The sequence below is a fragment of the Meleagris gallopavo genome, chromosome 3 (assembly GCF_905368555.1).
Source record: "Meleagris gallopavo chromosome 3, MGAL_WU_HG_1.1, whole genome shotgun sequence".
Classification (NCBI taxonomy): domain Eukaryota; kingdom Metazoa; phylum Chordata; class Aves; order Galliformes; family Phasianidae; genus Meleagris; species Meleagris gallopavo.
The window spans coordinates 617,016-853,367 of NC_139406.1; the positions used below are offsets into that span (position 1 = coordinate 617,016).

General features: G+C 38.6%; 1 protein-coding gene across 3 annotated transcripts; it reads right to left on the reverse strand.

The window, feature by feature from the left end:
- Positions 1-529: 529 nt before the first annotated feature.
- Positions 530-146,596, reverse strand: ADCY1 (adenylate cyclase 1). 3 transcript variants are annotated; one of them, XM_085220008.1, is made up of 20 exons: positions 144,326-146,596; positions 107,032-107,181; positions 88,026-88,144; positions 78,765-78,876; positions 67,496-67,623; positions 57,893-58,051; positions 56,430-56,571; positions 38,298-38,453; positions 34,168-34,362; positions 32,329-32,426; positions 29,399-29,483; positions 25,505-25,594; positions 22,504-22,760; positions 20,734-20,860; positions 13,042-13,158; positions 10,415-10,561; positions 9,925-10,023; positions 5,345-5,459; positions 2,911-3,035; positions 530-2,508 (listed from the first exon to the last, which is right to left on the reverse strand). In XM_085220008.1, the coding sequence occupies exons 1-20, from the start codon at positions 144,992-144,994 to the stop codon at positions 2,170-2,172; spliced, it is 3,429 nt and encodes a 1,142-aa protein (XP_085076134.1). In that variant the 5' UTR covers positions 144,995-146,596; the 3' UTR covers positions 530-2,169. The 3 variants fall into 3 exon arrangements, with proteins under 3 accessions (XP_085076134.1, XP_085076135.1, XP_085076136.1); XM_085220009.1 differs by lacking the exon at positions 34,168-34,362 and having other exon boundaries at positions 144,326-146,591; XM_085220010.1 differs by lacking the exons at positions 530-2,508; positions 2,911-3,035 and adding an exon at positions 4,303-4,497 and having other exon boundaries at positions 144,326-146,584.
- Positions 146,597-236,352: the final 89,756 nt, after the last annotated feature.

The window sequence follows — 236,352 nt, forward strand, 5'->3', positions numbered from 1 at the left end:
TGTACATCTAATACTTAGGAAGGAATCCTCAGTTGTTCACAGTCATTTCAGGCACAATACTAATTTTGCTAGCTTTGTAGAAAAACCTAACTGGCAGGATACAGAAAAGTTAGGTAAAATCTTGCTGAAAAGCAGTTGAGTCTTATTGCAGCATGCAGCTACATGGGGAATAGAAACTTCTGCAGGTTTTCTCTAACAATTTACATCTGTTGACGCAAAATCTGTTCACATGCTTGTAACAACAAAATAATAACTTTTCCAAAGTAAATGATGATTGCATAAAAATCACATTCCTCTTTCCACTGAAATGAGTAACAAAGTAAGCCTCCACAAAGTGAAATGTGGCATTTAGTACATCCAAGTTTTCATCAGTGCAACCTCAACATCTGCAGCCCTTCTCCTCTCCTCTCCTCTCCTCTCCTCTCTCCCTCCTCTCCTCTCCTCTCCTCTCCTCTTCCTCTCCTCTCCTCTCCTCTCCTCTCCTCTCCTCTCCTCTCCTCTCCTCTCCTCTCCTCTCCTCTCCTCTCCTCTCCTCTCCTCTCCTCTCCTCTCCTCTCCTCTCCTCTCCTCTCCTCTCATGGTCTCACCTAGCATACCCTGCAAGATTCCTCTCCTCTCCCCTCTCATGGTCTCACCTAGCATACCCTGCAAGATTTACATGCTTTTAAACGATGTAAATCTCTGCTTCTCTTTTGGAAAACAGTGAGGCTGGTTAGCTTGTGCAATCCCATTAGAACATTAAAGCAGCAGTCTAAGCATGTCACCACTCATTCATGACAAGTTCACTCTCCTTGAGTACAGAGCTGTACAATACATTTCCCATCCAGACTGGTGATTCAAAAAGAAACCATGCATGATAAGATGTGGGCTGCATTAAAAAACAAAGCAATTAAAATATGCTCCCTTTTATTCAGATTAAGTGCAGCCCTCAGTTTCCTGGCTTGTTTACTAGTGAGCTCTTCATTTGTGCAAAGTTTGACTGTGCTTGTTTCTCAGTATGATAGCTTTCTATAATTGTCTAGCTTTGAATCATGAGCCTATGTAGAATCAAGATATAAAAAAATAATCTGTGGCATCGATTTAAAAATTAATTAAGACATAAAATTATGTTGACTAACATACAAAGCTGGCACAAAGCTAACAATAGCATGTTTGTCTGTGGGAAAATTCTTTAAGATGCTTTAAAAGGTATAGCTAAGTCCTGGATCTGAGCTGTTGGACTTATGTTATCTGTAAAAGGCTGAAATAATATCATCTTTCTGCTCTTTGATATTGTATATAAAGGATGTTTCTATATTGCATAAGCATTTTGCTGTGTTTACAGGGTGGCTCCTTGCAAAGAATCAAATGGCTTCTAAAGAATCAGCCATTTAAAAAACTCTATCAATCTTTGTGTTTTTTTTCTTTCAAAAACAAACAAACAAACAAAAGAAACAAACACTGAATAAAGCCCATCATATTGCTATTCTGCCAAAATTTAAGCTCTGTTCTTCATCTGCTTTATATCCCAACGCATGTTTTTGGAGCATGCAAGTAGAAATTTAAAAATGCATAGTATTTAGCAATTTGCTGAATCCAGCCTTCATTACTTGGCCATTGACAGTGCAATGAAAAATGTTTTATTCACTCATGCACTGGGAACATTTTATCTAACCCTTGCTGTAGCCCAAAAGAACCTTCATTTGCCACATATTCTACATGCAGCTTTTCTAAACCCAGATCAAACAATGCTGGCTATGACAAAAAGAGAAATCTCTTTGATATGTCATTGCAAGTGGATGTGTAAATAAATACATATTTTTATTTTTTTATATATATACTAGGTCTACATAGGAGTGTTTGTATATGTGCATATACAGATTAAAAGATATGCACACACACAAATAAATGTTTGCATGTTTATCTTTTTTTTTTTCATTTATCCATTAAAAATGCCAAGAAAATACTCCTTATTTCCAGAAAATCAGTTTTTGACTCTTCAAACAGAATTTCTAGCCCTTATATGTTCCATCCCAAGAGTTCATTACACAGCTCCCAAGCTCTCTTTGGTTGGGTTGTAGTTGTCCTTGGTTAATGCCATGGCCTATGACCTCTGATCTTTTGGTAAAAATTCAGGCAACAATTGCTCTCCATGTTCATAGCAAATGGCACAACCAAATTTCCTTTGCTCTATGCCTCCTTCACAGCTGGCACAGAAGGAAGATAATGCAGTGTTTGATTTGTGTGAGTGGTAGATGCTTGATCTGCTCCAAGGCCAGCTTTTGGAGTTAAGCTAGCAACTGAGGACACTGATGGACAGCTGGTGCCCAATTTTGTTTGAACATTTGCTCTCCCATAAGGATACATTTTCCGCTCTAAGTTTAAAGACTGTGTTTGTGAATTATTTCCATTGGCCTTTCCTTCCAGTAAATAGGTCAACATTTCACCTTTTCCCTTTACACTGACTTTACCCCTGCACACAAATTCATAACTGCACCTCTTTAATATTCGCTGAACTTCTTCTGTCACCTAAGGACAGAAAAAAAAAGAATGATTAATTTCTCCTGTTCACAAGGTTAATCCTAGAACTGCCAACTGCTCCCTCCACTTTTCATTATCCATACTGAAATGCACATAAGCAGAATGAATTAGCATGTACTGCTACTCCTGGCTTCACTTAACTAATTAAAAATCACTGATTAAACTAGAATCTGAGAATCAGAACTTCTGGTGTGAGCTAATTAAGCTGTATCCATCAGAAATATGTAGCCAAATTCACCATTTTTGTAAGATGGAGTAAGTTTTTTTCCATTATATGCTTCACTTCTTCATGAAATGTATGGTTAAATTTTCGAGACTGCTTAGAAAATGCAGTGACATATAAAACAGATCATACATAAACTTTGCAAAATTATCTTGGAATGCACTTGCCTGGATTTTCCCTTGCACCCCAGTACTATCCATCCGGCTGGCAACATTTACAGTGTTTCCCCAGATATCGTACTGTGGTCTTCTGGCTCCGATGACTCCGGCTACTACAGGCCCAACATTAATACCTAAAATCAAAAAACATGAATCCTATAAAAAAGATGCCTCAGAAATTTTCCGATCATAGGACACAAAGTGTGTTAATGTCATCTCAACTTCTGCATTTCTAAGAGTTTTAGAAACAAAATAAAAATACACACCAATATCTTATTGGAAATGTAATATGATAAGAAACATAAAATTTTGGTTTATCTGTAGATTTTTTTTTTTTTCAAGAAAAGAAGAAAAGTAGTAGTACTACAGAGTTTAGTGTGAAAAAATCCAAGACAATTTTTAAAATATCTTTCATTTTTTTTGCTATGAATTCTACTGTGATTGCTCCTCTAAAGCCTTTTAGTGCCAGATTTTCCAAGCTGAACGGAAATATTGACCATGAAACACAATAAATGGAGTAAGAGGAGTATGTCACATTGCTTATCAGCACTAGACAACTCAGGGAAACACTGAAGAAGAAAACAGTATGTGAAAATAGCTCAAGCACCTTTTTTGGGAAACCACTGGGTTTATCTCTACATTTCTGACTGATTGTGATGCCATATCTGAAAGACAAAGTGGGATGTTCCATCTTTTCAGCATCCTGAAGAGCTGTTGATGTAAAAACCTCCACAATGTCTGTGCCTTTTCAAGCAAGTTATGCAGTAGAATGGGGTTTAAATATCTGTCTTATGCCCCCTTGTGAGCTAGGGAAGACCAGTTACAGCATAGTACAAAAAGACTTTCAGACTTCTAGTTACTGAATGTACAGAAGGACAAAGATGTATAAGTTTACCATTGCTATCCTTGATGTGTTTCTCACTATGCTGATAGAAAGATCAGTTTCCTCTTGTCTAGCCTGATTTCACAATTTACGCATTAAAATATACAGCAACTGGGGAGAAAGGACTCGGGGGTAAGACATGAAGTAACATATAAAGGATTGCATGGGAAGGATCATGTTGTCAAGACCAGAGAATCTGAAAACAGTCACAAAAACAGGTGTGAATACTGGCAAAAATAAAATGCAATAATAACGTAAGAAAGCAGTAAAGGTAGAACTTTTGAAACAATATACATTGAGTCTAAAATTCATCAGGAAAGTTTCTTCAAGTGCAGAAAAGATGTCAAGATGTAAGGTTTTTTTTTCAAAATTGAATTGAAGCTAAACTTACGTTCATATATATGCAAAACATCTATATATTCAAATATCTGAATTTATTTGAACACTCAAATACTCAAATACTTAAAGACCATCCATAGCAACTCCATCAAGTGCTAAAATTTATACACAAAATTTTCTCTTTCAAATAAATTATTAATCAATTTGTTATTTTGTTAGTTACACAAAATGAATGAATGTCTGTAATAAGAACATTGAGGATGTTTTTTTGTCATCGCGGTGCAATAACTTGGAGTTTAAGGCACGGAAGAGGTTCAAACACTTTGTTCTAGTTCTTCCTGAATGGCAAGCATCTTAGTCTTCTCTCTGGCTTTCTGTAAGTAAAAATTCCATCCTTGAAATAAGTCTTTCTTATTGAGAAATTATGTTCAAATTATGTCCTGGCAGAAAGGACTGTTTGAAGTGATTTGGAGGGGGAGAAGCATGTTTCTTCTCTCTGGTGACAAGACCTGAAGGAACGGCTTGTAACTGTGTCATAGGAGAGTCAGACTAGGTATTAAGAAAAGCTTGTTCACCAAGAGTCAAAGCACCAGGATTGCTGTAGTTCAAAAAGCGTTCTGAGAATATTTTCACACATATGGTTTGAATTTTTGGCAGTCCTATATGGATAGAGGAGTGGGACTCCAAGGAACCTGCTTTAGAGGAGTTGGACTAGATGATCTCCTGAGGTCTCAGAGGTCCCTTCCAACTCCTAAATCTGTGATTATGTATGATTCTGTGATTTTTGTGGATCCCTCCCAACTTAGGATATTCTATGATTCTAGGATCTATGAAAAACTCTCACCATACTTAATTCCAATAAAGCCTCTTCAAATGCAGGATTTCCTGACCACCAAATGCAGCCAGACTCAATTTACACCAGATTAGCAGCACAACGTGTAAATTACAATACTATGTACACTAATAATGTTGCATAATTTTCTTTTAGGTGTGAGTAGACAAAGTAAACATACTAGAAATGGACACAAGTTTAATTGTTAGTATTGATGCTGACTATTCAGTCTGCTCATCTTATACATAGACATGTATCCTCTACAGGAAGTCATCTTAGTTTTAGTCAGGAGTACAGGACAGACAGTACTTTGGAAACAGTAAAAAAAAAAAAAAAAAGCTAAATAACAAGTGTTTCACTTGTGTGGTAATTGTAGAAAAATGACTTACCAACTCTTAGGACAAAATCGTTGTAAGACTGATAGTTGATTTCATCAAGAACATCAAACATCTCTATTGCAAAATCTGCGAGTGTACTCAAATGGGAATAAATTGATTTTTTAGCCTAGAAACAAAACAGTGTTAAGCATTAGATTTACATAGAACTGATAGGCAGGTGAAACATCAGTGTGTAAAAAACAATGACTGGAATGAGTGGAAAGCTTAGGAAATCTAACCCATTTTGCTGTCTGTGAAAAGGAACTTTTGACATTGACTACAGAATAAGCGTTGTTTTCCCAACTAGTGAATCCTTTCTCCTCTCCCCTCCCTCTCTTTTCCCATTCTCTTTTTCTGATTTCTGGGAAGAATGGAAAGTGAAGTTCCCATGGTGAAGTAACTCTGCTGTGGATATTCATTGTGAACATTGGGCAGAATATGACCTGTTTTTTTTTTACAAAACCGCTTTGCCTGATGATTATTAATAACTACAGTTTCTTTATTTTCTTCCTCTAGGGACTTTGCTAGATTCCAGCTCTGTGATTCCATGATGTTCCCACTGACAAAATTCCTGCTATGTTTAGTACTGTGAGATGCAGAACTGATCTACGTTTTTTGTTTTTTTTCCAGGCAAGCTGAAGTGACTTGTTATGAAACATACCTAAATGAACTAAAGCAAAAGAACCATAAGGGATCAAATGAAATTATGAAGTTCCACGATTAAAAAAAAAAAGAAAAAGAAAAGAAAAAAAACAAAACAAAATATAAGTAAGTACTTTTTACACCTACAGTCTAATTAAATGGTGGAATTAATTTTCAGAGGATACTGTAAATTTCAAAATTTTAGCTAAATTCAAACACAATTATACAAACTCATGGAAAAAATAATTGCTACAAATTGGTAAAAAGATACTAGCTGTAGTTCTAGACTTTCTTACACAGCATATCATTAAAAAGTGGAAACAGATTGCGTTTTTGTCCTGTAACTCCAATATCTACTCTTGGAGCATTTAAAATAGGTTACTAGAATGGACATTTGACTTGACTTAGTATTGTTGCTCTTACGTTGTTCTGTTATTTGAATAATAAATAGGAATTCTTGAACAGATCTGCAAAATGGAAGTAGGCTAAAGGTAGGATATGGTGAAAGAAATGCGGGGTCAGTGGCTGTCTACCTTCAGTAGGGTGTTGCACAATAGAGCTATGGCAGCTGGCGTGAGATGAAAGTTCACTGGGTTTTTGACATGTTAGTGAGATTTTCTAAACTGACTGTGGATGAAGAATCTGAGAAATGTTGCTATTTGCCTCCTTTGGGCTCAGTTTGAAAGGGCTCATTCATACAGCTGAGAAATTTTTTAGAAAATAGAGCAAAATGATTAACAAAAAATGATGAAAGCCAGTCCATAGCAAATCCCAGGTTTTAGGAGGAATATTTTCTTTACTTGTTTCTTGCAATGTCAGCTAGCTCTACTTGTTTCCAACTCACAAAGACAAAGGAAAAATAGGAATTAAATTTAGAGTTCATGACTGCACTTCCAACAGAGAAGGTGAAGAATATTGGATGTCTGAAAGAGGGAAAAGTCTATAGCTTTATTCAATCCTTTAATTTTCTTTTTATTCATTTTTCCTTCCAGTTTCTTGCTGCCTGATGCATGCTTTGATTTCCTGCAATACCTCTCATAAAACTAGAGGCTGCAGCAGATTTCCTTATGAATTTCGGACACCATTTTCAAGAACGGAGACAAGGAACTTCTGTGTCTGCAGTTGTTTCCCATGAACACAGCTGGCTCTGTAGGGCAGACAAGGGATTGTGTGGACATCTGGAAGTGATCATCTGGACATAGTAAGCTACCCACAGTCATCATGTTTGTAATAAATGGCTGCATGCTGAAGATCTAGCAGGAAAATGCCAAGAAGACTTGAACAATTTTCACTCGCATCACACAGACAGTAAGAAGAGATTACAGAAGAACGAAAACCAAATTTATAGTTGAAAGTGTTGTCTGTCTTCATAAAAGATCTTTAGATTTTTGGGAAGTCTGAAATGTAAAAAAAGTAATTCTACTTGTACAGAAAAGATCAAAATTTGCCCCAAGATTTCAGAAAAAAGGCATAGTCCTGTGCAAGGCTTTCTGCTGTGATTTAAAATGCATTACTATCGTTAACTCAAAGCAGTAGCTTTCGTACTGGACTAACTCAGCTGACCCTTCAGTTAGCAACCATAAAGCACTGGAGATAAACATGTTTAGGTTTTGGTACATATGCTGCCAAAATTATGCAATAACACACTTGTTTTCAGGATTATAGTTCAAAGAGCATTTATAGTAGACACACAAATAAGCTTTTGCCTGTTTGTCTCAGATCATGTGAGAAAAAAATCAAAGGATCAATTTTCTGCCTGTTGTAGGATGAAGGAGTCAAGCATTTTCAGCATAAACACAACATTAGAAATGACCTTTATTAATGCCTGGATTTCTAGTTCAGGAATGATTTAAAAAAAAAAAAAAGAAAAGCACCCTATCTACCAACCAGAAAGTAGGCTGCTTTCGAATATTCTCCAGTGAGATTCTAATAGTTGATTTTCATGCATCCTTCATTTTTTATCACCTAAAAAAGATGGTTGTTCCTAGAAAGTTCACAGGCCATCTTGTTTTTGTCTTCATTTTTCAATTCTAAATTGTGTGTGTGTGTATACTCCTACAACACATATATATGCATACATCAGTAGACATCCATATCTACCTGGACTTGGGCAAAGTGTTTGGCATTCTCCCACACAGCATCCTTATCTCCAAAGTGGAGAGACACGGCTCTGATGGATGTACCACTCAGTTGATAAGGACTTGGCTGTATGGTTGCAATATGGGCAATGGCTCAATATTTAAGTGGAAATCTGTGATGAGTAGTATTCTTCAGGGTTCTGCACTGAGACTGCTGTTATTTAATATCTTTATAAACAACATGGACAGAAGGATGAAATGCAACCTCAAGTTTATATATGAGTGCTGTCATTGACACATGTCACCTAGAGGGACCTTGACAGGCTTGAGGGGTTCAACAAGGCCAAGTGCAACATCCTGCACTTGTCTCAGGGGAATTCTAAGCATGAATACAGGCTGGATGACGAATGGATAGGGAACAGCCCTGTGAAGAGGGGCATCAGGGTGTTGGTGGTTGAAAAACTGAAAACAAGGCAGCAGTCTGCAGTTACAACCCCAAAAAACAATTGTATACTGGAATACAGTAACCATTAAAGAAATGTAGGTAGCAGGTCAAGAGAGATGACTGTCCCCCTCCAGTCCACTCTCTTGAAACCAGCCCTGGAGTACTGTGTTCAGCTCTGGGCCCCCAGCATAAGGAAGACATGCACCTGTTGGAGTCCTGAGGAGGACCATGAAGAAGGTCAGAGGGCTGGAGCACCTCTCCCGTGAAGAAAGGCTGGTGTTACTTAGGTCAAAGTGGAGAAGATTCCAGGAAGACTTTCTAGTGTCCTTCCAGTATCTAACTGTGGTTTACAGGAAAGATGGGGATGGGCTCTATAAGAGAGTGAAGTGACAGGACAAAGGGCAATGGTTTTAAACTGAAAAAGGGTAGACTTAGGTTAGATATAAGGAAGAAATTATTCATGAGGAGAGTAGTGAAGCACTGGAACAGATTGCCTGGAGAAGCTGTAGATCCTGGAAGTGTTGAAGGCCAAGTTGAATGGGGCTTTGGTAACCGAATCTAGTAAAAGGTATCCCTGCCTATTAGGGTTGGAACTAGATAATCTTTAAGGTCTATTCCAACTCAAGACATTCTGTGATTTGGTGAAGGGGGGTGAGATCTCACAAAAATCTGGAAAGACTGGGTGCATGGATTGCTTTCATGTTACTTTTATTCTCACTGTACAATATACAATATATTCAGTATTCTGCTCAGGTGATTCTCTCAGATGCTGCGTGCAAATCTAGGAAATAGCTGTACCCAAATCCAAAATCAAGCTTTAGAAATACACACAGAGGGATTAAGGAGATACAGAAAAACTGTATCCAGTACTATTGGTCTGAAATGATTTTGATCTTTTTCATTGCCAAGTAATTAAAGGAATAAGAAAAATATTAGCAGTAGAGATGAAGAATATGTAATTTGAAAGGATCATGGTGATGCGTAATAATGTACATAGCACTATGTTCCTAGATGTGATAGGATTTTGCTCCTAAATTTCAAAATAATGGAGAAAAATAATCACGTTTTAACAATCTTTTGTTATTTTACAACAGTTCATTACATTTAGAGTTCCCCCCTCTCTGCATTCTACAAGAACATCTGTGATGCTGCGTTTAAAATCCTATCATTCTGACTTGGGAGCTTTTTACACCAGCTTGCAAAGAATTCAAATCCAAACAATGCCACATGAGTAACTGCTAGGGTAGCCATATTTCTTTATAGGCTTTCAGAATATTTTTTTCAGCTTGACATTTGAATTTCAGATTTAAATTGTTGTAAAGAACTAAAACAAATTATCTGTAATTTTTGGTTGTGTTTCTGGTGTTCATTTGGAAACTGGAGGAAAACTCTTCCACCACAGTAACTGTCATGTAAAATCTTCTTACCTTAGTTCCTGAAGTAGGTACAAGTCCCACAGCTGCCATATATGTACTTCCAATTGTCTTGATTTTTTCTATGTCCTTATAACATTCTTTGTCCATAAGCTTTGTTTAAAACATAAAACTGTTAAATATTACATAATATTTTAGGCAAGAAACCATAGTTATCAGAAAATATATGCAAGCCAATTAAACCATACTAGGTTTAATAGATCGAGACTTGCTCACTTTGAGGTCATTAAAAAAACTGCACCATTAACTTGCATTTTAATACTTTTCCTACATCAGAGGACTTTGAGGTCAGATTCAGGCACTTATGAGTACAAATCAGGAGCTTTAGAGGGAAGTCCTGTGGACATACATTATAATCCAGTATGAAGTCAACAGTACTGTTTTATTAGGTAGTTCAAAGTACACTGAATTATTGCAAATAACTTCTGCAGACAAAAGTTTGGTAGATCTGATATGCTTGAAAGACAAATTGTTTAAATCTTACCTCATCAAAATCAGCAATAATTTCATTTAACAGGCGTAAACACTCCACTCCCATATTATTACCATCCAGTTCGATGTAGAAATCATTGAAATTTGGGATGGAAGCAAACATCACTCCCACTTGTGAATATGACTGGTAGTAAAGGTCCTGCAGTACATGAATAAATATAGTTTTATTTAAATTGTTTAATCTATAGCAGACATGGTCATTATTATATGTATTTTACAGCCAAATAGCAAAAGCAATTGCCTTGGTAGCTACTACAAAAGTCACCATTTAGAGAGAAAGCCGGTTCTATTGAAAAATAATGGCAAGATTTTTCTCCCTTCAAAAACACAAAATATAATTTAAATCTGAGCTATTAAACCCATTTAAAACAACTTAATTATTTTTAATTTTCACTTATATTTATTTATTTTTTCTCCCCTGTTAAAGGAGGAAGGGATGGAAACAAATGGAAAGTCTGAACAGTTTTAGAATTTTTATTGTATAGGAAATATCTCTGCATTTTATTAATATTGTTTCATAGCTAAAATAGGAGAAGGAAGAATTTTACCCTGCAGCACAAAACCAGCCTTACTCTTTCACCTCTTTCTGAGAGTTGCAGACTCATATATTTGGAAGTAAGAGTATAATTTTGCTGTCTATGAAGGCTTCTACTTAAGAATTCATAGAGCTAACAGAAAGCAGACTCAGGTCTGTGGTTTGGATCAAATACAAGAACTGCTCTGAAAGTAATGCCTCCTGTTTTATTATGTTGGCATATGACATTAGAGGCAGATACTGGTGGTATGGCAGTAGGGGTTGACCTTTCCCACCAATATTCCATTAAATTTTGTTACCTTGTGACAGATGGAAACAAAGGGGAAGTCTGACAAAATAGCATCTAAAATAGAAATGCATACAAAACAGAGATATGTAAATGAATTCCTCTGTGTAGAAAAATTTGCACCCACTGACATTCATAAACATCTACTGAATGATTACGGAAACCAAATGGTGGATGTTGGCACAATGAGGAAGTTGGTGGTATGTTGGAGCAGTGGCAACAGCAATGTGAAAGACAAGCCACGTTCTGGATTGTCATGCACGGCTGTCACACCATGAAATGAAGAGCTTATTTGCATCAGCTTATCTGCATGAATTGGTGGATTAAAACCAGGGAACTGTTTACACAATGCTAATTAAGTTGAAGGTGTGAACTTCCAGAGTAAGGCCAGAGAATAAGAAAACCTTTCTCTTGCAACATTCTCTTGTAATGCCAGGCCCCATCCTAGTTTGAAGACCAAGGAGCACTCTGCCAATCTTGGCTGGACTCCTCTACCACAACTACCATATTTGGCACCTTTTGATTTCCATGTATTTGAGTCAGTGAAAGATTGACTGTGTGAGCAACTTTTCTTAGAAATGATGCTGTTAGTAGCAGCTGTGAAACTGTGTCATTTCCACCGGTGCAGATTTTTGCAAGTGTGGCATGCAAGTCCTTGTTAATAACAGGCAGAAATGCGTATCTAATGGCATAACTATTGAAAAATAGTGTTTTGTAGCTGGGTATTTGCTCTTTCAAGTAGTGTCATTATGCTCTTCATATCTGCTGTAGTTTCCTTGGAAATAAATAGGAGGCGTTACTTTTGGAGTGACATAAATACATTGTTTCAAACTCCAAAACACAGAGACACATAGTTTATAAGTGTTGTGGCCACTATGGCTACACTATTGCTGCAGATATTGCAGCTGCTCTCCAAGAAGGCCTGTGAGACCTTCTTCAACCAGCATACTTCATCGTTACAGACTTTGAAGTGTGAAAAATTCCCTATTTTAATCTTTAAAGGCTGGCTTTGGTATTTACAGAATGTATTTACAGAATTAGAGTGGTTCCTAAAGAAGCTTCATGCTTTGAAACTGAGATTATGAAATACTATGATAAATTTGAGTATTCTAACTCAATTCAAAAAGAAATTAGTGATTTGCATGGAGAGTCATAGAATCATAGAATCACAGAATCAAAGAATTACAGAATGGCTTGGGTTAGAAGGGATCTCAGGGATCATCAAGCTCCAACCTGCGTGTTGCAGGCAGGGCCACCAACCTCCATATCTAACACCAGCCCAGGCTGCCCAGGGCCCCATCCAACCTGGCCTTGAACACCTCCAGGGCTGGACAGGGCATCCACAGCCTCTCTGAGCAGCTATTCCAGCACCTCACCACTTTCATAGTAAGGAATTTCTCCCTGATATCCAACCTAAATCTTCCCTCCCTCAACCTAAAACCATTTCCCCTTGTCTTGCTGTTATCTGCCCTTTCAAAGAGTTGACTCCCCTCCTGTTTATGGCTCCTTTTAGGTACTGGAAGGCTGCACTTAAGTCACCCCACAGCTGCACTGATGTTGAATGATACAAAATACCGTTACCCTTTTTGCAACAGTTTCTTCAGAGAAGGAGGACACTGCAGAGAAAGATGTAATCCAAACAAATTCCCACATGCAAGTATTTACAAAGCCATTTATTTTGTCTTGAATGAAATTTCAAAAGTAGAAACTTTTCTTGAAAACGAACAGTTGAAAGGTGACCCATGCTACAAAAGACAGTTCATACAGCACTTTATATTTAAAGTTTATCTTGATTTACCATATTCCTTGGATTAGACATAAGAAAATGCTGTGCAACATGTGCTGGCAGTAGGTTGAAGAGAATTCTTTTATTATCCAGCTTGACTCTCTCCATATCATCTCTCTCTTCTTCTGCCTGTGGGGACAGATGAAAATAAAAAAATTTCCAAAGTGTAAAAAATAGAAATTGGCTGAAATCATTGAATACTTCATCCAGTGACATTAAACTGAACAAAAAAAGCTTTCAGTGCTTGATTTAGTATTATATTGACATCTGATATAGACCTTTGCTGTTATAAGTGCACACTCATAAATAGCTACTGAAAATTCCCTTATGCTATAGAAAGTACAGAAAAAGTAAGGCAGGCAAGAATGCCAGGATCTGTGGATCAACTAGAAGCTCCTAGACTTAATCAAGCACAAAAAGAAAGTCTATAGGGAGTGGAAGCAGGAATGGGTTATCTGGCAGAACTACAAAAAAGTTGTCCAAGCAGCCAGGGATCAGGTTACGAAAGGTAGAACCCAGATAGAATTAAGTCTAGCCAGGGACAAAATAGGGGAACAAGAAGAAATTCTACAGGTATATATCAGTAATTAAAGGAGGGCCAGGGGAGATGTGGGCACTCTCTGGAAGGAAACTGGAGACCTATTCATGAGGGATACGGAGAAAGCTGAAGTGCTCAATGACTTCTTTGCCTCACTCTTCAGTGGCAAGAACTCTAGCCACAGAGCCCAAGTTGCAGAAGGGAAAGGTAAGAATGAGAGGAAGTAAGATCTGCCTGCTGTAAGTGAAGATCAGGTTCAAGATTGCCTAAAGAACCTGAAGGTGCACAAATCCATGAACCCAACAAGATTCATCCATGGATTCTGAGACAACGGGCAGATGAAGTTGCCAAGATGCCATCCACTGCATTTGAAAGGTCCTGGCAGTGTGGTGAAGTTCCCACTGACTGGAAAGAGAGGTAACATAATCCCCATTTCCAAGAATGGAAAGAAAGAAGATCCAGGGAACCACAGGCCAGTCATTCCCACCTGTGCCTGGCAAGATCATGGAGCAGATCTTTCTTAAAGCCCTATCAAGGCAAGTGGAAAATAAAGATGGGGTGATGGGTGGTAACTAGTGTCTCGTCACCAAGGGCAAGTCAGGCCTAACAAAGTTGGTGGCCTTTTACGATGGAGTTGCAACATCAAGGGATAAAGGAAGAGCAACTGACATCATCTACCTGGACTTGTGCAAAGTGTTTGACACTGTCCTGTATGACATTCTGGTCACCAAATTGGAGAAAAATGGATTTGATGGGTGGACCACCCTCTGGATAAGAAATTGTCTGGATGGTCAATGGCTCAATGTCCGATTGGAGATGGGTGACGAGTGGTGTTCCTCAGGGATGTGTGCCATGACGGGTGCCATTAAGAGCTTTGTTGGCATCATGAACAATGGGATCAAGTGCACCCTCAGCAAGTTTGCAGACAACACCAAGCTGAGTGGTGCAGTTGACACAACAGAGGGAAGGGGTGCCATCCAGAGGGACCGGGGCCCGCCTGTCAAACGTGTCCATGCCAACCTCCTGAAGTTCAACAAGGACAAGTGCAAGGTCCTGCATCTGGGTCAGGGCGATCCCGAGCACAGACACAGGTTGTGCAGAGAATGGCTTGAGAGCAGCTCTGAGGAGAAGGATTTGAGGGTGTCGGTTGATGAAAGACTCAATATGAGCCAGCGGTGTATGTTTGCAGTCCGGATGTCCAACCGTATCCTGGGTTGCATCAAGAGAAGCATGACCACAGGTCGAGGGAGGTGACTCTGCTCCTCTACTCTGCTCTGGTGAGACCCCACTTGGAGTAGTGCATCCAGTTCTGGGGCCCTCAACACAAGGAGGACATGGAGCTGTTGGAGCAAGTCCACAGGAGGCCATGAAGATGATCACCATGAAGATGACTTGGGGGGGGCTGGAGCACCTCCCCTAAGATGACAAGCTGAGAGTGATTGTGCTCTTCAGCTTAGAGAAGAAAAGGCTCCAGGGGGACCCTATAGCAGCTTTTCAGTACCTGAAAGGGCCTACAGGAAAGCTGGGGAGGGACTTTTTATAAGGACAGGTAGCAAGAGGACGAGGGGAAATGGCTTTAAACTGAAAGAGGGTAGGTTTAGACTAGATATTAGGAAGAAATTCTTTACTGTGAGGGTGGTGAGACACTGGGACAGGTTGCCCAGAGAGGTTGTGGATGCCCCCTCCCTGGAGCATTTCAAGGCCAGGCTGGATGGGGCTGTGAGCAAGCTGATCTAGAGGGAGGTGTCCGTGCCTACAGCGGGGGGTTGGAACCGGGTGATCTTCAAGGTCCCTTCCAACCCAAATGATTCTATGATTCTATGATTGTATGACTGAATGATATTGGCCTTGGTGTTCAATTACTTATTTTCAGATAGGTGAAGATAAAAACAAGAGTATTGGATCCAACTTTCAAAATAGGGAAGCCTGGAGAATCATCAGTATTTAAAGCAAACGGTATTGTCGTTTTATGATACAATAGAAAGAGATCCAGTAAGACAGTGGTATCAACAGAGAAAACTGCTTTGTATTGAAAATGCTCTAGAAAGACAGGGAAAAAAAATAAAAAAATAAAAAAGATTAAGGATAATTAGCATTTCTAGAAGTGGCTTTATTTACATCAGCATTTCTCATGAATACATATACAGCTCCTGTGCACAGCAGCACCAGAGACTCTACCATTCATGGGAATGATAATGTTAAGGATGTGCCTAGGAGTTATAACAGTTGAGGTCCTTTACTCAAAGTTCCGAAGTCATATTAAAAGTGACTTGAATCACAGGATTCAGTGAGAGCCACACAGAAGAAAGCAATTCTAAAAATCAGACCCGTTATTGTAAAAGTAACACTTATCTAGAGATCACATTTGAGATTCCAGCCTACTGTTCTACAAAATTATTCACTTCTTGTTCTCAGAGTGGCTTCTGGCCTATATTCTGATTTTCATTATAAAACATTTGATAAGTGCTATATAACTAATATAGAGGAAATCACAACTTTTTCTTTACTTCAGTCACACTCAAAGAATCATAACACAATTCTTCTGCATTCCAATATGATTTTTTTCCATCAAGTTACAGAAACAAAAGACTGGCAGATAAAATTCTCAGAGAAATTACAATAATATAGAATAACTAAGGATCTGCTCTAGCCTTTATTGGTTTCCCTTTGTGTATGGAATTTGCTCTCCATATCTATTACAAAGTCCACATAGTTTTTTCATTATCAATTCTTGTTCAAGTGTCACCTCTTTCTGGTGTATATTCTAACAATGTTGTTTTTTTTTTTTTTTTTTTTTTCTTTCAAGAAACCAATTTTTGCTTTCCATGATAAAACTCACGGAAAACGATTTTTATTCAAATCACAATATGTCTGGGAGTCTAATTCTGTATTATTAAATTCCTTTAAAAGTAGAAAGAATGTTGTAAGAGTACTGGCTTTGTAAATGTAACTTCACAAATTATTCAATTTTGAAATAAATTCTTAGCTCCTCCTCTATGTAATAATCAAATTATTTCAGAGGTAAATATCAATAAATATTACCTATTCATTTAGTCTCTGCAAGAAATATACTTTAAAATTTTATTCTAAGCAAATATTTATTTCCTGTTTGTGAGCTCTTTTTTGTGCTGCTTAATTTTAAAAAGGTTTTATTAGGATACCCTTCTCCAGTTTTGGAGATATAACTCTGTCTCTGCCTTACTGAAGTTGATAAATATGTGTGACAGCCTCTTACACTGCGTAAACTATTGGAATTTAATTTTCTTAAAAATTAAACCAAATGGACAGGGAGCACAAGAGCTCTCCATCTCCCAGCATAAGAAATCAAGAGGAGGCAGAAAACTTGCATGGTTGACCAAGGGCCTACTGGTCAAACTGAGGGAAAAGAAGAAAATGTATAGATAGTGAAAGCCAGGGAAAAATACAGGGATGCTGTCTGGACATGCAGAGATCATATGAGAAAAGGCAGGGCATGGATAGAATTGGATTTGGCAAGAGATTCAAAGAATGGATTCTGAAGGTACAGAAGAGTGTACCCCTCATAAATGAGAAGGAGAACTAGCTTCAACAAGCATGGAGAAGGCTGAAGTACTCAACAAGTCCTTTGCCTCAGTCTTCAACAGCAGCCAGGCTTTACACATCACTCTTACATCCTTGGGCATCTAGGCAATATTCATCCCATTGTAAGAGAAGACCAACTCCAAGACTTTTCATGAGACTGAATGTACAAGCCTATAAAGTCAGATAGCATGCATTCCAGGGTCCTGAAGGAACCGGATGGTGTAGTTGCCAACCTGCTCTCCATCGTATCTTATCATATCATATCATATCATATCATATCATATCATATCATATCATATCATAGATGTCAGGTGAAGTTCCCAGTGACTGGAGAAAGGAAATAATCACTCCCATTTTTAAGACAGGGATAAAGGAATTCATGGGGCTGGTAAGCTGCACATCTGTTCCTGAAAAGATCATGGATGATCCTGGAAGGTATGTTAAGGCACATGCAAGATGTGGAGATGATCTGAGATAGCCAGCACAGCTTCAACAAGAGCAGATCACGCGTCAACAATCTGGTGGCCTTCTTTAATGGAGTGACATCATCAGTGGACAAAGGAAGAAAATCTGATGTTATGTTCCCGGAATTACACAAAGCCTTTGATATGGTCCCACACCACATCCTTATCTCTAACTTAGAGCGAGATGGGTTTGAAGGCTGGACTATTGATGGGTAAAGAATTGGTTGAATGTTCACAGTCAGAGAGTTGAGGTCAGCAGCTATTTTTCCAGGTGCTGGCTGGTGACTTGTGGTGTCCCCCAGGCGTACATCAGTGACATAGACAGTGGGACTGAGTACATCCTCAGCAAGTTTGCAGGCAACACCAAAGTAAGTGGTTCAGTTGACACAATAGCAGAAAACGATGACATCCAAAGGGACATGAATAGGCTTGAAAAGTGGGCCCGCACGGAACTGATGAGATTCAACTAGGCAGTCCCAGGTATATGTACAGACTGGGAGAATAATTCACTGAGAGCAGCCCTGTGGAAAACAGCTTGAGGGTTCTGATGGAAAAAAGCTTGATATCAATGAGTGCTGTGTACTTGCAGCCCAGAAGGCCAATTATATCTTGGGTTGCCTCAAAAGACAGGTGACCAGCAAGGTGAGGGAAGTGATTGCCCCTATCTACGCTGCTCTTGTGAGACCTATCTAAAGTGTTGGATCCAGACCCAGGGTCCCCAGCTCAAGAAAAACAAGGAGCTCTTGGAGTGAGCCCAGAGGAGGGCCATAAAGATGATGAGAGAGTTGGAGCACCTCTCCTACAAAGGCAGGTTGAAGGAGCTGAATTAGTTCAGCTTGGAGAAGAGAAGGCTACAGGGGGACTCCATTTTAGGGGGTAATTTTTCACTGATAGTGGTGACATTCTGGAATAGGTATCTCAGAGAAGTTGTGGATTCTCTATCCATTCAAGGCCAGGTTGGATGGGTTCCTGGGCAACTTGATCTAGTGCCTGATTTAGTAGGTGATATCACTGTCCCCAGCAGGAACTAAATGATCTTTAAGGTGCCTTCCAAACCAAGCCATTGCATGATTCCATGATTCTGTAGTAGTAAAAATTCTTTTCCAGATGCTAATCCAAATTAAGCTTACAACTCTATTTTTATAACATTCTAGAATATGGCAAATTTGACTGCAGCAAATATATTTGTAGGTTCAAGCCCTGAATTAAATTACATTTTGGCTTACCTATCAGTTTCTCTAATTTTCAAATATTTTTCTTCTTCCTCAAAACCTTTGAGGTTTCTCAGTTAATCTCTCAATACCATATAGGGTAGAATGAAAGTCTAAGGAAAAATATGTATATGGGCCAGGATAGAGAATTAAGAACAAGTCAAAGCAATCAAGCAGGGGTAGATAAAAGGAGTAATCCGTCTGATGCACTGCATGGACAGTGATGTTGCTCAGTCATTGGCATTTGCTGTTCTTTTCTGAGCTGGACATACGTGGACGGTCATTTTTGAGCAGTTCTGGACTAAACTGTTTATTTTGAATGACACAATTGGGAATGTTCTTCAACTACATACAGTGTTTTCTACGAACAAAGTGTTCTGAACAAGGATAAATATGTCAGCATTGAAGCATGACCTTGTGACCCTGGTCTTGTTGGTGAATTTCCGTCCAACCTTTGATGACCAGAAGTAAACATAATAATATAACAACTTATGGAGACTCCAGCTTGTTGCAGTTCCAGTTGTTTCCTTCTCAGATAAATGAGAAGTGATGGCTTTTCTTCTCTCATGAAGAAAAGAGATTCAAGGAGATATTTGAACATTGAATGTAAGTAGGACAACAGAATGATATGAAGAAAAAGCTCTGCCTGACCTAATCTGAAAGAGTATATTCATGAAATTAGTGTAGTGCTCCTTTGGAACTACTTAATCATGTTAAAAAGCAAAGTATATTAGCTTAGTTCACAACTGTATTGATTCTGCTATGTATTTATTCTGCTGGTGCTCATGCTGCACTCTATGGACTGCACTTACACTGAACAGACACGTCAAACTCGTAAACTTTGAGCAGATCATCTAAGCTTTTAAGTGATCTGCTAGGAACTTTAAAAGGATGTGCTATCAATGTGAACTATATTGTATCTTCTTTGCTACTAATGCATAGAGTTGGATATTCATATCTTTCTGTTCCTTGCAATCTTTCCTTGTGTTCCTTGCAAACAGAGGTAACGATTAAAGGTGAACTTAAAAAGATTTATCTTATTCAGCAGTGAGTACTCTAAAACTATCCCATTGCACAGCTCTGTAGGGAGGAAAGCGAACCAATAACTGGTATTTTCTGGATCTTTCTCTCATCTTCTAGTTTTCTGCCCTTCCGGGGCAAATCAAATATTTTCCCTTTTTGTGACTCATAAAATCCTAGTGCTTACTCTCTGAGATAAAAGGATGTACAGGCATTACTCTTTCCGAGGCAAAAAAGACACTGAAAAGGGAGGGGCACTTGGGACTACAGAAAAAGGATTAACGTAACATGGATGACAGGTATTTACATCACTGGTGGAAACATTATTCAGACAGCTAAACAGCAATAAAATCTTCATATTTTTGCCCCTATTCCTGTTGGCTCATTCAGGAAAGCTGCCATCACGATATTTACGCATTGACTGCTGGCTCAAAAACCAAGACAACTGTATTTTCCAAAAAAGTTAATTCTTGGGGTATTCTAAAGAAGTTGGGAAAGAGTTCTGCAGTTCCATTCCATGGTGTAAGTACATACCCTTTTATCAGGTTGTTTTTTTTTTTTTTGTGGGGCCTGCTTTTTTGTTTATTTGTTTGTTTTGCTTCTTTTTAATTTACCTGAACATCAAATTCTTTTTGCATTGTAATAAGAAAAAAAAAAAAAAAAAAAGAAAAAGAAACCCAGATATTTAATTTCTCTATCTCAAGTTTATAGTGGTAATGTCAACTTCCCAGCTTTGAAATTCTCTCTATTCATAATGTAGCTTAGATTACATTACGTCATCAATGATGTGCCATTAATTTTGAGAATGTATTAGTTCCACTAATTTGTTCTGATTGTATTCCTAAGCAGTTTCATAAAGTCAGATATACACTTTCTGTGTACATAAGTACTAGAAAGTCCTGTGACTTACCTGCACAGCCCAGAGGTAGTCCAGACGTAGCTTCAAGTCCACCTGTCTTGAATGCAGTGCCAAAGCACAAGAAAATAGCAAAATAGCTAGCGTTGGTTCATAGCCTCGCATATAAAAGGATCCACCCCTTAAAAATAAAGTAAAAGTAAAAAGGTTATTCCAGGTTCTCTAAGCACTGGATATTTTTAATATAAAATCTTTAATTTGGAATCTGTGCGTGTCCCCTAATGTCCACCCTTTTCCAAAGTGGCTCATATTGGCAGGGAGGCAGGTGACAGTACTATGACTGCATCTCATTGACATTCAGGTTCTTGAGGATTTTATAATTATACTCATTATTGTAATGTGTTGTAGTGGAATTGCCAGGTCACAGTCTAAACCAGTATGTGAGCACCTGAGAGCCCAGAGTTGGGCAGTCTAGATCCACCCTTCCTCTCTCTCACTCTCAGTGGTGCTTCTGGTTGTGCTTCTGGGAGCTCATATGCACTCAGAGCCTGCTTGGTTTGCTCCCCTCCTCTGGCTCGCCAGAGTTCAAGCCAGAGAAGGCTGCATTCCTCAGCTCACCCTTTTTTCCAAGCCCCTGGTGAAAAGGGTGAGTTAGTTTTGATATCTTGTTCTTTAGTGCTTGTATCTCTCATAAAGGTTCTGTCATTGCCTTTGTTTGCTTTATGTTTGCATACTTTCACTGAGAAAATATAAAACCCCTCAAAAATTCAAAAGTTTAAGTGAAATTAGAATTGGTTGAGGGTTTCTGAAATATGGAAGTGAAGACTTTAACAATTTTTTTTATATTTCATATTACAATTAGAATGCAGTGTGATCAGATGAAATATATTGGCATGAAACTTCAGAATAATGGGACAGCAGTTCCCAAAAATGATTCAGTATTATTAGATCCAACAATATTTCTCACATTCTGCAAAGGATACAATCTTGAGCAGCACTTGAATGCTGGAAGGCAGTTACCTAATGAGATTCAACAAGGGCAAGTGTACAGTCCTACGCTTGGGGAGGAATAACTGTATGCATCAGTACAGGCTAGGGGCTGATCTGCTGGAAAGGAACTCTGCAGAGAACTTAGGTGTCCTGGTGGGCAACAGGTTGACCGTGAGCCAGCAGTGTGCTGTGTGGCCAAAAGGTACATTAAAATGAGCGTAAAAGGAGGAAACCCTTCCCCTCTACTCTGCCCTGATGAGTCCACGTCTTGAATACTGTGTCCAGTTCTGGACTCCTCAGTTCAAGAAAGACAGGGAACTACTGGAGAGAGTCCAGAGGAGGCCTACAGAGATGACTGGGGCCTGGAGCATCTCCCCTATGAGGAAAGGCTGAGAGACAGGGGACTGATTGTCTGGAGAAGATTGAGGGTGGATCTTATCTATGCTTATAAGTATCTAAAGGATGGGTGTCAAGGAGATGGGGCCAGGCTCTTTACCATTGTGCCCAGTGACAGGGCAAGGGGCAATGGGCACAAACTGGGACACAGAAAGTTCCATCTAAATACAAAGAGAAATTTCTTTGCTTTGAGAGTGGCAGAACACTGGAACAAGCTGCTCAGAGAAGTTGTGGAATCTCCTCTGGAGATACTCAAAACCTACTTGGATGCCTTCCCGTGCAACTTACTGTAGGGAACTTGCTTTAGCAGAGGAGTTGGACTAGATAGTCTGCAGAGGTTCCTTCCAACCCCTATGATTCTGTGATTCAGAGATGAATAGTAAATGCAATGACCATCTATAAAAAAACACCATTGCTTTGACTTTGCAAGACACCTACCCCACTGCTTTTCTGTAACCACTGAGTTCCAGAATAACTATGTACAAAATAGTAACAAAAAGCAGCAGTATAATTTTTGGCAAGGAAGATACACGTAGAAATATTGCCAAGGTGAGAGTCCCCACTACACAGGAAAGGAAAGCATAGTGGGCTGTATCGCATGGAAGTTCATTCATCGTTTTATTTGTTCCACCAGGAGAAATGATAACTATCGAACTGCTGGAATTGGTATTCCAAACCCAAGGCATGCAGCCAACCTAGAAAAGTAGGAGAGGAGAAAAGAGGAGAAAGTTAACTGTGAAATAAACAGAAATGCAGCTGTTGCGGGGATTGACTGTGGTTCACTACTAATTGGAAATAAATGGATATGGCGTTCCCAGACAATTAATTGCTCTAATAAAATCTTCTTGAAATGCTATGATTAATTTTATGTGGGATATATGTTTTGTTCACTAGTTGTCAGCAAGGCCAACTAACTGAAGCCTAGAATTATTTGAGCAGTTTCCCTTTCAGTGCTCAAAACCAAGATATTTTCAACCCAAAGTAAATGTGAAAAACTTATGAACTTCAGAAAATATTTTATACTGTTATTTGGATGAGAAAGCCCATAAATAAATGTGTTTGATTTGTAGACTATGTAAACCATATCAATTTCAATTAATCAAATATAAAATAAAATATATTTTAATTTTTGTTTGAAAGGGTAGGCATGGATAACATATTTTCTCTACCTCAGAGATAATTCGTCTATCACATATGATTCAAATACTATCTCTTGTCTTTTATTATCCATTCCACATAGTTATCCTTGATCAATTTCTTCTCTAGAATAGGATATTAAAAAAAAAAAAAAAAACAACAAAAACACAACAACTTTTTTGGTACATTTCACATTGGAGATACGATGATTTTTAATCAGATTCTTTCAAAGGCAATGCCACATACAGATGTCAGACCTCTTCGACAAGGAAGGGAGGAATCAGTGGCAAACAGCTGCAGTGCAGATTTAACTGCACTCCAACCTTCACGCTTTACTAAGGGAGAGGATTAGAGCTAACATAAATGAGGAGAGTGGGACTGCAGTGTGAAATTGATTTTAACAGGAATTGCCACATAAGCCCTGCTCTGTACTTAAGCTTCTTTTCTGAAGTGTGTTATTAGACCTTTTTACTTTATCCTGACCACCAATAATGAAATTTTATAGCATGCTGTAAAGTAACTGACAGCCTGAAAGGTGATCAATGAATATACAGGACTTCGTAGTAATTCAAATAGATGAGACACAGCAGATAAAATGTGAGTTACAATACTGATTAACATTATGAAATGAAATTGTAAAGGCTGAGGTGAAAAATCAATTCAATGTGATTTTGTTCAATGTCCTTAAAAATGCTCTTCATACTGCAGTCATCTGAAAAAAAAAAAAGCATGCAGGACTTTATGAATGATGTGCAATTCTTCCAGGAAAAATGTATCTGCTCTGTAACTAAGTATAATCTCAATACCTAGCTTCTCTGCTGGATGAGAATTTCAAGAACCGATGTTTTCTACTGATCAAGCACTTATCCTAAGTATTTCAATGGGTAAAGGCTTTTATTTTTATTTTTATTTTACTTCAATAAAGGATAAATGTATACTCATGGCCTATTTTAAGTTGCAACTGGATGATCCTTATTGGAGGCCAGAACTAAATTCCAATCTGCCTTTTGCTGAAATTCAAGATTATACTAGGTATTTACAAGTTCTGCATTTTATTTTCACTGTCTGTTGGCTTGGTCAAATAAGCATCAAGTATATAGGGGATGATCCACAAAAGTTCTGGCTGTCATGACGTTTATCTAAACTTAAAAGTGAGATGTACTTTTGTACGGCAACTTTTGGGTTGCTGAGAAGCTAGCTAGCCTGGAAGCACTGCATATCTATTTAGGTTTCTAGGCACATGAGGAATCTCTGTGTGTTCTTACTCACACAGATGATGTTCAGGAAATCCAAGAAATGTCTGAACATCAGGAATTCTTGGTACCCCTCAGGACATTGGATCAGGACAAGGGATCCTCTGCCCATTCAGTTCAACCTGATAGATTTTCCCAGGGCACATCAAGGGACCAGTGAATACATAAAATATAAAATAATGAGTGTGGCATCAGACTCAGTGTTGTGAATTGCTCATGAAACCACTGTCTTCTTATTGCTTAGAACACACTGCTTGCATCCCACAGAGAGGCATGGTTTGAGACATCTGCTTCCTCAGAAGTTCCACTTCTGTTTAGCATGCTATTTTTGTATGGATTCTTTCCTTTGGGTACCTGAGAATATTTAATTCATTCATGGACAAAATGCTGAAACTGAGTGCTGAGAATTCAGCAAAGCAACTGTATGCCAAATATTTAGGCATTCACCGTGTAGAACTAGTTGTTAAAGAAGCTCGGATTTTCAGAAGTACTGAACAAGTACTTTACATCAGCTCCTCAGACAATAGATTTGAGTGGACTGTATAAAAGTACAGTGTAAAAATCTCTTCTTATTCTACACCATCCAGATTTTTAAGATTTTCTTATCTTTTCTGATCTGTCTAGACATAAAATATCTCTGTTACTATGCAGAAATATTTTCTATTAGTTGTCACACAGAAATAATCTTGTGACCATACATTCTCTGTCACACTATATTAGCCATTAAAATATTAATGAAGTTCAACATTTAAAAATGATTTTCCCATAAAGAACACAGCAACTGCAGACTATGTGATATTATCTTTAGATATAAAAATGTCCATAGGTTTTGTCTATGTATTATGTATACGATATGCTAGTAACTTTGCCATTCCTAACTCAACATTCAAGATTGTGAAAATTCAAACTATAACAAAGTAAGTTTTGAAGAAATTTGCTCTGTAAAGCACAGTAATCAAAAGAGTTAATAATTAATCATTGTACATGCTCGATGGTATCTGTAAAACATTGTTCTTAAACAGAAAGCTAAACTTGATTTAAATACTCACCACACATCCTTGAGCCACAGAGTATATTAAGATCACAATAAAAATACACAAAATGGTACGAATTTGTATTGTTAGGCACCCTGGAAAACACTAAGAAAGAGAAAAAAGATTAATATATATTTTAGAAATATTTTTAGAAGTGGAGTTGTTACTATTTAGTAGGCTTTTTATAGCAAAGAAAGTGATGTTTTCCTGCAGTGTAAATTAAGAAACAAGCACGCATTTATAATTACATACATATGTTGCAGTAATAATTGTGATTGTATACTTTAATAGCAATTGCATTTCTGGGGTAATACACAGGAAATTATGATTACTATACATTATTTCTCACTGAAGTTAAAATTCTTTGGACTATTAGTGGGATGCCCATTCGTAATGCAAAGTGGGATGGCATTAGACTTTTTTCCCCTGAGGAATGTATACAAAACATCTTTTGCCTTGCAAATTATCAACTTCAAATGAACCGAGAGAACATACTGTGATAGCATGGAACTTTGGAATGGTATTTGTCTTCTGCTATAATAGTCACACTAAATGTCACGATAGTTTTAATTATCAGAACCCATCAAAAACATTGAATTTGTCAGAGCAGAAACAGTATTGGAGAATAAAAAGTCTGGTGGAATGGAGTCTTGTGAATCTCTTACTCATCTCCACAAGTGAAATGTACGCCACAAGATGAGAGAGGAAGGACAAGTCTACCAGGATATAGTATTTATGTTTGTTCCAACCCATATTGTGTTGGTTTTATTTGACCTCTGTGAGCACTGCCCAGCAGCTGCCCCATGGCAGATCAGAGCCACTTCCAGATATCTCCAAAAGAGACATCTGGAGCTGGCCAGAGCTGAGCTGCGAGCAACACTGGCTGGGAGAGAAGATTTAGGAAAGGGAAAAACTGCTGTGGAACAGCAGTTCAGAGAAAAGAGTGAGAAAATGTGAGAAACAACCCTGCAGATATCCAGGTCAGTGCAGAAGGAGGACAGGATGTGCTTCAAGTGTGGAGTAGAAGTTCCCAGCTGCCCACAGAGAGGTCTAGGGGGAACAGGCTGTGCCCCAGCAGCTCATGGGGCACCATGCAGAGCAGATCTCTGCATGTAGCATGTGGAAGAGCCCATGGTGCAGCAGAAAGCTTGGCCCATGGACACCCCCTGCAGAAGCAGGTCCTGGGTCAGAGCTGCAGCCTGTGAAGAGAAACCTGCAGTGGAGCGGGAGGTCTGGGGGAGCTGCTGCCTGTAGGGACCAATGCTGGAGCAATGCCCTCCTGAAGGACGGGCACCATAGTACCCTGCAGGAGCAGTGCTAGAGGAGCTGCAGCCTGTGGGAAGCCCACTGGGATCATTTCAGAAAGGATGCAGCCTGTGGGAGAATTCCAGGATGAAGAAGAAGAGAGTGGCAATGAAGGAGCAGCAGAGATGAAGCAGCCTCCATTCCCCATTCCCTCATGCCACTCAAAAGGAGGAAGAAGAAGAGAAAGTGAAGGTGTTTTTAGTCTATTTTTATTTTCTCACTGTCCAATCTATAACTAACAACAGGGAATAAATAACATGAATCTCTCTTCTGTGGTGTCTGTTTTGGCTGTGATGGTAGTTGGAGAGAGATTTCTCTGTCCTTATCTCAACCCTTGAGCCTTTTTCTCATCATATTCTCTCTCCCTGTTGTTTTGAGGAGGGGGAGTGAGAGAGCAGCATGGTGGAGATTATTTAGTCCATGTTCTCCTGCAAGTCTTTGACAAATATGTTAAACAGGACAAGTCACTTGGATAGACCCTGTGGTACTCCACTTACTACTGCCTTCCAAGTGAAGTATAACCTGCTATCCCTATGTTCTGAACCTGATCATCCAGACTTCATTTTCATTTTTTCATTTAATCACCAACATGTCTACTCTTCTAGACCAATCTATCTATATATATATGAAGCAAACGGTTCATTTTTATCCATATATATAAAATGCTGTTATAATGCTTTTGTAGAAGGTGATAAGTATATTTAGTTAATTCAGTTTGCAATGAAATTGCTCACAGAGGATAAAGATGTAATAATAAAATGCTGAGAATTTCCATAGTTTGAAGATAATGCTGCATGGTAAATAATTACAATGCAAAATGCAGATTCAAAATGGTTCCAACACATTGCATAGACATTTTTCTTGGTGTACATTGCACATATATTATAAATGTTAACATGCTAGAGCAGTGGGATAAAAAGGAAAGTAAAATTTTAAAATGTAAGTTATAAGACATGTCTGACCGAATGCTCTGATTTAGGAATAAAATGTTTTTATTTCTAATTTTTTGGTCATTCTAAGATAGCATCTGCTCTTTCACAACAGTACAGCATTTTGGGCTTAATGTTCTTTGTTTTATTTGTGGGATTTTTATTAACTAAAGATGTAGTGTTAGATACCCTAAATGCTAGATAATCAGTAATGTTCAAAATTATTATAGTGATTTTACGAGTAAGAATATAAAGCTTGAAGCATCTTTTAATAATTACACTTCACACTTGCCTATTGTAAAATAATACTAGAAAAGTACCAGAAGAATAATTTGTACAGAAGAGTTCCTCGTTCACAGTTCTGTATTCATTACACATAATATATTATCTTTTATTTAATATACAAGACAAATTTGTCCACAAAATTTCAATCTGCCATATTCTAAATTTTAATTTTTTTTTGTTTGTTTTGCTAATGCTGTATTTCATCCAATAAAATACTGAATCTCTAGAGAAACCTGAATAAGTTACAAATCCCACTGACTACTGAAACAAACCTTAAGTTTGCGCTAGCCCCAGGGAAATGACATAAAGAGGAACAATTTCCCACAAACTCCATCTGTATCTAATGATCATGCGCAGAGCAACACTTAATAAAGTACTGTTCCTTCATGAAACAAAAGAGGTAATTAAATTTTCTCCTATAAAATTGTCTAAGTTTATAAAGATCTGTTATGTACAGATACTCTGCTAAGATGCTATTTATGTTTCCATGAAAACAATTACCTTTCTCCTGCCAAAGGCCATATTTTCTAACTAAAAATTATTGTATGCTAGTCAGCAGAGCAGATTAACTGTGTAGGTGTTTCTTCTGATTATTTTCTGAAAAAAATTAATAAATTTGGTTTAAGCCACCACAGATATTTTTCATCAGAAAATTAGTCTATAGATGCTTTATTCTGATCTAGTAGACCTTGTTTTCTCCTACAACAACCAGATGTTCTTCTGCATTATTACTGTTGTGAAAATGTAATGGAGGGGAACTAATTATTTCTTAAGATTTTGAAAAGGCCAAGAGTTGTATTTGCAAGACACTCTACCAGGAAAGTAGTTGATGATTTGACAGGAGAAGTTTTGAAAACAAAGAGGAAGTTAGCAACACTTTACATTTAGATACTAACTGCAGTGGAAAAAGAAATAGCATGCTTCCTTGTCAGAAAGGAGAAAAATCCAGAATAAAGCAGCTATTTGTCTGGGCATTTGAATGGTTTTAGTAACTAATAGGTGCTCAGGGAGATATTGCAAAAAAAACTCACCAACCAACCAACCAGCAAAAGTCCACACCTCCCTAGTACTAATAGCACTGAAGGCCACAGTGCTGAAAAAAATTATTCACGTAAAACAACCAAACAATTAATCAATCAAAGAAACAAAAAAGCATTAATAGCACTGAAGCCTACAATGCTGGAAAAAACTTATTCATGTAAGAGATCTATCTTCAAGTGAATAATCTTTTTTTTTGAAAAGTCTACAATTTTACTCAGCAATGAGCTTAAGAAGCAGATAGATCTCAGACTCTCATGCTATGGAGCACACAATGATGGCTTCGTAATTCACTGAAGAAACAAAGTATAGCCACTAAAAGAAAGAATAATAAAAATCTTAAATAACTTACTTGTACTCTTGTGACATGTAGGTACATAATACAAGCCACTAGGAAGCATATGCAGAACACCAGGAGAACAAGAACTATGGTACTCCTAGAATCAAAATCAAAAGTCAACTTAACTTAGTAGCAGATACGAGGACAAACAGCAGAGATGTTTTTCTGAAATGCTGTTGGATAAATGCTGGAGGATTTCCCCCCATGGTTTTATTGTAAAACTATTTCAGGAAAAAAATCACAGTAAAATGTGCTGCTCTCAAGAATGAGAAATCAGTAAACTTTCTCGTATGTGGCACCCACTGTGATCTTATCAACTCAGAAATTCACCTATACAGGGTGCCAGGAAAGGCGCCTTCTAATTTTGGACTAATGCAGAATATCCAGCATGATGGCTCGAATAAATGGGGAGCGCAACTCTCCGTTAATTGGTCTTGGCAGCTGTGTATCAATTACCATCTGCTTTTCCCTTCTCAGAGATTCAGAAATCAGAGCCCAGTCAACTCTGCCACTTACCAAGTCAAATAAAGTCAGACTGGACTGCACTCCCTTCTGCCGACACAGAGCAACTCCTTCCATGTGAGTTTTCCTCAAACAGTAAGAAAAATCTTATCTTTTGTGAAAATGCTGTAATAATTCTTGTAATTCTTAATCTTCCTTTTTCTGCTCTTGCAAAATAGGTTTGTTCTTAATTAGGAGTACAAGCCTAGTACTTCCCCTGCTCAACAACTCTATGTTATTGGAGCAGTACTTTATAGATATGGCAAAAATTAGTCCACTACTACTGGTGCTTTGATTATTTTTAGGGACATCCCGGCCCCTTGCCAGCTATGGAACCAGGCATGCATGACAACAACATAAGATGATCTTCACACCTTCTTTTCTAGTCCTGTGAAAACAATATGCATCTTGCTATCAGTCTTGAAAAATTGCTCATATAGTTTCTAACAGTAGAAGAAAATGAGAAGGTTTTTGCTACGCCTCAGTATTTACTTTTGATTTGAAGTTCATGCAAGAATTTATGCAAGAAGTCATCAGTACACAAAAAGGGATAATGCTGTGATGTAGTATGTGTATCTAGAACCAAGAAGTAACTCGAGATTATAATGTGGATTCTGAATAGAAGTATTAATAGATAGCAGTCTCCCCTATATTTTTAGAGAACTGGAGTGTATTTAGGATGGTGGTACTGCAAGAAAGCAATGGAGAGAACATGATTGCAAGTGTCTTTCAATGCAGCAATATCCAACCATTCACACTAGTGTTGAGTGGGACTATGAATGATATTGGGCTGCTGCCAGCATAAAAGAGTTTTTTGAATATGAACCCACTGAGATATCAGAAAGATTGATCATCAGGGTTTTTAATGGCTAGGTTGTATTTTTGCCTTAATAACTGGAGAGCGTTAGTAGACAGGAATATAGCCTTTATTCCATCAGACACATCTGATGAGAATGTAAATATGTGTTCAGCTGTCAAGCTGTTGTGCTGAGATGATCACAGGAATAGTGAAAATGCTGAGCCCATTGCTTTTTTTGCATTTATGCAGCAAACGTTTTTCTTACAACAATTTTTTTTGTCTCTAGATTTTTTAACATTCCTCTTGGAAGACTGTAATACATATTGAAAACAATTATTATCACCTCTCCCATTAGAGTAACACTTTACACTTCTTGTCCTGGTTTTTGCATTTGCTTGTCATATTTAGAAGTACTTTTGGCAATCTAAGGAGCAATTTCAAGCTCCAAGTTTTGTGAAGAAGGAAAATTTCTGGTATTTTCAGAGTTTTAGTCTAGCTCGTGGTTTTATCTGTGCCCCAGCAAGGAAAGAGTCACAGTTTGATTGCCTAAAATTAAGACTGACATGTTTATTGGAAGATGTTACCATTCAGTATGTGGCTTTTCTAGCTTGCCCAATGATGAACCAATCAATTTTCATGGCATACAGTGTTCATGTTCTGCTGGAGCTTCTATTATCTGTCACATAATAGCCTAATCTGAAAATATGTCCAGCTTTTTTTTGGAGTGATGCTACTTTTTGAAAAGGTTAACAATTATCATGGCATATGATTCTTGCAAACTCAATCTAGCTCCAGTGATACTAACACTCTTTATCTCTCCTTATTTTAAATTCCATGGAATTCAAATTCTTTCACCTACTGTAGGCGTGCAAAAGTAGGTTAAATAGTTCTCAACTATGCTCCAGTTAGTCAACAGAAGTAATTTGTCTGGAAACTGGATGATTTTTTGCAAGTTACTTTGAATTTTTCAGATGTCAAGTAAAAAAATTATACGCCGGTGACATTAAAATTAAAAATGTGTCCCTCAAACTTTCAATTAGAAATAATAGGACCGTATAAGAGTATTATTCCAACTAGAGGTTTATGAATAGAAAAGATTTGAATTAAAATGAGATTTTCTGAAGTATTATCCTGTGGATCATTTCATCTCCATTGAAACCCTAATAATTTATAAGTGTGAATGAAATTTACTTTTGATATTCTCATCTGAAAAAATGAAATCAAGTTATTGAAATTATTAGAAATAGCATCCACCTGTAACTCAAAGATTTTTGGAAAGAAGTCTAATTTGTCTTTAGTAAGCATTTAACATAGCACTGACAATACTTGAATTAATCAATACATTATAGCATTCAATAACGAGCACCAAGCACATTCTCAAATACATCATGAATATGTCTGCTTTAGTGCAGCCAAGCTCTGACTGCAACTCATGTAAGGATGACCAAACTAAATTTGTGGTTCCTTTGGACAAATAGAAGAGTTAAGTTAGTCTGAGGATATACCATCAGAGACTCTCTTATTTGAGAAGCTACCAGTCTGGTTGCTAATTGCCTTTCCAGGGATGATAGCATTTCAGTTCTGTGCAGCTTACTTGAAGATATTTTACCTTGGATTATAATGGCAAAAGATAGAAACTTACTGTGGTATTATTAGAAGGTAGACAAGGCCAAATAAGGCAGCTAGAATTAGTGAGAGAACTACAGCACTGGTGAAGTATTCATCCTGAAGCTGGTGGTACTGTTAAAGAAAGAAGAAAATGAAGACAGTGAGCATTTAATACATACCCAGCCAGCCACTCACACTTTTCCACTCTTTGTAGGAAAGAGCAACAACCTAAAAGCCACTTCACAAGCATAAATATTATCATTGCTTAATTCACAAAAAAATAGCCTTAGGCTAGTCTACAGAAGTCTTTGCTTGACAGGCTTATTTCAGCTGTTTCTATTGGCCTACCTATTTAGCTTTCATCCTCAAATTAGTCAAATCCAGGCCAAGCTGAAGAAGGAGGTGTTCCTTTCCTCCTACTCTTATTCATCACCCCCAAAATATCAAGAAACACTTGGTGCTGCTTTTAAGGAACACTGTCATCTGAAGTGCTCAGGACAGGGCACTAAAGGGTGCTACTGAGAGACTCAGGTTCACTTTTAAACAATTATTTTCCCTGATTCAGTGGAAGCACAGTCCTTACATCAGAACAAGTTGTTTTCCCAAGAAGTTCAAAAATTCAATCTTCTTTTACCACCTAGAATTTTCTTCTGTCAGAACAATTCTAGATTTACACACTAATACTCCTAATTGGGATGTGATGATAACATCAATGAAAGCAACTCAGTAGAGATCCACATACAGAAGTTAAGATCAGTGGAAATTGAGGCTGGGTTTTCACATACTTAAATACTGTAATGCAAGAATAGAGACATTATACTGAGTCTTGCAAGATGTAGGATTTTCTCAGGGAACAAAGTTCACAGTAAATAGTTCATAATATATATATATATCTGTTACTTTCAAGTTGGCTACCCTCAACAAATACAAGTGTGAAATACAGAGTGGCCTGGAAAAGCACATTAACTGCATTAAAGAACAAAAACTTTTCAAGGAAATTTTGGATTATTTAAACTTCATGTTATGATATTAAAAGAAGGAAAGAAAAAAAAACAGCAAAAAAAAAAAAAAATCACATGAAAGATTTGAAAGTTCTAAATATTTCCAAAAACACAGTACAGTTGAATTGAAACATCTCAATTAATCTTTGCCCACCATAAGTGGAAAAAAAAAAAAAAGAAAAAGAATTGGATTAGATTGGATATAAGGAAAATGTTTTCTACAATACAGATGTTTAGGCACAGAAACAGGTTGCCCAGAGATGCAGTGGGCACTCTATCCCTGGATACATTCAATGTCAGGACCTGATCTAGCTGTAGATTTTCTTGTTCATTGCAAGGGAGCTTCAACTAGATGACTTTTAAGTGTCCCCTTCCAATTCAAACAATTCTGTGATTCTATGAAGATTCTATGATTTTATAACTCTTCCTATATATATATTTATGTGCTTATACGTCTGAAGTAAGTCCACAGATTTCAGCATAGTATGTGGTGTGCCAAGAGAATTAAGTATTCCTTTATGTTTTATAGGATTGATTGGATTAATCCTCATCAGACAACATATGCAGAGAGAAGTGTCCTCCTATCATCAAACATTTTCCAGAGCCAGTGAATCAGTAGGCAGCCACATTGTCATGAGAAAGTATGAGGAGCTTGAAACGTAGAAAGATTCTGATCTTTCTTTTGCCTCCTCCAAGTGCTTCCATAGAAGGTAGAGGTAATTTTTCCCTTTTAGCTAAAAGACAGTCCATCAGATTATTTAAAGGTAGTGAGAAGAATTTAAATACTGTCTACAACAACAACAAAAAAAGCAACAACAACACAATGCTCATTGGTCAATGAAGTCAGTAAAAAAGTATTTAAAGCTCCTTACTTTCTTTTCACGCTCAATTTGTTTATATTTCAGGGTAAAGAAATTCAGGTCAGCCATCTCAGACTCAGTTTGCCGGGCCTCTATCAAACGACTGATGTATCTGTTTACTCGAGTTCCTGGAGTGTTGTACACAACATTGGTAGAAAAAGAGGAACGATTCCTGAGCTTTTCAGAGGCTGTCCTTAATGCTCTCCTCTGTAGCATGGATGGAAGACAGAAGCATACGCTTTTATTAGCACAGAAATTAAACGTATTCATATTATCTCAAGTTCATGGCCACTATGAAGAATTCATTAAGAAGAGCAACCATATAGGATCTTTTTTTCAGTACGATTACCATCTTCTAAGAACTCCTTAGATTAAATCCTGATCTCATTATTATCAACAAAAAAATGCCTATCTGGTTCCAGGATTTCAACCATCACCAATTTCTTTATATGCTGCCTTGAGACTTTTTCTCCTCCAAGGAAATAATCAGCCTACTGAATGACAGCGGACTACAGCAATTAACAGTTCATAATAAATATGTGTACTACACCTGCATGCTTAAGACCTGTGGAGAGGGCTCACCATTGACTGATATGTTATTTTGGTGATTGTAAAGAAGAATGAACCTTAGCAAAAGTAGAATAACTTCTCAAGTCCTGTTTTGCTGGTTTCATATGTAGAAAGGAACTTATTTTATCATGAAAAATAACTAATTTATCATGAAAAATTTACTGTTCATAATGATAAAGAACAATTAATTAACATGTGTTTTGCTTAAGGTGAAGCAGAAAAATGCACCTAAAATGTTTTATAACCTGAACTGAAGGTCTATTTTTATTATTATTATTATTATTTTTTGTTTACCTCCTTTGGTAAAAGAGGAAGGAGAACTGGCTACAACAAATATGGGGAAGACTGAAGTACTAAATGAGTTTTTTGCCTCAGTCTTCCCTGGCAGCCAGGATTCCTGTTTTTCTCATTTACCTGAAGCTTGCATCCCCGGTCTTCCAGGTGGGAACTGGGGGAGTAAATCCCCCTCTGCTGTAAGGGCAGAGCAAGTCCGAGACAACCCCATGAGACTGAATGTATACAAGTTTATGGGGCCAGATGACATGCATCCCAGTGTCCTAAAGGAGCTGGCTGATGTGGTTGCTGAGCTGCCCTCCATCATATTTGAAAAGTCATGGCTGTTGGATGAAGTCCCCAGGGACTGGAAAAAAGGAAACGTCACTCCCATTTACAAGAAAGGGAAGAAGGAGGACCTGGGGAACTACAGGTCAATGAGCTTCACCACTGTGCCTGAGAAGATCATGGAACAGATCCTCCTAGAAGACATATTAAAACACATGAGGGATAAGCAGGTGATCTGAGACAGTCAGCATGGCTTTACCAAGGGGAGGTCTTGCCTGATGAATCTGGCCTTCTGTGATGGAGTGACAGTATTGATGGACAAACTGAAGGTGACCAATGTCATCTGCCTGGACTTGTGCAAAGCCTTTGACATTGTCCCCCACCACATCCTTATCTCTAAATTGGAGAGATACAGATTTGAGGGGTGGATAAGGAGTTGGTTGGAAGGCCATAGACAGAGGGTTGTAGTGAATGGCACTATGTCCAGATACAGACCGGTGACAAGTGGGACTTGTCTTGGGACTGGTGTTCTTCGACATCTTCATCAATGACATTGATGATGGGCTCAAGTGCACCCTCAGCAGGTTTGCCGGTGACACCGAGCTGAGTGGTGCCGTTGACACATTAGAAGGAAGTTACGACATCCAGTGGGACCTCAACAAACTCGAGTGTTGGGCCCATATGAATCTCATGAGCTTCAACATAGCAAAGTGCAAGGTGTTGCACTTGGGTCAGAGTAACTCCAGGTACACATACAGACTGGGGGAAGAACTCCTTGACAGTAGCCCTGTGGAGAAGGACCTGGGGGTCCTGGTAGATGAATAACTGAACATGAGTCAGCAGTGTGCTCTTGCAGCTTGGAAGGCCAGTGGTATTCTGGGCTCCATCAGAAGAGGGATGGCCAGCAGGGACAGGGAGGTGATTGTCCCCCTCTACTCTGCTCTTGTGAGGCCCCATCTGGAGTACTGCATTTGGTCTGGGGTCCCCAGTACAGTAAAGATGTGGAGCTGTTAGAGAGGGTCCAAAGGAGGGACATGAAGATGATCGGAAGGCTGGAGCACCTCTCCTATGAAGACAGGCTGAGGGAGCTGAACTTGTTCAGCCTGGAGAAGAGAGGTTGCAAGGAGACCTAATTGCAGCCTTCCAGTATTTAAAAGGGGATTATAAACAGGAGGGAAATCAACTTTTTACTTGGGTAGACAGTAATAGGACAAGGGAGAATGGTTTCAAGCTCAAGGAGGTAAGGTTTAGATTAGATGTTGGGGAAAGTACTTTACACAGAGTGGTGAGGTGCTAGAACAGGCTGTCCAGAGAGGTTGTGAATGCCCCATCCCTGGAGATGTTCAAGACCATCTTAGACGGAGTTCTGCACAGCCTGGTCTCATATTAGATAAGGAGGTTGATGGTCCTGTCTGTGGCAGGGGGATTGGAACTCCCAAGCCATTTTATGAAGCCTATGAAGCCTATAGCATACTAACAGGGATGAACAATACAGCCTTCTTCAATTAATTGGGAAAAAAAAAAAAAAAAAAAAAAGAAGAAACAAAAATACTTCTTTGCATTAAAATCTGGCATGGAGTTATACAATGGAATAAGCTCTGTAACCTATTATTCTATTTGTAGTAGGATTAAAGTTACTGTGCTTAGTCAAATTAGCTGTTGCTCATATAATTGCTTTCACTACGTGTCTTTTTTTTTCTTCTGTTATTATCTTATAAAGTAGACTTACATGATGTCTGTGATTAAGGCACATTACTTATATTTCTCATTAATCAATTGAATAAATATATACTGAAGTAGTGTGCTGACTTCAGAGCTTTTATAGCCATTCCTTGTTTAAAGTGATTAGAAAACTTCAATCTCTGAATAAACCTTAAATTGAAACACTGTATTTATATTAAAATCATATATCATATATCATGTTCTAAGTTAATTATGCTGTTTCAGGTACAAAATCCTGGAACATATGGTTCAGATAAAGAAAGGATCTCAGAACTTCACCGTATATGTTCTAACACATCCCATAGTTGCATTTTTTGTGTATATTTTGAGAAACGTTATAAAGAATTGTACATATTTAAAAGTCTGCATATGTTGCTATTTTCAAATACTAGAAAAACAGTACTAATTTACAACTGAAGGGCCATACCAAAGCACGTAGAGTCATCCATTTCTGATTCAGACTTGGAATTTTTGAACTTCATCACTGAAGTTGCATTCTAAAGGAGCTAACAGAATTTTCTCTGTTTCTCCCACAGAAGAAATATGTGCGTACATAAAATCGAAAATAGAAAAGTTATAAAACTTTCTGAAAATAAGACTTAGATTGAATCTTCAATAAACGTACATTATTCAAATAATAATAAAAAATAGATTGAAAAAAAAAATGGAGAAATTAATTCAAAATTAATTGCTGATTTCACTACACTCTTTTCCTGTTTTGGAGTACCAGTGGATATGTTATACTGTCATCTGCTGGCAAAGAAAATAGAGCAAGTCTTCGTATGTTTTTTACTCTGTAAGTTTCTGGGTGAAGCCGTGTACAGAAAAGTCAGACTAGCAGATAAAGCTGCTAGTATGATGAGTTATGGCATTAAAACCTGTTCAAGGATGTTGTGTTTGGTGTTTGTGTTAGGGACTTTGTGGTGTTTTTTTGCTAAACAATGACTTCTTGGTTTTTAGAGAACCATCAATGCATACAACATTTTTTCTTATTTTTCATTTGTTGTAATCAACTTCAGACTGTGGTGAACTCATGATGCAGAAGAACAGCTCTTGCATAAATTGTAATTGCATGAATAGCATCAGAATCCATAATTTCTGTGTAGAAAGGCCTTAATAAAAGCTTCTAACGTGAGATCTGTTATAACCGAGTTTTGTCTTTAGTGTGAGAAGGCTGCATGTATTTCCCATTGTTTTGTGTGTTAGGTAGCTCTAGCCCAGCAGGAACACCAGAAAGAGCTGACCAGACAGTCCCATAATCAGAGCAAGTATCTGTCCACATGAATTACCTTATCATCATCTTCGCATGTCATGACATTGGAGAAAGGGATCTCTGCTTTGAACATCTTACGACAGTGCATGAGCTGAACAAGCAGATAGCAGACTGTCTTGAACTTCATTCTTTTGGCGGGCTTAATGTCTGATAGAATCAGTCCAGGAAATATCTGTTGATAAGAAAAATATTATTTGTAACTCTCATTAACATTCCAGTGTGGACAAATCTACTGCCAGATACCTACATCATCTGGAGATCAGAAGAAACGAATAATCCAATCAAAAAGCAATGCATTTTGATAAACATTATATATTCACATATTAAGACTATGTCATCTTTTCATGTACATATCTATATTTTAACCTATTTCATATTCAAGCAAAGTATTTAAACACAGTTAATATTTTGAGAATAGTTTCCTACATAGAGATATAAGTTATTAAAAAAAAAAAAGATAAGTTCATAAAAGAGGCAATATTTGTACTTCTTCAATTTAAAACATCTGGAAAATTGGAACAAAAATTTGGAGAAATTTTTTAGTAAATGATGCTAAAAATACAATTTCAATCCTGTTCTTTTTCCCTCATTTTGTTACTTTAGCCACTTGTAAGCTCAATAAAATCAGAAAGGATGACTTCTGCTTCAAAGACACATGCCCTGGAAGGAGATTGTGACACAATGAAATTGTATTATATATCTCGTTTCTTCAAAGTATGAATTATTCTCGGAGGGTAGAGTATAACCGATTTCTTTTGCCATGGAGCTCCCAGTTCAGCAAGAACAAATATTTTCTTGGTTAACTTTTCAGCATGTATTCAACATTTGCTGATATTATTGAACCTGTAATACACATTCATATGCTTCCACAGACAGAAAAAGAATGATCCTTTATTCTACCCTCAGTGCTTGTACCAATCTTATTCCTACTTGTAGAATATGTAAAGTAATGTTAATGGGAAAATTTAGAAGAAACTCATGCCACCACACTATGGAAATTTAAATTTGTAAAATTAATCTCTTCTGGAACAGCAAAATAAGCAGCAGAGAATTTCGTCCCTAAAGTTCTAAGTACAAAATAAAAATCATACTACAAAGCTTTACTTAACTTTTCTAAATACTCCCAATGCACTGAAGGATTGATGTCCAGTTCTTGCAATACTAGAGCAGTTTACATCATTACTTGATGTAATGTAACTGATCTAGAAAATAAGACGGATGTAAACTTGTACATTTATTGAATGTATGATTGCATGGATATCTAAATTTAGAGAGCTGGAGGTGAATTACTCTATGCTTATATTCTGAATGGCATCTCAGTTATGGGTCTGATATTCCATTTAACACACGGTGGAGCACTTTCATTTTTGGCAAACATTTCAAATCTTTCACTGTGGACATTGCTTCAAAAAGGTCAAGGATTTTGTTTTATTGGTCTCCACTAGCTCAGAAAAGACAGTCTTAAGTACAGAGAGCTACAGAAGGTGCCAAAAAGAATTCTTCAAAGAAATACCTCAGTAGAAATGCAAGAGTGGCAAAAAATAGGCAGAATATCTGGCTAGCAAAAGATTCAAGAAGTCATTTAAGAAGAAAGAAAGGCAAATTACATCCTCCTATAAAAGAACAGAAAAGGAATTTAAACTTTTCTCAATGCAAGATTCTTACAATAGATGCATTTCTGAGTATAATGTGAAGCTTAATGCTGTGGCTCAGGCAGTATGTCCATGCCACTGACATGACTCTTCCTCAAATATGTATATTTTCATGCATTTTCCTAAACATAGCTTCAAAGAAGTAGGTAGCACAAACATTTTATCTCATACCATCATCTGCTTTTTTCCTTTCTAAAGCTTATCAGCATATAATAATTTAATACTGTACAGACTTTGGATGTTGAAAATATAACTGAGTTTTCCAGCTGTCTCTGATTCAAATCAAAGGTTTTCAGGTCAGACCACTGAATAAACCAGAGTACTGTGTCTAACTCTATGCTCCCCTGCACAAAAAAAAAGATAATCTGAAATGAGACAGTTCAACAGAGGCTCAGAAACGTGATGAAGGTGCTAAAAGATATGACATATGAGAAAAACCTGATTTTCATCTAGCTGTGAGAACACTGAGAAAAGATCAAATAGCTGTCTTCAAATACCTACGTAGTAATTAGAAGCCAGAGTCATCCCCAGAATGCTCAAAAATATGTTAACCCCTCGGCTACACTACTAGTTACTAGCTTCCAACTAGACTTTGCATCCCTGAACACCACTCTCTGGGTTTGATCATTCAGACAGTTGTCAATTTGCCTCACTGATTATCCAGCCCATACACCAACAGTCTGTGTCTGAGAATCTTATGAGATACAGTGTCAAAGGCTTTATCAAAGTGCAGAAGACTATATTCACTGTTGTCTATCAGCCTAGCCATTTCACTGTAGACGTTTATCAAGTTGGTCAAGCGTGACTTTCTCATGGCAAATTCATGCTGACAACTTCTGATGATTTTCCTGTCCTTCACATGCCTGGAAATGGTGTCAGGGTTTACCTGTTTTTTATCTTTCCAGGGGAGGAGGTAAGACTGACTGGCTTGTAGATCTCTGGCTCCTCATTCTTGCCCTACCTGAAGGTAAAAATGATGTTTGCGTTCTAACAGTCCTCAGGCATCTCTCCCGATCGTCGGGATCATTCAAAGATTATTGGGAACGCTCTCACAGTGACACAGCATACTAACTCAGCACTCTTGGGTGCATGCCATCAAGACCTAATGTATGTCCAGTTTGTTTCAGTATTCCATGACCTGATCCTCTCCCACCAAGGGTGCATTTTTATTGCTCCAGACTTTCTCTCTGGTCTCTGGTCTCTGGGATTCTTGAAGGCTGATCTGGTTGGTAAAGACTGAGGAAAAGAAGACATTCAGTACCTCAGACTTTCCTTTTTCCAATGTAACCAGGTTTCCTATGTCATTCAGGAGTGGGTCAACATTTTTCCTAGTGTTTCTTGTCAGTGTACTTACAGGAGCCTTTCTTGTTATTTTTGACCTCTATGGCCAGATTCAATTTTGTTTGGGCTTTAATTTTTCTAACTTAATCTCTGTATTCTTGGACAGTGACTCTGTATGACTCTCAGATTACCTCCATTGTCTGTGTGTTTCATTGTTGTGTTGGAGTTTGGCCTGGATCTCCTTGTTCATCCACACAGGCCTCCTGGAATTTCTGCCTGACTTCCTGTTCATTGGGATTCGCTACTTTTGAGGAAGTGAGCCTTGAATGTTAACCAGCTCTTTTAGGACCCTTTTCCCATTTCCCAGGTTTTTCACCCATGAGAGTCTTCCACACAGATTCTTAAAGAGGCCAAAGTCTGCTTTCCCAAAGTTCAGGGCTGTGACCTTTCTTTTTACCTCAGGATCCGGAATTCCACCATCTTATTATGGTTGCAACATCCAAGACTGTCTTTGACCTCCATATTCACTACAAGATCCTTGTTTTTAGTGGGATGAGATCCAACAGATTACCTCTCCATTTTGGCTCATTTATCATTTCAAGGTGGAATTTACCAGCAATACTCTCTAGGAAAGTACTGGATTGCTTGTAAGGTCTCAGTCAGCAACTCCTCCTTCCCCAAGCAGAACTCTATACACTTCAACTGGTCTCTTGGGAACAGAAGGGACAATTCCTGCTCCTCATTTTCCTAAAGAGCCTATATCACTTCATTGTAACACTCCAGTCATGAGAGCCATTCCACTACATCTTTATGACTCTGATGAGATTACAGCCATAAAACTTCACACATCTCTATCTCTTGTAACATTAATTCACCATGGTACTTGCATTAGTAAAACAAGCACTTATGAGGGGCACCCTAGAATACCAGATTCCCATAAGTGGTTTGGGGAATTTCTCCATAATGGTGCCCTTGTCACTTCTTTGTTTACGTGCAAAGCAGGTACTGATCCTGCTTAAACCCCATTTTGTTGCTTTTGTGGTCCCTACCTGTCCAATGCCCCACTTAAATATATTGATCCCACTTAAAATATAGTTTTGCTCCACTTTATGAACTGGAACTCATCTCTCCCAAGCAAATGCTGATCTACAAACAGGGTCCCATTATCACAAAACCAAAACCATGTCACCAACACCAATTTTACAACCAAATATTGACTTTCACTATGCAGTGGAATTCCTAGGTTACAGCCTGAACCAATATGTGAGCACATGAGTGTCTGGAGCAGGAGGAGGGACGTGATTCTGGGAGCGTGTGTGCAGTGTGAGTTTCCCCTGCCCCTCTCCCCCTCCCCCCTTTCTCCTGTAGCATGAGAGTACGAATGGGAAAAGGCTGCATTCCTCAGCTCTCCCCTTTCTCATGCTGCTGGCAGGGGTGAGTTAATTCCTCTGTCTTTTGTATCTTTTCTTGTAGCACATATATCTCAAATAAAGGCTCTGTCATCACCTTTGTTTGCTCTACACACTATCTGTGCTCTCCTCCTAACAGCATTTCCCCCTACGAGCAGGATTCAAGAGAAAAACACCTGGACTCCATGTCTTTGTTTACTTTCCTTAGAGCTGTCAGATGCCAGAGGTTTTCCCTAGCAGTACTGTTTCTTCTCACATGGAACACAGGAAGGTGTAGTAGTGAGAAAGGTATACAGGATTCAACAGTGCCACACAATATCCCGGAACTGCACCTCCACTGCCTGCCACTTGGTAGGTCAGTTAAGTCACTGGCTCTAGCTGATAGATCAGATGACTGCTGTGGTCTCCTGCAGCAGGGACTCATTCATTACATCTTGTGGTTGAAGTCTAATACAGGCTGCTTGATCAAGAGGAGCCTGATGACAAGGCTAACTTGCTTCAGCTACAAGAAGCATCATACTCTCAGGCTCTTATCCTGATGGGAGATTTCAACCACACAGATAGCTGCTGGGAAAGAACACAGCAAGCTACACAGGCTACAAGCAATCCAGAAGACTCCTGATGTGCATTAAAGAGAACTTTCATGTCCAGGCATTAGACGGAGGAGAAGCGTTACTGTTGTTCATCAGTGCAAATGAACTCATTAAAGAGGCTAAGATTGGAGGCAGTCTGGACTGCAGCAACAATGCTCTTGGTGAGTACATGATCTTGAGGAACATGGGCCTGGGATAAAGCAAAGTCAAAGTTAAACTTCTGAAGAGAAAACTTCCAAATGTCTAAGGATTTATTGGATGGGATCCCCTGGAAAGCTGTCCTTAGGGACAAAGAAATTGAGCAGAGCCGGTAACTCTTTAAAGACATCTTTCTGAGAGCACAAGAGTTCTCCATCCCCATGTGTAAGGGATAAGAGGCTGGAAACCAGCATGACTGAGCAAGGACCCGCTGGCCAAGCTGAGAAGGAAATGAACAGACAGTGGAAGAAGGATATGTGGCCTGGAAAGAGTGTAGACATGCTGTCTTGACATGTAGAGACAAGATCAGAAGAGCCAAGGCACAGATGGAACTTAACATGGCAAGAGGCATGAAAAATAACAAGAAGGGATTCTACAGGTGCATTATTCAGAAGAGAAAGGCCAAGGAGAGTATACTCCTAATAAAAAAGGAGCACTGAGAAATGGAACTGAATTAAGTAAAATAAGTTAGGTTAAAAGTTATGTGCCTTCAGGAGGTGCTGAATCAATAGCTACAGATCTGACATGTGTAAGACAGGTTTTAGCTGCTGATAACAGATGTTTTTCTACAGATTTAGACAATTAGTACAGACAGTGAGTCTCCTGTTTCTCCAAATAATATATAGAATAACAGAATCACAGAATGGCCAGGGTTGGAAGGGACTTCAAGGATCATGAATCTCCAACCCTTCTACCACAGGCAGGGCCATCAACTTCCCCATTTAATACCAGACCAGGCTGCCCAGGGCCCCATCCAACCTGGCCTTGAACACCTCCAGGGATGGATGGGGCATCCACAGCCCCTCTGAGCAGCTGTTCCAGCACCTCACCACTCCCTCTGTAAAGAATTTCCCCCTGACATCCAACCTAAATCTTCCCTCCCTCAACTTAAAGCCATTTCCCCTTGTCCTGCTAATATTGTTGGCTATCATATCTCTGGAATGCAAGGTAGCAGGCTCAGACAGTAAAAGCACAATTACTGAAGAAGCAGAGGATTGGTGGACAGAGTTGTAGCCAATAAGATGACCAGCTAGAGCTAAGTCAGCATCCTCCAACTTGACCCAAGTCAAAGAGTACACAGCAAGAAAGACATATGATCTACGTCAGAAAAGACCACCAGACGATCACCAAGAGATACCATGCATGGATAAAAGAACTGAGACTCGGGATGGGGAAAATGTCAGTCATTCTGGGGACTAATTGTAATAACCTAAGCTTTCCTTGGAAATCTAATGCATATGTAAGCAGCTTGTTCTTTAGATATGTGCCTTTCTTGCCCTCTGGTACGCAGGGTAGTTGGGAATACCCCCTCTGCATCCAGTATGGGTGCACAGCTCTGAGTAAACATACCTGCTCTATGACTACTCTGTGGTTATAGAGTTTGATTCTGCATGTCATCATCAACAGGCATGGAAAAGGTTGAAGTATTCAACAAGTTCTTTGTCTTCACTGGCAGTCAGTCTTCCCATGCCTCTCATGTCCCTGAACCTCTAGATGTGGGTTGGAGGAGCAAAATATCTCACACTGTAAGTAAAGAGGAGGTTCAAGATCACCTGATGAAACTGAACTAGTACAAGTCCATTGGCTCTGAGAACATGCATCCCAGAGTCCTGAAGAAACAGGCTGATGTAGTTGCCAAGACACTCACCATCATATTTGATGTCTTTGCTGCCAAGTAAAGTTCCTAGTGACTGAAAAAAAGGGAAAACATCACTTTCCTTTTTAAGAAGGATAGAAAGGAGGGCATGGGAAATTACAGACTGATGAGCTTCACGTCTGTTTCTGGGAAGATCATGGAACAGATACTCCTGGAAGCTAAAATACTAAGGCATGTGCAAGACAAGGAGGTGATCTGTGATAGCCAGCTCTGTCCTCCTCTGCTTGCTCTCATGAGGCTATCTGGAGTACTGCCTGGAGCCCTCAGCAGAAGAAAGACATTGAACTATTGAAGTGAGTCCAGAGGAAAGCCACAAAGTTAATCAGAGAGCTGGAACACCTCTCCAACAAATAAAGGCTGAGAGATCTCTGCTTGTCCAATCTGGGGAAGAGAAGGTTCCAGGAAAACCTCCTTGCTGCCTTTCATTACTTAAAAGGGAGCTTATAAACAAGATAAAGGATTACTTTTTACATGATCTAATAGTGATAAGACAAGGGGGAATCATTTTAAACTAAAAGAAGGGAGATTTAAATTAGATGTCACTTGCAGTCACTGGAACAGGATGACTAAGTTGTGGATGGCCTATCACTGGAAGTGTTCAGACCAAATTTAGATGAGGCCCTGCCCATCCTGAGCTAGTGAGTGGCAATCCTGCTCACAACATGGAGTTTAGAATGAGATTATTTTTAAGGTACTTTCCAACTCAAGCCATTGTATGATTCTAGGACATGTCATTTCTTCCTGTTGGTTTTGCATGGTTTAGGTCTAAGGGTCCAGATTTTGGCTTCTATTCTACACTGAGAGCAGTGAACCCCTTTGTAGGTGTAAGCACTTGGATGGGACAGGAGTCTTCTTCTTGGTACCAGCTTCCATACTTTCCTTTCTACAGGGGTTACATATACACCAGCAATGGGGATGAACACTGTTAGCTTCTCTTATTTAGTTGGGATCTTACGGACTTAAAATCATTGCATCACAGAGAAGATTAAAACCTCCCATCTTTTCTGATGCTATGAAGATTATTCACTTCTTCTACTAATACCTCCACCTGATAGCACAGCTCCTCCAAGACAGCACACCTCCTGCATGATAGTGGACCATCTCTCATGGCATCAAAGTGAGGCCTTTGTCACTTCCTGCAGCCTGGGATGTGGAAGGTTGCATCTGCCATGCTGTGTGAAGCTTTATCTGCCTTAAAGTTTTCAGTCCAGCAGGGATAGCTGTTCCAACAACTGCTGGCAAAATATCTCTGTGGCATGTCTGTGATAATTAATCATCTTAATACAATTATGAACACCCTAATTCAAACCATTCTGTGTGAACTATAGCACAAACTATTGTATCTTTTGTCTGCTTCTCTTATGAGGAACGTGTTGTATTTTCAAAAGCCAATCTAATGGTGAAGTTGGCCCTACTTTCGGCAAGGGGGTTGATCACACACTCTCCAGAGTGTCCTTCCCCAAAAGTACTGTGCAATACTATGAAAATGTATGTTGTGCACATAACAAGGGCACAATGGCTGTACTTGATCATGGATAATTTTATAAATATCTTTTGTTTGTTTGTTTGGTGGTTGCAGGACCTATAGATTATTCCCTATGATTGAAGACTTTCCATTCTACTGATATATACAGCATTTAAGAAAAAGCACAAGCAAAGGAACTCTTTCATTTTACAAATCTTGTCCCTTCGTTATTGTTATTATTACTATTCTCTTTATAGCAGAAAAATGCCTTATGACACAGTGGAGTGCTCCATTAAAATCACTTTCTGCTATGAGCGAAAAACAATGGCAAGGAGTGCAATCTGTGAAAACTCTTGGAAAGACTACACACACACGCACAAAACACAAAAAAATAACCAGCAAAACCAGAAACAAACATGCAAACAAAAAATCCACCCCAAACCCACAATAGAATAATCTTTCACTCTGCCTTTTCTCTGAACTTGCTCTAGGCCTGCATTACAAGAAAGCTGGAATGCAGCATTCTCATTCTGGCTTATTTTGTCAATGTGTTACTTTCATGCTTCTTTTTTGTCTCTTAGGATCATTTTTTTCACAGTATACTATTCATTTGCTACATAATTTTAGAAAGACTGTTGCTTTGCTGCAAAATAATCAGCAAATAAATTTAAGAGATGAGATTAAGAGCACTCTGAAAGCAGCCAGACTATCTACAGCTTTGTGAACATCCTTTTGTACACAGAAAACATACAAGTGCTGATTAAAATTCTGGGAAAACACCTTTGTTTGAATCTCAGGATACTATGGTAAGGGATAAATTGGTGCTTATCTGGGATTCTCAGAAACAGTAGCAGACCATTGCCACCCTGACTATATTCAGCCACAGTGCTTGAAACAACACTGGAAAGATGATACCAATGATATTCAAGGTATATTTACAGTAACCGTAAATGTGGTAGCATTGTATTTGTCTGTGCTTTTTATCTTCAAGTATAGGCACTTAGTAACAGTATCTGCTTCAATACTGCCTGAAAGTCATTGAACTTCCTGATTACCATTTTGTCCTGAGATAAGTGAGCAAACTGTATTTTTTTAAGATGTATGTTAGGTATTTGCTTTTCTATCCTTTTTACCACTCCTCAGCTAACTCTCAGAAAAGTATTTAGTATCTTTTATCATTAAGCAACACAGTTCTATAAAACAAATTACTAGCATTTAGAATGGCATAGGCATTGCTTAACACAGAAACAGAAGTTTTTAGCAGCTGTGAAGACTAAAACAATTTCTGAGAGTTCAACAAAAGAGAAATCCTATACAATTTCCCTACGTTTCTCCCTTCTAACTGCAGGAACAGTTCTGAAGGTGTAGAGTAGTACACTGTTTGCTAGTGATAACACACACAGGCAACTTCCAGTGTTGGGGTATATTCCAGTGTATATTCCAGCAACTAGAAACAAGCTACAGTTTCTCTTAAAGGGCTATATATATGTCTTTTAAATCAGCTCTTCTAGAGTGTAACTGGGGTATTGAAACTTGAAAGATCCAAGTCAGGCATTTAAAAAACCTAGATAAGATCCCCAGTAAGACTTGTCAGCCATTCAGAACAAAAATCACAGTGGACACTCCGAAGCATGACAGAAATAGTAGCTGGAAGAAAGAAAACAGAAATCATCACAGTGTGTGTCCAGTGATGAGCTCAGATGCCTAGTTATTTCAAGTAAGAACTTGCTGTGTGCTAACAGCAGAGACAGTTTGTCTGACTAGTTGGAGAAGCTTTCACATGCTCTGCATTAACTGCAAACATCTCTTATTCTGTTACTACCTAGAGCAGAGGAATCAGAGCTCTCGCACTTCGAACAAGGGAAACTGTCCTTAAGGAGATAGGAACAGAACAGAGCTGGCAGCTCTTTAAGGACACCCTTCTATGAGCAGAAGAGCTCTCCGTCCCCCAGCAGAAGAAATTGAGCAGAGGAGGTGGGTAACCAGCATGGCTGAGCAAGGACCTTCAGCTTAAATTGAGGGAAAAGAGGGAAATGTGCAGGAAGTGGAAACAGAGTTATGTAGCCTGGGTAGAATACAGGGATGTTGTTTGCATGTGTAGAGAAAGGATTAGGAAAGTCAAGGCACAGATGGAGCTGAACTTGGCAAGGGAAGTTAAAAATAATAAGAAGAGGTTCTACAGGTACTCAGACTGGAAGAGACAGGCCAAGGAGAGTATTCCACCTCTGATATATGAGGACAGAGAACTGGCTTCCTCAGACATGGAAAAATCTGAGGGGTTCAATGAGTGCTTTGCCTCAGTCTTCACTGGTGGTCAGGCTCCCCATGTTGGCCAGGACCCTGAACATCTAGGTATGTGTGAAAGGAGCATATTGTGTCCCACTGTAACAGTGGAACAAGTCTTACACCTCCTCATGAAAATGAATGTATAGGGGGCCAGATGATATCCATCTTATGGTTCTGAGAGAGGTGGCTGATGTGGTCGCCAAGGTATTCTCCATCATATTTGAAAAATCATGGCTGTCGGGTGAAATCCCTGGTGACAGGAAAAAGGGAAACATTACTCCCATTTTTAAGAAAGGGAGAAAGGAATACCTGGGGAACTACAGGCTGGTGAACCTCACCTCCATGCCTGGGAAGATCATGGAGCAGATCCTCTGAGTTACCATGTTAAGGCACATACAAGATGAAGAAGTGATCTGAGACAACCAGCATGGCTTCACCAAGGGCAGATTGTGCCTGACCAATCTGGCAGACTTCTGTGATGGAGTGACAGCTTTGGTGGACAGGGGAAGGGCAAGAGATGTCATCTACTTGGTCTTCTGCAAAGCCTTTGACATGGTCCCTCACTACATCCTTCTCTCTAAATTAAAGAGATATGGATTTGAAACGTGGACTGTTTGATGGATTAAGAACTGGTTGGCTTATTACAGCCAAAGGATTGTGGTCCATGGTTCTGCATCTGGGTGGAGGCCTGTGACAAGTGGTGTCCCCAAGAGTTGGTCTTGAGACCGGTGTTCTTCAACATCTTAATCAATGACATAGATGATTGGAATCAAGTGCACCTTCAGCAAGTTTGCAGTGACACCAAGCTGAGCAGTACAGTTGATTCACCAAAGGGATGGGACCTGGACAGGCTGGAGAAGTGGGCCCATGTAAGCCTAATGAGGTTCAACAAGGTCAAGTGCAAAGTGATGCACTTGGACTGGGACAATCCCAGGTATTTATATAGACTGGAGGAAGAACTCTTTCAGAACAGACCTGTGTAGAAGGACTTGGGGGTCCTGGTGGACGAGCAGCTGGACAGGAACCAGCAGTGTGCACTTGCAGACCAAAAGGCCAACTGTGTTCTGGGCTGTATTAAAAAAGGGGTGGCAACAGTGAAAGGGAGGTGATTGTCCCCCTCTACTCAGGTCTTGTGAGGCCCTATCTGCAGCGCTGTGTCCAAGCCGGGAGCCCCCCGCACAAGAAAGACATGTAGAGTTATTCATTAGAGTTGTTCAATCAAGTTAATTTTGTTGAGAAGGCAACTTCTTACCAATACAGATGAAACTTCAGGTTGAATTACAACAATAAAAATAAGTAAATTCAGTAATTTTAGACCCATTCTTTCACAGAGTTTACCCCCTCAGCTTTCCCTTCCTTTTTTTCCAGTTGTTCACATGATGGTACTTAAAAATTATTTCAGCATTAAATTCTGAGATTATTTTTGAGAATATGTTTCTCAGTATAGTAGAAATACAAATCATGGCCTGAAACAGTGATTGTGCACCTGGTGGGAAGGCAGGGCCAACCCAGGGGAACTCAGGTACATGCAGTGTAGAAGGGGTGTAGTCAGGATCCACCCCCTTCCTAGACCTCATTTATGGGTCGGTAGTGGAGGTAAGTGCATCTCTTGCTGAACATTTCTTCCTACTTGAGGCCTTCCTAAGGTAAGCAGCTTTCTCTTTTTGTTTCTGAATTTGTAGCTGTTGTTGTTGTTTTGTCCTTATTTGTTGCAGCTAAAGACTTTGTTACCTCTGTTTTATTGCAGTACTTTCCATCACATTAAAGCGTTCCACTTTGCCAAGTTGAAATTTTTACTCTGATGAGTTAAAGTGGTAATGTATATAAAGCAATTATATACATTAAATATCTGCACTTAAAAAATATCATTAAGACATAAAGGAATGTCTGGAGTCTATATCAGAAGTTATGCTTGTGAAATGCCGTAATTGCTAACAGTGTTTCACAGATAAATGTGATTTACAGATTAAGTAAAATGGCAAGCATATGTACTACGTATTTCATTTATGCAAAGCAGAGTAGTAATTATTAAACAATCTGTTTTGTCTGCTCTGTGCTAATGCACGAAATTAATTTGATTCTGGAGGAAAATAAGATTTCAAATGACCTAGAGGGAGGTCATAAGCAGATAAAACCTATTACTTGTGGTGGAAAAGAATAGAGAATAGTAACTTATTTTAACACTGAATGCTTACAATTTACTTCATGGAAAGACTCTACTCTCCTTAACAGTAAAGGAAGATGCTGGACTGTAAGTCAAAAAATACTGTCTCTTCAAGCAGGAGAGTGACTTGTTTACTTTCTAACTTCTTGCTGACAAGACTGTAACACAAGAAGTTTAAAATAGCATCTGTTTATGCTAGATGTAAAAATGTATGACGCTGATGTGACAGCCTTTGCCTACTTTTCTTACAGCTGTTGTCGTGCAAGTTAGAACATATCTCTGAGTTGCTGAATGTCTGTTGATTGTATCGTGAGTCAAATAAATTAACTGATTGAATTCAACATTTGGAGTTGTTAAATCCATCTAAATTTTGAACTGTTATATCCATCTGCATTTCACATTAAATTATGCTACGAGTGTTTGCTGTAGATAATTGATTCAGAAATTTCTAACTTTTACAAGAGCTCTTACACTTTCAGTAGTAATTTCCAAAAGATTTTCCCGAGCTGTATTTGCACTGTAAGAGCATTCATGTTAAGAACCTTCAGGTTTTCAATGTGCTTTTCCTGCAATTAAAAGAATGACAATATTCATTTTCCTCAACTACTACTTTAAGTTCTCTTTTTCAGATAGACTGCTGGTACTTGTGTGTGGCTATGATTATTATTTGGGCAAAAATAAAATAGAATTTTAGTTACTGACTTTGGAACATCTAGGGCATGATTTTTTGAGGAGAAATATGTAAAAGAAAATAATGCCTTTCTGCTAACTGGCATCTACTTCCTTCCAGTTGGATAACTAAACATGTATCAGGAAGGGTGTAAACCCTTTTACTTAGAATTTTCACAGTGATCATAACTTTACTCAGACTTCATACAGTATAGCATGACAGTCCAACACACAAAAATGATTTTCTGAGACTGCTTGGCATGTTTCTGTATGTACAAAATAAGGTAGAAAGGACAAATATCAGCTCTTCCAGAAACATATACGTACAGAAAAGTTGTAAAAATGTGCAGTTCCCTTTCAGGCATTCTTTTGATGTTTTTATATTATTTTGCATTACATGCCTATTTTTAAAGCATGAACAGATGTAGTACACACTCTTCATGAATGCCCATCACATACTATTCAAATAGTATCTGCATATGCTGTGTACTGTGGTTTACATTGTCACAAATAAAAGATAAAAACCACCTTTGTATGTACGTATTCAAATATATACATAGTTGGTGAATAACTGATTAGCACATCAGTAGAAATGTTGCAGATGGTAATTTGTAATCCATCCGAAGCTAACTGCTTTCTACAGTCAAGGTATGCTGTAGGATCCGTTGTATATTAATATATAGGAATCCTTTATAAAATGTATCTATAGTCTTTACCTATGATTTTCCTACCTTCTGTAGGCTCTCCTTTCCTGGAAACAATTCTATTGTCTACTGTTAATCGTCTATTGCATTATTTTTCTTTGCCTTAACTCTGGAACTAGAGAAGTTACTCAGTGAAGCAGGTTCCCTTAAGCTGGCAATGAGTAACAGTGATGGCAGGCCTGCTTCTGTAAAAGCAAGCACTCACATAATGAGAAATCTTTCTACTCAGAAAAACTTGATAATTTCTTAACCACTACTTGGCTTTCCAGAGAAGTACCTTAGGAAATTTGCTTAATTGTCTATGTGGGACTGTTTGTTTTCAGTGAAAATAATCGAAAAATCTTTCTAAAACTAGAGTTATAAGCAGAGAGTGGAGTAATGTAGAAAATGCAAGTTCAAGAAAAGTTCACCTAGTTATCACTGAGGCCACAGCCAAATATTAGGAAGTGTTAATTTTGCAGGATGAACTACGTAAGTGAAGAGGAGTGGTTAACTTCACTACCTGTGCTGAGTGCCCTGTCACGTTTTAGCTTCTACACCATGCCAGCAGTCATATCAGATAACAAAATTGTGGCTGTTAGTTGACTCAGTGGAAGAATAAAATAATTTGGAACACTTTATAATTTGTTCACATTTAAAATGTAACTGGTATGTGAATAATATATGCTGTTATTCTTCCCTTAGTTGATCTGTCTAATGGAAGACATTTCTCCCAGATACAATATGGGAGAATGTGAAGTACCTGTCTACTAAATCAATTTGATTTTTTTTTTTTTTTAAAGTACTAACCGGTCCTATTTACCTTTTTAAGTTCAACAGATTCTTGGCCATCTGGTGCTGGTAATACTGATTTTCATTCCTCTTGACATCATATCTGCTATAGTCAGTTCAAATTAATCTCAGAGATGATGCATAAAGAATAAAAATGTTTCTGCATTTAGCTACTGGGGCTCCTGAGAAGGGAATACAATATTACATCATCAGATACCTGAATTCACCTAGATACTTGATCTTCTCTGTGCTTCAAGGGCAGGCTTCTCTTTCTATCTCTCTGAAGATTTCTTGACTGAATCAAGATAGGAGGGGATTACAGCTCTTTATTTTGAATCTAAATATACTATTACGAATGTATTTACTAGTATCTTGTGGTCTAATGATCAGTATGCAAGTTCACAAAGACTGGAGATGGCTGTGATTTACTGTGACAAATAGCAGAGTGACATGTTGATTATTCTGTGAGTCTCGTAAAGAAGCCTGTCAATACCAGCAAAACTCATGAGGTGTTTCTTTCTGTTAGACTGGTTGACACTGTGTTGATGCATGCCAGAGAGGTGATGTCAGCCAAGCTGTAGTACAGCATCTGTCGTTTCCATCAACTCATCAGCAACATCCATAGGTGAAATGGCATTTAGTTCATGTAGCTAGTACCAATCAATCACTTGCTTCTCAGCAGTCATCATAGTTTCTCAGCAGTCTTAAAAACAAAAAGAAACATGTGCTTGTGTGTAGATTCCTCATCTTTGTGCACCAAACCTACATGGCTTAATATGCGAGTGTCAAGATTCTATTGAAAACTCTTTGACCACTGTTTTATGCATTAGAGTTGAGAGAACAGTTTCAATATGTAGTGGCTGCATTTATCCCCTTCTCCCTCTTCTTGTCGTTGTCCACCAACATGTCCAAAATTTTCCTAAAATTTAATTCTTATTTGCCATCTAAATGCAAAATGAAGCCTGACATGTAATGTGGGAAATGAAATATCATAATGCTGTGGGAGTCAAAACAGTGATTAAAACAAAGCAAACAATTGTAGCTGCAGTCAGTAACATATCTATCTTAATGAATCCTTCTTTATGATTTTGCTTGAAGTTTTGGTGGAATTTTTGGGGGGACTTGTTAAATTTAGGAACTAATCTTATCTTCAAGAAAGCTAACAAAAAATCTCACTGGTGATGGAAACAGAATATAGCCCACTGGTTTGCTCTATTTTCTTTCATAAAATACATGAACAAATCTAATTGTATGTAGCAGCAGAAGAATAAAATAAGGAAGAAGAATGAAATAATTTCAAGAAGAATATCTCTCTAAAAACAAGTTGTGTTAGAAGAAGCACACAGTAAGACAGCCTCATAGCAGCCTTCTAAGGATAAAACAACAGAACTTTTCGTTCCTAGAACCAGAAAACTCTGGTGACCTGATTTCCAACACTTCCAAGAAATCTCCACAAATCATCAAATTCACATTAGAAAACTGACTATAAACCTGACATTCAAGGTAATTTGTTTTTCTTTGTTTTCTTTTTGTTAAACACCTGTTAGTAGAAGTTTAGTAACACCCTCAAGAACAGGCCTTTTAATTTACTTTAAAGCTTCATCTTTGTTTTTGTACTTACTTTCAGACCTGATTATTAAAATCTACTCTACAGATCAAAATCCTGAATGAAACTTGTTTGGGCGTCTCAGAAAATAAGGGTAAAAGATTTGTATTCTAACTTTTCTAGCTCAAAAAGTATAAAGAACAGTAAAGACCTTCTCAACATGTAAACATATTATGCCAATTAACTAAGAGAAGCTTGATTTATGCTGACAATATTTGAACAAACTAATTATGTTTAAATGATAACTATGGACTTGCAAGATGTCCTACTTAAGTCACACATGTGGTTTTTTACAGTATAAAGGTTGTCCTAAATATGATTATTTCTTATGTTGTTTTAACTCATGAATACTAATGGAATGAAGTTTTCGGATTTGAGGTGTCACTAACTGATTGAGGAAGAAAGAAGTAACTGAATGAAGCTGCTTAAAGGTCACCAACTTCACCACATGCTAACACGCAATTACCATCACATTGTTGGGACTTTCCTTATTCTGAAGATCCATCTAGAATGAGGAGTCACAGCCATTTCTATCAATGTCGCTAAATCCTGAACATCTAAGAAGTGAAGTTCCTGCTCAAATGAGCTAAAATCTTCTCTTACCTTGTTCTTTTCACACTTTCAATTCTCTGTTCTCCTCCAAAAGGAAGAAAAGAGCAGGAAACATTATTGTTCCTTGCAGTTCTGCCCACTTACTTCTCTTCCCCCAGTGGTTTTCCAGGGGTCTGACAAAAGGAATAGGCTGAAGGGAGAGGGGAGCATAAAATCTGGGGGGAAGGTGGCTGTGATAGGAAAGAGATCACTACGTCCAATGCAGTAGACTGAGGTGGCAGAACGAGGAGGGAAAATTATTTTTAATTTGTCATGAGCAGCTCAGCTTAGCAGGAGAAAGTGCATGCTTTGGTCAATAAATATATTATTTGTTGCAATCATCTTAGGAAACTTACTCGACTTGAGCATAAATAATTGATCTGTGGTACACTGGTGTATATCTATTTGAAAGCGCAATGGTTGACTCCTGCCTCTTCCTCTGACATAGATAAAAAGACTTATGTTCTGCAGCTTGGCAAGATCTCTAGATTTTCAGGGAATGTTGGTTCAATTACTACTGAATTCATTTAACCATCCTTTCTGCTAAGGGCATGACGTGTCTGAAAATACTAGTTTTTCTGCATCTATTCATTAGGGATTCCTACAGGCCTAGCAAGGGAGTCACCAGTATCACAAGTGGTTGTATAAGGTGTTATGGGGGCATGAGTAAAATGACATGGCAATATGGGAATGAAAGAGCAAAGAAAAGTAGCCAAGCTGTCAAGCATTAGTGATCTGAAGGAGCCTTTTGAAGGGAAGTGAAATAGGTATGAACTAAATTTTTGGACTGATGTATCTTCTTTCTGATACAATGATTACAATATCTTAATAAACCAAAATTTTAATATTTTTGTGGAGTAAAGTGAGTAGTTACTGTAATTTTAAAATTCATTGATAATCTTCTCAAGGTATTGTACAAGGTTAGCTTTTTTTTTTTTTTTGGACTTCCTGTGTCAGTATTAAAAAAAAAAAAAAAATCTAATTTGAAGCTTTCTTTTAGAAAGAAGAAATGCCAGTATTGCCTCTGTTTTCAGAGTATCACAGAACAGTTGTTAAGCTACAAAATCATGCTACAAAATAACCTAGAATTTGTGGAGCCTACCTTTCTCCTGTGGGATGGCACAATAAAGTATGTTTCAATATTATGTTTCTTCAAGAAACTATTCCTTTCATGGCCATATCCTGGTTCTACTTCATAGTCCCCATTTAGGCACTCTAGGGTGGTCTTTGTAATATGAACCTTCCTGGAGAGAAAAATAGGACGTTCTTTAAAGCAGTGATATGTCACTAGTTGCTACTGTGCAAAAGATCATAATAGGATCTGTACCTTTACCCACATAAATTATAAAGTATTTCTAGCAAAGTGGTAACTGCAATATCTCCAAAGGTTTGCAGACTCCTTGATTGGTACAAAGTGGAAGTCTGCACATCATCTTTCATATTGTGTAATTTTGTTAATTTAGCTTGCTGTCTGTTGTGGGGAAAAAAAACCTCCAAGCCTCTTATGTGCATAAAAGATAAAATGTTTGTTCTTCTCATCCTGTTTCCCTTAACAATTCTCAAATGCATTGTTTACTTACTCTGTTTTATGGGCAAATTTCTCATCCACTATACTTGGGAAGCACAGCCATTTTTGACACATGTGAGTCTGCATATACAGAAAACTGTCTTCACATTTTCTCCTGAAAGATCATTCATATTTGAAATGACTTTCTACAAGATATCTGAAAAGCTGTTACAAATTTTTTTTTTTTTTTTTAACTGAGAAGCCTCAAGGTAAGGAATACTCAGAAACACTGTCTAAACTGTCTCAAACATATGTAGCAAAAAGAAATTCAATCAGACAGAAAAATGAAGAGGCTCCATTGTTCTCCTATTCAGAATATAAAAATCTTGTAAAAATCTAACAAAGATTGGAAGATTGTAGTTCAAATGCAACTTGCATACAGATGCGTAGTGATGCACTGTGTCCACTTAAATTGAGTCCAAGGCTGTCCAAGGACTACTTAAAATTCTCAGACATGCCTCATGGAATGGCTGCAGGTTTATGTACTACTGTTTCATTTGCAGACACATGATGGATATCTGAACATGTAATCAGATATTTTCTTTTGGTAGCAGACAACTAGTTTTGACTATTTGTCCTTGTAAATAGAGTAAGGAACATATGTTTCTTTCTGTGTACAAATCCAAAACTTCCTGAAATGTTTAGGGAGCTTTAGTTTTATAACTTGAAATGATTATGAAAGTCTAGCACTTTTACTTTCCTAGTGCTGTCTTACTCCTTCTCTTTATATGTGGCAGTTTCTAAAAAGGAGTTTGGAAAACACTTACAAAGAGAACTTTTTCTGCTTCTTCTCAAAATTTTACTTCCAATCTTTTATGAACAAGAACTTCAAAGTCATTTGCACAGTTCCACAGGAGATAATGCAGTGACTGCTCTTACTGTACACAACTCTCCACCCTTCTTATCAATAGCAAGTACAGTGCGAATGGTACGAAGAAGGAAATTATCCACCTATATGGGTCTCTGGTTCTTTTTCTGTAGGTCTTTCTCAGACTTACCCAGGCAATCCTCCAGCTTCCATTACATTGGCTAAAGTAACATCATTTGACCAGACATCGTATTGCCATTTTCGGAGACCTAGGACCCCACAAAGCACCCTTCCTGTATGTAATCCAACTCTCATGTTGAGATCAACCTCTGTGGCTTCTGCAACAGATCTGGAATATATAGCATCAGAATATAAGTCTTTAGACAATACCATTACTCTTATTTTCTTTTTCAGTGCTTTCCCCAAAGTTAATAATTATATGCATGATTTGAGAAATGACTTTATTAGGAATATAGGACAAAAATACGATGAAACTACTAAATTGGTGCAAGATCAGTAGATGAGTGATAATAAACATTCATGTATTTCCAAAGCCTTGGAAGAGTGACACAGAAATCACCTCTAACTATGGCTAACTATGGACCACAACCCATAAATTAAAGCTACACTTCAGAGATTTTCATTGTACACCTGGAAAAGGAGGAATTAATTGGTGAAATCATTATTAAAAGCGTTTTGATTTTGATGCCATTGTAAGGGAGTATTGTTTGCGAAGTATGTTCTCACTCTACAATGACCTGTGAATGTTGAAAAGGATCCTTGAAACTAATAATCTTACATAGTTCATGAAGAGATAATGCTGTGCATAAATCTTTGCAGTTTATCCTGCTGCGAAGGCATGTGGAATTTCACATTTAAGTTGCAGTCCAAAAGCAGACATAATGAGAAAATAAACAAGCTACCTAATTTATGTAATATTTAATTTTCTGTAGGTTTCTAAATTTAAACTTTCCAAGGCATTTAATAGAAGTCCTTAAACTCATACTCTGGCTATATTTTATCCTTACCTTTCATTGGCCAGCATGCTTTTAAAAATATCATCAAACCACAAGAGATGGAGATCTTTAGAAGAACTTTGCAGCTGTTTTAGGGGTAGCACTCATATTTATCTCTTGTATAGTTGTACTTTAAAAGATATAATTAATTGAAAGGGCACGTGCAGCATAGGACAAGGTGAAAGGTGAATTGCTGCTGAACTACATGCCATGTCAGCCCTCACTAATGCGGGTAACTGTGGAAATCTATTGTCACTACAGGAAATCTAGGCCTGACACAATTTTCAGTCATATTTAATGCAACAGAAGAGAGAGACTTATGCACAGCTTTCTAATACATTAAGTATTTCCTTGTCCTATTTTTATCTACTGAAAGTTGATCTTTCATTATACAGTATCTGCTTGCAGGCAAACCTTAAATACGACTCCAAGGAGTTATTGTTACACTGCTTCCTATGTGCACTGTGTGCTTGACAAAGCCCCAAGGAAAAGAAAGGAGGTAATGAGACAAGCCACCCAACGATAACTTTCTCTTCACCCATGCACATGCACTGTGCCATTAACTGAGTGAGCTTGTACCAAGACCATAGCATGTAGCCTGCAAGCCAAATCATTTCAGCATTAAGGCTTGCTCACTTGTGTATGTTCTGCTGGTTAACTAAAATAGTATATAATTCATAGAATCATAGAATCACCAAGGTTGGAAAAGACCCACAGGATCACTCAGTCCAACCATCCACTGTTCACCAATAGCAAAACCATGGCTATACCATGTCCCTCATTGCAACTCCAAACATTCCTTGAACACCTCCAGGGCTGGTGACTCCACCACCTCCCTGGGCAGCCCATTCCAGTGCCTGACTATTCTTTCAGAGAAGTAGTATTTCCTAGCACCCAGACTGAATCTCCCCTGGCACAGCTTGAAGCCATTTCACCACCATACCTACAATAGTGTGACTTTTCCTATTTGCAGATTAAAGTTAAAAAAAACTTTTCATTTAAAACAGTCTATAAAATCTCATGGTAAACATACATGAAAATACAGTGAAGTTTCAGTGAAAAAACTATTCCAGATGCTCTCTTTCTTTGTCCCAGCTTGCTCGCCTGCTTGTAGAAATTTCAATATTAGAACAAAATAAATAAAAAGAAATGAGCAGAGAAATACAACATGAATTATCATATTCCTTGCTTAAAAAGGCTAGACTGCACCAACGAACCGTAAAGACTATTAAAACATTTTATACTGAACAAAATAGTTCCCAAGTGTAAAATCTGAATCTTGAAAACATTTCTCACTTTTTTTTTCTTTTTCTTTTTTTTTATTTTTTTCTTTCTCCAGAAACTACAGCATGTCTCAGGGGAGATTTCAACATTAAATTTGAGTTAGAAAAAGTGTCTTATGAGCTATTTATTACAATTTTGAATTTGCTTTGAAGACTATTCTCCTTTCTGTGCAGTTAATTTTCATGAATATACTCCACTGAACTACAAAAAAGAAGGAATGTAAGTAATTTATGAAGAATAAATTTCAAATATAAAATCAGAGCAGTACTACAAACAGCATCAACTTTTGTGTACTATTTGGTCTTTCATTTATTTTAGGCCCCAAAATATCTGCATAGAAATAGATGTTTACTCATTAATGAATAGACAAGATTATTTGTTCAGTTACATACATGTGATTTTTATTTATGCACAGTTCAAAAATAACAATGCTGTCTAAACGAAAGGAATTATGCTAATCTTCCTGAATATGTCTGGGTCAGATCTGCTTCAGCGTCATTAGGAATTGGCTACTTCTTGGATATCAAGGACAAAGAATGTCTTTTTGTTAATTGTCTCCATATTGGAATAATTTGAACTAGTCTGCTAGTTATGCTACAAAAGCCATGCTGAAGGGAACATTGTTAAAATTAACATTTTCATGGAAAGTACAAACCACACAACAAACACACCATAGGGCAGATTTATATTACCTTACATAACCATCTTTGGAAGGCAGACATATGAAAGTATCACAGAATCACAGAATGGCCAGGGTTGGAAGGGACCTCAAGGATCATGAAGCTCCAACCCCCTGCCACATGCAGGGCCACCAACCTCCCCATTTAATACCAGACCAGGCTGCTCAGGGCCCCATCCAGCCTGGCCTTGAACTCCTCCAGGGATGGACGGGGCATCCACAGCCTCTCTGGGCAGCTGTTCCACACCTCACCACTCTCTCTGTAAAGAATTTCCCCCTGACATCCAACCTAAATCTCCCCTCCCTCAACTTAAAATGTTAAATTTTTCATCAACCAGAATAACTAAGTCCTTCTCAGGATGGCTACTATCAAGGATTTCTTCTCCCAGTTTGTATATGTATCTGGGATTACCTCGACCTAAGTGTAAAATGTTGCATTTTGCTTTGTTGCCCTCTGGATGCCAATCCTTCCTTTTGCTGTACTAACTGCACTACTTAGATTGGTGTCATCACTAAACTTGCTAACGGTACCCTCAATCGCATCTTCTATGCCATTGATAAAGATGTTAAGAGTACTGGACCCAGGACAGATCCCCAGGGCACACAGCTGATTACCGAATTCCACCTAAACATAGAGCCATTGATCACAAGCCTTCCAACCAATTCCTTATCCACCTAATATTCCATCCCTCAAATCTGTATCTCTCCAATTTAGAGATAAGGATGTGGTGGGGGACAATGTCAAAGGCTTTGCACAAGTCCAGGCAGATGACATTGGTCACCTTCAGTTTGTCCATCAATACTTTCACTCCATCACAGAAGGCCACCAGATTCATCAGGCAAGACCTCCCCTTGGTAAAGCCATGCTGACTGTCTCAGATCACCTGCTCATCCCTCATGTGTTTTAACATGTCTTCTAGGAAGACCTGTTCCATGATCTCAGGCACAGTGGTGAAGCTCATTGACCTGTAGTTCCCCAGGTCCTCCTTCCTCCCTTTCTTGTAAATGGGAGTGACGTTTCCTTTTTTCCAGTCCCTGGGGACTTCATCCAACAGCCATGACTTTTCAAATATGATGGTGAGCAGCTCAGCAACCACATCAGCCAGCTCCTTTAGGACACTGGGATGCATGTCATCTGGCCCCATAAACTTGTATACATTCAGTCTCATGGGGTAGTCTCGGACTTGCTCTGCCCTTATAGAGGAGGGGGAGTTTGCTCACCCAGTTCCCACATAGAGGTTTAGGGATAGGAGAATCCTGGCTGCTATTGAAGACTGAAGTGAAGAACTCATTTTGTACCTCCATATCTGATGTAACCTTTACTGCGATGGTGGTGAGACATTAGAACAGATTGCACAGAGATGTTATGGATATCTTCTTCCTGGAGTCAACAAGGCCAGTTGGATGGGGCTCGTGGGTCTAGTGGTCTAGTGGGAGGTGTCCCTGCCTATAGCAGAGGGCAGATGATCTTAAAGGTTCTTTCCAACCCAAAACATTCTACGATTCCTTAGTCAAGGGAATGAGTATAATCAAAATGTACCATTTATGTAATGATACAAATGATTACAGGATCCCATTACATTTTTAATAAGTTTATGAATGTTAACCTCAATACCTGTACCAGTATTTATATCCTGTTCACCCAGATTCCCTCCCTGTTTCTATTTGGAAACAGCACAGTTCATTTCTTGCCCTTGGAGTAGAAAGAAAATATAACACTGTCTGCTTTGTTTAATTGCTTGTTTGATTGTTTGCAACCCATAAGGGGTAGTTTCATTCCAACCATACCATCATAAGATTTACACCTCTATTTTATCTGCTCAGCATATTTTCCAAACAAAATAATCTGGGAAATCCGTCTTCTAGATTTTGTGTTTATGAATGAGTGAAAAGTTTTTTCCTAATCTTCAGCAAAGCCTGTTTTCCAGCTCTGAAGCTCTTTGTGGACTTGACTTATCCACACACTCCTGACAGCAAGAGACCTGGAGCCAGAAAACACCAAAAAATTGAACAGATGATACTCCATTTGCAGTAAAAGAAAAAATATAATGAAGAGTAAGTGTTCTTGGAATGCACCATCTTCCTGTTCTCTAGCATAATCAGAACTGGTAATTTGATTTTACTAAGGAGAGAAATATGCATTGAACCTGGATATTGCAGTCCTTACTGGCAAAACTGCAGGGGGCAGAAGGGACTTCTAGAGATCAAGTCCAATGCCTCAGCTAAACTAGGCTCCCTACAGTAGGTCACAAAGGTAGGTGTCAAGATAAGTCATGAATACCTCCAAAGAAGGAGACTCCCCAATCTCTCTGTGCAGCCAGTTTCAGTATTCTGTCACCCTCATTGTGAAGGAGTTCTACATATTTGTGAGGAACTTCCTATGTTCCAGTTTTTTGCCATTGTTCCTGGTCTTATCACTACACACCACTGAGAAGAGTCTGAGCTCATCCAATTTCCTCCTGTAGGAATGTTACTCACGCTCCTAATTCCTCCTCCTTCTCCTTCTCCCCCTTCTCTTCCTCCTCCTCCTCCTCATCCTCATCATCATAACGGAATCATTGTGCATACATACAGAGGATCATAGAATGGCCTGGGTTGAAAGGACTATAATGATCATCTAGTTCCAACCCCCTGCTATGTGCAGGATCACCAACTACCAGATCAGGCTGCCCAGAGCCACATACAGCCTGGTCTTGAATGCTTCCAGGGAGATGGGGCATCCACAACCTCTCTCTACAACATGTTCCAGTGCTAACCCTAACCTCTGAGTGAAAAACTTCCTCCTACTGTCAAACCTAAACCTCCTTGTCTTAGTTTAAAAGCATTCCCCCTTGTCCTATCACTATCCACCCTTGTAAACAGCCTTTCCCCCTCCTGTTTACACACTCCTTTCAAGTATTGGAAGGCCACAATGCGGTCTCCCTGGAGATTTCTCTTTTCCAAGCTAAACAAGCCCAATTCCCTCAACCTTTCCCTCAATGGACAGACTGGAAGGAGCAATCCTTTAGGGTAGCCCTGCAGAGAAGGACCTGGGAGTCCTTGTGGGTGAAAAACTTAACATGAGCCAGCAGTGTGCTCCTGCAGCTTGGAAGGCAAATGGTATCCTGGGCTCCATCAGAAGAGGAGTGGCCAGCAGGGACAGGGAGGTGATTGTCCACGTCTACTCAGCCCTTAGGCCCCATCTGGAGTGCTGTGTCCAGGTATGGAGCCCCCAGTACAAGAAAGACAGAGGGGTGTTGGAGAGGGTCCAGAGGAGAGCCATGAAGATGATCAGAGGGCTGGAGCACCTCCCCTACGAAGACAGGCTGAGGGAGCTGGGCTTGTTCAGCCTGGAGGAAAGAAGGCTGTGGAGTAACCTAATTGCAGCCCAGTATCTAAAGGGAGCCTACAAACAGGAGAGGAACCAACTCTCTGAAAGGGTAGATAACAACAGAACAAGGGGAAATGGTTTTAGGTTGAGGGAGGGAAGATTGAGGTTGGATGCCAGAGAGAAGTTCTTTAGAGAGAGAGTGGTGAGGTGCTGGAACGGGCTGCAAGGAGAGGCTGTGGATGTCCCGTCCCTGGATGTGTTCAAGGCCAGGTTGGATGGGAACCTGAGCAGCCTGGTCAGAGGTTGGTGGCCCTGCATGTGGTAGGGGGGGAGTATTGGAGCTTAATGATCCTTGAGGTCCCTTCCAACCCAGAACATTCTGTGATTCTTTCCTCATAGAAGAGGTGTTTCAGCCCTCTGATCATCTTAGTGGCCCTCCTCTGGAACCAGCTGCAAGAGCTCTAGAAATTCAATAACCCTCAATAAATGTAGTCTCTATGTTGTCCTCCCCCCCAGTGCTCTGCACTCTGATTACCAAGTCTGAAATCTTCCAAATTAAGATGTCTTTAAAAAATAAAATATTTTTATTTAATATAAAATATTAATATTGTCCATATTAATATTTTGCTAATATTTTCCATCAATTATATTCTACTACAATTTCTAAAGAATCACAGAATTGCTGAGTTTTAAAACCCAGCTGCATTTTGAATATCTCCAGAAATGCAAAATCCACACCATCCCTCTGTAACTTCCCCAGTATTTAACTGCTTTCACAGTAATTATTTTTTAATGTTTAGGCAGGGATTCCTATATTTAAGTTTTATTTGCCCATTGCTTTTTATTCTGACTCTGGATATTACTTGATAAAAAATTGACTTCACCCTCTTTGCACTTTTTTTTTTTTTTTAAGATACTTGATATTTGTACTGTTATCTTCCAGGCTGAACAGTCCAAGAGGAATCTTTCCTTTTTAATACAACTCCTTTTTCAAATTTTATATTATCATGAAAGCAGCCGTACAAAGGAAACATTTCTATTATTGATCATACCGAAAATTTAAAAAATGGAAAATCAGGAGGCTGTATCATTACCATTATTTGTATGCATGAAAGGCAACATAACTCATGAAATTAATGATTAATACTAGGCTTAAAAGAGGATGAAAGCAGCAGCTACTGCTTTCCGTGGATTAAAAAAAGTCTACTGAAAATGTGTAGAGGGCTTGTTCTAAAACCCAAGGTCTTTCTTATAAATGTAATATGGAAGAAGTCTTAAGCACAACATGAAGATTTAGGATCTCCTGATTATTTCAGGATTTCTCTATGCACTGTGTTATGTATAACTTCAGATGTTATAGGGAATAAAATGTGATTCTTTTAGGATTTTGTTATCATAGATGATCATATATTATCATAGATTACAAAGTGTTTTGTCGGTTTTACAATGTTTACAAAGATAATGTGAGCTTATATTTAACGAGGAGAAGATGGATTTGTTTACCCAATGCTTGAGTTTATAAGTAAATTAACATTATAATAGAAACCACATGATAGAACTGAAAATGGGAATTAGCCTTCATTTAAGTACTTCTCTCATTTTTAGTTCTTCAAAATCCTCTACAAAGAAAGATCAGTGAATCCAGGTTCACTGAAATATTTAAGGTTGATCTGCAGGAACAGAAGCATGTGGTAAAGTATTAGCTGTGTTTGAACAAACAGCTATGACTTCCACAGAGACAAAACAACTTGCTTGTAAAAGAGATTCAGTGAACTCAGTGAGCAGATCACGTTACCATCCTGTACAAAACCAAAACGTTGCACAAGTAATTATCATCTACATTTGGGAAAGCATTTGCTTTGTGTGTTTACCTGTATGTGTCTGTGTGTTTACCTGTATGCATATGTGTCCACACATACAAATGTATGGCATAGAAAACATGTGACAGACTCAAAACAGAAATAGTAAAGAAGGCAGAATGTTCCAAATGTTCGGCATGGGAATTTTTAAGAAAATGGCTTTTAAGTCTCTCTCTCATTGACTAAATCCCACAGCTTCCTACTCCAATTACCTGAGGAATAACGAATACTCATATTTTATTAAAATAAATAGGTATATAATTTACTGGGGAGGAGGAAGTATTTCTTTGTGGTCTAATTCGCAAAGACCTAAACGTGACTTTAAAATTTGTCTTTGGAATTAAGTAGAAATTAGTAGAAATTAGTAGAAGTCAGTGGGAAAGACCAATACAAAAAAAGAATTTGTTGAATATCTTTGGAGTGCTATTCTGTATTACAACATGAAACAAAGATAAATCTATATGATACTGCAGTATGTTTCTATTTTGTTTCTCATAGCACTCAAGCGTAACTGAGGAGTAACTGCAGTAGTAAAATGCACATTTTGAACTCATAAATGTTATGTTTGTTTGCTCTACAAGACCCTGTATTTCTGCATTTAATACTTCACTGTAGTTTTAAATTGAGATTATACTGAGGTTTATTCAATTCTACAGTGAATAAACAGGCTTTCTTTTTGTGCAGCTCTAAAACTTTGGGATTAAAGTGAGCAGAAGAACCCTGAGTCAAATCCATATCCCCAGCAGCCAGAAGACAAGGTACTTATTTTATTAAAGAGAGGTACTGCAAACAGTGACCAAACTCCTTACAATTCAGAACTAAGGCCCTGATGTGACATACTTTTGCAGCAAGAAGTAGTCAATATACCAGAACAGCAACCCCATCCCAAATGTAATAATAAAAACACTGTGCTGACTAGTATTAATTATATACAGAATTAATGAGTTCACTCTCTTCTAAAGACTCTCTCTAAAACACATGCACAAACAGATGCACAGAGTAAGGCAGTAGCGAAGAAATCTCTTTACTCCTTCCCTCCCAAGCAATTAAATAGATCTCCAGCTGTCGCTAAAAGCTCATTCACAGTTCTCTCGCATTCACTTTTTAATCTTGGTTTAAAAAAAAAAAAAGATCAAAGAGGAGAGCTCAAGCATAAAAAGAATCCTTATCAGCAGAGCAAGTTTCACACTACATTTCTGAAAAGCACACTAAATTTAAATGAAAGATTTAAACACGATGCGGAAAGGAGAAAACAGCAAGCTATCATTTTAGGAATGCAAGCACATGCAAACACATGCAACCTGTATAAATCAGGACCAGCTTTGATTTTCGCATACTGGTAAGTGAAATGAACAGTGTAAATACAAGAACTCAAGATTCCTTTATTTGTGTTAAATAACAACTAAAATATGTCATTTCTCATGATCTTTCAAATCCCTGTCAATACAAATACGCACCCTCTCCATATTCATGCTTCTGTACATTTTCCCTCACAGTGAGGAAGTGGATTCAAAAATTGGTGCCTAGAATTATGCTTTGTGAAACAGTAGTTGTGACTTGAAAGCAATAGGATACAGTGTTAGGTGGGCAATGCTACCAAGTTGCTACAGCACTCTTTTCCACATTCACCAAGTGCAATACTTACGTGATGGTGTCAATCATATCCAGTCCCATTTCAACACAGCAATGGGCATGGTCCGTTTTGGGTTGGGTTAAGCCTGATACACAATAGTAACAGTCACCTAGGATTTTTATTCTTCTGCAGTGATTTTCCTTTAATAAAAACAGAATGGGAAAAGTTTTACTGCTCACAGAAATAGTCTAATATTTACAGGAGAAAATATTCTCCAATAACACAATCATTCAGAGAATCCTTTTGCATTTACAGGAACAAATTTAGGGTTCATGAAATCTGGGTTCCTTGTACAGAACAGCTGACATACACATATCTATCAATGTAGGCTGCTCCGAAAGTACTGTCGTTTTATTTCCTTGGAAACTACAACAGATACAAAGGGAACAATAGCACTATAAAGAAAATTCTCAGCTACAAAATACTGTTTTTCATCATAGTCACCACCGTTAGCTATGCATTTTCACCACCATGAATGAGTGATGTAGGTCACTGCTGTCAGAGTGGCCACTGCTGAAATGCACCACCCACCTCTTCACTGCACTGACATCCATTATTTGGTCTTTATAAACATTCAGCAAGCATTGTAAATGGGTGACATGTTTTTGACATGGAGGAATTAAATTACACACCTTTGCTTCATCTGTCCTTCTTTGTCAGACACCATTTTGTCAGGCTCTCTCTCTTTTGCATAGCAACAGAAGTTAATAGAATTTTGGCAGAAAGGTTCAACCTGTACTGCCACACCATCAACATCTGCCTCTGACATTATGGGCCAACTTAAGAAAGGAAACACTACTGTCATAGGAGGCCTGACTAATCTATACACATATTCTGGAGATAAGGCCCACTGATCAACACACACACAGGGTAACATTACAGTTCGGAATAAAATTTTTTCCTTGTCATCATATTAGTTCAATGTTTGCAGTGAGACTTCATTTCTGCATCAGTCCAAACCAAATATTGGGAGCCAAAAAACTATTCAATATCAGGAAAACTTTGCATTCCAAGACAATGTGTTTATCTGCAAAAGAATGCACATTTATGCATTCCTAATGTGTAAATCACAACTTAAAATACAGCATGATTGCTGTTCTGCATGACACACTTGCAGATCAGAAGAGATAGTCACTTTGTATTATCATTTAATTTATCTCCTGCTTGTACATAACGCAAGATCTGCAATCATATTCCTGACTAAATCACTCCCATTTTGAAAAAGCAATGGGATGTGAAAATTACCATATCAGTCTGAGCAGAAGGTTCGTTCCAGAAGAAACAACATAAGAAAATGCCTTTAACAAAGCAGTACCTTTGACGAATAAGGTACAAAGAGATATCAACAGGTGACAGTATACAACACAGTTAGACTTCTAATCTTTTAGTATATGGTAGGAAAAAGTATAAGAATTCAAGGAATCCAACTTCCACAATTGGGACTATGCAGATAAGTGATTTACAGAAGCAGCTCTTGTGAATACGATGAGAAAAGATTAATAAAAACAATTCAACCTGCCCTCCTTTCTTTTATAAGACAGACTTGCCTTCAGCAGCAGAAAAAGAAAAGAAAGATGGGGTTTTTAAACTGGAAAAAGATGACCTAATTATACCATTTCAGCTTCTCAAACAGCACATTTTCTCATCCAGTCCTCTGCCTACAAGAATCAAAACCTTCCTGATGTAGCCACAATATCCTCTGTTCAGGCATAAAAGAGGTGATAACGCTGGCAAAATTCATTTACTTTTTTTTTTTTCCAGGTTCACATTAATTAAGCATTAAATGCACAAAATGAATCAAAGAAACAAGTCATCTTTTTGGGTACACTTAACTAGCACAGAGTTCTTTCTTAAAAGAGGCTACTTAGAATTTCTTCTGCTGCACAACATGACTTTAACACTATTTTTCACTGCATATATATTAAGGAATGTAAGCATAATTATTCCAGAAGCATTAGAATTAGGGCCTTAGAGTGCTCCTGCAGCTGATGGCCACAAGCTGTCTCACCAGTTTTACATGGAGATCTAATTTAGTGTTTTGAGATCCTTGTCTGAGTGGTATTGTGTAAGTAAAGACTATTGATAAAGGAAAAATGATATGCAAACCTCAAAATCCATCCTGACACAAACAGTCTTTCCAGCACAAAGCTTTTTGACAGAAACAACTAAGTTTTTTTAGTAGAAACTACAAGATGATACTGCCCAAATAAGCCATTTTAAAAAAATTGTGGGCAAATCTTGAACAAGTAGAAGATACTAAGTAGTTAAGGCTATCCAAAATAACTAGTTCTGTCCCACAAGGCAAAAATCTCCATAAAGCTCTTCAAATTCAGTATGCAGTCTGTGGAGGGGCAATGACTATTCAACCCAACAGAAAAATATTCAGAAAAGTCATTATCCGGGCCAGATTACTGGAATATGTATGTGTTCATTGATAAGTGTTCTCTCTGCTTCAGTGTTTATGTCCAAAATGACTCATTTCAAATTCCTTGGTTTTCTGGGAGCACTATTGTGCTATAGATCAGTACCTCATCTTGGAGAGGTACAGTACCTACTCTTGGAGAGGTTGCTCCAAGAGTAAAATCTCCTACTTATTTCCATGTAAACTACAACAAATACAAAGAGTACATCATTATTTGTGAGATCAAGTTCTCAGTTACAAAATAGAGCCTGTAACTTTTATGAGGACTGATATTCAAATTAACAAAACAAATCTATTTCCTTTCTTTGTTTTGTTTCCTCAGAAACTTCCAATCCCTTGACTCAATATTTTTCAAATTTGTGACAGTGATGAATTCAAATGTGACGGTTATAAATTCTAGTCACAGATGATACACACAATGCCTGTTTAGAAACAGCAGATAATTTGCTTTTATGCACACAATAAAAAGCTCAAGAGACTACTAGAACTGCATTGGCCAGGCAGCTCGCCCACCGTAGTCCCTTACAAATAGATTTTTAAGCAGTTCTGCAGAACTCCTTTGGGCACAGCTGCCAGTCTCTTGAACAGGGGTAGTGTAATGGATAAGGCTATCCAAGTAAACAACTGTTTGTTAAATAAATAGATCAAAAATAAAGTCTCAATCAAGGTTCCAAACTCAGTGCATAACTTTCTGGGGAAAAAAAACAGTAAAAAAAAAAAAAAAAAACCAGTAAAAAATTGCTCTAAAAAGCAACAACACAACAGTACGAAACAGACGGTTCAGTATTTTCTTAACATTTTGAAGAGAATGCACTAAAAAGGAAATCTTCAGTGGCTCAGTTTCTCTACTCTCTCCTGGAGTCTCTCTATCCTCTGACTCCAGGAGGATATTTGCAAACTATGAGAGTTGAAGAAAGAATATTCATAATCCTTTTGGATGCTTCATTGTTGTCAAGAGCTTCCTTACTGTGGCCAGGCAGTATCACGGAGGAAGGGTCCATTGTTGCTCTCCCTTACAAATATATTAATAGAATCACGAAGTGGCTTGAGATGGAAGAAACCTTGAAAATCACTGAGTTTCAGCCCCTTTGCCGCAGACAGGGATGCTACCCACTGGATCCCACCCACATTGTCCAGGACCCCATCCAACAAGGTCTTCAACTCCTTCAGGGAAAGGGCATTCACAACATCTCTGGGCAACCTGTTCCAGTGCCTCATCACCCTCTGGGCAAAACATTTCTTTCTAACATTAATTCTAAATCTCCCTTCTTTTGGGTTAAAACCATTCTCCCTTGTCCTATCAGTCAGTTTCCCTCCCATTTCTAGGCTTCCATTAAGAATAGAAAGAAGCAATGAGGCCTCCCCAGAGCCTTCTCCACGCTGAACAAGCCCAGATCCCTCGGCCTTTCTTTATGATAGAGGTGCTCCAGCCTTCTGGTCATCTTTGTAGACCTCCTCTGGATCTGATCCAAAGGTCCAAGTCTTTCTACTGCTGAGGGCCCTGGGCCTGCATGTAGTCATTCTGATGGGGCTTCACAAGGATGGAAAAAGAGAACAATGATCTCCCTCATCCTACTGGCCATCTCTTTTTTGATTTAGCCCAGCATACAGTTGGCTTTCCAGGCTGCATGTGCATACTATTGGCTCATATAAAGTTTTTCATCCATGAGAATTCTCAAGTCCTTTTCTGCTGGGCTACTCTCAAGGAGTTTTTTTCCCCTCAGTCTGTACTCATGTCTGGGACTTAACCAACCTAGGTGCAGCATCTTGCACTTGGACTTGTTAAACATCATTAAGTTCACATATGTCCACTTGTCAAGCTTGCCCAGGCCCCTTTGAATGGCATCCTTCCTGTATGAACTACACCACTTAAGTTAGTGCCAGCGAGTTTTCTGATGAATGTACACTTCATTCCACTGCCTATGCAACTGATAGAGATGCTAAAGGGCACTGCTCCCAAGGCAGTTTCCTGAGGGATACCACTCCTCACTGGCCTCTGCCTGGACTTTGGAACACTGACTGCTACTCTCTGGCTGTGGACAGCCAACCAATTCCTTATTCATTGAATAGTTCATCCTTGAAGTACGAATGCCTGCAATTTAGAGGTAAGGACGTGGTGTGGGATCAAATCAAAGGCCTCACAGAAGCATGCTTAGATGGCATTTGTTAGTCTTCCTTTGTTGACTGATGCAGTCATTCCATCACAGAACACAATCAGATTGGTCAGGCATGACTTGTCTTTGGTGCAGCCAAGGTCATTCAATTGACCAAGAGAAAGATTAATGACTATGAAAAAAAGAAGCCATCACAGATGACACATTAGTGTTTTCCTCTCCTATTTTCCCCTCCACTTTTTTCCTCCATTCTAGGAGTACAAGTTGGGTTATGCCTCATTCCGAAGGCTTCCTCTAAGCAGCCTGCCATGTTCAGAGTGGAACTACTTGTATTAGTTAGGCAAATGGGATCAAATTCTCAGTTCATATTAATCAGCATGGCATCATGCGCTTTGGGTTAGCTACATTAAATTATACTAACTGCCCCTCTAATCCTCAGGGAATCAAGTCTATTTTAATATTCCAGGCCAAAAAGATTACAGTTCTCGAGTGAAGACAGTATGAAATAACTATTGGGAAAAAAAAATAATGCCACAATCTCTAGTATACCCTGATGACATAAAACAGTAAAATACAGTATTTATCTGTCTTCTCAAACCAAGAACTTCATTCCAAAGAGGTCAGTGAAACATATGGAGACTTGAATAAAGACATGATAGAAGTAACTACTGTGGCATATTTTCAGTGTGCATAGTAGGTACAGCATATTTATCATATCATTCTAAAGTGCTATTAATCTCAACAACTAATTGGCTTAGTAAGTTTTGAATTGCCCTATTAGCAAATTTATATAGTTAAATAATAAACATAAACTCATAAGTTTACGTTACAGATGTGTATAAAGAAAGAAATTCTGAGAAAGTATTTAAAGCATCTACTAAAATTGAAATCAAGTCCATTCAATTTTACATTTTTTTTCCATTAGATTGGAACAGAAGTGGGCAAAAAAATATTTTGGGTAACACACTGCACAAATATATGTATGCATACATATGCATGTATACATGCATAGGCATAGTTTGCAAATTCACTTACACTCTCACAAGCATAAACAACATTCAGTAAGACAAGTTTGAATATTCATCCAGTGAACCAATAATATACTACTCAGCCTGACAGTAGCATTGGTCTAGAAGCACGTTTTGATGCCCTTCTTTTAAAGCGTTTGAACACAGCCTAACAGAAGATCTTTGAGTGCGGATACCTGTTGCCTTCATTGCTAGTCTAATCCTTCTGTTACACAGATGGATAGTCAATCACACTGCTCCAAACACCTTTGGAAATGCATGTATAGCATTATATCATTAAAGAAATGGGTAAGGACAAGTAATCCTCTTTCAGGGTCTTAGAAGGACAGGCAGCAAATTGAATGAAATTAATCAGATGGCTTTGCAGTGCAACTGAGCAACGTAATACCAAGTTATTAAAGTTCAGCAAACTGTGAGAAAGAGAGATCTTTTAGAAGAGATCAACTTATGCTTCTCATATTTGCACTTCTCTATCACATTTAATTCTATTATTAAACAACAACAAGAGACGAGTTATAATATGATGTTAATACACTTATATAGAGATAATAAGCTTTTGAAATCTGCCTGGCCAATTAGAAATTTTTATGGATTCCTCTCAGTTACTGCATGAACATTCTAGTATTTCTTTTACTCAAGTCTTAAGCTGTGAGTTTAAAATCAGAAATGATCATTCTAGTTACCTTTTAATAGAATAATGCCTGCAAATAGTAACTTCAACTACCTATATAGTTCTTGCACATCTCCTTGTCTCAGCATTAAGAACCTTGAGCATGAGCTAACTGCAATGTTTATACTGATTTATCTACTTGCAAATGAAGAAAGATTTCAGCAAGAATATTTTACACAACCATCATGACTGATAAACATGCTTGTCTACTAGAAAACTTTCATTAAGTATTCTTTAACACACAGTTTTCTTATGTAGAGAAATACCCAAGGAGAAAAAAACCCTAAACAAATTCACTATAAAAAGCAGAAAGACTAAGCTCTAAATTTCAGGAAACTGATATGTTCCCCAGTTTCATATACCACAACAGAGAGGATTTAAAAAACTGTCACTTTTGTGCACTAGCTAAAAACATGAAATTCAATCATACTCTAAACAAAAAATCATGGTAGAAGTTCAAGATCTAATCACTGGAAACATCCATTCCTCTCAGTTTGCAAGAATTACTGAAAAAAGATCACTTGAGAAGAACTAGCAAGACATCATATCCATCTGACTACAAAGAAAGTAGTCTTCAGAAAGACTTGATGGAGATAAAAAAAATCTTATTGAAATGAGCAGAGCTGACTGCTCTGAGGATAGCAGTGCTGGCCTCCCTCACAAGATGTGTGGTCCAGGCTGAGAAGTCCCCCCGCCATGCCTTGCTATGCTCTGTGTAGCAGATCTGCATAAGGGCATAAGACTCTAGCCAAGACCATGTATGAAGAGTACATTAGACAGCCAAAGTGTGCATCTGAGCTCTTCAGTTCTGCTTCTGGAGAAGCAAAATTGCTTCTGGCAGGTTGTTAACCAGGCAAAGAACAGATCTCACCCAACCGGTGAAGCAGATCTCTGGCTGTACAGCACTCCTCATAAAGCAGCCTAGCTCTAAGAGGTGTTCCCTCTTCAGTGTCTGGCCCTTATATGAGCTCAGGGTGGCTCCAGTCTGAGTCTATCCCCTTCTGGTCATGTGGGGTGCATAGGTGCAGTTTGCCTGGCTCCCTAGGCCATCCCTTCACCACATGAATCACCAGTTCAAGCCACGATATAACAGTTCCCCCACAGCTATGAACCAGATTAATGTGAACCAAATAAAGTGAAACTAGCACTTCTGGAGTGTAATTAGGCATCGATCTTGGATGACACACATTGAACTCCATAAATAACTTTCTCTGTGATGACTTCAGAAGGAGTGTTTGGGTATAGATGTTCACACTGCATGTATATGGAACTGATCAAAATAATCCATCAAAGTCCTATAACACTACGTCATAAAGCAAATTATCAGCTACAAAGCACTTTTTTTCAGCATAGTCACCATCATTAGCTAAGCATTTTCATCAGTGGTGAATGAAAGCCTATATTCCATGTTCTTAAAAATCTGCACTGGCAGAATTGACTCACTGTCATTGTCACCACTGCTGAAACATACCACTCACCACCTTACTGTGCTAACATCCACTGTTTGATCTCCATACACATTTAGCAAATGCTGGTAAATGTCTGCAAATGCCATTTTTTCAGCATGGAGGAATTCAAGATTCTATGATTCAATGATACACCTTTTCTTCATATACACTTCCATGTCAGACGCCATTTTTTCAGACTGCACAGCAACAGAATATAGCAGAATTTTGGCAGGAACATTCAATCTCTATCTCCACATCAGCAACATTATCATCTGACATACAAAGCCAAGATAATGAGTGGAATTACATTCAGAGCAGCGCTTGTATCATAACGGGAAGAATCAAAGCTTCATTTACTTTTGTATGTGCTTTAAAAATTCAATAGAAAAAATTAATAAGAGAGTATTTGTTTACTGTAATCTATTTGACCTTTCAAGACACCTTTCTGAAGTGTTTGAACAGGGCGCTAGCTGCAGTGTGCTAGCTAATCTGGTCTAGGCTCCTTTTTCCCACAAAATGTTGGACCTAATGATGTTTCTGGTCCCATCCAACCTGGGCCATCCTAAGAGTCTAAAATCAATGTGTCTAGAGACAACAACATTACAAGCACTTCAGTAACCAGACATATTGATGAATTCTGAAGCATTCAAAACAGTTGTTCTCCATGTAGATTCTCCAATGAATGTCTAGGGTGAAATTATGCTCTTGCAAGGATACCAGCATCGTTATACATTTTTGTCTAGCATTATTTTTTTGATACTTCTTTTCCTTCATTTGTAGTAACTGAAGTTGACTCAAATGTTTTTAGAAATAAGACAATGTCATATAAAAACACAACTACCTAAGAATTCACTTTTCTCTTTAAGAAATTGACCCAACAATGTTATTGTGAAAACATAAGACCTTTTCTCTCTATTAAAAAAATGTACAAGTAAGCATTTGAAAGAGTTTGAAAGAGAGAAAAACAGCAAGCTGAAATTCTCTGTCATAAGCTGTTACTCTCTGAAATACAGTTCCAGCTGTATATCAAAAGCAGCAGGAAAACTGAAAAATCTAATGCCTCAAGCCATAAATTAACTTCTAAATGTTGGAAGGACAAACTCCTTTAGGATTAAACTGTCCTAGATCTCTCAAGATATTTCTATGTTTCTCTGAAACACCTTTAACAGGCCAAATTTAGAGTCATGCTGTCAAAAAGCAAAAGCAAAGACTATTCATACCAAGTATCAAGGTGCCAAAATACCTAGATTCTTCATGAGATTCTCAGCAAATACATGTAGGATAACACTTTCTGACTCCTGGCACTATGCTTCCCACAAAGTATTTTTATAGCATTTTGTTTAAACTTTTCTGTTTTAAAACATTACAGTTGTAAGACAGGACAATTGTTGTACTACAACTACCTCATCCTGAGAAGCAGCAGCACACAGCATGCATGCTCACAGATCACACTATAGGCACTGCAGAGATCATATCTATCACCATTACCTTTTTCTTTAAGTTCCCTGCAGTTTCTTACTTCATCATTTTGAATACTAAAAAGCACAGCACTGTTTTTAAATTAACCCAGTTTTCTGTTTTGACCTAATAATGAATATCTAGAAGATGTTTTAACTAGGAAATCAGAATCCTTCTGAAAAAGTACAGCTGTCAGCACATTTTTTTCTGAATGCAAGAGTCAATACAAAGTTTGCATTTACCACAGCAGAAGTAAAGAAAATCATACATTTTATCTTTAATCACAGCCTGATGCAGCACAGTATGAATAAGAAGGAGTTGTAAATAATGGTTCTTTCATACGTAGCTGAAAGAAGCCTGGAGATGAATTTGGAATGAAAATACAAATTTGGAAAGACCAAGTATACAGGCTGAACAGAAAGCAGTTGTTTTTTTTTCCTAATCTTAATTCTGTCTCTAATCTGCTTCTTCCCCATCAAACAATGACCTCACATTGTGAGCTAGTACCTGCCTGGTTCCTGGCTTCAGATGTCACCTCCAGTCAGCTGTATGAGGCCAGAGGTAAAGGGGGAGCATGGTGCAGTAGCCCTTTCTCTGGCTTTAGTGCCATGCTGCATGTCAATGGCATGGGTGTATCTATGTGTCTGTTGTGTCACAGAGCTCGTATGCTTTTACATTGCCTTAAGTTTAATGGCTAAGATAACTACAAATGAAAACACTGTAAATTTTTAAAGAGCTTACTAAATGACTTGTTGCTGTTTGGAGGAAATATTCTCTATTGAACATAAGATAAACAGCTAATTAAGATATTCAAGCTTCTGCCAATGATCAGCTATATGGCAATACCTTTTATTTCGAACCTACACGTCTCTGAAGTGCTCTAGGAAGGGGTCCATGCTTCCTGTGAGGAACTGACAGGATTTCGACTGATTAATTAGTTGCACAAAGTCTTTTTGTTGTTGTTATTATAAAAAAAAAAAAAATCCACCTTCATTCTTTCTCTACTCAGCATCTAACCTATTGTACTGCTTTTCTTGAGAAAAGGGAACACACAGCTTTTCCTCTCTGTTCTGACTTGAACAGATTGCAAATCAAGAGACTTTTTGTTCAAGAGACTTGAACAAAATATGATCTGCTCTGGGGAGAGAGAATAGGCCTTCCTCAACCCTGGCATCTTATGCAGTAGAAGGCTTTGTTTGCCTTTTAGAGAGGAATTCTAATGTTCGTAGATTTCAGATCTCTTTTGGAAGATTATAAGTGAATTTGGACTATGTGGATGCTGTATGATGGAACTGAAGAAATATGTTCTCTAGGCTGCTGCATAGAGTCAGAAGATACGATAATTAGACAATGGAGAAACATAATTTATGTAGAGGTGTTACTTGTCAGAAATTAGGGCTCTGAGGACTAGAATAGCAAACAAGATAGAATCAAAGAAATTTTGTTTTCTTCATTGGGAAAACACATTTATAAGTGTAATTTGAAACCAGGTTTGACAACATTTTCAGGAGCATGCATTTTTCTCATTTCTTGTAAAATGCCTATGGTATTATTAGACTTTAGGGCAAGGAACATTCCACTCAAATTCTTTTTCCTTGGGATTCTGGCACAAATTTAAATGCAATTGTCAAAACATAAGTATCAGTAATAATATAAATCCCATTTTGCCTTTCTGAAAAAAAAAAAAAAACGAAAAACAAAACAACCTAATTTCTGTGACAAGAAGTGTCATCTGTGTTGAACTGATTTGAGTCTCTAGTGTCTTACCATCACAGAAAGTAGTTTTACACTGTACCTTGAATAGAATTAATTTCTATTGTTTTTTTTTCCATACAGATAAGAAATTTTAATATTGAAATATCTCTCTTATCTCTAATTTTTCTGCAGCCAAGACCAATGAAGAATTCTGTTGACCTCCAAAGAAACATAAGAAAAAATATTTTTGAAAGCAAATTAAGCTCCTTTCCTAAACATTTAGATTTGCTGTTTACTCTACAGAATATTAATAAAAAATTGGAGCATTAGAAACTTGTAACGCATGGGCTAAAGCAGTCTATTACAGATCAGATTTCTAACATATTTAACTCACGCATCACCATTCAGAAAGGAATTTCAAGCAGACTAAAAAAAATTGTACTTACGGTAGCTAACTCATCAAATTTGCCGAAGAGCTCATTTAGCAGCTTCACCAGCTCTTGGGCAGTGCACTGCGATGCCAAACTAGTAAATCCCACAATGTCTGCAAACAAAATGCTGTAAAGAAGGAAGAAGACACAGAGATATCAGTACAAAAGAAATCTTCACATTCTCTTTCATAGCAAGAATGGGACCCAACATGCAAACTCAAACAAAGCACAGAACGATATCAAAAGTGCTGCTCGGAATAAAGCCAGTATAGATCTGAAGCAGCGAACTAAAAAGAGGTTGGTGCTGATGCCTATTGTAGACAACCATGATAATCTCTTCAGTGCCTACATACTTATCTGACAAGTTCATAGGACAAAGAACCTCGTTCAAGAGTTTCCCCTCTGAGCACTTCAGGAACAAAATTCCTTCTGCTCTTTACAGATGCATTCTATTCAGCTTGATTTATCTCTTTGTGCAGTTCCGCAGCCAAACTGACAAACCTTGCTTGAGGCTTACTGTATACAGAAGTCATGACCAAGTACTGAAAGACTCGTATATTGTAGCTCTGTGATGTAGTTTTGCTGCTCGCCTGTTAGGAGCTAGCATCTGCAGTGTCAGTCATGACTTCTCTGTACTGTGCTACATGGTTCAGATAAGTGTCAAGATTCCACCAATTCTCAGCAAGTTTTTAATGTCCAAAAGCTTAATCTATTTTAATAATTCCTACCTGTCTGTGAGGACAAGATACTTCCAAGGAAAATAAATACTACAGTGATAGAGAACATAATAATTGTTGTGTAGATTCTGAACCTCAAGTGAATCTGGAGCTATTTAGACCCTAAGTAATTCCATAGACTCAAACCCCACTGCAGAAAACTAATATTTTTACCCAACACCTAGACAATAAATATCAAGGAAGTCTTTCTTTATGCAAATGCTAACAAGCAATCCCATCCCACATAACCTAAGTATGCTTGACGTAGTATAAAACTTCTCTCCCAAACTGAACATTTAAGTTAAACATTACATACTATCCCTTAATATGCTGTCTCTGTTTAGATAAAATGACAGGTGATAAAAAGATAGAACTAAGATGTTACTGCTTTCTAGTAACAAAGTCTGAAGTTTCCCTTGAAGCCACAAAAACAAACAAACAAACAAACAAACAAACAAACAAACAAGTGATACAGTTCCCAGCTCAGCCTGTGCTTCCCTCAATTCATTGAATCTAGCTGATAAAATCCCTTCTCTACCAGAGCAAATAAGGTAAGGGATCTCAGCACAAAACCAACTAATTCTGAGTTAAAGGGCTTTAATTTACAAACAAAGCCTGTATGTTGCCCTGTTAACCCTTAGGTCACTTTCTCCACTCTCGTTTATTCTATTTTTTGAAACTATTACTCAAGACTTTCTTGGTACAGGGGAAAAATAGCTATTTCATTCTATGCTGTTTAAAAATGACAAAAAGACTTCTTATAATAAAATATCCAGCATTTATCCAGCTTTACTTTGCAGTCATGAAAGTGAACCAGATCCATTACTTAATCACACATCATCCTCCTAAATTACTTGAGGAAAGGTATTCGAATGTGCATTGAGATTTTTCACTCAGTTTGATTTATGTTCAGCTCTCTACTGTGTTATCTTAACCCTTGCACAATCTACATTTTAACTTATTTTATATTTCTGTTTCAATTTACATGAGTCTATTTTTTTTTTCCTAACTACATTAAATTAACAGAAGAATCTCCCATGGAACCAACAATGTCCACTTGCAAAAGTAAACACTAGGATTCTTTTTAGACTTTTAAAGTAAAAAGAATCTCTTATCTGCTTTTAAGGTGTTTATAAATGAAAAACCCCAGTCATAATGCATACACATAGAATCATATTCTTTTTCATATGAAAGGGATGCTAAAGATCACCTAGTTTCAACTCTCCTGCTATTGGCAGGTGAACCTCCAAATAGATCTAGATGTCCAGGGTCCCATCCAGCATGGTCTTGAATGCCTTCAAGGGATGGGGCATCCACAATTTCTCTGGACAACCTGTTTCAATGCTTCATCATCCTCTGAGTAAAGAATTTCCTCCTAACATCTAATCTAAATCTCTCCTCTTTTAGTATAAAGTTATTATTCCTAGTCCTGATAAAGATTGCTATTTACTTCTGTTAATGTTGCTTGGGAAACTGATTTCTAACCCCATCTGGAGAATCAGAGGGATATCAAGCAAACAACAATGGAGTTATTGAGGGGATCAGGGAAGATGAAGCAAGATCTATTGAGGAGTGATCCCATTTAAATGCAGTTATATTCCATTCTTAACTCAAATTAAAACACCCTTGGTTCTGTGCAGGACAAGCAACAAGTTCTGGTCAGTAACATCTGCTCTAACTGTTCCAGCCAGCAAGGCCGTGGGAACCACATAGTGATGTCACTGTGGTAACACACAGGATGCAGTTGGCCTGCTCTGCAAGTGCATGTTGCTGGCTCCTGTTGTATATTTCATCAATTGACATCTCCAAGTCCTAAGTTTGCCTATGGCTGCTCTCAAGAAATCCTCTGCACAACCTGTGTCTGTGCTTAAAAGTGCCCCAACCCAGACACAAGACTTTGCAGTTGGTCATGTTGAACTTCATGAGGTTGTCATGGGTCCACATCTCAAGCCTCTCCATGTCCCTCTGGATGGCATCCTTTCCATCTAGTATCTCAACTGCACCATTCAGCTTGGCGTCATCCGCAAACTTGCTGAGAGTGCACTCGATCCCACTGTTCATATGACCTATAAAGATAATAAATAACTCCAGTCCCACCATCGATCGGTGAGGAACACCTCTCATCATTTGTATCCACTTGGACATTGAGTGATTGACTGCAACTCTCTGAATGTGACCATCCAGCCAATTCCTCGTCCGCTGAGTGGTCCATCCATCAAATCCATTTTCTCCAGTTTGGTCACCCAGATGTCATGTAAGACTGTGTCATCCAGGTCATCAAACTGGTGATAGACAGAGCTGCTAAAGGGAGAAGCAGCTGTGCAGATCGTGATCTGTGGAAAGTGCCTGGACCTTGCTCCAGGAACAGAGGTGAGAGGCAAACTCATCTATGTAAGATGTGCCCAGGTGCAGGACCTCCTGCAAAAGGTGGCTGAGCTGCAGGAGACATTCAAAAAGCTGTGTGCGATCAGGGAGGCAGAGCTGGTGCATCTCTATGCCATCCCCAGGGTTCTGACATGGTCACCAGAATGAAGAGATCACTGTTTGCTCATCTGTTTCCTCTGGTGAGGAAGCTGTAGGCCACCATGAGGCCTCCTGTCAATCTCCTCTTCTCTAGCCTGAACAAATCAATGGACCTGAACTGCTTCTCATACATAGTGCCCCCTTCATCATCTTCATAGCCCTCTTTTGGACAATCACTAATAGCATTATGTTCCCCCAAATTGTGACTAAGACCATCAAATCTTCAAGATCACTGAGTAATATTCAGGTATGTCAGGTATTTTGCACCAAACAAAGGAGAAGCAGCAGAACTGTGGAGTGAAGAACATGTTGGTAAAGGACTGATTTTCACCAGATTATGACAGTTCTTTTTGACCTCTACTTTGGGAATTTACCATAGTTTCTGCAGTTTCTGTTTTAATCACTGTCTTTTATATGGTGAAGTGAGAGATAATGAAGCTTATCTGGGAAAGATCTTGTTCCTTCCTACTCAGGTACAAAAGCATTTAGAGACCTGGTATGCTTTTCTTGTATTATTATTTTACTTCCAGGTGTAAGGCAAATTTGAAGCTACTGATCTTTCTCTTTTCACATGCAGCTGTTGCTGAATAGAAAACTTATTTGCATTTTGAAAGCTAAGTTAATGAACTGTGAGAGAGGGGAAAGAGCAGTTCTTTCTGTATATTGCACTTCATTTGGAAATAAATTTTAAAAAATGACAAAACCATCACACAACACTGCATTAGGAGAAATCAAGTGAGAGGAAAGAAAAAAAATGTAAATAAAAGCGATCAATAATTCATTTAAACAAAATTTTAATTTTAAAGCAATTCACTTAAAAATAAAAAATCTAAATTAAAAATAATGAATTACAGGGTAAGAAAATAAATCTATCAAGTGGTCATGGAACATTTCAGATTCTGGGCTTTTAGTATTTCTTTCTGCAAAGGTCAAGCATTATGTGTGAACATTGTAAAAACAAGGATCTGCATCTATTAGAACTTAATTATAAAAGTTCAAGCACGGTAATTGAAGGAGTACAAAGTGTTCAAGCTTTTATCCTCTTCACTTTTGACAATTTTGATACCATCAGACAGTCCATCAGGAAACTCTAAGACTCAAGCTCCAGTGTTAGATAACAGGCATTTTTAATAGCACTGCTGAATCACAGAATAACAGAATGGCCAGGGTCGGAAGGGACCTCAAGGATCACGAAGCTCCAACCCCCTGCCACATGCAGGGCCACCAACCTCCGCATTTAATACCAGACCAGGCTGCCCAGGGCCCCATCCAACCTGGCCTTGAACACCTCCAGGGATGGACGGGGCATCCACAGCCTCTCTGGGCATCTGTTCCAGCACCTCACCACTCTCTTTGAATCCATGGGGGTAATCCTCCTAACATCATAGCTTACACAAATGGTCTTCAGTTAATATACATTACTTGTGTTATATATGCAGACGTTTTCCAAGAGTTATGTTACATATTTAGAGGTTTCCTAGAAGTATGTTACATATTCAATGACTAATTCTAAGCAAGATCTCCTATTTTCTTGTTAAAAGACTGCAGAACTTCCTTATCTCCTTCATTCAGAGACAAAACTCTTTCTGTTATCAAAACAAATTGCAGAGCAGGAGTATCCATCAATGAACACTAGCAAGCTTAATAGTATTGTTACAACTTGTATCACTGTCAGTAAAATAATATAACAGAGTTTCTTCAAATTGTGAATTTATAAATGTCTGCCCCAGCACGCATTTTCAATTTGCTACATATGAGCAATTCGGAGAAGAAAAGAATCCCTCCAACTACTGTTGTTCCTAAGGTCCTTTGCACATTCTTTTGATGCTACTGTCAGCTGTGCATGGAGCTGTGCCCTTCCATGGGATGTATTCATTGACAGGCCCTTTTTAAGTTTTAAACTGCCACTACACAGAAATATTCAACTTATATTGAAGGAAGTTAATTATTTCTGCTGCAGAAAGAAAAATAAAACCCTGTATGAATGAATAATTTTTCACATGCAAGATCTACTCCTTGAACTTTTAAAATTCTTTTTAAATTTAGATGGCTGAAATGAATGTGTTGGTTGTGGTTTCATTTCTTTTCCATTAAAAAAAAAAAAAAAAAAAAGGATTACTAATTTTATGTTTACTAATGCAGTTTACTAATTTCTGTCTTTCTGAAAGGTGATGTTTGTCAGGAAAAAAGGAAAGGATTACAATAAAAAAGGAAAATACACCATTATTTTCTGTTTTCCAGTGAGTAGCTTTGATGTTTGAAACTCCAATTTAGAAATATAGAGGGGTTTTTCGTTTGTTATCATTTTTTCAGACTGAGTGGTATGAAAAGAGCAAATTATGAGAGTACAAGAATGGTCCCTTAGCTCTGGCCAGATAAACTGCCATTACTCAAAAGGAAAAATGTTGTTTTCATTTCCTTTAAAAGGAAGGTTGGGTTCTTTAGCAGTAGGGATTAATACATTAGTTTTAGAATCAATATATTAATTTAACAAAAGGGATCCATAAGTTCTAAAACTTTCCATTTCTACTTTAGTGGGTAAATAGTCTTGTTTTCTTCAGTAATTTTGCACAGGGGACATAATAGAATACTTCTGTCTTTTGTTTCAAAACGTGCAAGGACATTTTCCTCAAGTTCCACTTATATTGTTTTTAAAAAGTGTCTCACTGTGGCCTAATAAGCGATGGAAATCTTCCAAACTGGGGAAAAGTAGATGAAAACCAGTCAAAGATTTCAGTGATGAAATCAATTGTGAAAAAAGGGGAAGAAGTAGGTGGGTACTTGACCACCCTAAATGCCACTGAGCATGCCCAGACACTGGCACATCTCCGTGAGTCCTAGAAAAAGAATGAATATGTATGCCGATGTACTGCGTATACATGTATTAACTATTCAGATGTAGAACCTGAACTCTGAGAGTGTGCACTTGCTTGTCAGGTCACCCAGTGTGCATCATGATGAATAAAGAAACATTGCTTTCTAATGCCTCATTAGATTTTGGGAGTTTTCTTCCCTGATTTCAGATGACAAAGTCCACATCTTGTTACTGGCACTTCATGAAGGGATTCTATAGAACTGCCCTATGCACTGGTGTCAGGGTGGCATGAGCAGGAGGTTTTCCCTGCATTATTCAAATATGTAGAGTTACACAGCTCCCAGGATGAAACAGGTCCTCAGGTACCAGCTAGCAATATCCTCCTGATCATTTACTAGCGCACTCTTCCCCACCTTTTCTTTTACTGAATTCGGTAGTTGCATTACTAGCATAAGAAATTATACAGTTTTGTGTAACAATCTCCAGCTTTCACGTATATTCTCTGAAGATATTTTCTTTCATATTAAAATCTCATGTTTTCTCCATTTACCTCAAAATATCTTCCTAAAGTCAGAGAGTGGATTCACCTCTCCAGATGGGGTATTCAAGTTCAAAATGTTCTATGAACTTCACATGGGAGAGGTGAGTAATTTGCAAGAGTATTATAAATTATATGAAATGCCATTTCATGCAGAAAAAGGGCATTCTTGAGGTTAAGTTTCAGAAAGTCTTCAGCACAACAGTGAACTCAGAATCATTATAGTCAAAGATGTCAACTGCAAAGTAAAGCAGTTTAAGAAGACTTGTAATTTTGTAGCAAACATTAAGACCTGCTGTGCTTGTAAATTACAAAAGTATACTGTGGTGTAACCCAGAATATAGCTAAACACCAAGTAGCCTTTTCCTCACCCTTACAGCAAGATGGGAGAGAAAAAAAAAAGAAAAAAAAAAGAGAAGAAGAAAATAAAAAAGAACATGTAGGCTGAGATAAAAACTATTTACTAAGAGAGGAAAGGGATAGAGAAAAAGTAATAGTAATTATATATACGTATTCAAAACAAGCAATGCACAGCGCAGTTGCCACCCACTGACCAATGCCAAGCTGATTCCTGAGCAGTGACTGCCCCAGTGACCAACTCCCCGCAGTTTTATATTTTTTTCACAACATGTATGGAATATCCCTTTTGTCCAGTTTAGGTCAGCTGTATTCATTATGTCTCCTCCCTACTCCTTGTTCCCCCATAGTCCTCCTCACTGGTGGGATAGTATGAGAAGCTGAAAAACTGAAATATATTTGGCTCTGTACAACACTGTTCAGCAACAACTAAAACATTGGTGTGTTATCAACATTCTTTTTGTCCTAAAGCTCTGTCTCAGCTGAAACCAGTGATTGTTAGGATAACATGGGATGGCACGGAGCCTGAATATAAATGCAACCGAAGCATATGTATGCATTTCGTAGCACCGTGATGGCATAACCAGAAACAACTTTTTACAGGCATATGAGCAATGTGATGACCGGAGAGACAAAAACAGGAAGAGGTGGCACACAAGCAACAAGAATCTGGCAGAGCAGAAAAAATTAGCATAAGTGACTGAAATAGGCGGGCCACCACCTAGGGAAAGAAGATTGTCAAGAAGAAAAAAGGGCAATCAACGTTATTAGGGGGATAACAGCTTAAAAGCATGATAAGTAAACACGAGAAATAGAGAAGAAAGTAGACAGTTCACTTTCTGGTCTTGAATTCTCTCCTTGAGGGACTCACAACCCTGACAAACTTGATTTTGGCAAGTGAGAATAACCAAAGCTCAAGAACAACAATGTTAACTTTGCAGCATGAGCTCTGGGATATTTATACATTGACAACTAACTTTAAGTTGCTTGTTAAAGACCAGGAGTTTTTTTATATGTAGTAATGATCATCAACTTTATGTAGGATTTAATCACTAGTAAGAAGTGTGTTGTTAATTAATAAATTCAGTAATGCAACCCAAAGAAACAACATAAAGCTGCATTAGGGGAGGGTCAAGTTGGGTGTTAGGAAAAATTTATTCATCAGAGGGTTACTGGGCTCTGAAACAGATTCCCAAGGGCAGTGGTCATGGTACCTATCTGATGGAGTAAAGAAACATTTGGACAGTGTGCTCATATTTAAGGTGTGAATTTTGGGTGAGGAGCAAGTAGCAGGACTCAATGACATTATTTTGTGATTTTATGATTAGCTTACAGTGTAAAACTGATCTGATCTGTTAGTCTTCTAAGCACTCCCATTACAGCAACCTCTGCTTCTCTGACTTCCAAAATTCTAGTTGCAGCAACTTAGTCACTAAGAAGAGGTATTTTCAAATACTAGAGTCAGCTCAATTGGAGATAGGCTGAAACCCAAGAATAGGAAAATAAAGCTCAGGATAAGGGAGAGGAGAACTTACATAGTTTGCTCCTTAGCCACATGAGCACATGGTGAAAATCATAGGAGAGGACAGTTCTGTGACATCTCTTATTGGAGCTGTATCTTACTCAGTGCAAAGATGGTGTAAGTCTCTTTGAAACTATTTTTTATGTGGAAAAAATGTAACTAGAGACAGTTTCATAAAGCAACATAATTCAGAGAAATCCTTTAGGGAATGTGTTTGGAGGGGCAAAAAGGACAGAAAAATGAGAATTCACTTTAATCACAATCAATATGAATGAGGTTATTTTCACAACAGTTACCTAGCTCTTGTTAGTGAACAAGAGCAAAAAATAGAATTGGGCCTTGGTCAATAACCTGTTCTGAGGAGGAATGCTTGTATGATGAGGATGGATATACATGTTCTTAAGTCTGCATGATATTTTCTGTGTTTCTATGCTATTGGAAAAGCTATTGCACAGAAAGTAATCCATCTTACTATCAGAAAACTAAATAAAAACACTTAATTTTTACCATGCAAAATAAATTCTCTTATTCATCCAAAATGTGAGGCAGTACAAAAAGAACAATCATCTCTTTGAAAAGAAGTTTCCTACTTCCTAGTATTAATATTCAAAACTACTTACTAAGTCAACTTATATTCTGAGTTTCTTAAGTCTTCCTGGTGGATCCATTCTCCCTTTGACAATATACAACAAATCACAGTACTGATTGTCTATTATATTCTAAAACCTGACCACAAGTGCATGTCACTGTATTTGTTCTGAACATTCTCTCTTTGAAATTATTTCATAGGTAATATCTATCCTACCTAACATTGTCATGCCTTTGAATGTAAATCTTGTGGAAAATCCTTTCAGGAGGCTTCAAAAAATCTTCCTTCATTTCCATTGCAACATTCCTAGGCAAAAGACTCATCAAGAGACGTTCCTGGAAGAACAAAAAAAGTAAACACCATCAGTTTTGTGCTATAGAAAGTTGCTCATTATTCAGCAGTATTAAACTAGCAAGCTAGACAATCTTTTCCTAATGTAGTCTTCCTGAGAACATTCTCTGCATAAATAGATAAAAACTATGAATCATTTTTTTCAAATTTCTGCAGCTTCTTCTTTCTTTTTCAGATTTCTGCATTAAAAAACAAAAACAAACAAACAAACAAAAACGTACACAGAAATGGAAGAGGTGGCTACAAATCAAATAATTTTCATTAACATCACAGTGCTAATAATAAAGACTTTATCTCTTGTAGCATTTATCTGTCTGAGAAAAAAAAAATCCAGGATCATTTTCTTGTCCTTTTGTGTGTCCTATTTCTGAATCTAATGAAAATGTTGCATTAGAAGTGCTATGGCAGCTGGTTATTAAGCAGGAGGAGCGGATGATTGATAGATTTATTCACACAGTGTGAATCAGAGGAGCAATAATAAGGGCACTGTTTTAATCACATCTTATCTATCACAGCAGTGACTATTTCAGCCGGCTCAGTAATGGAATACATTGGTATTAATCACTGGTTAAATAGATCTCTGCTTACTACATGCTCAGATATTTTAGCATACGCTACTGATCTACATAGAAAGGACCCCCGATGTTTTGGATCTCATTAGTGTTGACTATAAAGGCCTATGCAGATATTACATGTATTCTGACCCGTTCACAGGGAGCTAGAGAACTTGCAGCAGGTGTTCTTAGGTGTTGTAATGGGTACTTGGATACTTACTGAAGTTCGGTTTTAACACAGAAAATACCTGCAACTTAAAATCCAATAGATCTGTTTTTGTTGCTGCAAGAAGTTAGAGAAGTTACAAGCCTATCAGTCAGACCTGCTAGCTTCTACCATGGCAATAGTTTGAAGGAATTCATATGACCACATCTTATCTGATGGCTGGGAGCCACAGTAACGGCAACTGTGAGATATCATATCACATAAGTGCAGATCCTGGTCAAATTGCATCATCTTGTTATTTGAATGACTTTAAGTAAGAAAGAAGCAATAAATAACACAAAAGAGGGTATCTGCACAGACAACTGTGTTGTGTTGCTCACACACACACATTCACCACTTAGAAACTCCTAATAATACTTCAGAGGTTTCTTTTTTATAGTTTCTTCTGAAAGATGGCAGATTGAATATTTATATGTCACAAAGGAATAAGTTAAACTTCAGGGAACTGCCACAGTTCGTAATTTAGGACTCCTTCGCTTCAGTCTCTACTGGTAAGACTACCTGTCAGAAATGGAATTCAGACCATGGAATTTATTTGAGAGAGAGTTCGGGGAAAGACTTCCATTTAGTTGAGGAGAATCTTGTTAGAGATTGTCTAGGCAAAATCAACTGCACACAAATCCATGGGCTCTGAAGAGTGCTGAGAGAGCTCATTGAAATTACTGCCACGTCGCTCTTTATCATCTTTGAAAATTCCTGGAGAATGGGGGAGGTGCCTGAAGACTGGAGGGCATCCAATGTCACTCAAAAATGTCACAAAGAAGTATCCAGGCAATTACAGGCCAGTCAGCCTCACTTCCATCCTTGTGAAGATGATGGAGCAACTTATATACCGGATGTCATCATCAAGCAATTGAACGAGAATATTATCAGGAATAGTCAAAATGCATTTACCAAGAGAAAACCATTCTTGACCAACCAAGTAGCCTTCTATGATATAATCATTGGCTGGATAGATGAGAGGGGAGCAGTAGAATTGCGTACCTTGACTACAGCAAGGTTTTGACTCTGTTTCCCACAAAATGCATACAAAGAAGCTTAGTATACATGGGATAGATGTGTGGAGAATTATGTAGATAGAGAACTGGCTGACTAGCAGAGCTCAGGCTGTTGTGATCAATGACTCTGGTTCCAGTTGGAGGCCTGTAACTAACAGTGATGCCCAGAGGTTGGTAATGGGCCTGGACTTGTTCAGCATCTTCATCGATGACCTTGAAAACATCAAGAGGATTTACTTTGGAGTGGAGGTTCTCACTGAGGGATCCTTCACAGAGGCAAGACTGCAAGAGAGTCTTGGAAAACTGTGCAAAAGAAGCTCAGGAAGAGCAAGGGAGCCACCAGTCCCCATGAGTGGGAAGAGCAGAGCCTAGAACAGCGGCAGCTCTGATGTGGTGTGGACAGAGCTGGGAGCGATGACAGCCAAACTCTTGTGCCTACAAAGGCTCTTCTTAGGGAGTGCAGCTCCCAGGAACACGGCAAACAGGATGGGCAAAAAGGGCATGGCATGTCAAAAGGGTATGACATGGCAGTTTGCACATCAGTTCATGCAGGCAGGTTGAGCATCCTACTGAGATTAATGTGGTGATCACCTGTTGCAAAAGCCAGGCTGAGACTGCAACTCAGATTCCGGGACCACAACCCTTCTGGGCTGATGTGTGTACCCAGATGGACCTCCCAGGGTATAAAAGAGTTGTCCAGATCTCTGGTTGTGGGAAGCTCCAGGATGTGGAAGTCACTCAACAGACTGAGGTAAGTGCATTGTATCATGGGTGTAAGTGCATCCAGCTTGATGATCTTTTTGAGCAGCTGACCAAGATGCAAGAGCAAGTCACCAGGCTGAGATGTATCTAGCAGTCATAGAGAGACACTGACACCTGATATAATGCAGTGGCTTGGGCAGACTGACAACCCCATCTTAGGTCCAAGCAAGGAGAAGAAAGTAAGCAGGGCAAACGTGCAGGATGAGGAAGACTGGACCCTTGTCCAGGGTCCCAGTCAAAAGGAGAAGCCTTCCAGTTCCCACTATCCAACAGGTATGAAATTCTAGGGATGGAAGAAGAAAAAGGCGCAGATAGTGGTTAAGAACTAGAAAGGATAGTGTCACGTTTAGGGCTTTGGTTTCTATGATCTAGGACAAACCTTCAATAAGCTGGGAAGGCTGACCTGGGACGAGACACAACTGACCAAGAGGGGCAAGAATGTACTAAGCAGCAAGATGGCTGGGCTCATCACCAGAGTTTTAAAAATTCGAGGAACACTGTCACTTTAGGAAGAAGTGGGGGAAAAATCCTCATATTTGTCCCAGTGGTTTCTGGTAGGGCTCCTCCAAGAAGGCAATGCAGCTAAAAACCCAGCTGAAATGCCTCTATACCAATGAAGTAGCATGGGATATATGCAGGAGGAATTGGAAACCATGGTGGAACTGGAAAACTATGATGTTATTACTATCACAGAAACATGGTGGAATAATACATGTAAGTGGAATACTATGATTGAGGGTTATAAGCCTTTTAGAAAAAGTAGGCAAGGTAGGAGGGATAAGGAGGTTGCCTTCTGTGTTAAGAAGTGGATATGCTGAAGAGCTGCATTTCAGAAACGGTCATGAACAGGCTGAGAGCTTGTGTGTTAAAATTAGGAATTGGACATCTGGTGATTGGAGTCTACTACAGGTCGCCTGATCAAGGAGGACCTTGTCATCTTCCTGGACTTGTGCAAGGCCTTTGACACGGTCCTGCACCACATTCTTTCCTCTAAGTTGGAGAAATATGGATTTGAAGGCTGGACTATTCAATGAATAAAGAATTGGTTGGATGGTCATAGCCAGAGGCTTATTATCAGTGACTCTATGTCCAGGTGGAGGCCAGTCATGGGTGATGTCTCCCAGGAATCCAGCTTGGGACAGGTGCTCTTCAATATCTTCATCAATGACATAGAGAGTGGGGTTAAGTGTACCCTCAGCAAGTTTGCAGTTGATGTGGGAGAAAGAAGGGATGCCATCCAGAGGACCTCAACAGGCTCAAAAACTGGGCACATGAAAACAGAATGAGGTTCAATAAGGTCAAGTGCAAATTGTTGAACTTTGGTCAGGGCCAGTCTTAGATATGTCTACAGACTGAGAGAAGAACTCACTGAGAGCAGCCTTGCAAAGAAGGAGTTAGAGGTCCTGATGGACGAGAGACTTGCCATGAGCCAGCAGCATGTTCTTAGATCCAGGAAAGCCAACAACATCCTGGGCTGTTTCAAAAGAGGAGTGGCCAGCAGGGAAAAGGAGGTGACTGTCCTCCTCTACTCTGCCTTTGCGAGGACCCGTGTAGAGTACTGTGTCCAAATTGAGGCCCCCAGCACAGGAAAGATGCTGAATTGTTGGAGCAAGTCCAGAAGAGGGACACAAACATGATTAAAGAGTCAGAGCATCACTCCTGTGAAGAAAGGTTGAGGGAGTTGGGTTTGTGTAGCTTAGAAAAGAGAAGGCTCTGCGGAGAATTCATTGCAGCCTTCCAGTACTTAAAAGTATCTTATGAGGGAGACCAACTTTTTTATACAGCCTGACAGTGATAAGGAAAGGGGGAACAGTTTTAAAGTAAAAGTGGAGATATTTATGTTATATGTTAGGAAGAAATTTTTACTCAGAGAGTGGTGAAAAGCAGGAGGAACAGGTTGCCCAAAGAGGCTGTGGATGCCCCATCTCTGGAGACATTCGATCAGGTTGAACTGGATCCTGGGAAGTCTGATCAGGTGGTTGGCAACCCTGCCCATGGCAGAGGAGTTGGAATTAGGTGATCTCTAAGATCCCCTCCAATGTAAGGCATTCTATGATGAAGAGAGAGCGCACCCTCAGCAAGTTTGCTGATAATACAAAGCTGGAAGGAGGGGTTGACACATCAGTAGGCCGTGCTGCCATTCAGGGAGACCTGGGCAGACTGGAGAACTGGGCAGAGAGTAAACTGATGAAATTCAACAGGAGCAAACACATAGTCCTCCATCTGGGGAAGAATAACCACATGCACCAGTACAGGTTAGGGGGTGATCTACTAGAAAGGAGCTTGGAGGAGAAGGACTTAGGGGTCTTAGTGGACAGCAGATTGACCGTGAGCCAACAGTGTGCCCTTGTGGCCAAGAATGCCAACGGAACAGTAGGATGCATCAAGAAAAGTGTGGCTAGCAGGCTGACAGAGATGATCCTTTTCCTTTACTCTACCTGATGAGGCCACATCAGGATTACTGTCTCCACTTCTGGGCTCCTCAGTTCAAAAAAGACAGGGATCTTCTAGAGAGAGTCCAGTGGAGGGCCACAAAGACGTCTGGAGGCCTGGAGCATCACCTGTATGTGGAAAGGCTGAGAGACCTGTGACTCTCCAGCCAGGAGATTGAGCTGAAATGGGATCTTGATCAATAAATATCTAAAATGCAATGGTCAGATGGATGAGGCCAACTTTTTATAGTGGCGCCCAGCAACAGAACAAGGAGCAACAGGCAAAAATTGCTACAGAGGAAATCTCATACAAGCATGAGTCCTGGAACAGGCTGCCCAGAGAGGTTGTGGAATCTCCTTCTCCAGGGATATTTAAGACTTATCTGGATGTCTTACTGTGTAACCTACTATAGGGAACCTACTGTATCAGGGTGGTTGGAATAGACGACTGCCGGAGATCTCTTCCAACTCATATGATAGTGCTCCTTTATATGTTTATGGCAGTACATATAGACTTATGGGTAAGGATCATTAAATAAGCCTCTTTCCTATTGCTGTCACATTGTAGAATATGATGGAATTAAATACTGGTGAATCTTAAGTTAAGCAAATAGTCTAAGGATGCAGCCTGATGCAGCTCATACTGTGGCCTACTCCCTGCCCTTCACCATCATAATGGTGGCTCAGCCCAGCCCCCAGCACACATCCATGGCTCAACAACAACTGAGACATTGGTATCCCCTTAACACTTCTGGGTTGAAACCAGAAGAAGGAGAGGGTGCAGTGCAGTGCTAACTCAACATATGACAAATAATTGTATGCATTTGATACACTGGCTAACCACAGTCCTATAAACAACAAGAAATATGCAGCCTTGCTTTCCATTCAGATAAAGAAATTTGAGAATAGGTTTCAAGATTGCTGAAAAAGTTATTCATTTATTGGTATATTCGCATTTTTATTTTCAGTTAAATTATCTGTGAATTTTCAAATAGAATGTATAGAGTTGCAATCAGATATTCAACTCAAAGAAAAAATTGATCATGTCTCTTTACTAGTCTCATAAGTCCTCTCTTATCAGAGAGAGGTACCCCCTGTTTCACAGTCATTCCTGTCCTCTTTACATAGAAGCGAAATTGCATCTGACAGATTCTTGGCAATACTAGGCAAAGTATTTGCAAAAAGGCCAATAGTCATATAAAGAATGAAGAATGGAACTCAACCTACTGGTAAAGGAGCTCTCAGCTATGCAGAAGTAGCCTAGGTCCAAAAGATGCTCTCCCTCCAGAGGCTGACCCTTATATAAGCACAGAGTGGCTCCATCCTAGGTCCATCCCTACACCAGGTGCTCAATCACCAGTTCAATCACTGACCTAAATGTTCCCCTAAACTTCACCCCTTCACAGCACGAATAGTGATAGGGCACCTTAGGAGATGAGCCCAAACATTACCATTACAATATATACAATACTCATACAGAATATACAGAAGTTCATAAATTGATTCACTTGTGTGTGCAGGCTTCATAGTTGTTGCTGGATCACACACAAGGTTTGTAGATGTTGCAGGACTTATTTAGTAGGTGTTTCCAGAAAGTCCAGGTTTGTTTGCTGTTTTTTTTAATCTTCAAAAAAGTCCATTGCTAGGTGCCACTGAAGAGCAGCGTTACAATGACTCTTCAATGACCATAGTATATCATAGTATATCATAGTTCAGTGATGTTGCTCCTACTGGTAGTCTTGTATGCCATGGATCTCAGGGGATACAAAAAGAAAATGTTTAACCAGTACTAGAACAGCCAAGTCAATCCTCCAAGGTGAAATACATGCAGTATTCCAGTTCTGGGTCAATATTTCTGCCAAAATAAGGGCATGCCCAGGCCATTTGTACCGCAGCCTTTGTCTTGATACTAATGGTTGTATGATCGTATCAGGCACTGGGGGTGTGTTCTGACCTGCCAAAGCAAAAAATGAAAATCGGGGTTTGTATTATAATTTCTGGGATCCATGCACTGATGACTTGTGGAGTTACTGAATTCCCTCTTCTAGTAACCTACTCCACAGTGCAAGTAGACCTCAGCACCTCAGACCTACCTGCATCTCCCGAGGTCACTTAACCTGCTCACATCACATGCAGGTGGAGTTCCTGCCACCCTTCCTGGCCAGCAGCAGGCTCAGGCACTCCCTGCAGCTGGAGACCTGAACAGCCACATTCTTGGACAGGGCCCTCCGTCTGGGTCACCACAGTCTTTGTGGGGCAAACTCATTGCCTGGTGGAGACAGTGGTAAATCTATGTTGTTAGAGACTGCCAACAGGTACACTGGTCTCCTGAATGAGGAGTAAAATGCCCTGGTGCTGGAATGGGCTGCCCAGGGAACAGGTGGAGTCACTTACCCTGGATGCGGTCAAGAAATATTTAGACATTGTGCTGAGGGACATAGTTTAGTGAGAACTATTGGTGATAGGTGGATGCTTGAACTGGATTATTTTCTTGGTGATTCTATAATTCATCAGAAGCGTCTGATGACCACCTCGAGATTTCACTAAGAATTGCAGCTACTTCCACTGAACCAGACAAATACATTTTCACAAAAACAAGATCAAATATTCCCCTGGTTTTCCTTTTTTTTTTTTTTTTTTTTGCCCTGTTTGTTTTAATAAAAAATATTAAAAATTATTGTTGGGATTCAAGAAAGAATATTCAGATCTGTGGAATATTCAGCTGTGAAGCAAGAAAATGGCATCAAAAAGAAATGCTGAGAACCAAGAAAAGCTTTAGGACAGAAAAGTAAAAGTCAAGTAAGGTGCATGATCGCCACATGATAACAACCCTCATTGGAGGAAGGGCACAAGACTTGGAACGACTCATGACTCTGACTGGATACGTGTCTGCATGCGTGGTTAAGGAGTGTTTGTGGAATGTTCTGTTGACATGTAAAGGTGGGTGGGAAAGTAACAAGAGAAATCTTGTGAATGTATATAAAGGATGTTAGAGCCTGTAATAAACGATTTGGATTGTTCACATCTGACTCCATGCCTCAGACGCTGCAGATTATAATAACTTTTGTTATTTATATATGTTATCTATATCAATATTTTATGAATGCTGCTCCAAAAGTAATGCCTCCAGCTTTATTATGTTGACCAGCTGCATCAGAGAAAAATGTTGATAGTTTGGAAGCAGAGACCGAACCTTCCCAGCAATATTCCATTATATTTTATTGCTGTGTGACAGATGAGAGCAAAGGGGCAGTCTGACAAAATGGCATCTGACATAGAAGTGTGTATGAAGCAAAAGTATGTCACTAAGTTCCTCTGTGAGGAATAAATGGCACCCACTGAAACTCATTGACACTTGCTGAACATTTATGGACACCAAACAACGGATGTCAGCATAGTGGGGTGATGGTGCATTTCAGCAGTGACAACAGTGGGTTATCTCTGCTGGAGCAGGTTTTGAGGAGTGTGAGATGCAGGCAAAATGCAGGCAAACATGCACAGCTAATGGCGGTGGTTATGTTGGAAAACAGTGTATTGTTGCTGATAATTTGCTCTATCACATCGTTATTGTACTCTTTGTATTGGTTGTATTTCCCATGGAAATAAATAGGAGGCATTACTTTTGGTGCAACCTATGCATATGTACCCCGACAATTCTTCTTTACTCAGTGCAGCTCAGGGAGGCCAAAAGGCTGGACACTCCTGGTCTAAGGAGTTGGTAGGAAATGGTAAATTACTAGAGTTTTTATGTTAATTTAATTAAGTATGCTTATATCTTTGCAGCAGGATTATATAATATAGTCTTAAATCCAAGTTAAAAAAAAAAAAAAAAACAAACTTTTGTCAGCAGTATGAAGCTCTGCTGCACACATATTTGGATCTTGTAGTTGATTTACTGTTTTAACTGAATTTCACTGAAGCTGTAAAACAAGGTGACAGCTTACTAGGTTATAAGGTAATACACACAGGAAAGACATTCAGGCTGATGATTAAATTTTATGGTGCATGAAATAATATAAACTCCAAAGTGTACTGGAATGTCAGAAGTAATATCCTGGTTGCTAATTTTCTGAGGTCTGAAAAGAGTTATTCACTAGTTATTCACTGCAGCTTCTTTTTAAGCAAGGGTAGTAAACAAGATTTTGAAATGAGTAAGTAAATTCTCAACATGTTATAGAAAAAGTGGAGCTTTAGATTACGTTTCCTATGTCACTCTAAAACCAACACAAAATTATACTGACAGACTCTTACAGAGACAAATGCTGACCTAAATAGTACTTCTATGGCCTGTAAAGACAATTACAGTACACGAAGTGAATAAAATCTCAGATAACTTTCACAGTGCACCACAAACATCACTGATTCCAAAGAAGTAATACAAGTCACTGGTGTGAAGGCAGCATTGGAGCACTGCAGGATTTATCACTGTATAAAAACAGTTTCTTTGAAAATCTGCTGTTGCCAGCTGTGTTAAGGGAAGCTACAAAAATGGTAATTTCAATCTATGTTGGATTTGGTGGAATTACAACAAGACCCAGAGGGAGCTTATGAAAATTCTACAAATGAAATTGTTGTAATTTTTTTTTTCATTAGAGTTGGGAAAAAAAGAAGTGATGGGTTCCTGAGAAAGAACTGTGGAGTCTTTACAAAGAGGCTCAGCACCCTTAAACTCACCTAGCGAGGAAAAAGTCAATCATAGCATTCTGAAAGAGTAACTACTGCCAATCAAGCTACTGGTGACTCAAGGCCAAGAAACAAAGCATCGGTGTGGATCTAAGGCATTATCACTAGAGGAGGTACTGGAACAGATAAGAAACAACCCCATGATGGAAAATATCAAAGCACTGAATATAAACGAAAACAGCATCTAGCTTTCTTAAAAAAAAAAAAGATAAGTCTTTTATATGGGGCAAAATCTCATCTGTCAAGAAAAGTCGCACTGCCTTCCAAGTCACCCTGAGGAATGCTTAAGGTCTCAGAAGTTTGAAAGTTGAATGGATGTTTACCAAATACAGCCGTTAAAAGTTTGGAAAGAGATGTTATCTGGATTTCTATTTATCAAGTACTACCATCATTGTCTGATTTTTCATTTGCTACTGCATGACTGATCTGACAGACAAAATAACCTGAAAACCAGACCAACAGGAAAAGTAAATGCGTGTGCCTGCCTTGTGCACTGATGATTGTTCCGTTCAATGTGTTACAACACTGAAGTCAGACACACTCGTGACATTCATGCATGAGAGGCTGTGGCCTCTGGAAGAGATGGGTGGTGACAGAAAAAATTGAAATTATGAGACAGGAAGCACAATTAGCAACAACTATGGCTATAATAAAAGAGTGTTCATGTTGCAGACTTTCTTTTCAGTGACATCTGAAGTTGTGCTGGGAAAGCCTGAACATGTGGTATGTCCCAAAACACGGGGGCTTGTAGAGAGAAAGATGTTTCCACACTTTCATCTTTCTCACTGGTCTACAGTGTAGTTTAAACTCTTGAGAGCTGGTTTGTATCTAGAAAATTAAATTTTGGCACTGTGAACAACTATTTTTTAGGAATTTTTGCTTTCCTTTACTTGGTATTAACATGGTCTAAGATGAATTCACATGCTGAAAAACATTTCTTTTCTGAGATGGTACTTGTTTGACAATGATTTGAATGTCCTGCAGAAATACCATTAAGAAAAGGAAATGACAAATTAGGAGACATATCTCCTTCATTCATACCATTTTCCATTATATTTAAGTTTTAAACCATCAGATTTAGCCTGGGATTTGCAGTGCCAAAATAGGCTGTCTCTGACATTTGTCTCATAGGATTTCTACATCAATAATAAAGACTTAATTTATTTTGTATACAACACTCAATTTTAGAAGAACATCCAGTTTTCTTTTTTCTCATAGCAATGAAACATTGCTGAAAATAAGAAGGGGCAAACATACACATTTAACTTCAAGTCAAAATGCATACTAAGCTGACTGGAAAAAGATAAATAGTATCTGGGCAAAAAATATAGAATCAAAGAATATCCTGTATTAGAAGAGGTACACAAGGATCACATTCCAATTCCTGGCTTCACACAGGACTACCCAATATTCAATCTCTATTTCTGAGTGCAATTGTCCAAATGCTTTTTGAAGTCTAGCAGAGATGGTGTCATGACCACTGCCCTTGGGAGCCTGTTCCAGTGCCAATCCATTCTTCATACCCAACCTGAGCATCTCCTGATGCAGCTCCATGCCATTACCTTGAATCCTCTCACTGTCACCAGAAAGAAAAAATCACTGCCTGCCTCTCCACTCTCTATGAGGAAACTACAGGCTGCCATGATACGTCCCCTCAGCCTTCTCTTTTCTAGGCTGAACAAAGGAATCTCAACTACTCCTCATACATCTTGCCCTCTAGACTCTTCATCACCTTTCTAGCCCTCGTTTGGACACTCTCTGATGGTTTTATGACCTTAAATTGTGGTGCCCCAAATTCCACACATAGTACTTGAGGTAAGACTACACAAACACAGCGCAGAGCAGGACAATTCATGTACTTGACTGGCTAGCAGAGCTTTGCCTGATAAACTCCAGGACACAGATGCTCTTTTAGCTGCCAGGGCACACTGATGATTCATCTTCAACTTGCAGTCAACCAGAAACCTCAGATCCCTTTCCACAAGGATGCTCTCCAGTCTCTCATCTCCTAGTCTGTACACACATTCAGTCTTGCCCCGTCACAGCTGTAGAATTTTTGCTCCTGTTAAACTTCATGAGATTAGAGACTATTTAGCTCTCCAGTTTGTCAAAATCTCTCTGAAGGCGGCCCCTCTACTCTGGAGGAAGTCAGCAGCTCATTCCAGGTTAATGCTGTCCACAAAATTACATAGTTTGTTTTCATGTTTAACATTCAAAACATTAAGGAAAATATTTAAGGAAATTGGCTCTAAAATGGAGCCGCAGAACCCCATGAGTGACTGGCCACCATCCTGATGGAACCACACTTACTGTACTCCTTCAAGCCCGGCCCATCAGCCAAATGTTCACTCGGTATTATGTTCTTACATAGCTGTATGCTGGGATTTTTTTTTTTTCCAGAACAATACTGTAAGAAACTATATTGAAAGATCTGTTTTTATTGAACAGAACTTTCATCTCATGAGCCTGTGCTGGCTGTGACCAGTGATTGCAATGTGGAGCATATTTCAATAACTCCCAAAATAATCTTCTTCACAGCACTAGTCTTCACCAAGCACTAACATGAAACTGACAGAATCTTCTGTCTTTCCCTTCTTGAAAACTGAAACAACATCTATAAGCTTCCAGATGATTGGGACCTCTCTAGATTCCCAAGACCACTGAGAAACAGTTGGGAGAGGTCTCACAATGATATCAGCAAACTCCTTGAGTATCCTAGGATGAATCCCATTGGGATTCATAAACTTATATGCATACAACTGGATCAGCAAATCAGCACAATTTCAGTGTTGGCTGGGAGTTTATTGTTACCACAGTCAGTCCGCTGTCAGTGCTCCAGGTTTTGAAGACAAAGGCAGCAAACATCCCTGTTTTATCTGTATCCCTATTTGTGAGGGGACTGTCCTTATCAAGTAGTGGACCAGTGTTATCTCTGGTCCTATTTTTGCTGTTAAGATGTTGAAAAGCCCTTTTTACTTCCCCCCATAGTTCTGACCGGCTTCAACTCTAGTTGAGCAAACGTCTTCTCTCTACTTCTCTAATTGTAAACAGCTCTCTGCAGTCCTCCTATGTTGCCTAACCCTGCTTCCAGTGGCCATACACTATCTGCCTAGGCTCTAGAAGCAGACTCTTTCTCAGTCAAAACCAACATTCTGCTCTTCCTGCTTGATTTCAGATATTCTGGAATTGCCTGCACAATATACTCTTAAGAGATGGTAGCATAATTATGTGCACAGTCAATAAAGAAAATTTGCAAAGACAGACAAATAAAAGCTTCTTATTAATGTCCTAAAAAAGCTTATGTTATTAGTTTCTTTAAAATTATTTTATATTTTTTAACATTCTCAACTGAATTGCATGTACAAGCTGCTGTACTGTATTTCTCAGCCTTTATTGGTCTTAAGGAAAAACTTTTGATCTTGCATTTATTCAAGATCTAGCTAGAGAAAGCCACGGATGATCAGACCTGGTATTGAGGACAGTCCTCCTCTGGGAAGCATGCTGGACTGAACAATCTCCAAAGGTTCCTTCCAGTCATTCTATAATCCATGGCAAAGTGGATGACAACACAAGGAACGGGAGTAGAGGGTGCCCATGGCTTTTGAGGAGCAGTTGAGTCCATGCTGTCTCCTTACCAAACTGATCTTAATACAACAGAGTAGCTAAAGACTCCACCAGTACTGTGATTTATCTTCCCTGAGGGGGCATGTGGAAAGCAACAAGCAGACAGCAGAAAGAATGTTGTAACAGCAACTTCCATCATCTGTAGGTTATATTCTGTTCCAATACTTTTTTCAACTTTCTCCAATTTGGAGAAGTCAAGTCATGCTCCTCAGCACAATTCCCTCTCCCATCCTTGTCCCTGATCTGGGCAGCTTCTCCCACCCACAGCCTGGCTCTATGTTTAGTGGAGTCCCCAGAGTGGAGTTCCTGCCTCTTTCTCCAAATGAAGAACATCCTGCCTATTTTGAATGCCATTATCATTCTTATTTTACTTCTTCTTCCAAAGACTCATGACATTCTCAAAGTCCTTTTGAAAATTTTGTGTTGATACACCATCATTTTATTCGGCTCCCCAGACAACACTATCCACCCTAAAACTACATTTTATTTCTATTGTAGAAAATGATCTATTTTGACATCTGTATGGGAAATGACTGCAATAGATTTTCCAGTTCCTTTAGTAACCTGTAAATCCTTTATGAATGCACTCTTGCATCAGCATCATGTGTTTCAGCAGTGATGACAGCAAGGTGAAGAACAAGCTACCTTCTGGACAGGACAACTATGCATAGACGCCACATCATGAAATGAAGAGTGTCTAGATCAGCTCATCTCCATGAATTGGCTTTTGGGGGTGACAATGTTGTTGAAATAGATTTTTATAGCTTAGAATTTACTCTGAGAAACTATGTTAATGAGCTTTTTGCATCTGTTGTAGTTGGTAATAAATAGGAGCCAGTACTTTTGGAGCAACCTACGTTTTATTGTAATTCTTAAATGGAATATGTCACAATATTTAATTTTTTTTCGTCAGTGAAGACAAGTACTCAGCCTTGGTCAGGCCAGACCTTGAGTATTATTTTCAGTTTTTGGCCTCTCACTACAAGAAAGACATCAAGACCCTGGAGCATGTCCAGAGAAGGACAACAAGGGAATTTGATGTTGGATTAGAACAGTCAATAATTTGAGTTGTATATTAGCTGCTATATAGTACCGCATATCATCATTACTATAAATGCTATATGCCTTATTAATGGCATAACAGTAAGAATTACTCAAGTTAAAGAAGAATTAATTACAATAGAAATAGAACTGGATTCAGTGTGCAACAATCCAACACCATGCATCATCATCCCTGTCCTTAAGGACTATTATAACAGATGGAGCCCAAAGTCATGGACTAAATGAACTCCACAATTTAGAGGATGGCCTATAGAATACGTGAACGATATCTGCATGTGTGTATCATAAGGCAAGATAGGTGATGGTAATTTATGTATGGAAAAGTATGGAATCTGAGCATGATGTAAATTATATGGAATAAAGGGTGGATATTGTCTCCTGGTTTAGGCTGAGTCAGAGGGTTTTTTTTGCTTACATATTGTCTGGTACGATGCAACACTTTGGCTTCAGGAGAAAAACAATATTGATAACATACCAGTTAACTTAGTTGTTTCTGAGCAGGATATTTCAGTTTTTCAGCTTTTCTTACTGCTCTGCCTCAGTCTTCACTGGCAGTCAGGATTCCAATATTTCTCACGTCCCTGAGCCCTGCAGCCCTAAACCTCTAGGTGGGAACTGCGGTAGTAAATCCCCCCCAACTATAAGGGCAGAGCAAGTCCGAGACCGCCTCATGAGACTGAATGTGTACAAGTTTATGGGGCTGGATGACGTGCATCCCAGGGTTCTGAAGAAGCTGGTTGAGGTGGCTGCTGACCCACTCTATATCATATTGAAAAGTCGTGGCTGTCAGGTGGAGGCTGTGAACAAGCAGTGTCCCCCAGGGCTCTGTCTTCGGACCGGTGCTCTTTAACATCTTTATCAATGACATCGATGAGGGAATTGAGTGCATCTTCAGCAAGTTTGCTGATGACACCAAGCTGAGTGGTGCGGTTGACATGGCTGAAGGAAGGGATGCGATTCATAGGGACCTCAACAGGCTTGAAAGGTAGGCCTGGGTGATTCTAATGAGCAACAAAGTGCAAAGTTTTGAACTTGGGCTGGAAGAATCCCAGGCATTTATACAGACTGGAAGGAGCAGCCTTTGAGAATAGCCCTGCAGAGAAGGACCTGGGGGTCCTGATGGATGAAAAACTTAACACGAGCCAGCATTGTGCTCTTGAAGCAGGGAAAGCAAATAGTATCCTGGGCTCCATCAGAAGAGGGGCGGCCAACAGGGACAGGGAGGTGATTGTCCACGTCTACTCAGCTCTTGTGAGGCCCCATCTGGAGTATACCATACCTGGAGTCCAGGTATGGAGCCCCCAGTACAAGAAAGACAGGGAGTTGTTGTAGAGGGTCCAGAGGAGGGCCACGAAGATGGTCAGAGGGCTGGAGCAGCTCCCCTACGAAGACAGGCTGAGGGAGCTGGGCTTGTTCAGCCTGGAGAAGAGAAGGCTGTAGGGTGACCTCATTGCAGCCTTTCAGTACCTAAAGGGAGCCTACAGACAGGAAAGGAATCAACTCTTTGAAAGGGTAGATAACAGCAGGACAAGGGGGAATGGTTTTAGGTTGAGGGAGGGAAGATTGAGGTTGGATGCCAGAGGGAAGTTCTTTACTATGAAAGTGGAAAGGTGCAGGAAGAGACTGCCCAGAGAGGCTGTGGGTGCCCCATCCCTGGAGGTGTTCAAGGCCAGGTTGGATGGAGCTCTGGGCAGCCTGGTCCAGTATTAAATGTGGAAGTTGGTGGCCTTGCCTGTGGCAGAGGTGTTGGAGATTCATAATCCTTGAGGTCCCTTCCAACCCTGGCCATTCTGTGATTCTGTGCTTGGGAGGGAGTCTGAGGGGGCACTTGGAGTTAGGAGATGACAGACCCAGGACAGCTGACCTAATCTGGCCACAGGAATATTCATGCCATTTGACATGCAGGAAAAAAACACACACAACAACAACAACAAAAAAAAACAAAAAAAACCCTGAAAACTGTGGGGACAACTTCTTCTGGGGGACCAGCTGAGAGTCTTTTAGCTGGTGATGAGCAGTTGCTTCTGCATTACTTCCTTTGTATATATACAAGGGATGCTTTGAAAGTAATGTCTTCTATTTTATTATGTTGGCCCACAGCATCAGAGTCAGGAGTTGGTAATGGCAGTAGAAGTTGAATCTTATTGCCAATTTTCTGTAAATTTTGTTGCATACAACATATGGTAGAAGAGAGGCAGTCTGATGAAATAGTATCTGACATGGAAGTGCATATGAAGCAAATGTGTGTAACTGAACTCCTACTTACTATAAATTACTTACTACTAATGATTCCCAAATGAAAAGAATCACTGTAAGTAGGACACAGAGGAAGAAATCTCACTTCCAGCCATGGCATTAGTCTTATACAAGCAACATTTTAACTCCAGAAAGTTGTTTATGTTCAAAAGCCAAGAGTTTGTTCTTTCCATTCTCATTAGAAACTTGCAGAGACATATCAGGGAAAGGTTTTAGTGGTTTTGATTATAATTCTCAATATAAAAAGGCAATGATATTCAGAGCAGAGCATTTGAAAGAGAAAAGGAAGTCTGATTAAAAAAATAATAATCTGCTCATTTTAATATGTGACACTTGTAGTTCAGAAAATAAAAATACAGTAATTAATACAGATACTGGAAAAGGTCAGTAAAATCTAATCTTCTGGAGAACCTTTGAATATTGGGTAAGAAACTGAAAAATTGGACTACACTAAACCACGGCAATTGCGTATTAATTTTGCAGATCAGGTAAATCTTGCATGGGTTTTAGAAGTATTGTAAAAGCAGCCATGGAAAGTATTTCAGTGGTACTTCTGACAGCTAGTTTGTGTACTTAACCACTACACCAAGTTTTATGGTACCCCCAAAAGTTAGTTTGACATATATGGGAAAAAAATATATTCTCTTCACTGACCTTTGCACTGCACTGGAAAAGCATTTACAGTATTCCTTTGGTAGAAAATAAACATAATAATAGTAAAGTGTAATTTTTTGCTTTCTTTTTCTATATGCATGGATAAAAGATTAGATACATGGCTAATGTTCTTCATACAGGAAAAAAACAACCAAACTTCAGACATATGATTTTCATGTTGGATGCCAGAAGTGGGTTTTCAAATGAACAAATGGGATTCAGACAACTGTTTGCCATTACATTTCAATTCTTGTGCATTTATACCTTTGAAAATCTGCTGTTTTGGATTACAAAAGCCCAGAATCAAAACTAAAGACTTCGACACTAATACTGCTTTTCAACAGACACCAAACAGATAAAACTGTTCAAAGAATATATCTGCTGATGTTCAGGTCATAAAAATATGTTCACCAAATCCCCATCAGAACAGTACTTTTGCACCAGCATTATTTCAGCACAGGAAATTGGTACTGAAGGATGATGTGTGAAGCACCTGTTTTGAGAACCTTGAGGTCTTCTAGAACAAGGTTTGAATACCACTTAAATTCTCTACTGGCATAAATTATTAAAGTTCCACAGAAGTCAATGAGAGAATATATATGAAGACTGCTCCAAAAGTAAAACTTCTTATTTTATTATGTTGGCCCGTTGTGGTGGTATGGAAGTGGAGGCTGAACCTTCCTGTTAATGTTCTGTTAAATTTTGTTGCCAAGTGACAGATGACAGCAGAGGGGCAGACTGACAAATAGGTATCTGTAATGGTTGTGCATGTGAAGCAAAGATGTGTAAGTCCTCCACATGGAAAACCTTGTGCTCATTGACATTCATTGCTACTTGCTGAATGTTTATGGGGGCCAAACTGTGTAGTAATGGGCAGTGTGTTTCAGCAGTAGTGATAATGATAGTGGTGGCGTGTGCTACTGCAGATGTTTTGCAAGCACAACGTGCAGACTTTTATTCATCACGGGTGAAAGCATATAGCTGTTGGTGGTGACTATGTTGAAAAATAGTGTTTTTTAGCTGGGAATGTTCTCTATCAAAAAATGTTAATTGTGTCCTTTGTATCTGCTGTAGTTTCCATGGAAATAAATAGGACCTGTTACTGTTAGAGAACCTGTGCATTTAGTCTAGAGTGGACCTCTATTGCCATATAGACAGAAAATAAGAGTTGTCCAAAGTTTTCAGAATTAGCAGATTTTGATGGATTCAAGATTTTAATCTGGGAATATCACGTGGACAGCAAGATCTGCAGTATAGCAGTTTTTCTCATTGTTTCCAAATTTGATTGGAACACTTCTCCACATGACAGAGACAACTTCCATTCTTATATATTATAAATGTAAACTGGGTATAGCACACAGGCAGGAGAGGGATTTTTACAGCATAGCTAACACAGACACAATAATATCCTTGAAGGGAAAAAAAAAAAAAAAAAAAGGGGTGATGAAGGGCAAAGCACATGTGCATACTAGGGATGAAGAGATAAAGTGGGCATAGGAGGCAGCATGCTTTTTTCACAGTGGAAGCATACACACTCCCTCACTCAGGAGTAATGTCCTGACCTGTGGTTCATGGAACTACAACAATCTCAGAAGAAACAGAGAAGAGGAAAAAACTGACCTGTTTTTCATTTTCATCCTCCAGCCTCAGCCTGTCCTCTATGCAGTTCCTGGCCTGAAGGAACGCCTTCCTCTGGGCCCTTTCTGTCAAAATCCTCACAAAGACTCCATACAAATTTACACTGACAAAAAGAATTGCATTGGCCACAAGCTGTAAGAAAGAAAGAGAAAAAAAAAAGAATATTTTAAAATACAAATTTATTTTACATTTCTACTCAGCAAAATAAATTTGAAAGGAAATAACGCCCTTTACAATTCTGACTTGCTAGTGATGTCACTGAAATCCCTTCACATATCCCAACTGCAGAGGAACTATAATAAAAAGTCCAGAAAGACAACATTGCACAATACAGAATTTCTTAGTTCCTGAGTTTAATTTCTCTTATGATGATTGGTAGGTTATTAATTTTGTTCAGCATCAATTCCTACATCAGTCCTTCTGGTAAGAATGCATTTCAACATTTGCTTAATTGCATGATGGAATTAATAGAGAAATTATTTTCCTATGCCTTTACAATTTAGGGAAAGTATTGTCACTTTTTTACATTTGAGAAGTGAGGCATTACAAAAATCTGTAACTATTTCAAAATCTATACCTAGGTATTCTATTCTTAGATATTCCAAGATTTCATATTGTATACTTTGCATATGGAAAATATTTTCTGTCCATATCCTCACTGTTAGAGAATGCACTACACTTCTTAAGAAGTCTCCCCAAAATATTGTTGATGCCACTGTGTGGTGTACCTCCTTGAAGATGTCAAGTGCTTTCAAATGATACACAAAATGTTTACATCATTTACATAAGCCTGTGCTCACAGGTATGCTCTGAACCAATTAAATATTTTGGAATTATTCGTATAAGCAGTACTTTGAAGAACAACACCTAAATGACTTAATAGTCCTGCTGATTTTGTATTTTTTTAATTGTTTTTGCAATATGTGAGAAAAGTTAATTAAACTAATGTAAATATCACTAGCCTGCATGCCACCTCCTTATTCAAGACAATCCCATCCAGATTTCTCACTTCATCTCTGATTTCTGGAACCTTGATATTTTTATAGAATAATGATAATGAAAACTCATATTACATAAGTATCTTTAGATGGTGAATTTTGCAAAGCAGTGTTTCTTTAGAAAGGGGACAATAACTTCTATCTACCAACTATCTTTTCAATCTTATTCTCCATATTTACCATAGTCACTACCACAGAATCTTGGTGAGGATTCATGGGACTCATGAATTTCCAAAATTTCAGAATTCAGTGGGCCAAGGTGTAGCATAACAAGAACAAAGAAAAACATTACAGTAAGTAACATCTGAAAGTCCTGTGCAACTAAAGTTGTTCGATAAGACCATGTAAATGACATATATTTCTAAATTTAAAGTGTACACTTCAAACTAGTACAGCTCTACTCTTGTATGCCTTGCCAGTGTAAGTTGAAGTGCACTCATATTTGCAATGCACAATTAGTCTTGCTATTTGAACATCAAAATCAATTAAAAAAAAAAAATCATTCACACCACTGTGGAAAATGCTTACTAACTTTCATAACGTTGTTTTACAGATGAGCATCAGACTAGAATTCAGATAATATAGAGAGTAAAGATTCAAAATAGCATGCAGAAACTTGTTGCTGATTTGAAGAGCCTTTGGGAAATGTTTTATCCCACAGAAATAATAAAGATATTTGTCATGCGTACCTAATGGCAGCATACATCTAGTATGATCTCCGTATAATGAGGTGAATTAAAGATTCCCTACGAATGGGTTTTCCAGATTTCATTCACAGTTACTCTGTCTTAAATCACAGAATCATAGAATTGCTTAGGTTGGAAAAGACACTCAAGATCACCAAGACCAACATCAAACTGATTGTACTACCCTAACAACCAATTGCTAAATCATGGCCCTGAACACATCCAGATGGTTCTTAAACACATCCAGGGATGGTGACTCAACCACCTCCCTCTGAAGCCTATTCCAGTGCTTAACAACACTTTGTGTAAAGAAGTTTGTCCTGATATACAACCTGAACTTACCCTGGTGCAACTTGAGGCCATTTCTCCTCATCCTGTCACCTGTCACCAGTGAGAAGAGACCAGCCCCGCTCTCACTCTAAGCACCTTTCAGATATTGGAAAAGAGCAATAAGGTCTCCTCTCAGCCTGCTCTACCCTGGACTAAACAGTCACATTTCCTTCAGTCTTTACTTGTAGGGCTTTTTCTCCAAGCCCTTCACAGCCTTCTTGCCCTTCTTTGGCCCTGCCCCAGCACCTCCATGTCCTTTCTGTACTGAGGTGCCCAAAACTCAACACAGTACTTGAGCTGAGGCCTCACCAGTGCCGAGTACAGGTGCAGGATGACTTCCCTGGTCCTGCTCACCACTCCATTCCTGATCCAAACCAGGATGCCATTGGCCTTCTTGGCCACCTGGGCACACTGCTGGCTCATATTCAGCTGAATGTCCATCAGAACACCAAGGTCCCTTTCTATCAGGCAGCTTTCCAGCCACTCCTCCCCAATCCTGTAGGGTTTCCTGGGGTTGTTGTGACCAAAATGCAGGACCTGACACTTGGCCCTATTGAAACTCATCCAGTTTCCCTTGGCCCATCGATCCAGTCTATCCAGGTCCCTCTGCAGTGCCTTTCTGCCCTCTGGCAGATCAACACTCCCTCCCAACTTGGTGTCATCTGCAACCTTATTGAGGGTGCACTCAATCCCTTCATGAAGATCGTTAATAAAGATGTTAAATAGAAGCAGCCCCATACTGAGCCCTGAGGGATACCACTTGTGACTGGCTACCAACTGGATTTAATTCCACTAAACACAACTCTCTTGGCCCAGCCATCCAGCCAGTGTTTCCCCCAGTGGGAAACCATGGGCAGCCAGCTTCTCCATGAGTCCGTGACAGGGAGGCACTGGCCCAGGAAAAAAGGAGTGATAAAAGGGCAAAGAAAAATAAAAAAAGAAGGGGTACTAGCAGTTTGTCACACGATCTGGCCAGCCTGGTCTCACAGCAGGGCATGCCATGGGCTGTGCTTTCTAGGAGGGTGGCTACGGGGAAGGGCAGAGAGCTATTAGATGGGTTTAATGAAAGGAACACACCTGCAATGATCTGAAGAGGAATGATAATTTACTAAATTTAACAAAATCAAACAAAAGGAGAGAGACAAGAGCACCCAAAGTGCAAGGAAAGCACATGCTCTTCTCTGCAGCCAGCTGAGCCAGCCCCAGGAGAGAGGGAGATCTCTCTGCCTGGGGTCCTGTCCAGAGCTCCACCTCACTTCCTCTTCGCACCAAGTCCTCTGCAGATTCCACTCCTCCCCTCAGAATATTCAAAATGCCCGTAAGAGGCAGTAAATGGAACCAGAATATTAATTCTTCAACTTGCATTGGTTCACATGATGTTCTGGTGTGGAATACTGACAACAAAAAAATCACCAAACCATGACAGGGGGACAGTGTCAAAGGTTTTACTGAAGTCCAGGTAGTCCACATCAACAGCCTTACCTTCATCCACTAAGTAGGTCATCTTGTCATAGAATTGTATCATGTTTGTCAAGCAGGATCTACCATTCATGAACCCATCTGACTAGGCCTGATTGACTTTTAATTGATCCATGATGGCTCCCAAGATTATCCGTTCCATAACCTTCTCTAGCACTGATGTAAGACTCATAGTCTGTAGCTACCAGGATCATCTTTCTGTCCCTTTTTGGAGATGGGCGTCACATTTGCCAGTCTCCAGTCCCTGGGACATCCCTGGTTAGCCAGGACTGAAGGATAATAGAAGTAGCTTGGCAACCACATATGCTAACTCCCACAGCACTCTAGGGTGCAATCCATCTGACCCCATGGACTTAAGAGTGTTCAGCTTTTGAAGCAGGTACAAAATCATTTCTTCATGGATTATGCAGAGCCTATTCTGTTCCCCATCACTGTCTTCCAGCAAAAGGGACTGTGTTCCCAGGGAGTAACTAGTCTTACTATTAAAGACTGAGGCAAAGAAGGCATTAAGTACCTCAGCATTAACCTGATCCTTGGTCATTATGTTCCCCTCTGCATCACTTCTTTCTTCATTCTTTGTAATTATAAACTAAGAGAATATCAACATCTTCCCTTCAAACATTCTTACCAAAAACGACAAAAGGAAACGATATCCTGTAACAAGAAAAGGGATCTACGTCGACCATTACTACTTTATTTCTCCTTGGTGAATATACATGTAAAAATTTGAAGATGAAAAGCAATATACAAACAGATTTTTTCATGATACAGACGAGCATAAACAGTTGGCAGTTCCTATTGTGCTTTATTTTGCTTCAACACACAAATCTATTCGAGGCATATCAATTTTCAGCAGAAGTTAAACATCAGTAAAATGGAATTTCTGTAGAAATTCCAATTGAACCCTATTTTTTTTTCAGGCATGAATGCTGCTGCACTTGCCTTCTCTCTGGATTTTATGCTGAAATGTAGCGATAACAGTGTATAGTAAAGCTAATTCTTAAAAGTTCAGTGGAATTTGTAAAGGCCATTTTCAAGGGGAATGGACTGAGAACAAAGAATAAACAATCAGGAGTTATAGAGAATGTAACTGCTTGATATTGCCCCTATACAAAGCAGCTGTTAATAGCACAATATTCAGAAATAATACTACATTTATGTGTAAGAGTGACTTACATAATAAATAATTACTTCTAAAAAAAATTAGTCAACTTGGTTTCTAGCCTTCAGCTGGGAGCAGATTATGTATTTTAGCAATCTGTCAACTGTTCTGAGATTATTATCATTTCTCTCAAGCAATGATGATCATCTGGACTGGAGTAAACAGTGGATTGCTGTAATCATGCATCCACCTTCAGACTCAGCAGGGTAAGTTCCAATATGCTTTGAGTAGTTTAAGATAAAACAGGGGGTTAGCTGTCAGCTCTGGCCTGCAGGGAATTATGAAATAAAGCAAGTAAAAGATTAATAGATTTCAGAATGCGAGAAAAGAAAGTAGGGCAGACTGTCTCCTGTGATAAGAATTCTTCTCCTCCACAACACTTTTTCTTACTTACTACTTTTTCCCCAGTTGCAAACTACATACAATTCTATCTGTAATTTTTCCAAATATATGCCACTTTCAAGGTCCCTTTCATTTTAATGTGTTAATGCATCAATACCATCCCATACTGATACATACATACATATGTAACATACACATTATCTGACATAACTGAAGGAAAGACTGAGAGACAAGCTTCTAACGTTTTTGAAGAGATAGTGAAGCATCTAAAGATGCTGAAATATCAAGGAATTTCATTTTAAGCCCTTCATACATTATTCACCATATAAGTGCTCAGTATTAAAAAGAGTGCTCTTCAGATTTCACCTTCATCTCCTATTTACATAACTACTGAAGGAATAATTTATTTAACGTAACACAACTGAAATTTCTTTCAAACTGTTACCCATAGTTGCTGAGATTACAGATTAGCCAGAATAACAAAAGTGCATTAGGGACGTGAAAGACATTTATCTGGTTTTCATTGCTGTGACTGAATCTCACGCTGTGCATGTGTGGATCTCCAGTGGATATAATCAAAGGCAGAATTCTGACGCTGAGAGATAGTTTGTGAAGAGGGACTAGCAGCTTCAGCAGGCACTTCCACAAAATTTCTGTCCCTCTTGCTTTTAGTTCATTGACTTTCTTGGGTCTCAAGTTAGTTTTGCTAAGGAGTTTGGTAAAGAATGCCATCAAGGAGTAGACAAATAATTCTGCAGGTAAGAAGCATGCAAAATACGCATACCTACAAAAGGATCAAAAAGCTCAATTAATGATCTATTTTTTCTAATACTCAACTCCCATTTCTTGAGTGACTCTCTGAAGACTCTGTCAAGCCTGAAAGCAAGAATCTTACATGTTCTTGCTCTCTCTCAAACAAGTATGAAAACTTCTACAAACACATTGTTTGCCTTCACACAAAACGCTGCTTCCTCAACCGTGTAATTCTGCTGTGAGATGAGCAGTTGCTTTTTCTGTTTGTCTCACAAAATTGCCTAATGTGGCTAATTCACGAAGGTGTGTAAGATTTATGCATGACTCAAAAAACTTTTTTACAAAGTAACATTCATGTAAATGGATAGTGAAATACCCAATTGAAATAGGCTAAACAAGAAATACAAATTGTCAGATAAGAAACTTCATTCTGTTTTCTGAAAGCTGGGTTTGTGATGTGTGTAAAATTAGATAACTAATTTCAATAGTTACTACTCTCAAGATTAATCCCCTCTTAATTGAAGGGCTAATATCAATAGCCACCTTATCCTCAGCAGCATGAGCTCTCATGGTGTCCCATAAAATACAGGAGAGTGGACCAGGCTGAACTCTGCAGAAAAAAAATAATAATAAATAAAACAAGATCAAGATTGTTCCTGTATGTCTTCACCCACAGATATGTGATAAGACTAAAAGTATGAAAGGCCTGAATTCTACTGCCAGTTTTTCTGTTGATTGAAATCTTATACAAATAATTTCTGTGCCACTGTTGTATCTATTATACAGACAACGTAACATTCTGTCAAAATAGTCTGAGAGATATGGCAATGAAATACATTACTGTACAATAGGAATGTCTGTTGTGATGCCTGTCTCTAAGGAAAAGCCATGAACAGCTTACTAAACTGTGTCAGTGCTTCCTCCATTAGAACTGTTAAATAGCAAAACAAGACTGTGTTGTTTTTCAAAATTGTTGAAACCATGAACAAAATCTTTCTTAGATTTAAACAAAAATAATTTCTCTTTTCCCTGCTACGGTAAATGTTACCATTATACCAGTGGTTTATTCATAGCACAAGATTACACAGAAGAGAATGTGCAGTTGATTCTTGATCCTGACATAGCTTTCTTAAATAATTTACTCAACTCACTTTGCAACCTTTTGAGAATACTTAATCACTACACCTGCTTTCTCCTTTTGTTGAAGTGACACAGACCTGCTCCTTAGCTCTTGACTGCATCTCAAAAAGCATGCCCTGGTACCAGAGGAGTCAGCCAAACAAATTATCTCCAGATTAAACAAACAAATTCCTTTTTTGAACAAACAGTCCTCCCTTACTTCTATTATTTTTTGTCCTTGTTACTTCATGCTACCTACTAAGAAAAAAAAAACTGTTATGCTATTCTCCACGGTTTTCTTCTCCCCTTCTGATCTGCAGCATACACTAAGAGGGTATTATTGACAATTAAGTTCAGGCAAGTCAACTTTATTTTAATATTAGAAATATTTCCATATATTATATATATTATTCCAGATATTATAGATAAATAATTTCACACATCAAGAAACTCTCTCCAAAGCTAACAGAAGTACTGGAGCTATTGTGGACAGAAAAGAAAATCTGAAGAATATTACAAGTGAAGCCAAAACGACTACCCACTCATCCCCAGTGTCATTTATTAATCACTCATTAAAAATTAGTAAAGCATATGCATGCATGAGAACTGGCTGATTTGCATGGTTTTCACTTAAAGAGAAGCTGTCAAGTACAATACAATATTTCAGGTGTAGCTTCTTCTTGCTGTTGTATTGTGGCATTGCATTTGAGCATGTAACAGGTCCAGAGCAGGATCATACACCTTAAGTGTAATTGCATGATCTCTGTCACTTCCATCTGAAAAAACCAAGACACAATGGTCTGCCCAGAAAAAAGTCAAACTATTCTTGAAAACTGGCTTAGATGTCATATCCCACAAATTAGTCCATGCTAAGGGAAGCAAGTGTTTCTTATGCTTCTTTCCTGAGTTTGCTTTTACACTCTTCTAATAGTGGATTGTAAGTCACCATAAAATAAACAAACTCTCAGTTCTGTGCTTTGGAGTGGATTGTTATGGTCTGGGGATTTTTTTGGTCACTGTAATTGTTCTGAAGTATTAAAAATGCTTTCTAGCAACCACAAATGAATACATCACAAAAGTCACTTGAAATAATTTCTATAGAAATTATGGCCTGCTTATTTTTATTAATTTTTGTATATTCTTTGCCAGCTGGTCAGTCCCTAAAGCTGTGCTGCATCAAACTAAAATGTGTAGCTCCCTCCCCTTACTGCATTTGTTAGAATAATGCTGTGTTGTGGAATTACAACATAGTACAGAAAGCTGTTTGCATTTACTATATGCAACACATGATTCCTTTCCAAGACTTGTTCCCACACAATAATCCATCAGAACATCACAATATATGCAATTTTCTTTAAAAGCTGCAGTATCTAAATACATAAAAATAATGACTTGAGGGGCTACACAATCCAAACTAGTTTTAAGCTTTTGTGGGACTAAAGTTGCTAGGCAACCGGTCCTTCAGATCTCAAATGCAATTTTTCTATGTTTGAGCCTTATGCATGACTGAGGAATGGCTTGTAGCAGCCTCACTCTGGCTCCTGCCTGCTATAGACAGGAAGCATTTCTTATCTATTATACAGCTGTCAGAGGCATAAAATGAGGCCATGACATCAGTTCAGCAAAAAGCACTACATTTTTAGATCGTTTCTGTAACAAGCCAGGAGGAAGAGAGTCTCATCTGAGTGCAATAGTTTCATTCCCAGGCTCCCAGACATGCTTGTTTCACAGCTGACTGTGCCATCAGCACTGCCTCACGCTCCTGCAGCATGGCTTGGTTCTGTTACTAACCATAAAACACACTCCATAAAGGGTCTCTTACAGAATCCAGTTTATTGAATATTGGTAACTATGTATTGAGCTCCTGCACATTCTAATAGCTGTACTGCACTTCCATATTTTCCCTAAGGATTTCTCAGTATTCAGCTTTAGTTTTCAAAGGGCACCTGTACAAAGCTCTGCCAACATACAGTGATGGGAAACCAAGCCTTAGTCAGAAAGTAGTAATTCTTCTGGTCAGTGACAGAGTTGATTACAAAGCATCATCTTCCATGTCCCAGTCTTGCTCTCTAGCAATTCACATTCACTCTTGTCAAGTGTAGGAGCTGTGACACCAAGGATGAAAGATTATCCCAGGCAAGGTTACAAATGCTGCAAAGACACCACACCATCTGTTTGATACTGAAATGATGCTGTCCTGCGCTGTACGCAAGCTACTTCTTTGGATTTTTGGTTGTTTCTTTTTTTTTTTTCAATTTAACTTCAGAGGACTTTTTCAAGATTTTACTGAGTATTTGGGAGAAAACCATGGCTACAGGCAGGTTCTCAAGGCATTGTACATCAGTTAGGCGTGATTATAGATCACTGATGAGGAAATCGGTACAAGGTAAGTTCAAGCAGCTGTCCAAATATTATACTGTAATGAATTCACCATTAGGAAATGACATTGAAATGCATTGCTTTAGAATACATAGAGCGAAATCTGAATTAATTATCTTGACCCAGGCAGTGTTAGGTCCACCATTCTTATATGGATCAACGGACCTCAAATTTCTTCTTGTTACTATAAAACTTCCGCCCCAAAATATCTAGAAGTATACAGAAGTCTTCTAACGATTCACCTGCAAATTAAAATGAATGACTATACTGTAAAGCCTTCATCCTCACTCACTGCAGAAAAACCCGGCTCTTTTTCTGATAAATGAAAGCAGACAGAAATAAAAAGAGGATAAACTGCATATGCTGCCTGCGTACTGCTATGTGAAAATATGACTGCTTTAGCATGAAACTGATCTCAGTCAGTTTCCCTTCTGCCAGATAGATTTCCTGCTAGACCTAACGAATATATTCATATCTCTTTTCTCTTTCCTCCTCTCCATGCAGATATTTGAAATAGTTGATAAACTATGTCACTTCTGTTCAAATGTCCTTAAAACATGAATACGTTTGCCTGGAGGAAACTATGTTCTACTTGATTGAGTTCATTTACTCTTCTTTTGTTGTGCTTTGCAGTTTGCAAGACAAGCTTTACAATAAGCTATCTTTGCAGATAAAAACATTTTCACTCTGCATGAACATTTAATCTGTACTATCTTCTTTCAGTGTTGGCACTTTAGAGCTTTAATATTCACAAATTTGGAAAGCAATAATTTATAATATTCAAATTTGAAAATTATTTTTTCAAAGAGAATCCAGCTATGTAATGTCATAACCAAGTGATCAAGAAATAAAATGATGGAAGATTAAAAAAAAAAAAAAATTCCAGTCCCATTTGCACTTGAGAAACTTATTAAGAAGATAAGAGGCTATTCTTCTACATAAAAGTTTAATTCATCATTCAATGATTTCAAGAAAAGTCAAAGAAATTCTGAAGGTTTAGGACCAAAACACAAAACTCTCCTGGTTTTCATAGAACCATAAAATGTCTTGAGTTTTTAGGGAACTCAAAGATCGTCTAGTTCCAATTCCCCTGCTGTGGACAGGCTCACCAACCACTAAATTAGGCACTAGATCAAGTTGCCCAGGGCCCCATTCAACTAAGCCTTGAACATCTCCTGGGATGGACAAAAATACACAATTACTGTTCCTGAAAAATCAAGTTTATAAGTGGAAAATCTCCATTTTGAATGATTAAAAATAATCTGAGTGCACTGAAATATGCAGGCATAATTCTACAATTGAGAATTCTGGGTAGTATTCCTTACTGATTCATATACATTTCATTGTGGAATCAAAAAAAAAAAAAAAAAAAAGAATGGTCTTGGAAAAAGTCATGATACTGTGAATGCCAATCAGTTTAAAACATTGAGGTGAACTGTAGAAATAAATTAAAGCTTTTAACAACAACAACAAAAAAATAATACAAGAAAGAACAAAATATGTTTTAAGAATAGGATGAATGAATGGGGTTAAAAGGGAAAATCAAGCAGTAGAAGAAGAACTGAAACTTGCCTACTCAGCACAGGAAATGAGATAAAGAATAACATGGTCATTAGAACTACTGATACGTCAAATTTGGAGAAAAGATAGTACATTGTTTAAGAGAGCTGTTTTTTTGTGTTTGTATGTCTTTAATGGATGAGAATGCTAAGGGGAACTGTTACTCTTCTACTCTGTGTTGTGATTTAACCTGATTTAAACCTTCGGGTGGCTAAGCATCACAGTCATTTGCTTCCTCCATCCTTTCCCAGTGTGAAGGGGTAGAAAATAAAACAAACATTGTTGTTTTGTGAACATTGTTTTTCTCCTAAAACCAAAATATAGCTTCATACCAGACGCTTTGAAGAGTAGCAATGATATCCCAGATGAAAATTAAGACAATATTCACCCATATTTCATAACATTTACATCATGCCCAGTTCCCACAGTTTCTACCCATCCTAACTAACTACCATTCCCTATCTTACTTTTTTAAATATATACACACACATATTATTACTATAGTCTATGGGCCATCCAGGTAAATTGTCCATGGTGTTATTTCAGTTCATAACTTTGGGCTTCCAATGTCATAACCGTCCTTCAGTGCAGGAGGAATTGTTCGCTGTGTTGTGTTACTGCATGCTGAAGGTAGTTCTGTTTTCATCAGAGATTGTTCAGCGGTTTTTACTGTAATACTGTAACAAGACCTATAACAACCTTAATAAAGATGACATGCAGTATTGTGTAGAAATATACCATCATACACTTCAAATTATTGACTGTTCTTACACAGCATCAAATCACCTTGAGGTACACAATGGATATCCCTATGCTTCCACATTACCCACCATGTGCACCCAGGTCCTTAAGTAAAAGCAATCCCATGAATAGGCTTGCCTTTTCCTGAGGCAGGAATAATCCTGACTGACTTGCTCAGCATGTTCTTTTTATGCACCACTCTGACTTCATTCCCGTCTACAGTATGTAGGAGGTTTGATTGGGCAGGACCAACTCCTTTGGCAGATCCCCGAGTGTTGATTGTCTGGGTGGCTTTTGCTAAATATGTGCCCCAATCTTTGAATGTCCCAGCTCCTTTTGCTCTCTATGTAGTCTTTAACAGTCCATTGTATTATTCAATTTTTCTGGAGGCTGCTACATGATAGGGGACGTGATATATCCACTTAATGCCATGCTCAGCTGTTTATAAGGTTGTTTTGGTTGCTTTCGCCATTGTAAGCACATGGCAAATGTGAGTTTGTGGGAGTATGACGTAACCCACATGCCAGGTATCCCAGTATTTGTATTTCAGCCATCAAGACGTTTGGCTTGCCTGATTACAGCACAAGTTTCACATTCACGGATAACTTGTTCAATAGCATCCATGGTCAAGTTCACCCTTCAATAGGTTGCATCTGTTCCATTGTTCTAACAACCTCCATATAACAACTGCTACCATCCAGGAGTCCGTGTAGAGTTAGAACACTGGCCACTTCTCTTGTTCAGCAATTTCTGAAGACAGCTGGATTCTGCTTTTCCTTCAGCAGCTTCTGCAACTTGTTGCATAGGACTCCAGACAGCAGTCATCCACCTCTGATACTTTCCCGCAATGAAATAGGACCCATAGGTGAACAAAGCATATTTCTTCTATTTTTCTGGTAGTTTATTATATAGTTGGGCCTCTTCAGCACGTGTCACTTCCTGCTCTGGTGATGTTCCAAAATCTTTGCCTTTGGGCAAGTCCATAATCATTCTAAGATTCCTAGATAACTGGGATTCTTTATTCAAGTCTGTCGTGTGATCAGTGCAATCCACCATGTAACATCAGTTGCAAGATGCAAAGAGAGGACACTCCCTTTGGACATACAGCTCAGCACAGGCAGTCAGCATGCCAAGAGAAGCTGTGCTTTGGTACCAACCACATCCAAAGCAGCTTGGATCCAGTATCTGTGCTACCAGTATCTTTTTTTTTTCTTTCTTTTTTTTTTTTTTTTTTTTTCAGTTGGAATACAGTGGGCCTTGGATCTTCTATATGCTTGACTCCAAAAGCCTAAGTGTTGATCTCAAGTCTCCTCTGAGGCTTTCTGCCAGAGGCTCCAGGTAGGACCATTCTCTTCCCCTTGACGATGCTGAATTGTGTTGAACAGAGATTGGTAGACATGGGCCAGGTCCCAGCGTGCTGCAGTGATTTGTGCTTCTCTAGAACTGCCAGGGAGACAGCACAGCAGTTCCAGAAATTCTACTAGTTTTTCAGGATTCTGTAGTTGTTTGGATGTGAAGTTCCAAACCACGAGGGGTGCCCAACACTTTATGCACCTGCCACAGCTTTCCACACTCTCTGCCACTCCATCTTGCCTCAAGGCAGATCTCTGGGTGCTATTCTCAAAATAACTGTTTAATCTTAAACATAACCTGACACGCATTCATGACATATAGCCATAAGAGCACATCGGTTTGAACATCCTGTGGATATTCAAAAACTCTCAAGAACTATTGCAACTAATTTAGGGAAAGAAGGAAAAATGAAAGAGAAAGGAAGGCTGAGGAACTTCTGGAAAACGTTCTCTCCTGTCTCGTCCGTAGCCTGGCTCCCTGAGGTGACAAAGTGAAGACTATAATTACTAATAGCATCCACTATGGTTTCCAAAGTCTATAGATTATTGCAATGCTGAATTCACACACCACATTAGTTAATCCACTGCCAATTTTGTCATAAGTCAAGACCACAGAGTATATAGCAAAATAAAAACCTTAATTTAATCCCCAGATGTGACAAACAATCCAGCAAGCAATCTAAGCAGCAAGCAAGGTGCTACACAGTATATTTCCATGAGAAGACTCTCAAAGATCTCAATAAATAGTGAAAGAGTTAGCACAGAGACAAATAATCAAACTACCTCAACACTCTGTTTTAACATGCTCCAGTCAATTCTGCTGTTATCTCAACCCTTCTTGGCCCATACTGGTCCCAAAACAACCATTGTGGTTTAACCCAGTTTAACTTTGCAGATGGCTAAGCACTGCACTGTCATTCACACCCTTCCTCCATCTACTCAGTGGCATGAGAGAGAGAATTAAAAAACAAACAAACAAACAAACCAACAGTAGAATTTGTGGGTTGAGATAAAACTATTTACTAAAATAGAGAAAAGGAAATAGATGATAGCTACAACTATATGTATATATATATACAGATGACAAGTGATTCTTAGGCAGTTGCTTACCACTCACCCATCGATGTCCAGATTGCTCCCAGCAGTGGAAGACGAATCCCCACCCCTTTCAAAACTCTCCTTCTGCATGATGTCACATGGTACGGAATGTCCCTTTGATCGCTCTAAGTCAGTCCTGATTTTGTCTGCTCCCAACACCTTGCACCACCCCAACCTCTTAGTGGAAGCTGAGAAAACTGGAATTGCCTTGGTTCTGTACAACACTGCTTAGCAACCATTCAAACTGGTTGGTTATCAACATTGTTCTTCTCCTAAAGCCAAAACATAGCATTATACCAGACAGTCTGAAGAAAACCAATTCTGTCTCAGCTGAAACTAAGACTGTATGAATGAGAGGTGTCTTTCTATGTGTTGGTTTCCTTTTATATTTTTTTATCCTTTTCTACCATAATACTCAGAACTCTTCTAAACTTTCATTTAAACAGTGACAGTCCTCCATACCACAAATAGTCTGACGGCTCTATTCTCTGCTCTGAATGTTAGTTATGGTTGACTTAAGGCTGTCCACCAAATTAAGGATGCAATCTTTAGGAAAATGTGGTATTTCATTTTTTGTATGAGAAGAGATAACAAACAACAGAATTTCATTCTCTAGGATGGTTTAACTGAATTATTGAGAATTCTGAAAATAACAGAGGAAAACAAAATATATTATTTATTTTTCATTCTACTTCATAACAAATGAGAAAGGAAAGACAATGTTTGGAGCACCAAATCAAGATGTTTAAAAAAGAAGAATCAATTGCAAATATTGTAAGGTCATGTTTTGTCATATTACTTATTGAACTGCATGCAAACATATTTTTAACAGTTTGCTAACCATATATATATGTATATATATATATATTTTACTAGAAGAAACTAAGAAATGCTACATGTAAAATGGGATGTGTACTCTCCAACAGTCCTTTATTTTTGCTTTCTTCAGGCGTAGGCTTTGCAAGTTCATTATCTGTCAGCTTGGAAAGAGGTACCGCTAAGGAACTGATGCCAATATTATTAGCATTTTGGGGAAAGTTGGCTACACTGGAAAAGTTGACTGATGCGTCAGGTCAACCTGATGTAGTAAATGGGATCACAGTAGGCTGGTGTCCAGTCATTAACCATTTTACAGCCCATTCCTCTTTCTATTTTCATCAGTGACTTTCACCAGTGAAAGTACACTAAAATAAGTTTGTGAACAACACTAAATTGAAAGGAGTTGTTGACTTCTTTGGAGGTAGAGAGGTTTTGCCAAAAGATCTTGACAAACTAGGGAGGTGAACTATGACTAACTGCAGGAAGTTTAACAAGAGCTGGTGCTGGATTCTGCAGTGGGGACATGGCAACCCCGAAGATGTATACAGACAGGGATGAAAGGCTGGAGAACAACCTTGCAGAAAGGGATCTGGGCGTTCTGGCTGAAAGCAAGTTGAATAGTTGAGTCTACAGTATGCTCTGGATGTCAAAAAGACCAACTGTGTCCTGGGGTACATCAGGGAGAGCATCCCAGCTCTCCCACCTAGGGAGAGGATTGTCCTGCTCTGCACTGGCACAACCTTATCAGAATTGAGACAAGAGGGGCTTTTATTTGTATATTTTGTCTTTCTTTTTAGTACAGCAAGAAATAGAGATTACTTTTTTGAAATGATCCACTATCTCTTCTATCTCACAGGACTTGTATCATAAAGACTGTACAGGTATGAAAAGAGCTAGAAGCTATATTGCAGAAACATACTGAATTTGCTAAATGTAAATGTATTTGGAAAAAAAAAATTAAAATGGGCTTGTAATTAAAGCAAATATTGTATGTGATCGGACCGTATGTTTATGAGGAAGCTAAAATATACACGGAAGTTTGGAAAGTCCTTGTTTCTCCAGGGAAAACTTTCCTACTTACTGAATGATTGAAGTTTTAAACACCAATTCATTTGATAATTTGTCAGTCATTTAAATATTTTCTAACATCTCCTAAATGATCTATAAAAAAGTAAATCAGTCTTTATGGGATGACACTAAAAACAATCTTGGAAGCCACACATCTGTAAAAGGTCATTTAAAAATGAGAATTTGTAATATTAATTTAAATTTAGCAGATAGTTAGGATTTAATATGCCCAGACCAGAAGTGAAGGTATTAAAATATAAATTCACATTACATTACAATCTCTAAATTTTTCTCTTTTCCTTCCCTCTCTGTAGGCTTAAGAATAGAAATAGATATGAAAAATACATTCTTGCAACACCAAAATTTTTGTTATATTCATTTTTGTGACTCTAAAAAACTGCACATATTTGGTTATTCTTATCAATTTTGCTTTACTGCTATTTTTAGTTAATAACACACTTAAAAAAAAAAGTTTCTGATATGAATACAGCAATAAAGAAAGTCTTCTGCATCAAATATTTTTTAAAAAATTTCTTGTCCAGGTTCTGAGGCAATAAATATCTCTTGGGTTAGTCCCCCAAATCCACTGACAAACTATCCACACCATCTATTCACAATCCCTTTTTAAGAAATCCCAACCTACACAAACAGATTTGTTAGGGATAGTTATTATTCCTTCAGAAATAAATAGCTTTGCTCTGATACCAATTCCCTCTATGAAGTCATCTGAAATACTAACTTTAAAAAGCATGGCTTCAAACTCTGTGTCGTGGGGGTACTTGAAAGTTCATCTGATAGAATGAATTTAATGCGGATTCTTAAGACACTGAATTAGTAGCAACTGCAGAGACTTCTGAAACAGGATGAGCTTGTGCAAGCAGAAAGAACTTTATATAAATAAAAAAAGGGTCAAAACAAAACTAATAGATAGATAGGTTTTGACAAGGTGGAAGAAGACCGTGCAGTTCAAGAGTACACATCATTTTTCTGATGATGTAAGGAAATAGTATTTAAACTAAGAACAGCTGCAAGGAAAAACAACGAGGAGCAGCTCGATCCAATCAGATCCTATGTAAGCCAAGGACAGAAAGTAGGCAGATGGACCAAATGAGTATGTATTTAAATGCAAATATATGAAGAGGAAAATGGAATGAGCTAAAACTGAATACTGACTTAGAACTCTCATCTTAGAAGTACACTAAAAAGAAAATAATCTGTGGAACACTACATTTTCCAGGTGCAAAGTACATGGGGAAGAAATAAAAGACAACACCACATGAGGGATGCTATGCATTAAAAGAAGCATGCAGCACAAGCAGTTGAATAAGTTAGCTGTCTTAAAACATAGAAGAATCTCCATGGATTACAATTTGATACTTGCATGGGAAAATCACTTGTTTTTGTCCATTGTAGCTGTACATGTGCTATCACAGCCCGAAAGGGATGACTGAGGGAGGACTGTTCACCTCGGAGCTCAGAGATGATGTCCTTGCAGAATATCCAGTTATTCACATGCAGACACGGGAATAATTACGCTGAGGCAAGAAACTAAGGCAGATTTTTAGATCTCATAAATGACTGCTCCCTGAAGCATCTCACCAAGGAAGCACAAGGAAAAGGCTCACTCCTTACTATGTTTCTAAGCTCTTTTCTAGCACCTGGTTCAAAGTACAAGAAAGAACAAATTAAAAATAAAAATAAAAAATAGAGAGAAAGAGAAAAAAAAAGAAAAAGAAAAAATGAAAAAGAGAAAACCTACAGTACTACTTAATTTCAGAAGGATAAAACATTTTTATAAGAAATACACCGTGTCTTCTGACTAGGACTGAATTGTCCGTGAAAGAGATTTTAAACTGTAACAGTGCAGTTTCTCCACATGAGAGACTTAAATTGCCTCTTAAAAGAAGATTCTCTTTTTAGGTGCAATACCGTTGTGGTCACACTGATTGATCACTTGCATGGATTTGTAAGCACTACACTGAGTCTGTGTTAGTACTACTACACACATGTGAATGGGGAGCAGGAGGTGAGGTGTGCCAAGGCACCTGAGCCAGCTGAAGCAGAGAATTCTGTGGTACTACTTTCCCTTTTGATGTTGTGCCAATGAATGAGCAAGAATAGTTACCCACTGAACTGGCTCTGGGAATTCTTTACAAATTTTATTTTTCTTTCACCTCTTGAAATCACATTTTTTCAACAGGAACCAACATGAAATAAACTACTGCATTGAAATTTGTTCCGTCTAACTAAATATAATAAATGAAGATGTCAAAAATATTTGTAATAAAACATAAAACATTGGCCGTAGTAATTCCCAGTGGAAGGCCAGTAACAATTATGAAGATGCTGATTTTGAAAGTGCATACAGCATTTAAGTTACAATGGCAAAAGAGTATGGAAAGGGGCTTCAAATATCAAGGTTATTTAACACTACAAGTACAAAACAGCAAAGAATAACAACAAAAAAAAAAAAACAACACACAAAAAAAAAAAAAAAAAGACCCAACCCTAATATTCTTTGCTACGTCTCAGCTCTGGTGAGACTATCCAGTTCAGGAAAATAACTCAGGTTCTGCTTAAAATTAATAATATCTGCATTCTGATCTATACAGCAGTCTCAGAAATCTGGTCCCCAAACCACACAGCCCTCATCCATTATGCCTACATAAAAAGAAATGTGAGAGAAATACCTCCAACTTCCAAACTGAGGCAAAGTTTGGACCAAATGCAGCATCTGCCCACTGTCTGCAGATGTGGAAAGTTTGAGATCCACTGCACTGGAAACATTTGGTTTCCAGTTGCTCTTAGTAGTTGCTACAAGCTCTTCTGAGAGGTCCTAAATACACAGCAAAGTAGTTCATTAGAAAGAGAAAGAATAGTTTGTATCAGCTGACAAGTATTTACGCAAGCAGAGGTGCATCCTGAAAGTTCCAAGGCCTGCAGCAGAATGCTCTCAGAAACTGCACAGAATCAGAGAACAAGGGAGAAAAGCTTAACAACATTTCTGTTAAAGTTGTAGGTGTTCCAAGGAAGAAAATTCAGAGAAAAGATGTTAGGTTTTCAGGATTTTTTTTCCCCTCTAGATGAAAGCAAAGGGAATTTTTTTACAGTAATATATTACAAGGGACAATATGATTGAGTCTACGGCAGAAAAAAACTAAAGAGTAATATATTATTTTTGCACAGAAATTCTCTAAATATTTCAAACCATTTTTATGAATTATATATGCATGAAGTTCCATATTGATAAAAGTGGGTCAAACTATAAACTGTAAAATTTATGATTATTTTTCCAGGACAAAACATTGAAGATGCATAAAATGTAGACACAAGTATTTTAAAGTTACAGAGACTACCTTCAAATCTGTGTCACAAAGCTGCAATTAAAACGCAAAAGACACAGCTACAAACATGCACATAGGCAGAGAACAATGGGGAGAAAACCTGCTTTAGTGGTCTGAATACTGAAAGCCAGACGGAAGAGAAAAACAACTACTGGCAGTTAGCTAATCTTCATTTGCAAAGTTGGGTAACCAAGAACCAAGAACCAAAAATCAGCCATCCAGCATTCATAGTGGAAATGATATTGGTAGCAGCCAGCTAAGATGCAAAGCAAGACGACTTCCCTCTTCTAGAACAAAACGAACTGATCAGAAGGAACTAACCCACTAACTGTACTACCTAGCAAAGAGATGTCCACTGGTTACAGACACAACACGAAGAGTTAAAAAGTAAAACAGCTAAATCTACATTTTCTCAGATGGAATAAATCTTCCAAAAAGATAAAAGAGTAAAATCAATGTTTCCAGGAATTACTGGAGATTACTGTGTATCTTGAAAGCATCCTATACGAGGAATACAAATCTAACCTCTGATTCATCGGTATTTATTTCAACTATTGCACAAATACTTTTGTATAAAACAACTAAGCAGACAAATTTTTACCACACTGCAATCTTTCTTTGAGAAACAGTGCTTTGTTCTGGAAATTTTGATCCTGCAGTGGCACTCTGGAAAACATGGTGAGAAATAAATTTATGCTGTGAGACAGACTCAGGCTTGGATATATTAGATAAAACTAGTGCAAAACAGACCAAATGTGGCATTCAAGCAACTACACATGCTATGATTTTGTCCAAGAGAGATACAAGCATCACAGCACGTGATGAGAAAAACAACTTAATGGATCCAGCAGCTCAAACAATATGTCATCCCCTCTGGTTTGCACTGCATCACTGTTCCTGCTCAGCATTTCTGCTGGGTGTGAAAAAGCAAATCAAATTGTCTCTTGGACAAATTGGGTCAAACAGCCTGTTTCTCACAATAAGCTATCACTAGGAATGGAGGCGTGCCATGCTCTGTGTAGTAATCAAGTTGAAAGAATAGCTTGTGGAAAAACATAGGTTTATTTCTGTTTTTGTTACCTAAAAGAGGCTCTATTCACAGAGCAATACAGTATGGGAAAGGAACATCCAAACTAAATCCAGCAGTGGTGATAATACCAAGAAGTTTTGTATTCCTCTTTTTCTTCCACTCATCTTTATCTTTTTCTTTTCTTTTCCTCTGAAGAATTTGGTGGAGAGGAGAAGCAGCTAAATGCTCAGTGCTAATGAGTTCAGCTGCACTCCAAAGCAGTTTTACCTGTTTCAAGGATCAAACCCAGGTCTTCACTGCCACACTGCAGTGTCCAATGGAGATGCACCACCCTTAGCATACAAGACTCACTCTAAGAAGAATTGTTCCAACACTGTGCACTGCAGACATTTCTCATGGCTGAGGGTGTCATGCTCTGTGATTCTCCTTTCCTGCCACATTTTGGTTTCAGCTACCAAACTGCAATTTGTGGGCCTGAGGAAGTAGTTCACCCCTACTGGGACTACATACTCCTGTGGGGTGTCAATGTGCTTGCAACTTGGCTGACCTTATGATACAAAAAGAGGCTGATGCGCACCAGACAGCTATGCACATCATTCTCTGTGCTACTGCACACAGATCTGCAATGAAGAGGTATGAGGTGTTAGCTCTGGAAACAAACAAACAGATTTGGTTTCGCAGCATTTTGTATAGCCAACATGATGTTTTCATTGCAGAAATATGTATACCAATACACAGGAAGAATCAGGAAACTCCATAGTGAGATACAACATGGCAAAGCACCACGACTAAATGTAGATCTGACAGAAATAAGGCTAACCCTATTAACCTGTCAGGAGCTTCAAAATAGCACGGTAGGAAACCCATAGGAGAGCGAATCCCTTTCAGCCCACATTACATAGTTGTCTTCTGCTATCTCCTTTCATGCTGCAAAGACCCAGATACTTTTCTACAGAAATTAGAATTCTGTCTGGGCATAACGTGATAATTAATAATTCTGAGTTATCTAAAATTCAAATTAGCCTGCCAGATACATTCCACTAATGATTCTTTTTAAGTTAGAACAGCATTTCAATTAAAAAAAAAAAAAAAAAACCTCCAAGAATGTAGGTCAGTGACTGTATTTCACAGAATCACAGAATGTGAGGGATTAGGAAGGACCTCAAAAGATCGTCTAGTCCAACCCCTCTGCTCTGCTGGAGTAGGAACATCTATATTAAATCACAAAAGAACGCATGCAGATGGGTTTTGAATGTCTCCAGAAAAAGAGATCCCACACCCTCTCTGGGCTGCCTCTTCCAGTGTTCTGCTACCCTCACTGCAAATAAGTTTTTTCTCATATTTATGTGGAACCTCCTATGTTCCAGCTTGCTTCACTTATCAGATAAATGGACTATCTTAACCTGCTTTAAATTTAAACTTACTTTCAAAATTTTCCATTCCAAAAAAACACAAGTATATACGAGTGTTTTATCTGTACTCATATATACACACACATGTGTTCCTAATTTCAAGTTAGAATGACTGAAAAAGTATTCTCACTGCAAAATACAATACATATGAAGTGTAAAATTTGGTTGTAACAGTCTTTGATTATTTATAATTAGAACTCAAACCAGATTTTCGTGCTGGCGTGCCCTATTGCCATGCCCTATTGCCCACTTTCACTGTGATACTTTGACAGCTTTCCAAGAAAGCCAGAGATTCTAGCACTGTGTTGTCATGCCATACAAAATAGCCATTTACAAGCTTTATTTGATTTTTAATTAAGTGCTTAGCAATCTCACATGCATCTAAGTGCCCAACTGTGGCAAGAAACCTGGCACCTTATCCACACTCTGCCCAGTGCACCCCGCTGGTACAAGCAATAGTGTGGACAAACTCCAAGGGTAGCACCATTATAGTCACTGGACTGAATGGACAGAAAATGAATAATAGCATATCCTGAGTTGGAAGAAAACCACAGAGATTATTGAGTTGAAGACCCAAAATTCAAACCCTATGTCTGAGATCTTCTTGAACTCTAGCAAGCTTCATACTGTGACTATTTTCCTGGGGAGTCTGTTCCAGGGCCCAATTGCACTCTGGTTCTGTGGTGAATAACTTTTTCCCAGTACCCAACCTGACTCTCCTGTGACTCAGCTCCGTGCCATTCCCTCAGGACCTGTTGCAGACACCATAGAAAAGAAATGAGCACCTGCCTCTTCATTCCCCTCGGTGAGGAAGCTGTGGACTACCACAAAGCCTCCCCTCAGAGTCCTCTTCTGTAGGCTGCACAAACACTGTGACCTCAGCTGCTCCTCAGCTGCTCCTCACAACTCTTGCCCTCTTGGCCATTCAGCATTTTCGTTAGCCCTCCTTTAGATTCTATATAATAGCTTCACATCTTCGTGAGTGGTAACTATGATGATTATGGACAAGAATAACAGTCATTTCTTACTAGTAGTTATGCAAAATTATAACGGTGTCTAAGAGCCAGTCCAAACTTCAATCTCACTGGATGAATCAGTATAGAAGAAATGAGCAAGACAGTTGCTCAGTGATTATTATCTACTCAGATAACGCAAATACAGGTTAGGGAAACAAGTATAGTATATTAACCAAGAAAATCATGTAAAGAGAATAAATAGTATGATATTTCCAGGATTTCTCTTTTCCTTTTGAAGGGGACGGAAGAACAGAAGTAAATGAGACGTTATATCTCAGTACTGACTAACAGGAAAGAAGGCGACTAAGCAGGGTGTGAAAGGTCCTTATAGACTATGAGAAAGCAGAGAACATGTATGGGGGAAAAAGGCAAATAAATGCAGGTCAGAAAATTATGTGCTTCTCATATGCTCTATCTTCAGCGATTGATAATGCTTTGGAAATCCCTAGCCCTGATGTTTATTGGTTGTTCTTGTCAGTGTGATTAAGAACAAAAACATATGCTCTGCAGTTACAACCACATGATAGCTGAGCCATGAGATCTCTCCTGGTAACAGAGATAGCACTTATCTGTGTGCTTCCATCTGATTGTATCTTTCTCCTCTGCAGAAGAGCTCAGCGTATCAAGCTGTATTTCTCTTGCTACTGAACATATGGCCACAATAAAAATCTATTTTTTTAAATATTTTCAGTATCAATTCTGTACTAACTCAGTGATTATAAATTTATCCAATAAATACTTACAATCAGTCACAGAATTAATAAAGTGTAAAAAAGTACAGTGTAGATTTTTTGTTTCTAAAAGACACTAGAGATATGGTGGTAAACACACTCTGGATCAGGAAATAAAGTTCAATTCTTAATTGCTGAATATATACATAAACCTCTTGTGTTTGGATAGGCTACCATACTTAATTAGGTATCTACCAGTAAGCTTCTACTGCTATGCCTGAGCAAACAGTTGCACGACTACTCTGGTACAATTTTAGTATGCACTTTTGATTGTCTGCTTGGTATCAGTGGTTCTTGTACTGACCTTTGAAACATAACATCTTGCTGCAGTCTAATAATTAACAGAAGCCAATATCACACTGTCTGGATCTACAGTATACAGTGTACATTTGCATACATAAGGAATCACCAACCTGGGGTCTCTTTGAAGATGCTCGTTAGTACAGCAGCATGACTCAAATGGCCATGCAGCAGGAACTAAGTACTGTGAAGCTTCCACAACTTTTCTACGTGATACAAAAGGTCTAGCTCTCAAAGTTCTTTCTGCATTGCTGTGTTCGGCATTGTAGGAATGAGCAGCTAGCTTCAGAGGATTAGCTATGCTGAGATCATAGAGAGTTGCATTCAGATGTTTCAGTCTGAATTATACATCTAAGACACTTCCAGAACGGATTTGTATGCAATCATCAAAGGTGTTCAAGCAAGTTCATAAGGCACAACTGGAGAATTATTATATAACAGTCCCTGTGGCATAAGCCACCAAGGATTATCCACCTCAGATCCAAGCTGGAAGCCCAAATATCTCTGTCAAGGAACAGGGATGGTCAGGTCTCCCTAGGAACCAAACGCAGAGGAAAAGAAGCTGTTTTCTCAGCTCTCTCTCTTTCACTTTGCTGTGCTCAGTAAACCTCCAAGGCAATAGGAGCACTCTGAACATTTTCAATCTACATGTATTTGTAATTCAGAGCCTGTAGGCTCCGTATGCTTCAGATCTGAGGTCTGACAATGCCAATGCCACTTGATAGATGGGTGAATGGAGTTAAATCCAGCTGGTGGCTGGTTACAAGTGGTGCTCCTTAGGGGTCGATATTGGGGCCAGTCCTGTTTAATATCTTTATTGATGATCTAGACGAGTGCACCACCCAGTAAATTTGCAGATGACACTGACTTAGGAGGATGTGTTGATCTGCCTGAGAGTAGGAAGTTCCCACAGTGAGATTTGTGTAGGCTGGATTGATGGATTGAGGCAAGCTTATGACCTCTAAAAACATGAAGTGCCAAGTCCTCCACTTTGATCACAACACCTCCATGCAATGCTACAAGCTTGGGGCAGAGGGGCCAGAAAGTTGTGGAAAGGAAAATGTGGGATGCTAGTCAACAGCCATCTGAACATGAGCCAGAAGCATGTCTAGATGGACAACGAGGCCAACGACATCCTCATTTGTATCAGAAAAAGTGCAGCCAGCAGGGCCATGGAAGTCTCTCTGACACTGGAGAGGTTGCACCTCAAGATCTATGTTCAGTTTTAATCCCCTCACTACAACAAAGACATTGAGGCCCCGGAACATGTCCAAAAAGGGGTAAAGAAGCTGATGAAGGGTTTAAAGCACAAGTCTTATGAGGAGTGACTGAGGGAAATGGGATTGTTTAATCTGGAGTTAAGGAGGGGCTGGGGAGACCTTATGGCTCCCTACAAGTACCTGACAAGGAGATTGTAGGGATGCAGCAGCTAGCCTCTTTTCCCAGGTAACTACTGATAGGACAAGAGATAATGGCTTTAAGCTGTGCCAAGGGAAGTTCAGATTGGATAACAAGAAAAATTTCTTCTCAGAAAATATGGTGAGTTATTGGAACAGGCTGCCAAGGGAAATGGTATAGATGCCATCCCTTGAGGTTTTCAAAAAGGTAGATGTGACACTTACAGATATGGTATAGTGGGCATGGTGGTGATGGGCTGACAATTGGACTAGAGTATCTTAGAGGTCTTTTGCAATCTTACTAAGTCTATGATTCTGAGCTGTACTAGAAAAAACAAAACAAAACAAAACAAAACAAAAAAACCCACATGATTTTCTGCCTATTCTTAGAACCTACTTCTCTATGAACCAGGCCTTCCATCAGTATCCAAGGTTTTCAGAGTAACATCTAATAAAAGCCTGGTTGTGCAGAATACTGTGACAAAATGGTGTCTGACATGGTAATGCATGTGAAGCAAAGGTCTGTAACTGAAATACTCCATGCAAAATTACAATTGATCCCACTGACATTCATGGATGCTTGTTGAATGTTTAAGGAGACCAAACAGTGATATAAACACAATGAGGTGGTGGTTGGTACATTTTAGCAGTGATAACAGTGGATGGGGAAGAGCAGTGGATGTAGTGTACCTTGATTTCAGCAAGGCGTTTGATACTGTCTCCCACGACATCCTTATAACAAATCTGAGGAAGTGTGGGATAGATGAGTGGACAGTGAGGTGGGTTCAGAACTGGCTGACTGGCAGAGCACAGAGGGTCGTCATTGGCGGTGCAGAGTCTGGCTGGAGACCTGTAACCAGCGGTGTCCCCCAGGGGTCCGGTCTTGTTCAATATCTTCATCAATGACCTTGATGAGGGGATAGTGGCCACCCTCAGCAAGTTTGCTGATGATACGAAGTTGGGAGGATTGGCTGACACGCCTGAAGGCTGTGCTGCCATTCAGCGAGACCTGGACAGGCTGGAGAGCTGGGCAGTAAGAAACCGGATGAGGTTCAACAAAAGCAAGTGTAGAATCTTGCATCTAGGGAGGAGTAATTGCATGCACCAGTATGGATTGGGGGATGAGCTGCTGGAGAGGAGTTCTGCAGAGAGGGACCTGGGTGTTCTGGTGGACGACAGGTTGGCCATGAGCCAGCAGTGCATTAAAAAGAGCGTGGCCAGCAGGTCGAGGGACGTGATCCTCCCCCTTCCCCTCTACTCTTCCCTGGTAAGGCCTCATCTGGAGATCTGTGTCCAGTTCTGGGCTCCCCAGTACAAAAAAGACAGGGATCTCTTGGAAAGAGTCCAGCGGAGGGCCACAAAGATGGTGAAGGGCCTGGAGCATCTCCCCTATGAAGAAAGGCTAAGTGAACTGGGTCTGTTCAGCCTTGAGAAAGAAGACCGAGAGGGGACCTGATCCAGGTCTATAAATAACTGAGGTGTGGGGGGCAGAGTGGTGAGGCCAGACTCTTTTCAGTAGTGTGTGGAGACAGGACAAGGGGAAACGGCCAGAAACTGCAGCATAGGAAGTTTTGCACGAATGTGCGTAAGAACTTCTTCAGGTGAGGTGACGGAGCACTGGAACAGGCTGCCCAGGGAGGTTGTGGAGTCTCCTTCTCTGGAGATATTCAAGTCTCGCCTGGACGCCTACCTGTGCGACCTGGTGTAGGGAACCTGCTTCGGCAGGGGGTTGGACTCGATGATCTCTGGAGGTCCCTTCCATCCCCTACAATTCTGTGATTCTATGATTCTGTAATGGCAACATGTAAGACAAGCCACATTCCAGACAGCCATATGGGTTTTTAAAGGCACAGAATGCAGGCTGTTCTTCATCACTAGTGAAAACCCATAGGTAATGGTGACGACTACATTGAAAAATAGTATTTTGTAGCTGAGAACTTGCTCTATCAAATAGTGTTATTGTGCTCTTTTTAATCTGCATTTTCCATGAAAATAAATAGGAGGTATTAATTTCAGAGCAACTTATGTATATGTGTAATGCCTTACCTCTAAGTCCAACCTGTGAGCTTTGAAACATGTATACCTGTGAGGACCTGTGCTTCACAGTTCCAGTCTGACTGAATATATTTATAATATAGTATCCAATAAACAATATAAAATCACCGTGTATTAAATTATTTCTAAAGGGAAGAATGAGTTAAGGTAACAGTGAGTAGAGGATACCTTCACACATCTTTACCTAAATGTCCTTTCACTTCCTGACCGGTCTGACAATGAGATCTTAGTAGGTTATTGATTCTCTGCACTAAGCTAAAAACTTAAGGCCTTAGAAATTTACTTTAATGAAACAGAACAAAACAAAACAAAACAAAAAGGTAGAAGAGCAAATTCTAAAATCTGACCTTACCTTTCCTTAGACATTTCTAACTAAAATCCCCAGTGAATTCAAACATAGAACATGTTCCTACAGGTCAAAGGTTCCACCCTGAACAGTTCTTTACAGATTTTCCAGTGTGGTACTATCTGAGAAGCCTTTGTGAACAGAGTGAAATCATCAGTTGTACCTGAAGAAAGAAAATAAATGAAGAAAAAACTCCATACTGTTTATTTTATTTTCCCTAGCTTCTTAGAAGGAGAGAAAAATAAAGTCTTGGGGAGAGAATCAAGGGAAGTGAGAAAGAAGAATGGATGGATGGAAGCATGAACACAAAAAAAACCAAACAACTGAATAATCGAGTCTATAACCTTGTGTGAACTAACTTCACTGGATACAGATAGAATGCAGAAATGTCTAGGAAGAAAAAAAGAAGTTGCATTGTTACTCAAAATTAGTGAAACTCTTCAAAATGTACTAAATTGAATACACATACAAGCTTGTAATCTAGGTCACTGTTTTGTATAGTACTCAGATATGCATGAATGCTTCTGATGAAGAAATCGGGAAGAACTATGCAAATACATCTTGAGGACAAGATCTGATTCATTTTCCAAGACTGCTATGCCAAAAAGTCCCTTTTAAATTGCACAGGAAAAACATAGTAATACCACAGTACCTGTTCTCTAAATCTTACCAAGACCAATCACATGGCACATGCTGAAAATATATTACCTTAGGCACAGTTAAAAATATATTCAAATCATTTTCTGCATCTTTTATTTGGATCTAACGACAATTCATTTAAATCTAGCCAAGTCAGTATGCAAAAAAAGAAGTCTGTAATGCTGTGATCAGATTGTGAACTATATCATTACAATGCAGATCAAATAATTTGATTTAAAGCCAAAGTCTCAAAAAATGGTGCTGGTCACTGAAAATAATAAAACTATTCAAAGAGAATGTTGTTTAAATGGTACATGAGTGCATGCAGAGTTTCTGAACCAAGATCATGAAGAGAATTATGTTTTCCATATGGAAGGTACACATGTTGGTGTCATAGAAAAGTATAAACTTTGTCATAGTACAGCTACCAAATATATTCTGTCAACAAACAAACAAACAAACAAACAAACAAAAATCATCCTTTTCATAAGCAAACAGCAATAAAGCCTCACCAAGGAATTAACTGATCTTGCAACAGAGAAGAAGCATTGAGAGAGGGCTGCATGTCAGCCCCTTTTGGATGCAGGATTCTGTCACAACATCCAAGGAAATCCTCCAGCTTTCTTGTATCACACTAATCATATTTACCCAAACCTCACTTAAAAGCACAGTGTAAAATACATTTTATTGCTATACTTTCCAATAATCCTGACGTAAATTAGTGTGATCGAGGTATTTTTTTCACGAGGAGACATGATTTTAAAATGAATGTGCTTAAATGTAAAATAATCTTCCAACTGACAGACAAATGCTTCTGCTTGAGAGCACAGAAACAGCAGGCCCTTCGGTTGCCCTGGAAACCACATTTGTAAAGGGCCACAATTTGTTTTGTCCCAGAAGCTTTTAAGATTTGCATCAAAGCTTCAGAAGATGAGAACTGTCAGCATTTACTCTTCCCCACTCCCTAAAAAACCAACACCTTTAACTTCAAGAAGGTTAAGCAGTCTGAAATTGTGTGTGTGTGTGTTTTTCGTTTTGTTTCCCTTCTAGCTGATGATAGCTTTCAACAAGAAAACAGCAACAAAAACTGTAAAACTGTGCACAGAAAGTCAAGAGCTATACACTTATGATGTTACATTTATTCATCAGGTTACACAAAGAACTTCTAACTAAACAGAAGAAGAAATAAAGGGAACACTAGCAGTTGAAGTGTTGTCACTCTATTTACTACGTTCAGTAATGACCCTGAGGCTTCACTCAAAAACCTCCATAAGGATAATCACAGAGTAAAAGAGATCACCTTAGAAAAAGCATAAAATAGCTTATTTATTTATTTATTTAGCTTTATTAAGCTAAAATTAAGAAAATACTTGAGTTTAGATGAAACACTTAACTGACAAAATGCTCATAACATTTAGCTGCAGGGAGTGCTTTATTTTTCAGAAGAATCCTTTCAGCACTGACAAACATCCCAAATCCTTGGCCACTATCAGAATTTCACAAATTTAATTGTGCAAAACACTGTGCAGAAAGAGCCAATCTATTTCCTACTGCTTTTCTACACTCAGGTACTGAAAAAAATGGTCTAAAGAGGAATCTTGACATTTATACTCAAGCAAACTCACAATTGAAGTGACTGAGTGAAGTGCTTATTTCAGGATGAAGCAGAACACTCGAGGAAATATCCTTCGATTTTTTCTTACTTCCACATCAATTTTCACTCCTGAAAAGTGTACGGAATAAAAGATGCACCGAAAGGAGTTCCTCTTTTGAGGATCTTGTACAAGCAGGAGTTTGCAGATAATCCAGAAAGTATATCAAAAAGGGTCATCCCTCCAGTTTTGGAGATGCTCAGGGATGAATGGAGGCAAAATCTGAGAAGTCTGTGCAAGAACACAGAAAAATAGAAAGATAGAAAATAGACAGAATGCAGAAATTAAGAGGCTTCTCAGTCATTTTCTTTGGAAGGGAAAACCAAGTGAGGGGAGGAGAAAAAAAAATACAGAAACCAGGCAGCTTACTTCTTTCAAAAATGTTCAGAATAAATCTTTTCTACTTTTGTGTAGGCAACTGCATACTCTAGGTTAGCATCTGCGATATTCAAATGTAATACTAAAATAGCACAGTGGAAGTTTCACAAATGACAGCAGACAAGACAAAGGAAAACGAATTTTTGCATAATATTTTATAAAACAAAGCTACCTAAATTCCTCAGATAAACTTTGTATATATGCTTTGATCATTTTGATTTGTTGCTTCAAGCATGTGCTGCCAAACACAAAGATAGAGGTAAAAGGCAGCAATGTGCATGGCAAGATTCCTCTAACTGAGAATTGTGTAAAGAAGCTTCTGGGAATTACCATCATATTTATCATGGGGTTAGAGAGCAGCTTCACCTCTTTTTTATGGTTTTACTAACCTCTGACTTGCTCAAGCTCGCACTCAACCTGGCTGAGTACACTCATCTTACATCTGTCCTTTTTATGTGCAGTCAAAGTAAGTCCAAAATCTCTACAGGGAAACAAATGTCTTGAATCTAAAAGGGCTGCCAAGATTTCTTTAGAAATATCAAACAGAAATTACAACAAACTCTTTAGAAAAATGTATATAAGGACCATCTTCTTCACTTCAGATTTAACCTTGCTTCGTTATCTTAGCTACGTGTCAGCTTCAGAATTAAAATACAATGCACTTATGCTTATGGCAGAAATCCATTTCTGTATCTCAGCATCATACCTTGAATATATATTTATTATAGCTGTTAAAATGTACAAACTATAGATGGATTATTCTAGAAATTGATGGAAAAATTATTCACAAACATATTTGTAGTTTCAGTTTGCCCATGAAGAAGTGAAACAATTCCAGTTGTAACTGGAAAATACACAGGTGAATAGCGTATTCTTCATTATGCATATTCGTGCCATTACTTTGAATAAATAAGACTTACTTTTTATCTGCATTTTACACAGCTAATAACAAAGTTACTGAAGCAAACACATTTTTAAAAAGTTTAAGTGGCTCATAAACACCTGCCATTTAACTGTAACATTAAACTCCTAATTCCTTTATCCTGCCCCAAGTCATGGAGACCAGAAGGAAGACTCACCTCAAAGTACTTGAAAAGAGTAAAAAATGACAGTATGGCTCAGCCCTGAGCAAATGAAAGCATTTTAAACTTTTCCTGGGGACTTTGTGATGTTTAAGTGAAGTCTAAATCTCTCATCTTTACAAAATCGCTGTTCTGAAGAACTGCAGCTGAAGTCAGGAGACTTGTCATCTACACTGATTGACCTATGAGGTTTGGGAAGTTATCTTGGTTCTACTTCTCTAGTCTTTTTTCCTTTTCTTTTCCATGTCTAACAGAGGCCTGATATTTGTTTGGTACAAGAGACAGTAAGTTGAGAAGTTAACCTAAGTTAACACTTGTAGTCATTTCCATAGCATCAGTGGTAAATAATAATAAGGTAAGCTGAATTTCAGACTAGAATTCAATGTGCAAGGTCCTTGAGCAATCCTTTGCTTGACTTTTGTTAATAGTTTCTGAGCTGCAATGGGAAAACAATGATTTAAATACAAGCATCATAAGTAATCACTGTTTTCTTGAGACACTATGACAAAATGAGACTGGTTTAATGATATATTACTAGCACATTTTAAAGCACTGCATCAGTAATTCTCAGCAAGGTGCTTTTTGTCATTTGCAGAATAGGCTGCAAGACACTTTTATTTGAATACCTGCAACTACAGAACTATGTAATAAATTAAAGATATTGCAAGGTGAATTTAAATATATTGTAAGTCTGCTTCTGCTCTTGACTATGGTTGGACTCACTGGTATTGAGGTGCACAGATTATTACAGGATATTAAGTTCGCTATCTTTCACTTTTGTTTTTAACATCTTTCCTTTAACTCAAGTATTTAGAACCAAGTACTGCCAGAGTAACAGCATATGATAAAAACTACCTATTCTATATGCAGAGAAACAAGCTTTGGCCCATTCTGAAAGCAATGACTTACTCACGCAACATTTTCACACTAATGTGTGAAGCTCACTGATTTCTCATCTCAAAAATACAGTCTCTTTTATAATTGGTAACACACTTGCAGCTCCAGAAATAATGTGTTCATGTGTTACACTCACTTGAGTCCACCATAATGGATATTAATATAAAACAACTTTATAGAATCTGAGGCAATTTTTTAAGTTTGGGGCATTTAAAGGTGCCCAAAGTTGTATTAAAAATCTTTAAAAATTAAAAAAAAAAAATTGTATTTTCTACTAGTCATTTTTAAAAGTCTTTTCCTTCTTTTGCTACCTTGTAAACAATTAGATCCCGTGTGTAAACGGTTAAAATGATGATATTTGAATTGCTTTTAAGGGGTCATTGAAACTTAAGAAATACAACTGTTTGTCCTGAACAATTATTTCTGTTTGCAAAATATTTACAAAGGTTTAGCATCCATGCTGAAAGATGTTCTAGGATCTACTGTTTTAGCAGGTATCACAAAGTTTTTTCATATCATCTGATTTACCCATTTTTTCAGTCTTCTAAATCTAAATTAATGCAAAATGTACCTAAGAGCTGAAATGTTACTGCATTTTACAAAAGGTGACATCAGAGCTAATTTTATTCCGTAGTCATGTATCAGTTCACACATCAGCAATGACCTGTTGTGACAACAGTTAAGAAGGCATGAACTCATGGAAGAGATAAAGATAGAAAAGAACAGAACAGAAAAGAGCAGAGAAGACAACAATAAAGAAGAGAGAAGATAAGAACAGACGGAGGAGAGGAGAGAATGAGATGCAGTTCAGTTGTCTTTGAATTGCAGCCCTTTTTATTAGACTGCTAGACTCAGCCTTGTGTGTGAGAAACAGAGGTGTGGAGATAGAGTTCTGTCAACCATGTCTTCATTAACTATGTTTTAAGTACTAATAGAAATGATCAACTATTCCATGATGTGACAATTCCTAGAGAAATTCCAGATTATTGTCATGCCAACCTGCAAAGAATTAAGGTGCCAAATTGAATTTTGTTATAATACAAATTATTTTAAAATAATTTACCAATTTCCTTCGTTTCACACTTTTCATATTCTAGCCACGATTTTGTTACTTGATAAAATTAATAATCATACAAATAGATAAATAAAAGCATCAAAGCAGTTTTAAATGCAGCCAGAAAAAAAAAAAAAATACAACTTTGAATTCTCCACACCACTGAAAACAAAATATCATTTCTGCCCTTTTATTTCTTCTACTCCTTGCTAGTCAAGATGCAACCTCAGTTTTCGTAAGAGTTTTTCTCTTTCATGAAGATTTATGTTATGTGTGATGGCATTCTGTCATTTTATGATTTGCTTCTGAATGGTCTGGAGATATGCATACATATATATATATATATATTTTTTTTAAGGAAGAGATGACACTACTAAGAGGGATAAAAAGCAGTTATTTAATGATAAGTCACAAAACTGCGGACACGCCACAGCTGAGCAATTTCTGTGAGCAGTCTTTGGCTTCCATACTCCATCTGCCCTCAATGTATCTAACATTCACTTAATGCATCGCAACAAAAATGGATTAAACTCCTTGGGGCAGGGTTTTTGTTTTCTGTCACTTTTCTGAAGTACCTCATGCACATCTGTGAGCTGCTGGGAAAAACAAACAAACAAACAGATAAACAAACAAAAACAACAAAACAACCCACACCTAGATTCCAAGTTCTTAAACTTTCATCCCTAGTTTTAGCCTCCAGTGACTACTTTCTCACTTTTTTGCCCAAGAAAAGATAAGACATAAACATCTTGTTGATGACTTCAAATCAAATGTAGAAGTCCAACTAACATGCTACCAGTTATATACAGTACCCAAGTCCTCACCACAATGCCAAACACAATATACAAAACCAGCTTTGAAGTCAGCATACCTTTTGCTGTCAACCTACTTCAAATTTGGTCAAGGTTGTGTACAATACTTTATGAATGATTGATATTCTTTAAACACTATTGTATTTCCCTTAGGAAATCAGCACAGATTAGCATATTTGAATCTTCCATTTGGGTAGAAACCAGCCACTGACTGGAAAGAAGCAGTTCAAGTTCTGCCACATTATTCCCCCAGCTCCCTTTACCTCCCTGCACTCATGTTCCTTCTCTTTTCTTACTTCTCCACATTCCTGTGTCTCAACTTTGAGAGAACAAAATATCTAATGATGGAGAGAGCGCTACGAGAAAGGAGACCCTGATCTCCACAGACCACTCACACATGCATGAAGCATATGTGCTTTACAACATGGACCTCATAACAAACTTCTCCCATAATGAGCTGAGCTATCGATTTTAACATGCTGAAGTGTTTGTACATTTATATAAATATTAATTTTAAGGGTGCCACAGGAACTACTCAGGTTCTGGTTCAGCACTGGTGAAGCCAGTGAGGCTTTCTTTTGACATCCAAAGATCTGCATGTAGAATTTCCTTATATAGCATAACCCAAGTCCTTTTTTTTTATGGATCAAACTTGAAACACCACAAAAAATCTGGTTTTGATTAAACTTGAAAGTTAAACTTCAATGGATGTTTCTAGATCAGCATGCTTTTAAAGCTCAAATTAAATAATAAGAAAATTTATTCCCTGCATGAATTATCCAAACATCTTAAAAGATACTGGTATCAGTACCTGGTGGTAGTGCTTGTGCTTTTCTGGATGCAATAGATTTTAATTTAACCACTGAAATTCACCCCTGCACTTGAGTTTTGAAGGCATGTGGCTGGGAGAAAGAGTGCAGGCATTCGTGCAGCTTCATCTCTGCATACAACTGCCCTGTCTCCAGGCTAACTGCATACAGTGGCTTTAAGCATAAGGATGGTCATGATAAAATCCAGTGATAGAAAGCAAATCCAGACTGAGAGAAAGCACCCATTCCAGCCTTTAGCAAAAAACCTTGAGCTACTGTCGCTCTTGGCAAATAAAATTCAGATGATGTGGCTTCTACATCACTGCTAAATGTTCCAGTGTTTGAAATTGTTCTTTGGAAAATTTAAAACAACTTTTATATAAGAGAAGTGTCCTTCTACACACAGGGTTAGTCTTCAAATCAGAAGACATTTTGCTTGCAAATATTCAACAAAAGAATATGCAATTCTGTGTGATAGAAGTTTACAGACCAGTTATTTCACTTGACTTGGAGCTGGTTTCTGCCTCCTGTTACCAGGAAAATGTACTGCCCATACTTCTGCACAAATTACAGAAATTGCTTCAGTTGGGAGGAGAGGATGATGAAGAAGAAACGTACATGGGTTACATCAGTAGCTAGTTGAATACTTTTGTGCATTTCAAAGCCAGTCTATTGTCTGTTGAATAACTGAGTTTAAACTGAAAAAAGAAAGACAGATTTCCTCTAAAATTGTTCATTTTCAAGCCCTTGGTTAGCTAAGTTACAGAGCAGATATTATTGTCAGTTTCTTTACATCGTTCATCTAGAACAGCCGCATCGAGCATCAAGGAAAATCTGTTTCTGCTTCAAGGCAGCATGGATAGCCCGGGTTCCCACAAAGACTAATTAGCACTCTAGTAAAAAGATTGATCTCCAATCCTACCTAAAGAGATAGATTCTAGTGTTTTTAGTATCCTTTTGTATGCTTTTAAGGAAGCTGCGCTTCATCAGCTCTCCCTCTCATGGAAACTCTAAATCACGCATTTAAAAATAGACCATCAGATTATCTGGGTAAATCATAAAGCTCAGCTTATCTCCTTCTTCCCCTTTAAAATATAGAATTTATTTTGTCCAGCAGCTCAGCAGCGTGAAGCCATAAATAATCCTATGTATCTCAGTGTTGGGGTGTATCTCCAGTATGTGCACATATGCCACTATAGGGCACATATGCATGTATGGAGGAAGGAGAATTTACACTTCTGGGCACAAAGGTACATGAATTTGCAATGTTATTGCAATGTTTATGCCTGCATTGTGTGTGTCCTAGCATCACAACACAGCCTATCAGTCCACAGAGAATAATGCCAGAGTTTAGCAGAAGTAATGTACTATGTACTTAAATTGTCCATTAATTTGATATTTAACACTAATCTACATCCCGGAATCCATGTATTTCTCCCGAAGGCAAACAAAACAATGCGATACCAAAGAGGGAAGGAAAATTCTCAATTTCTCTTTCCCAGTCACCATATAATACGGCCTTAAGCTGCAAATCCTGACTCCCTGGCCCAGCATTTCCTATACGTGCATCCTTTCATTCTCCTCCCACTGCCAGTGCAGCCCATCAGGCCACTGGAGCTGGAGAAAGCCCTGCAGGGCTATAAATAGCTACACGGGGGAGGGAGAACAGAGTGTAGCAGCACATTTCCGAAAATCCTTGCTGCAGAATGAGTTGTTTTTTTCTGGATTAATTCAGAGATGGAAAGGAACTGCTAGGAAGTTCACTGACATACCAGGGAATGGCTGTAGAAAGGGGGCAACAGCTGCCATGGAGAAACTAAAATGGGAATGCCTGGCTTACTGGAAGAACAATGAGGTGGGTTTCCTCCTTTGGCTTTCCCACGTATTTTGAATTGATTCTGCATAGACCTCCTGAGATGACCTATGGACATGAAGGCTTATACAGAGGGGATACGAACACCCCCCCCCCCCCAAAAAAGAAAGCATTACTGACACACGCAGCTTATTTTCTATTCCAAGTTTGTATTGACTCAAGTAGGTTGATATGCACTGGATTTGCACTGCACTGACCGTGCATAAGGTGTCCGTGAACACGCCCCAGCCTGCAAACGCTGCCCTTCCCCAACCCTCATTTTCTTCCGAGCGACCAAGACGAGAGTCCTACCCTCCAGGAATCCCCATATCCACCCTGTCTCCCGGAAACTTTCGGCAGCTACAGGCAGCGCCTGAAGCATCGGGGCTCGCCGCCCCCTTCCCCGCCAGCGACATCTCGGGCACTCTCCAGCGCAGCCCCCGGCTGGCCGCCCCGCGGAGGAGCGCACCCCCCGCCGCCCCCGAAAGCACCGCGCTGCTCGGCGCCTTCCCGGCTACCTGCCGGGCACGCACTGCGCCGTACTGCCCTGCTGCAGTTTCCGGCCCAGCCCGGCTTTTTCTCACCGTCCTCCAGAGCCGCTGCCGCTTGGCGCTGACGGAGGTGGCGGTGACGATGAGATGGGAGACGGACACCACGAGCCCGAAAACGATAGCCAGCAGGGTCCGGACGGGCAGCAGTGAATAGGAGACGAAGGTGACCAGCATGAGCTGCCACATGCCCTGCTCCGGGGCGCTGAGGGGTTCCATGCCGTAGGCGCCTAGCGAGAAGGGGCAGCAGAGGAAGGAGAAGGTGAAGCTAAAGAGCAAGGTGAGCTTGACGATCTGCTGCAGCTGGGTGACCTGCAGGTATTTGACGTTAGTGACGATGAAGAGAGAAAGGAAAATGATGCAGTGCACCGGGTGCGAGCCTTTGGAAATGGTCAGGTTGGGTCCAGACAGCAGCTCCACAAGGGCCAGGCTGGCGGTGAGCACGATGAGAACGGCCAGCGCTTTGAGGGTAGACTTCTGCTCCAGCTTCAGGTTGTAGCTCTGGAAAAGAGCTTCCAGCTCCTTGCAGTCGAACTCATCTTCACAGGCAATGGCATCCAGCAGCAGCAGAGGAGGAGGTTCTCCCAGCCTGGCTCCCGCTCCCGCCACCGCGGCAGCAGGCGGAGAGCAGCAGCAGTGGAAGCACTTCTTCCTCTTGGTCTTGACTTTATGAAACGGTATTTCCTCCATATCATTGCCATTCATAAACCCCGGGGAAGAAATGCTCCTCCTGTTGTCCTCCGCTGCCGCTCCTCCGCCTCGCTGCTCATAAAAGAGAGGGGGGCTGCGAGCAGGAGCCGCGGCCGCAGGTCCTCCGCCAGCTCTCGCCGGCGCTGCTCCGCGGATGCGGGCACCGGGCGCAGCTCGCAGCCGCCGTCCTCAGCCAACGGCGCCTGAAAACGCCCCCTCCACTGCCACCGAGGAGCCGAGGATGGCTGGGGCGGCGGGAGGACAGCTACACTCGTGCCGTCTCTCTCTCCTTTCCCCCCTCCTCCTCCTCCTCTCCTGGTGTTCCAGGGATGTTAATCTCCTAATCACACCAAAATACCATCCGAAGGTTTGAAATCGAGCAGAGTGACGGGTGGGGGCAGAGGGTACGTGGAAGCAGAGGGAAGGGGAGCGGTGGATAATAGACACGCGGGTCTCCCTTTAAATACAGCTGTGTGGAGGAGCAGGACCTAAAGAGAGCGGGTGGTAAACGGATTCCCAGGGGTAGACAACATAAAAAAAAAAAAAAAAAAAAAAAAAAAAAAAAAAAAAAAAAGCCCAAGGAGATAAAAATGAAATCCAGCCAGGAGACTGAGCTAAACGGTGGAAAAAGAGGGCAGCAAGGCCGGAAAAAAAGCAGGAGATAGAGAAAGGCAGGGCGATTCCCTTCTCACGTCCGAGAGCATCTCGCCGGGGATTGAGAGGCGCCTGCGCGCCACTGGCTTGGGAAACCGAGCACGTCGGGGATTCGGCACGGGAGCTGCGTGATCACCGCCCGCTCCCGCGGAACGCCCGAGCCCTCCGTCTAGCAGCCGTACAAGCCTTAATGCTGCAACTGTTTCCTGACAGCCCTGTGTTTTCTGCCCACTTGCACACCCATCAATATATAGAGAATTACAGAAAAACTACGTACAAAAAATAGAAAAATGCGTGAATATACGTAGAAATATGAGTATGTTATATATGAAGATAGGTGACTCCTCCTTCCTTTAAGAAATAAAGTCTTGTCTGCGTGAATAAACATGCTGATTTTATGGGTTTTGCCTCCTAGACTCTAAAATACTTGGGTGAAGTGATTGAGACAGGCTGAGAAAACACATTCCCGTGTGCGCTTCTGCACTTCTGGGAGTACAAATCAGACAGTGGCTGTGGAGGACTACTCTTGTGACAGGAGTTAATTTTCATCCCACGTAGAGCTGCACTGTGTCTCATCAAGAATTTGGTGGGAATCTTAGTGTTCTCTTGAAAACTGCTTGCAGTGTTGCTTATAATGCCACTGTCGTGTATCACTGTTACCAAATTGCCAGCAAATAATGCAGTGCAATTCCACTGAGTCTAGTTTTGGTATTCTGAGACTGATTCCAAATGCACCAAAGACTGGAGAAAGGTCTCCAATGATTGTGTTGGCTTTGAATCATACTGAATCCAATAACAAACAGGATAAGAAATGTATCAGAATTCAGTGTTTCAGTAGATGATGAACATTTTGCTTTTTAAATGTACTATAGGGATTTTTTTTCCAGAACCCAAACAGAATCCCACTATCATGAATATATTGAAGATGTAATTGCCTTTTTTTGTGCCAGTGATGTCAAATTCTGGTTCGTTATTTGAGCTGAAGAGCCTTAAGATCAACAGCAGAGAGGGATTCTTTGAAATTTTTTTACAGTTATATAGAATGATGACTTTTTATTTCTAGATAGTAAAATAACGATAAATAGTATCTCTGATTATGATCCAAAGCAACATAAATTTTTGCACTATCCTTTTAGCATTTTTTTTTTTCATCTTATCTCTCCATATTCATTATGCAGTTGTTCTTTTTAACCTGTAAAGACCTTGTTAGGAAAGGGGAATAAACCAACATTGCTGGAGTTAATGTGTTAAAGATTCAAAATATTTCACTTTTAAGGCAGTGACTGTCCCTTACCTTGTGTTCACGTGATACCTCTCATAGCAGTTTTCGTAGACTGTGAATTATTCCCCCAAATGCTGCAGAACTGTAAAAAATAGCTACTATTTAGATTTCTATAACCTTCTGTGATGCCTAAGTGCTGGTGACAGGAATATATGTTTAACTGAAATGAAATGTAATAAATACAGGCTTCCTCTATTTTGCAACATCTCCAACTTGTTTGGAAGGCTACTAAAATACATTTGCTTGGTGCATAAATCCCTCTCAGTCTCACATATATTAGGCAGATACACAGTTATATTTTCACCTGTCCTCAGCTTCTTTCTGAACTCTTGTATCCCAGCAGATAAATTAGTACTTTGCATCTTATTCTTCAAAATAGCTGCCCAGTCCTGGGAAGTTAAATATTCATCATTCTAATAGCTATTATTCTTTCTTCTGATTCACAGCCTGCTGCAGAAGGGGAATAATTCCCCACAAGACACCATGTGGTTTAGATTATTTTCATGCTTATTAGAACTTCAGATTGGTTTAGTTAGTACACACTGGCTGCCCACTGTTTGGATGAGCATACGCTCCGCTGGGTGAAACACTGGGAGGATGGCCGGGCGCAAAGAGCTGTGGTCAGTGGAGTTAAATCCAGTTGGCAGCCAGTCATGAGGAGTGTCCCCCAGGTCTTGGTACTGGGGCTGCTTCTATTTAACATCTTTATTAATGATCTTGATGAGGGGATTGAGTGCATCCTCAGTAAGTTTGCAGACAACACCAAGTTGGGAGGGAGTGTTGATCTGCCAGAGGGCAGAAAGGCACTGCAGAGGGACCTGGATAGACTGGATGGATGGGCCAAGGCAAACTGGATGAGTTTCAATAGGGCCAAGTGTCAGGTCCTGCATTTTGGTCACAACAACCCCAGGAAACCCTACAGGCCTGGGGAGGAGTGGTTGGAAAACTGCCTGATGGAAAGGGATCTTGGTGTTCTGATGGACATTCGGCTGAATGTGAGCCAGCAGTGTGCCCAGGTGGCCAAGAAGGCCAATGGCATCCTGGTTTGGATCAGGAATGGAGGTGGTTGAGTCACCATCCTTGGATGTGTTTAAGAACCGTCTGGATGTGGTGCTCAGGGACATGATTTAGGGGAGGGTTGTTAGTTAGGGTAGTATGGTCAGGTTGTGGTTGGATTGATGATCTTGAAGGTCTTTTCCAACCTGAGCAATTCTATGATATTATAATTCTTTGATACTTCTGGAAAGGAGGGCCGATACGTGTGAGATATATACATAACTATCCTTGTTTTCTCAGGAAGAAGCAGTAAACTGTTAAAGATTTGTCTACCTAGGCATTGTAGGAATATAGAAATGTCACACAGATTAATTAAAATCTTTATACAGTGTGTCATATCGCAGGGCAAATACATCACCAGTAACGAACAGCCTATTTTTTACCACCTGATGGAACAAATATAAAGAAGGAACCTCAGAATCTGGGTCTGAAACAAGAATTTTATTACAGCAAATAGCCAGCTATCACACTACTTGAATGCATTTTGACACCGTGCTGTATTTTCCAAGTAAACTTAGCTGCTGCAGATGTCAACAGCCTCTTTCAGGTTTTTTGAACAAAGTGAACAGCACTTTGATGTCTATACTGCACTTCTTCATTTTTAAGGAAGATATGTGGTTGGTTTTGATTCATAATAACCCTGAAGTTCTGGATGTTGGCCAGATCCAAGTCAACTCTTCCTTTATTTGTAACCAGATACAACTTTGGTAATAAATGTAGTATTGACAAAAAAAAGGCAATCAGAGTATGGCTTTATTATTTTTTGCATCACAAAACCTATCTGTTTTTTTTCTATTTTTTCCATATCTAATTTGATTGTTTGATTCAATGGAGGTAGAATTTTTTTTTTTTTTTTTTTTTAAATCAGAGCTGGACAGTATCTAGGTCACATCAAATAGATACCTCTCTACATTTTGCTGCTGACCTTAGGAGAAGTTTTGAATTGAAGGGCTACTGAGAGTTTCAGAATGTCTATTTTTATTTATTTTGTTTACATAGATTATCCATTTAATAATGATTTATTTTTCACTCTCTGTTCTGTTTTACTTTACTAAAATCAGTACCTGTTTTTTGTCTCCTCAGCTCCTGCAGTTTCAAGGACTCACTGCCTGATTCATTGGTTTCCAACATCTTTGGAAGCAATGTTTTTCGTAGAACTAGAGCTTTTCAGATTCAGGGCAAGTTTAGAATTAAGCATAATCAAGATTTGGCATCAGTAAAATTTTTGTCTTGTTTAATTTTTATCTAAGTGTGATTTGCAGAGTTCTTCATATTTTATCCATAGTTAATACTGCCCACTTCTAACAGAATGGCATGATCTATCACCTGAAACAGGGATAGAAATCTTTTTTTCTGCTCATCGCATCTGACAGTAAAAGTCAGGACTCCGCATAAAGCTATTGAGAAATTTCTGCAGACTCATTCTAGCAGGATCAGCTTATTAATGCCACCATAGAAGCAGAGAAATGCTTGTGTCTAGCAAGGGAAAAGCAGTGAAATGGGCAGATCAGAAAGGTCCTTCAGAAAATGGTAGGAATGTACAGGTTTAAACATGAAGATTTAATATATTATTTCCACTTTCTCATGTATTTCTGAAATATTTTAATTGTTCTAGAAGAAGTATAAAAAGTCAAAGCTTATTTTTCCAAAATATGAGGACCTTTTATTTGGATTCAGTACAGGCACCCCACTCACACTTTCAAGAAATACAGAGTAGATTTCTATGAGGCTACTGAATTAGTCTTTGAATAGATTTCATGAACATCATTATAACTATTCCTTAATTTTTTTACTTTGAAGTTTAATTTGCATTTCATATATTTTGATGGACAACAAACAAACCAAATATTTCTGATGCATACCACTTATACAGTCACACAACTTGAACTGTAAGTTTGATCTCAGCTAACTAAAGTCTTTCTGCCACATACGTGAAATATACTTTCCCCAGTGATAATAAAGGAAAGCCTTAAAGCATCTACAAGTGCAGCTTTTAGAAAACAGTGCTTAACATGAGCAGTGTACTCCAAATAAATTATGGGTTTAAATGTTTCCTTTTGCTCTTCTTCATACAAGAATCTATTTTTAAGAGACAAACAATTATCAAAGGTACTCAGAATACAGTTGAGTCCTTCAAACACAAGTTTAGGTTATAACAGACATCACTTAAGGGCAAGACTATGCCTTAGTTTCTGCTCATGTCTAACAAGAACATTTTTCTTCATTTGGTTTCCTTTGGCCCACACGGTGTTTTGGTGCTCAAGCTATTTTAATCACAATTTTATCTGAAGTCCAATTAATTGTTTAGTCTAATGGAGACAAAAAAAAAAAAAAAAGAAAAAAGTCAGTTAAGAAGAAATTACACTAAGGTTTTGACCTCAAGTCGCTTGTCAAGGCTACTGGTGAAGAAATTGAGAGATTGAATTGAAAAATAACATGGCTAAAGTGTCTGATTTACCAGCAGAAAATGGGAGTGTTTTTTTCTCCAGTCCTCTGTCAGTCAGAGTACAGGCATTAAGACCTTTTGAGTCCTTCATCTCTATCTTCTGCTCTAAGCCTTCTAGGAGAGTGTGAGACTTCCATAAAGAAGATCTACTGAATTTATATATTAATACTAATGAATCTTTTCAGTGAACAAGCAACATGCTTTTCAGTCAGTACGGATTTATACAGGTCGTCTGGTTCATTCCAACTATTGATAACTCATTCATTTTCTCTATTGGTACAGCATCGACTCTGATTAACCTTCATCTAAGATTAGAACCATCCTAAGATATCCATACAGGCAAACTTTTAGGAAACAAGTTTAATGTGGAATTCACTGACTGCTTCTTTTATGGTAATTAGTAAGCTACAGCTCTTAGGAACTTCCCTAGATACCACACCCCATTTGGCCATCCTTCTGTCTCACCACTCCCCAGTGAATTCTGCCTGTAATGTCAGGGAAAATTCAATTTTCTTTCATGAGCCTGAAGATATCAACAGCACGTAAATGACATGGTCAAGGTTTCAAAGCTTTTTCAAAACAATTGCTGCATACTATGCCAAGAGGTGTACAATAGAACTATTTAAATTATTTAATTATTAAAACAATCTCAGAGTAAAATAAGGAATCATAAAGCATCTTGCAAGACCCATAAGGAACACACCAGCTACATTAATCATTTCAATTTAGATGTGTAAGTTAGCTTTGTATTCGTGTCTGAATATAATAGCTCACACTTCACACCTTGTTGGTGCAGTTATGAAGTAATCAAGTCGGGAGACGGCTTATTCAGGACCACCCTGGTACCTATGCAGTGCAGTCTAGAAACTGGAAATATCACAGCTGGCAACATTTGCCTTCTTTCCTTCAGGTAAGACAGATTTTTCGGCACGCTGGTGTCTTCAGATTCACATTTTCATCCAGGGCTTATTTGATTTTTGGCTTCTGATAAAACTATCATTTTATCTTTCCTGGTCACCTTGATTAGCAGATTTTTTTGAACCAATTCTACAGATGATATCTCATAATAAATACAGTTTTATAAAACTGAATCAGTTCTCAGACAAAATACAAGTATTTTTGAGTTTTTAGGAATTTTCTCCTGCAAATCCTTTCAGAAAAAGACAGATAAATCAAAGCTAACTCAACTCTTCTCACTCAACATCTCAGTAGTTACCCATGCAACGAAGGGTTCTCAAACTAATTTAGTAGATCTGTTAGCAATTCCTATTATGCAGGAGATATGATTAATCAATATATACTTAAAAAATCCCCGAGATGTAAAATCATACTCATTAAAATTATTAGCACTCAGAAGAAAATACTTTTAGTTTTGCTTCCTTTCATGCCATGCATTTCATTTTTTTTTAGGGGTTATGCTGACAACGTTTGACAACATTATATGGCCATAAACTCTGGTATTCTCTGCAGCCCTAGTACTATAACCCTACTTTTTTCTCAAGTAAGGTATCAACTCCTCTACTTGTATTGCCATTTTTAAGGTAATGACTTTGTTAAGATCATTTAACATTCCTGCTCACCTAATGATACATGGTTTATAAATATTTCAGACTGTATAAGGACAAGAATTTTGCTTAGTGTAACTGTGTTTCTTTAAAGAAGAATATAGAAGAAGAAATAAGAATATAACCAAAAAATAAAGTGGGATTATTGCAATAATTATTTATTATTCTAAAGTTCAGTCCTATCCATATTTTCATCCATCTATTTCTATAAAATAGAATTATAGTATGTAATATTCACTAGATCCGGTCTCTTCCCATTTGTGCTCATCTCTGTTATATTCCATTCTTGGATCAGTTATGCTAAAGCATGGCATTATTACTTATGAACTGGAAATTCAGTAAACTTTTTGGTGTTGTTTGCTTGTTTGTTTGTTTTGCTTAAAAAATGATGTTATGAGTTTTTTTTTTCTATTCTTTTTTTTTCCTGTTTTTTTTTGACCCGTGTATGTTTTCTGTATGTCAAGTACTATTCATAACACATTCTGCTATGACATTCCATCACAATGCACTTACTAGCAGTTCTCTAAATAGCTCCATCGAGTGTCAGACTTGAAGCTTTTTTATTTGGGCAGAACTACATACTGATTTCATTTGGGAATTTTTCTTGAGTAAGCATTATAAAAGCTTGCATATTTTTATTTGCAAAGCCTCCTGTCAAAAAGGGAAAAGTATATTGATGTTGTGAATTCAACAATAACAACAGCAATTGAAATTCAGTCAGTTCTTATCGGTGGTTAAAAAAAAAGATTTTTTTTCCTGCTAATTTTAGTATTTTCTGATGGTTAACTATAAAGCTAATTATGTTTTCAACAGTAGCATGCTACAGACAGCCAGTGTTCCCTACCAACTACTACCTACATTTCACTATTCAGTAGGAAACAGATATAGTCCTTTGCTATTTTTGTTATGTAAAGTAGAGCTTCTCCTCCTACACACACATGCAAACACCAGGACAATCAGAAAAAGGTTGTTTCAGATATTAAACTACTGTCCCACTTGATCAATACCAAGGGCCAAGCTCCACCTATTTTATATCTAATCTGTGTAATGGGATTCTTCATGTGAGTTCTGCTAGTGGTAACAACTAATTAGGTCAAATTAACAGCACATATGTTACTGGATCTATTTTGAGTTTAAACCCTCAAGATAGAGCTATCCTCCCCTTTCCCTTAACTTACAAGTACCTAAAGTTAAAAGTAAGAAGACAACATTTTGCTGTGTTTACTATTTCTTTAGTTATGCTCTACATTAAGACAGATTTCCAATGGCCTTCAATGCTGTACTTGTTTTCTTGTCACTTGTATTCCCCTTTCATCCTGAACAATTTGCATAAACCTGCATAATGCTATTTAGTTTATACCCTACTGTTACTATAAATGGATGAACTGGAAATACAGCTTAGTAAAGCAACTTAATTCTTTTCCTATCTCATTTTTTTCTTCTTGCTTACATTCTGTGCTTCTGTTTGTGTGTGGGAAGATGTGAAAGAGAGATGCTCAAAAGAAATTAAAAAAAAATTTTATAGTTCTTAATAATGATTAGGGGAAATAAGAAGTCTTTGAATTTGATCCATGATCAACCCCTAATATTACAGTTTCTGCTAAGTATATGCACGTATGTGTGCACATGAAAGTGCATGTATTTTAAATTTAGATGACAGCCTTTTCCTTCTTTTTTTTTTTTCCTGAATATTTTACATGTTTTTTCATGAGACAAATTGAGAGTTGTGAAGTCAGCTGGTGATATTACTAATTTTACATCTTATATCTTTCATACACAATCTTCCTTTCCTTTTTGTGTGTTTTCATTTCCTTTCTCAACAGCCTATTTTCTTTTCAGACAAGTTTACATTTGAAAATTAGGTTATTTCCTCAGAAAACTACAGGTGAAATTGAAAATCTAATTTTTTTTAAAAACATTAAATATAACATTCAGATTTTATTTAAAAATAGGCATTTTGTTTTTAAAAAAATGAAAAACACAGTAGCTTAAATATAGCTCTGCAAGTTTTAAAAAAATAATTGTATATTTGGAACAACTGTTTTTATAACATCTTATTTAACCCTTAAAAATGCTTCCTCTCATCAGCACTGATGCCACTTCGTGGCCCAGAGGTGCATTACCCCAAGAGATTTTACTTTTGTTTTGATCTTCAGACTCAATACGTACAAGCCTGACTACACCTATCTGGGTTTTATTCCCTAGTCTGAAATGTATCTCACTTCCCTAAACAAGGTTAAGTGCTATTTTTCTTCCTCTAATCCCATCCAGTGAGACAACTGAGGTAGTCTGGGCAATTTAAATATTCCAGTTAAATGGGAGAAAGATCACTGCAAGAATGCTGCATGAGTAGTTGACGATGATAAAGGGAGAATGCTTTTTCCTAAAGGACTACCTTAAGGATTTCCAAAAAGTGTTGGGGATGGAAAAATAATACTAATATTTAAATTAAAAAATCTGTAGGGATATTCATTTACCATTATAGGGATGCCTTCTGTGTTCATATTGAGAATAGAGTTTGCAATTTTGTCCAGTACTGAGGTACTCTTTTGGTACAACACCAAACCTCTAGTGATGCTCCATGACACCTAGTGATGAATCTTACCTCAGAGAGGTCAACTGCTCCTCACACTGCTGAAAAATATGCCTCTGATTTTAGTAAAAATCTGTTCCTACAGAGCTGATCTAAATGAAGTTGACTGAATTGATTGTTGTTCTATCGGACTTTTATGCCTGGCTTGTAACTTTTGGATCTTTACATTCTAGAATATATGCATGACTGATGAACCCCTTGAGGAAGACTCTCAGCAGCAATTGTTGCCAGCAAGGTGCTTCCTGAGGCCAGTGTGTGCACAAGAGCATGTTTAGACTTACCAAGCAACTGAAGAGAAATGACCTTTTGACTAAGAATCCAAATTACTCACCCCTCTGAGAGCCATAAGTGAGTTATCTGAGAATTTCACAGGAAGAGATAGCAGTCCAAAAAGTGATGAGAGCTCTTTCTCAGGATTCAGGAAACTCAAACACCATCCATGATATTGGGTAGGAGAGGGTTGTAACCCACCTTACCATATCCCCACTCCAAGTGTTAGGCTATTTTATATGCAGGAAATGTCTTCTCTGTTTTCTAAGCCATGTTGAGGGAGGGAGGAGGAAGAAAAAAAAAAAAGAAAAAAAAAGTTTGTCAGAGAAGATAGAGGATAGAGGAAAAATCTTCAATTTAATAAAAACTGGGATAGTGCTAAGAAAATCTCCAGTCTCTTGAAAATGTGCCAAACAGGAAAGAAAAGGACATATTACCTTGAAACATCAGAATTGTGCAGCAGATGAATGGGAGATTTGAGGACTGTAATTTGTGTTTCGGTTCTTATCTGGTTGCCTAGATTATTCATGGGATTTGACCTGGTATATGAGAATTTATTTACATGAGAAGTGAAATAAGAAAACTGATTTTGCACTATTAAGTTGATCTTCTTCACAACTGAAATATTCTGTGTGGAAATTAGTTAATAGAATAGTTTTTAAAATTTATAAAGTGTAGTGATCTGATTTTACAGCCTTTGTATTTTCCACAGAAGTGATTATTATTTCCTCATTTAAATATGTAGTCATTTATGGAATTTCATAGAATCATAGGATCTTTTGAGCTGGAAGAGACTTTTAAAGGTCAGCTAGTCCAGCTATCCTGCAATGAACAGGAACATCTACAGCTAAGTCAGGCTGCTCAGAGGCTGATCCAGCCTGACCTTGAATGTCTCCAAATACAGGGTTTCCATCACTTGTCTGGGGAAATTGTTCTCCTGCCCCACCACTCTTACTGTAAGAAATGTCTTCCTGATATTCAGTTTATATGTTCCCTCTTTTAGTTTGAAACCATTTCCTTCTCACAACAGACTGTACTAAAGAGTTTGTCCTCTTCCTTCTTATAGCCCCCCCTTTAGTTACTGAATTTGCTGACTTGAAATATTTGTTCCATCTTGAATCATTTATATGATTAAATTTAAAAATTGTTAAAAGAGATGAAATGTGAGCATGAGATACTACTTAAACACCATATTTCAACTTCTGTTTTTCTTATGTAAAATTTTTGCACGTGTTTTGTATTACTGTGTCCTTGTGACTTCAATGAAACTCTTCACACATCTCTTTAATACAATGTTTATTTTCAGTTGTATGATATTTCAATTACACACAACACATGATTCTAAAATTTCAGTATTTGACATGGATCAGTCTAACTTTTGACTAGATTTTCAAAACCCATTTATCTTGAAGGGGGAAAATTTTCAATATGTGTTGTTTTATGTATACATTTATGATAATGAACACAAGCTATTATGCCTTTCATATTGCAAAGCAATCCAGCTGGTATTATTTTCATAAATATTTAAGAGCTGGCACATCTACAGTGTACACTAGGTGTATTCTAGTACAGTCATTAAAAAAAAAATGCTATGTGATCTTCATCTAAATATGTGGTTAAAATTGCAGTTAACATGAGGCACTTGGCTTTATTCTGAGATAGATTAAACAAAAGTTCAGAGATAATTAAGATCAAACCTATAATGCTTTTTCTTCGCTGCCTTTTTAATAAAATTAATTTAGATGAGTTTAACCTCTTCCAGTCTCAAACCAAATTTTCTCCCATAGTATAGACATAGTTTATGTGAGAATACATCCCCTGTCTCTGGGAGACTGCAACCAAGATAGAGCTGATGTTTCTAATTAGCAAAGACAAAATAATATCAAATTCAATACTCTTTATACAAGGCTGAGAATAGCATTAGGGATACATGGGATACTAAGTCATAACAGAATCCCGAGGAGGGAAAATTAAAATTTGTGTACTAACACTGGGTCAAGAAGATTTCTACTTGTCCAAAAGTAGTATTTGTTATTAGATATTTTGGGATCTTCCTTGTTTCTACCATTTGTAAACTTCATCTGGATAAATTTATTGTAATTTTTTTCCTGAAACAAGAAGAGAGAATATGAGTTATGGAGCCTTTCCTTTACCTTTTTAGGTTTCTCTATTTATTGGAAACCCAGCTTCAGCAACTGAAAGACTGATATAACATCAAAAAATGAAGTAAAACACTTTTTTTCTGTTTATTTTTTTGTTGATTTTTTCCTCCCATTGTTCTGGTGCCTTTTCTGTCTCCTGCAGGGAATTAGTTTCATCTGTTGCTGACTTTTGTCAGAGGAACAACCTTATGTATATTTGATGGAATAGCTAAGTGGTATTGTGCTTATCATTCATGAATCACTGAAATATGTACCTGCTGCTGGTATTTAGGTTTGGGGCCTAAAGTTTTCTGTTTGTTTTTTTTTTTTAACGACCTGTTAAACTCACACCAGGTTGCTTACACTTATCTATTTGCATGTTCATCTGTAGATTTTTGAAGGCAAATGAAAGTATTTTGTCCTTTCTACAATCCACATTAAGATTCTGTGATATTTATTAATTTAAAGTATACCAATGATTCATGGGAATAGGAGTGAAAGGGTGGAATTCCTCTACTTCCTTTGTTTCTTCGTCTTCAACTAATGAAATAAATGGACAACCAAAAATTGTAGCCTCTTAGAAGTGATGTGAAATAACAAATGAAGCAATTACAAGCTTTATATTGTCAATTTTGGAGAAAATTTCTTAGAATATTGTTTACCTATTGTATGTTAGAATTTAACTATTACATTATTGCAGATATTGCTGCTCAGGAGGAATTAATTGTACTTTAACAATACAAAAAATACTATGAACTACTATAAACAGGTATAAAATATTGTTGTGCAAAGTTCTCTAAAACAAAATTGAACAAAAGAAACCTGTTAACAAACCTTTAACAGTTTAAGTGTAAAAAACAAACAAACAAAAACCAAAGGAGATAATATAAAATAAAAGGGATGCAAAATGTTTAAGAAAAAATGTTCATTTATTTGCAAGGAAATTTTTAGAATATGTTTCATCTGTAACCAAAGTGAATTTTCAGATTTTTGTTTCTGACAAAAAGAGAAAATGTTATTTCTCTAGCCTTGAGCAATTCTTTACAGGATAATTATGTAGTGAACTGAAGTAGATTTTCAGCTGTGGCTTTGCAAAGTGTAAAGGAAAACTAGAGATGGTGAAGGGTCTAGAAGGGAAGATGTATGAGGAGCAGCTGAGGTTCACTGGTTTATTCATGCTAGAGCAAAAGGGGACTGAGAGGAGGCCTCATGGCAGCTTACACCTTCCTCACAAGGGGAGTGGAGGGGCAAATTAGTTCTGATCTCTTTTCTCTGGTGACATCCACAGGACCCAAGAGAACAACGTGGAGAAGTACCAGGGGGATGGTCAGGTTGGGTGTTAGGAAGCAGTTCTTCACCAAGGGAGGATGGTTCAGCACTGAAACAGGCTCCTCAGGACATTGGTCAAGCCTGCTGCAATTTAAGAAGCTTTTGAACCCAGTACTCTCAGACACTGGGTTTGAATTTTGAGTGGTCCTGTGTAGAATCAGGAACCATTTAACAATTTTGTTTGCTTTTTTGTTTTTGTATCTGATTAACCCATGCCATCTATTTTGCAAGTGAAAGATCCTTCCTTATTGACATAACTTTCATGAAGGTAAAAGTCTACCTTTTTGACTTAAAAGTTAACTCTTGCACTTAATCTTAACATTTCTGTAGACTTTAGGCTGAAGGATTGTCAGCACTAGTTCAGTAATCATGTGGATATCTGTGCTGATGCCCTAATTTGAGAGGAATGTATAAAATCTGTCTTCTTCAATTGCACATAACTTCCCACCTATGAGGTTTATATCTGTTGGTCTGCGAACATAACACAGAAGAATATACCCATAAAATCTACTTATCTCTAGGGGGAAGTGTAAAGTTGTCATACTTTGAACAACAAGTAACTTGCTCAACTGACTACAAAAAAACACTCTCAATGTCGTGTTCGATAGTGATAACCAACCAGAAAACAACACAACTCAAAACACAGGTGACCAAGAAACCTTAATATTTAGGCTTAATACATGAAGAACTAAATTTTGAATTCAATGAAATTGTAAAGAAATTGATACTTGGAAAGATCATGATCTCTAGAAATTGATTCAGTGATTTCAGAAGAAAGACTTTGGATCTAATCTACGGAAATTTTCAGGTTGATACTTTTTCAAATGCATCTGGAACATCAGAAGGGAAACTGATAGGAAGACAAGCAAAAAGTTTCAACATTAAAGGAGAGCACATGTGCAGTCTGAGAACTTCTGGAAAGATACGGATTTCAAAAGTGAATTATTTAGCAGATGAAGAATTGGCTGGATGTTCAGAGAGTTGTGGTCAATGGCTATGCATCCGGGTGGAGGCTGGTGATGAATGGTGTCCCTCAGAGATCTATCCTGGGACAGATGCTCTTCAACATCAATGACCTGGATAGTGGAATTGAGTGCACCCTTAGCAAGTTTTCTGATGACAATAAGCTGAGTGATGCAGTGGATTCCTTAGAAGAAAGGGATGACATACAAAAGGATCAAGGCAGTCTTGAAAAGTGGGCCAACATAGGATCATAGAATCATAGAATTGCTCAGGTTGGAAAAGAACTTCAAGATCATCTAGTCCAACCATAACCTGACCGTGGTACCCTAACCTAACTCTAACAACCCACCGCTAAATCATGTTCCCGAGCACCACATCCAGATGGTTCTTAAACACATCCAGGGATGGTGACTCAACCACCACCCTGGGGAGCCTATTCCATTACTTAACAATGCTTTCTGTAAAGAAGTTTGTCCTGATATACAACCTAAACTTACCCTAGAGCAACTTGAGACCATTTCCCCTCGTCCTGCCACCTCTCACCAGTGAGAAGAGACCAACCCCGCTCTCGCTGTAAGCACCTTTCAGATATTGGAAAAGAGCAATAAGGTCTCCTCTCAGCCTTCTCTTCTCCAGACTAAACAGCCCCAGTTCCTTCAGTCACTCCTTATAGGCCATATTCTCCAAGCCTTTTACAAGCCCTCTTGACCTTCCTTTGACCTGCTCCAGCACCTCCATGTCCTTTCTGTACTGAGGTGCCCAAAACTCAACACAGTACTTGAGCTGAGGCCTCACCAGTGCCATGTCCAGGGGCAGGATGACTTTCCTGGTCCTGCTCACCACTCCATTCCTGATCCAAACCAGGATGCCATTGGCCTTCTTGGCCACCTGGGCACACTGCTGGCTCACATTCAGCCGAATGTCCATCAGTACACCAAGGTCCCTTTCCATCAGGCAGCTTTCCAGCCACTCCTCCCCAAGCCTGTAGGGTTTCCTGGGGTTGTTGTGACCAAAATGCAGGACCTGACACTTGGCCCTATTGAAACTCATCCAGTTTGCCTTGGCCCATCCATCCAGTCTATCCAGGTCCCTCTGCAGTGCCTTTCTGCCCTCTGGCAGATCAACACTCCCTCCCAACTTGGTGTTGTCTGCAAACTTACTGAGGGTGCACTCAATCCCCTCATCAAGAGTGTTAATAAAGATGTTGAATAGAAGCTGCCCCAGTACCGAGCCCTGGGGAAAACTACTCGTGACTGGCCACTAGCTGGATTTAGCACAATTAACAACTAGAAATCATTGGAAATTTATCTCTCAGCCTGGAGAACAATTGATTTAAAAGTGCAAGAAGTAAAAAATTACTGTAGAAAGCAGTGATTAAAAAAACAGAGTGATGGTGTTTCAAGAAATATATGAAATCACTGAACAAGAATAAAAAATAGGGCACTGCTGAACTTTCAGACTATGTATTTAATTAACTGGATTTTTAACCTGGTTTTTATTTGGAAATTGAAAGTTTCTCTCCCACTTGCAATTAAGTTATCCTTAGTATGCATCAGAGGATGCACCCACAATAAGCAAACTCATCGGATGTAATTGCAACAGAAAAAAATGAAGAGCTCTATTATAAAATAAAAGTATGTATTATGTTAACCAGAGGGGATTATTTATATTAAGTGTTAATGTTCTATACACAACAAAGTGCTTGCACATGATAAGAGATCCAACAATTTATGCTCTTTACTCCATCCCAGGAGAACAAATACTGTTTTGGAGCTGCTTGCATATGTACATATAATCAAATTTGTTCTAAGAGCCCCTTCACTTAAACTCTTCTACTTACATTTTTGCATTTTCTTGCTTTAAATTTTAGCTAGGCTAAGGGTAACATTTAGGCGTGTCTGATGGACCCTGATAGTTGTACTCAAAGGAACAGGGAAAAAAGACTCTTGTGCCAAATTCCCAGATGCATTGCTTGTATTTCCAGAAAAGAGAAAAGTAAAGGTTTACTTCACTTTAAAAACTCTGTTGTCACAGTAAATATATTGGGTTTTCTTTTTACAACCTTGGGAAAAGAAAACTGACCCTTTAGTTGCTACATTACCTTTACGCTCAGAACTAACTTCTGGTGGAGGGCTGTAACTTCAGCAAAATCAAAGAGCTGAGCAGCTTTTGCTGACAAAATTGCCTTTCCTGTTGAATCAGCATCCTCATTGCAGGATTTTCTTAGAAAATTCCACCTTATTTTCCTCATCAGCTCAAGTAAAAGAAAGAACAACCTGCTTTGAACTTAAGGATGGTTCACCTGCAGACCAAAGTAGGCAAAGTTTCTCTTTCAAAGCTTGCTTGATATATGCAATTATTGGTTGGCAACAGCTAGTGTGTATTGGTGCTTTTTCTTCACTTTCATTGCAGTGTGCCATACATATCGCTAGTGCAATGGCAGCATATCCATAGACATTGGTGTCATCAATTGATAACTCACAGATCTGAAGCTGTGCATTATTATTTTAAAAGTTATCAGTTTTGGACTTTGAAAAAGTGGGAAACAATGTAACTATAAAAGTAGATAATAGAGAAAACAAACAGGGGAGATAACACTAATATACAGAGAGATCTGGCCGTATTTGCTAAAAAAAGCAAACAAATTAATGATAAAGTAAGTTAAGTTTCCTAAATGCTAAAGTAAAACTGAAAACTTGAATACATACTATTTAAGGCAAATGCCTTAAAAGGCATTTCTTTAGAGGAAAAAGAAAATAGATGGAATATAGGGAATAAATCACAATTAAGTGCATTGAATTTTCATTGAATTTGAGGTAGGGGAGGTTGAGTGGTGCCCCAGGCATATCTAGTTACTTTACCATGCAGAATGTTGTGCTACAAATTAATAGACTGTAAAAGGAAAAAAAAAGAAAAAAGAAAAAAAAGGAAAAAGAAAGAAGAAATAGAAAAGCAACAAGCTGCTTGTGTTATAACTAAAACAGTGCAGAGCCTAATGGAAGCAAACTGGGTCTGCAGGTCTTGTCACATGTAGTGAAAAGCAAGGACATAAAGAGAGGTGTGAGCAACAGATTACAATACACAATGGTCATACACACTTTAATGTACTGTAAGTAATTTTAAATGTTCAAAAAAGCTTGCCTTGCCGATTACCAGTCTGCAACAACTAATGCATCTAAATGGATACTCAGATTGGACACTGTTTTTGTGAACTGAAGGAAAACGTATTTCAGATGATGGACATTCCTTCCCACCCCACCCCTTCCCCATATCTGTGCTGTGTGAATGAAGTAACAAAGGAATAATTGATCCAAAATGCAGGTTAGAGTGAAGTATTAAAGGTTAAATGAATTCAAAAGATGATCTAGAATGACTGACCAAGGAAAAGCAAGGTTTGACATACGAATTCACACTGAATAACGTCTGCTACTAAGGTGGAGTTCAATTGTAGTCAATTATAATGTGACCAAGGAAAGATATTTAGAAAATATGATCTTTTTCATGCACTGAACAAACAGAAGGGCACAGAGGAATCTTAAAAAAAAAGAACAGCTGTTTTTAGAAACATTGGCAGTACTACTATTTTGCCCTTTATTCTTATAATTGAATAATTTCTTATGGTTTGTTTTGTAGTTGTCATGATTTTTGGATGTTCTTCCCTAAAAACTCCCCGTAAGAAGGCCAGAACAAATTGGAAAACAAAAAATAGCAACACAACAACAAAAAAGGAACTAAACAAACAAGAAAACCCTTACAAGAATATGGTGTTTTGAAAAGTAAAACAAGCTCTTTCTAACAGAAAAAAGCTAAGACTCTGGGAGGGGGAGCTACACTACCACCTGTTAGGTGCTGGAAGACTTTGAATAAAAGAAATCTTGCAATCCTGTTCCACAAATCACTTGGGAAGGTTTATATTTGATCTTTGTTAAGGAAGTAACTATCTTCAATTTAAGTTTTGGATATAAGAACCTCAATTTTGATTTCATTTGTGATTTTACAGGCATTCGTTGGCCACTGCTGGATCTTTCATTGCATTTCTGAATATAATTACATTAGAATTTCAAACTGCTGCAACAGACCCTCACCCCCATATCTTCATTTCCTTTAGTTCAATCTTGCTTCTGTAGCTTACAAAAACCCTTTCTGTTTCTGTTAACTGATATGTACCCATACATTTTCTAGAAGCAGTAATGTTGACACTATATTTTTACTTAGGACAGAGCATAGAAGAGGGTGTAAGCCTAACCTGGGTTGCATCATAATTAAGTAGAGCACCGTGATTTATTCTATTTTTACTGTGTTCTTTCAGAAGCGTACGCATGAGAACTATTGAATCACAGCCTGAACCTCTGATTGATCACCTGAGGCAAGCACTGAGTCAGCTGTGGGAGCACAGGTGAAGGCAATTCAGCTGTGTGACCAGAAGGGGTGGAGCCTGGCTCCACCTCTCCTGGACCCCATTTAAGGGTTGACTGCTACTGAGGAAGGATCTCTTTCTGAAAACTGTTCCCTTTAGAGTTTTCCTCCAAGTCCAGGATGCAGGTGAGAATTAATTGTAATTAATTGTATATCAATATTTATTACAGCTGTACTGCTGTTCTCCATTTTGATCCAGGGCCAGATTATTCGTGGTTGTAGGTATCTTGGTAGTATTATCTGGTGTTATTATTATTTAGGTATTATAAGTAGAGGGTATTCTATGAGGGTCCCCGTTTAATTGAATACATGTATTTTTGTCTGGGATGTAAAGCTACATGCTTCCTTTAATTCTAAGGACATAAAGAACACAAATTTTGTTGGACGTTATTTGCCTCAATAGTGATTACCAGAAGTCATCACATTCTGAAGAGCCCAATGCACTGTAAGGTTTGTTTGCCTTCAAGCTTTACTCTTTGTAGCACAGGTACAGGTAAATGTGCTTGAGTGCTATTTTTCTTTAGGATGAGAGGTAGTTTCATGTTTGTATTTGATTTGTTCTGGAGCATTACAACTTGGAATTTCCTGCTGAGTACCATGTGATGACTTGCATCATCAAGGCTGCTAAACTTGTCTTCACTGGCATACTGGTGAGATTAACCAAGGCTAAATTGGTAGCTGTTACAAAAGACATGCTGCTATTGACAATATATTTGGCACATTGTTCACAGACAGCAGAAATAAGCGCAGGTACACAGAGAAGATTTTTTTCCAGTGTCTATTATGCTCTAATGTACCACCAGGGGATAAGACCAACTCAGTTTAAATGCAAACACTTTCAAAAAAAAAGTATGGGTATGCATTCAACAATATTGAAAGCACGTAGGTACAAGATTTGTCAGGAAGCAGACTTTTTTTCCTCAAACACTCAGCTTTGTCACAGTGTGTACAACCTTCAGAAACACTGTTCACACTGAACATGCTTGGAGTAAGCATAGTGGGCTGACTATTATGGCAAGAGAGAGATTTTTCATTTAAAAATACACTGGCTTTGAAAAGAAGAAAAATAATAGGAAAGGTTTTAATCTAATTTCATAGTGAAGATTAATATATTCCTTCTGAAGAAAAGAGCGTATGTTAAGATAACAATCTATCACATATAAAATGTGGGTAAGTATTCCTGAAGTGTAAGTTTCACAGTGTGAAGAATGTTCTCTTTTGGTAAGAGTCAAAGGGTTAGCTCCAAGTGCTGGGGAAACAAATGACAAAATAAAAAGTAAGGGAAGAACTTCACTTATGGGCTTAATGTAAAAATGCATTTTATTTTAAATACTAAATCTCTCAACTTGCAGCTTGGAAAACAGTGTTCACTATATGCAAAGCATTTTTACAGTATCTGGCAGCTGCATGAGACATTCCAGCATGTTCACTTTGTATAGGGATGATAGTCATTAGGAATGATCATGCAGGAGCCATTGGGGATCATGTTTACATTTCTAGCTTAATTCAAACCAGAAAACAGGAGACTTGTGAGAGCCAGAGATGTGATCCCTGCACAAACCTACACTGAGCTTCTGTCAGATGAAAAAGCATACCGCAGTTGTTTTTTTTTTTTTTTGATAGCATGATATCTAATGATGGGATAGACGTAAAAAAAAAAAAAAAAAATTGGTAAAAGGTAAGTATACACATATATTTTAAATTTATATGTATATCAAAACTTGTGTTTTTTTTCACAAGGACTGAAGAACAAAGTCAGTAGCAGAATTAGTCCTCAAAATCTTTCTTTTTGGAGAATTCCACACTTTCAGTAACAGACCACAACCCAACACCTTTTCCTTTTTTTTTCCTGGGCATATCTGATAATGAAAACCACTGGTAGAGCTACAACAGTGTAAAGATGAATATCACAGGACCCTCTGGAATACAATGATCAATAAGATAGCCCTAAGAGCAAAGAAAACAGAGACAAAAAACTTCTATTCTTGAAGTCTATGTTTGTGTGAAACCACATCATCAACACCTTCCCATATCAAACCATGACAAATGCCAGGTGAATTTGTTATCTTCAATCTGTTCATTGACACCCTAAAACTATTAACAATCAAGCCAAACTTTTAATGAAAATATTTTAGTGAGAGCTATTGATGGTTGGACTGGGTGATCCTGTGGGTCTTTTCCAACCTTGGTGATTCTATGAATATCACTGAATCATAGAATATTCTGAGTTGGAAGGGACCTTAAAGTTTCAATCACCTGCCACAGGGATATTTCCACTAAATTAAATTGCCTTTAGCCCTCCATCCATCCTGACCATGAACACATTCAGGGATGGGGCACCTAAAAGTTCTCTGGGCAATTTGTTCCTGTGCCTCACCACCCTCATAGTAAAGAATTTCTTCCTAATATCTCATATAAGCGTACTCTCTTTTAGTTTAAAATATACATGAATTCTTGCATGTGCACGAAATGTGATCATGTTAGGTCTTCAATAGCATCTAATTACTACTGTTACTAATCCCAGAGAGTCCATCATATCAATCATAGTAATAAATTTGAAATTGATATCTGAAGACCGGTACAGGGTCAAAATTTATCATTGGTTTATAAAAATTTATGATGTATGATCATTATTGTTATTCTATTTGACATTTCCCATTCAGGATTAGGCACTTTTATAGAACTCATTTGGCCTGTTTTTAAACTTACTAAAATACACGTCGTTATTAGCATATTTTTCTTTACACTGTTTTGGTTAAAAAAAAAAAAAGCAGTTTTTTTTTCCTTGTTTATGTGCCCATAAACTATAGTAATTTTAAGCTTAATAAAAGTATTAAAGTATTTCCACAAGAGGATGTAAATCTGCTCAACAAACTTGCATGAAAGTCTGAGGAACAAGCTACCCATAATTCACAAATACTCATCAGGGATAAATATTTTGCCTCCTCTGGGATTACAGATGAACCACAATTTAGATCATCCTTACGGGATAAAAGTAGATCATCCTGCTTGTTCAAAGAGATATCTGCATTTTCTTACAAATGCTTGTCTCCATTTAGGAAAAGTCCAAGACCATTACAGAAATTTCTGGGTTTGATAATATATAAAGTCTTCCCTCAAATAATTATGAGCTTTTTATGAATTATGAATTTTTGCCTCTTTCCTCATACTTCACAATCCCTTACCAAGTCTTCTTTGAAGACACTCCTGTTCCCAGAAAAGGCTCAGATTTCACTCATTTCAAGATACTTTGAAGCAGCTACTCACTTCATACTTTATACTCTTGGTAGGTATTCATGATCTAAGTTAAAATGTTGCATTTCTAGGACGATATTCAGAAAGGGACTGGAACACTGAAAACACTATCAGTGTTTCAGGAAAACACTGCCAAACTTACTCCAAACTCCCCAGCCATCTCAATCAGCCTTTTTCAGAAAAGGATAAAGTTCAGGGAAAACACACTGTTACTGTAGACTGAAGCACAACTTTATGCATCTCAACACAAAACTTTTACAGACTAACAGCAATGACAGTCTCTGTACCAATTGGAAAACATACTTTCACTTGCTTTAAGAGCATGATGCCAGCATATGTCTAAGAGCACAGTCTGTTTCCAGAGGCAGCTGTTCCTTATTTTTAATTTTTGTCCAAATTCAGTCATCTACTTCTAAAAGACAATTAAAAAAAAATATATCCATACATGGAAACTTGCACAGTAGCTATATTTTCTACTCACCTCCTCCAAACTCCTTAACCTGTTTTTTGATACAAGCAGAAAAACCTGTGATAACATTCATATGTTTCTCCCTTTGTTATAATGGTTCCTTGCAGTTACCATTCTATTTAAGAATTCTCTTGTAAACTGTCCGTAACACTGCTTATTCTATAATCTTGCAGAAGTCATCAGAGAAAAACATCAAGAATATTTTTCCTATAGGTTTTTCCTTTTCTAAATTCCTAGATGTGTTAAAAATGTGATCTGGGCCAAATATTCTAAATTTATTTCTGATTTTATTCGTAAGATAGAAAAAACATTGGTTGTGTTTTATAGCTTAACCTGCAATTTCTATATTAAAGATGAAAGTAATATTTTCTTGAAAAGCATATAATTATTATTATAATATATAATAATATATTATAATGTATATAATAATTATATAATATACTAATATAAATATAAAATATTAACAATATATTATTAATATATGATGATATAATAATACATGATAATATTATATATATATATATATATAATAATAAGTTACTCTATATCACATAGATATTAAATAGCACAGGCTTATTAAAGTCAATGTTGTCCCTACTTTACTCCTTTGCATCACTCTGTTTTCCAGCTGATAGTAAAACACATTGTGTAGAAAAATGGAAATAATAGTTGCTGACAGCTCAGGTAGTCTGACAAAAGATAAAACTTATCAGAAATGTGGTGTTATCTTTGTACTATGAATTTCAGAACACTGAGATTTTGCATTTCAGTTTAGAATATCTACCATGAAAACACAAAGGCAAAATTTTTCTCATTCCCTTTTCAAGATTTTATAATCGATGTATTCGATGTTCTAGACATTTTTGTCCAGGGTCTGGTGCATGATCGCATGGCACATGCTTGGCATCCAGGGGATCAGGCCCAGCCAGCACAGGTTCATAAAAGGCAGGCCGTGCTTCTCCAACCTTCTCTTTCTATGACAGTGCGACCAGACTGGTAGGTGAGGGAAAGGCTGTTGACATAGTATACCTAGACTTCAGCAAAGCCTTTGACACGATCTCTCACAGTATTCTCCTGGGGAAACTGGCTGCCCATGGCCTGGACATGCATATTCTTCTCTAGGTAAAGAACTGGATAGAAGGCTGAGCCCAGCGGGTAGTAGTTGATAGAGTTAAGTCCCAGCAGTGGGACTGTATCTTTCTTTTGCTTCATCCCAGACCTGAGAGCAGAAACCATGGGGGTCCAAACAGAACTCTGGCGTTGCCACAGGCCCCAGCCAAAGCCATCCTGAGTAACATGAACATCCAACTTGGCTGGCAGGGTAGCGTCAAATATACCCAATGCCTGGGCTTGTTTAACAGCGAGTTTGGCCTGTTGGAAAGCCTCGTGTTCCATTCTCCCCCAGTCCCATAGTTGCTCCTTTTTTGAGAGTCTGTACAGTGGCCTCAGCAGCTGCGTTTAGCATAAAGGAACACCCAATATACGTAAGAACTCCTGCAGCTGCTTTGGTGTTGTTCAGGCATTCCCAGTCCCTACCTTATGTATTACAGCACAGGGTAGTACTTTGGTCTTTCCTGACCAAACTACCCCCAGGAATTTCAAAGACAGGCCCAGACCTTCTGAGGGTTTATAGCCTATCCTCTTTCTTGTAGATAGGTAGTCAAGGAATCTGTCACCTGCCCTACTGCCTCCAGTGATTCACATGTCAACAGGAGATCATCAGTATAATGGTACAAGCTAACATGATTAGGTTTTCCCCAATTAGCCAGGTCACGCACCACTAGATCGTAACAATATGTTGGTGAATGCACGTATCCCTGTGGCAGGACCTGAAAGGTCCACTGCCTGCCTCCCCCTGTAAATGCAAACTGGTCTTGTGATTCTTCAGCAATTGGAATACTGAAGAATGCTTTTGCCAAGTCTAGGAAAAAGTGATAAATTTTTATTTCCCTACTCAATGTGTCCATTAAGGAGGCAATATTGCGTACAGCCACCTGAACAGGCGACGTGACCTTATTCAATTCTTTATAATCCACTGTCATTCTCCATGTGCCATCTGACTTCTGCACTGGCCATATGGGAGAATTATAGGGACTATGTGCAGGCCTGATAATCCCAATTTTCTCTAATTCCTGCACAGTCCTTGATATTTCATCTTGCACCTCACCTGTGCTCTCAGGTGTCTCACTCCAATTTATAGGAGGGAGAGGAGGTTCTTTTAGTATAACATACCCAGAGTGAGATTAAGAAACAAATGTTCAAATCTTGGACTGACCAGTTTATTATAAATCCTAATCAGGGAGACAGGGAAGGGAAAGACGGCAAGCATTACAAATTAGGGTTACGGGGAAGGGAAAGAGAGTGATAGAAAAGATAGGAAAGAAGCAAGACTTGCGTGAAGTGGGGATAGTCACCACCAGGATCCAGCAGCAGTCCTGCCGTTTCAAAGGTCCGAGGCAAAAGCAGCAGGGGGAGAGCAGCAGCAGTAGCATGGCCGGCCTTGGGCAGCAAGCAGGTCGCAGGAAGTCACAGAGACAATCGGGGAGGAAACAGCAGGACTCAGGTAGCAGGCCCAAGAGAGTCCGTCAGCATGCAGGAATTCTGTAGTGAGGAATCTGATGGCAGACACCTTTGTTCTTCTTCAGCATTGTGGTAGAGCACAGAGCAAGTCCAGGAGGGAGAGAGGCTTCTCATGTCAGAAACCTCTTCTTTTTTTTGAGGAACCTGTTGTCAGAAAAACCAACCTCACGATTGTAGGTCCCCTTTTTTATCTCTCTTCTTCTGCCAGCATGGCATTCCTTGGTGCTTGGGTAAGAGTCATGTGCAGCACCTCCTGAGATGGCCATCTTCCTTGAGATAAGCCCACACAAAAGACTGCTTCCTGGCCATTAATCTGTGACTTATCTCTCTTTCTGGCCTTGTCCATCTGTGTCCCTCAGACAAAGGATTTCACAACTCTTGCCCAGGACTTGCTTGGACTTGTTCATCTGTCTCCAGCAAGCTTTGAGTCAGTGATATAAAAGAATAATCTCTTACTCAGGGCTGAGTCTTTTCCTCAGGTGCTCAATCAGTGGTTCAGGCCATGACTCAACAGTTACCATACACATGATAATTAAAACAGAAGAAATTAAGATAAGCAGATCTAACCTATTGCACATCTGTCCAACCACGTTATCAAGGCTTCTGCTCTTAAGTTCTTCCCTGGAATTAGGGTTGCATTTTTTTAACTTCCAGAAAAGCAGCAATAAGAAAGTAATTAGAACCATGGATTTTTCCCCTCATCCTCATCAGATTGTATCACTATTCACAGCAAGATTTCGATACATTTATATCTGCTTTAGGTACCTTGTTTTAAGAGTTTCCTGTATACTTGTAAAAGGTGATTAGTGAGCAAGTTCCCATTTTACTTCTATTAATCTTAAATGGAAGCATAATGCAAAACTGGATGAAGGATGCTAACTTTGTGGTCGTACAATCTAACTGATCTTCAGATAATAGCATTAAAAATAGATGTGGAGCTTGGAGATGCATTAATACAAAATACATTCAGACTTTTTTAGTTACCAAATACAATATTGACTTAAGACTAAAAATGAATTCAAGTTCACAATGATATAATGGAAAGTCACTGACATGATTCTATGACATGACTGTAAGCTGGTGGTAATTTCCAACTCTTACTTCTTCCTCTGTATCATTTGCTATAAGATACCAACAGGTGTCTGAAAGCTGTCCTCTGAATATCTTAAAAAATGTTAGAATCTATGACAGATGGCACTCAAATTGTATGGAAGAGTTTTCTGGGATAACACTAGTTAAAAATCAAGCACAGCATTGAGGTGTCCTCTGTTCTACAGTACTGCTTAATTTGTGGGAAAACTTGGGAAAGAAGGACAATAAAACAATCTTGTACAACAAAGCAGATGAAGGAGTTGGAAGTATTAATAAGAGGCAAAGAGAAACGAGGGGCTGTAACATACTTTAAAGTGGAAAAATTGGTAATGAAGAACTTTCAAGCTTTAAATATATTAGTCTAGCATTCCCAGGCTGCCAGGCATAACTACCCATGAAATACTTGATAAAAGCAATCTTAAAAAAAAAAAAAAAAAAAAAAAATCAACCAAAACACAATCGTGCCTACTTACCTTCTCCTTTGACCCTCAAGCAAAGACATTTTAAGTTTGTTAAAGATTATTACAATTCACTAACAGTTTAAGGCAGAACAAACTATTCTCTGATTTCTTCCAGACAATCACCTAGGAGAGTAAAATCAAACCCCCAACTTGCAAACTGCATGCAGTCATGGAATGATGACATGTAGATCCCGGACTTCTTAGAATGCTTTTGACGCATCTTTGCCCTTCTGTACCAAGAACTCAGGAATCAAAAATGCCAAGTGTCATGTTTACAGAACATGAAATGTTGCTCAGAAGCAATGTGCAGATATATCCAGAAACAGGACTGACATGCAGCATGTTTCTCTGTCAGAGACTTTTCCCTTAGAAAAGTATCAATCAGATGGGAAAAAAAAAAAAACAAAAAAAACAAGCCCATAGAAATGACCAAAGCAAAGGAGCTTTTAGAGCAAGTAGCTTAAAACAAACTGTTCTATATATAGGAGACAATTTCACTAACTGCAAAGACCACTCGCTGTACTGGAAACCAGGTTGTGAAGAGTGTATCAACATAAAGCAGGAGCAATGTTGCTGGCTCAAACATATTTCCAACCTCTCACTACCCTTAGTGCAGAAGTCATCTTTGATGAGCCCAGTGATTGTACTTGCAGCTGAAGCTCACTTTGCAGGGCAATATGCCCATTGCAGAACCTCACTAGTTTTCCAGAGCAAGAGTCTAGAAAAAACAAACAAACAAACAGTGAACAGTGTCTTGAACAGTGGCACCTATTCAAGACAGATCCTGCTTGGCAATCCTTTCTGGTCAACAGCCACTCATGTGGCTGAGCAAACAGAAAGAACTAGTTTTTTGGCCATAGTCTATCGAGTTCTCAGGGCTCATTCATGCTGACTTATGGAGGAATCTCAGAAGAGAGACCACTATACAGTCAATGTGCACACCTAGCAGCACACCATGCAACAATCACATAGTGAACTGAAATAAACAGAACAGAAATAAAAATAATACAGAAAACTGAACAACAATAGGAACTGTATGTATGCATTTTTCTCCTCTTGAGCAGATGGCACTGAATCTCCAGCCATGAAGTAATTTATATCCTATATGAAAGTAGGCGCAAGTCAAAGTGAGGATTGATAACTTCCTAAACAACCTGGGGAAAATGGCAGGATATCTTCAAGTCATAGAGGCATATAATGTAGTAGTTAGTGACGATCTGAGAAGGTAGATATTCTGCACTTAAAAAAAAAAAAAAAAAAAAAGCCAGAAAGATTAGCCTTATCTGAAAGCCAAAGTGATCTTCATATTTCTATGCAAGATGTCATTTGCAGAGTATGCAAGCCATGGTTCACTTTCACTAAGCAGAATGCAAGGGGAACAAATACAGAGAACATAAAAATGATAGGTGCTATATCACTCCAACACATTTTTTCCTAAGCATGACTTTGCAAATACAACCTTGTATGGGAATTTCTAGGTCACATCCTGAACCAGTGTTCAAGCATCAAGCGAGAAGGCAAGGCTTACCCAGGAAGCTCAAGTGTAAGCAATGCACCTAAGCAACTGGAAGGGCTGGACCCCAAGTCCACCCCTCCCCATCCTCATTAAAGTGTTAGCAGCCATGGGAACAACACCTCCAGATATCATGCTCTTTTTGAGATGTCATTAGTCTTCAGAAAGGGTGAGTCACCTTCTATATCACTTTCTAAACTAAATCTTAATTAATTCTTTTATAAGTGCTCCTGTTCAGTAGAAACCACTATCATTGCCCCATTTCTCCACAGATCTCACTTCCCTCCTATCCTGCACAGATTAGGTTGCTCCAGAAGTAGTGCCTCATTTCCTTGGAAGATACAACAGACACAATGGGCACAATAACACAAAGAGAAAATTCTGAGCTACAGAATATTATTTTCTACCATAATCACCAACATTAGCTATGCATTTTCATAAGCAGTGAACAAGAACATGCATGCTGCACTTGTAGAAGTCTACACGAGCAGAGATGACCCACTGCCACTGTCATCACTGCTGAAATGCAACACCCACTGCCTCATATCTACTCTTTGGTCTCTATAAACATTCAGCAAGCATACATGAATATCAGTGGGTGCAATTTTTTTCTGCATGGAGGAATTCAACACCTTTTCTTCATAAGAACTTCGATGTCAGACTCTATTTTGTCAGATTGCCCCTCTATTTCCATCTGTTGCATGGAAAAAATTCTAACAATATTGTTTCTATTAATTTCCTTGGAAACAACAGATGCAAAGAGCACAGTAACACCATTTAATAGAGCACATTCTCAGCTACAAATCACAATTTTGCAATATGTCACCACCATTACTTATGTGAATTAAATGACAATCCTCTTCTTCATAAGCACTTCCATTTCAGATGCCATGTGGTCAGACCGTCATGTTGCATGACAACAAAATTTAATCAAATACTGTTGGGAATGTTCAACGTCTAATTCCATACAACCAATAGCCACCTCTGACATCATAAACCAACATGGTTACTTTCAATTGATTGAGAAGGTGAAGTAGAACTCACTGAACAGTTTCTAGTTTCTATGAAGTTTTGAGTCTTGTTGAAAGTATGAGCAAGAATGTCTTCCTTATAGAATCGTGTAAGTCCTACATCCAAATCTTTTATGAAGACATTAAAGATAATTTAATATTATTTGTTCCTCACCCAAACTATGCTTACACATCATTTTCCTTCTACTGAGAGAGATGTGCTCCTGAACACACTGTGAGTGTGTTCAGTCACCATCTGCTCTCAATTATGTCTTCTATTTCTGGAGTAGTTTCCACATTAAGAAGTCCATGCATCCTACTAACATAAATGAATTAAAATTTAAAATACTTCTATTAAATTATGAAACACTAGCTCTTCCAGTTAAAAACCTGTTACTGAAAGCTTGAGTTAGTTGTTCAGAGTATATATTTTTCTATATTTCATGCAGCCTATTGAATCAATCCTAGACCATTACACTTCATCCTGTTTTCACTATGCCAGGCCCTGAAGCTTTGTGCTAATGAAAGCATCTCTTTCAGAAAGGTAGTTGGTCTCCATCTGAATAGATAAAGAATTCATTATTTCTTGCAACATTTGTTACTAAGAACCATCACTGATAAAAGTTCCTTCTGAATTTCTAAGGCTTCAAGATCATATTATTGATAGATCTAAAAGACCTTTGGTAACATCTCTTCAGAGAAACTGGATAGGGAGGAAAGCAAAATGTCTTGGCTCACACAGTGATCTGCTTAGAAAAAAAAAAAAGCTTTCTCCAGCAAACTGTTCTCTAGTATTCCTGGTTCTTGCGTGGGCAGTGTTGCTTTACAGGAGACACTTTCTCACCTTCTGCTTGCTCAGACTGAATCCAGAAGTGTCAAGGAATGATTCCTCATAGTCAAGTTACTGTTAGCTCAATGGTGGCAATCTAATCCTGTCACTGAATATTCTCCAGAGGATACTCTTCAAGTCTTGCAAAGAAAGGTAGCATTTTCTTCAGATATCTCAAGTTATATGAATATCTTCCTTTCATCTACTAGAAAGTTGATGTATTTTTTTCTCAAATGTTGATACAGAGATTTTAGAGCTTATGCTAGCCAATATATATTCAGTTCTGTATACAGCAATAAAAATCCTCAACTGTCCTACACTGCTCTGTGTTTGCGGTCATCAGTTGTGGTTCACCTTTCTCAAAGTGGGAGAAGAGTCCTTGGGGAAAAGCTAGCAGGACTCATTGGGAAGGCTTTAAACTAGATCTGAAGAGCAACATGGCGACAGTGAGCCCTCCCATGATAAGGTGGTGTATGGCACAGCTATACTAGAGAGACTGGGTGCTAGCAGGGTCCTTGAAGAACTTGCTGCCTTGAGAGGTACTGGCAACACTGCAGCACATACAAAATCCTATATTATGATGTAGTGACTACTGGGATAAAAGAAGACAATGGGGAAAAACAAGGATATACTTATGAAGCATTAAATAGTTACTATTTAAGGAAGTGACAAGACCAGCTGCCTAGCTGAAGTGCCTCTACAACAAAGCAAGTAGCTTTGGACAACAGTTGAAAGCTACTGTGCAACTAGAAGACTGTGATATAGTTGTCATCTCCAAAACCTGGTAGGATTATTCCCATGACTGGTATGTAGCTATCAATGGCTACAAGCAGTTAAGAAGGCTTGCTATCCTAACAAATATTGTATGTTTCATTATTTAGGCAGGATAATCCTGCAAAACAACAAAACTTCTAACAAGTTATTTGCATTACCAGGAAAATGTATTATTGAGAACACTAATAATCATAAACAGAAGAAAATGGACTCGCCCAGCTGAAACTTATCTGGCTACAGAACATTCTTCTTCAGGAAGTGGTGTTCATCCAGGAAACACTTTCTCTTCAGAGGCTAGTCCTTGATGGAATGCAGGGGGGTAGACCCAGAGTTCACCCTTCTGGTCACATGGGAAACACATGGAAATCATTTGCACCTCAGTCATACCACTTCACCAGGTGCTCAGTCACCAGTTCTGGCCATGACCTAACAGTCCCCTATAAGAGGCATGTTTACAGGACTGTAAAACTTTGTGAGCAGTAGGACCAGACACATGATCTTTATTCTTACTATGTCTTTTTACCTTGTTTTGTTTTACTCTTGCTGTGTTTACTATTTCATTTATTGCTTTGAATGTAAGTAAACATAAACCCACTTCTTTTACTTAATCTGTGTCCTTTGTGCTGTCCCTGTCCACTGGCAAAACAAAGTGGTGTCATGATCAGAATCAGAGCAAAATGTTATTTTTCAAATCTAAATGTAATAAATCAGCACAGACTGAAATTCTGGTATGGGAAAACCTTCCCCATAGTTCACTGACTCTCAAATCGGCTAAAGTCAGAGAACAATGTGAACAATGGGGAAGTCAGTTGAAATAAGCCAAACTGTTGAATATATTAAAACGTAGCCAAATATTGTCTATCAAAAAAAGAAATCATGCATTCAGGAAGATAGGGATCACGTGGGAACTGTTGAATCATGGCCTGAACCACCAACTGAGCACCTGGAGACAAGAACCAGTCAGCCCTGGGTGCACAGGTGAAGGCAATTCAGCTGTGCAACCAGAAGGTGGAGTCTGGCTTTGCTTCTCTTAGACATTATTTAAGGACTGACTGCTGCTCTGGAAGGATTTCTTTCAGGAGTTCCCACCTAAGTAGAGTTTCTTGGAGATGGGTGAGTAATCTTTTACTTTCCTTTGTAAAATTCTTCCTTTGCTCTAGTCTTTCTAATGTTGCACTTTCCTTTGTAACATCTATCGCACTGGTCCTGTCGTTACATTTGGTGAGCCAGTCAAGTTAAAACAATAAAATGGCCTTCTTATAGAATGCTTTTAAGCGGGTCATGGGGGAGAACATTATTCCCCTAGACAAAACTTTACCAGGACCTGTCCCACGATTTCTGGAATCACCATATTATGAACTAGCAGTCATAACAGAAAAATAGGATCCCTTGCAGGATCCCCATCCCATGTGGCAGGCCACTTCCATGGACTACATGAAGACATTTTAATCTCAAAGGAGCAACAGCTACCTGCGTTCACTGTAGCACAGCCATTATTAAATGCATTAAATCAAGCAGAACTCTCAAATAAAATCTTAAGGAGCAAGCATCAATTACCATGAGATTCTGTTAAAAAATTAAAACAGCAACCTAGCATATTAATGGGAAAAAAAATCTAGCTCAGCTTTTCCTATAAAACAAATTCAAAACATTGCATGAGAGATACTGAGGCCTGTGGCTCAATGGACCTGGCTGATTCAAAAGACAAAATTTCAAGGTCAGATCTCAAAGCTCCACCTAAGATAGACCCCTTTGAGATCCGACCAATAGTATCACAAAAGACAAAGAAAACACAGGGTAGACCAGTAGGGGTGCCTCCTGATAAATAGCCCCCTGCTCAAACTCACTTTCACTTTATGTCTTGCCTCTACATGGAATCCAAGTTAATGGATCTAATGCAGTGGTTTTGACGAAAGCCAAGGGAAAGTATACCAGCCTGGTGAAATTTTTAGGATTTCAGTGGCACTGTGGCTATCGGGAAATATTACTCAGTGCTCAGCAGAAAATTTTAGACTTTGCAGTACCTAGTGATGAGGCACGGAGACTTATTGGACTGCATTTATTTTGGAGACAATACATTCCACTTCTAGGAGAAATCTTAACCCCATTAAAGAAAGTAATGAAGAAGAAATATGATGTTTGAATGGGGAAGTGAACAGCAAGCTGCCTTTAAATTAGCAAAAGAGGCTATTCAAACGGCTTTAGATTTATGGACTATGCAGAAATGAGAAATGGAGTTAAGTGTATCTATAAATGGGTCACATACCAACTGGAGCCTCTGGCAAAAACAGGAAAAAAAAACTTCCCTTGAGTTTTGGGGGTAGAAAATTGCTGGAGGCAGGAAGTAATTATATACCTTTTGAGGAACAGCTATTTTATGTTATTGGGCTTTAGTAGAAACAGAACAACTAACAATAGACTATGAGATGGATCTGTACCCTAAAATTCCTATCATGCAGTGGGTCAAGATTTCTCTGAAAACTCATCATGTTGAGCATGCCCAGGAACTGTAAAGTGGAAATTGTATATTCAGGATAGAGCCAAAGTAGGAGCTGATGGGATAGCCACACTCCATGAGCAAGTACCTACTGCATGCATGGGTGATCAAGGAATACACCCTGAATTTACAGTTGAACAAGTATCCCTTGTACAATAGAGAAGAGCTTTAGAACAATCCTTGAAAAAGAACATTCCTGGTTTACTGATGAGTCAGCTAAATGTATAGGAGGAAAGCCGCTTCCAGAAGCAATAGTTTATCATTCTCATTCAGAGAAATTTTTAGAAACAGCAGGAAAAGCACTCAGCGTACCAAATTACATGCAGCTTATTTGATGTTCAAACAAGAGGGTCTAGGATAATGTCATTTACATATTGATTCTTGGTCAGTAGCTAATGACCTGTTTTCTTGGCTGCCAGCATAGGTAGCCGAGGACTGGGAGATATATTCCAAGGAAGTCTGGAGAAAGGAATTGTGAAAAGACATTTGGGAAACAGTACAAAGGATTAAGGTGACTGTGTTACATGTTGATGCTCATAGTAACATAGATATTTTAGAATGACATAACTCTGCTTCAGACAACAAGGAAAGATTTCCCAAGCTGGACTGGAATTCCCTCAGAAGAATTGTGATGGTTTGGCAAAATGAGCACGCCAAAAGTGCTGGCACCTTGGAGAAAAAGACACTTACAGGTGACCTCAAGAGCATGATGTAACTCTTGTCACTTGATATGATCAGAACTGCAATTGCCCTGTGCTCCTTTTGCCATCAAACAAATGCCCTGTGCATTTGTGTGAAAGGACAGTTGGGGAAAAGGAAAATGCCAGCGCAAATTTGGCAAATGAATTATATTGGACCTTTACGCCAAGATTGAGGGTGTAAATACATTTACACCCCTGTAGATACATATTTTGTGTATTTGATTGCCCATCCTTGCAAGAAGGCAATTTACTATAGTACTACCTGCATTATAGTCATAAAAATTTTATACTACGGAATTTCGTTGCAGATTCAGACTGAAAACGGTTTTCTTTTTTAAAATAAGTTTGTTCAACAATATGCTGAGCAACAAAATATTCAGTGGATTTTTCATACACCATATTATCCACAAGCTGCAGAATTTACTGAAAAAATGAATGGGCTGTTAAAGGAGCAGCTGAAAAAATTAGGAGACGGGAACCCGTCCCAGTGGAGAATCCATCCCATAGATGTGCTCCATATCTTTAACAATAGAGTCCTTTGGGGTTAGATTCCAATCCCAAGCTGATCCACTCGAGGTCTTGAGAGATTCGTAGAATTGCAGAATGGCTTCCTTTGAAAGGGCTTGTAAGCCATTTGCTTTTGAAATGAAAACAATCAAATATTTCCATCTGACAAACATATCAATCCTTTTCTCCTGAATAAAAACAGACAAGATCTTGTGCTTCTTGATCTTGCTCTTGGGATTCTATGTGGTAGCATTAACTGTGATTTCAGTGATGTAGGACAGGAAAAGTTAATATAATGTAACCTTGAAATATTTTTTGCTTGGTTGTCAAGCTCTGCTTTGCAGTATTAAAGAAAAGCATCTTTCGCTTTAAAAGTTAAATGCTGAGTAGGTACAAATGAAACTCTTTTTTGTCCATGGTGCTATTTTAGCTTATCTTGGGAAGGTTTTGAACAGAGAGGCACAAGTAGTGTCTCAGTGCGTTTTGCTCTAATGTTTAACTCTGGCAGGTTCAATAGGATAGGGAGTTGAGTAAGTATGTCAATGGGCAGGAAATGTGGTACAAGCATGAGTAGATAAATACTTCTTTAGAAAAGTAAAATTGGAAACAGCATTCAGGGAATAGCTGATTTACCAAATTGTTAGTCAAAAATGCTTCACTGAACACATATAATGTAAGTTGGGTATTCTTCAAAACACGTAGCTGTCACTGAGCCAGGTCAGCCATCACCGACTTGTCCTCAGTAACAGGCTGCTGCTGGAGTACATTTAGAAGATCTTAACACTATTTTCAAACAGAATGAAACCACAATGGTTTCTGCATTTCTGCCTCATCAGAAAAAAATAAAGATGAAATTTAAGATCTGTGAAGTAAAAATTAATTACAGAGAAATCCTAAAGAGGATGACAAAGAAAGAATAACCTTGGTCTGTAAGAAGAGTATTACAGAAGTAAGTTATGAGCAGGGTGGGACACAGAAAAGAATGAGATGTTGTGGGCAGAATTTGAGAGTGATGAAGGAATGATACAGTGACATCTCATGAGCACACAATGTCTTCTGTGTATGCTGAAATATGAAGGTGTTGCAGCAATGCAGCAGAAACATTTGAATCATAGGAGCTTCTTGCTCTTCTGTGTGAATCTGCACAAGAATTTTGTGATAGCTTGAGAACGGGGAAAAAGAGAGACATAAAGACATACATCTTCCCTTCAGTGCTTAAAATTACTATAAACACTTTCTAAAAATGACCAGTGCTGATGACTCAAATGCTCTCTGATTCCTTACTGAGTCTACAGTTCAAATATTTCAAAATGTTCCTATCATGCTCAATATTATCTACATATGATTTTATTGATTATCTAGATTGAAATTATGGAGAAAGTTCATATATGCAAGAAAAAACTAGTAAGGAGTAACATAGACCCTGTTCCTTGTTCATACTAGTGACAAAAATGAACACGTAGATGACTACTAATGATACAGAATTACAGAATCATAGAATTGTGACGGTTGGAAAAGACCACTAAGATCATCTACTCCAACCATCACCACCATGGCCATTAAATCATGTCCCTTGTTGTCACATCTACGTTTGTGTTTTTTTTGTTTGTTTTTTCAAAATCTCCAGGGATGATGACCACATCTCTAGGCAGTCTGTTCAAATAAGTCACAACTCTTTCTGAAAAGAACTGAATTTCTGCTTCAAATTAGGGCTGTTACCTCTTGTCCTATTACTTGTTACTTGGGAAAAGAGACTGATCTCCACCTCACTACAATCTCCTTCAGGAGAGCCATAAGGTCTCCCTCCCCTGATCCTCCTCCATACTAAATAATCTCAGTTCCCTCAGTTTTGTTAAAGCTCATGCAATTGGCCTCAGCCAATCCCTCTGCAGAGCCTTCCTATCCCGGGCAGACTGACTTGGTGTCATCTGTAAATTTACTGAGAGTATTCTCAGTCCCCTCACCCAGATTATTGATAAATGGACCTTGGAATATCAGAATTACGTCAGCATTTGTAGTGGAGTTCTGGTGTCAACTGTTTTGAGGCACATTGCTACTGATGGAATATGTGAAACTCGAGATTTCAAAGGGTAAATCTGCTATGGAAAGAAGTTACAGAAGACATACACTGTTAGTTTCCTGTTCCTTGTGAGAGACAGCAGATTTCAGGTCTTTCCTAGCACATAGTTAAATGAATTTATCCACATGTCCACTGTCGTATACTCGGCTCAGTAATTATGAATCTATTCTCACGCATTCAGTTGTGTTTATTTTGTATCTGCTCATAAAGATCCTAGAATAAACTGCAGGCTGTACTTTGGGGCTTAACTTAGGGCTTTCCTCCTCTATGTAGATTTTCGGTAATTTGGGTTTTGTCCTTTGAAGTGGAAAGGTGTCAGAATAAGTATAGATAGCAAAAGGGACACAGGGGAATAATGAGTGATGATAATCTGATGGCAGATTGACACTTGCTGCCAGCTTGGTGTCATCTGTAAATTTACTGAGAGTATGCTCAATCCCCTCACCCAGATTATCAAAAAAGATAATAAACAGGGCTGGCCCCAGGACTGCCTCATGAGGAACACCACCAGTGACAAGTTGCCAGCTGGATTTAACTCCATTCACCACCAGGACAGCCACACGTTTGCATGGGTGCTCAGTCTGGGTTGCCACAATCTTCTTGGGTACAGCTTTTGGTCAAAGGGAGACCATGGCTAGTCTAGATTCACTGAGAAGATGAAGAGTGTTATGGTGAGGTGGCTTCTCCAGTGGGGAGAAGGACTGCTCCCTCTTTACTTGCTCTGCCTGTGTGAACTGCTGCGCAAGTTCGCAGTACTTGCCCTGCCAGACACTGCTGATGCATCACATTCTTTTTGCCCATCCTGTTTGCCACTGAGCTCTCTAGCTGCTGCCCACACTGTGTCAAAGTGTCCTCTCATCAGTGGTTCTGCTCTTCCTGCTCCATCGTGGGTGTTGGGATGGAGGAGGGCGATGGATCTGGGGTCCTACTGCTCTCCTTGCACTTATTTCACCGTGTTTCTCTGCAGCTTTGCTTCTGTGTGAAGAGTCCTTTGGAGTTAGATTCCAATCCCAAGCTGATCCACTCGAGGTCTTGAGAGAATCATAGAATTGCAGTATGGCTTCCCTTGAAAGGGCCTGTAAAGATCGTTGAGCTCCAACTCCTCTGATAAGATCAGATTGCCCACTACTTGATCCGGCCCCCAGATTAAACAGCCCCAGTTCCTTCAGTCTCTTCTTGCAGGCCATATTCTCCAAGCCCTTCACAAGCCTTCTTGCCCTTCGTTGGACCTGCTCCAGCACCTCCATGTCCTTTCTGTACTGAGGTGCCCAAAACTCAACACAGTACTTGAGCTGAGGCCTCACCAGTGCCAAGTCCAGAGGCAGGATGACTTCCCTAGTCCTGCTCACCACTCCATTCCTGATTCAAGCCAGGATGCCATTGGCCTTCTTGGCCACCTGGGCACACTGCTGGCTCATATTCAGCTGAATGTCCATCAGTACACCAAGATCCCTTTCCATCAGGCAGTTTTCCAACCACTCCTCCCCAAGCCTGTAGGCTTGCCTGGGTTATTGTGATCGAAATGCAGGATCCCACACTTGGCCCTCTTGAAACTCACCCAGTTTTCCTTGGCCCATCAATCCAGTCTATCCAGGTCCCTCTGCAGTGCCTTTCTCCCCTCCGGCAGGTCAACACTGCCTTCCAACTTGATGTTGTCTGCTTCACCATCGTTTGAGTAAGTGTTTTCTTTAACAGGTACTATTTGTATTTAATGCCTCCACTCATTTCCATCTGTCTTTCTGTAAAATATTAAGACTGGAAATACGTATCTGACTGAGCACTTGTTATCTTATTGATATGATAGAGAAAAAAGATGACTATGTAATCGTATGCTAAACAACTTTCACAACAGCGTTTTCCTCATGAGGAGATGACACAAGATATGTATCTGACTATCAGATACATAAGGAAAATTCAAGGTTGCTATTAATCTTACAAGACAGTCAGCCACTTGAAACTATGGTAGTTATATTAAGGCACAGTCTTACCTATGGTCATGAAATAACACAATTCTCTGACTTTTTTTACAGTATTCTTTTTACTGTTTTCACTTCCCGTTGTTTATCCATGTTGTAATTTTGTGTATTTATTTTAGGAAAATGTACAGGTGAAAAGTAAAGTAGTTACATGTAATTAAACTAAAATATCTGCCAATCTTAATTAAATTTCTTGTTGTAGATTCAGTCAAAGGCATTATATATATGAAGCCCTTAACCTTATGTTCACGATTTTGCTCAGCTTCATTACTTATGTAGAACAATCAGCAACCACTTACGGATCACACAGTGATTTGCCTTAAACTGATCTATTTTAGTTAACTTTGTGCTGTAGTGTGGAAACCTTCTCTAAAACAGTCTTTCAATAGGTAGCAGGATGCTTTAAGCAGTCTCCTCAAAACAAAGGACTGTTTGCATGTGAAATGTTTGTTCACAATATGTGTATCTGCTGCAATGCAGGCTCTTCGGGAGTTACAGGTTTTGCACCTCCTCTCATGGTTGCTCACAGAACAATTTCTCACTCCTTTGCCTTCTTTTAGGCATGCCATGCCCTACAGATGCATTTTGCCCTGTTACATGTCCCATTTGCAGTGGTTCGGGTGACAACACTCCCTAAAGACTGTTGCTGTTGCAAAGGGATTTGACTACCATCAATCCACTCTCTACCCACACTGCACAAAAATCGCATCTCATCTGAGGAAATAATTACTTTTATCTAACTAAATATCTTCACTAATTGGGAAAAAAAAAAATCCAAAGAAATTAAAGAAAATAGCTTTATCTTATTACATGAATTTTATTCATGTCCGATAGGGGAAAGAGAAAGAAAAAAATGTGTAGAACTATAAATACAATGAATCCACTAAGATAATTTACCGGTATTGTGTTTCTATATATTAGATTTTCTTAATGCAATAATTCTTATAAATATTCTTCAAGGGACTTTTACTAATCTTTCTTCAAACTAAAGAATGACCCACATCCTAACCAAGAATTTTATCCAGTTAAATCAGTTATGAAGCTTCAAAACTGGAGTAATACATATTGCAATCCTTTTTTTCCTCTCTCTTTGTAGTTCTCACTGTTAAAACTTCAAAGACTCGGTTTGCTTAGATATTTTTATATCCATCTGGAAAGATTACGCACTGTGCTCAGATTTAATTTTTGTTGTCATTTGAACATTAAGGTTTTACTCATATTGAGCAATGAAATGTCTTTCTTTGTCAATCTTTCTCTCTGGAGACTAAGACATCCTGAGAAATTTGTTCTGGTTTTATTAAGAGCCGTTGACGTGACTGGTCACTAATGGTGTTCCTCAGGCGTCAGTACTGGGGCCAGCCCTGTTCAATATCTTTATCGGTAAGCTGGGTGAGGAGATTGAGCATACTCTCAATAAGTTTACAGATGACACCAAGTTGGCAGGAAGTATCAATCTGCCATCAGATTATCATCACTTATTACTCTGTGATTTTATATTCATACTGCTCTGTTTAATAAATACTTGAATAAATAAGTAAACAAAACAATGTTATGATCATAACTTAAATATTAATGAACCATGTATCTTAGGTATATTTATTACTTTAATTATAACATAGCTTGTAAGTTTCTCCTTTCATAGTTTTTGCTAGATTTACTCCAGATATGTTTGCTTTTGAACAGTTACACATTATCCATGATTCACAATTTTAGTCTTAAAACGTGATGTTCATTCTAAGATGGCATAAACTTTGTTATCAGCTTATATATATATATTACTATCACCTATCATTATTCCCATCCCCCATCCCTTTAAATTAATTGTTAAAGAAGTAGTTTCTTTAAAATGATAAATAACCTATAACGGCTTAAAAAATTATCTTTTCTTGGAACTCAAGATGTCTGTAAAGGATCAACAGAAAGCACCTTCTGACTTTCTGGAGTGAGCTTGTTGTGCCTCAAAACCTTGCAACACAAGTCCATCACCATACAACCAGTTAAAGGCTGATATCAGCAAGTAGGTTATCCCATCCTCTAATGGGCTTACCCTTCTTATAAGAAAGTTTTGGCTACAAACTTATTTCTGACAAACTAATTATTGTGAACTGATTTGTTTATGACCTTGGGACTGTGCATCTGCAAACCTATGAGCTTGTGTCTCAGCTGTGAAGAAACTGTCCTGGGAGTTCCAGCAATTCAAAGATTAGGCACTTGTTCATATCAGTACCTCAGCTATTAGTGGTAATCATTCCTCTGCTTGAGAAAGGGGAAAATTGGGTACACACCATGTGCTATCCTGTGGTTTTACCTACGTAACCATGAAGAGAATATGATAAAGTGGGATAGAAAATCCTTCTTGACCCTAGAGGCACAGGTACATGAGTTGCAGGAAAAAACAATTGGAAAAGGGAGTACTTCAAGAAAAATGATCCCTTCAGTTTCCAGTGAGCAGTCTTCAGGATTAAGTAGACGGTTCGATACTACTTTTGAGATTGATAACTGGACTTTTGGTTTCTGTTCTCGAGGAGTTAATGACAAATATGGTGGCCAGTTCCAGAGGGGCCCTGCATCCAGCCATGTGGAGAAAAGGCACAATCAGATTTATTGGACTGTGACATCAGAGCTGTATTCTAATGCCATTAAGCTATAAAGGGGCAGAACGTATCTGTATTTCTGGAGTGCCAGGGGGTCTTAAGCACTAACTGTACTGGAAGCCAAAGTGAAAATGAGTGGCAAAAGCACTCTATTGCAAATGGCCTAGACATTCAATGCATCTTCAGTACAGATTACCTCAGGAAAGGGCTCTTCAAGGACCCAAAAGGGTACTGGTAGGCTCTTGGTATAGTTGTTTTGGAGATGGAGAACTTTAAGTAGCTGTCTATCTTGCCCAGTCTCTCAGAGGTCCCTTCTGTTGTGGGGTTGCTAAACATAGAAGAACAGCATGTGCCAATTGCTACAACTGTGCAAGTGGCTTTCTTGCAAGACATCAACTCGTACTTCAGTATGAACTGGAGTCAAAGGCAGCCAAGTGGTATGGCACAACTGATACTGTCAGTGCATTTTTCTCAATCTCTTTGGCAGCATAGTGCAGGCCAAAGTTTGCACTGGAACAGAGGGAAACATCTGAACACCTGATGCAATACAGTGATGATATCATCACGTGGACAACACAGCAGAAGAAGTTTTTGAGAACAGGAAGAAAATAACTTGAACACTTTTGGAAGCCAGTTTTTGTCATAAAGCAAAGCAAGATTAAGAAGCCTGCACAGGAAATTCAATTCCTAGAAATAAAATGGATGAATGTCATCAGATTCCCATGGATGTGATCAACAAAATGACATAGGATACATAGGTCAGTCTGAAAGTAATGCTTCCTATATATACTTCCATGGAAACTACAACAGATGCAAAGAGCACAATAACCCTATCTAATAGATCACATTCTCAGCTAGAAAACACTGCTTTTCAATATGATCACCACCATTAACTCTGTGAATTCAGGTGAGTTATGATTGATGTCCTGTCCCTGGAGACTTTCAAGGTGAGGCTGGATCAGGCCCTGGGCAACTTGATTGAGCTGAGCATATCCCAGCACATTGCAGGGGAGTTGCACTAGATGACCTTTAAAGTTGCCTTCCAACTCTAAGGATTCTATGATTTTCTATTTCAGTCTGCTCCTCTGCTGCCATGTCACATGGCAACAAAATTTAATGGAATATTGTCATTTATATTCAACCTCTACCGCCATACTATCAACATCTGACTCTGACATTGTGGACCAATATATAGAAGATGTTACTTTTGAAGCAACCCTGGTATGTCTTTACCAAGTAGCAAAAAGGAAACACAAGCTTTCCTAGGTGTCACAGGGTTTTGGAGAATGTATATTCTGAATTACAGTCTGATTGTAAACCCTCTATATCAAGCGACCAAGAACAAGAACAATTTCACATGGAATCCTGAGGAACAAGACTTCTAACAAATTTAACAGGAAATAATTCATGCATTACCATGAAATACTCGGACCAGTGGAAGCAGGGTAAGATGTTACAAATATGCTTTATGCTGCAGCTAGGGAGAATGGTCCTACCTACAGGGTTTGGCAGAAAGCCCCTGGGCAGACTTGAGTTTGATCCTTAGGATGTTGGAGTCAGTGATATAGAGGATAGGAAGCCTGCTACACTCCAACTGGAAAAGAGGTACTGGCAATCTATGAAGGAGTCTGAGCTGCTTTGGAAGTGGTTGATACTGATGCACCAGCTCCTCTTATCACTCTGACTGCCTGTGCTGGGTTGAATGTTCAAAGGGAGGGTCCTCTCTACATGTTATACGGCTCATGCTACTTGGAGTAAGTGGATTGCACTGATCGTGCAACAACCTTGAATAAGAAACCCTAGTAGTCCAGGAATCTTGGAAGTGGTTGTAAAATGATTCAAAAGCAAAGATTTTGTAATGTCATCAGAAGAGGAGGAGATGAGTGTTGAAGAGATCCCAATGGAAATTAAGTTACCAGAGAATGAGAAGCAATATGATTTGTTTACTGTTCTATTGTAGGAAAGCACTGGAGGAGGAAGGCAGCTGCCTGGAGCACTGCACAAGTTGCAGAAATTTCAGAAAAAGAAAGTGAATCGAGACAATTTGCAGAAGTGAAGGTCATCCAGCTGGCTTCAGATGTCACTGAAAGAGAGAAGTGACCAGTACCGTACCTCTGCACTGACTCCTGGGTGGTGACAAATGCTCCTTGAGAGTGGTTACTACATTGGAAGCATAACAACTAGCAACACAGAGGCAAGCTCATCTGGGCTGTTGGAAAGATATTACTGTCTAGATACAGAACACATCTGTAAAAGTACATCACATAGATGCCCATACGGAGCCCTTTTGTTGTGGGCCAAATAATAATAAAGGAGACATCATTTCCAAAGCAGCTATCATAGAATGGAATGGAAATTTTCATGAGAAATGACAAGAAATCTAGGGAGAAAAGACATGACTTTAAGAACATTTCAGAATCATGTCTACTGTCTGGTATTTCCAGAGAGTTCTCTAGTTCTGCTTTTTTCTGTTGATGTAACATTCACAGTGTTTTCTGATGACAAGAGAAGGATCACGGAATTTTACAGAATATTGATTTGCTTTACTGCAGTTCATTACAGCTGAGTGCACTGTCTTCAGAAAAAACCTTATCAAATTAATACTGCCCCTTTTTCTGTTTGTTTCTGACTATACTTGATTTTCTTAAATTTTTTGCTAAAAAATCATGTTTAAATAAAAAAAAATAAAAAGGAAAGACTACTAGCTTCATATGGATATTATCTAGTTCTACTCAGGTGCTTTTACTTTCTTTTCGTTTGTCTAATGATCTAAAGTAGGAAGACAGTATATTATATGTTCTGATGTTCTTGATTCTTTAGTAAGTCAAAGTAGTAAGAATAATGAAGGAAGTAAATAAAAACGTATTTTTAAAATGTTCAAATAAAGAGAAAAGATGTGAAGGAAACAAAAAGAGAAGATGCCAAGAACAACCATAAAAGGAAAGAAAAATGTACAGGTTTTGTGGGAATACAAGAAAGATTGAAAGAGCAGAAGCTGAGGAGCAAGATAAATGGCATGAGAAAGCAAGGCTGAGAAGCAAGGACACCTCCAGAAGGAGAGAAAAACAAAGTCAAGTAAGCTGCATTATTGCTCGTGATGGCTGTGTGATAGTGACCCCAACTGGAGGAAGAACGCATGGCTAGGAATCACTCATGACTGATTGGATAAGCGCCTGCATGCACATTTAAGGAGTGTTTGTGGAACTATTTGTTGACATGAAAAGGTAGGTGGGAAAGTAACAAGAGAAAACTTGTGAATGCATGTAAGGGATGTTACAACCTGTAATAAGCGATTTGGATCATTCATATCTGTGTCCATGCCTCAAACACTGCAAAGTTTGACCTCAGTTATATATCATTTTATTTAATTTACCCAGAGGAAATTAGATGCATGTAATTGTTGCTTCCTAATTCAGTTGGAGAACAAGTATAAATGCCATCAAAGTCCACCCACAAATGTTCTCATTTGAACTTCTGAAGTAAGCTGTTGTACATGGAACAATGAGCTAAGTCTGTTCTTCCACTGGTGGGTCTTACATATTCGCTACTGTTGAACTGATTCAATGAACTGTGTCAACTTAACAAACCATGCCTTTAATCTTCCTTCTTCATAAGATCTAGCTATTTTCTTGTTCAGTTCTTATGGGCAGACAGTATCCTGTCTTAAACTAGCACAGAGATCCATCATTCCTTTTCCTACTAATATTCCACTTATAAGCAAAAAATCAACTCTTGGATAATAAATAAATACAAGTACTCAGCTTTAAAATAAGTTTACAATTTTAAAAAGATTACAAACCAGATTTTAGAAGTCCTTTAGGCATTTGTATAGTAGAAACAAGACATACAAAAACACACACAACTATTCTTTCCATAACTTTCCATAATATTCTAAGGAATACATGTCCACGGAGTTGGAAAGCAGTACACAAGGCTTAGTCAGAATCTAATCTCATGGAGAAGATCATGAAGGTCAAAAGACATTCAACGAGTATATTCTGAAATAACACTGACAGGATCCTGACTGAGGATCATGGGTATGATCCTCAAAAAAACCTACCGTTAGTTTAAAACAAAAGAGACTAATTTTGTACAAAAATAATTTCTTAAACATTCTACTGTTCATACATCATTATATAAGCTTAGCAGTCCCTGAAGGTAGCCTGGAGATTTAGCTAAAACAGCAGGGAAGGAAAATTGATACTGCTACCAAACTACTCCCTCTACCTATACAGAAGAAAGAGTCATTAAATTTTGTTATTATTCTGATTAGTAGGCTGCTGTATTTCCCACAATGTTCTCATAACAGCTCTCGAGTGTTTGCTGAAAATTGCCTTACCTTCTACTTGTATGTTTTACTTATAATGTTCTTTAAACTAAATTAACATATCCATATGTAAGCATTCTAATACAGTACTCAGTGTTCAAGACCATTAAGTCCTAGCATAATCACAGTCAGATTTTCAAAACTTTTTACAGAAAATGAATAAAATTCATTGAAAAAAAATAGCTTGCATGATTAGCAGCATCTCTATCTATATAAATAGGCCTTTTTCAGGTCTTTCAAAAACAAATAACAAAGGAATACCTTGGAAAAGCAGTATGAAATTCACAGTGTGCTGCTTAGCCTTTGTACAACTTAAAAATGAATTTTATTTAATCAGTGCAGTCTCCCTTTCTATGATTCTTAAGACACTTTGATTCATATTTGGAAATACCTTACTTCAACAAATATAGAGAAGGCTGGGGTACTCAAGGAGTCCTTTGCCCCAGTCTTCACTGTCAGTCAGGCTTCCCACACCTCTTATGTCCCTGAACTTGCAGGGATCAAGGGAGTGTAATTCTTTTCACTGCAAGAGCAGAACAAGTCTGAGATTGCCTCATGAGGCTGAATATATATAAATCTATGGGACCAGACAACTTGCACCCCAAGGTCCTGAAGTAACTGGCTGATGTGCTTGTCAAGATGCTCTCCATCATATTTGAAAAATTATGGCTGTCAGATGAAGTCCCTGGTAACTGGAAAAAGGGAAACTTCACTCCAATTTTCAAGAAATGAGGCCTGTAACTAGCAGTGCTCTCCAGGATTTGGTAATGGGTCTGATCTTGTTCAACATCTTCATCAGCAACCTGGATGAAGAGATAGAGTCCAGAGTCCACTCTCAGCAAGTTTGCTGATAATACAAAGCTAGGAGGATTGGCTGACATACCTGAAGGCTGTGCTACCATTTAACACAACCTGGACAGATAGAAGAATTGGGCTGGAGGAACCTGATGAGGTTTAATAAGAGGAAGTGTAGAGTCATGTACCTGGGAAGGAATAATCACATGCATCTGTACAGGTTAGGGGATGACCTGCTGGAGAGGAACTCTGTGGAGAAAGACCTGGGGTTCTTGGTGGACAACAGGTTGGCCATGAGCTACTAGTGTTCAAGAAGGCCTGTGTTATCCTGCATTAAAAATACCATGGTCAGCAGGTCAAGGGAAGTGATCCTCCCCCTCTACTCAGCCCTGGTGAGTATACACTTAGACTACTGTGTCCAGCTCTAGGCTCCCCAGTTCAAAAAAGAGATCCTTGTAGGATCTCCTACAAGGAGTCCAGCAGAGGGCCACAAGGATGATAAATGCCCTGGAGCACCTCCAATATGAGAAAAGGCTAAATAACTTGGATCAGTTCAGCCTGGGGAAAAGAACAGTGAGAAGTGATCTGATTAATGATTATAAATATCTAAATGGAGGTGGGAGGCAAATGAATGAGCCAGGCTTTTCTAGGTGGTGTGTAGTGATAGAACAAGGAGTAATGACCTAAAACTAGAGCATAGGAAGTTCTGTACTAACATGCAGATGATCTTCTATATGGTAAGGGTGAAGGAGCGCTGGATCAGATTGCCCAGAAGTTGTGAAGTCACCTTCTATGGAGATACTCTAAACCTGGCAAGACACCTACCTGTGCGACCTGGTGTAGAATACATGCTTTAGCAGGGGAGTTGGACTCCATCTCTTGAGATCCATTCCAACCCTTGTGATTCTGTGAAAGATAGAAAGAAAGACTCGGTAAAACAGAAATCAGTGAGCTTCATGTCTGTGCGTGGAAAGATCATGGATCAGATTCTCCTGCCTCATGTTAAGGCACATGCATGTGAGGAAGTGATCCGTGACTGCTAACATGGATTTTTCTGCTAAATTCTTGATTTCTTCCCTACTATCAAGAACCATAGACACATTCTTAAAATTAAAGCAAAACTTATATAATCATCTTACCCTAGAAATTACACTATATTTTTTTCATTAAAATACAGTACAATACAACCTGCAGTGAGTTTCCAACTGATAACAACCTGCTTTCTTCCAACAGAAAAACAACATAATAATTACAATCCAATAGTAAATCTTATCTAACTATTGCTCTTTAAATATTCTTTAAAATTTTCAGAGCAGTAATTTCTTATTTTCTATAGACACCAAGAGATTAAACAGGTCATTTATGTAATCTGGGGCAAAATTTCACAGTATTATTTTTCCTTTAGCCAGAGATTTCATAGTATTACCTTTCCCTTAACCAGAGATAACTATTAATCCTCTTAGAGTACTGATGTACTGATATCATCTTGATTTTCCTCATGACTCAATCAATACTATGTTATTTTTTACTTTATTTACTTTTCTACATCAATCAAACCTACAAGCAGAAACAACAACAACAACAAAACCTGCAACACTGACAATGAACTATTACTTCGGGAAAATATTTCCAAGATGGCTAGTATGGTCTCTTCTGGAGGTACTAAACACTTCTATCTGCCTTCTTCCACAGTTTATTCTCAATGTCTTATTTATGATACCAGTGTGACACACCAAACCCCTAAGAATAAACTAGCAAATGTTTTTAAAATAATGGAGAGAAAATTTCAGTAAAGAAAATTAGATTTTGCTACTAATCTAATGATAACAAAAATTGAAAGAGATTACATTATTTGCATAGGCTGCTATTTTATTATATTGACCCACAATATAGTGACAGAATGTCAGACGTGGATGTTGGTGTCATGACAGTAAAGGCTGAATCTTCCCAACAGTATTCCATCACATTTTGTCGCTATGCAACAGATGGCAACAGAGGGCCAGTCTAAGAAAGTGATATCTGACATGAAAGGGCAAGAAAAGTTGTGTCGTTGAATTCCTCCATGAGGAAAAAATTGCACACATTGACACTCATGGCACTGAGGCCAAACAGTGAATATCAGCACAGTTAGTCTGTGCATGGTTCACTTCATCAGTGGCAACATCCCTGCTGGTACAGATGTTTTTGAGCATGGTATGCAGGCTCTTGTTCATCACTGTCAAAAATGCATAGCTAATGTTAGTGACTATGTTGAAAAAGAGTGTTTTGTAGATGATAATTTTTCTCCTACAAATGTTATTGTGCTCTCTGTAACTATTGTAGCTTCCACGGAAATAAATAAGAGGTATTAATTTTGAAGCTACCTACATATAACACCCAGCGGGAGGAATGAATTCTGGATTTAAAGAGAGTAATGGTCATTAACATGCTATCAATATCCAAGTTAAAAATAAATGGAGTTAAGAAATCAAAATATCACGCTGATGTTTGTATGTATGAAAGGCTGGCTAATAATTTTGCCTGCACTGCACACATGACACTAAGATCTCTCCATTTTGGTAGAAGCCATTAGGAAAGCACAATGATTCTCAGTATCCTTCATGATCCTTGTGACATAGCTCTTTGAAAATCAGTACTGCAACTTTTTCTAAAATGTAATTCTGTAACATGACAGAGATTTATTTCTATTTAAGCACAAAATGAAGTCATGCTTCACTCCGTCTTCTTTTCTGTTGTCCTAATAAATGTCATAGCTTGGGGGTTTTGAAATACATTGTGTAACAGGCCATACAAATTTAGATCAATCTAGTGTTAAATAATAGTAAGTCCACTGGAAGTTATTTACTCATTCTCAATAAAACTCTAAGGAGGAAAGCCCCCGAGTCCCCAAGAGAGCATTCCATCTTCAGGGCTGTAGTCAGCTTTGTCCTGAATTTACTCTTCTGCCTCTGTTTGGAACGTACATGGTCTTTCACTGTACCCTATAAATTCCCATGACTTGCCTCACCCAATTTTCTACCATAAAGGCAATGATTTCATTGCAGATTTAGGCTATTCACATCCACTGAGGACCTGCATCTCAGTGGAGGGGGGAGGAGAAAGAACTCACAAATGTTAGCATCTGAAGATGCCATATTCTGCACCATTGGAATAGGCATAGCTTATTGCAAATTGTCTATCAGCAGATCTCTTCCTTTGGCAATAAAATATAAAAGCAGTCCCATTCCACACAACAATAAACAGTTCAAGAGAAATAACAAATAACAACAGCCCCAGGTTTCTGTATAAAAACCTACCTTTAGAATTATTCACATTTCTTTACCCATAAATTTCATTTCTGGAGAGGAGAAGTGTCATTGTCCTTAACACAAAAATAAATGAAATATGTTTGTCACAAATATCCAGATATTTACAATATAGCTGAGAGGAAAGCTTTTACTGGTGCATGTGTTAGTGTGCATGAGTGGTTAGCAGGGCAGACTGAATATCTGTGATCCAAAATAGTGAATGAGTATATCCGGCAGTCTCATAATTAAAGCAAAATTCTAGGTTTATGTAACACCTGAAGAACAACAGAAAAACAAATTTTTCATGGTCTTGATGCAGATATATAGTTTCTATGGTTATAGCATGAGGATTGTCGTTGGAATGCACTTTATGAGTAGCATTTGCTTTTATTGTTAGAAGACAATACTGTTGTGATCACAGAACTTTTTAAAAAGTGGAAATTAATATTGGGTTTTCAGGTCAACATAACTACTTATCAGTGCACAGCCTCAAGAATAACATATTGCCTGTGGGTCAGTGAGAATTACTGAAGAGATTTCACTCATCAAAATATGCTTGGAAATTGGCACAACAACATGCTGTACAAGACAGATGCATTTCAATAGGATGTTTCTTTATTTTCAACCAGCCAAAATGAAAGCCAGTCTTCATTCTTGTTTAAATTAACAGGATGGTTAGAGAATGTAACAATCCAATTGACTCCTGAGATTCACAAACAATATATCCCCAGGGCACAATTCACCCTCTGTCCCAAAATGATGGATCTCAGCTGAAAGATTTCTGGGATGTCCACCAATGAAAACTGAAATTCTTCAGAAATAGGCACAATTCTTTCTTTGTCTCCTGGTCGTACTCGCTATGACTCTATTTTCTCCCCCATCTCCCACATCCATGGGGAAAAAAAGAGATTTAGTTGTACTTGCTGAAACTGCTCTAGTATCAATTATTGTTACTGCAACAGATTTTCTTTTATGCTGTGGCACCTTGTCATCTGCCTCATTTAACCTGAACGAGTTTGGGCAGGTACAACTCCATGGAGCACAGTTAAAATATGTAATAGAAAAAATTGTGTAGCTAGCTATGTGTTAGTTCTTTCATAATTGAATTAAAGCTGAGGAAAACTCCTGTGAGCAGCTAGCTGCGGTATGAAGCTGAGTATCTTGCTTTTATATTTCATTGTTTTGTACTGTACTGCCAGGAAACTATTTTTAGACCTGCTCTGCAATTACACAGTTGTTGCTTGTATCTTGTCTAGAGGAAGTAAGGTTGCCCTACTGAGACTTTACTCTTCCTTCCAGAGCGAACTAAAATCCATTCAGTTTAAATACACACTGTAAACTCTGCACAAGAGTCACTGTGATGGAAATATTGTATAGTTATATGTAACAAGATATCCATCTGGGAAAGTGAGATAGATATATTGCAAATTATTGTCTCATTTGCCCCCTAAAGTCATTTTCTCTGTGCTTATTGTTTGAAAGTTAATTTTGCTGGCTACCTACACAGCTCACCTACAACATCACATTAACAAATAGCTTGTGAATAGTAGCAAAGGCATTGAACAAGATCCTGTATAACTCAAGAACAACCCAAACAAATATTTCTACACACAAGGGATTATTTTTCAAACATCATCGCACATATTAAGGTGGGACGAGGACAGAGAAAAATACTAATTTAATATGTGTCTCCTAAATACAGACAGATGCACATATTCCTATAATAAAATATTATTATGTAATTATTATGTAACATACATACATATGCACATAAGCATTAACTTGTAAAATCAACAACGCATAGTCAGGGTGCCTTATCTTTCCTCCATTCTTATAAATAACAGGTTCAGATTAATATTATTTAACCATCAGCTTTTGTAACTAATGCTAAAACAGAGAACTGAAGATAGAAAATATAAGAATGGAGGAATAGGAAAGATTGTCCTGTAAATTAATAGCAACCTTGAATTTTCCTTATGTATCTGATAGTCAGATACATATCTTGTGTCATCTCCTCATGAGGAAAACGCTGTTGTGAAAGTTGTTTAGCATACGATTACATAGTCATCTTTTTTCTCTAACATATCAATAAGATAACAAGTGCTCAGTCAGATACGTATTTCCAGTCTTAATATTTTACAGAAAGACAGATGGAAATGAGTGGAGGCATTAAATACAAATAGTACCTGTTAAAGAAAACACTTACTCAAACGATGGTGAAGCAGACAACATCAAGTTGGAAGGCAGTGTTGACCTGCCGGAGGGGAGAAAGGCACTGCAGAGGGACCTGGATAGACTGGATTGATGGGCCAAGGAAAACTGGGTGAGTTTCAAGAGGGCCAAGTGTGGGATCCTGCATTTCGATCACAATAACCCAGGCAAGCCTACAGGCTTGGGGAGGAGTGGTTGGAAAACTGCCTGATGGAAAGGGATCTTGGTGTACTGATGGACATTCAGCTGAATATGAGCCAGCAGTGTGCCCAGGTGGCCAAGAAGGCCAATGGCATCCTGGCTTGAATCAGGAATGGAGTGGTGAGCAGGACTAGGGAAGTCATCCTGCCTCTGGACTTGGCACTGGTGAGGCCTCAGCTCAAGTACTGTGTTGAGTTTTGGGCACCTCAGTACAGAAAGGACATGGAGGTGCTGGAGCAGGTCCAAAGAAGGGCAAGAAGGCTTGTGAAGGGCTTGGAGAATATGGCCTGCAAGAAGAGACTGAAGGAACTGGGGCTGTTTAGTCTGGGGAAAAGGAGACTGAGTGAAGACCTTATTCCTCTCTTTCAACATCTGAAATGTGATCACAGTGAGAGCAAGTGTTGGCCTCCTCTCACTGGTGACAGGATGAGGGGAAATGACCTTGAGTTGCACCAGGGAAGGTTTAGGTTGGATATTGGGAAAAACTTCTTTACAGAAAGGGTTGTTAAGCACTCGAAGAGGCTTCAGAGGGAGGTGGTTGAGTCACCATCCTTGAATGTGTTTAAAAACTGTTTGGATGTGGTGCTCAGGAACATGATGAACATGATTTAGCAGAGGGTTGTTAGACTTACGGTAGTTTGGTTAGGTTGTTGTTGGACTTGATGATCTTTAAGTTCTTTTCCAACCTACAGCAGTTCTATGAGGCATTGGAATACGTTGACCTATAAGTTGTGGATGTCCCATCACTGGAGGTGTTCAAGAACAGATTGGATGGGGGCCTGGTCAAGTGGTGGGCAATCTGATCTCGTTAGAGGAGTTGGAGCTCAGCGATCTTTACAGGCCCTTTCAAGGGAAACCATTCTGCAATTCTATGATTCTCTCAAGACCTCGAGTGGATCAGCTTGGGATTGGAATCTAACTCCAAAGGACTCTTCACACAGAAGCAAAGCTGCAGAGAAACACGGTGAAATAAGTGCAGGGAAAGCAGCAGGACTCCAGATCCATTGCCCTCCCCATCCCAACCCCCATGATGGAGCAGGAAGAGCAGAACCGCTGATGAGAGGACACTTTGACACAGTGTGGGCAGCAGCTAGAGAGCTCAGTGGCAAACAGGATGGGCAAAAAGAATGTGATGCATCAGCAGTGTCTGGCAGGGCAACTTGCGCAGCAGTTCACACAGGCAGAGCAAGTAAAGAGGGAGCAGTCCTTCTCCCCACTGGAGAAGCCACCTCACCATAACACTCTTCATCTTCTCAGTGAATCTAGACTAGCCATGGTCTCCCTTTGACCAAAAGCTGTACCCAAGAAGATTGTGGCAACCCATTCTGAGCACCCATGCAAGCGTGTGGCTGTCCTGGTGGTGAATGGAGTTAAATCCAGCTGGCAACTTGTCACTGGTGGTGTTCCTCACGAGGCAGTCCTGGGGCCAGCCCTGTTTATTATCTTTTTTGATAATCTGGGTGAGGGGATTGAGCATACTCTCAGTAAATTTACAGATGACACCAAGCTGGCAGCAAGTGTCAATCTGCCATCAGATTATCATCACTCATTATTCCCCTGTGTCCCTTTTGCTATCTATACTTATTCTGACACCTTTCCACTTCAAAGGACAAAACCCAAATTACCGAAAATCTACATAGAGGAGGAAAGCCCTAAGTTAAGCCCCAAAGTACAGCCTGCAGTTTATTCTAGGATCTTTATGAGCAGATACAAAATAAACACAACTGAATGCGTGAGAATAGATTCATAATTACTGAGCCGAGTATACGACAGTGGACATGTGGATAAATTCATTTAACTGTGTGCTAAGGAAGACCTGAAATGTGCTGTCTCTCACAAGGAACAGGAAACTAACAGTGTATGTCTTCTGTAACTTCTTTCCATAGCAGATTTACCCTTTGAAATCTCAAGTTTCACATATTCCATCAGCAGCAATGTGCCTCAAAACAGTTGACGCCAGGACTCCACTACAAATGCTGACGTAATTCTGATATTCCAAGGTCCATAACATTAAATCCACTAGGCGATTTGAATTTTGATCTTGTCTATGAGGAACAATTTAGGTAGAGCTAGGTCCTTTAAAAGTAACAGGTTACACAGCCCAAGAGGTCTTGCACCAGAAACTTCCTGGGATACCTGTAGTAAGGACATAGGCTGGATTCAAACAATTACTATTTGCGAGCAGGTCCTGCTTCAGATAATACTCTCTGACTTTGCAGGTATAGCAATGTGACTTTCCTATCCAAATTGCCTGACTTGAGCAATTAAAATCTTTCATCGCTTTGAAAAAATAAGGATTCCTGCATGTTGCTTGAGTGTAGCAGGTTCTTTGGTTTGGATGTTGCCTGTGTACTCATAGAAGTTCTGCAAAGCATTTTTCACAGAGTACAGATTATCATTTCTTTCTTAAGAGAAGCAGCAAAAGCAGTACAATAGCATTTGTCGTCACTAACTTAGTATTAGAGCCACTATCCACACAGGACCTTAAAAGAGTTTTCACAGGTTTTCACATTAGTCATGGTGGGGTTTGTTCACTTTTGTTGCCTTTTTTTTTTTTTTTTTTTTTTTAATATATTTTGCTAGGCATTTTCGTTGTTGAGAACTGTAATCTGCAAGTTGCCTTCTTCTAGAAACTCAAGAATAAAACTTTGTTACACAGACTGTGAAACAGAAGAGTAGAGGCAATGAGTTAGAAACTGAAATGACAATTTCTGTGTTGGCTTTTTCTTTGTCTAGACAGTTGTATACAGTCTGGTCAATTGAGTTATAGTCTAGCCAACTGTGTTATAATGCAGTCAAAAGTAGTTCTTCCAACATAATTCAAAAATATGAAGGAGCAATAAACATATTTTCTTCCTCCTTTCAGTGCAAATGGCATCTTCAATATTATTGAAGTTGCAGAGTTTAAGGTGCAGCCACATATTTCTTATAATAGAAGTTGCTATTGGCAACAAAGTTTTAAAGTAGTAGTGTATATAAAAAAACATTAGTACTAAATGCTGCAATGAAGGATAAGCTTTGCCAGAGAAAACTCAGTATCAATAGCTGTCATGGTTTTATGATTTTTGGTTATTGGTATTCCACATCATAAAACCATGTAGTGCACTGGGAGTTAAAGTGTTGACGCTCCAGTTCCGGGCACCTGTCTGGAAGAGAAGAACTACATACCCCAAGGGGCTTTGGGGTCAGAGAGAAGATATAACCCCTGGCAAGGTCACCTCATGTGCTCTTCTTTGTCAGGCTCTCCTCAGAGTTATGGTGAGGCCTATCCACCTTTTGGACAATTTCATTTATTAGCTTCAGTTCTAATTATACTGTATTCTCATGTGTTATCTCACATTTCAATACCATATTTAGTAAATTAGTTTGTTTCTCCTCAGAATCATTGCCACTGTTTTTAATTATTTTGGGGTCCCCTGTTTACCTTTTCTGGAGACTTGGATTTTGCGAAATCCCTCCACCCTGCTAGTCAAGGAACCAGACCAAACCAGCCCATGAACTGTTGACATTAGCTCTTACCACCTCTTGTCCAACTCCTCTTTTATGCTGTGTGATTAAGAAGATAAACATAGTATACAACTAGTTGAGTACGTGTCCTGTAAACTGCTTTCCAAATACACATCTTGGCATCTAATACTTCAAAAGATACGAGGGTTTTACGTTCAAGCTGTCACAGAACTTGTTAATTCAGAAACTGATTTAGATTTGCATCTCAGTTTTCTGAGGTTTACAAAGAACTTACTCAATTTACAAAGCAGTTTAAAACTGCAATTTTTCTTGTGTTCCTTATTCAAACGACAAGAAAGACATTCTTAGGTTACGCTGAGCAAAAAAAAAAAAAAAAAAAAACAAAGAAATCACATGCAGCACTGTTGCCTATACCTATAATATATGCAGTTTATTCAAGTTTAATGTTTAGCTGGTGTGGGAATACAAATGGAGGAGATAAGATGCTTGCATTTATTCCCTTCACGCTGGGGTGTTTTGCTTCAGTAATTTTGATGAAGAAATCCGAATTCTCAGGGGAGCTCTTTAATACTTGCTGTTTCTAGTTGCTTGAGCTTTCATGGACTGAAACAAAAGCTAGTGTTTTTCTTACTAATTCTATCTCATACCTAGCCAGGCATGATTTTTCATATTTACTAAATTACATCTCCTGCTTATGAAGCTGTAAATTAAATGTTACTCTGTATTAGGTAGAAGTAGAGGACATTTCATATTAATAATAATGCACACATGGTACATCTATATTTTATGTTCTGTCTGAGGTACTGGATCTTGTTCAAACTAGCTTGAAGAAATTTCAACTGAAAGTATCTCTACAGAGAAAGAATCACTTTAGATAAATGGTAAGCTCTGATTTTCTTCAAAAAAATTATTAAGGCAAGCACTTTAATTCTGTTACAAGCACAAAACTAAGAGTCCAAAAGCAAAAAGCCCTGATCTGCTAAGGAAAGAGAGAATGATACGGTGTTTGACTAGAACTAATGGCTGAAATTCATCTGAAGTTCACTTGTTCATTTTTGCCATACTTTTTTCTTTTCTTCCCATTCTTTGGGAAGCTCTCTTAGGATTTGGTGGTCAAGTAAGTTATGTTTGGTGAGACACTACTACTGTTATTTAGAGATTTACGGTGTTGCTGGAAAAATATCATAACTTCATATAATAGACTGGGACATGAAGACACAGAACAACAACAACAACAACAACAAAGCAAGCGGGCAATTTTACCCAGCAGGGCAGTGACAGGAATAGAAGTCAGCTCAGCATGCAATAAGCTAGGAAATACTCTCTCCCCTAATTCACAGAGAGTCTCAAAAAGGCTTCTCCCCCCTCACCCCTATTAGAAAGACACTTGTATTATTTTCACTATGATTTCTTTCCAAATTATTAAGATGTTGTGGTGTTTTTTAATCTCACTCTTAATACACCACTATAATTTACTGTTACACTGTAACACTGCAGACCAGAAAAACATAGTATAGGAAATCTATGAGTATACTGTGGTCTGTTCATTTAATTTATGGATTTAATGTTCTTTAAATACCAACAATCATAGTAAATGAGTTAATTTATCTGCTGTGATCCAACTGCTTGAACTAATTTCATGCTGGCCAAAGAGCCTTAAAATTTCAGACACCAGCATTAATAAATAAGTAAAAAAAAAGACTTAAGAACATGTTAATAAGCAGATCATTAATGTATATTGCAATAGATATACGCAGTTACTTGTGTACACATGGAGCACAAAGTGCTACATCTAATAAGAACTGAGCCTGTTTCCATACTATATAATCAGCAAATACACAGAATAGTTAGGCTGGTATTTACAGAGCGTAGAGCTAGAAAGATCATCGCTATGGAAAGGGATAATCAAAAATAAATGAAAATGCTCACCTGTGTCCTGGGTTCTCAGGAAAACCCAAAGGGAGCGATCTCCAGAAAGAAATCCCTTCTCATTTGAGAAGGCCTTGAATGAGGTCTAGGAGAGGAGTAGCCAGGCTCCATCCCCTCTTGTCACACAGCTGGATTACCTTCACCTGCAGCTGACTCAGTGCTTGCCTCAGGTGATCAGTCAGAGGTTCAGGGCTTGATTCAATAGTTCCCATACACACGCTTTTAAAGCAGCAGAGAATCCAAACAGCTTCTCTGTTATCTCTTCTCTATTTGAAACATGGACTTTGAGAAGAAAAAAATGTATACATGTATTTAGTGACCCCTTATTTGCATGATACTAGACCCCCAGGAAAAGTTAAGCAATCTTTAACCAAAGTATCTAGGCAAACTGCAAATCAATTCATCAATACTTTTTTTTTTTTAATTTTTTAATTGTTTTTAAGTATTTCTATTGTATCTAACCTAAGAAGCATGACATTGCTTATTTTACTTAGTTGTAGCAATCCCACAACAGACAGATCTTCTGACAGGCCAGGCAAGACAGACAGCTACTTAATATCATCTGTGTCTACAGCAGATATTCCAAAAGCCTATCAATACCCTTCGGGATCCTTAAAATGCCCCTTTCTGAGGTAATCTATACCATGTATGCACTGAGCCCCTGGGCAAGTCACTATAGGGTGCTTTTGCCAGTCTTTACCAGTGAGGCTTCTGTCTGCCTCTGACACAGACAATTCTTGAGCACCCCCACTCACATCACTCCACAAATATGAATCAGTTCTGTCCCTTTGTGACTCAAGGGCATCAGAGTGCACTGCACACCAGTGTCCACCAGTACCTTATCTTTCTACAGGTCTGACATGCCAGGCCATCGAATCCACACAGTCCAATGCATTATATATATTATACTTCCCCTCCGCCCCTCAACTGAGGGCAGGGCCCCCTCTATTGATTTCCTACAGTACCTGGAGCAATTTAATTGTACTCATAGTGCAGGAGTGAGTTTTTTATGCCACTTCTTCACAAGGCAGCATGTGACAAATTTACTACTGTCATTTGCTCAGACAGGAAGATATTTGCTGTTGATAGCTGAGATTTTAATCAGTTTGATCATCTCCTTCTGTAGACTCTAATCATCCTGGTCCTTATCAAGCATTTCTGATAGTGCCACAGGTTCATCATGATTAATCAATAGAGACAATTCCTCCAGCATTCCATCCTGTTTCTTCTCCATTTTAATCATCTTATCCACTTTATCTAGTCTTGGTTACTTTTGAGATGGTTGAAATAGAGGCATAGAATGGAGGTAATTGTTGTTCAGAGTTTTGAAGTGTAAAAATCAATTAAGAAACTGGGGGCCTTCTCTGTTGTTCCTCGTATCTATCAAATGTTACTACTAATGTACTGGTGTACCTTTCTGATGCTGCTCTTTTGAGTTTCTGCCATATATCAGGTCTACTCCTAACTCTCTCAGGATCATGGTCTTGATGTGGATTGTTAGGAACAAATATGGGGTCATACAACAACTCCAGCATAGATGTTTCTCTCAAATACTGGATACCTTTTTCAACAGTATTCCACTTTTTCATCTCAGGCTCCAGATTGTCTCTGAAGGCATGTCTTTCCTTCATGGCTAATAACACTCATTCCCAGAGGATGGCAACGCCATCCAGACATCTACTAATCCCTCTGAGTCTCTGCCAATGTTTCCCAGTTGATGAGCTTCATAACCATCGAGGAACGTACTACTGGCCCCGTTGCCCCAACACCAAAGCAACCAGGTGAAAATAGTTTTGTATGGGTGCCATATAAACTCCTTTCTTGGGCCTTGGATTTGAGTCATCTTCAAGGGTCAACAAGTAGTGGCAACAGCGACTTCCTCCTCCTCACTCTCCTCTTCGTGTCTTAGTTTTTCTCTGTTGCCTTTCTCAATGACAGCAGTTTTGGGTATGGCCCCTCACTTGGATCTTCCTCTGCTTCCTTTGCTTCCTCTTTCTGTTCTAGACATGAGGGCACCTGTTCCCATTTCTGGCCTTCCACAGGGGCAACTGACAATGATACTGGTTCTTCCTGTGATCAGTAGGTTTTGACTTGGAGACTTCCCCCTTGATTTGAATCTCAGCTTCGAAACTCTCTCTCTCCAGAATAGTATGTAGAGCTCAGTAAGCATGAGTCAACCCCAAAGAAGTTGTGTCTCCTCAGATCTACCTAAGCCACACCATCCCTGACTCAAATGTTCACTTAGTTTCTTGGGATCCCACAGGTGTTCAGGAGTGAAATCCTATGACATCAGGGTCCCCACATTTCTGAGATTTTCCTAAAGCTCTCCATATTCCCTCCCACTCAACATTCTCTGGTCTCAAGGAAAGCTTCCTTCACATAAAGCACATTATTAGAGGAACACATTCAGTGAGACTGATAACATGGTCCCTGCGTTGGCCATGACATGCCAACGAGAAGATAACCTGGAAACCATCTAAGCATCGTGTTGTCTGTTAAATTAGCTACTTACTCTGGGACACCAGGCAGACACACAGGTACCAGGCAGGTATCTCTATCAGTGCCCTTAATTGGTTATACATAGATGCAACTCCAAAACTGAAAATGAACCTAATAAGAAACCAGTATGTTCCAAAAAACATAATGGTCTTTAATCCTTGTATGGTAACTGTTGAGTCATGACCTGAACCACTGATTGAGTACCTGGGGAAAAAAACTCAGTCAGATCTGGAGCACAGGTGAAGGCAATTTACCTGTGTGACCAGAAGGGGTGGAGCCTGGCTCCACCTCTCTTAGGGCTAACCACCACTGTGGTGGTTTTCTGGTTGGAGATCACTCCCTTGTCAAATCTTTCCTGCAAGCCTAGATCTTTGGATACTGGGGAACATCGTTACTGTTCCTGTGAAATATCATCCAGTCTGTGCTGGTCCCTTTGCTGTTGCATTCTTGTATTGCCCTTCCACCACATTAATCTTTCCAATTGTAACATTTGGTGAGCCAACTAAACTAAAAATACTAAAACGTCCTTTCTTTGGTATATCTTTAAATGGGTCAAGGGAGAGAACACTATCCCCTTAGATAAGAACAATATCCCCCCCACTGGACATATCCCAGGATTTCTGGGGTCATCCTACTATGAACTTGTGGTTACAGTTGAGAAATGCAATTCCCTGGGGGTTACTGGAATTATTTCCTCCCCATCCCGCATGGCAGATTTTCATGGATTAGATATAGATCTTAATTACAAAAGAATTCCAGTTAGCCACATCTACTGTGGCATGGCCATTATTAAATGCTTTAAATCAAAGAGAAATATAAAACAATACTTCAGAAAATGAATATCATTTACTATGAGATCATATTGAAAAATTGAAATAACAATTTGGCACATTAACAGGAAAGAAATCAAGTCTAACTTCCCCAGTAAAACAGAACATTATCTACATTAGAATATACGCAGACTCCTAAATCAATGGACCTGGATGATTTAGAAAACAAAGCTTCCAGGTTGAATCTTGAAGCTCCATTTAAGATGAATCCCTTTGAGATCTGCCCTATAACAACTCAGAAAACAACAACAAAAAAAAATACAAGATAGACCAGCAGGGGTGCTCCCCAGTCAATGGCACCCTGTCCAAACTTATTTGCATGTAACAGCTTATCCCTATACAGCACCTGAATTAATGGATTTAGTTCAACAGTTTTGACAGAAGCCTAGAGAAAACATACCAGCCTGGATTTTAAAGTTATAGGACTCAAGGGCAGAAGGTGTCATGGTTAATAGACACCAACTTAGAAATTTCTGGTCCATTACCTTGCACCCTGCCCTTAAGGTTACACTCTGCCATCAACTCCGGGATGAAAACCAGTATTAATAGACTGGTTGATGGCAGCATGCCACATGTCTTGGCCTAATAAGACTGACATACCATTGCACATAAGTTTATGGTCCTCCATGGAAGACCTTAGACCTTCAAAACTATATTTGTGAATTAGGCATGAGAGAAGAGATATATGAAGAAACATTTGAGATCCCAGACTCTGAGATGGCAGATCCAGTGCCCTGAAAATGCTACAGACAACAGGGGCCTCCCTGCTTAGGAGCCAAATTACACTGATTATCAGGTAAGACCCCAAATTGGCAATGAAAATAACCATCTGCTCTCTGCCCCTGAGAATCTAGAACCAGGTACCCGTAGAATAAAATAGCCTTGGAAGGCGCAAGTAGGACCAAAGTGATATAGCCTACTTTCACCTTAGGGGAGATTATTGGAGGTGGGAGGCTCGATGGTCCCTCTGGTAATTGGTACATGGCCTACTGACATCGTGGCCAACACTCTGGTCTTCATTGCTAAGGGGACCCTCATCATGTCCCTAAGGCAGACCAGGACTTTCCCTTTGGTGCCTGATATCTGTGGTTGCATAACCATTTCCAGCCAAAGGTTGTAGTACCAGGATAGGAATACAGCCTGTATGTCGCCCTGGAGGGCAGACCTTCTCCTCCTAGTACCCCTGAAACACTTGTACTACTCTCCATGAGTTTTTGATTCTCTAGGACCACTGCAAGGAATAAAATTTCATTGAAACATTCCAGTGTCACTGTGAGATCAAGCACAACACTCAGTGATGGCCTATGTGGTACCTGATGGAACATAAGATGAACCTGCACCAAACATCAGCATGCCTCCAGTAGCACCATCGAGGACTGGCCCATGAAAGAACACAACCTTCAACCACAAGTCAACCAATCATCCTATATTATGTCAACCTGCATCAGAACAGTCAATAGTACGAGCATTATGGTGCACTGGATCTTCATATTAGGGAAGGCTCACCCTTCAACCAGCTCAACCATTGGATCACATTGTAAAGGTGTTGAGTCGTGGCTTGAACAACTGATGGAGCATCTGTGAAAAGATCCTATCAGCTCTGGGAACAGAAGTGAAGGCAATTCACTTATGTGACCAGAAGAGATTGAGCCAGGGTAATCACCTCATTAAGCAGCAGAGCCACATTTTCCCTAATCTTCCTTTTGCTGTTGACAGACATCAAGAATCCTTTTTTGTTACCCTTGACCTCCCTTACCAAATTTAATTTTAAGTGGTCCTTAGCCTTCCTTGTTGCCTTCCAGCACACTGATGGTATTCCTCTACTCTTAACAAACGTCCAGGCTGTTTTTTCACATTTCAGAGACTTTCCTCTTCCCTTTGAGTTTATCCATGAACTCCTTGCTCATCCATGCAGGTCTTCTACCATTTTTGCAGGATTTCTTAGTTTTCCAAGTTCAACATACCTAAGGAGCAGTGTTCAAATATTGACCAACTCTGGGGACCCCTTACCTTCTAGTGTTCTGGCCCCTGGGGTACCCCTCCAAGTAGGTCCTTAAAAGTGACTCGTCTTTGGTCTCATCTTGAAAGATCACAATTATCTTAGACTCTAAACACATAACACCTCACTTCTGAAGCAAAGCCAAAAATCTTCCTTGAGATCACAGAAGCAACAGCATATGTTGTGTTTGCTGGAAACAGAGAAGATGACATAGATAATAGGTACTTACTCTATTGTCCAGGAAATTCACACACTAATCTAAAACTGTACTGGATCTGGTTGGCATTAATGTAACTTTCTTCATAGTAACATGTATGTATTTCAATTTGTGACTAAAACAGTATTCAAAATACACCAGTATTTTAGCTATTTTTAAACAGCTCTTGCCACGTCAATGATTTCTCCTTTCCCCATTCAGCACCCCTCTTTCTTGCAGCTAGTAAACTGGGAGAGAGAAAAAGGTTGGGAGGATCTGGCACAAATTTGCTAGGAGGAAATTTAATATCACATAATATCATCAGCAATAAAATGGAACAGAAGAAGAAATGAGTAGGGTTTGTGCCTTCTAAGTTGGCTGTTGCATGGAGATCAATCTGCTACAGGGAGACAGGGAGTAATAGTTTTTGCACTGTTTGCATGTCATGTTTTTTATTCCTGTCCATTGGTCTATTTGTCTTTTTTTTTGTGTGAGTTTTTTTTCCCCTCTTCCTTGTCTCCTTAAGATATCAAGTTTTCTTTGTCTGGATTCACAAGTTTTCTTCTCAGTCTTTCTATTCTTTCCCTGTCCTACTAGATGAAGGCAGGAGTGAGCAGTGGCTGAATGGGTGATCAACTGCTTGCCAGGGTTTACCCATCAGACACCCATCACAAAAACAAAGGAAAAACGAGAAAAGCAAAGGTGAGAGTACTCCTATTGTAGAAACAGTCACACACAAAGAGACGAGTTCAGGGTAATACAGATGTAATATTCATGCACAAATGATATACTTCAAATTATAATTAACATTGAGTTTATTTACTCAGAATCAAATTTAAGAAAAAAGTTCCATTCTAACATTTAAAATTGTTTTTCTCTTTTCATCGAATATAAGTTGTGTCTTGTAATTTCAGTCTACCTTTTGAGCATTGGTCTTACACTACATTCACTTTCCTGTGCTTTAAAACAATTGCTTCATTTATGAAATTTAGCTAAAGATCTTTGTGGAAACTTTCATTTTTGTTTTCCACTATTCTTTATGATGTCTTCTAATACATTTTTCAGTCTTACTGTTACATTTCACCTAATGTCTTCTTTAATGGCCTTCCTTTCAGTTAGCAGTCAAGTAAATATCAGACCAGAATCCTCTGCTCTTACTACAGAGTATCAGTGTTAAGCCATCATCAAAGAAGATGAAACACACTAATATAATTTGGACAAAGTTATCGTTCCAGAACACAAAAGTTCCAAATTCAAACTCACACTAGCTTATACTTAACATGAATGTACTCACCTCTAGTATGCTGAGTGGAACCTAACATTGCTTAGATATTCTTTAGATTCAAGGCTTCTCATATTTTTTGCCACTGTATTTGTTTAAGTTTCTCTCTCTCATTTTGAAGACCTAGATTCTCAGTTTCCTCCAACACTAGAAGTTTCATCTACTGATGATATGATACTTCATAGTTTATTTCTATACCCTTTAAGAGATCTTGGAGATTCCTTGGCATTTAATGCAGTTATATCTTTAAGAATTTATTATCTTTAACTAAGTCAGGTATATTTCTGTACCTTTATATATAATCTAATGTTTCCAAGAGCAACTCGAAGATCTACATTGTACTGAAACTGTTCCATATATGAAATATCAGAATGAAGAAACCTGTCATACTCCACTGCACAAAGTTAAAGACAAAATGAAACACATTAGAAAATATTATATTCTTGGTTATGAATGGAAGCATTGTGTGCTGAGACACCACGATAACATTCACCTACTAAAGAACATCGTTTGAATCTTGTAAATTGGACTCAAAATTCATTAGAAATTATTCAAGCACTGCAGTGCCTTCTGAAACACGAGTGTTTTATTTCAGTTGTAATCAAAAAGATAATAACCAGCACAAGTATTTGGAAGAGTAGTGCAATAGAAAGAATAATAGGATGGCAGAGCAGCAAGGTCTGAGACTACAGCAAGTTCGGATCTGTTTAGATGCAATAGCAATAGGCATAGAAATAAGAGAAAAAAACTGCTTACCTTCAGAAGGCCTATAATGTCCTCAGGGGTAAGCAGAGATCTTCAGATGAGATGCCCTTGCCACCATAACCAACCCGTAAACAAGGTCTGGAAAGGGGTGAATCCTGGTTCTACCCCTTCCAGCCACTCAGGTGCGCCAGAGTTCTCATGAGTTGGCCCTGCCTTCCTAACAAGTAATCAATCGCTGGTTCAAGCTGCTACAAAAGGGAAACCATGTTTCAAGGCTGTAGCACTTGAAAGCCTCAGTGCCTTTATGCTGTTGAAGCAGAGCAAAATTTTTCTTTCACATGCCAACCTGGATGAAAGCCATTCCTGGAAAGAGTTGCATTGCACAGTGTGAACTGCAGGCCTTGGACATGATTCATGTTTGTGTTAAGACTCTTCCACATCAGAAGATTTTGTTCCCAGCTCTTTACCAAAAAAGCTCTCTAGGCATCCTCTGAAGTTCTATGGAAATTGTAGCTAAGGCTAATCTTTCAAGTTATCATTGCAAGGAAACAGAAACACTTTCCATTACTAGCTCATATTACTTGCTTTTACTGTTCGGTTATCCACACACACAACAGCTTTAACTGCTTAATTCATATAGGTCAGATACATGGCAAGACGTAGCATGAGACCTTTTCTTGAGTGTGTGGCTAGTCACAGTCAGCATAATACTATTGTAGTGGCTTGGAACAGCACAAGGTCTATCTTCTCTTAGTTTGATAAACAACATCCAATACCATAGTTTTCAGAATGCAAAGAAGGAATTGCTGAAAAATAATTTCAAATATACCTAGTTTCTGATTAAATTTATTATTAGAATTGTCAGTACCTATCAGATTCCCAGTTACAATCCCAGTTAACTTGTATTCCCCTAGTATAATTAGTAAAGTAATTGCTCCTTGCTCCTGTTGTGCTTCCCCCCCTTTTATTCTTTTCCTTTTCTTTCCTCTTTCCCTCCTTTTGGGCCAGTGGACTTGTGGGAACCCCTGCCACAGACACTGATCTAGAGATAAAACTGTGACAATTATGTTTGCCTTCTATGATATAGGGAACTGATAATCTCCCATTTATTGCTCAGAACCATAACACTCTGTCCCCTTCCTTTTACACTCCTATAGCTGAAGTTGTAAAGCTGTACAGCCATGTACTGGATCTGCTTGGATTGCAGTTAATTCTCTTCACAGCAACATGTATTGTACAATATTTTAGGTTTGTTAACAACGCTGTTGTAGTCGCACACCAGTGTTTTAGCTAATGCTGTGCGGTGTTTGAACAGTATCCAAGCACCATATCTGCCTCTCCGTGGACTAGGCTGGATGTGGGCAAGAATTTGGGATTTAACAGAAGTAGGACAGCTGACTTAAACTGAACAAAGGGATACTTTATACCATTGTGTTCAACAATGAAAGCTCAAAGAAAGAAGTAGGAAAGGGCAACATTCAGGGTTATGATGTTTGTCCTCCTAAGAAGCCTCTATGCATGCTTAGACCCTGTTTCCCAGGAAGTAGCTGAACATCTCCCAACCAATTTGAACAATGAGTGAAGTCCTTATTTCACCTTCTTTAGAGTTTTGATTTATTCACTAAACCCATAGTTTTTCCTTAAATTTGCACTTCTGATTCCCTCCTTGAACTCACTGCAGGAAAGCTGCTAGTGATCCCCCACAAGCTGTGAAAATACATCAGGAACACATACTTCCATGCATACATCCTGTCTCTCTTGCCTAGCTTTTTTAAAGGTTCAAACCTCCAGATGCAACAGGAGAAATCAGCCTGATTCAGATCAAGGCAGTCTTCTTTTCCAGTGCTGAATAGTATATGTACAATCAAGTTTTCTTCACTTGGAAGACCAGCACAAACAGTAACTTGCTATTATGCCAGTAAACACAATTGCATTCCTCATAGAGAAGAATCACTTGAGCTGTAACCTTACAGTCACTTCATTTAGTGGCTTACTTCATATACAGGAAAAAACACATGGTAAATGTTCATGATCATTCATGTTTTCTAAAACTCATTACCTCTGTCACTCAGGCTGGTACAATCTATTTGATCCATTACCAATCATCTACAAATACTTGTGATTTTATAGCTTAATGCCATTATAAGCATTAACTTCATGTTGCTCTTTTTCATTCTACCTGTTATTAAATTATAAATCATTCTTAATCAGCAAGCTTACTGAAATGAAGTATAACCTTACCCTAGCTCCTACATTTGTTCTGCTACAACAGCGATATTTGAAAGGAGCTAATCACACACACTTGGAGCTGTATGAAGCCTGAAACATAAACATGTTATGCATGTAAAAATAAATATTAACTAAGTAACTAGGCAGGACTGATGCTATGGCACTATGAATTTATTAGATCTTCATCTTATATGATGATTTCCATGACATAACTGACAAGATGCTATTTCTAATGCAGTGGCCTTCGTATAGTTGTGTTCCAGTGAAATAAGGTCTCAAACATGTTCCAATGAAATAACATCTCAAATTATGATATGCAGCTTCTGTATCATGAATCTTCTCAGTTTCAGAAAACAAGTTTTTGACCTTTCATGGAAAAGCAGACTATCCTGTCTTTTCTTAGCCTAGTTGATCCTACAGGATGACTTCTGTTTTGACAAGACTTTTTACTCAACTTTGGATTGATGATTATCAGTTACATTTAAATGCAAATATTAAATATTATATTTTTATAAAATGAAAATTTCTGAGCTAGAAAATAGCTTTTATTTCTTGCATTATAGAGTGAGAAGTCCAATCTTAAGGTGGGGGGAAAAAATACAAAATGAGTTCTTGTAGTAAATTCATTGAATTCATTGTACTTGTTTCCAGCTATTTTTTACCATTTTAACATTCTGGGCAGTTAACAATTGAAGTATTCAGTTATTCCATATGATCTGATGCTATACATAGATTTCATATGGCTTTCACCACTATACTGAAAACTATGGTGATATGCTATAGAACTACAAAAAAATTCTAGCCATTGCTGAAGGCATTGTTACCACATTGTTAGTGGTTAGCAGGTAGGCAAAATATATAGTAAAAAACTAAGCAAAATTTGAAAGAATACTTAAAAGGCACTAGAAGTTTCAGCAAAGCTTCAAATATTTCACAAAAGCTGTCATCTGTAGGAAATGAAACCAGTCTAAAAAAAGCCTACACAAAAACCAGTCTGTGATAAGTGATATCTCACTGAGATATTTTAGCTACCATCTCCTTTCCTTTGTGCTTTGAACAAAAGCTACAGAAAAACTTTGAAAAAATCTTCATGAAAGGAAGTAACACATGAGAAAATACTTTTTCTCTCAGTAAGCAGTTTTTTCAGTGTTCCATATAGAAAATCTGCTTTAAAAGCAACATCATGCCAATTCTACATCTGCACAAGAAGCAAGTTCTGAAGAGCTGCTTTGCAAATCATTTCATGTTGGACTAACAAAAGTACCTTGTTAAATAAGCACAACTACTTTAACTTGATCCAACCTTATCTGGTGAACTTTGGGGATACATACAAGATAGGATACAGAGACATTAAGTGCTTGTTATTATTATTATCATTTTTTAATTTTCACTTATTTGTATTAATAACATATAGAAATTATAATACAGTAGAGGTAACTGTAAAGTTTAATGAATACATGTTGGAATGAAATTATTTCTGTCCAAGATTATAATTATTATTATTATTATTATTATAAATATCAGCATTTCAATTTTCAGGTTCAGAAGCAGCGTTTTAAAATGAATCCAAGCTAGTTGAAAAACTTTATGAATGAAAAATAGTGAAGGTCTAAAAGTTATCTTCTTAACAACAGATCTATTTGTTTAATCTAAAGACTAGGTAAGGCTTCAGAAAATGGGGAGATAAATGGCAATATGATGGCAATATGGCAATATGACTACCAGAGAAAGATAATTCTGACATGATCTTCTTACTTTCTTTGACATGACATCTACTTTAATTCAGTAAACTAGAAAAAAATAACTCTCTGGGCATCTACATATGTTTCTTATTATTCCAAATGGAAATTTACTGTAAAATCCAGTGAACTCAATTGTCAGAACAACTATGAGATAGGTGAGCTGAAGATAAATCCAAAGTGACTAAAACTAAAATAAAGCTAAAATGATATTGATAATTATATTGACATTGACATACAAGCCAGTATGCACTCATGAAATTTGATGATGAAATAGGGGAGCTGTCATTGCAAAAGAGACTTGGGGAAAAAATAGCTGACCTTGATGACTGGAGGAGTAGAAAAATTGTGAAGCTGTTTATTACAAAATACAAGTTCATGCTACATGCAATAAGGTGAGAGTTAACTCTTTGGCAGAAGTGATAAAAGATATTGACTTCTTTAACTGCTCACAGGATGTAAACTGGTGAAGTTGAACATGACCATAGTTGTTAAAAAAGTGAAGGCAATTAACAACTAGGATCAATATCCAAAAAATTATAGGAAACAAAAAAAGTAAAAATAAAAAGATACATAGTATAACAAATGGCCACTGAGAAAGTGACCAGAGAAAGGTCTTCATACCCTCTCTTAACAGAAGAAATTCAGGACCTCAATATCAACTGAAGTTGAATAAGAATGCACTTTTTTGTAGTATCCACAACTAATACCATGGATTTTATTTTATGAATAATGTTGTAGATGCAGATGCAGAAATACAGATGTTTAAGATTGTAGAATGGAATACAATATCATGAGGAAAACTCTTTTTCCTGTGCTCCTGAAATCATGTATGTTTCATGGCATTCCCAGTGTTTCTGTACATAGTCCACTTACGTTTTTAAATCAAATTCTGGTTGTAGTAGTTTCAATATTAAAGTTATAACATAGACACATATTTGTAAATCTATATATTTAAAATAAAGTATACCTACACTACTTCATATCCAGTCTTACTGGAAGAAATTGAATTGCTGACTTGCCGGACACTGCAACTATTTTGTATGTAGGATGTTATGGAGGAATTCATCTACAACTGTAAATTAAATTTCATAATATTAAAAGAAATATAATTTCTTCTGTTAACTTCTATCAACACATCTGTCAGCAACCTGAAGGACTACAAGGGGCTGGGAGCAGCAGTGAGGAACTCGGGAGCACAGGTAGTCTTTTAATCAATTCTCCAGGTTAGGAGAATGGGGAGGGAAATGACTGACAGAATTAAGAAAATGAATAAATGGCTAAGGAAGTGGTGTTGTGAATAGGGCTTTGGCTACTCATGTAATTGAATTAATTAAGAGAAATCTGGTCTTCTGGAGGAGGATGCGATTCATCTTTCAGACAAGGGGAAGACCATCTTTGGCAACAAGCTTTCAAGGTTAATCAGAAGGGCTTTAAACCAGAATTGCTGAGGGAGGGGATCCTCAAACAATCCCACTTTGAGCTGACAGTGGCCCTGGGCCTGGAGCTGGATCACAGGCTGGTAAGACAGCACCTAAGGTTCAGGATAAGGGAACTCTCATTGGTAGATCAGCCTCAGTGGGGAACCCAACCCAAATGCCGGTACACCAATGCACGAAGTATGGGGAACAAGGAGAAGGAGTTGTAGGCATGTGTGTGCCTACACAGCTGTGATGTTATGGGCATCACTGAGACATTGTGGGATGATTCTCATGACTGATATGTAGGAATAGATGTGTATACACTCTTTAGGAAAGACAGGCAGGGAAAAAGGTACATCAGTGACCAGCAGGAGTCCTTGGAGCTTCACCTGGGGATAGATGAGGAACTGACAAAGAGCTTATGGGTTAGGGTTAGAGGGAAAGCAGGAGAAGGAGTCATTGTAGTGGGAATCTGCTACAGACCACCAGGTGAGGAAGATCAAGTGGATGAGACCCTCTACAAACAGATAGGAGCAGCTTCATGTTCACAAAACATGATCCTCATGGAGGACTTCAACCACCCTGATATCTGTTGGAAAGAACAAAACAGTGCACCAGCAATCAAAGAGTTTCCTGGAATGTGCTGATGATAACTTCCTCTTCCAAGCTGTACAGGAACCCATGAGAAAAGGTGCTATGCTGGTGAGTAATATGAAGCTCAAGGGAAGTGTTGGCTATAGCGACCACAAAATGGTAGAGTTCAAAATCCTCAAGGTGCTAAAGAGGGTGTGCAGCAAGCTTGCTGTTCTGGACTTCAGGCAGCTACTCTTTGAACTCTTCAGGGAACTGCTTGGCAGGGTGACATGGGATAAAGCCCTGGAGGGAAGATGGGCCCAAGGTAGGTTGGTATTCAAGGACCGTCTCCCCCAAGCACAGAATCAGTGCATCCTGAGGAAAAGGAAGGCAGGCAAGAATGCCAGGAGGCATCTGTGGATCAACAAAAGCTCCTAGACTTACTCAGGCTCAAAAAGAAAGTCTATAGGGAGTGGAAACAGGAACAGGTTACCTGGAAGGACTACAAAGAAGTTGTCTGAGCAGCCAGGAATCAGGTTAGGAAAGCTAAAACACAGATGGAATTAAATTCAGCCAGGGATATCAAGTGGAGCAAGAAATTCTACAGGTATATCAGTAGTAAAAAGAAGGTCAGGGAAGATGTGTGCCCTCTCTGGAAGGAAACTGGAGACTTGATCCTGAGGGATATGAAGAAGGCTGAGATGCTCAATGACTTCTGTGCCTCACTCTTCACAGGCAAGGGATCTAGCTACACCACCCAAGCTGCAGAAAGCAATGGTAAGAACTTGGAGAAGGTAGATTTGCATGCTGTAAGTGAAGACCATCTAAAGAACTTGAAGGTACAAAAATCTGTGGGACACAACAAGATCTATCCTCAGGTTCTGAGAGAACTGGTGAATGGCAACTGCCAAGCCACTATCCATCACATTTGAAAAGTTATGGCAGTCTTGTGAAGTCCCCACTGACTGGAAAAGAAGAAACATAACCCCATTTTCAAGAAAGGAAAGAAGATCCAGGGGACTACAGGTCAGTCAGTCTCACCTCTGTGTCTGGGCTGACTGCCATAGGGGAAGGGTCTCTTTCTGGAGATCTCTCCCTTGGGACGGTTTTTTCTGTGAGTCTAGGACACAGGTGAGCATTTTCATTTGTTTTTGATTACCTTTTTCCATCATGATACTCCTTCTAGTTATATGACCTGTAAAATACTAGTCTAACCATGTCACTCTGATAATTGTATATTTGTTGATTGTACAATATAGATACTGGAAGAGATATTAAGGCACATGCAAAATGAGGAGATAATCCTTGACAGCCACCATGGCTACACTAAGGGTAAGTCATGACTGATCAATCTGGTAGCATGCTGTGATAGCACTAGTGGACTAAGGAAGGACATCTTATGTTATCTACGTGAACTTATGCAAGGCCTTTGACATGTTCCAAAACCTTATCCTTATAAATAAGTTGAAGAAATGTGGACTTGAAGGGTGGACTATTCAGTGGATGAAGAATTAGTTGGGTCAATGCAGCCAACTGTCTTTACCCTGAGTTTGGCTATTTCCACTCATTATGAAAATGTCAGTAGATTGGTGTTGTCATTTGAGATTATCATACGCCTTGACACTTAGTTACCATCATTCCTCAGGACCAAACAAAAAACAAAAAACAAAACAAAACAAAAAAAAACCTTGGGCAGATTGTCACCCCAATTCAATTCACATGTAGTCAGTCAAATGCATAATGGCCGCAAACCCAATAATGGCCCTTCAGTGCCATTCTCAAACAGGCCCTTCATCTTATTCCAGGGGGGCAATGCTTGACAGTAAATTATGTTCCTCTGCCATAAGAGTGTTGCAGTGGCAAGGTTGAACAGTCATGTTGTTGGAAAGCAGAACAAGATTATGTTCTAGTGTCACTACTGTCATTACTCCAAGATCAACTCACGCTAGTGCTATAAGGTAGAGAATACTTTGGAGTAGAACTGGTAACGTAGTAGTCAATAGCTAGAAAACCCTATGCCCCGTTTGAGTCACTCAAACTCATTCAAGCCAGCAAGGGCTACACTCATCAGCGAGGCAATGGTTTTCATAGATGTAGGTTTGGTTACATTTGCTAACTCCAAGAAAAACCCTATTGTTTTGTGTTCAGTTTAAGCAATAATTGCCTCAGGCTGTGTATTGAACGTCCCAAGGCTGTGTATCCTCTCTCCAATAAGAGTAATTCTTAATTTCGTTATCCACTCAAGGGAAATAAGAGATGCAGTCCATGGCCAACTTTCAAGGCCAGTTACATTGCCACAAACCCAACAATTGCTGGGGTTGAATGCATGAGCTATCTGATGCTTTGGAGCTACGAATTTGTTTTCCTAATCATAAAGTGAAGTTAATTTCTCACTGGCTATTGAGGTCATAGTGAGGACAATTGCCAGAAGAAGTGGTGTTGATCATACCATAGACAGCCCACGGAAACAGCCAAGACAAGGGAGGAGACCACCATGCTAAGCACTAAGGTCAGCATTTTTCCTCTCAAGTACCTAAAAGACAGAAAAGGAAAAATTCTGGTCCTAAAAGAACCAGTTAATAGGAGGGGAAAATCCATCAAATGTTGATCTTGTACATTTTATGCCAGTCATTCTTAGCCTTCCAGGTATACTCATTAAGAGTTTCCATTAGAGCTAGTGTGAGAGGCCCCCACATTAGGCAAGTTGATCAAAACTGATTGTCTAGGGAGATAAGCCAGAGAAACCTTATCTGTATCTGGATCAAGACCAATGGGTATGAATGATGGAGCCTCAAGACGAAAGCATTAAGCTGGGGACAACTTTAATTCCTCAGCAACCACTGACTCTTTTGACAGCGTCGGGGAGGTAAATAGCCCAATTGGATTTTGCCAGTTTCAGAAATTTCTCATGGAGGCCTTTTGGTCATTCCATGATGCCACTAGCTGGAGGATATTAGGGAGTGCAGAAAACCAACCCAACACTTTCTTCTCTTGCTCATTCTTGTACTACTCCTGAAGTAAAATGGGAGCCATTGTCTGATTAGATTAAGTTTTGGAAAAATGCTAAATTTCTTTAGAGCCTTAACAGGGTTTTCCCAACTTGCTTGAGGGAAAGATTCAGCCTGTAATAGGCTAGAGAATTCTTCTATCCCTACTAACTGTTTGCCTTCAGATTTAAGAGAAGGGACAGTATAATCAATCTGTCATATTTCCCATATGTACTTCCACTCCCTTAAATACAGAGGGGCTTTCTGTAGAGGGTGCCTGTCCAGACACTCTTCTCCAAGTTTTAACAAGCCAAGCTCCTTCAGCCTGTCTTTGTAGAATAAGTGCTCCACCCCTCTGATTATCCTGATGGCCCTCCTCTGGACCTCCAACAGCTCCACATGCTTCTTATTCTGGTGGTCCGGGGCCTGAACTCCGAGAGTTCCTTGCAAGTACCTTGCAAGGGTGGAGAAGAGAGGGACAATCACTTCCTACAGCCCGCTAGCCAACTCTCAGAGTACAGCTGGCCCTCTGGTCTTCAAGCACACACTGCTACAGGTTTGTGTTACACTTTTCATCTACCAGATCATACAAGTCCTTCTCTGTAGGGCTACTTTCAATGAGTTCTTCTCCCATATTATACATGTAACTGGCATTACCTTGATCCAAGCACAACACTTTGCACTTGGCTTTGTTGAACCTCTCTATATTCACATGGGCCCACATTTTGAGCTTGTTCAGGTCCCTTTGGATGGCATCCCTTCCTTCTGTGGTATGATGGAGGGTGACTTACCAACTTGATCTGCTAATTACCCAGGACAATCAGATACATCTCATGAAGTCCAATGGATTTCTGTACATTCAGGATCCTCAAATGGTCACAAAGGGATCTAAGCACCATTCACTCACTACCTTCCAAGATGGGACAGGGGAGAAAATTGGAAACAAAATAGAACTAGTAAATTGAGATTAAAACTATTTACTAAGACAGAAAGCAGGTTAAAAAAATAAAAAGTGAAAGTAATATACCAGGACTGCTCCAAAAGTAATGTCTCCTATTTTATAACATTCAGACCCTTGTTCATCACTAGCAAAGATGCATAGCTAATGGTGGTGACTATGTTGAAAGGCAGCGTTTTGTACTTGAAAATTGGATCTATCAAATATTGTGCTTTTGGTATCTGTTGTAGTTCCATGGAAATAAGTAGGAGGCATTATTTTCTGAGTAATTTACATTTTTATATATATCCACAGTGTAACTACACACCACCACTAACTGATGCCCAGCCAATCCCTGACCAGTGGCCAACTCCCTGCAGCTTTATAGCCTTCCACATCTTGACACATGATATGGAATCACTCCTTGCCTAATTCAGGCTACCTGCTCTGGCTCTACCCTGCCCTCTATCACAACACCATAATGGCTCCTTTGCCAAGCAGCCTGACCTGGTCCTAGGCATGCATCCATGACTCAGCCACAACCAAAACATCAGTGTGCTATTAACACTATCTCATCTGAAACCAGGATAAACATTGTTCCTCAAGTTCTTACATTACAATTCAGGGTCTTGGGAGATATGGGAAAAGCAGTTGTATGTGAAACTGAAGGTAATAACATCACTGAGTAATGCAGCCATCTCCACATTGTTTGTACTCAGGTCTCCTTCACCAAGAGGGGGTGAGGTGGACAGTAAAATGCAGTGCTGTCTTCTGCAACTATGAAAATTCTTCTTCGCATCCTTTGCGAAGCTGAGCCCAGATATGCCTTAGCTTTCTTGTTCCTATCCCTGTACTCCTGGGGGCTTCATAACTATGATCTTACTAGGATGTATATCTCTGCATTCACTGTCTATGCATTCTCCTCTGACATTTCAGTTTGACTGGGAGCCTGTGACTCAGCCACGATTATTTCCTCTCCTCCTTACCTGATTTTCCACATATTAAAGTGAGAGTTCTTGTGTCCTAAGAAAAATTTCTTTAAACACCTGCTAGATCTCTTATGCTCTTTTTTCCCTGAGGGTCTTTTCTTCCCAAGAGGTTCTGTACGCTAGTCCCTTAAACTGCTGAAACCTTGCCTTCCTGAGATTTAGTGTCATGAATAGACTTTTTGCCAGTGAGACTAAATGTTTAGACAACTATCTTTGAAATTTTACCTTTGAAGTAGAGAATACAAGACCAAAGCGCTGCCAATTCATAATACAAAATGCAGAAATGCCTCATCATTTAAATTTTAGCTTTGCTTGACAGATTATTCTTTGTCACTATAATTTCCTTTGATGTATGTACGTAGGTAAACTTTCATCTCAAGCCACGCTGAATTTGAAAGAGGTTTCAAAGTAACACAATGGCCATAGGTGGTGGTAGTATTAAGGAATAAACTTCACTCAATGTCTAAGATATCAGTGCCTGTTTGACATTTAATTGAGTTGTCATTTTAAAACAGAGGTAACATGGAGTTCTGAGATCACAAATTTGAGCATTTTATACCATCAGTTCAACTGCAGTATCTTTGATTTTCATTATAACACGATAGCTACAATTTTAACCACTTACGCAATACACAGATACTTCATAAATGTATATTTAAAAATATCTGCCTGTTCAGTGAACTACGGATTCAAGTGTTTTTGTTTGTTTGCACATTTTAAAGCAAGTCATGGAGCTTTCAACAGTACATAAGGAAATTCAAGGCTACATTACTACGCAGCTTAGCGCATTATGCTAGAATAAAGTTTAGCACTAATGTGACTTGCTAAACCTTTCCTTGTGTACCATACTCTTTGCATCAAATTCTACCAGAGATCTCATATAACCTTAGCTGAAGACATACATTTATACAAAGCTACTATTTACCTGGTTGGTTTAACCAGTGCTGACTAAGGAGCTCTGCATGCTCCCCTGAACACCGCAGGAGCACCAAGTTCTCTCACCAAGTGTTTTAGGACCCAGGGCACAGCTACTCAAATGTGCAGCAGTTCAATAATCTTTTCCCACTGAGAGAACCCTTAAGGTCTTCACATTAGCTATTCACCTGCTGTCACTCCTGAAAAGTGATTGTTCTTCCAGTTATTCAAGACCATCTACCTTTTTTCTGAATTGTACCAATTAGCAATCTAATTGCAGTGACAGTCATGGGGTTGGCAACCTCCTGTTACAACAGCTGGATTATCTTGCCACAGGAGATTAACTGCTTCCTCATTACACATATTTAGAAAATATATTATTGTCTCACAGTTTTGCTTATCAAATTTTCTCTAGAGAAAGATTTCGTGATTGTGAACAAAACACCTGCAAAGGAAAGCATTTTTTAATTATTCCTACTTTTAAAGGTGATTTAAAAGTAAAGGATCTTAACAAATTAAGTAGGCAGAGATGATGTGGTAAGACTAAGAAATCAAGGGAAACCTTACAAACCAGAAAAAAAAAATTGGTGGATAAAAAAGGAGCAGCAGAGCTACAAGGAATTCAGGGCTAGCTGTCAAAAGCTGACAAACAAGCATATGCAGCATTTTAGCCCATGTGCACAAGTGCAGAACCTCTTTACAGTGTCACTAGATCATCTGCTTGTTCAAGAGCCTTTTTTCAGTACTTTCATGCTTGTTAGTTTTGAGGATCTCCCAGTGCTGTGTCCCATTCATTGGTTTTGACCCTGACATTCAAACTGAACACTGAACAACTATCTCTAATTTCGCTACCTTCAAAAGCATCTCTTTTACAGGGTCAAAACAAGATTATGCATAGTAAGTGGGGACAGATGGAAAGGTCACTCCAAAACTGTGCTACTAGTCTGAAGCAAATTACTGGTGTAAATATAATCTCTGTGATGCCCATCAGCTTCTTCAGAGAGAAGACAAAATACTGATTCACACATAACCTTATATGACCTAATGTTCACCTGACTTATCAGTCTTGATTATGGACCAGCAATACCCCTAAAACCACATGGAATACTGGAATATCAGTGTTCTGAAGGATATGATTAGGACCTTTTGGAGCTTTCTTTCCTTATTTCTAAGATGGCAGGATTTTCAGTTTCCATGGTTTCAGAAAAATACATCAAGACAGCATGCACATGTAAAATAAGCCTTAAAAGTGCCACACAGATAAATTGCTTCCAGTCTTCAGTTTTTCTGACTTACAACAAAATCTTATGGGAAGCCAAACAGGTGTTGGTAGGGCAGGACACACTGATATACAATAATAATTATATTGACTGACTTATTTGCTCAAGCTTAACTACATTTTTGTTCACATTGAAAGGAGGTCTCACATAGACTGACTTTTTTTTTAATTTTTATTTCTTAATGAAAGTACAGCGGAGCATGTACTCCAGAAATGCACCTGCTTTAACTAGCAGAACTAGTGCAAGGTTAAATTAATGCTCTTGCAGTAGATACAGTGCAACCATAATGATCTCACCACTAGCTGTCTTATTCTGATATTGAATTCCATTAGAATATCATCCAGTATTTTCAAGGTTATTTCCTTTTATTTTATTACCTTGAACTTTTCCTGTTAAAATAGGAAGATGTCATTCACGATGAGTGGAGAGGCTACATTTTTCTTTTAAGGAATACTTTTTACATAGTATTGTACTTGTCTTATTTGAGTCACGTAGAGAAAAAACCTTACTGCAAGAGCTTCACAGCACACAGGAGACTTACTAAATCTTATGTCTGAAAAATGTGGTGTTGAAGCTCTGGCTTACCTTCTGTTAATTCTGTCTCTAACACAGAACAGTTGGGGGAAATAAGTAACTTCAATAAAATAAGAAAATGCAATAGTATTTGTATGTGAAAGTGACAGGGTATACATGATAACTTGGAGGTCTTTTCCTGCAAAATTTTAGCCTGTAATTACTTCAACTAATTACACTTATACATTCTTAGATAAAAGATGATTGAATTTTGTTACAAGATCAGGAAATGTCTGGTATGGGTTTAGTGACTATGCACTCACTAAGAAGACATACCATCAGGTTAACCTCAGACCAAAATAAAAACAAAATCCATGGTCCTGAGGAAGCTGGATGATGTGGTTGCCAAACTGCTCTTCATTGTATTCAAAACCCGTAAGGGACAAGCAAGTGATCTGAGACAGCCTTGGCTTCACCAAGGGCATATCAAGCCTGAACAATCTGGTAGCCTTCTATGATAGAGGGATGACATTACTGGCAACACATATAATCTACCTGGACTCATGAAAGATTTTTGACATGGTCCCACACCAAAGTCTTATCTCTAAATGAAAAGTGGACTATACAGTGGATAAGGAATTGGTTGTATGGCTGAGGCCAGAGGATTGTGGTAAATGGTTCTACATCCAGGTGTAAGCTGGTGACAAGTGATGTCCCCCAGGGGTCCAGCTTGAGATTGGTGCTCTTTAGCATATTTATCAGTGACATAGGTAGCAGGATTGAGTGCTTCCTCAGCGAGTTTACACATGACACCAAGCTGAGTGGTGCAGTTTATACAGCAGAAGGAAGGGCTCCTCCTTGAGAGCAGCCCTTTCAAGAAGATCTTCAGGGGTCCTGGTAGAAAAAGCTGAGGTACTCAGTGAGTGCTTTGCCTCAGGCTTCTCGTGTGGTCAGGCTTCCCATGTCTGCCAGGACCATGAGGTGAGGGTGTGGGGAGCGGATTCCATCCCACTGTAGCAGTGGAACAAATCTGAGACCTCCTCATGAAAATGAATGTATGTAAATCCATGGGGTCAGAAGATATCAATCCTAGGGTTCTGAAAGAGATGGCTGATGTGTTTACTGAGCTGCTCTCCATTATACTTGAAAAATCATGGCTGTCCGATGAAGTTCCCAGCGACTGGAAAAAAGGAAATGTTATTCCCATTTTTAAGAAAGGGAGAACAGAAGACCCAGGGAATTACAGGCCGGTGAGCCTCACTTCCATGCCTGGGAAGATCATGGAGCAGATCCTCCTAGAAGCTTTGGTAAGGCATATACGAGATCAAGAGGTGATTCAAGACAGCCAGCATGGCTTCACCAAGGGCAGATCATGCCTGACCATTCGGATGGTCTTTTATGATGGAGTGATGGTATTGGTGGACAGGCAAAGGGTGATGGATGTCATCTTCCTGGACTTCTGCAAGGCCTTTGACATGGTCCCTCACCATATCCTTCTCTCTAAATTGGAGAGGTGTGAATTTGAAGGACAGACTTTTTGGTGGATTAAGAACTGATTGGCTGGACACAGCCAAAGGGTTGTGATCGATGGTTCTGTGTCAGGGTAGAGGCTGGTGACAAGTGGTGTCCTTGAAGGGTCAGTCTTAGGTCTGGTGCTCTTCAACATCTTCATCAGTGACATAGACAATGATCTCGAGTGCACCTTCAACAAGTTTGCAGATGACACCAACCTGAGTGGGGCTGTCAATACATTGGAGGGAAAGGAAGCCATCCAGAGGGACCTGGACAGGCTGGAGAAGTGAGCCCACAAAAACCTAATGAGGTTCAATAAGACAAAGTGCAGGGTGCTGCACTTGGACCAGGGCAATCCCAGGTATTTATGCAAACTGGGAGAAGAACCCCTTGAGAGTAGCCCTGTGGAGGTCTTGGCGGGTCTTGGTGGACAAGAAGCTGGACATGAGCCAGCAGTGTGCGCTTGCAGCCTGGAACACCAGCTGTGTTCTGGACTGCATTAAAAGAGGAGTGGCCAGCAGGGAGAGGGAGGTGATTGTCCCCCGTTACTCAACTCTTGTTTTTTACTGAGAGAGTGATGAGGTGCTAGAACAAGCTGTCCAGAAAGGTTGTGAATACCTCATCACTAGTGGTGTTCAAAGACAGTCTAGATGGAGCTCTGGGCAACCTGATCTAGTGCTTGATCTAGCAGAGGCATATCCAAGCCCTTGGGCATAGCAAAATTTGCAATGCCTACCCCCTGCCCCACACTATCTATATCTATATCTATATCTATATCTATATCTATCTATCTATCTATCTATCTATCTATACCTAACTAACAGCATTCCATAAGATAACAGAACCAAAAAAAAGGGAGAAAAAAAAAAGAAAAATTACTGATGAAGGAAGAATGTTCAGTGAAAAATGGATAGATAAATACTTCTTTGTTAAAACAAATAGTATGGCACTATGCTTAATTCAGAAGGAAACTGTCAATTTTCAAAGATCACAATTTAAAAAGATAATATATGCAGAAACACTGCCAAATTTGAGAAATACCAAGGAGAGCTTTGCAAATACAAAGGAGAGGAAAAAAGTCTGCCACCTCAAGAAAATCTTTTTTAAAATGATAAAACTCAAACAGATTCTGTTATAAAACCTAATTTTATGGTAGTAAATCTGATTGCAAAAAAAATCAAAACCATTTTCTCTAGGTGAGTTTATTAAGCAATAATGCTTGGAAAACATGGATTTGACTGCTCATTTAAATGAGTTAGACATTTGCCTTCAAGGTGAAAATCAACTAAGCTGTGCTACGTTTAAAACCATAGCAGCATTTGAAATGAAACCTAATTCATGGCGGGCTCAAATTATGCCAATTAATTCTATGCATTTTGATGCATTGGCTAGACACAGTCCTGTAAACAGTGAAAAATATGCAGCCTGGCTTTTAGTTTTGATAAAGGAATTTGGGAAAATAAAAAGTTTCAAGATTTCTGAAAAAAATCAACAATTTCTTTTGTATATTTAAGACTCCATTTTCAATGAACATAAATATATTACTTGCAAATTTTCAAATGAAATGTATAGAATTACAATCAGACGTTCAACTCAAAGAAAATAATTGATCTTATCTCTTCATTAGACTTTTATAAGACCTATCTTAACAGACGAAAATATCTCATCACACCTTATTCATATCATTTTTTTTGGCAGTATCTAGATTTGTGAACAACTGTTTCCAAGGAGGAATCACAGAAATAGTAATATTTCCAAAATCTCTTATGAACACCTTGAGAACTCACTAAGAATTCTAACCACTTCCACTGAACCAGACATTGACCAGACAAGTTCAAATATCCCAAGCCATGAAATAATAAACCATTAACCAAACAAAAGAATTTCATAAATTTCATACAGAATTTCTAACATGACACTAACTTTATTATCTAGAACTATACAATCAGGCCTCAGCAATCAATGTTTGTGAACTCAGTGATTTGAGTGCTGGTGTAAACTCATTCAGAAGGAGATTAAAATCCAGTTGCATTTTTTTGAAATAAACTCTCTGGCACAGATGAGCTATTTAATTTTACCAGTATTCCTCAGTGTTCTAAAAAATAATTTTCAATGAATAGCCATTGAACAGCCTGTCTTTCTTCAACCACTCATTAAGCCATTACAACTGTAGACAATACCCTCGTTTTTCTAAAACAAGATCCCTCTCCAGAGTTTACATGTATAGGTAAGATATTGCACATATTTTGTCCAGTTTTTATACTTTTTGAAAGATGTCTGTCTTCCCTTACATTAATTATTTCTCTTAGCTGTAGCAGCAGAGTAGTTTTTGTACATTTGTAAGTAAATAACTATAAAGATGTTACTGGATGGTGAGAAGGTAAATGCTAACATACTAGTGAAAATTATTGCAGACTTCTTCATCTGCGCTTCAAATAGTTCACTGTTAACTGCAGCAAAATTAAAAAGCTCACACGACCACAGTAAAAAACTGTTATGCACAGCGATCATGTTGATAGCCCAAATGAAGAGATAGCAGGTTTTCAGACCCTGTTTCAGTAACTATGTATCTGCACAGTGCAAAGTGAAACAGCATCAAGAATGACTGAGAAATCTTTAGTCTCTCTTTGTATTTAACAGCCTAAAAATCTGCAAGAGTGAAAGAGTGATCAGCTCTTCAAGATCTTCAAATTAATAAAATTATTCACAGCTATTGATCTTTCACATTTATTGTGAAAATTGTCTTTTCATTATATTTTGAGCCTGTTTCCCATGAAACTACGTAACTGGGCTCTACTTTCAGCGTGGGATGCTTTATAAATAATATAACATTTTAAGAGATTAAATCTTCATATCACACAGTTTTTCCTTCTAGATCAGGAGTTCTCTATAGTCTTATCTCTGCTTTTTACATAATTCAAAAAATGTTTAGTGATTTTTTTCTTTTTTTTTTTTCCCCTGTAGAAACCATCAGACGTTTTCTGCCATTTCTTCAAAATCTACTGGAGAAATCTGGTGTTTCATATCTAGATATTTCTCTCAGCCCATTAGACTCAGAGCAGAGTAAGGAATAGACCACTTGATGTGATCAAAGGTTGATCCCACTCAGTGTCCTGTACCATGACACAAATTGCTGACAAAAGACAAATGTATCAAGGAAAATAATTCACTATACTTTCAATTAGAAATCTTGAGTCTGTGGCTATTTCTAACTCAAGACCTTCCAAGGATTACTCATTCAACAACCATCTAAAGTCTCTTCTGTGGATTTCTCTGGAATAGAATTTCAAACATACAAAACTTCTGTCACCTATGGTACCCAGTAGTAAGGAGGCAACAGGTTGCCATAACTTTCTGTTTGGAGCAATGACTGCTGCTAGTTTCTCTCACCTTCTCTCTTCTCTCTTCAGTGTAATGGAAGAGGGAGCCTTCTCTAAACTTCACTGCAGGTCTTTCAGACAATAAATATATTGAGCTATATAAAGCCAAAGTATTGATATCACTAGGATGAGATTTGCAGGCTATCATTCAATTATTATTATTATGTTTATTGTGAGATTACTTTTGTTTTTGGGGAACATGAAAACGTGGGGGCTAACCAAGGACAGTCCATAAGATTTGACAGGTTTATTTTTAATAACTTTTATGTTTTCAAGCTTTTGAATGAAATGCACATAAATCATAGCAGAAAATAGTAGTGGGGTGGGGATTGCCTCTAAAGCCAAAGCCATCTTGTCTGATCATCAAATTAATTCCTCTGAAGGTTTATTCTCTTCAAGCAGTAAGCAACAGACTTAGAGCAGAATAAGGTTTTAAGTGAAAGATGGAGGCCTGATATTTGCTCCTACCATAAGCAGCAGACAGGAATCACAAACTAGCCGGTAGAGAATCATTCTGTTGTTTTATTCATACGCGCAGGTAGGGAGTTTATTTTTGTGTAAGAGACTTACTTCTCCTATGTCAGGACCTTCTACAGGCAAATAAAATGTACAATGTATTTTGTTGTGTTTCCAGCATCATTGTTCAGAAGAATTCAAAATTGTTATGAACGTATCACAGACCAAGAACATATCTAAAAGATCATCGTGACAATGAAATGAAGAAACAGGGGCAGATGAAACTATTACAAGTAAAACAGCAACTACCATTCAACTTTTATATTAGAAAATGTGTTAGTCATATCTACAGAAAGATTGGAATGAAGATAAACCCTCTAATATCCACTTGAACTTCCCAGTAGATTTAGTATCAACTATTACATTTAGGATGCAAACAATTACAACACACATATTTGTTTTTCTGTTTGGTATCTGGAAGACATAGGGCAGAGGTGGTAATTCAGTATCCTATTGCTTTATTCAACTATACTTACTCAAAACAAGGCAGCAATTGAAGAAGCCAGCAGTAAACTCTCAAATCCACTGACTTCAGAAGAATGATGATTTTAGATTTAATGTGTAGAACTCATCTACTTTCATGAAAAGAGCATAAATAGATGTAAGAAGAGAATCAGTGGTCGGAGGTGTTGAACTGCATGTTCATCACAGGTAAATGCACTAAATGTTTGATGAAAAACATAATTACTAACACACACATACTTCTAAAAGGTTTCCACTGTTAAGGAATGAATGCATGCGACACGAGTTCAAAGTGGCAAAATATGCTGTCTTGGCTATTTCTATTCCTATGTCTGTCAGACAGATGCTGAGTGGTCCATCATTTCACTGTGAGATCTTTCATTCCTTCAGCTATAGAATTGAGCAACTGATGTGCATTAACTGTTCACTAGGACTTGTATGTAGTGGAACTTGGACTTATCAGTTCATTAGCATTTCTAGTGATGTTATTCTCTTACAGGCAAAACATACTGTACTCATTCTTCCAAATCTGCTTCGTTTGCCTACTCATGCTTCATCTTCAAAGTCACCTGCACCTAGTTAGGTGTAAATAGAGAATACATAAGGAAATTCATTTGGTCAGAAAAAAAATATATGTGCTCACAATTGTAACAGTGTAAAAAATAACAGGAATACTTTTGTGCTGTGGTCCAACCATGCATTATAACCATATTATAACATATTATAACCATACTGTGAGTTCAGTATATTGCTGTATCACATTTCCAAATCAAAATTTCAAAATTTCGTGTAAAATCAAATATCTTCCAACAAATAAGCTCAATATTAAATATTACACCTTCCTTGTGGGGAATATCTAAGAATATCTGGTTAGAGAATATTGCATTCTTACATTACTTTAACTATCTTTAATTTGTAATGCAAACACTAATAACTAAACTGTAATAAGGCTTCTAACATTAAAAGTCTCTAAAATTGTAGTAAAATAAGACACAGCTAAAAAGTAAAAACTGAAGTAGGACTAAAGTAGAAAAACTAGTGATATATTTACTATAAGTTACTATCACTTAATCCAATAATTATATTTTGAAATACAAATAGAAGGCTTCTTGAAAACTTCTGTTTTTTTTTTTTCAAATCTAATTATATCAGAAATTGTTCTTTAAGAGAAATTTAAGAATTTCAATCAACTTACGCTTAAAAAAAAACACCTAGCCAACCTTTGACTTACAAAAATAACAGTGTTAACAAAGTGAGGGAAAAAAAAAAAAAAAAGAAGAAGAAAAAAGAAAAAAAAGGAATGCTCTTTTACCTTCTGTATGGGAACTATTGAATCATGGCCTGAACTTCTGTTTGATCCCCTAAAGCAAGCAATGAGTCAGCCATGGGAGTACAGGTGAAGGCAATTCAGAAAGGGGTAGAGCCTGACTGCACCTCTCAGAACCCATTTGAGGGCTGATTGTCACTGGGGAAGGATCTCACTCTGGAGATAGATTTCTTCTCTTGGAGTTTTTCCTTTGGGTCCAGAACATAGGTAAACTTTTTCTTTCATTTCCAATTATCTCTTTCCAACATGACAATCTTTCCAGCTCTACGCTCTCTGAAGACCAGCCTAATTACTCTGTCTACTTGTTGATTATACATCTGTATCCTCATTGATTATACACCTTCTTTTTGTTTAGTGAGATGATAGTCAGGATATACTCTGACTGCAAGACAAAATAATGAAGAAATGCTACACAAGCAAAGTGTGATTTTTGCAAGAATGTCTTCCCCATTCACTTTGCTTGGCTATAACTGAATTAAGTAATGTTATGTTATCTTTATTGTAATCTAAGAGAATGCTTCAGGAGTGAAGGCTCTATATGCAATCAAAATAAGTAAGTCTCTCCCAACATGATTTCAAAACAGTTTTTTTCTTATTTCTACAGGGACCCTGATTACTGAAATCTATGCAATTAGTAGGTTAGAATTAATTCTCAAGGACTTTTTCCACCACAAAGAACTATTTAGTATACTGGTCAATCTATTTGGTAGCAAAAGTAAAGCTAATGTATAATAGTAATGTAATTCAGCTTAATTCTTCTTTCCCTGATACATAGCAAGTAATCTAGGACCAACTTTTAGGCAATATGATCTGTTCTACATGCACTTCTCCACTTGGAGGAAAAAAAAGAAAAAAAACTTCTCCCTCAAAAAAAAAAAAAAAAAAAAAAAACACATCTTAAAATTGCTCTTTCTCTGCCTGAACTCAAGCAAAAAAAAACAGATCATGTAGTTTACAGTGATATAAAATGCTTTCTCACATATTCATGCAACTAGCTGTTAAACATCAGGCACCTTAAGAAAGGCTAAAATTCCTCGGAATGTTAGTATTGTAATACGTAGAATGGAAACAGAGTTCTTGACTGGGTCAATCTGTGTCAGAGCGTGAAAAAAATAAGAATTTTAAACCAAAATTCAAAAGGAAAACCTATGGTAACATTTGAAATAACGTTAGAAAGAAAGAAAGATAGGTAATGAAAAAATTCTGGATGCACCAACTTATCAATTCTTTAGTAAAAAAGATAATGAAGACTAATACTGAAAAGTGTTACCTCACTTAGCGAAGAAATCCACTTTAAATGCACAAAAAACAGCAAGAATAATCTGTACTAAAATAGCAATTCCACACTGTTAAAATGAAGTTTGCAGTAAGAATATCAATTATTTGTTTTTGTTTTTAAAAAGTATTTAACTTCCCATCAACATCAAGTTGGTGTCTTTGTCTCATGAACATGTTCATGCCCTAAGGAGGTCATTTCATATATGAAGGATGCTTATGAAGACAAAAGATGAAGTAAGCTGAAGAATTTCACACAAAGATCGCTTAGAAAGAAAATCATTGGAAAGAAGCAAAGAATAACATGTGCAAATGCAATGAGTATCCAACTACTGTATTTCTTGCTTTTTGCTATTTCTCAGAGTGTTTTCTCCCTAACTAAAGTGCCCAAGTTAACACCATGAAAACACAGTAACAGGTATATTTACAGGGATAATGTTAAAATATATAAAATAAAATCTGTGAATTTCACAGCGAATTTATGAACACACTAGAGGATTTTTTTGTAATTTGTCTTGATTGTTCTCTCTCTTTAGCAAATAATCTAGGACCAACATTTAGGCAACCGTAAGCAATTGCTGGCAGAAAAACTTTCAATACCATGAATGGAGCGCCTTGTTTACACCAACTATGGTGACATTCACACTAAGCCTAGCAATACTGCATAGCAAGCTTGCTTTCCAGACTTTTAAAAAGTACTATTCAACCTGTAATATACTATATTACATGAAAGAGTCAGAAACTTTCTACAGAATAAAGGAAGAAAATGTGCAGTATTCGTTCTGGATATGGCTTTCACACAGAGGAAAATAGATGGAAATGATCTAGTATAAACACTTGAAACTTGGTTATGGATACATGGATAGGCTTACAGTTCCCCTCCAGATATTCTTTTGCCAGGTCTCAACTGCTGCATGCCAAGATCTGAGGTAGTTCACAACTGTTGTGATTTTACCTGGCAGGTGGCTAAGCACCGCACAGTTGTTTGTTTCCTTCTTCCCTTCCCAGGAGGAGGGAGGAGAGAATTGAGGGAAAAAAAGTTGAACTTATGGTTTGAGATAAAACTGTTTACTAAGATAGAGAAAAGGAAAAGAATAATTGTTTTGAAAGTATGTGTGTGTGTGTGTATATATATATATGTATATAACAAGTGAGATGCACAAGCAAATTGCTTACCACAGATGGAGAGAAAACATAGCATCACACAAATCTGTAAAACTACTACTGGGCTAGACATTGTAAGCAACTCCGCGTAGGGTGAGTTCTGTTTCCAGAAGGCTTTGAGAAGTTATATTGTACCTGATACAATATTAGTCTCTCAGCATTCCCTGTTGCCACCCTATATTTATACTTTTATAGATAGATGTCCCTGTGTAGAAAACATCTGATGTGTTCCTACCACATGATTCTACAGTGCCAATTCATACGTTTTCTCATTTCATAAACACAAGGGCAGAATAAATAAATGAAATATGATGCTGCATAATATTCAAGTAAACAATAATATTCAGTGGATTAGGTGAAAATAAATACTACATATATATTTAATCGAGGAGGAGCGTCTTGATTTTCATTCAAACGTGGCATCAGTATCTTTAGCAGTCAGAATTTAACAGCCCTCTGAAAAATAAATAAGTGAAAGATGAGTGAAAAAAATTGCCCTGTTGGACCTTTCTTTATGAAGAGTTCATTACATATAGAAAAGCAGTCTGATAAATATGATTGTTTTTCAGACAGAAGCACTTACTACAGGATGTTCTATAACTGTGCCATGTCTTCCAAGATGTTTTATAAAAAGCTATTCACTGTCATATTGCCATTGTATTTGGTGTTTTATCTCAGTAGTGATTCTCTCTCCCCTTCATATTGTCATGTGTTTTATGCAGAAGATGAAGAAATTTCAGATGTATTTAATTATCATGACATAAAATAATTTTCTGTGCATTGTTAGAATTAAGAAATTTTCCTTGTTAGAGCCAGAAAACAGTTTATAACTCAAGAATTACCTGAAAATACTTTGAAAGAAAATTGACATCCTTCATTGTATATATAATCTCCTTTACTATAAATGCAAAGGTTTGTATTGTATCAGAGAATGACAGCACTTTAAGGAATTACGAGGGCAACAGTTCTTAGCTCTCTGGATATTTATAGCCTTATTTTCAACTTATTGCCTCTGTCATGTTGTGTAACTATGGAGGCAGTTTTGCCACCAACATCAAGTGGGCATATGCTATCTTCACTTGAAAAGGAAATTCCTGTATACTGCCAATGCTGGGAAAAGAGTATGTTTAAGGGAAGCAGGAAAGGCAAAGAGATCACTGTTTTTTCACTGTGCCATTTGGGCATTGCAAAATTCTCTTCCAACCTCGCCATTCCTAAAGAATGTTCTCAGGTGTTGGTATGTGTTATATTTTTAAACTGCAGTACAGGTATGCATTCGATTTCTCCAGACAGAAAGTAAATGCCAGCAGATCATTTCCCATTATTCTTTCACTTGCACTTGACATCAAATAAGGTCAGAGACACTTTCCTGAGACTGCTTGTCTTGGTTTCAGCTAGGACAATTTGTTTACTTTGTAATGTCCAGTATGGTGCATGTTGTAGCTTTTGGAGAGAAACAATGTTGATAACATACCAATATTTTTGTTGTTGCTGAGTAGTTCTGCACAGAGCCAGCTTCTTGTACTAGCCTGCCAGAAATGGGACTGAAGGAGCACAAGGAACTAGGAGTGGACAGATGAGCCAAATTATCGCAAGGGATATTCCATACTATATGACATGATGTGGAAAAAAAACCTCCAAGACTGTGGGGAGTTGGTCAGGGGAGGGTTGTGTCTTCCTGGGGACTGTCTGGGCACTGGTCAGTGGGCAGTGAGCTGTTGTTTTGTGCATCACTTATTTTGCATATTTATTGTTATTACCATTACTGTTATTTCTCTCTTCTGTTTTTAACTCTACCAACGAGTTCTACTTTTTTTCCAATTCTCTCCCCTATCCCACCGAGGAGGGTAGTAGAGAGAGTAAGCAAAGGACTGTGCAGTGTTCAACTGCTTGCCAAGATGAACCACAACAGTCTTTGTGGTGCCTGGAGCATGTTAAAAGAAAACTCTTATAACAGGTATAGTAGATTAATATCCGCTGGTCACAATGCTATCTTTTCATTCACAATGTGGTTTTGGATTTCTTTTCTTTTTTTTTATTAACTTTGATCACCTCTGAGGGCTGATCTAGGACTCCTAATTGTTTTGCCAGTGTTACGGTTGGAAAGATTAGCGCAGTGGAAAGGCAATACAGGAGTGGAACAGCAAAAGGGTCAAACAGGAAAGGAATGCTCACCCATCTCCAGGATCTAGGCTCACAGGGAAAAAAAACTCCACAAGGGAGGGATCTCCGACCAGAGAGCCTTCTGCAGTGGCAGTCAGCCCTTAAAATGGGTCTAAGAGAGGTGCAGTCAGCATTTCTGAAATTAGCAATAATAAAGAGAAAAATAAACCCACTAGACTTCCTAGGGTCAGATTTATTCAAGGCAGGATCCCATAGAAAACAACTCCGGGAGGCAGAGGAGCCCAGGATTAGCCAGCACAAAATAGTTAATTTCTATGTCGCGATAGTTTAGCAAGGATAGCATAATGCCAGCACAGGTTAAAATAGTATTTTTGACTGGACTCTAATGCAAGAAAGAAATTCACAGAGGGCCAGATAAGGGATAGATTTTTTTCAGAGGATAGTGCCTAAACTATTAAATTGCAATATCAAGCAAAAAGCTACATCCTCAGTTTGGCTATACTTAAAGGGATTCCAGGATGATCGCTGAAGAAAAACTTTCTGTTAGCTAGGAAATTCACAGAAGATGTCTATCAGCTTCAGTACAGTTAAGTTTAACATCTTCTTTTAGTGTTCCTTAGTCAGGGATGTCACAAAGCATGGACTACCTCAGCATATATATTGAAGAAATGTTTTTAAATTATCTGATCTTTTCTAACATTCCAAGCCTTTGATGAAAGACAGTTTCATAAGTTAAAAGAACCCCCATCAATGTATCTGGGGAATCATCACTTGAATGTAAAGCCAACAGAGCTCACAGCTCTCACAGACTTTTAATAAGGCCTTGTCTTGCTCCAGTTATCAGAGGCAAGGTGATCTGTGATGTATGTATTTATGTATATAAACTCAGAGTGAGATTAGGGCTCTTCGCTAGTCAATATTGCCCACCCAGTTTATTATCTACTCCTGGTTAGTTAGGCTTGGGGATGGAGGGGAGAAGAAAGCCATAGTAAAAGATAGAAAATAAAAGTTTCATTATAAGAATGCAAAGAGAGCCACCACTGCCCTTTTCCTATGTTCCATGAATCTGCCGATAAGCAGCAGGGATGGCGGGGTGCAGCCTCTCTTTCTCAGTCAGTGATGGGTTGTTCCAAGTAAAGGCACAAAAGGTTCCAAGCAACAAAGGGGCAAAAGGAACAAAAAGGTCCTCGGTTTGAAAAGTCTTTATAAACGGTATGGTCTTTCTCTGGTTTTGCATGGTAATGGTGC

Excerpts from the sequence above, each read along its gene's own strand:
- ADCY1 (XM_085220008.1), bottom strand. The coding sequence starts at position 144,994 with ATGAATGGCAATGATATGGAGGAAATACCGTTTCATAAAGTCAAGACC. Across the intron at positions 58,052-67,495 it reads GATATGATTGACACCATCAC|ATCTGTTGCAGAAGCCACAG; the intron begins GTAAGTATTGCA and ends TATATATTCCAG. Across the intron at positions 29,484-32,328 it reads TACCTTCTAATAATACCACA|GAGTACCATAGTTCTTGTTC; the intron begins GTAAGTTTCTAT and ends TTTTGATTCTAG.